This window comes from Acartia tonsa, chromosome 3, assembly GCF_053477335.1.
Source record: "Acartia tonsa isolate MP-2025a chromosome 3, ASM5347733v1, whole genome shotgun sequence".
Taxonomy (NCBI): Eukaryota; Metazoa; Arthropoda; class Copepoda; order Calanoida; family Acartiidae; genus Acartia; species Acartia tonsa.
The window spans coordinates 3,557,939-3,846,296 of NC_137262.1; the positions used below are offsets into that span (position 1 = coordinate 3,557,939).

Sequence of the window (288,358 nt, forward strand, 5' to 3'; positions counted from 1 at the left end):
TTCTGACACTCTACAAATGCCCTTTTGTCCTACCGTTTCAGAGCTTTGCTTTTATGGACATTGTCATCCTTGTTTTTTGAACAAATGGCCAAATCAAAAAAAAATTCTTAGGCTAGCCCAGAAGTTAGGATTTGTTAAAGTCTTACATATCCACTAATCTTAAGAGGTGAAATAATGGACAATAAATTGATTTACACCATAAATGATCAAAAAGAAAATAACAACTTCTTTAGATAAAAATTAATGGTTGAAAAGCGTGGACACTTCAGGTGTGTAACTAATATTACATCTCTGCAATGCTTAGAAACTCCAACTAAAATCTGTTAATTTTTTTCAATATCTCTACAAATGATTGGTTAATTTAATTTCATGTGAAATAATACGTATAATTACAGAAAACTAAATATGGTGGTCAGTTCAAAGTTTGGTTCTTTGCTTGGACAAACAAAATATATGAATAGAAACTTTATACAAAGGTATTTTAATAATCTTAAATTTAATGTTCTTATTTTGTATTATTTTTACTTTACTAACACAGTTGAATGAAGTCATAACCTTAATGGTTTATTTAGGCAACATATTCCGCTCATAACTGGCTCATCATATCCCAGCAACACACATCCAGAATCCTAGATTTAAAGAAATAGACACACAAACACTTCTAAAGTAGCTTCTTTACTAAAACTAGTTTTATATTAGCCCTGTAAAAGAGACTGATATTCAAACTACTCGAAAGTGATGGAGATAATATTATTAGGTACCAAAGTTCTGTGACTGCAAGTAGTGGACTATTTGAGAATGCTGCCACAGCTGTTGAAGTTGATGAATATGCCAGAGCTAAACCTTTCTCTCAAATTCCTACTCCTAAAGGTAAAAATGAAATTATGCAATACTAGTTGCTTCGCCTAAAGCCTCTATGGAAAGGGCGGGGGGAGGGGTAGGTGTAAGGAAAATAGCTTAAAACCACCCCAAGCACTTATTTATAAAGTTTACATGAAAAGCACAACCAATTCTGACCAGCAATTTTTAAAATCTTAAATATCTTGATTTTTTATTATAGGATACATATGAAAATATTATTTCAATCATAAATAAGTATGCAAAACAGGCATTATCGTGCATTTATTAATTGCAATGTTGCAAGTTTTATTCAAACAAATCTTCACAGGAAAAATATTTTGTGCATAAGTTTTTACCTCAGGTTGGGCTAAGTTATGTTGGCCATAGCATTAGGGCACTGCAGGTATAGGCCCTGAAGGGGCTAGACAAAAAGAAAAAAAACTAACCTTTCATTTATTTTAAAAACAAGGAGCTGGGGTTACTGCGCTCCCTATGCGCTTTTAGGGAAATCACCCGTCTTTGAGCATAATTAATCAAATTAAACATATATGTAAGTTTTTAAAAATATTTTAGGATGGCCCATATTGGGTAATATGTTGGAGTTTATGAAGCTGGAAAACAGAATCAATGCTGTCGCCATGTACAAGAGATATGTTAATGAGCTGGGTCCTATCTTTAAGATCAGGTAAAACACTTAAAAGTAGTACAGGACTTTTAGATGGATGCTCCCAGGAAGGGAGAGGACATTGGCTGTTTATTACACTAGTATTCGAACCTACAACAGGGGTATTTTTTGTTTTTCAATTTATTGGCTATTGTCTTATCCCTTTAGATACCTGAAATTTTTAATCTACAAATGTGCTTAAAAGGAATGCGAGAAAAAGAAACTTATTCAAAGACTAGGGTAATCAAATATAATTTTGAAAGAACAAACATAATTCCTAGGATATCTAAAGAAAATCAATATTTTCTTCAACTGCTTCTTAAGTTCTTCAGAAAAAGTATCAGTTCTTTAAAAAATAGCTAGTAATAAAACAAAAATCTTGTACAATAAAACAATATTGTGATGATAACAGTGGCTGATGATGGACAAACCTTATGAATACATAGATAAAGTGGTCGGAATGTTCCTACACCATGTTCCTATTGGTCCAAAGGGATTATTCATTTAGTCTTTTTATATATATTACTCCAGGTTACCTGGCCATGATATTGTGATGACAACAGTTGCTGATGATGGACGAACTCTACTGAATAATGATGGCAAATACCCACGAATTCCTTCATTTGAACTCTTTGAAAGAATAAGAAATGGTCCTCTGGGCCATCTGTATCCAACTGCAGGTCTTAAATTCTATGTTTTCTAAAAGTCTTATGATTCCTATAACAGTTAGGTACAATTTTTAAAGTGTAGCAACTCTTTAAACATTTTAGAAGGTCATTATGTCCATTTTAAATACAATCATTTTTACCCTTTTATTATTAGATATAATGTGTCCTATTCTTTTAATTTTTAGAATATCAATTATTGGATAATTAGAAATTAGGTTAAAAGTGAAACATCACTACAATTAAGTCAAGAAATATAAATATATTTTTATTGGATTATTTTCTCCATAGGTCTTTTATCTGGTGGTAAAGATTGGCATGAAGCCAGATCTCTTGTACAACAGGTTAACTTTATTTAAATTTTTGTGATTTTGCATAAACATATTCTGGACCATTTTTTTAGAGGGGAGGGGGTTGTATAGGTGAACCTAAAAGGTATCCAAATCCAGAAAAATTTGAATGGCTAATTATTCATTGTTTCATAACTTTTTATACATAACTGTGGGTATAGTACAAAATAACGGCCTGATTGACAGACAGGCAAATTAGTTATTTGGTAGTTACTTATTGTAGAAGCTGAGAAAGCAAGTTTAGCCTATAGAAATTCATTGTTCTTGTTAGCACTACTGTACATTAACAACCTCTCAACAAGGCCAACAACACCCTGAAAAATCCAATTGCACCCCTAGGATTGTATATTTGTTAGAATAAGTGATGATATTTTTAGGACATGATGAGACCTAAAAGTGCCCTTTTCTACATCAATGACATGGATGAACTAATGGAGGATTTTGTTGTAAAGCTTGAAGGTAATCTCTTTTGACGTTTTTGGCCTGGGGTAAAAAGTTTTAATAGGTTGGGGGAGGGTGGAGGCATTTCTTTTATTATAAATTACAACTTAGAAGATTTGTAACTTTGCAAAGATTAATTCAGGTATGCTTGATGAAAACAGAAAAGTGGATGATTTAAACAGACCTCTCCAAGAGTTTGCTTTGGATGCTATTGGTGTTATGTTCATTGGCAACAAGCTTGAAGTTCTTCAAGGTTCACTATTTGGATATTGAATGTTTTAATTGATTGATATTTATATTGATTAAAAAAAACATTGATAGTTTATATGTTTGTTTAGGATCAGAATATGGGAAAAAAATGATAACAAAAGTATCAAGACTCTTTGAACTTATGTTGGATGTTATTGCTATTCCACCCAAACTTGCTCCCTATGCTCCCAAGTTTAAAGAGTATGTACAACTTAGTGCTGATATGTATATAATGAGTAGGTAAGAAACTCTCCTATCTGAATTATTATAGAGAACAATTATAGGAAAGAAAAAAACAATAACTCACTACATTCCTAACTTTAAGGGAGAAGATTAATGAAGCAATTAAGAAGCATGAAAAGGATGGTTCCCTTGAAGGTACAAAAATTTGTTATACAAAATTAGTGTCTTATTTAGTTTTATTTCATAATATTAGTATTAATGATATTTTATTCAGGAACAATTTTGGCCAAAATGATTGAACGTTGTGGACCTGATTCTGAGCTTCCAGTTGTTATGGCTAATGATGCTCTACTGGCTGGGATAGATACAACTGGCAACACTGCAGGTTTCATAATGTACCATCTAGCAACAAATCCAGACAAACAAGAGAAGCTGTATGACGAAATTGTTAAGGTGATTAAAGTCTCTGTTGCTTTATGAGATACATAATATGTAAGAAATCTACTAAAAATTTGATTGTTAGACCTGTCACAAGCATTTGTCATAGTTCAACACTCCCTATTAAACAAACATTAGCGAAATGAATGAAATTCTAAACGAAAGATAAGAAAAATTTAAAAAAAAAGAAATGTGATTGAGAAATATCCCAAACATGTAGGATAGAATAAATTTTGTGGATATTTTAGGTTGTTGGCAAAGATGGCAAGATGACTGAAGATGCACTGGCTCAAATGAGATATTTGAAGGTAACATTTTCAAATTTATGTTCGCTTGATTATAAATATGGGATCTACTGCAGTTCTCGGTAAAATATTGCTGGTAACGAATATTGCCAAAAATCTATGAATTTTAAAGGCTGCTAGCTGCCAAACAGCTGAACGTATAGATCATACCCGCACACCATTTTAAGCGATATAAGAAGGCCTACAAATAATCTGGAATAGCTAAGATCCAATGATGCACAGGGAAAGCTTCACTGAAGAAAAAACGCGTAAAATTGGCCTTTTTCGCGCATTTCTCTGCACTGCGAGATAATTATGCATTATTGATTTATGGCTATTCCAGATTATTTGTAGCCCTTCTTATGCAGCTTAAAACAGTGTGCGGGCATGATCTGTACGTTCAGCCGTTTGACAGCTATCAGCCTTTAAAATTCATAGATTTTTTGCAATATTCGTTACCAGCAATATTTTATCATGAACTGCAGTAGATCCTAAATATGTAGTGTAGTCTTTTTAGTCTTATCTTTATCACATCAAGAAATATAAAGTTTTTTTATTTCTTATTATTTTGATTCACTTTTTTTAATTCAGTGATGAAAGGCCTTTTGATTTTAAAAAAGAAAAGTGTTAGACCTACATATAGTAAATGTTATCATATAATACACAATTTAGGAAGAAACAGTAGTAATCTACAGCTTATACCAACAATGAAATTAATTCGGAAAAAATCACGAAACCTATACGTGTTTTTCAGCTGTCGTTGGGGGGCAACACATCGTAAAATTGACGACCTCTCCATTTGCCCCCCAAATATTATTTTAGATTTTTTTCGCTTGTTGGTTATACCTATTCCTGAGTAATCTATGAATAAGAACTGTATAATTGCATTCATTTCATTTACTTGCTGACTTTACTCAATCACCTTGGAGTTTTTTCCTAATAACAATGTATTTAATTAAAGGCTTGTCAACAAGAAAGTCAGAGAATGACTCCAGTAGCCATTGGGACAGAAAGAGCCGCAGGACAGGATATTGTCTTAAGGTCAGTTTTATTGGCTGCAGTGATTTTCAATCATAAGAGCACATTGTGTTCTACATTAGCATTAGAAAATGATTATTGAAACAAATTTAATACACAGAAGTGACAAAAGTGGAAATCATGAAATGCTCACAATATGCAAATAAACAAGAAAGCTTTTAAAGGAAGCCTGCAAGAAATACCACATCTTTAACTGCTGAAAGACTGCCACAAGTAGACCCAATAACCCAAATTTTAAGCCTTCAGCTTCTATAACAAAAAAGTTCTAGGCATTTTAAAATGACATTTTATGTACAATGAAAATTTTAAAAGAATTACAGTGCTAATGTTAGAAATTTTGAAATTAAACTACATGGCCTAGAAACAAAATTATAATCTTATTTTTGTCATAAATTTAGGCAACCAGTAACTAATTATATTTTTACAATAAAAATATCCATTTTTATAGTCAAAATCATTAAAAAAAAATTAAGTTTAACTTGCGTTGTACTGAGTGTACTGTAGCCAATCAAAAGGCTGAATCAGCTAAGCAACCAATCACAGCTGAGCTTGTCTTAGTTTCCCCCTTTGTTTCCGTTTGATTTTCGTTTAAAAATGCAATTTAAATCGAATTTTTGTCATGGATTTTGACTATAAGATGTGGTGTTTTTATTGTAAAAAAAGTAATCAGTTACCAGCAATCTAAGTTTCTGACAAAGATAAAGTCATAATTTTGTGTCTAAGCGACGTAATTTAATATTGTTTTTTCTTTTATAAGCATTGGAAATCTTTCAAAAGTTTCATTGTACATAAAATGCTATTTTGAAATGCCTAGAACTTTTTTGTTATTGAAGCTGAAGGCTTTAATTTGGGGTATTGGGTCTACTTGTGGCAGTCCTTCAGCAGTTAAAGCGTGGTATTTCTTGCAGGCGTCCTTTTTAAGACCTGTCAATTCTTTTCTTGTATTTCAGTGGATATCAAGTACCCAAGGGAACTCTGATCTTCAGACTTGGAATGCTTATGTCAACGGATGAAAAGTATTTCAAGAATCCTGACCAATTTCTGCCTGAGAGGTGGATTAGAGGTAAATAGAGACAGATTTCATTCTTTCATTTGATTTCATTTTGCAGTCTTTATGGTTTATCTTTTGCTTTGAGCACATGTTTTTCTTTCCTAAACACAAACTCAGAGAAAAGACTATCTATAATACAAAATAAAACGATGTCTGTCTGTTTGTTTGTGTGTTTGTTTGTAGCGAAGGATCTCGCTAACCGCTGAACCGATCGGGTTCTCCTTTACAGGGTAGCTTCTCATAGGTCCCGGGAAGGTTTATAACTATTTTCTTGGGGGGTGGAACACCCAAAACCCCCCCAAAAATGAAAATACCCCCCCCCCCCCCCCAAATAATTTTTTTTTTCTTTTTAAAACTAAAATTAAAATAGTTGGGTCGACTACCTCCCCCCCCAAAAAAAATTCCCCCCCTTCCCCTAGGAATTTTTTTTAAAAATTTTTCTTTTAAATTATAAACCTTACCACTTTTAGAATAACTAGCGGCTTCACCCCTCTAGGGGCTTTGCCAAAAGAGGTTTTATCAAACTAATTTTTAGTGTTTTAGATTTTAAAGAAAATAAAAAAATATTTTTTTTTTTTGGGGGGGGGGTATTTTTCATTTTTTGGGGAGTTAGGGGTGTCCCCCCCAAAAAAAAATAGATATAAACCTTCTAGTGACCTATGAGAAGCTACCCTGTAAAGGAGAACCCGATCAGTTCAGCGGTTAGCGAGATCCTTCGTTACAAACAAACAGACAGACAGACAAACAAACATCGTTTTACTTTGTATTATAGATTATATTATTTCACAAAAAAAATATTTTTCAGGATGTCCTCAACATGATAAGCCTAACAATGCCTTTGCTAATATTCCATTCGGACATGGTCCAAGAGCCTGTGTTGGACAGAGATTCGCCAGGTATAGAAAGCATGGTTGCCAAAAATGCATTTCCCCTAATTCATATATCGTTGAAGGGGGGGGGGGCGGAAGATTGCAAATTTTGAAATCTAATCTTCTTATGTGAATTAATTAATATTTAATGTATTAACCTATCTATTCGTCCATCTACTTATCTGTCCATCTTATTATATAAAGTAATAAGCTTTTTTTTCTGTAGCGAAGGATCTCGCTAATCGCTGCAACCGATGTGGTCCTTCTTTACAGTAAATCTATTCATAGGTCTCGGGTGATGGTTTTAGGCTATTTTATTTTTACAACAAGTCCGGGTAGGTATGGTTTTAGGCTATTTTTCTGCCCTTCCATATTCCTTCGGTATAGAGCCCCTAGATGCTAAAGGCGCAGCCGCTAGTCTATAATATAAAGCAGTCAGGGTTTTTTTGCCTGTAACGATGGATTTTGCTATCCGCTAAGCCGATTGGGTTCACTTTTTTAGACAAGCTTTACATAGGTCTTGTGATGGCTTTAGACTATTTTTCTAGCCCCAAGATGCTAGAGGCGTAGCCACTAGTCTATTAATAATGCTATAACATTAACCCTTAACGGTCGGGGAGGGGGGGGGGGCGCCCCCCCCTCCGGTTTTATCTATCTCATTTTCTGTGTGTGAAAGGTAAGGAGCCCAAACTGCGTGACTTTTCAAGTATGGGTATGACATATAACTGAGAGTTGAAATTTTTTGAATATCTCTATCCTGGCGGGCACAGGATGCCAGCAAACCTGGCAGGGTCATCCAGGTAAAGAGCCAAAATATTTTTTGACTAAAACAAAGCATTTTATCATACCAAATACTAAAATATCCTCTAGTAGTACATCCTTATATTAAATACAGGTGTTCAAGTCACTTTCAGGTTCCAGGTATGATCCTGCAGGTCATGATCCTCCAGGTCTCCAGAAATCTTTAAAAGGCTCCTGTGGCCGCAATTTTTGACTTAGAGACTTCAAATTTTAAACTTAAGCTTTTTTTACATGTCTACATAAAGCATTAAAATTTCATAAAGATCCGCCGCCGTTTATCCGCCGACCGCCGACTGCGGAGGCTGGCAGCTGCCAAGTACAGCTGCGGCCGCTGAAATTTATATTTTGATATTTCTAATGTAAAATTTACATAAAGATAAACATTTTCTGGAAAAAAACTGGTCTTCTAGCTTCAAAAATAAGAAAATTACAGCCGTTTGAAATTTTTAAGTAAAATAAGACCTAAAAACAAAGGTTGTTAAATAAAAGGGTGAAGGAAGCGAAAATTGACTTAGACTTATAAAAGGTCGGAAATTCATTAGCAAACTGGGGACTTGCACAAACAAATTTAGCCCTCTAGCTCTAATAGGAACTGAGATAATAATGGGGGGCGTTCAACGCCCCCCCCCCCTTGACCGATTAAGGTGCGGCAAGGGGCCCGACTGTAAAGGGTTAAAAAATACTTTTAATTTTTTTTTCTAAATGTAATACTATCTATCCACCTATTCAATCATTTATAGAACTCAAGTAACCATACATCCCAAAATTAATTGAGGAGACTTTTATATATATTTCTTTGAATATCAATTTTACCAATCTATGTTTCTATCTAGGCTAGAACTGTATATGATTATGTTCAAGTTGATCCAGAAGTACAAAATTTCCTATGATGGGCCTGAACTTGGAGTCAGCTATAATGGTAATCCATATACTATTGTAACAGGATATCTGTCTGTGTCTGTACCTTAAGATCTCGCTAACCGCTAAACTGATAACTATTTTAAGAGAGCGTAACAAACAATATCTAAAGAGATATCGTCCACGAAAAAAATATCTACCCTCCCCCCCCCAAAAAAAAACCCACCAAATTTTTTAATTTTCTTTTTTAAACCAAAGTGGAAAAAGGATGACTTACCTTCCTCCCCCCCCCCCCCATCTCTTAAGCACCACTAGAGGCCTCTAGGGCGTAGACACTAGCAAAATATAAAGGAAAATTTGCTAACATTTATTGTTTTAGGACTCGGAAGTACAAATGGCCCTTTGGCACTGAAATTTGAAAAGAGAATCTGAAGCTATGTTAATGAAAGAAATTTTGCATAATATCATATATTATTCCTATGTAATCTCATATATTGTATGAAATTTAAGAAATAAATATTTATCTTAAAAAGATTTATAAATCAATTATCTAACATTTAAGGATCAGGCCTAGAGTAACACCGCTATGAGAAAAATCTTATGTCCTTGGCTGCTAATCAAGATGGACTACCTAATGATTTTTTTTATGTAGATAGTCAAGTGATTTTTTAATATTATTGTAATCTTGATTTATGGCCTCTTAAAATATGCTCTTTAAATCACTAGATCATCATGAATTATTTATTGCTTCGCTACTTATGAATGCTGTCATCCTTGTTTCATAAAGATTTACCGAATCTAACACAGCCAAAGTAATATTTTTAGTTCCTTTAACTTAGCAAACTTTATTAAAGGTCCTTTTTTCCTTAAATAGTTATAGTGAATGTAGAATTTTTATTTTTTAAAGGGATGACTTTTTATATGGAATATTTGTTAATGTGGTAGATTTTATTTTAAAACATTTTGAAAACAAATTTTGTAATAATATAATAATTTAACAATACAATGAGATGAAATTTATAAGTATCTTAATGCATTTCTTATTCTTAAAAACAACAGTGTCAAAAATATTATCAAAAAGAATATTTTTAGACTTTCCTTTCATTGTCTAATAAAATCCTTTCCCCCCCATAAACTTATCTTAATAAATTCGCGAAAGACGACTTTTGGCTAAAATGCGCAAAACGCGGCATTTAGTAAAAACAAAACATCCCTGAGCTGCTAACATAAACAAAGATAGAAAATGTCGAATTAAAAAGAGCAAAACGGCGATTTTATGGATCCATTGGCTGTGGACAACCGGAGGATTTTTCCGACCGCCGCAGCGGCTCAGCAAGCGAGCCGGCGGATTATTCTTCTTCAAACGCTGCCGTCGACAAATTACGCCTTTTTGCTGAAAGGCAAGAAAAGTCAAACAGCCTTTATCACCCAGAAAATGATAATAAGTCAGCCTTTAAAAGCGAATCTTCAAATGCATATAACAGTGACAGAAATCTAGCCGCTGTGGGGGGTCATAGCCATTTGGGGTACCCATATTTTGGCCAATACAATCCGTACCAGAATCAACAAATAAATCGGCCATCCGCGGAAAAGTTAGAGATTTTCCCCTCTGCAGACGGCGGAATCAACAGCCAAAGTGCCTCAACAACAACTGCAAATAAACGCTCTTCCGAGAAACTTGAAATATTTCCAAGTGAAAATAACCCAGATAAGTCAAAGGACAAATATTCCTCAAACTACGGCGGTGACATGTCTCGAAATTTTTCCACGTATTCTAACAACCAACAACAAGCATCTAGCTCTGCCGACCAGAAGGCGGAGAGATTTCCGCCGTGTGCCCAGACACCGGTTAAAAAGCCGGACGTCTTTTCACACGAACTTGACCAGCATCTAGAGGTCTTCCCGCAGACGCCTAAAAAGTCAAATAACGAGGACATTTTTATTGATGGTGAACATAGACGACCTAAAACTGAGGATTGTGACGATAGTCCGCCAAATTTGACGAGTAAAAAGGAAATATTTTCTTCGGATGAGAATGAAATGACTGAAAGTGATAAGTTTGAGTTCTTTTCTACGTATGGAAAGAAGTTGAAAGATAAAATGGAGAATTATACTGAAGATAGTCATACTTTAAAAGTAAGATTAATTTTAGTTACTTTACTTTTCTACTAGCGGCTACGCCCCCTAAAGGCCTCTAGGGGCGCTTGAGGAGGAGAGAGCCGAATTTGATAACCCAATTTCTTATTATTATTTTAGATTTTAAAAGAAAAAGTAAATTTTTTTTTTTTTGGAGGGGGGGGGGGCGGGTTGCCACCCCATTTTAAATCTTACTTAAAAAATAAAAAAAATCTTTTTTTTTTTTTTGGGGGGGGGGGGGTAATTTGGAGGGCGGTAGTACCCTCCGCCAAAATAGTTAAGAACCTTTCAGGGAACTTTAAGAAGCTACCCTTTTAAGGAGAACCCGATCGGTTCAGAGTTTAGCGATATCTTTCGGTACAGACAAACATCCTTTTGCTTTATTATAAGGATTTTTGGGCAGCACAAACTGTCCTATAAAATATTGTTGGCAGGAGCTTATTAAGATTATTTATCTCTACAAAATTCTATCATGCTCTTATTTTTTATATAATATTAAAATATTTATGATTTTCCTAGTTAAATGTAAGTTACTTGTCTGAAATATGTAGGTATTGTCTTTAATATTTTTAACTAACGTATGTCCTATAGTATATGACTGCATTTGACCAGCTCATTTTATCTTAAAGTATTCTAAATCGCATTTTCTTTTTGGTTAGGTAATAATTTTTAAACATTGCATTAGCATTAAAAAAATATCCTGTTTCATGCGAAAGGAAGGGGTATTAGAGGAGATATTTTAATTTGAATTGGTGTCCCTTAAATGTTCCAACTTACCAAGGCCTCACCTGGTGACATAATCTGAACCAATTTCCAAACATTAGGTATTTAACAATTTTTTTTATACATTTCAGCCTCAAGACATCGTGTTGGACTATCTGAAGAGTAGAGAAAAGTCAGATTACTGCCATAGATTTGATGCTGTTCTTTGGTCTGAAGAGGGCAGTTTAAAAATTCACAGGTTTGCCATTCTTAAAGATATGCATACCTATACCAACTCAACTCTTATTTTTGTTTTGTTTTTATTGCAAAAAAAATTCCAAGGGCCATCTCTCACGAGGAGGGTAAAGGTACCCTTTCCCAAATAGTTAAAATATTCCATGGATCTAAACCATATCGGTCAGGTGGTTAGCGAGATTCTTGGCTACATACCAGTCATACATACATACAAATTAGAAAGGCTTAACATTAGACATATCATATCCTAAAACCATCCTAGGTTCTGCTTCTAATAAGTTAATCTCAATCTCAATTACCTATTAATATAAGTGGGGGGGGGGGGGGGGGGGATAAGATATCGAGCTTATTTTTTAATGGAGCCTTTTATTACATAAATGAGTTGATTAATGATTAGCCACCCTATATTTCATTTTTGCACTATGCTTCTAGGTTTTTTTTGGTAAAACAAACCCCCCAAATACAAAATCTATAAGTTTTGAGCTTACAAGCCCCTAGAAGTAAAGTGCAAAAATGAAATATGGGGTGGCTAATCAAATCATTCATTATGTAATAAAAGGCTCTAGTAAAAAATCAGCTCGATATCTTAAAAAATAAGCACAGAACTTAAAATTTTAGTGTTTTGGGGGTCTTTGGCCCCACTAGCCCCTAGAAGGAAAGTCCCAAAATTCAATTTTCAAAGTTTTACAGGTAGATCCAATCATATAAGAGAGTTTAAAAAAAGAATTAGGTTGATAACTATAAAAACAAGCCCAAACGGCCAGGGCAAAATTTGATACTGAATTTTCATTTCCTATAAGTGTACAAACTCCCCCCCCCCTTATTTACCTTTTGATTTATTTTAGACTGATCCTGGCGGCTTCCAGTCCGTTGTTAGCCTCCTGCATGTGGGAGGACAGCGAGGACATAGAGAGTATATTTGTGGAGGGTGCTAGTATGCGGGCACTTAAGGAGGCGGGAAAATTTTTGTATGAGGGCGGTCAAAAGCCCAGCGAGGAATGTGTAGAGATTTTGAGTCAGCTGGGAATTACTGCTAGTGTAAGTTTTAATAATTGAAATATATCATATTTAATCATAAGTTTAGAGCGTAGTCTGTAAATTGGCCCTTAAAGTTTTAAATATTTAAGAAAAAAATGCTAGTTTCTAATATTAAACATGTATGACAACTTTCAGAGTAGCGAAGCCCAAAACTAGTTGATTGTAAGACATACGAAAAAAGTGCTTTGGATAGCAGATCTTAAGTTATCATGAATTAAAACCTTTTTTTTAAATCTTGCCATTTATGTTTTATATTTATATTTTAGTAGATTGCCTGACAGAAAGACCAACGGAATATACTGAATGCTTAAAATCTATGAATTTTAAAGGCTGCTAGCTGCCAAACGGCTGAACGTACAGATCATACCCGCACACCATTATAAGCGGTATAAGAAGGCCTACAAATAATTTGGAATAGCCAAGATCCAATGATACTTAGGGAAAGCTTCACTGAAGAGAAAACGCGTAAACTAGGCCTTTTTCGCGCATTTCTTTGCACTGTGAGATAATTATGCATTATTAATTTATGGCTATTCTAGATTGTTTGTAGGCCTTCTTATGCCGCTTAAAACAGTGTGCAGGTATGATCTGTACGTTCAGCCGTTTGGCAGCTAGCAGCCTTTAAAATTCATAGATTTTTGGCAATATTCGTTACCAGCAATATTTTACCATGATCTGCAGTAGATCCGAAAAATCAATAATTATGATGATATTATCAGGGACTAAATAAACAATGGAAAGGAAAGTCGCGATCCATAGAAGTGAAGCCAGATCTTTCAGCCATGGATGATGAGGTTTCTAGTCTTGACAGGGAAAAATATGTTAAAGGTATGATATTCTGTATGATTAAAGATTATCTTTTTCAGTTTTTACTAGTTTATGCGTCCATAGGCTCTAGGGTAGCGCGGTTAGGTCAGAAAAAATAGCATAAAACCACCATTAGAAGCTTCCCTTTAGAGTACAGCCCTTTCTGACCATCGATTTCCAGACCTTTTGCTGCAGACAAAACAAGCATATTTTATATTTCCGGACTTGCTAATTTACAGCTAGGGATGGCAATCCGTCTAATTTTTGGACTGGATTCGGATTCTTACAAGAATCCGTCCAAAAATAAACGGATTCTCCGCGGATTCCGGATTCTTATTTTTTTTACGGTCCCGGATTCCGTATTCTAATAAAATTTGAAAAGGCTTTTTAAAAAAATAAGGGATAAAATACTTACAGCTATATTTGAAAGAGGTTGGTGGGACGATTCTAAAGCCAGTTTCTCTTTGGAAGGTTGAGTTCTCCTCCCTCAAAATGGGAAAAATACATAGCTTTACTGCAAAGGAGATCCATATTTATTGAGATCTTAAGGTACAAACACAAAGAAAGGCATAATGCCTTTAAAAAATTGTTAATTCACTAATGTTTAGATGAACCCGATGAGTTAGGAGTTGATGACAATACCATGCTCGATGACGATGAGGGTGTTGAAGTGAATGAGGATCGAGGCACTGAACATGACCTACCTGAAGGAACTGACAAATCAACCCTGCTTGGGATACAAATGTATTTTACTCCGAGTGAGGCGGGGTATGAGTTTCTACAGTGTAGTCTCTGTTTTATGACTGTTAGGTAAGAACTTATTTTCTTATTTTATACCCATATTTGCGACAACTTTTGTTTTATAAATTCTTCCAATTTATAACAACTACAAAAACCCCGCCCCTCTCGTAATATAAATATTTGCCATAATCAGGGATGGAGGGGACATTAGACTGTAATTTACACTGGTACCCAAAGTTTTGTAACCACGTCAATCAATCTTAATCTTTGGCTCAAAAACTTAGGGTACTTTACGGATAATTAAATTTATCATCATCCCATCCACACTAGATAGGAGTCATTAACTCCATTTCCTGCCTCGATTACCAAAACTATCTAATGGTTAGTTTGTTACCCATAGGGTTTATCGCAGAAGCTTTAATTTTTTTTCTTACAGATATAAATAAAGTGTATGTGGTTGACTATAATAGAATCTTGGGATCTACTGCAGTTTACGGTAAAATATTTCTGGTAACGAATATTTTCAAAAATCTATGAATTTTAAAGGCTGCTAGCTGCCAAACGGCTGAACGTACAGATCATGCCCGCACTCTGTTTCAAGCGGCATAATAAGGCCTACAAATAATCTGGAATAGCCATAAATCAATAATGCATAATTATCTCACAGTGCAGAGAAATGTGCGGAAAAGACCTATTTTACGCGTGTTTTCTTCAGTGAAGCTTTCCCTGTGCATCATTGGATCTTGGCTATTCAAGATTATTTGTAGACCTTCTTATACCGCTTAAAAGGGTGTGCGGGTATGATCTGTACGTTCAGCCGTTTGGCAGCTAGCAGCCTTTATAATTCATAGATTTTTGGCAATATTGCAAACCAGCAATATTTTACCGTGAACTGCAGTAGATCCGAATCTTGTGTTTTTACCATTTTACCTGTTTTCCAGGAATACTGAGAGTTCTATGTTACAACACTTCAACAACCATCCTGACGAGCTTGACAAAATTAAAATTGAAGTTGAAGAGGCCTTGAAGAACGACGAGGACGGTGGTGGTGGTGGTGAGACTGTGAAGAAGACAAAGGCCAGCAAGATCTGGGATTTCTTTGATAGGTTGGATGGCAGACAGTCTATATGCACGACTTGTGGAAAAACTTTGAATACTGTGGAAGGATCAACGTCACAACTCGTCTACCATTTAAAGTAAGTTTTCCTTTCTTTGCTCCTAAAACAATAGTATATAAAAAATTCTCAGTGAGCGTCTGTATGCATGACACTCTTTTTTCATTTGCTTCCCCTCTTCGACATATCTTATTTTTTTTATCGGAATTTGATTTTTTTGGCTTAAAGCATTAGAAAATATATTCTTGTTCTCTGCAGTTATTGTATTTTTGTCTGTAAAAATTAGCAAGTTGAAAATTTATTAACATCTTGGCCTTTTTTCTAGATGTGCTCTTTAGGGGTTGTATTGCTATTTACTTCACTACAACCCCCCTTCCCCCTCCTACATTTCATTCAATATCCAAATCGTATTCTTGTTATGCAATATTATTAAATTTATCCGTTAGCTTTTTTATTATTCGGATTCGGATTCTTATAAGAATCCGTCCAAAAAAGGCGGATACCGGATTCTAGCAATATTTTAAAAGGCTTTTTAAAAAAATTAAAAATATAAGTGTTACATATGTCCTAAAAATGTATGTTCTTGGTGTTCTCTATAATTCACTTCCGAGAATCGAACCAGATTTTAAAAGATTTTATATAGAATGATGATAATCTTTGCCTTCAAAAAGGGGGAGTTGAAAGAAAAAACACAAGACGCTAAGTTAGCCTACCAATTAAGAATCCGAATCCGCTATTAAAAACGGATTCCAGATTCGGATTCCAAAATTAACCAAAAATTAGGCGAATTCAGGATCCCGGATTCGGATACGGATTGCCAACCCTATTCATTATATTACTTTCTGCGGCAGCTGTTCCACATTTATTAATTTAGATCAAAGCACAGTGAAGAATACCAAGAGTACAACAAGCACAAGGGTCCTGTTGGCCGTCCCAAGGGCAGTGTGGCCAAGAAAGATCCTAATCAAGAGTTAGGCACAACCAAAGTGAAGCTTACCAAAGAAGATAGGGCTGCTAGGAAGGCAGAGAAGATGGAGAGAAAAAGAAGAAAGCGACAAAAAATGAAGGAATGTTCTTACAAAATATTATCTTTACTGTTCCTAACGTAAATTAAGTATGCCATAATACCTTACTTCTACGATAGGCTAATAATATATATTTATATGTTTAGAAGACTTCTTTAGATAAATTTAACAACGTTTTTTGTTGAAAAGGGATAGTTTCACGAAGTGCAATTTAAAAAAAATAGCGAACTGTAAGTTTTTTCTATTTTAAATAGCGTAGTAGTGAATAATATAAAGTTATTGAGTAAAATTAAAAGATTTGACCAGGGATTTTCCTTAAAAAATGAGTTTTTCATTTTTATTTTCAACTTCTTTGCATGTTATATATGGCAAAAACTTTTTTGTCATAAATACAACTTTAGATAGCATTTACTAGTTAAAAGAACTTCAAACGTTTTATACAACAAAGTACACATTACAACAAAGAATGACCAATAAAATATTTAATATAGTACTTAGAGTAGTGATCTTTTATTAGGCAATGGATAGATATGATTGTGATAAAGAATTTTAACATTGACCTGAACGACCTTTTTTTATTTGACAATATCTAAAAAAAAGTTAGTGATTTGCAACATAAATTACATGAGAATGGTCTTTATATATATATTTATATGTTGTCTGGTTAGTTGGTATTTCCGCGTGAGATAATGTGTATATTGTAAGTAAACCGTACGGTTTTCTTTATTTTTTTAAAAAGGATCTATAGAAAACCTGTCCTATAATGAACCGGACGTTATTTTTTATGTTTTTTAAGTAACTTGTCCCAAGGGGAATCCCTGTTCAATTTTTTTATAACTCTTGTGAAATATGTGGAAAAAGATTCTTTGATATTGGTGTTTTGGCTATACATATTTGGAAAAAAATAGACCATTCTCATGTAATTTATGTGGCAAATCACTTTAACTTTTTTAGATATTGTCAAATAAAAAAAGTTTGGTCTGGTCAATGTTAAAAATTCTTTAACATATAATCATATCTATCCAATGCCTAATATATTCTACTAAGACATATAAAAGTTCACTACTCTAAGTACCTTAACTCTTTAAATACACTTCGTAGAACTATCCCTTTATTTAATTGAATTTTTTTATCGTATTCATTAGAAATAGTTTAATATCCGGTGGATTAGAACCGGTTCTCAACCATCGTTAAAACTATGTCTAGCATCGTATAATATCCAGTTTTCTACGAATATAAAATTGTACAATCATAAGTTTAAAACCAGTTTTATTTGCCAGTGCCTTCGGCATCTCGGTGCAAGAATACTTGATAAATCTTATAATTATACATTTTATATCCGCGGAAAGCTGCAAGAAATAACTATTATTGTATACCTAAATAGAAAAATGAAATACAAGCAAATAAAAAAACAAACCAAAAGAAAGCAAAATTATAGAGAACTGTTGATATATTGCTAATGCCTTAGAAACCTTTTTTGTTCACTGATGTAATGTTTGAACATTGGTCTTAGGTTCGAGCCGCGGCAAGGCTTGAATTTAGCGACGAGGAGATGGAAGGGGAGGGGCTAGAGGAGGGGGATGATGGAGAAGCTGGTGGTCACAAGGAGAGAAAATTACACAAGCGGCGCAGTCATATCTGGTTCTACTTTAAAAAGTAAGAAAAGTATTTTATATGTGAAAAACTTCGGTGCTTTACCTTAAATCCTTCAGTGCTTTAAATACATTGAAGACAAGGATGACAACATCCATGAAAGCGAAGCTCTGAAATGGAATGACAAACGAACATTAACACTTGTAGATTGTCAGAACTGAATTAGCAGAATATAAATGCATCAGTAAAAGCAATATTGTAAGTAATTTTTGTTGCAAAACTGCACAAATAGATGATACTGTTTAAGGACATGCTTACATTTTTGGGACTTGTTTATAGAGATGCTTCGCTTATAACATTGTACCTTGTTGTAATAGGAATCAGTTTTTAAAAAATCAGAAGAATCGGATAATTTTAACATACAAAAATTTTTTGTCAAAAAAGTTTAAAATTTAAACAATTTACAATTTTAACCTGTTTAAATTAACGAAAAGAGCTAAAAGGACGGACGGAAGGACCTACCCTAATTTATTATAGAAAAGCTTCGCTTTTAAAAAGGATATGATTATTTTTTTTCTTTTTGTCTAACCTCTAAGGGAGACAATAACCCTGGGGTACCTATGCCTTCGGTGCCCTAACTGTGGGTCAACACTGTACCCCTTTTAACCTTACCTAACTATTATTTTGTACCTATGAACTAAGTCAAAAAGTGAATATTTCTTACTCTAGGTAAAGTAGGTATTATTACTTAATAGTTAGAGTAAAACACTAGAGGGAGAAAGGGTTAGATAATAATATCTCCCATAGCAACTGCCCTTTCTATTGGGTCATTGAAAATCAACCAATGGTGTCGCTTATATTAACACAGCCAAGTAGCAGAAAATAATTTAGAGGCAGACGAAAGAGGCTTTTGAAAAAGGAAGGGAAGTAGTTGTCTGTATATACATCTATTCTATAGATCTGTTCCTTAATGTATTAAGAAAAATATTTATTAATTTTTTTTCATGTATAGCCATTAGATTTCAATAGGATACTTTTTTTTAGGCAAACGGAAGAGGATATCGAATGTAAAGTTTGTAGAAAAAATATTGTAATGTCCAAAAGTTCCCGAGGATCTACAACCTTGTTGATTCAACATCTTAGATGTAAACATGCACATGAATACAAAGTCTTCCAGGCTATGAAAGGTAAAACTTTATCCAATACTTTGTTGCATAAATCAAAATAGTATATTGCAGGGTTTCGGATCCGCATTGATTTTTTGCGGATCCGGATCCTCAAAATTTGGTCAGTGCGGATCCGGATCCTTGACAATAAAAATAAAATCACCAAACCTTTCAAAAAATATTTATTCTTTAATTCGAAGTCAAAAATACTTTTAATTTTCAAGTCTGACCCTAAACCTTAAAGATTGGCTCTCATCAAGAGAATGTCTGAGATTGTATACCTATAAATTTAGGTAGATTTTTCCATTTTTTCCGCATTTTTTTGAGTCCAAGTATCCGGATCCGCATTTTTTTGCGGATCCGGATCCTTGGACTCGAAAATATGCGGATCCTTGCGGATCCGGATCCGAAACCCTGGTATATTGAATTATTTTCAGGAATATTATTATTTATAGATATAGAACAAAAGCCGCTAGATTGATTTTACCAAGGGAGGAGAGGGTATTTGACTGTAAATGTAAATCATATAATTTGTTTTAGTTTCTTATTTAACATTATGCTTGAATTGTACAACCCTTTTTTTTCACCAAATATTTTAATTTACAGAAGGGATAATTTTGTTAAGGTGCAAATTATTGTCCATTTTCGTATCCTTTAAAATACCACAAAATTTTTTAAAATCTAAACTTAATAATATTTTTTAATACCTACCTAGTTATGAAATACATAATCTTATATAATTTTAGGAAAAGCAATGATTAACAAACAGGTTATTGAGGAGATTGATCAAGACATCAAGCTTAAGAGCCTACCAAAGGGTAAAAATAATTTTTATTTAGTAGAGCAGCTAATCTACAACTAGGTACCTATATGTTTGGGGACAGTTGATAACGGCATGAGATACGTTTTTAGTTTGTCCTGAGGCACTAGGTAACATCCCAACTATTGCAGACAACTAACCCTTTCCTTGTTATAGCTTTGTCTTGAAGTCCTAAGATAGCAAGGCATTTCTCGCGCATATCCTTTTATATAAAGTAGTTTATTTTGTCTGCACTTTAAGTTCTCAGTAACTACTGAACCATTTTTGTTCTCTTTTCAAAAGCGAAGCTTTTCTATAATTAGGGTCGGTCCGTCCGTCCGTCACGGATAGCTTTTTTTTAAGATATGCCTCGCATAGGTCCTGTGGTGGTTTAAGGCTATTTTGTTTCAGATTTAAGTCTTGAGATGGTTTTAAGCTATTTGTCCGCTACGAATACAAAGCATCCCTATGCTAGGTAGTAGGGGCATAGCGGCGCTAGTCTTATTAATATTGCTTATAAAAATCTAAGAAATTTTAATAATTTAAGGATCTACATTGACCCTGGCGGAGCTAAACGGGGATGGAATTAAGAAAGAGGTTCAGGAGAAGATAGCTAAATCCAAGGGCTCCATGGCCTGGCTGCATTTTGCCAATGTTCCCGGCGACCCTACCTCAGCTGTTTGTAATTCTTGTCAGGTAAGCTTAACAACTCTTTAATTGAGAAATAAGGTATAACCAACAAGCGAAATAAATCTAAAATTATTTATGGGGGGCAAATGGACGGAGGTCGTTAATTTTACGATGTGTTGCCACCCAACGACAGCTGAAAAACACATATAGGTGATTTTTTCCCGAATTAATTTCATTGTTGGTAGAAGCTGTCTTTAATCAAGTAATACGATATCTGTATGTTTGTGTGTGTCTGTACTAAAATATCTTGCAAAGAACTGCAATAATATTATTGTTTTACTTCACAGTGAACTTTCTTTAAAGTTTCTTGTATGTCTAGGGAAGGTTTGTAACAATTTTAATTGTGGGGGGTGGGTATCTCATTCTTCATCTTACCAAAAAAATCCCCTTTAACGGTAAAATTTTCCCTACCCAAGGAAAACTTAATCCCGAGAAAAATAACTTTTTACAGCTGACGTATTATAAGGATGTATTACGTAGGGTTGACAATCCGTCCAATTTTTGGACCGGATTCGGATTCTTACAAAAATCCGCATAAAAATTAAACGGATTAATCCGTGGATTCCAGATTATTATTTTTTGACGGATTTCGGATACGGATTCTAGTAATATTTTAAATGGTATATTGAAAAATAAATTTAGGGATTAAATTTTACCGGGTACTGGAAAGAATCTAAAACTGCATTTTTTCAAATTTTCACAGTAGCTTTTCTCCTATTTCTAGACCCTACAGCGGCCAAAATGACTTTGTTAAAATACATATTTGGACAAAAAAAAAACTCAAGATGCTAATTTTATCCTATCAATTAAGTATCCGAATTCGCTATTAAAATAACGGATTCCGGATTCGGATTCTGGATTCCAAAATGTCCAAAAATTGGACTGAGTCCGGATTGTCAACCCTAGTATTACGTAATGAATATTATGTGCCCTTTCATGCCTAAATTGAGAACACGATTCTAAACAACATAATAGGTAGTCAGCTTTTTTCTATTTTAGGTCCAAATTAGGGATTCTTCTTTAAAACTTTCTATATTTACCTTTAATAAATGCTAAATCTTGCTTAGCTCAAAATATTAAGTACATTAGTACCAGGCTTTAATGTACTGTACAGTGTGTCGAATTTAACATGTCATATGACCAGCTACCAAGACCATATTAGTTCTGCACCTGGTTTGCAAGGAATAATATAATCAAGGTAGAAATTGTAGCATGATATGAGCATAATACTTTCATTTTTAAATGCTGAAAATATTCAACAACCATTCGGCTTATTTTTTTCTTTTGTTAAATTTAACATTAAATTTCTGTTACAATGTTAGATTTTATTAAATGAAATAGCTATAGGATTAATTTAAATTATGTCCATTGGAAGAGCCAATAATTATGAAAATGATTATATTCTTGAGACACCTAGAGGCGAATTTTTAAACTACATATAGTAATAGGTATTTTCTCTATAATTAGGAAATATGTACTCTAAGAAATATGAGCCCCCCAAGGAAAACTTTAAAGCTCAACATTATATTATTTTGTAAGGGGAGGCTTTAGAGTTGATCTTCCTACGTCCTTTTAACTTAATGCTAATCTATAAATTAGCTTCATATATTATTGCACAATTGAGCCAGGATCAATGTGTGCAAAAATCTTTCTGATTCGCAAGTGTGTTTAACCTAGTCCTTAGGATAGCTATCATGAACATATCTTATCCGTGCCCGGCTATCTTGGATTAGAATGTCCTTGGTAGAAATTTCAGCATAACAGAAAAGAATAGGTTTAATGTATAATTGCATCTCCTTTAGAATTCAATTATATTGGAAAACAATAAATTCTTAAATTAAAGTTGCGTGTTTTCAATTTTTAATATTTTTGTAGTTTCTTAATCAAATGGTATTAATTTACCGCAACACTGATAAAATTTGTTATCCTATTGCATTTATCAAATATTAAATAGACACCTAGTGGTGGAATTTTAAACTACACAGAATACAAAATTAACAAAGAATTATCATTTATGACCTTATGTGTGTTTTTAGAGTAAGTATCTTAACACACTTAGTCTGTTCTATAAATGCTTACCCTACCTAACTATGTCTGTATCTACACAGTATACAATCAGTGGCGTGCACAGGGTTATGTCAGAGGGATGTGCGAAGTGCATCCGTAAATTTGGGCGCATTCCCTATGTGGGGAGAGGCGGTCATGCGTCTTGCGTCATATTGGCAGGGTGACGCAAATTTCAGATCTCAGTTTTCGCCGTTTGATTTACCATTTTTCTTTATAAGATTAAAGCGATGCTTGCTAGATTATCTAATTCGCTATAATATAAAAGAAAAATTTTTCTCAAATCGCCAAATCTGGGGTCTGAAATTTGCGTCACCCTTACAATCTGAAAGTGGGGAAGAGAATAAGGGATGGGGTAGAACCGGTTATCATGATGTTTTATTTTCTTGACTATAATTTAAACTCAATCTTCCTTGTAATTGCTAACATTTTCATTAGCTTCAAATATTTTGTACAATTGAACCAGGAACAATTTGTACTTCTCGAATGGGGATTACTACTTAACTTCTTTTATTTTAAGAGCTACAATGACCACATTAGCATAGTTGCCAGACTTTTTTTTGATCAATGTGTTCAAAAGAAGGTGTACATTGGGCCTTTGATGTGTTTATTTGTGGGGGAGAGAAAGGAAAAGGGGAAGAGAAAAGGGGAGAGGGGGTGTACATTACTTATAAAAGTCCATTTTCCTAAAGTTAAAAATGCGTACATTACGCACAAAATGCGTACATCTGGCACCGTTGAATTAAGCCTTTGCCTGGTTATTTAAAGGCTAATGTGACCAAAGTAGACATGTCAGCATAGTCAGGATATAAATGTTAATTAACCTTTTAAAGTTTTGTAAGTCAAGAATTATTTTTTTTTATTTTTACTGGATTTAAAATGTTATTTTTCCAAAAAAGCAGATTATAATTTCACAAATGAAACAAATCTGACATATTATCGAATACAAATTTTAAGTGATTAGTGAATTATGTTTCTCATATTTAAATGTAGACACCTAGTGATGAAATTATTAACTACATAATAGACAATTTTCTTAGGTTTATAACAAAAGAAATTATACCTTATTCTTTGGGAGCTAGTTAGGTGTAAAGGATTAAAATATATAAAATCTTTTATATTATTGAAGCCATCAATTGATTTCATTTGAAGAGAATAAATGTAATTTCGGGTTCATATGAAACTGCTTATTTCAGCTTTTTTCAGATAACTGATGATCCCCAAATTTGCTCATTGTTTATACCTTTTTCATGAGTTTGTTCAGGGAATTTGTATGTTGAATTTTGTTCAATTGTTATTTAGCCCGCAACTAAAATTCTTCTAATTTCCAAAAATTATACAACTTTTCTGTTTATTCGCCTATTTGATTTAAGTTGCTAATAAAACATTAGCCTCAAATATTAACGTACCCTTGAACCAGGACCAAGTAGCACTATAGTTATTTTCTTTCAAATATTATAATAACCTAGCTATCTTGATAATATTTACTCCATGCCTGGTTAATAGGAGTTATATTTCCATGATAGAAATGGTAGCACAATAGTAGTGTGATATTTTAAATTCCAATTAAATTCTTAGGATATAATATAAAGGTTTTAAAATTATAAATATTTAGCGTCTTTAACCTTTTAAGTTTATGATCGAATAGCTATGGTTTTTTATAGTTTTCGTCAATTTTATTGAATTTTAGAAATTAATTTCAAAAGATATAGAAATTTTGTTTTAAAAATAGAGACACATAGCGTCATAATTTTGTACTATATATATAACATGTAAAAATCTTGTATTATGTAGTTCAAAATTTATCCAACCCCGCCCCCCCCCCTTCCCTCCTTTGCAAAGTCATTAAACCAATGGGACCAATAATAAGCTTTAATAAACATTATTTCACGTTTAGTAGCAAAGCTACTCTATAAATCACTTCGCCTGTACGTCCATAACGTTTTAGAGGAAATGTGATTTTCTCGGCCTCTATTTAAGATAGATGATATGTTTTTTTTGAAGATCAGATTCCTTGTATTAATGATCCTCCAGTTTGCAATTTACTTAGTCTGTCGGCAGGGTTTCGGATCCGGATCCGCAAGGATCCGCATATTTTTGACTAAAAAAAATGCGGAAAAAATGGAAAAATCTACCTAAATTTATATAAAATCTCAGACATTCTCTTGATGAGAGCCAATCTTTAAGGTTTAGGTTCAGACTTGAAAATTAAAAGTATTTTGGACTTCGAATTAAAGAATAAAATTTTTTGAAAAATTTGGTGTTATTATTTTTATTGTCAAGGATCCGCATACAATCAATGCTGTCGGTCATGTTTCAAAGTTTTTTTTTATTTTATGTTTTTTCTTACTTTTCTGAAGCTTAATTACCTACTCTGTAAATTACTTTGTCCGTTTGTCTATCATTGTTTTTCCTGCTTCACTACTTATGGATGTCGTCATCATTTTTTAAAATTCAAGTACTGCTAACATTAACAGGAGTCAGCATCAAATATAATGTATATTAGAACCAGGAACTAATTATACAAGGGTTGTGTTATATAGAACTTAACATGTCTTAGGTACTAGCTACTATGATCATCTCAGTACCTGGAATCCTGAGCATATTCAACCAAAGTAGACATGACAGCACAATCTTATAGCTAAATACTCTATATATTAATGTTTGGTATCTAAAATTCAAATATCTATATTTTATATATTTAGTTTCTTGTATTTGGGTTGTTGTATAATATAGTAACATATTGATTAAAGATCTTAAATTCATATATTACATTAACAACAAAGCTTATTCATTTATGTAGCGTACTTTATATAGTCGAAGAGACATCTGACGGCAAAATATTGAACTACATACTAAACACTTGTGCTATATAGGTAAAAGTGGAAGGGGTAACAAGTGTTGATGTGCTGCTAGAACACCTACGAGTCACTCATATGGACATCTATGAAGTTGTTTACAATCCGCAGGCAAGGATTTATATAGAAGTTTTATAATTCTATTGGTAACATAGCTAGTTTAAAAAACGTATTAAATTTTTCTAAACTGCTGTTAAATGGACATACTGACTTTTTTGGTAATGATTATAAATTAGCTACGATTTTTTAATTTGTACCATATACCTATTGTTACAGGAATTATCATACCGAGTTTGAAATCAATAGTACAATTATATATAGGTAGTCTAAATTAATGATAAGAGATGACTAGTACGGACGGACCGTCTAACAATATTGTAGAAAAGCTTCACTTACTTGGTAAGATTTTTTGGTCGGAAGCTAAAGGTCTTGGTTTGCTCGAATGAGTATGGAAGTCTTTATACGCGTATTGGGGTGGTTTTAGGCTATTTCTTGATATTCTGCAACCTCTCCGAGAGGCTATGGGCGAAGCAACTAGTTAATTATAAAATATCTACTTATCTTTTTTTCGTAGGATACAAAATTAAGCCAGAAAGCAGTGGATATGGAGCTTACAATGTGCGAGTTCTGCTCGGAAACATTCCCGCGGGCTAAAATGATGCTCCACATTTATGCCGTGCACTTTGACGAGTGGGCAAACAACTACAAGGACCGGTTTGACCGCGTGCGGTCCTCGCTGGACCAACGTGCCATCCACGGGCCGTTCTACAAGTACTTAACGGCACACTATGTCTTTGATAGCGATCCGATAACGGCTGCGGATAACGGCGATAATGAGGATGAAATCGCTGGCGGGGAGTGTAAAATTTGTTATGTATTTGTGCAGAAGGACATTAATTCGCTGGAGACGCATCTGAAATTTTTCCATCCTGAGATTGATGTGTCTGAACGGATGCCGACGGCCTACTGGATCATGGCGTCGAATCAGGACAAGGAGGTGGGGTGTAACATTTGTGGAGATGTCTTTAGGAAAGAACATCTTTTTGTTGAACATATAAAGGTAATGCTTATTAATGAATTTAACAAGGTTGGGGTACCTAGGTAATGCCACATTTTAACAATCTAAATAAATCATTTTCTTATATATGTACATCGCACCCTCCATTAAATAAATGAATTAAATACCTATGTAATGAATAAAACTAAGAAGAGATAGTTCTACTCATTTTTCAAACATAGTGATCCATTTTATTTTATTCGTATTTAACAACAACTACATTTGTAGAGTCTTTACCATGTAATTTTCAAAATATGATGACTCAATTTTGTGTATCTTTTTTTCACATAATGGGCTTGACTGGGAAAAAGTAGGTATCAGTTTCATTTCCATCTACCCCCCCCCCTTGTGGGATTTTTAAAGTATCCATAGAAAGGGAGAAGTAGCTTGTGCTTGTATTGCATAAAATCATAAGTAAGCTTCAGTCGAAAGCGGTTATTAAGTCAAAGTGTTATTAAAATATGCGTTTAATTATACTAAGAGTTTTGTCAATATTAAGAACACTTAGACTTAATAATCGCTTTAGACTGAAGCTTACTCACGATTTTACGCAATACAAGCACAAGCTACTTCTCCCTTAGAAATGACTGTCAATTATATATCAGTGTAGTTGTCAAGTAGAACTTTGATAAGCAAAAATTATATTTTGTTTAGGATAAACATAAATGTGAACATCCAGACATAATGGATTGGAATGATGTACTTACAAGCCACAGCTCAAATGAAAACTTTAAGGTAACTTACCAACCTAACTTTTTAAAACAAGGATGATGATATTCAAGATTAGCTAACCTTGATCATAATTTAAAGAATTCAACAGATTTGTATACCTAAAGTTCTAAACTACGTCCTTCTAGCTATTTTTTGGTTCCATCCTACGTCATTTAATTGTAATAAACAGAACACCCCTACCCCTGTTTTTCATTTTTGAAAAACATTTTTCTATCTCCTATTTCAAATAGTCCTGTCACTTTGAGGCTCACCTAAGCCTTACTTAATCTAACCTAAAATAAGCATTTGACTGTAAATTACACAGGTACTCAAAGTTTTATGAATACGTTATCTTTTTCTTCGACTCAAAACTTTGAATACTTCTAATGAATGTTGACTGGTTAATTTCCAATTACCAGTATCCGAACCCTCATTTAAAAAATCTATTTACAGAAAGGGTAATTTTTTTCTATTCATTCATAAAATCTATGAATTTTAATAAAGGCTGCTAGCTTCAAAATGGCTTAACGTAAAAAACATACCCGCACACCATTTTAAGCGGCATAAGAAGGCCTACAAATAATCTGGAAGAGCCAAGATCCAATGATGGACAGGTTAAGCTTCACTGAAGAAAAAACGCGTAAAATAGGTCTTTTTTGCGCATTTCTCTGCAATGCGAGATAATTATGCATTATCGATTTATGGCTATTCCAGATTATTTGTAGGCCTTCTTATGCCGCTTAAAACAGTGTGCGGGCATGATCTGTACGTTCAGCCGTTTGGCAGCTAGAAACCTTTAAAATTAATAGATTTTTTGGAAATATTCGCTACCAGGAATATTTTACCGTGAACTGCAGTTGATCCAAAAGACTTACCTATCTAATTCAGGTTGCCGTATTATTGGAGAAATATGACAAGACTAACAACTACTGGGAGCATGGTAAACTACCATTACATGGAGAATATGCCCGTCTTGATGATCCCATCTTCAGAACTTGCATTGAGTGCAAAAAGGAATGTTCATAAAATAAGTAATTTTGTACATAAATTGTACTTTTCTTACCAATAATGTGTTAGGATGTTCCGACGCATGATCCTATTGGTCAAATTATGGGATTGGGTATCTAGACTTTTTATATTTATTATTCAAACTTACAGGCGAAAATTTGTCATCAATTTAGGTTGTTGCAATGGTACTCATTTATTTGTAGGAGGGGAAGGGATAGGAGTAAAGGGGAGGATGGTAGGTATCTCTATTTTGGCCAGCTGCTGCGAGTATCACTGAGTACATGAAAATCTGGCGCAACATCTAAGTAATAATATATCGAATTATCATTTATTTTATGAACATTGTTAAAATCAGGTGTTTGCCTCATCCAGCTCTATGCGTTACCACCAGCGTGTGGTTCACAGCGGCGAGAAACCATTCAAGTGTAACATGTGTGACAAAGTTTTCAACAGGAATGATACCCTGCAGACACACATAGCCAGCCACTCAGATCTGAAGCCGTTCATGTGCTCGGTGTGTGGCAAACAGTTTGGCCGCAGACACGTTAGGTAATTTTTTTAGCACAGTTAATCACATAAAACATTTTTTAGTACCGGTAATCTTATACCTACTTAAATGATTTTTTGGGGGGCTATGTTAACTTTTTATGATTTTTGCATATGAACATCGCAAGAATTTTGAGTTTTAATCAGGAAGGGATTGGAAATTGAAATTATACGGTACTTTTCTACCAATGATTTTATTTTATGGGGGAAATTTTGTTCATCAAAATTGAAGTTTTACATCGATCGCGGATTCCGGATTCTTATTTTTAGCGGATTCCGGATTCTAGCAATACTTTAAAAGGTTTTTTTTTAAATTGAAAAAATTAAAGTGCTACATATGTCTTAAAAATTAATGTTCTTGGTGATCTCTACCTACAATTCACTTCCGAGAATCGAACCAGATTTTAAAAGATATTATATATAATGATGATAATGACAATTATTAAAAAAACTCAAGACGCTAATTTAAGCTTACCAATTAAGAATCCGAATCCGCTATTAATAAACGGATTCCGGATTCTGATTCTAAAATTGGGCGGATTCCGGATTCGGATTCGGATTGCCAACTCTACTTAATAGCCCAGGTATACATCTTTGTTGTTTATTTAGGGATACCCATGAGAGGCGGCATAAGGGTGACCGTCGGTACCCGTGCCATCTGTGCGTCAAGAAATTCGCCAGCTCCCAGCAGCTCAAGAATCACATCAGAGTTCATACAGGAGAGAAACCGTTTAGCTGTGAACACTGTGGCAGGTAAAATAAATAAATAATAGCTTTTTTTTGCTCCAATGGCCACTTTAACAATCTCTATATAGATTGTCTGTGAGTAGGGAACACTCTAAGCCAATTTTAATTGGATTTTTAATTTTTAAATGAACGACAGTAACTTTTTTGTTTAAAATAGCACAATTTTCACTAAACCTATGACAAAGTAACTAAATTTCAAAAATAATTGAAATCTTAATTTTGTTGGTGTGTAACTATGCAGCAGTTTAAGTTAATTTTTTTGACAATTTGTCATATTTAGACCTTATTCAATTCAGGTCAATATTTTGAATTTCAGATATACCAACCAGGAGAATAAAAAATATTTTTTCTTTGAAAGATTTTATTTTAACCACATTTGTGTGCTTTAGGACCTTTGCTAGAAAGCATCAGTTGGTGACACATTTGCGAGTACACACCGGTGAAAAACCATATCCATGCGACAAATGCAGCCAAACTTTCAAGCATTACTCAACCCGCAAGAATCACAAATGTTTTGGCGCCGGAGGCACCGGCGGTGATAGGTAAGCGCGCACAATGCCACGTTTTATTTACGTTATTTTTGTTACAGGATGTTCGCTGTTAAGCACCAGCTGGTGACACACTTGCGAGTGCACACGGGGGAGAAGCCATATGACTGCACCAAGTGTAGCCAGAAGTTCAAGCATTTGTCCACGCGGCGCAATCACAAGTGCTTTGGAGGAGGGGGCAGTGGTGGAGGCGCCCCCCCGGACAGGTATGATTAATACCTGGTTATTAGTATACCTTTGCGGGGGGCCCCCAACTGAATAACCTTTACCAACAGTAAAATTATATTAGACAATCTAAAATCTGTAAAGATTCAAAAGGTCTATATTACTATTTTTTAGTTTGATGGAATTGGTTGATTCAGTTGGGGTCGCCAAGATGGTGTTTCAAAGCCCCCCTCCGCAAGAATGTTATATTATTTTTTAATGAATTCTCTTTATTTTGAATTGCTTTAAAAGAAACTATTCATTTTTAGCCTTTAAAATAAGTTTTCATGATTCAGTCAAGCCATAATTTTTCAAAAAAATAGAAGACAGAGCAAAAAAGTAACTGAAAAGATGTTTTTTTTTCTAATATTGCAATATCAGTGTTCCTGATATAGATAATTTGTGTGTAAGGGGGGGGGGGAGGGGGCTCAGAAATTAACCATCCCCGTGCAGAAAAGGCACTTAGTTTTGTCTTCCAATTTGGTATGAGTAACCCCTGGTAGATCTTTTTTCTCAAAGTTAAATAAAAGATGAAAAGTAGGTAGCTGTGACTTTTGTGCACGGATTTCTAGAAGGATGCATTCTGAGCCCCCTTCCCCCCTTTGGTTAACAGTTTCTTACAGGCTAATCATTAATGTTTATTATTTAGGAAACAAGAACCAGGAGGATCAAGTGAGCATGGCGGAGAAAATCCGGGCGTGTCCCCGCAACACAACGCTCTACGAGACCCACGAGACATTAGGGATCAGCTGTTCAGACTGCCACTCAACCAGGCCTACCCTATGGGATTGTAGTAGGCATATAAACAACTTATATACGAGCAGAAGCAAACGTTTTGGTCAGTCCATTAGTTTTATTTTTTTAAATTTTTGTTGTTGTCAATGACTTGAATATATATGCTTTAATTTTGAAAAGTGTTGAAGCCAAGCAAAGTTCTTCCTTATTTCCACAAAAGTTGACAATTGAAGAATGATTAGTACCTATAGTTTTTTTGTATTTATAATTTGATTGCCATATGTAAATATTTTAACAAGCCAGGACTCGAAACTTTAAGTCACAAAAACCAGTTTTATCCCTGAAATAGTCTACCTACCTAAGCTGCTGAAAACTTGTTTTGTATTATTTGTGAAGTAGGTATTGTTAATAGTTATTTAAATAATCTTGTAGTCATCTTCCTTTTAGTTCTCTTATCCTTGTAATAAAGTAACAAGATGTTTGTTTGTTGTCTGTAGCTTAAGATCTACAGTTTTTTTTTACAGTTTGGATTATTATAGGTCCAGGTAAGGTTTTTTTTACCATTTTTTGGGGAGAGCACCTCCACTCTCCCAAAATAAATGGCCACTGGTAAACCCCCCCCCCCCTTAAAAAATGTATCCTTTTCTTTTGTAGACTAAGGTGAAAAGTGGAGGTTTGCTCCCCCCCTCGAATTATTTCAAGTGTCCCTAGAAGCCTGCAGGGGCGTAGTCACTAGTGTACTATAACAGACTGCTTTAATTATGTATGATTCTATGCAAATGTGTAACAACTATTATTGTACAATACTATGCAATTATTAAATTTATTGACCTTACTATTTGAAAGCGATATTATTTTTTTTACATCAAGTGCTTCTTACAGGTGTTTTTTTTTAGATTGAAAACATAATATCAGAACCTAAAAAGAAATAAAAACTAAAGCCATATTGTTCATTATTATTTGACCATAAAATTCACCAACATTTTAAAAATGACTCACATCGACATTTTAAAATTTTTGCTTTAGTGTCTAAACTTGTAAACATTGTACATAGATTAAGTAGTTATTTTATTACCATTATGTTATGTTATAGTCCTTTTTGTTCATTATGTATCATAATTATGCTTATATTGATTTATGAATCTTTCAGATAAAATGAATATCCACAGTTTCACCTTAAATTGTCATCAAACTATTATATAAAAGCTGTCTGGCTAATTTATATTTTGATTTTTAGTCTTAAAAAAAAAATTTCAAAATGACTGCTAAACCATCTAAAAAAACAAACAAGGTAGGTGCCTATCTATCTTGTGATCAAAATAATTTGGTAGTTTTTTTTCTTGCTAAAATTGTCATTCGCGGATTTTTCGAAGGTAGTCAACTTAAGCGCCATTTTTCGCCATGAAGGAGGTCAGCTAGATTAAAATAGACGCCAGATTCGGAATCTCCGACCCCTAATTGAATGGGAAAATGGTCTTCAATTTTTCATATAGGCCCTACGGGGCTATAATATCCAAAACCAATTTTTTGTGACGTTGAGGGTGGTCCTTTATCTAAAACTTGCGGCTACTCCACTAGAGGTCTCTAGGAAAACTAGTGAACTGGTGGGGATAGGTTAGTTGACTTTCAACTTTAGTTTTAAAAAGAATAAGAACATTATAGTAGGGTAGGGGATTCAAAATAGTTAAAACCTTCCCTGGACCTATTTTATGCAACACTAAAAAGCAGTATTATGCGGATTGCGAGATATTAATCTAGACTCATAGACAGACAGACATCCAGTTACTTTTATAAAAGGATGATGTTTCAGTAGCTTAACTGCTCTATAACTAGGGCAGTTCAGTCTGTCTGACAGCATAACGAAGTATAACTTGCTTGCTATTATGCTAAACATAATCAATACTAAGCTAATTTTAATTTAACGATAAGATTTCCTAGAATAGGTGATTGCTTTAATTAAACCTTGCTATATTTAGGTTTATAGGTTTAAAATCTGAAATAATGTAACACTTTTTAAAAGCGAAGCTCTTCTACAGGGTCGGTCCGTCCGTACGTCCGTGAAAGGAAAGCTTTTTTCATTAATTTTTATGTGATTTAATTATCCGATTGATCTGATTTTTGGAATATTGAATCCTGGGACAACAAACTATACTGTTATAAGCGAAGCAGCTCTATAATCAAGTCCTAAAAATTTAAGTATGTCCATAAACATTATTCTGTATTTATTAATTCAGTTTTTCAACAAATTTACCGTCTTACATTTTTTTCGACTTTTATACATATATATTCTGATTAATCAGTTCTGACACTATACAAGTGTTAATGTCCGTTTGTCCTACCATTTCAGTGCTTCGCTTTTATGAATGTTGTCATCCTTTATTGGTGTGTGTTTCATAGATCGACACAATTAGGTTAATGATACCTAAACTATTTGTATTTGTAGAAATACGAGAAGGATAGAAGGGACAGAATTGCCCTGAAGCTGTCTAGATTAGCTGAAATACTTCCACAATATGATAAGGTACCTTTTTTCAATGTTTATTACATAATTCAACCCCTTCTTCCCCCCAGGGTAGGATGTGAAACTATTTTTTAAAAATAAATTGTGGGAAGTAATAGGATAGAAAAGAAAATATACACACCTCTGTATACTAGACAAACAAACATATAAATCACTTTAATGTTTGAATTACATTTGACTAAATTACACTGGAACCCAAAGTTTTCTAACCAGGAAGGTAATCTTATTTTAGGTCAAATTTCTTTTGGATAGGTACCTACTTTTATTTAATTTAATTTGGTTGGTTCCAAACTAATTCCTATACAGAAAGGGAAATTTTGTCTATCAACATGGGGAATGGATACTAATTTACCGTCAATGGCTTATCCCTTAAGAACCCTGCATATACCTACATTTTTGTTTATGGTAAATATGTTATTTAGGAAAATCCCTGGTCCCGTCTTGAGATTCTTGAGAACAGTACCTATTCAATATATACTTAACTTTATTTAGGAAAATCTATGGTTCCGTCTTGAGATTCTTGAGAACAGTATTCAGTATATACTTAACTTTATTTAGGAAAATCCTTGGTCCCGTCTTGAGATTCTTGAGAACAGTATTCAATATATACTTAACTTTATTTAGAAAAATCCATGGTCCCGTCTTGAGATTCTTGAGAACAGTATTCAATATATACTTAACTTTATTTAGGAAAATCCCTGGTTCCGTCTTGAGATTCTTGAGAACAGTATTCAGTATATACTTAACTTTATTTAGGAAAATCCTTGGTCCCGTCTTGAGATTCTTGAGAACAGTATTCAATATATACTTAACTTTATTTAGAAAAATCCATGGTCCCGTCTTGAGATTCTTGAGAACAGTATTCAATATATACTTAACTTTATCTAGGAAAATCCCTGGTCCCGTCTTGAGATTCTTTAGAACAGTATTCAATATATACTTAACTTTATCTAGGAAAATCCCTGGTCCCGTCTTGAGATTCTTGAGAACAGTATTCAATATATACTTAACTTTATTTAGGAAAATCTCTGGTCCCGTCTTGAGATTCTTGAGAACAGTATTCAATATATACTTAACTTTATTTAGGAAAATCCCTGGTCCCGTCTTGAGATTCTTGAGAACAGTATTCAATATATACTTAACTTTATTTAGGAAAATCCATGGTCTCGTCTTGAGATTCTTGAGAACAGTATTCAATATATACTTAACTTTATCTAGGAAAATCCCTGGTCCCGTCTTGAGATTCTTTAGAACAGTATTCAATATTTACTTAACTTTATTTAGGAAAATCCTTGGTCCCGTCTTGAGATTCTTGAGAACAGTATTCAATATATACTTAACTTTATTTAGGAAAATCCATGGTCCCGTCTTGAGATTCTTGAGAACAGTATTCAATATTTACTTAACTTTATCTAGGAAAATCCCTGGTCCCGTCTTGAGATTCTTGAGAACAGTATTCAATATATACTTAACTTTATTTAGGAAAATCTCTGGTCCCGTCTTGAGATTCTTGAGAACAGTATTCAATATATACTTAACTTTATTTAGGAAAATCCCTGGTCCCGTCTTGAGATTCTTGAGAACAGTATTCAATATATACTTAACTTTATTTAGGAAAATCCATGGTCTCGTCTTGAGATTCTTGAGAACAGTATTCAATATATACTTAACTTTATTTAGGAAAATCCATGGTCTCGTCTTGAGATTCTTGAGAACAGTATTCAATATATACTTAACTTTATTTAGGAAAATCTCTGGTCCCGTCTTGAGATTCTTGAGAACAGTATTCAATATATTCTTAACTTTATTTAGGAAAATCCATGGTCCCGCCTTGAGATTCTTTAGAACAGTATTCAATATATACTTAACTTTATTTAGGAAAATCCCTGGTCCCGTCTTGAGATTCTTGAGAACAGTATTCAATATATACTTAACTTTATTTAGGAAAATCCATGGTCCCGTCTTGAGATTCTTGAGAACAGTATTCAATATTTACTTAACTTTATTTAGGAAAATCCCTGGTCCCGTCTTGAGATTCTTGAGAACAGTATTCAATATATACTTAACTTTATTTAGGAAAATCCATGGTCCCGTCTTGAGATTCTTGAGAACAGTATTCAATATTTACTTAACTTTATTTAGGAAAATCCATGGTCCCGTCTTGAGATTCTTGAGAACAGTATTCAATATATACTTAACTGGCAACAAGATAACAAAAGGAATACAAATTATAAACAAGAATAACAAAAGATATTAATTAGCATAGAAAATCTTTAAAAAAATTTCTAGCCTTCTTGAATAGCTGCCGATTAATAGATTTTCCTCTCTAACGGATTCTTACAGACGGATAGTTTGTACAAAATGTTTATTGTTTACTTTCAATTCAATAGTGTGGTCTGATTGTTGAAATTTATTTCTACACTGTGTTCTTATTGATCCAATTTAGGGATTTTATATGTAGACTTTCATTATTTTATTAATTCCTATGAGTAATTTGATTGTATTTGTGTCACAGAAATGAAGAATTAATGAAAAGACTGTTGCTGGAAATCAAACATTTGAAAGAAATTATCTATGCAGTATCAGAGTTCAAATATCTTAAATATAACATCTTAAAATTAAGGTTTGTCTCTTTTTTTTTATTGTTTTGCAGGATTCCGTCGCATTCCCTCAAAGTGCCTTCCAGGTATTGCACAGGAAATTCTAACAATCCCCACCACTTATTTTAAGATATATTGAAATTATGCTATGGCTTTGTCCCAAGAGGTAATTTAAATAAAAATAGGAATACAACCTCTTATTTCGATCATATTTTTAAAAAAGGGAAAAAAATTGGAGATGCAACCACTAATTTCGAACATATTTTTTAAAAAAAATTGAGAGGATTTTTTTGTTTGTTTAGGGGGGGGTGTCCCACCTCCAAGAAAATAGTCTAAAACCACCACGGAACCAGTAGGTATATTCCCTCAAGAGTAGAATCCGATCGGTTCAGTGGTTACCAAGATCTTAAGGGACAACGGACGGAAGGACAGACAGACAGACATCGTTCTACTTTGTATTATAGATAAAGGAGGGATATTTATTTTATTTTGTTTTAGTATAGGTCAGATGAGGTTAATTTGAATATATACAAAGGAAGTATTTTGTTTATCATAATATGGGTTGTACGTCAATTCATCATCCATTGCCTTACCTCCTAAATCCAAAGTTGGCAAGAAAATTCCAAGGCAGTTAAAAACTTAAAACCACATGATGTTTTTTTTCCGGTTTTAACCACCAACAAAAATCCATACCTAGCAAAAGTCCACCCTGAAAAAATGATGTTTTCGCCTTCAAAAAGGTCCGAAACAACTATTTTTTCTTAAAAACGCCTGTACAGTTAGTTACACACAACATTAAAAACAACAGATAAGACTTCTCTCAATTTAAAAAAAAATTAAATTGTTGCTTTCTAAAAATAAGTATTTTTTGTTGTTAGTTCTAATGGTTTAATACTGTGTGTACAATGTTTTTTTTTGAAAATTCTTTTTTTTTCACGATTTAACCGGTTAAAACTGGACTTTTCATTTTTTGCGGACTTTCCTAGAAGAACCCGGATTTTTGCCAACCCTGCTAAAATCCCTGGCTTATACAATAAACTTTTTCTTATTTAGTTCTGTTGAGATAAAGCAAATCCTGCGGCAGTTATCCGACCATAACAGATTGCTGATAGACAAACCAGCCGCTAAAAAAGAAACGCCGCCGCCTGTTTGTAATGAGCTGCCGAATCCAGATCTGCCGGAAACTACATTGTCTCCGCCACTTCAAACAATAGGTAAAATCCTTTATTTTTTTTATTTTTTTTTATATATACCTAGAAACTTAGATGTCGGTTTCCCGAAAATTGCACAGACCTCGGGCGGCCCCAACCCCCCTTCTTATTTTGAAATGAAAATGTCACTACAAGTATAGGCAGCGTTGCGGAGCCGCCATATTTTGCTTTAGCCGGAGCCGTAATTTTTGCTTAAAAAACGGCTCCGGCTCCGGACTAGATAAATAAAGAGATTTTTTATAAATTATAATTTGTTGACTCTGTTTTGTCATGTGCAAATGCCCCTATTAAGTTTTTCAAGTCCATTTTTATCAAAAAATTAACTTTAAAAACTTCAAAAGTCAAAAATAGACGTGGGAAAAAAATATGTCGAGTTTTTTCTTGATTTTAGGTCGGAGCTGGAGCCGGATCCGTATTTCCAGATACGGCTCCGCGGAGCCTTAGCCGCATAAAAATTAAACGGCTCCGCCACGCTGATTATAGGTCCTGCAGGGTTAGGGTCCCCTTCACTTCACGGTTGAGGCATAGGAAAAAAATCCCTACTTCTTTGATGTGCAAAGGTTCTTTTACATGTTCAGTTCAATCGCTTTTGATATTATTTAACTTAATTTTAATTTCCTGTTTAGACACACAATCCAATCTAAATGTAATAACTACTTCATCAGCAAACAAATCCAAACCTGTTATCCAAACAACCAATTCATCAATAACACTACAAAAACCAGTTTTAGTCAGCAGTAGCAATCAATCAATCAATAGTGGCTTCAGCATTGAAAAAGCAGCTGTAACAACAAGCACGGGAAATTCCATCTTATTCAGCGGCCAAAAGACCCCAAGTGGTGGAACGATAATATTGAATGCAGATAAAAAGATGTCGTCACTGGAACTTGTTCCCATCAGCGCAGCCACTCCAACCTCCAGGCATGTTTTTACTCATTGATACAATAAAAGAATTTATTATTTTGTAATTGGATAGGGTAGAACAAATTAAGATTTGTATGGTAAAAGTTAGGGAGGGAGGGGACAATAGCAGGGAGTAAGGGAGGGGACAATGGGCAATTAATTCAATTTAAGAGTTTTCACTGAAAAGCAATGAAAACCAGATTTATCCAAAAATTTGACCAAAATAGTAAAGGGCTCATGGTAATATAATTGAGAACAAAATTATTTCTAAGAAAAAAATCATTTACTTGAAAATGAAATTACAAGTACATCACAATGGAGTAAACATTCTTTAATTAATCACTAGAAAAATCACCCTTAGAACTTCGTCAACCCTTTTCATATATTTTTAACTGCCACCTAAATTTCTTAGATCGTTTAATACATAAATACCACAGTAGAGTTTCTATACATGAAATAACATTTTCTTGGGAAAAATATTTGTTAAAACCAGTCATCTAAGGACAAATTTTTCTGTCTACTATATTCAAAACTAACTCAGCTAGTTAACGGGGCATTGATGTGTAGTAAGAGATATAAGTTTTCCGGAATTTTAATGTAGGGAGTAGATTTGAAATCTGCATCAAATTTTAAGGATTTTTTATAAAATTCGTTTTTTGTAAAATTCTTTATCTAAAAGCGAAAATACATTTTAAGTTAATTAATTTTGACCAATAGGATAGGTAGATTTTAAACTACCTGCGCTCTAATTGGTTGAATGATGTACGACATCCAATCAGAGCGCAGATTTTTTAAATCCACCAATCACAGATGCCAAAATTAATTAACTTAATTTGTATTTCCGCTTTTAGATAAAGAATTATACAAAAAACGAATTTTATAAAAAATCCTTAAAATTTGATGCAGATTTCAAATCTACTCCCTACATTACAATTCCGGAAAACTTATATCTCTTAATGTGTAGTACCCAAATTCAGTCAGAAACTGCTGAATTCTTGCACATTCCCTTTAAGCCAGAACCCAAAGCCTGAGACTCTTAAAAATTGAATATTCGATCCATTGTCCCCTCCCTTACTCCTTGGGATAATAGACTGTTATTTACACTAGTACCCAAAATTTTCCAATCTTGGTTTCTATTTTGTTGGTTTTTTTTTGTCTATTTTGGTTGGTTTGTTCATGAACTCAGTCCACACTTTTCAACCAATAATCTTAATCTATGGAAGCGATAATTTTGTTTCCCATTTATTTTATATAATATAGATTTGAAATCTGCATCAAATTTTAAGGATTTTTTATAAAATTCGTTTTTTGTAAAATTCTTTATCTAAAAGCGAAAATACATTTTAAGTTAATTAATTTTGACCAATAGGATAGGTAGATTTTAAACTACCTGCGCTCTAATTGGTTGAATGATGTACGACATCCAATCAGAGCGCAGATTTTTTAAATCCACCAATCACAGATGCCAAAATTAATTAACTTAATTTGTATTTCCGCTTTTAGATAAAGAATTATACAAAAAACGAATTTTATAAAAAATCCTTAAAATTTGATGCAGATTTCAAATCTACTCCCTACATTACAATTCCGGAAAACTTATATCTCTTAATGTGTAGTACCCAAATTCAGTCAGAAACTGCTGAATTCTTGCACATTCCCTTTAAGCCAGAACCCAAAGCCTGAGACTCTTAAAAATTGAATATTCGATCCATTGTCCCCTCCCTTACTCCTTGGGATAATAGACTGTTATTTACACTAGTACCCAAAATTTTCCAATCTTGGTTTCTATTTCGTTGGTTTTTTTTTGTCTATTTTGGTTGGTTTGTTCATGAACTCAGTCCACACTTTTCAACCAATAATCTTAATCTATGGAAGCGATATACATAAACAATATATAAAAAGTACCAGATACAAGACTTGTAAATGGTTGACAATTTTAAACCTCTTATTTTTTTAATTCAAGCTACAAATAGTTTTAAGCTTTTTATTGTGGAAAATTAAGACGTTGATTATTCCTCTTTTTACTAAATGAAAATGGTTCTTCAGATAGAAGTTAGAAACCAGAAGCACTTTCCACAAAATAGGATTCTGGTATTGTCTGAAAATCAGGGCAGGAGGTACTTCTTGAAGTACTGGGGGATATTGACGTCCCTCCCCTTACCAGTCACCCTTCCTTCCAGGGATATGAAAGGTTTGCGTAGGACTAACTATCCTACCTGTAAAAAAATCTGTTCAAGAAAACACCCACAGAACCTCAAACACTTATGGCTTTCACACAGCCAGAGGTGTACATGAAACAAGAACTGTTGGAACTGATGCTCAGTTTACTGAGAATATGAAAGATGATGGTCAAATCCGAAAGGAAGCTATCAACTTGATGACAGGACCAATAAGTTCTAAGCAAAGCTGTAAGATAGGAACCTGGAATGTTAGAACAATGTATGAGTCAACTAAAACAGCCCAAGTAGTTAAAGAAATGACAAGTTACAATATTGGAATACTTGGAATTGCGGAATGTAGATGGACAGGACAAGGACAAACTACAACCAAAGATGGCCACCTAATACTTTATTCTGGTCATGAAAGCCAACATATGTATGGTGTTGCTATAATTATTCAAAAACGACATGTCAATTCACTAATAGACTGGAAACCTATATCAGACAGAATAATTAAGGCTAGATTCCAATCAAGGCACTGCAAGTTGACCATTATCCAATGCTATGCCCCAACAAATGACAAAGATAGAGAAGTAAAACAAGAGTTTTATGATCAACTGCAATCAATCAGAAACTCAGTACCCAAACATGACATGTGCCTAGTTCTTGGAGATATGAATGCTAAAGTAGGAACTGACAGGACTGGAGTGGAGAATGCAATGGGACACTTTGGCATAGGTACAAGAAATGAAAATGGAGAACTTTTACTTGAATTCTGTTTAAATAATGATATGGTTGTAGGAGGTACATTATTCCAACACAAAAACATTCACAAATATACCTGGACAACACCTGATGGACAAACAAGAAACATGATTGACCACATTATGATCAATAGAAAATGGGTCAAATCAATGCAAGACTGTAGGAGCTATAGAGGAGCCGACATATTTAGTGACCATGAACTAGTTGTCAGTAAAATTAAATTAAAGCTGAAGCGTACTGGCCATGATAAAAAGAGTGAGATTGGTAGACAATATGATTCTTCAAGATTAAAGGACCCTGTGATAAAGAATGAATTTGTTTTAAAACTCAGAAATAGATTTCAAGTCTTAGAGGACCTAAATGACGAGACTGAGATCACATGGACTTCAATTAAAGAAAACTTTCAATCTACTGCTAAGGAAACCCTAGGACACAAGAAACCAGAGAAAAAGGACTGGATCTCTGAAGAAACAAGGATCAAAATAGAAGAGAGAAAGAAGCTCAAAAACAAAATCCATAATGCTCAACACTTGGCTGACATGAGCAATTTAAAAGCTGAATATACTGCTAAAGACAAAGAAGTCAAAAAGTGCACAAGGAAAGACAAGAGAGATTTCATTGACAATCTGGCTGAAAAGGCCCAGAGAGCAGCTGACTTTGGTAACATGAAAACAGTATACAACATAACCAAGCAATTAAGTGGCAAATATAGCAAAAAGAGTGGTGAAACTATCAAGGCTAAAGATGGTAAATTACTCACTACAGAAAAAGAAATTGCTGAAAGGTGGAAATCACATTTTGAAGAAGTGTTGAACAGACCTGAACCAGAAATTACTGCTGAACCAGAACCAGGACATGAAATAGACATAGATATAAGACCACCAACTATTCAAGAAGTTAAAGCTGCTATACATAGCCTAAAGAATGACAAAGCACCAGGACCTGACTTGATAACTGCCGAAATGCTTAAGGCAGACATAGATCTTTCTGCTAGGACTCTAACTGATCTTTTTGATAAAATTTGGAGGCAAGAAAAGATACCAACGGACTGGTCTAAAGGTATAATCATAAAACTACCTAAGAAGGGAGATTTGAACAATTGTGATAATTGGAGAGGAATTATGCTGCTTTCTATCCCAAGCAAGGTCCTATGTAAAGTTATTTTAAACAGAATTGATGAGAAAATTGACAATAAACTGAGAGAAGAACAAGCTGGATTCCGTGCTGGAAGGGGCTGTGTTGACCAAATTTTCACCCTTAGGACAGTTATTGAACAATGTGTTGAATTTAACAAGCCACTTCACGTGAATTTTGTTGATTTCTCTAAGGCCTTTGACTCCATACACAGACAAACACTCTGGAAAATACTAAGAAGTTATGGTATACCAGAAAAGATGATAATTATGATAACTAAATTTTATGACAACTTCCAAGCCTGTGTTTCAGTTGGAAACAATAAGACATCTGATTTCTTTAAAATAAGCACTGGAGTTAGACAGGGATGCATTTTATCACCTATTCTATTTATATTGGTCATTGACTGGGTGATGAAGAAAACCACAGAGGACAAAAAACGTGGTCTCCAGCTGGGCATACTAGGACACCTAGAAGATCTGGACTTTGCTGATGACCTGGCACTGATTTCAGAAACAATTAAACATCTACAAGCTAAGACAGATAGACTAGTCAAATATGCAGGACAAGTCGGGCTCTTTGTTAATGTCAAGAAGACTGAAATTATGAATATACCTACAAACCCTGATCAAACTATAACAATAAATGGTGAACAATTGAAACAAAGCAACAAATTCACCTATCTGGGGAGTGTTATCAGCAGTGAAAATGGCTCAAAAGCTGATATTAAAACCAGGATTGATAAGGCTAGGGTTGCTTTCAACAGTCTACACAACGTTTGGAATTCAAAGAAACTTGCTCTGAAAACAAAAATCAGACTTTACAACAGTAATGTGAAATCAGTTCTTCTCTATGGAGCGGAATGCTGGAGAACTGTGAAAACTGAAACAAATCAACTTAATGCATTTCACAATAGCTGCCTAAGAAGAATTTGCAAAATATTCTGGCCAAACAAAATATCAAACCTTGAGCTGTATGCTAAGACCAAGTGCAATAGTATTGAAGCAGAAGTGAAATATAAAAGACTAAGGTGGCTAGGACATGTGCTCAGAATGGAACAAAATAGGTTTCCAAAAAAGTGCTTAAAATGGAACCCCACCACTGGTAAACGTAATCGGGGACAACCAAAAATGACCTGGAGGCGGAGCACTGAAAAGGACCTCTTTAATTTGGAATTAACATGGGGAGAAGCTGAGAAACTTGCCAAAGACAGCAGGAATTCATGGAGGAACAAGGTGTCCGTATTCTCTGGCCTTCACAGTCATAAAGAGAGATGCGTCTGATGATGATGGAAGCGATAATTTTGTTTCCCATTTATTTTATATAATTATTTTTTTATCTTATCTGCTTACAAGTTAAAAAGAGTACAAATCAAATTTACCAGTTCATTGGCAAGTGGTCAGTCCTCAGTAGAAACTAGTCCAAGTATATCATTAGCTGTATCTACTAGATCTCCAATCAGCCCTTCTAATTCTTCTTCTTCTGCACCTAGTGTTTCTTATATTCTACCATCTCCAAAGAAAAATAATCAACAACTTTTCATCGCTCCAAAACAAGGTACATTTTGATTTTTATTAAGACAAAGATTTTTATTTATTTAGTAGCCCCTAAGGTTAGGGCTAACCCTCAGATTTTTATATTCAATATATTCATAAATCTTAATTTAATTACCAAATCTTCATTAAAAATGTTTCTTAAATTCTAGTATCAGTAGCTGTTGTGCGACCTTTGGGAGGTCAACCAACCTCCAGCCTAGTGTCAGCTCTACCTGTTATACTTAAATCTGGACAGGTAAACATAAAAGTTTTGTTTGACAATATATGATTAAATGTGTTTTATCTTAATACAATTTAAATGTTTAGGTAATTTGCTCCTTTGTCTAACTTTCCATATTTCTGCTCTGAACTGTGAAAGGTACTAGGAAGGGAAAATTAGGGATATATTACCTAAATCTTACTTGATTGGTTAAAACTTGCAGTGTAAAAACTTTTCAACCAATAATTTAGATTTTCAAATAGAAAAATAAATTATAATTTTTTGTGAGGATTCCACTACACCATGAACTTGTACTTACAGGTTCTTGTTGGTAGCAACGGGGTGTATTCCCTGGTACAGGTGGGTGGCTGTGTCACTACCAACATCAATCCTCTGGTGCAGCTGGGAACCACCAACATCAACCAGATGACCACCTCCACCTCGACTGTGACCTGCAACACCGGGCTCAAGGTCTCAGTTCCACCCTCCTCAGAGTATCAGCCAAAGGTAGGATAATCTTTTGAAAAGCAATGCTTTTCTATAATTAGAGTCGGTCCTTCAATACCACTTCAATAAATTGAGGCTCTTATATTACTGCATTCAAGTTATTAACTTTTTTTTTTGGGTGGCCCCTACTTTTAGGGGTTGGGCCCTACTTGTGAGGAGGGTGGCCTCTTTTTTTTACAGGGTGGCCCTTCATAAGGAGGACTAAAGTTGGGTTCCACTTGGGTTCCGAAAACCCAACTAATGCATAAATGGTTAGAACTGTCCTATCAATCTCAAACTTGATATTATGATTCTTGTAACTGTTAAGAACGTTTTGAAAGCGTCCATTTTTGATTTTTACGTTTTTGACAACTACTATGATTGAAAATGATAAAAATTATCCTACACATCTGATTTCTAGCATAATACCTAAACAAACTTGGACAACCATGTAAAAACAATATAAATACTTTTAAAGAAAGTTAGGATTCCATTTTGGCAGAAAAAGGAAACTAAGCTTTCAATAACATTGTTTCTGTATTAAAGAAAATAAAATTCTTTGTATATGAATGTGTTTTTAATTCTTATGTAAGAATACAAAGATTTTGATCCTTATTAAATTTCCGGAACATTCCCACAAAGTACCTACCCAAGTTAGCATTGATAGCATCCCTCCCCCCTTCCCGCTTATTTTGAAATAAAATTGAAAATAATGGGTATAAGTAGTTTTACAGAGGGCGGGGGGAGTTTTGACACATTTGCTTAAACCGTGTGTATTGGCTTTATCTTTGGACTGAGAGGATAGGGTTATTATCCTCTTAGAATTTTTTTTTTCAATTTTGAAAATTTAATTTTAGTACCCCCCCCCCCCCCCAACCCCCCAACAGCGAACTATGAACTCTGGTCGCAGCGCTCGACCCTCTAGCCTGCCTAGCCGCAGCGCTCGGCCTTCTTGCCTGCCTAGCCGCAGCGCTCGGCTCCCTAGCCTAAAACCTAACCTAAAATAGTTGTTCGTCGTTACTCAAATTCAAAATTGAAAAAAAAATTTCTAAGAGGATAACGCCAGGATAGGTTATTAGGGATAAAATCATTTTATATGCTAAATTTTCCAAAGTTTAAAGATTTTTTGGATGGGCGTCCATGTTCAGAAGCTGTGCAGGCCTCCAGGTGGTCTCTGTACAAGTAAAAATATAATTTAAAAAAAGTTTACCTGTCCAAAGACCACCTGGAGGCCTGCAACTCCTGAACCTGGAGGCCTATCAAAAAAACTTAAAACTTGCTTATTACTTTAGGTAATTCAGGTAAGCTTATTTTGTGTACTGGATAATCCCGCAGGATTTAACACTGCATAGATTAGGATAAGAAAAAAGATTAAACCTCCGGCCACCCCACCCCCTCTCTTTTTTTTCATTAACTTTAAAAATAATTGGGAGGGGTATGAGACTTCTACCGCGGCACTTTGTGTGATTGCGCCGAATATTTTCCATCCATTTCCCGCGTGTCAGGAAATATAAGGAAATTAACAGAGAAAGTTGGATATCAGATATATTGGACTTTTATAACCATTAATACTTCACATTAGTTCAGGGATCGCAAGGGATAGGACAGTGGAAAAAAATTTTAATGCAACTTCCAAAATTATTGGTTGAAAAGTTTGGAAACTACTAAATTGATACTAACCAATCAATATTCGATAAAAGTACCCAAAGTTTATAAGTCAAAGAATAAGACTTATAAAACTCTGGATACCAGTGTAATTTATAGTTCAGTATCCCCTCCCTTCCTGCATAATATTGATTCCTTCTTTTATATTTTGCATGTATTTTAATCACGAGATACTAGAAATTCTAGTGAAAATATACACTTTTTAAGATTTTCCTATTGTATTAAATGTACTGAAAAGTATTTTTTTTAAATTCTCATTATATTTGATGCACTTTTATGTACAAAATCAATTTTCCTCAATTGATGTTAATGATAAGGTAGATTTTAATGTTAACTAATGCAAAATTAGTTAGTTAACAATATTTTTTTTATGAACAATGACAGTGATAAAAGGATGTTTGTACAGCTAGTAAAGAATACATGAATTTTTGATCCATTCAATTGATACAATAAAATAGAGTAGCCTTTACACTAATGTTTCTTTTTTTGTGTTTAGAAACGTTCATATCGCAAAAGAAAATTAGTATCTACTACAACCACTTCCTCTAGCCAAGTTACCAATAGTACTTCAGATGCAGCTAAAACCAACAATACACCTGAAGCAAATATTAAGGTGGATACATCTAAAAATCCGGGAAACACTTCCGACGAAAATGCGGCAAATCAATCAACAGCTGATTCTACATTATCTACTCCTGCACACCAAACAGCTGTTTCTAGTAAGAGCACCACAGAAATATCAGCTGTTTGTAGTGAACCTGCCCAAGAACAGCCACCTGAACAGCTGCTGGAAGAAGAAACTGATGATATTAATGATGAAACAGCTGTCTCGAATAATGACCAAGTTATTGATAATGATAGCAAGCAAGATGATTCATCTCAAAGAAACATCAATGATGAACCTTTGGCCAAAGTTGCTAGATTTACCAATGTTGTAACAGATTCAGTAAGTATTGTAGTTTTTTATTATTGGCAAACTATTTCAATACTAGGTTATGCAAGGTCCTCCAAGCTTTTTTTTTATGGAGGGAGAAGGGGGGGGGGGTGTAAAAATAACATTTAGCACCTCCCCTCCCCCAAAAAAATTATTCGTGGGTAAAAATATCATAGATCTCCTTCCCCACCAATATAAACCCACATTTTAGAGTTGATCAAATATGAAAATCTTTCAAAATAAGGGCTTGGAAACATATAGCAGAGTTTTTTTTGCGGGGGGGGGGGGGCGGAGGGGGTAGAAGGTTGCAGCAGAGAATAACTGACCGATGGAACGAAAATCTTATATTTAGCAATTAGGTGTTTTTGGCTGCATTTCAAAAAACTAAATTTTCTTTTTCAGGACAAAGAAGCTATATCTGACATAGTAGAAAACCTAGCACGACTAGAGAATAATGAGGAGCTGAATATCATCCAGGAAACTATTACTGAGGACAGCCAGGCTGACCAACAAACACAGGTTAAGCAATCTTTAAGTGGGAATCCTTTTATTAGCGAAGCTAATCTATATTTTGAAATGTACGTTAGTCCATCAGCCAGATAATTTTTTTTATGGAAAACGTCTTGAGAAGAATCCCTAAACCAATAAACATAAAGGGAAAGAAAGGTTGCGGGTAAAATCCGTAAAAGTGTGTGTTTTAAGGTTTAAAAATAGTAGAAGAACGATAATATTCACTAAATATGTGTATTTCTTATTGAAAAGAACTATAGACAACAAATTTTTTTAAAAAGTTAACATAATTTTTTATCGTTTTTCTACTGTTTTAACTTGAAACACACAACCTTTACGGATTTTACCCGCAACCTACCTTTCCCTTATTTGATTTACTTGGTCTGTCAGTCTTTCTACAAAAATACAGATGTGAAAGATTTTAGTTGTTTTCTATTCTAGATGAAATTTTGTAAGACTAAAAAATATTTATTCTTTAGATTAGGTACTTTGTCTGCAATTTCATATATTTTTTTCCTTCACTATTTCTGATTGTTGTTTGCTTGTTTGAAACATTTTATATAATATTTGAATATTATGTTTTCAAATTCTAACATTAGTTTTCTTTACTAGGATGCTTTACCAGAAGTTCTGCCAACTTCCCAAGTTTTATTACCAGAACAACAAAATAATCCGCAAGTAATTATTGAAAACAATAGAAGGGAAGAAACAGCTGATCTTACATCAAGAGACGTGACTCATGAACAGAGAACTACAATTGATGACGAAAAGGAATGTTTATTTTAAGTACTTAATTTTAACTTTGATATTTATTTTAATCTTAGTCCGTAAACCGTTAATTTTGAGTTAACAATTTTTTTAAAAGTTTAAAATTGATTGACAAATTGACTCACTTAGCGTTGAATTTGAATATTGTATTTTCTCTTATAATAGCTCTTTGAATTTCAATCAATTTATGTGTTTAAAAATATCCGCCAAATCGCAAGAAAGTTGCAGTCTTTGTAAAATAACAGTCCATTATTTTTTGGGGGAAAAAAGCTTTGCTGCTAAAATAAGTGTGAAAATAAAGCATACGAAAACCCAGGTTGCTGAAATTGTAAAAGATAAAAGAGGAGAGAAGAAAAGATCCAAGAGCAGCTACAGCATCCCCGCATTATGTCAGATCTCTGTGAACATAGGTAAGGGGTGTCATTGCACCCGTAGCGGGACTTTTAAACCATACATGCAGTGCAGAATGCAGATATTCGTAGACAGTGAATTAAATATTATATATGTTATCATCTTTTAGTAATCTATAATTGATTTATACCCCTGTGGAGAAGATTATTACAACATAGTGTCAGACCTTTTTAGTAATTACCAAAGCACTTTCATACTTTCTATAACCGTCAAACAGTCCTTTGATTACATGACAATTGTCTAGAAGTACTAAGTAATCATAATACGTTGCAACTGTTTTTAGCCAAGGCGTTTTCATTACTCTTATGATAAAACTAGGGTTGGCAATCCGGAATCCGCCCAATTTTTGGTAAATTTTGGAATCCGAATCCGGAATCCGTTTTTTAATAGCGGATTCCGGATTCTTAAATGGTAGGCTAAAATTAGCGTCTTAAGTTTTTTCTTTCAACTGCCTTTTTTTGAAAGCAAAGATTATCATCATTACATACAGTATGACCCTCGAAAAAGTATTTTTAAGCATCTGCAGCCCTTATTTCTCAATGAATTATAAAAAAATGCATATGTCCTTGTTCTCCATAGTATTCCACATAAGTAGATATAAAAATATTTTTTTTACCTCCATTAACACCGGAGATTTTTAGAGCTAAAGTTTTGAAAAAGTGACTGAGGAAAAAGTAACTTTTAACATGAAACGACTTTTTAAGCAAAATTAAGGTAGAAATCCTTTTATTTTTGTTACTAGCTGAAACTTCATACAAAAATGAAATAAAAAATTTAGTTTTTGAGTTAAAAGCATTTTTTTACACATATTTTTTGAGTCTTTTTAGTTTAATGATATTTTGAAAAACTTACTTATTAGGCAAAATTGTTTAAGATTAAAAAATCAAATAAATCTTTATGAATATAGCAGGAAAATTGTTTTTGTTTCACAATCCTAACTTTAATAACTAAAAAGTTATAAAGAAAATAAAATTAAAACATAATAATTTTTTTGTCTAAAAAGCTTAATTAACCCCCTATTAAATTATTGAGATGTCAGAAAAGTAGGCGGAGCAACTGTCATAATTAATCCTTTTCTCAAATAAGGGTTAATAAATAACCTAAAATTTGCAAATAATCAATTCATTCAGTAGTATTTTTTGCCATTAAAAATTTATATTTTTTGGTGGAATAAAAAAGAAATAATTAGTTAACTTGTTTTTCTTTGTGTATCATTATTCAGTTGCCAGAAAAACATAATATAACCATCCAAAAAATAAGAGAAACAAAAAAAAATTCTTTTTCTCAGTCACTTTTTCAAAACTTTAGCTCTAAAAATCTCCGGTGTTAATGGAGGTAAAAAAAATATTTTTATATCTACTTATGTGGAATACTATGGAGAACAAGGACATAAGCATTTTTTATAATTCATTGAGAAATAAGGGCTGCAGATGCTTAAAAATACTTTTTCGAGGGTCATGCTGTATAAAATCTTTTAAAATCTGGTTTGATTATCGAAAGTGAATTATAGAGAACACCAGAACATTAATTTTTAGGATATATGATGCACTTAATTTTTAAAATTTATTTAAAAAATCCTTTTAAAACACTGCTAGAATCCGGAATCCGAATCCGGAAGCCGCCAAAAATAATAATCCGGAATCCGCCATTTTTTTGACGGATTCTTTTAAGAATCCGGAATCCGAATCCGGCCCAAAAATTTGACGGATTGCTATCACTAGATAAAACACACATATAACACAGCAGAAGACACAACTTTAACCATCTTTGGATAGATTCTAGAAAAAAGCAATTGGTTTATTTTTAAGGAGAGCGACCTGATGTGGCGAGTTCACCTGGTGTGTTCAGCCTCAATTCAGTGGGGACAATATCACCAACCCACACTCCTGTTCCTACCCCGGATTCAAAACCTCCAGCTGATAGTAAGGTATGCCTAATTCATAAAATGGTTTCAATCAACAGATCAATAGTATAGATTTATATACAGACAACTACCTCCCTTTTCAAAGAACTCTTTCGTCTGCTTCTAAATTATTTTCTGCTACTTAGCTGTGTTAATATAAGCTACACCATTGGTTGATTTTCAATTATCCAATAGAAAGGTTGCACAAGGTGGTTAAGATGGGGAGATACAGTTATTTAACCCTTTCTTCCTCTAGTGTTTTACTCTACTCTAATTTTCAATCCACCGTTTGGAGAGCTAAAAATTAATTGCATAGGGACAAATAATCAAGTTTGACCTTCTATCCTATCCTACTATATAAAGTAATAATCTTTTTTTTTGTCTGTACTGAAGGATCTCGCTAACCGCTGAAACGATCGGGTTCTCTTTAACAGGGTAGCTTCTCATAGGTCCCGGGAAGGTTTATAACTATTTTGGGGGAGGGTACCATTACCCTCCCATACCTAATAAATAATTCAAATTAAAATTGCAACCAAAGTTTGTAATATCTCAAATTATGCATATCATTTCTAAGTTACAATATGAAGGAAAAAATACATTACTGCGAAAAAAATTATGCTATTGGACGTTATGCTTTAAAGACAGTAGTGTTAGATACATAAAATGTTTTGGAAATATATGACTATTCTATCATGGCTCAATATTTTAGAATCCTGAAGAACATGTGATTGAAGAATTGAAAACATTTAGACCTGAAGAATTATTAAATCAGGTATAATTATACATTAAGTTAGGTTGGAAGTGCAGTGAATTATAATAGTACCCAAATGTTTTACAAGTTCGTTCTCGCATTCGTTGCATGAAAACTTTGGGTACTTTAATTAAATCTTGATAAGTTGATTCAAACAAATAGTGTTTCCAGATAAATTCACTGAGTGAAAAAGTCTTTGATACCTCCCAGCTATTTATTGAAATATATTTCGGTGGACATTGCACCCTCTTCAGTCTTGAGTTTAGTTGGATGTTAAAAGTAACTTTTGCAATCAATAATTTTAATCTACAGAACAGATAATTTTGCTCATCTTCATTGGGGATGTACGTCAGTTTATCGTCCATTGTCTTATCCCTCTAGATCCCTGAATGAACTATAATTATTTTTCTCGTATTCATTCGAATCCGGTGGATAGGAACCGGTTCTCATCCATACGAAAAAACTATGTCTAGCATCGTATTATATCCAGCTTTCTACGAATATAAAAATGTACAATAATTGTACATTCTATATCCGCGGAAAGCCGTTTATAATACGATGCGAGAAATAACTATTACAACCCGCAATCTCTACGGCACCTAGGGGCTAAAAAACTGGTTTTAATCTTGTAATTGTACATTCTTTAATTTTATCCGCGGAAAGCCGTTTGTAATACGATGCAAGAAATAACTATTCCAGTATGGCGGTTTTCAGCCATACTGAAAAAAGTTATGTATAGCATCGTATTACAGACAATTTTCCACGAATATTAAAATAAAAATTAAAAAAATATTACCTGTTATGTTAGCACGGGCTTTCGGCTACTCAGGGCTAACAAAAACTGGTTTTAATTTTATAATTTTTCATTTTCCTATCCGCAGAAAGCTGTCTTTATTACGTTGCCAAAAATAACTATTATTTGTAGGATGATGGAGTAACCATGCAGATAGAAATATCCCAAGCTCTGAATGACTTGGACAGAGACTTTAATCTTGATAGTATTCCTACCGAAGAACAAGCCATTAAAGACATCAAGGTAAACACTGACTTCATCTTTAGCATTGTTCATCAAGATATATAAGTTGGAAAGAATTTTAATTTTGGACGGAGATTTGAAATCTGCATCAAATTTTAAGGATTTTTTTTTTATAAAATTCTTTTTTTTGTATAATTCTTTATCTAAAAGCGGAAATACAATTTAAGTTAATTAATTTTGACATCTGTAATTGGTGGATTTAAAAAATCTGCGCTCTTGTTGGAGAAGCTTAAGTGTCGTACATCATTCAACCAATTAGAGCGCAGGTAGTTTTCAATCCACCTATCACGGATGTCAAAATTAATTAACTTAAATTGTATTTCCGCTTTTAGAAAAAGAATTCTACAAAAAACGAATTTTATAAAAAATCCTTATAATTTAATGCAGATTTAAAATCTCCCTCTAACATGAAAATTCTTTCCAACTTATATATCTTATTGTTCATGCTAACTTGTTGAAACCTGCGGCTTGGCTGCAAAAGAGATTAACTATTAATAACGTGAAAACAGTCTTATTGGTGAATTTTGATTAACGTCATGCTATTGAAATAGTAGCAACTAGCAGCTTCGCCCCTAGATGCCTCTAAAGGCACTTTAACTGTTTTTTGTCCAAGTCTATACGATACCTCTTTATCGCTTTCAAATTCTACGATACCTCTTTATGTTTCGATCAAGTCTCTCAAATATTTAAATTTTTTCGACTTTTTTATTTCTCTTGGGAGGATGGTGGTACCCTCCCCCAAAATAGTTATAAACCTTCCCGAGACCTATGAGAAGCTACCCTGTTAAGCGGTTAGCGAGATCCTTCGGTACAAACACACAGACACACAAACAGTCATCCTGTTACTTTAGTATAAGGATATAATCTTTTCAAATGTCTTTAATTATGACGCGATCTGAACTAAGTCATAATTTTCCTGACAACTGCTAATGAAATGTTTAATTAGAAATAAAATAAGTATTTCAGCTCCGATCAGGGGTGTATATTCTGCAACAAAAAAATTGTGGGATGGGGGATTATATAAAAAAAAGATTTCTGAAATAATTTTCTATTTTTCACCCTTCCTTGCTTGAAAAAAAACAATGAGGAAAAAAAATATAAAAATTTGCAGCAGGGGAAAAAAATTAATCTTGTGAAGAATATACACTCCTGGCTCTGAATTAAGAAAATGCACCTAGAATTTAACACGAACATAGGGTTCTATAAAGCTTGCTCTTCCTCACTATGTCTGTAACTTTGTATGTTTTATGTAATGCTTGTTAGGCTGTTTACTTTGTTTATTTTCAGATGGATGGAAGAAATAAGCAGGACGATTCTAACATATCTGGACCACTTTGTCAACCACAAGATAGTCAGGTAAACATAAGTTTCTTCAAGCACAGGTCACGTGTACTTTTCATATTGTTCAACTACTTTCCAGCTCATAAGAGCGAACTTTTCATTATTTTAGGTTAGGTTAGTTTATATTGAGAACAAGATATCCCCATATGGGTTAGGTATAGAGAAAAAAGCTTCCCTTCCTCCTATTTTCTATTTATTAAAATATAATGGTCCGGGGTTTAGGTGATCTTAGAGGTAAAGCACTTGAAAAACTAAATATATATATAATAAAGATTATAAAACTATCTTCATTTAGAATGTGTATGAGTTTACAGAGAAGCCGGCCACCCCTCCACCGCCTCTAAGTAAAATAAGAAAGGATTCTAAATCTCCCAGACAGCCCAAAGATGATTCTGCCCGACAAAAACAGATTTTAGAAAAGGTACTTTTAAAATACAAAACATAAAATTAATGGGATGATTGTTTTTTATTTCTTTGCTCAATGGTCTTTGAAGAGTTAACTTACAGATTTCCATAAAATAGCTTGATCTCTTCCTTCTAGACCAATGGCCTCTCGCTCTAATAATAATAAGAAAAAAAGGGGGGTAGGGAAATATTTTTCGTCTGTTTTTGTTCTAATTTACAGGGCGACCACTGCATACTATTAATATATACTATAAATACTATATAGGATGAATTTGGATACTATATCATACTATATGACCAAAATTTACTATATAATTTTACCTTTATTTGACCAAAATTTACTATATATACTTATTATTTTATTATTTTGTCAGCAGAGGTTAGGCATTTTTTTAAAAAAAGGATATCTTTATGGACACATAAACTTATTACGTGGATGAATTTAATTTAAATATAATAATAAATTAATATTTTAGGAATCAAAATCGAAACAACAAATAACTGTGCACCCTGAAAGAAAGATCCCTAGCACATCAAGTACTGGCAACCATACCAGCTACATGAGTCATCACCAGCACCATGTGTCCAGTAATCCTACACCTACCATCTCTACTACCAGTTCTTCAGGTACAATAAAATTATTAATGATGGTAAAAAGTTATATAAATCAATGAACAAAATCATATTTATGATAAGTTTGTCTCTTTTGTTCAAAAGAAATTTAAGCAATTAATAGAATTTACCTTTATTATCTAGCAACTAGCGTAAACGCCACTAGAAGCCTCTAGGGACACTTGAGACTAGGGGTAAGTCAAGGGGTAGGTCAACCCTACACTTTCAATTTTAATTTAAAAAAGAAAAAGTAATATTTAGCGGTGGGATATTTTATTCCCTGGGTGATTTCTCTTGGGAGGTTTGAGGTACCCGCTCTAAATAGCTATAAAACTTTACTGGACCTATAATAAGCTTCACTAAAAAGGAGAACAATATATCGGTCAAGCGGTTATCGGTTACAGGAAGAGATACACACACACAGAAAGACAAACGGACGGACTTTCTGTTAGTTCAGGATTAATTCTTAAGACAAATAAGACTTACCTACCTATATAGCAATTCTCCTTTATATTTTCTCAAAAAAACACTAAAAATATGTTTTGAGCAGGTAACAGCCAACACCAGGAAAGAAAGCAGCACCACCAGCCCCAACAGTTGCCAACAGCAGCTGCAGCACAGCCGCCAGCAGCTGTTATGGCGGCTCAGCAACAGCAAGTTCAACCAGAAGAGATGATTCAAGATAATACTGGCTCAAATTCCGGATATAATACTTCAGAGACTATGGATCAAAACTTATCTGCTTATGATACAAGGTATTGACTTTAAATCTATTGTAACTTTTGTTTAACTGTTTGTGACAGAGTAATACAAAAACAGATACAATTTGTACATTGAATATTATTATTTTCTATGTTATTCCGTAGTTTCAATTGTCAGCTTCTTTTTACTATATTTAATGTTTATGGTACCACCCTATTTTATTAAAGAGTTTTGTCTATTTCAAATTTGATTTGGTTTTAATATTTCAGGATTCAAAATCATCATGCCAATATGAAGCAACTAGTTTATCCATCTCATACACCTTCTGCATATCATCCAGGTATAGTTTGTTAGCCAACAGATACTCAATAATCACCTACACAACATCTGTAAAGCCCTAATTCAAAAGCGTCATTAAGGAGTCATGCTTTACAGTAAAATAATTTTAACGTCTGCCATATTCGGCGAGAATGAGACAATAAAGAGGAGTGTTTGTACTAGATGAAAATCTACCTTTTCATCATTCGAATTTATTTGCGTACCTTATCAAATACCTAAAAATTTGTTTCTAACTTAATGTTCTCATTTTATTATCTTTCTAAATAATATGAAGATATTTTAACATTCTGCCTTATTCAAAAAAGTTCCATATTTTGTATAGAATATTAATTATTAATATTGATGTATTCAATGAACATTTCATTTTCTTTTTACAGGTATTCAGCAAGCCAGTCAGAGGAACAGCTACATGAACTATCATTATCAATCTGCTGGAATCTCAAATCCATCCATTCTACCTCATTCTGCTAGGAAAGGATAATTTTATTAGTGGACAGTTATGTTATTGTTATGAATTAGTTATCTTATAAGAAGAGTCATTAAAACCAGACACTGTTCTATGGCCAGATGAAAAAAGTTTATTTTAGTGTTAGGCAAAAATGACTTTGCAATTGTATCAGTAAGTACGTCTAATAACACCCTTTGCTAATTTTAAAATCCAACTAAATCTAATTTTTGAGATAATTAGATTTGAAAATTTTAAGTTCAATTTTCATCCCCTAGGAATTACCAAACAATCATGACAAGAAAAGCAAAGATTATTAATTTAAAATTTTGAACAAGTTTGCTTTTATAAAGTTCTTCATAAAACCACTCCTGAAGGGAGTTAATCAATGGCCATTTTTATCAGTTGCTTTGCTAAGGTCACGGAAATTCAGCCTCAAATAAATCATGTAGAGGGTGGTTTTATGAAAGACTTCATAAAAGCAAAGTTGTAAAGAATTGAAAAGTATGAATATTTGTTTTTTTTTATCACGGATGAGTGTAAGCTCTTAGGGATGAAATTTGAACTAGAAATTTTCAAACTTAAATTTTTCAAAAATTAGATTTAGTTGGATTTTAAAATTAGCAAAGGGTGTTATTAGACCTACTTACTGAAACAATTGCAAAGTCATTTGATTTTTGCCTAACACTAAAATAAACTTTTTTCATCTGGCCATGGAACAGTGCAGAGAGGAGGTGACATTGGCCTGTTTGGTACACTAGTCCCTAAAGTTGATAGTAATGTTTACTTATTCGCATGCTTAACCTTAACAGCTATTATAAAAATTTGATTGGTTGGTTCATTAAGTTGAGTGTTAAAACGTTTCTTTCACTATTTGTTATCTACCTACAGAAGGGTTAATTTATGTGTTTCATAATTGGAATGTACATCAATTTATCTGACATTGTATTATCCCTTTAGATCCCTACATTAAAACTCATTACCATGTATATTGTACATAGAACTTCCTGACAATTGCAATGGTCGTGCAATTAAAGGGTTGGTTGTTTGTTAGGTGTTAGTTTCAATATGATATCTAATGTCTACCCTTCTAGAATTAGGAGAAAAAAACGACTTTACAATTGGTCGTTAAGCTATCAGAAAATAAGGTCATGTAATTCCATTAGTATGGAATAGGTTTGCTTTTAAAAGTATGAATTTAACGTATGAAAAAAAAATATCTACTTTTGTTAGTGGTGGCAGCAACTTACCAAACGAGCAGGTTCCAGGTATTGGAGGTGTCCAGGTGAACTTGGGAGCAGAGCAACAACATCATACTCCAGCAAACTATGCTAACTATGCAAATCTTGATACCAGGTAGAACTAAATTTTTAATAATAAGAAACACCAGAGAGGGAGAGGATATTGGGCTGTAAATTACACTGGTATCCAAACTTTTATAACTTATCTTATTCTTGGATACTTTATTTGAATTGTTATTGATTTGTTTCAAACTAGTAATGCCAAAATATTTCAACCAATTAAATTGAATTCTGATAGGTTGGTTCAAAAATAGTGTTTTCAAATCTTTTCAATCAATAATATTTATAAACAGAAGGGGTGTTTTTTAGTAGCAAAGCTACTTTATAATTCGAAATGTCCGTCCGTCTGAGACAAATTGGGGGAAACGTGATTTTCTCGGCTTCTTTAAAAGATAGACAGCTGAAATTTTTAGTGAAGATTCTTATAACATATGCCCATCTATTCTATAAATTGTTTTGTCCATCTGTCTGTTATTTGGGGTGCTAGATTGATTCCTAGATTTTCATGTTTTCGTGATTTTCTCAATTCCGTTTTAAGCTAATGAGCTGAAATTTTCAGGGATTGCTTAAATTTCCATTCTACATATTTTTATTAAGTTTCATTACGATTTTTCTATTAATTGGGGTGCTAGATCGATTCCTGGATTTTTAGATTTAACCATGGTTTTCTTTATTCCTATTCAGGATTTGCGGCTGAAATTTTCAGGGATTGAATATGCTCATATTCTACATATTTATATCAAGTTTCATTAAGATTTGTCTATTGATTGCGGTGCTAGATCGATTCCTAGATTTTGTAATTTTCGTGATTTTTAAGGTTGCGTGATTTTTTAGGTTTCCTGATTTCCCTATCTTATTAAGATTAATGTTTATTGCATGACACTGTTTTATAGTAATTTTTTCCCGATATCCATTCATAATTTTTGAGCTTTGCTACTTATGGATGTTGTCATCCTTGTTTTATCATAATTAAAGATGTTCATCAATTAATCTACGTTGTCTTATCCCTTAAGATAAACCTTATCATGGAAAAGATCCCTCAATAGTCAATATGGACAAAATGAAAATACATGAAATATATTAAATCTTGTATTGTCCTATTTTTACAACTACAAGGGCTAACTAATAACTGAGATAAAATCAACCTTATTCGACGTTCACTCAAAGCCCAAAAATAATAGACTTAAAAGTGTATTAAACTGTATATAAGACATTTGCGAATATATTGATACCATTAATTTGCCTCTTAGATAGAAAAAAGTATGTTTTTTTAATATTTTTATCTTGCTACAAATCAAATTTCAAATTTAAGTCACCAAAAATGCTAAACTAATTTTTGCTCTAGAAGAATCAATTTTTGGAGTTAGAAAGTGCTTAATACCTCATTTTAATCGCCTGGCATTGCTTTATAATATATAGGTAATGACTTGGTTTTTTGTGGAACAGCTGACTAATAAATCGAGGTTTTGTGATAAACCCACTTTTGTTGTTGCTCCATAAATGATATTTTTTTCCCCAATTTTTTTGGCTGTAAAGAAGCTTTATATATTCATATAACATCCACCTAAATTTGACTTTTGATATTTTATTTATAACATCACCAGAGGGAATTGAATTTTGGAAAAAAATATCAATTTATATTTTACACTGCTATGCATTGTTCTTGTTCTTGTTTCTAAAAAAAAATTATATTATAAAAAAGAGAATTATTTAACGCTTCTATAGGTATGTTTATCATTTTTCTAGGCTAAATATAACTATAATTAGACCATTTTAAAGTTAGACATCATAACATATTAACACAATTATTGAATCGGTCTGTATTATTAAGCTGGCAACTCTTAAAACAGCTGCATTTCATTATCCTATTATATAAAGTAGTATCTTTTTTGTCTTCAGCTTAAGATTTTGACAATTACAGTACCTATTGAGTTCTGTGTTTTATGGATGCTTCTTATAGGACCCGGGATAGTTTTGGAATTTTGAAAAAAATATCAATTTATATTTTACACTGCTATGCATTGTTCTCATTCTTGTTTCTAAAAAATATATTTTTTATAATTAAAAAGAGAATTATTTAATGCTTCTATAGGTATGTTAATCATTTTTCTAGTCTAAATATAACTATAATTTCAGCATTTTTTAAACATCATTATATTCAAGTTATTGTAATTTTTAAATAAAATATCAATATCAAGAACTATTGGAACAATTTTTACCATGCAAAACAAGGTGTTATAAAGTGTAGGATCCCTCACAATATCTATTTGTCTGTCTATAATGCATTACACATGTAATGCTAATAGAGAGGATGCTATAAGAGTGCTCTTATAATGTGAACTTCTCATAATTGAATGGGCTTCCTGAAACCAGAGACCATAAAGTTGGCCTAGTCACTACAAGGTGGAGTGCAGGAGTATCCAGGGGGAGGTGCTTTTAAAAGGGTAATTTTTTTAGAGATTGGGGTAATCACCCCCCTTAATATATTATGGGGGGTATAAACCCAGCCTTTTAAATTATTTTTAATAGGAGTAAAAAAATTCTTAAAACTTACAAATCTAGGAATCAAACTAGCACCCCAACCAATAATTGGTTCCATGCCAAATGTAGGAGTGGAAAAACATTGGAGGGACAAATGCATGAGTCCCAAACGTCAGAGTGGAACAAACTGAGCTGGGGCTGAGCGATACAGCCATAGTCATTATTTTGTAGACAGGGGTATAAAAAATTTCAAAATTGTAATATTATTAAAATAGTAGACACTCCTAGGTTTTATTTAAGCAATGTCCACTCCAATGTTTTCCACTCCGATGTTTGTCCACCTTGATGTTTGTCCACTCTGACGTTTGTCCCATTCTTACGTTTGTCCACTCCGATGTTTGGGACTCCTGCATTTGTCCACTCCGACATTTGGGACTCTTATGTAAGGTAGAACCCCAATAAGTAAATCTCAATAAAACTTCATAAAATTATGCAAAATATCAAAGTATTCAATCCCTGAATTTCAACCATCTATCTTGAATAGGAGTAGAGAAAATCATGAAAACTTGAAATGTAGGAATCGATATAGCCCACCCCAGTTTTTTGGCAAATCCTAATGAAACTTGATGAAAATATGGAGTATTGATAGTGTCATATATTTATGTTGTGATGTCATATATTTAAGTTTGCAGACATATGTTAGTTGTTACTCTTAATTACTCTTTAATTGCTCTCAGAAAGAATAAAGAGAAAATATATTTAAGTCAGTTGATATTGAGAGTCCTAACACAGAACATTATCTGGTTTGAGTTCGAGTCTTTATTAAGACCAATACAGCTATTCACAGACATCCTACTACTTTAGATAGTTTGTATAGGCAGATATTCTACCCCTTCAAAGTGCATAGTTAATTAATACATTGTATTAATTAAACAGACAGTCATCCTGTTGATTGGTGTCCTGATATACAGACAGACATCCTGCTACTTCAGAACTATCCAGCTTTGAATAATCAGTAGTTTTGACTTATTAACATATTTAATCATTTCTAAATATAGTATCAATATATAATCTTATTTACTCAAAAACTGCATTTAATCCAATATAATAAATACTTAAAAATCTGTTTGCATTTTGAATTGAACATTAAGTCTACTCTATCATTAACTTATGTAAGTCTGTCTATATCACATTTGGCGCAGTCTTATTGTGCTACGTGTTATTTAGAACTGCTGCTGAGTTAAGGGTGGGGGAAGTGGTGTTTAATTTGAAGTCAATCACTTTTTGAGATATTTTTTTATCTTGGATTTTTCACAGTTTTGTTTTAATTTTTATATTTCTAACTTGATTTATATTTCAGGTTTCTGTGGAATTTCATTCTTTAACTCTTTTGATCTAAATTTCACGGCGGATCTAGTTCCAGTGCTCGGATATGGCTGATGGTGAAAAAGGAGAGCGGGGTAAAAATGAAGGCAAGCGTGGACGGCCGCCTAAACGTCCTCGGGAGAATGACAGTCAGGATGATGATGGAACTCCCGAAAATTGGGAGGAGGAGGATGCTGCGGCTGAGGATGCTGGTGCAAGTGCCAATGCGAATGTGGAGTTGGCGTTGGGCGAGGTGGAGAATGACGTTGTGCCTGAAAGCATAAAAAAATATGTTAGGGCAATGTTGCAGGAGCATACGACTGTCAAAGGTCAGGTGGATAAGTTAACGGCGGCGAATAAACGGCTGGAGAATAAGGTGAAAGAGTTTAAGAACTCTGATGAGCATAAGAAGTTAGGTTATGATGTTGATTTGGCTACTATTAAGAAAAAGGTGGCGCAATTGCCAGTGGATGGAGATATTAGCGGTTTTTTGTATGAGACAAGTATGGGGGCTAGTGTATCTGCAGTCAAAGCGACGGGAGATGATTCGTTTAATACATCTTTCATTAATCGTTTGAGTGTGGAGGCTAAATTGGATTCTACAAATTTTGAGGCTAAAAGGGTGAAAAGTGCTCCGGGACATTTGAAGTTTTCGCAGATTGAGTTTTTGGGTCCTGTTGGGAATGGAAATTGGATGAATGTTCGTGAGAGTTGTCTGACCGAATATGAGAATCAATTGTTGGATATATTTCCATTAATTGAGGAAAGGGCTGAAGTGCTTAAGGCCTATAAAAAGGTGGCCGGCGGAAGTGTAAGCCAACAGAGTGTAGAGGAGCAGTTTAAGGAGTTTTGTCTTGTAAGAGGAGTCAAGTGGGATAGTGATTTTGTGCGGGATGCTCCATTTTGGGATGGAAACATTGATTTTGAGGATTATTTCTTATCCTTATGGAGGGTTGCTCGGTTCGCAAAGTTGGAGGATCCTATGCTTTTCAAGGACGTCCTGTACAATAGGATTTTCGAGTGCAAAGGGAAGAAGATGGGGAGGCTTATTACGCCGGAGGCTAATGCTTCTCTAAGTGCTTTAGGTTATTACCTGTTGATAAGAAGGTTGGTGATACCCTTTGCTGATACAGAGTCGGCTACCGAATTCTTTTACGCCCTGAAACAAAAGAGTGGTCAGAATGTGGATGTGTTTTTCAATGCTAAATTGCGTCTGTTTAGGCTTATGCATCCTGGTCAAATTTCTAGACAATCTTGGCGTGATTTCTACAATAATGTGGCTAAGAATTTGCTGTTTTCTGATTTAGCTAGAGATATGGCTAATTTCATTGAATCTATGCATTACCTGGAAGATTACAGTGCTTTCTTGACTTATTTGATTCGCAGAGGTCAGCATTATATAAGCTGGGCTCGTTCTGGACACGTTTCACCTGAAAATGTAACGTCCTGTTATTCTCAGGCTATGGAAGGGTTGAGGCTAGAGGATTCTAGGGAGGTAAAGGCTAGGCCTGTAATCAGTGAAGTGCATGTATCTGATATGGAGGGCAGGACTGAGATTGGCGATAATAATGCGTGGATTGAAGGGGATGATGATATTCCTTGGGATCAGGTTGAGAACGTGATTGGGGCTCTGAATTCGAAGGCTAAAACTATGATTTGTTGGTATTGTGGGAAAAAAGGTCATGTAGTGGCTAGTTGCTGGCAGAAGAGAGACGGCAAGCCGCCAGCTCCTGATTCTCGCATAGGAAAGACCAAAGCTAAGTTTTTCTCAGCCGGTAGTGAAAAGAAAGAGGGTCCTGGAGTGCCTAATAATAGGGTAATACCTGAGCAGTTTCTGAAGAAGACAGTCAATCAGGTGGGGCCTGTTGTGGATAGGTGGGGCAATCAGGTGGGGCCTGTTGTGGATTCTGAAAAGAGCAGAGATGAGAAACAGTATGAGGCTATGATTGCTGACATAGCCAGAAACAATTTTCAGCAATATCCTATGTAATGGATATGATTGATTCGATGTATAAATCTCATTTTAGGATGAAATTTATAGATCGTTCTTTTATTCATATTCATTATATAGGCTATAGTACTGTAAATAGTTAATTTTGCTGTTTTGTATTCACATTATTGCTCTCAACTTTATAAAGTATTACTGTCTTGTTTATTCTTCAGTCAAGGTGTGATCGTGTTAATGAAAACATTATATATATATATTTATATATATATATATCTACTATATATTATATTCTGATAGGTACCTATGCAAGGTTGAATACTTCAAGAGGTACTTACTTGTATAAGAAAAGGCTTGGAGTGTAGCTGTGTGATGCTGGTAGTCTGGGAGATGTACAGGATTTCATAAATTGAACAGTATGTTGGCGGCTGGTGACAGATGGGGGGCTGACTGCTGTGTAGTGGAATGATGTATATCTAAAATATATGGATATATTAATTAATTATAATGACTAGTGTTTTCAAGAGATTGTGAAGTTTTTGAAGATAACGAAAATGCCTATTTGTGCGGATTTAGAATTTCTTGTGCCTGGGGCTGATATTCCGGTGAAGGAGTTAGGAATTATTGATACAGGAAATAATTTTAATTCTTTGGTATCTAGAGAAATTCTTGATAAACATGGAATTGAGTTTTGTCCTGCTAAATTATCAGCGTATTCAGTAGATTTAAAGAAAGTTAATATTATTGGATATGTTGAGTTGAAATTTAGATTTGCTGGAACTCAAGCTGTGTTTACGGAGATATTTTATGTACCTGAGGTGACGAGTAGGTTGGTAAATCTTGGATCTGATTTCCTGAAAAAGAATAAAATTAATATTTGTTTGGATGAAGATAAGTTTGAATTTTGTGGGGAATCTGTTCCTATTAATTCCTGTTTACAGAAACAGGTGGTGGCGGAGATACAGAAAATTCCTATTTTGTCCGGACGAATGAATTCTGAAATTCCATCTAAACCTACCTTGCCAGGGATAAAGGAGGGGGGTGGGTTTGGAGAGTTATATTCAACGAAGTATAATGTGAAGTTGCTGGATAAAACTATTTTTTATCCTGGAGGATCTACCGCTGTGGTGCATGTGACTGGATTAAAGAATGATGGGCTTTGGTACGTGTCCCCTAATTCTTCTAAGATGACAAGTGGCAATGGGATTATGATTATTGAGGGGGTGTATCAGCCATGGAAAGATGGGTCCTGCGTGGTTAATGTGGTTAATGCGTCAATAAAACCTATTACCTTGCTGAGAAATGTGAAGATGGGGCATTGTTTCATCATGGATAATCAAGATGTCACCTGTAATAAAACAATTAATGAATTGGATAGGCCAGAAAAGTTGTCGGGGCAAAAAATGCATGAACGGGTACAGTTTATTATTCAAAAATTGAAGTTAGATGAAAACCAGATGATTAAGGAAAATCCAGAATTGAAACCCAGGATTATTAAAATTTGTTTGGAAAATTTTGATATCTTTTCAATGAATGATTCAGATATTGGTGATTGTAGATTAATGACATATAATATAGAATTGTTACCTGGAGCTAAACCTGTGAAGGCCAGAAATATTCCTTTGAATCCAGAGTACGATGCTAAATTGAAGGAACAGTTAACCAAATGGCTGGATGCTGGCATTATTGAGGAGGGTTTCTCGGATTGGTCTAGTCCTATTTTTGCTGTGAAAAAAAAGGCTGCACCTGGAGCAGAGGCTAAGTTGAGGTTTGTCATCGATTTCCGCAATCTGAACAACGTGACTAAGCGGGTGGCGTGGCCGCTGCCACTGATCTCGGATAATCTGACGAAGCTGGGTTCTGGCAAGGTGTTCAGTACTCTTGATTTGACAGCTGCCTACCATTCGATGACTATGGATGAAGACTCTAAACCGTTGACAGCTTTTAGTGCAGCAAACAGGATGTATTTGTTTAACAGGTTGCCATTTGGGTTGTGTAATGCACCCAGCCTGTTCTGTGCTCTGATGGATAAGGTGCTGTCTATCCTGCCAGGTATGTATGGATTCTGTATCAGTTACTTGGACGATCTGATCGTGTTTTCATCAAGTCCAGAGGAACATGTGGAGCATCTGCAGGCACTGTTTCAAGTTCTTAGGCAGGTCAACCTGAAATTGAATTTAGATAAGTGTGATTTATTGACTAGAGAATGCCATTATTTGGGGCATATTATTAGTGCCGATGGATTGAAAATGAATCCTGCATATTTGGAACGGATTAAGGATTGGGGCAAGCCTAGAACAGGGAAGGAGTTGCAGAAATTTTTGGGATTTACTAATTATTACAGAGGATATTTTGCTGATTATGCCAAAAAGTCGTGCATGTTGGATAGTCACAGGAATGACACTATAATAAAGTGGACAGAAGAATTGAACAGAGTAAGGACTGAATTTATGGAAATGTTCAAGACTGAGATGTGTAAAGGTTATCCTCAATGGGATAATCCTAATCTTTTTATCGTGGATGTAGATTATAGTTCTCAGTATTTTGCAGGGATTATTTCGCAAGAACAGGATGGTGTAGAGAGAGTGTTTGGTGTCTGTAGTAAAAAGTGTAATGCTGCAGAACAAAATTATCCTTCCTATAAAGGAGAATTAGGTGCATTAGTATATGCATTAAAGAATTTTTTACACTTTTGTAGGTTTCGTGAATTTTTGGTTCGGACAGACAGTATTTCACTAGTGCATTATAAACGTTGGGCTAAAGGATCAATAAACGGTGTCACTTATCGATGGATAACTTTTTTGCAAAGTTTTGACTTTACAGTTATCCATCGACAGGGGACTAAGCATGTGAATGTAGATTATTTGTCGAGAACTGAGTTAGATTGTAAGGACCATCGACTGAAGGATTGTCAGGAGTGTAGAGAGACAGATAATAAAATTTTGGATCCTTACCTGGATGATTCACCATTTCTGGATCAAATCTATTCTATTATGCAGGTACATTCTGCAGAGGATGAGGCGGATGTTGAATTTGTCTGGCAAAGTAGTCTTCAGCAGGACGAGATCCTAAATGAAATAAGGTTATGGATATTGGAAAGGAGACAGTTGTCGTCTTATGAGAGGGCGGAGTTATCGGGCAGAAAAGAACTATTGTACAATCTTATTGGCCATATGTATGTGCTAGAGGGGGTTGTAATTTTCAGACAGCCTTTGGCCAAAGGGGGTTTTGTCGAGAGGCCTGTAGTGCCTCTTTCTTTATACAATGATATATTTGATTCAGCTCATGGTGGATATGGTTCTGGACATAGAGGTGTGCAGGAGACAATACGTAAGATAAATGAGAGATTTTTTATGCCTGGCGTGAACAAGTTTGTGGAATCGAGAATACGAAGTTGTATTACATGTTTGAAAAAGGCTGGAAGTAATCCTAAACATGTTTCACCTATAACTCATTCTGTTCAAAGTAGTGAAGTTTTTGCTAATATGTCAGTGGATCTAGTTGGACCTTGGACTCCATGTTATCATCAAGGACAGACGGTTAAATTTGTCTTAATCATGGTTTGTTTATTTTCTAGATATGTTTTTACATGTCCGTTGGTTGATGCTAAAACTGAAACAACTGTAAAGGCTATATTGGAAAATTTTGTACCTACCTATGGTTTATTTAGGGCTTTGAGATCGGATAGAGGTACAAATTTTACAAGCAGTGTGTTTAAAGGTGTGATGAAAGGATTGGGGGTGGATACTGTCCTAATTCCCCCCAGGAATCCAAATTCGAATCCTGTAGAGAGGCAAAATCAAAGTTTGTATGCTGCTTTGAAAGTAGATGAAAATCATGGAACAAAGGACTGGGCTAAAAAATTACCTTTGGCTACATTGGTGATTAACTGCTCCAAGAGTACTAGAACTGGATATTCTCCATTTTTTCTAGTTTTCGGTCGGCAGCCACGTATTCCCCTCGATTTTTTATCACCAGTCCAGTCTGTTGAATCTCCATCCTCGCGGTCGTATTTGGAATTTCTGAAAAATATGGAGGATGTAATTAAGAGAATTTCTACAAAATCCAAGTTATATTTAGAGGTTCAAAATAAACACAGAGTACAGAGGGAAGCATTAAGAGTGACAGATGTTTGTTATGCTTTCTTTAATATTGTGAAGACTGACGTGTCCAAGAAATTACAGTCTTTCTATGGAGGGCCTTTTATTGTAGTTAAGAAATTTTCGGATGCATTGTATGAGTTGGCACCTTTTGGGAATAATCCCGTCAAGAAAAATCAGGTTGTGGCTCGGGATAAAATTCGAAAAATTCATGCTCGAACGGAAGTTTTAGGGGAGGAGGTTAATTTTAACGTTTTCCCTTTACCTGAAATTTGTCCGTCCGATGAGATATTTTTGGAGGTTGACAATATGCCTGTAGAGAGAGAAACTGTAGAGGAGAGAGAGAGTGAAGATGTTGTGTATTTGTCATCTGAAAATGATGGTTTTGAATTGGCAGAGGAAAGACAGAGTGACGAGATTCAGGAGAAGGAGAAGGAGAGTGAGGTTGAGGTTGATAATGACAGAGTTTCAGGGGATGGAAATGGGTGGAACGTTAATAGAGAAATTATACCTGTAGGGGAAGGAGTAGAGGTGGGAGTGACAGATGAATCTGTGATGCCTGCTCCTGTGGTTGAGGGTAATTTTGACGAGGTTGAGCTTCCATCGGAACAGTCGTTTTTGACTACGGCGCCGCCGCAATCTTCACCTGAAAGATTAGTTACAATTAAGAAAAGTGGATCACGGGTGGCGAAATATTTATGGGACACTGGGAGGAGGTTAAGATCTCAGGTAGGGGGTCCTGTGGTACATGTTCAGATAGGAACTCGAGGACGGAGAAAGTAGGGAAAGGAGAGCTGATAATAATTATTTTTGAAAAAAAAAAATATTATATAAATATTTAAAAAATATATTATAATAAGAGTTCATGAATTGTTATTTGATCATTTTAATAACAAATATGTGCTGACAAAGCTAGTAGGTGGAAAGTTGTCCTGCAATGAAAGGCTAAATCAGTTGATATTTGCGGGTGAATTGGTGAACAGTTATCAGCTAATAATGTCTGGTCATAATAATAAATTCAAATCAGGTAAATATTTTTTAATTTGGGGATTGTGTTTGATACCCTGTGGGGCTGATGTGATACCTGTGCAAGTAAAGAAGTGTGTTGGTGACGGTCCTGAGTTGAGGGCTTCAGAATGTACAGTATTTGGTCAGCATGAGTTTAATGGAACAATCAGCGGTCACCTGTTAAAAAAAGTGGGAGTGAGATTTTTGCCCGCGGTACAATGTCACGTCGACAGAACGGTTCACACCTGGTATTGCGGCAAATATAGCCACTTACATTTAGGGGCACCAGCTGTTGTTAGTAGTGATGAGTTAATTTCTAGTGAAGATTGTAAAAGGATGGAGGAACAGAGAGTATGCCTGTGGCTTTTTATGACCGGTCAATGACTTATTTCATAAATGGTACCATTCTATATGATGATATGATGACGTATGGGATTGACCCTCAGTGCAGAGGGGATGGTATTTATTTAAATAATACCTTTGTGCCTAATACTTTTCAAGAAGTTCAGATTACAAGTTATTTGAAAAATATACAAATTTCAATGTTACCTGATAACAGTTGTTTTCTTGAGGATCAGTTCATTGGTGCACATTGTCTGGAGTCTGATCTGCGGCTTGGGCTTGATCGAGTGATAGTTCACAATAAATCACAGGAAGATAGACGTCATTTTAGTTATTTTCGGACTGTTGAAATTGTAAATTTAACTTTGTTTACATTTTCTAATATGGCGGATGATGCTAATAATCAGGGTGGCCAAAGTTGGTTGGCGATTTCTCCACAGTTTTCGTTGGGATTGAAACTGGGGAAAAAAGTGGAGTTTTCTGACTTTCTGACTGATTTGCATTATTTTCATACCAACGTTTCTGATGTATTTTTGTGGATTACAACTGCTAAAAAGAATTTTTTTCCTTGGATGCGAAAAAAGGAGGAGGATGGTGCTTTATTATTACAGTTAACGTCTTCATATCATCAGGTGGAAAGGATTTTGCAGGCAGAACAGGGGTGTTGGGAGAATAATTTGTTTCATTCCAACATCAAACAAGTCGGAAATTTGTTGGTACAACATCTAGGGGAGATGGAACTTGTGTCTGTATGTAAAAAAAGATGGTTGAATGTGACTTTAGGAGCAAATTTGCCGTGTTATCTTGGTCATTTTTCTTTGTTCATGGATGATAGAATTGTTGCTGTAGAACCGTTCACAAGATTAGTTAAAAATGTTTCCTTGTTGATGGTTGTCGAGTGTAGGAAAAATCCAGTATTTGTGAGAGTTAAACCTGGATTATATTTAGGCAACAAGGGGGCAGGAATGCAGCTGGTTCAGACTAAACGGCTGGAGGATAGTTGGTTGAAGGTACCATTGAATTTTGAGCATCTGCTGGATAAGGGAGAAAAAGGACAGGTGTTGGAGTCTGTGGAAGAGGCTAAACTTTCGGAATTGGCTGCTAATTCAAATGCTTTTGTTGTAGAGGTGACAGAAGATTGGTTTGTACATTTGTATAATACCTCGATTGATTGGTTGACTAATAGTTGGCAGCATTTTATTATGGCTGTGATGGGTGCTGCGGGGGTGGTTGTTGGATTGCTGTGTGTTGGTTGTTTAGGCAGACTGTGTAACTGCGTTAAATTTTCGCGTTATCGGGAAAACAGTAATTAAAATTTGGCATCCCTGATAAATATAATTTGTGTAAAGTATTTCGTTTTGAATGTCGTCTTATATATGAAAAATGTTAAAATATTACAATATTAAAATTTTAATATTTAATTATTGATTATTATCAGGAAATGGAGATGGAAACGAAAGGCGGTATCAGCGGCCGTCTGGTCGGCGGGAGGAGCGTGAACCGTCTGTTGAGATGTTGGATGCTGGTAGAGCTAATCGGCGGCATGTTGTGTATAGAAGAGATGATAGGAGGCAGTATGATGTAGAATCGCCCAGGTATGAGCCTGGGTATGATGATGAAGACGATGTTGGCAACGTGAGTCTTGAGGTTGAGCTTGATTCCAGGGATCGTCTGCCTAGTGAACAGAGTGGTTCAGAGGTAGACAGTTGGATTGAGCCTCCAACAAACAAGCCTGGAAAGGTGGCAGATACTGGTTCTGGTGAGGGACGGCGCAGGTTTGGTAAGTTTGTGCCAAATCAGGCTGCTGGGTCGGTCAGGACTAAGGGAGCCAGCAAGGCTTATGATGATGCTGGGGAAGGTACTTCCAGAAGGGGAGCCAGCAAGGCTTATAATGATGCTGGGGAAGGTACTTCCAGAAGGGGCGTGGTCAAGCGGCCTGCTGGGGCAGATTCTCTTGGGCCTAAACAAAAGAGGGAGTTACCAGATTTACGTGCTGAGGTTGAGAGAAATAAGGCTGAACGCAAGAATGACAGACAGGGCTTAGCGCCGCTCAGTGATGAAGATATAGGTAGAATCAGTAATTCTGTTGCTGTGACTCTAAAGCCTATGATTGAGGAAAAAATTCGTGAAGCTGTAAGAGAATCAGTCAAAAGTTTGAACACTGCACAGAAACTTTGGCAGACGGACAGTCATAATCGGGTTAAAGATATGTTGGCCTCGCATAAGAGGGATCTAATGGACTGTATAAGGAAAGTCGATACGGAGATGCAGCAAATGGTGGCTACTACTGCACAGCAAAAGGCTTCTTATATGGTACAGAGTGTACAGACAGCAATGACTGATAATTGGGAAAGTAGTTCAACCAAGTTGGGACAGCAGGTGGGCCAACAGGTGGAAAGTGTTTTGGCAGGACAGGGAACTAAGGTTCAAGAGGCTATTTCTGAGATGGCCAAAAAAGAGGCTGAAGTGCAACGGCACCTGTCTAATATTTTTAGTGAGCTTAGCGAGATCCGGCGCAGAATAAACAATGACTTACCGGCGGCGGCATATTGGCAGTTGCAACAGGCTGGAACTTCTGGTGGTGCTGAGGCTAACAACGGGGTGATGTTGGTTTCGGGAGGTGTTCAGGTCACTGGTGGTGTTGATATGGAGGTGGCAATGCCGGCAGATGGACCAGCGGTTGCTGCAGAGGTGGCTGTTGCGAATGATACCGCCTCAGCGGTAAATGATGCTGTGATGGTTGCTGTAGGAGGGCCCGTAACTGCTGCAGCGGGTAATGCTGTCATGGCGGCAACAGTGGGTGTCTCGGCTGAGGTTGGTGGAGGGGCGCTGAACACTCCTCCTCCAGTGGGTGAAGGAGAGGAAGGACTTGAGGCCGGGGTTAATTTCGATGTAGGTTCACCCAGTGAAGACATTGATCCCAGTTTATTGGATCAGCCTGATGGATGGTGAAACCATGCTTAGCTGGATGGTTTCAGAAGGGGGTAAATGTCATATATTTATGTTGTGATGTCATATATTTAAGTTTGCAGACATATGTTAGTTGTTACTCTTAATTACTCTTTAATTGCTCTCAGAAAGAATAAAGAGAAAATATATTTAAGTCAGTTGATATTGAGAGTCCTAACACAGAACATTATCTGGTTTGGGTTCGAGTCTTTATTAAGACCAATACAGCTATTCACAGACATCCTACTACTTTAGATAGTTTGTATAGGCAGATATTCTACCCCTTCAAAGTGCATAGTTAATTAATACATTGTATTAATTAAACAGACAGTCATCCTGTTGATTGGTGTCCTGATATACAGACAGACATCCTGCTACTTCAGAACTATCCAGCTTTGAATAATCAGTAGTTTTGACTTATTAACATATTTAATCATTTCTAAATATAGTATCAATATATAATCTTATTTACTCAAAAACTGCATTTAATCCAATATAATAAATACTTAAAAATCTGTTTGCATTTTGAATTGAACATTAAGTCTACTCTATCATTAACTTATGTAAGTCTGTCTATATCACAATAGAGAGAGAGAATATTCAATCCATAAAATTTCAGCCTTCTATCTTTTATAGAAGCCGAGAAAATCTCGTTTTCCCCTTTCTGTCTCAGACAGACAGACATACCAATGGACAGACATACAGATGAATTATAGAGGTGCTTCACTACTAAATAACTAAATAGGATAATTGTTGTAAACAAATTGATTTCAGTATGTTTTAAATGAGCTTACATAATCAAGGACGTCCAAGCTTTTTGATTTGGGGGGGGAAGGGGGGGGGGAATTGAAATATCTAAATTTGGGCATCCCCATGTTTATTTTGTAGGGGAAATCTTTATATAATAGAGGCAAGGACGTCAAAGCTTTTTATATTTTTTTTTTTTGGGGGGGGGGGGGAGAGGGGAAGATTAAAAATTAAAAATTTAAAAATTATGGGGTTGCCCCAAATTAATTAATAACCCTTAACCCCCTCCTCCCCCCCCCCCCCCCGGGACATCCCTTTACATAAAGTAATGATTATAAAGTTGCTAAGTATCTTACTGCTACAAAAATCATCTTCCAACATTTAAGATTAATTCTAACACGCCTGAATTAACAATAAGAGCTAACCATGGCATGGATATACACATCCTAATTGTAAAAATGTTTTGCTTTTTAAAATTGTAAATCAATTATTCAGGAATCGTTTTACTTTGTTTGTTTACTAGCAGCTGCGCTCCAAGCATCTAGGAGCTCTGTAATTAAAGGAGTAAGGAAATTAGTAAAATAGCCTTATACTTTACCGAAATCTTAAGCTACAGACAAAAAAGCTTTGTATAATATGTATTAATTTGTAAAACTGCAAATGATAAAATATGACCTATTTTTTTCTCTTTAAAAATTCTCTTTAAACACCTCCCCCTTTTTATATAAAGATGCTAATTCCCCCCCAACCCCAAGAGGATATAAGCAGTAAAAAAACCCGCAGGGGGCACAATTTTCTAACACTTCTTTCTTATTTAGTCTTTTAAAATGATTCAAAATGCATTGACATATATATGTATATTTTTTTTTAACTCTTATTTTATACATCTTAATTGGAACTGATGATCTATTTTTATAGAGAAACATATGTATTCCATCAATAAAAAGTTAAAAAATTAAGTGTGTTTATACATATAATAATTACTATATATAATAGGACTAGCGGCTACGCCCCTAGAGGCCTCTAGGGGCACTTGAGGAGGAGAGAGTCGAATTTGATAATTCAATTTCTTATTTTAGATTTTAAAAGAAAAAGTTAAAAAATTTACGTTTGATGTTTATTTTTCGTTGAACTCTCTTTCTAAAATTGGTATATTTTTTAAAAATTTAATTTCTCTAGGGAGGGTGGTGGTACCCTCCCCCAAAATAGTTATAAACCTTCCCGGGACATATGAGAATCTACCCTGTTAAGGAGAACCCAATCGGTTCAGCGGTTAGCGAGATCCTTCGGTACACACAGACAGACACACAGACATCCTGTTACTTTAGTATAAGGATAATGAAATGCAGCTGTTTTAAGAGTTGCCAGCTTAATAATACAGACCAATTCAATAATTGTGTTAATATGTTATGATGTCTAACTTTAAAATGGTCTAATTATAGTTATATTTAGCCTAGAAAAATGATAAACATACCTATAGAAGCGTTAAATAATTCTCTTTTTTATAATATAATTTTTTTTTAGAAACAAGAACAAGAACAATGCATAGCAGTGTAAAATATAAATTGATATTTTTTTTCCAAAATTCAATTCCCTCTGGTGATGTTATAAATAAAATATCAAAAGTCAAATTTAGGTGGATGTTATATGAATATATAAAGCTTTTTTACAGCCAAAAAAATTGGGAAAAAAATATCATTTATGGAGCAACAACAAAAGTGGGTTTATCACAAAACCTTGATTTATTAGTCAGCTGTTCCATAAAAAACCAAGTCATAACCTGTATATTATAAAGCAATGCCAGGCGATTAAAATGAGGTATTAAGCACTTTCAAACTCCAAAAATTGATTCTTCTAGAGCAAAAATTAGTTTAGCATTTTTGGTGACTTAAATTTGAAATTTGATTTGTAGCAAGATAAAAATATTAAAAAAACATACTTTTTTTTATCTAAGAGGCAAATTAATGGTATCAATATATTCGCAAATGTCTTATATACAGTTTAATACACTTTAAAGTCCATTATTTTTGGGCTTTGAGTGAATGTCGAATAAGGTTGATTTTATCTCAACTATGTATTTTTCCTTATACTTTAAATTATAATAGCGGCTTCGCCCCTAGCCTCTAGGGGCTTTGCCCCAAAAGGTAATTAAAAAAAAAATTAAGTATTTGGTGCTGCACAACCACTAATTTCAAACTGATTTTTAAAAATGAGGGGATTTTTTGTTTTTATTGGGGGGTTGGGGGTGTCCCACCACTACCCATAACCCCCAAGAAAATAGCTTTAAGCCACCACAGGACCAGTAAGTATATTCCCTGAAGAGTAGAATCCAATCGGTTCAGTGATCTTAAGGGACATATGGACGGAAGGACAGACGGACAAACATCATTCTACTTTGTTTTATAGATAAACCTATTTTAATATTGAATTTGTTAAGTGATATGAAGTCCTATGCCTGTGGAAGCCAGGCTGTTTATCCTCCAGCAAATATCCAAGACTTCCATTCCAGGTAAACACAAATCTTTTATGAAAGAGAAAGGATGTCTGTCTGTATGTTTGTATATTTGTACAAATAGATCACATTACCCGCTTGACCGATTATATTTTCGTTGTAGACTTTAGGTTTTTATTTATGTTTAGTTAGATCAGGGCAACCCTCTTACAAGAAAATATGTTAATGCTTCCCGTTATAAGAAAAAAGATTTCATTACTTATTCATGTTAAATAAAATTGAATGGTGGTAGGAACCTCTCATCTCCCATACCTATCTTGGGACGAAACCATAGACGTCCAAGGGGGGGGGGGGTAATCGCCCCATTACATTTTTGGGGGTGCCAAATTTTTTTTCATTTCCCCCCCCCCCCCCCCCCATTTAAAATTTACCCCTACCCTTGGGGTGCCGTAGACACCCCCAACCATTTAGGGGGGGGGGGGGGGGGGTAGTTACCCCCCCCCCAAACAATTTTGGGGGGGGTACATACCCCCCACACAAAATAAAAAATCTCTAATAAAAAAAATTTGGCGCTCTTCGCGCGCATTTTTAATACTATATATTTAATAAAATTTAAATTACCCAAAATTTTACCCCAAGGGGTAAATTTTGGGGGGGGATAAACTAAATTTACCCCTGCCAACAGATTTCAGGGGGGGTAATTACCCCCCCCCCCCCCCAAGTAAATTTTACCCCCGGGGTGAAAATTTTGGGGGGGGTAAAAAAAATTTGCGGCGCGCTTCGCGCGCCATTTTACCCTCCCCCAAAAACAAATAATCCCCCCCTTACAAATTTTTACCCCCCCCAAAAAAAAAGCTTGGACGCCCCTGGACGAAACCCTTAGAAGCTAGGGGAAAAGTCACTCTTTGCTTTTCTCCACAGCAATGTATTATACCCTAGGATATATAAGTTGGAAGGAATTTTAATGTTAGAGGGAGATTTGAAATCTGCATCAAATTTTAAGGATTTTTTTTTTATAAAATTCGTTTTTTGTATAATTATTTATCTAAAAGCGGAAATACAATTTAAGCTCATAAATTTTGACCAATAGGATAGGTGGATTAGAAACTACCTGCGCTCTAATTGGTTGAATGATGTGCGACACTTAATCTTCTCCAATCAGAGCGCAGATAATTTTCAATCCACCAATCACAGATGTCAAAATTAATTAACTTAAATTGTATTTCCGCTTTTAGATAAAGAATTATACAAAAAACGAATTTTATAAAAAAAATCCTTAAAATTTGATGCAGATTTCAAATCTCCCTCTGACATTAAAATTCTATCCAACTTATATATCTTATTATACCCTCCTGGGTTAATTTACTGAATATGCCTGGAAAGTTTGACAAATGAATAATTGAACATGTCATCAGCAATGTTTTCAAACTTTTTAACAGGCATGTTAAAAAGTTTTTTTTCTCCTGATATTTGACATACATTAAATAATGCATCATACATTTAACGGCGTGTCTCAGCTTCCGTAAATCAACTGCAAAGTGTGTCTTAATTGCAATAAAGAGTTAATTTACGGTTGAGTATTCAAAATAAACGTGTACTTAGCGATCTTATGAAAATTTCCGACCCCTCATTTTTTATACAAGTTGAATATAATGAAGTGGGGTAATTTTATACGTTGTGGTTACCCATGTGTAGAAACTAACCTACGCGGCAAAATAACAATAAGTGTGGTGGGGGGGGGGGGGGGGGGAGGGAGCTCTACTAGGCAAACAATTCGAGTGAAACTGCCGATAAGAGTGAAGCAAAGGCTGACTATTTTACGTAATCGATGGCACACCATGTTTAACTTTCAAGGTAAAAAACTAAAAGTTTGTGTAAGATGTTGGTACATCCACTTTTATATTTGCATAACTTATCAAGGACTTTTTATTCTTTTGAAATTCAGGACAAAAAATAATTGATTTGGGTATTTAGGTATGATTGTTCTATTTGATGTTTTACAAAATATTTTTATGAAGATTTGATGGCCAAGTAGAAGATACTTTGAACCAATGCCTATACAATACATACATACCTAATAATTGTGGAACGAATTGTAGAAACGTTTGCGCGACTTACAGGACGTACAATTAGACTGAAGGACACTATTTTATATCAAATTTGGGTTATGGTCCCTTTCGTGACAACGCCTCTTAAGGAGAGTTCCGTCGTATTTTCACAGTAGCTCTTGATAGGTTAGGTTAAGTTAGGTCAGGTGATTGTCCCGCATGGGCTAGAAATAGGAGAAAGCTACTGTGAAATTACCACGAAACGCCTCTTAAGAGGCGTTGTCACGAAAGGGACTATACCCATTTGTGTAATTATCTATATATTAATCTTTAATTTTTTACAGGAGTTACTATAAGAGCTACAGTACTGGTCACCATCATTACAGTGGGAGAAGCTTTCACAGCCAACAAGAACAAATGAATGCATATGCGCAAGATAGAAAACATAGGCAGCATCATAATATTCATACACAGGTAACTTATATAAATATCCCAGCATTTAAAATCCTAATTCTGTGATATTTTTTTTGCCCCTAAGGGGTCTAAAGCCAGGGCGAAAAAAACTTAAATTAATTTTAAGATTTTTATACGATTTTTTTCTCAGTATGGCTGAGAACCGGTTTTAGTCCAGTGGATATTACCTAATCGGTTTCGAAGCCATACTGGAAAAATTATTTTTGGTTTGACACCAAGAAAAAGTTCTATTATATATCTACAAATTTATTAATCTTTAAGAATGCTAGTGGTATGCTGGACAAATCCTCCAGCAGTTTACAGCAGCAGGATGGTGATACAGCCGCAGCCACAGCAACCTTCTCTGTGACCCAGCTAGTCAACACACAAGGCCACACCCAACGGTCAGCCAGCTCTAGTTCAAGCGCCAGCAAAGCCACTAAAAAATCCGCCAATACTTCATCAGCAAAATCCACGAAAAAGGAGTCAGCTGCGGAGAAACGCGAAGCTGCGGCCGCCAGAGGCGAGGATAGGAAGGCGAAGAGCAGCAGCAGCGCAGCTTTATCTGGGGGAAGTAGTCGGCGGAGCAGAAGTGGGGGCGCTGCGAGTAGGAGCACTTATTCTACAGGTGCATTTTTATATCAGGGCTCGGCTGTCGAGCGTAATTCAACCTTAAAGATTCCTCAGGGAAATAATTGCCACTTCATGACTTTAAAATTAATCTGTATATATAATACAGTTGCTGAAATAGCAATCCGTCTGTCCGCTATAATTCTTTAAGCACCCTAAAGGGATTAAATTGCAAGTGCTTAATAATTTACATATGTATTGTTTGAAAAAACGAGTGTGTCAATAAGTAGGTTATGAGTAAATAACAGTAAGCTATTATACAGTCTTTTGGGGGGAAATTATGTAAATATTTAACTTCAAAGGTCTTTTGAACCAAAGATTATGTACCTATCCTGCTTTAATTTGCACTTCTGATAATTTTCCTGTTTTAGAATCACTGTTACAACAAGCAAATATGGAGAACTCTCATCATGGAAAATCAAATGAAGAAGAAAAACAACATAAACAATCTCCATACAAGAATTCATCCAGGTATTGTATTAGTAGTAATGTCCGTCCGTCTGTTCGCAAATTTTTCGGCTGCAATTCTAGATAGACCAATAAGCTTCCACTGTATAATTTACTTGGTCCGTCGGTCTGTCGGTTATACTACTAAAGTCCAATACATATTCTATACAGAAAGATTTTATGATTTTACTAGGTATCTATATATATATATATGTTTATAATTAACACTAAATAACTGCTCTATAACTTACTTTATCCGTTGGTCTATCCACAAATTTTTTGTGCTTCGTTTCTTATGGATGTTATCATTCTTGTTTTCATCAGAAAGTTTTACAAAATTTTTTGCAGACTTTTTAATCATAGAGAAGATATAGAACTTATTGGTTTCATTTTAAAAGAAAGATAATTAATTTATTTAGTTCTATGAAAGAGAAGTCTAACCGAGGCGGGATGACCTCAAATTGGTCGAATGAAGTAAACCAACATTTTGGAAGTCTTAGCTTCACGTCTCTGTCACCTTCCCCTGGCCTGTTCTCCGCAGATTTATCTTCCTTCGAGTTTGGTATTCTTAATCCACAGGTAACAATTTGTAAATAGACATTTAATAAATATAAATTAGATCCTTAATCGCTTAATTGGACCAAGAGTATCAGAATGTAGAATCAAAACGACAACATTATTGGTTTAAAAATGTACTGTGTGTGATACAACAGGGCCGTTATTATTTCATTTCATTTTATAATAAGTCAGCTTTGTCTGTTTACGGAATTTTTAAATTTACCACCATTGGCATATTTTTGCAGGATGGAAGTCTTGGAGGCCGCGACTACCTGGGAATGGCAGGGCCAGGTTCGAGCAGTTCTGCTGGAGCTTCACAGCATATCAACCATCAACATTCACATCATAAACTTCAACATTCCAAACATCAACAACAATTGGTATGTCCTTATCATTGTCTTCAGTAAAAACTAGGGTTGGCAATCCGAATCCGGAATCTAGGATCCGCCCAATTTTTGGCCAATTTTGGAATCCGAATCCGAAATCCGTTTTTTATAGCAGATTCGGATTTTTAATTGGTAGGCTAGAATTAGCGTCTTGAGTTTTTTCTTTCAACTCCCCTTTTTTGAAAGCAAAGATTATCATCATTATATATAATATCTTTTAAAATCTGGTTCGATTATCGGAAGTGAATTATAGAGACCACCAAGAAAATAAATTTTTAGGACATATGTAGCACTTAAATTTTTAATAAAAGCCTTTTAAAATATTGCTAGAATCCTGAATCCGCGGGAATCTGCCATTTTTTGGACGGATTCTTGTAAGAATTCCGAATCCGGTCCAATAATTTGACGGATTGCCATCCATAGTAAAAACTAACTTTATCCAGAGATCTTAAGGGATTAGCAATGGTCGATAAATTGATATACATTCCCAATGATAATAAACAAGATTATCTCTTCTGTAGATTTTAATTATTAGTTGACACTTTTTGCACTACTTGTTGCGAACTAACCAATCAAAATTCATTTAAAGATAATTTGAAAAGGTGTAAAACTTTGGGTACTAGTATGTAGAATTGGCCCAATATCATCTCCTTCCTTTTAAACAAAATTTTTTTTATGAACCTGAAAATTAACTTCACCAACTTCTTTTAACTTTCTATGAATGTTATAATTTAATGTATCTATCTTTTGCAGGCGTGTCAGCTATCAGCAGCAGCCAATCAACGGATGCCACCATCATCAGCGGCAGCCGGCAGCAATTCCTCCAGTTCTGTTTCTGATTGGACATCGTCAGGTTTATATTTCAAAAAAAAATTTCCGCCAAATTATTGGTGCTTTTCCTCAAAGTGATTAACGACCACAATAACCCCCCCCCCCTTTATTTTTAAAATAAGATGGTGGAAGTTTATTATTTACTATTTCATAATAGTAAATACATGTCTAAAGGGATAGTTGCGTCATATGACGTACATATCAGAAAACTGAATACAAGTATACCATCAAACATAAATAATTTTGTATTACAATAAATAGCAAACAATAGGTAAGACATCACTAAATTGGTCGTCATTCAGTTTTTGTGAAAATTAGCCAGCTATATAAATTGCATAGATCACAAGAATATGATTTTCAAGTTATGATAGTTTTTAAAGTACCAAATTCTTTCAAATATATGCCCTATAAATGTAGTTTAAACCGTTGAATAAGAAAAAGTATGCTTTTCACTAAATTACTAAATTCAATTTTAAATGCATTTCGCACAACTACCCCTTTAAAAGAGCATTCTTTGAAACATTCTTTTTTTTTCTTTAATACATTGAACCCATACTGTTTAGGTGGTATTATTGAGGGAAGTTTTCTGCCCCCGTTGCCAACCTTAACCCCACCAACAGAAGATCCAATGGCATACACATTCATGCCTCACTCTCATTCAGGTAAACTCTTAGGTTAGGTAATATTGAGTTCTGGGTTGCCCCATAAGGTTAGGGCCTTCAAATGGGGTTAGGTATCAGGAAAATCTATTTTAAAACTGGGTGGGGGAAGGGGGGTCAGAGATTGACAGGCACTTTCAAGGGAAAGCTCCTTCTGCGATACTAAACATTGTTTTTGCTATCTTAACATTGTTTTGTTATTTTTTCTAAAAATTTAGAAACAATATTTCAAGTTAGAGATATTACATAAGTAAAAGCAAACAAAGAAATACTCAGGAAAACAGGGATTAGACATCTCAAGATAAACTTATGTTTTCCCAAATTCTTGAATTTACACTTGTACCCAAAGTTTTATAAAACCGTTTCCCAATCGTTGGAGCAAAAAAAATTCAAGAACCTTGAATAAAAGTTAATTGGTTGGATTAAATGGGGTATTTTTGTTTACCATCCATGGGGATTGGGGAATATGTGCGTCGACATTTCTTATCCCTTAAGATCACTGCCAAGTCAATCAATAAATTGCGGGAAGAGGGTGGGCGGGGGTGGGGTGAATTTTAACAGCCATTGACCCCATCCTCTTTGAAAAAATACCCATCTCTGTTTGTTAGGGATGGCAATCCGTCAAATTTTTGGACCGGATTCGGATTCTTACAAGAATCCGTCCATAAAATACTACATATGATATGTCCTAAAAATTAATGTTCTTGATGTTCTCTGTAATTCACTTCCGAAAATCGAACCAGATTTTAAAATTTTTTACATATAATGATGAAAATCTTTGCCTTCAAAAAGGGGGAGTTGAAAGAAAAAAACCAAGACGTTAATTTTAGCCTACCAATTAAGAATCCGAATCCGCTATTAAAAACCGGATTCCGGATTCCAAAATTGACCAAAAATTGGGCGGATTCGTATACGGATTGCCAACCCTACTTGTGCATTCACCATAACCTTGAAGAAAAAAAGTTAAAGTTTCCTGTTTGAAAACCCAAGGCTAATGTTTTTCATGTAAACATTCTTTCATATTTTCATTTCTGAAAAACAATTAGCAAAACTTTTAAGAAAAAATGCACTTTTTTTCGTGTTTTCTCTTTGCTCTAGCATTTAGAAAAGGATGTGTGTTTTTGAAAGCTTGAAACAAACATTTGGGTATAGTCCCTTTCGTGGCAGCGCCCCTCAAATTCGTCGTATTTTGAAAATGACTTTTAATAGGTTAGGTCATGTGATTGCCCCGCAGGGTTAGAGCCCCCCGCAGGGGCTAGAAATAAGAGAAAAGCTACTGTGAAAATACGAAGAAACGCTTCTTAAAGGACGTTACTACGAAAAGGACTATAGCCAAACATTTGACATTTAGCTATAATTTAAAGTGCTACCCACAAAGTTTTATAAAAATTAAACTTTGATTCATATTCCTTGATTACATATTAAATATTCTTGGTTAGTTCAAACTTGCAAGTCTAAACTTTTCAACCATTCTGTTTATTCTACAGATTGGATAATTTATATCATCATTTTGGATGTACATCTCTTCATTGTTTTAAATTTCTTATCTATGAAGATCTCTAATTAGAAGTCTTAATTCAAATTTCTTACCTGATTAGTAGCAGTAGGAACCATTTTTTAACGTCTTTAGTTATGACGCGAGGTTAAGCCGAGATTCGAACATACTACCTCCCCCGACAAAGAGCAAGTGCGCTACGTGTTGAGCCACTGTTGCGGGTTGATACAAATTTAATTTTGGTTCCAATTTATTTAGGTTTCTATACATCTTCAGTGGCGTGTACAAGTTCTGCAGCTTTACAGAAAGGACAAAATGTTTACACCACCCAATCATCTCATACTTCTGTTCCTGGTAAGTTATATTACCAAAAGCGGCTTCGCCCCTAGCCTCTAGGGGCTTTGTCCAAACTTGCGAATGGGTCGCCAATTTTCACGAATAAATGGCGAATTCGCAAAACATATAAAAAAAATTGTGGGGAATTTTTTTGTTTTGGGGGAGTTGTTGGTGGACTTCCCCCCTTCCCCCCCCCCCCCTAAGAAAATTGTTTAAAACCACCACAGGACCAGTAGGTATATTCCCTGAGAAGTAGAATCCAATCGGTTCACTGGTTACTGAGATCTTAAGGGACGGGCGGACAGACATCATTCTACTTTGTATAATAGATAGATTTATTACCATAGATAGGCTCTCAGTCACAATAACCCGTCAAACCTTAAAAGGAAGTCAACTTACTATTTATAGATGATCAGGGAAAAGGGAATGTGATTCTGACAAACAATTCTAAAGGAAAGTTTCCCCACAACCCCTTCCCCTTTTCCTCCCCTTCTTACTCACCCCTCTTCAGTTATATGTAAAAACAAGATATACCCCCACCTTACTTCCAAAGGTTTTGTGATTTTTTGTAGAATTGATTTATAGGCCTGATAGATGATCTATACATCCCTAATGATGATCAACAAATATTACTCTTTCTTAAGATTAAAATTATTGGTTGAAAAGTTTGGACACTACAAGTATGAATCCATCCAATCAAAATTTAATAAAAGTACCCAAAGTTTTTGAGCCAACGCATGAGATAACGTGGTTTTAATACTTCCCTCCCCTTCTTAAACAACATTCTATTAATTATAAATTTTGAAAATAGCATTTTTGTTTTGTTTTAGGTTTTAGCAGTTCAATGTCGATGATGGGTAAAGTGCACCAGAACTTTGGCAGCGGCGGAAGCGGCTCCATAAGCTCGAGCAGCGCAGCTGCTGGCAGCCATATGGCGGCCTTGACCGCCTCCAGCCACAAGGCGGGCTCGTCCAACACCGGGTCGTTGGTGAATTTTAATCTGAGTACAATTTTCCCGGAGATTAATATCCCGCCGATGGTGGCTGCGGGTCCTAATTGTCAGGTCAGTCTTATTTAACCCTTAACAGTCGGGCCTCTTCCTCCCCCCCCCCCCGTCCGTTAAGGGTTAATTGTTAGTAATCGATATATTATTACCTGTAGGTTTCGCCAGATTTACATGTACTCTGATAAATGCTCACAGCTCACATCTACTCCCTTTACCTAATCCCCTCCCCTACAACTGGATAAACGAACTGACCAATAAATGAGGTCCATATGAGCAAGCTAAATTGACGACAAATTTCCCCCTTTCAAAATGACCACGTATATCCTAAATTCAATATTCATTGTGTTAGTAGGGATTTTCATGGATAAGATAATTGACGCTGAATTAACTTATGGAAATGAAAAAATATGCTGATAAAAAAATCAATAGTACCTAAAATTACAACTATTGCGTTTTATTTAAATATATAGAACGAAATTTATTTAGAATGAAGATTAATTTTAATTTGAAATTCAGTTAGATAATTATAAGATGATTGGTTTTTATTGAAAATTGAAAATAGAGTGTTATTTAAATTTTTATTAATCTTTTATTAATCCGCTCTTCTCATTAACTTGTATAAAATATATAAATGAAGCTAGGTACGCATTATTAGAAATCAAATAAAATAAGGACAGTAATGGTATTAAGTAGCGCAGAAATAAACATTTTACAGTACTGTACATGATGCACAAACAAAAAAATCGGTGCATTTTCTCAAAGTGGCCATCGAGCACTGGAACCCCCTACCAAATCCCTTATTTTTTTAATTAATTAAAGTTTAGATAGGTGGAATGTGGGGTGGGTTTCTGTGCATGACCCATGTGGAGGGCCCTAATCTAGTACCCATATAACCTAACATAAAGTAATAAACGAAGATTATAAGGCTGAGGGTTTTCCGTACTCGCCAAAATTTATTTTCTAATCAAAATATGTTTATGTTATGTTTATTTGTTTAGACAAAACCCTTGGTTGGTTTGCCGCCTTTACCCCCGCCCGAATTTCTACAAGGATCGAGGTAATGTTTTTCTTTTCAAGAATGCCATTGATTCCGTTTCATATCCGTTGGATTGAAACCAGTTTTAAGCCATACTATACATGAACTGAATGATTTATAGACATAATCTCGTATACGCCGCCACGCGAATATTAAATATTTACAAAATTTGATCCTTTACTTGGGACGAGAATTATTTTATATCACAAATCCTTTTTTTTGTTTAGAGCTTCAAGTAGTAGCCAGCTGGGAACACCTGACCTAATAACATCCCACCATTCTTTGCCCATTCTGGGTCATTCATCACAGGTCAGATTTTAACTGAGGTGGACATTAATAGACTTGAAGATCAAGGCTTACAAATTGGGCCATAAAATTAAAGTTTTTATGAAATGAATCTATTTTATTAACAAGACAGTTTTGATGCTTTCACTTAGATTATTTTTAAAAGCGAAGCTTTTCTATAATTAGGGTCGATTCGTCCGTCCGTACGTACGAAACGGATAGCTCTTTTCGGTAATTTAGGCAAGTTAGAATTGTCCATTCGATTTCAAACTTTGCATGATGATTCCTATAGAAGTTAGGTACGAGTTAGAAAGCGAAGCAACTCTATAATTGTTACAAAAAAAAGTCCGTACGTCCATTTTAAACATGTTGTTTTTTAACTTTTTTAACATCAAATTTTTATGTGATAACAATAACCTGTATTAAAACAGTTTTTCAGCAGATTACCTTAAAATTTTGTTTCGTTCGACTTTTATACATTCATATTCTGATTATTCAGAACTATACAAGTGTTAATGTTCGTTTGTCCCACCGTTTCAGAGCTTCGCTTTTATGGATGTTGTCATCCTTGTTTGGTATAACTTTTCTTCATACCTGTTTATAAATGGTTAGAAACTAAGGAGAGAAAGGGAGAGAGAAGACATTGGACTTAAAATTGCACTGGTACCCAAAGCTTTTAAACACGGCATCATATTTTTTGCTCCAAAACTTTTGATTACTTTTGATAATTTTAATTTATTGGTTCCAAACTATGGGTGTCCAACCTTTTCAACCAATAAATCATTGGGGATGTACTACAATTTATTGTCCATTGTCTTGTCCCCTAAGATCCCTATAAACTATTTTATTATGCAAGTAAAATTTTCTGAAAATAATTTCTGTTTCAGGTTGTGACAAGTTTCTCAGTAGCGCCCCCTGGTATATCAAGTAATATTGTTCATGGTTTATCCTTCCCTAACTTACATGAATAAATTGTTATAATTGTATTTTAATTAATTGTTAATTATAAATATGAAATATTTGTAAAAAAATCTTTATTAGTTATAAATATATTACAAAAATATATAAGAATATAAATTGAATACTTGTAAAATTATTGGAAATCTGCAAGTTTTGGAGCCGAAGCATCTAATCTCATTTCTAAATTTTCTGCAACTATTTCTGTTCCCATTAAAACAATCCTGTCAACTGATTTTTCATCCGGTGTTTCTACAGCATCAATATCATCTCTTTCTTCATTTACAATCTTGGTTTCAGCGAATGCTTCTTTGCTTGTGACTCCAAGGATCTTTTCAGCCTTGGATACTTTGGCAATTTCACTTCTTCCAGCTTCAATGTCAACTATTTCAATTGTTTCAGTACTCTCTGGGGATGTTGGTCTTGTTTCATGTGGAGAGGCAGATTGACTTCTTGCATTCTCTATGGAAGGAGACTTGTTCTCTACTCTGTCATCAATTGTGCTCTTTACATCATTGTTGGTGGGTGTCTCTGGTTTATTTGTACTGTTTTCATTTGGAAGAGGGGTATTATTGTTGGCCTCTGGACTATTCACAGCTGGGCTTGGCTCTATTATTGCAAGATCAATGAAATCATTCATGTTATTTAACATCAGCTGTTTATCTTGAATAGCAACCAAGAAAATCACATTTTCCCCATAGTGACTAAAATGGAATGACAGATAAAGTAAATTACAAAGTAGCTTTGCTGAAATGTTTTATAACTAAAATATATTTGTTTCAATTGATTCCTGGATTTGCTGGAGCTGATTTTGGTTTAGGTTTTGGTCCATCAGTATTATACATATCAGCTATTTCATCCTTAAATGCAATAGGTAAATAATAAATAGTTGGAAGTTTGTATTTGTCCATGTTACATAATTTTCATCAAATGCATGGCTAATTCTTAGCCTATTTTAAGAGATATTGTTATTGGCACTGAGGTAAAGTAATAAGTAGTTGCCCAGAGCTGAATCTTTAAATCGTTTTGATGGTGCGCCGAATTTCAGCCAATCACAGCGCGGCAAATCATATAATGCTAAGCTGTGATTGGCTGAAATTCGGCGCGCCCCGATTTAGCGCACCATCAAAATGATTTAAAGATTCAGCTCAAGTAAAGAAGATTAATTTAATAAAGCCTTTTGAAATAAAAAACTTAATCTCCATTTCTTGACTAAAATATCCCAATGAATGACAGTGAATTATCTAACATTATTTTTAGCCCTAAAAACACAGATGATCAGATGAAAAAATCATAGTGTCATAAATTTCTTATTATTTATACCTTGAATGTTGATTCTATAGATTTTCTCTTCAGCTTCATAGCAGCTGTAACTAATCCACTCTCAGGTGTCCAAATCTCTGATACCTGGTCGTAATTGAATATATTAAGTTTAACAGTTTTAAAGTTTCAAAGACAGTAAATACCAATTTAACCAAGATCAGGACTTAAATCAAATCCAATCAAAAGTAATTTTCTGGTTCATGCACAGGAATAATACTTAATCAAGCAAAACATGGACTTTTAGGTATAGGTTGTCTGGTGGGTGTTGATGTGAATAAAAGCTTTCATTATGACTGCACTGACTATTAAGAATGACTTTATAAAAACTCTTACCAAGAAAATTGCTTGAGGTATCTCAAATTTGGCAAGTTTTTGTGAGGCTCCATGCTGTTGTAGGGTCTGAAAAAAGGAAATTAAAAAAATAATTACATTAAATTTTCCACAGGCTAACATAAACTTTATTATGTTTTTAGATAAGTATTATTTATGTATATACAATAATTGAATCTATAAGGTTATATTATATTGCTTCGTATATATAGGAAAAAAGAGCAATTTTTTGTATTGACATTTGCTAATTATATATAAATTGTGTAGTACACTTAATAAGTACCATGTTCTTAACAATGAATACTTGGCCATATTAGTTTAGAATATTAATATTTGTTAGCTTGACTATATCAAAGTTTTTTCCAAAAATATTTATGGGTATTGGGTATATTGTTTCCAAGAAAAGATTATTGTTTATACTTGCATGCTATAAAAAGCACTCTAATCTCTACTATAAATACATTTGTCCAGACAAATATAAATCTTTAGATATATATACCTTATACAGGGTGGAAGGGAACACCTAATTGTAAATTAATTAGGCCCTCCAAAATATATAAACTTGTTTCACTAAACTTTGGGGGGCAATATTTAATTTATATAAGAGTGTCCAAACTTTTCCACCTATTATTAGAATCTACATAAGTTGTATTTATATTTATTATTATTGTTGGAGTAGATTAATTGAATTGTATAGTCTTATCCCTTCAGTTCCATAATTCATCATGAATCATCACTTTTTGGTAATAGTTTTCTTAGTAGGAACAATAGTCTTTATATTATACCATTGTCTGGCTTAGAAACATTACTTCCTCAGTGAACCTTTTTCTCACATTTTCCTTATTAATAATCTACACATGTTCTGTATAAACTATACAGGCCAAGATTGTGATATATTCTTTTGAATTCTTGTCTTCTAAAATTATAAATCCAGCCTTGGAAGAAATGAATTTCATATAACAATCTTTTCATAATTATGTTGAATTTCAGGCATTCAAACTAAAACCACTTGTAATTTTAAGTTAGAAAGTAAAAACCATTTGAATTTTTATGAAATCTACATTTCTGTAGAAGAACAATATGCATTTAAAACATGAATATATTATATAAGGAAAACACAGACCTTATAAAGCAGATTTATTTTACTGAAATTTGATACAGAATTTTCCTTATTGGATGCAATATTATCATATTATGCTTTAAAGTTAACACCATACAAATAAAAATTGTACTGCAAGATAAAAGTACATTTTGTATATCCGATTGATTTTAAGTTAAATATCTCCATCCCTTTCAATTAAGCTTGTAATTAAACTTCTAAAACCCCTTATTTACAGTTATAATTATTTAACCTCACTATAAATTATAAAACAAATCTTCACCTTCAATATACTATCCCTAACAGCACTGTCTGCACAAAGTTGTTCACGGTTCATCCCACTTCTGTTCATCTAAACAAAATATTCATCTTGAATTAAACATTAACTATTTTACTTAATTTTACCCAATAGATTTATTACCCTGAATGTTCAATCAGACACTATCTGTCCAGCTTGAAAAGGAATTTCTAGCACACAAAGATTTTTGTTCATTTATATACTTAACTGTAAATTTGGATAGAATGCATTGAGTACTGATAACCCCCTTTTCCACTATTTTAAAAAATGTGGGGCTTCCCAGTACCCAAAATAAGCTCCTATTCTGACATGAAATGGTACAAAAAAAACTTATTATACAACCCTTCCTATTTTTAATTCTAATAATTAAGGTGGAGCTGGTACAAGTGCTCAAAAAGAAACTGTGTGTGACAATGCAAAATAACATGTAATATTGGGATATTTATTAAGATTTCACTAACCTTTCTAGCTAAGCCTTCCAAAGCAGCTTGATCAGGAACTAACAGAGCAACAGTATTAATCCTGCTTGGATCAGCATAGATGCACACATTGTCAACTAACGGATGAATTTTCAGGATACTTTCAACCTGAAAAAAAAACATAAGTTTAGATTTTTCTTCAATACTAATGAAAATGATTAAATGACCTTAGGACAATGAAGAGGCTAAAAAAAAGAGAAATTTTTTTTGAGATGATACCCACATTTAATCTTCAAATCTTTAAAAATGTTGTTCTATACTACAGAAAAAGTATACATTCATTAAATTCTAAAACAAAATATTCTTCTATATGCAAACAAAACAAGGTCACGTGGATACATGTTACATAAATGAAGATGGTTGAAATAAACCTTTAATAAAAAGGTGGGAAAACAATGAAATTATGTTTGAAGCATGTCCTAGTAAATACAATTTGGCGACATGTAAAGTACCTTTTCTAAAATTATTTATCAAGTACTAATATCCCCTGTTCTTTTTCTAGAAATAAATTAAAAATAAAAAGTTAATGCTTTAAACACTGTCTAATCCCTGAGGGGCTATACCAGCAATGTAATAATATTTTGAGGTGACCAAGTAACCAACATAGTAACCTTACCTGTCCTAAAATAATATTCAAGCAAACTAAAAACCACCCCCCTTTCCCTCTTTATCAATTCATTTAATTAAAAAGAGGGAGGGTATTCTGTGCTCTTAAAGCACTGAGGGAAAGTTTGCTTTGCTTTGCTTTGCTTTGCTTTGCTTTGCTTTGCTTTGCTTCTAATCTTACCTTGCCCAGACTGACATACTTTCCACCTTGTAACATACCTTGCCCAGACTGACATACTCTCCACCTTGTAACTTACCTTGCCCAGACTGACATACTCTCCACCTTGTAACTTACCTTGCTCAGACTGACATACTCTTCACCTTGTAACTTACCTTGTCTAGACTGACATACTTTCCACCTTGTAACTTACCTTGCCCAGACTGACATACTCTCCACCTTTTAACTTATCTTGCTTAGACGGACATACTCTCCACCTTTTAACTTATCTTGCTAACACTAACATACTCTGCACCTTGTAACTTACCTTGCCCAGACTGACATACTCTGCACCTTGTAACTTACCTTGCCCAGACTGACATACTCTCCCCCTTGTAACTTACCTTGCCAAGACTGACATACTCTCCACCTTGTAACTTGACAAGATCCTTCTTTCTATCAATAATCTTGAGAGTTCCATTTGCTTGAATGTGTCCAATATCGCCAGTTCTAAATTAGATTATATGTATGTGTATTATCATTGTTGATCTAAACAATGTTTAGATCCCTGTATGAAAGTTGTATTCCCTGTAGAAATGAAAAACCTGACTGAGGTTGGCAAGCCCAACTCTAAGCCTGTAAGAATTTTTTATAAATTTGGAGTTGAAAGTAATAATTATTGTGATTTTTATCTTTCTGTTTGAACATTAAATCAATAAAATCCCTGTGTTTCTTAAACGTCCATGTAGAATATTTATTACAGATTCTATAAATTGGTAGACAAAATAGTAGTTATAGACACAGGACAAAAAGATATATGTTCTTAAAAACTGAATATGGTTTTAACTGATTGTGTGAAAAGGGGGATGTCAACATGAGATTATAGAAAGAACTGCCTTGCCTTTAATCTCTAAATGTTATACACTCCATTCTTTTAAGATTTAATTTTAATTCTTTAGTCAAACTACATATACATAAAAATCCACGTGTTAGTCTACATAAATGAATAATGAAATATGATTTGACAATCTTGTATTTAAATTGAATATTCCATCGTCATAATTAGGTCATCTTGACAAGCCAGTAGAGTAATTTAGTCATGTCTATTAGCACTTTACTAAGTATATTTGTGGCAAAATGTCCGTCTGCATGTCCTAAACACTTTTGGGAAATGTGATTTTACAGGCAGCTATTTAGAATAGACGTCTGAGATTTGTTTTTGTGAAGTTTCCATTAAGTATATGACCTTCTTGGTCTGTCATTTATGCTACAAAAGGTTTTGTGATTTATTATTTAGTGATGACAACAAATAGAGAAAAGGGGAAACGAGCCTTGGCCCATAAATAGACTTAACTCATTTTCATGCTTAGTTAGGACTTTAAGAGAAAGGTTGTGCAATCAAAGGGATAATTGCCTGTTGGTTGTTACTTAGCCTAACAATCTATATTTGGCGTATCGCATCCCAATACAAGCTAGGAGCTCTGGCTACTACAGTCGAAGGAGAATCCCGACCCAACGAGTAAATTTAATTAACTAGGATTTTGGTCAGTCTATGTTACAATGTCTATTATATGAACACATATTAATATTCAAAATGTTGTCTACTTTCATCCGATCTAACCAGAGACAGGGACATTGCACCCGAAGAAAAACTTTTTGCTAATTTTTCAGCAATTCAAATGAATTTCTAAAGTAGGGATAGGACAGTGAAATATAAATAAAACTAAAACAAATTGACTTAAAATTTTATAATTGGGAGGGGAAAATTAGTTTGATTGCAATTATCCTTTCGCTTCATTGTAACAATGAGTCATTGGGCCGAATCCTATAGCATTTCCTAGCTTTATGCTTAGCTTTACATAGATATAAAGGGTGAGCAAAAAAAATGCGTAGATTTTTAAAATTCGAATTGCACGGCTTGTGTTAATAGTAGAAAAACGTTACGCATACCATTAGAACCGATAAGAAGTCTATTTTTGGAAATATAAGAACGATTCCTCTGCTACGTATAGTTAGGGAGCTACGTGTTAAAATGTCCCAACTGACTTAAAACTTGACTTGCGAGTATATTAGTAAATATTAGACACTAATTCTTGCAAAACGACGTGCGTACATTTTTAAAATTCAAATTGCGCGGCTTGTGTTAATAGTAGAAAAATGTTACGCATGCCGTTAGAACCGCTATGAACTTTATTTTTTTGAAATATAAGAACGGTTCCTGTGCTACAAATAATCTAGGAGCCAGGTGGTAAAATGTCCAAAAATTTACTCGCAAGTCAAGTTTTAAGTCAGTTGGGACATTTTAACATGTAGCTCCCTAACTATACATAGCAGAGGAATCGTTCTTATATTTCCAAAAAATAGACTTCTTATCGGTTCTAATGGTATGCGTAACATTTTTCTACTATTAACACAAGCCGCGCAATTTGAATTTTAAAAATCTACGCATTTTTTTTTGCTTACCCTTTATTTACTTTGTAATACCCAGTTTGTTTATATTTCTTTTGAACCGTGGAAAATTATGAGGTATAATAACTTTCTGTCGCTGATGATCAAAGGAAAATTATTCAATCTATGTCTGTTTATATATCATAACATAATCTAGTTAATATTTCACATAGATTTCCTCATACGTCAGTTGAAATTAAATGGAATATTCCTAATTGTATCTAATATCAACTAAATTGCAAATCTTTTTTAAAAATTTAAATTCCATTTCTATCTATCCTGCCCCAACAGCATTACGGACTAACTTATGAACGGCCTGACAGAGAAAGTGAATTATAGAGTAGTCTCTCTACTAAAGTCCTCACCTGAACCATCTTTTGCCCTTATCATTGAAGAATTCTTCTTCTGTTTTATCAGGAAGATTGTAATATTCTTTGGCCACGTGATGTCCACCAATTATTACTTCTCCTCTAAACAGTATTGGATATATTATCACTTGGATGTTACACCAGATTTTCATGTACTCTGATAAAGTGATGCTCGCATCTTCCATTCAACTGTTTACCCCATACCTTCCCCTCCTACTGGTTGAACGAACAGACCAATTTCCATATTAGCAAGCTAAATTGACGCCAATATTTACGTATATCTATCTTTAATACAAAGTAGCTTCATGTCTGTCCGTCTATCTGTCCAATCCTTAAGACCTTGGTAACCACTGAACCGATTGGATTCTTCTCTTTAGGGAATATACCTACTGTGGTGGTTTTAGACTATTTTCTGAAGAAAAAAAAATCTTCCCTCATTTTTTTAGGCCTGTAATTATCTAAAAGTAGGGGCAAAGCCGTTAGTTATTCAAAAATAACTAGGTTGACAACATCCATAAAAGGGAAGTTTAACAAATCAGAAAGTCATACAAACAAAAATTAATAATTATTTAGTAACCACACATTTAGAATTCAAAATTGATGAAAAGTTTGAATAAAAATGAATCACAATATTAATTAGATACAGGATGTAAATATTTTGATTACTTTTAACTAGGGTTTGGCCGGATATCCGGCCATTTTCAATATCCGACCGGATATTGAAACGATCCGAATACCGAATATCCGGCCCGACTCTACTTTTAACCAAGGAGCAAAAATGGGGGGAGGAGACATTAGACTGTTAATTATTCTTGTTTTATTGTTCGATGGCCTAAATCCCTTTGGCACTTTTGTTTAATTTTGATTAGGGTTGTACATACTATCAGTTTCCCAACTTTTCCACAAATTATTAAAATATTTGAAAAGTGGATGATTTTAAAAAAATGGGATTTACTGCAGTTCATGGTAAAATATTGCTGGTAACGAATATTGCCAAAAATCTATAAATTTTAAAGGCTGCTAGCTGCCAAACGGCTAAACGTACAGATCATACCCGTACACCATTTTAAGCGGTATAAGAAGGCCTACAAATAATCTGGAATAGCCAAGATCCAATGATGCACAGGGAAAGCTTCACTGAAGAAAAAACGCGTAAAATAGGTCTTTTTCGCGCATTTCTCTGCAATGCGAGATAATTATGCATTATTGATTTATGGCTATTCCAGATTATTTGTAGGCCTTCTTATGCTGCTTAAAACAGTGTGCGGGCATGATCTGTACGTTCAGCCGTTTGGCAGCTAGCAGCCTTTAAAATTCATTGATTTTTGGCAATATTCTTTACCAGCAATATTTTACCGTGAACTGCAGTAGATTCAAAAATGTAATAACTTGGTCCGTGTTTATCATAAATTTTGTAATCACCTTTATCCCAATTGTCAACAAACTGTAGTGTCCAAACTTTTCCACCATTAACTTAAATTATGGTGTATAAAATGTATTTACCTTGGACCTTGTTGATCATTAATTTTGTATCCACCTTCTTCCCAGTTCACAATACGGATTTCTACATCCTGCAGTGGCGGTCCAACCAAACCTTTGAAATAATAGAATCATTTTACAAACAAATGCTATTTTATAACAGTTCTTGTCGTTTGTTTATCCTACAATGATGTATGTGCAGATATTTTAATTCTCTTCTTCTAGCTCCCGTAGACTTCCCCTTCGTTCTTTTTTCCTGTTATTTTTTCTTTTATTTCTACTTTATTTCTCTGTCTCTTTATAAGTTGCCTAAGTTTTGCTTATTAATTTCAGCGTTTTATGCGAAGATTTCTTTGATTTTTTTGTCCTTCCGTCTATGCGTTCTGGATAATGGTAAATTTAGAGATGTTAGATTTGTCCTAAAGATTTAAAGTCAAAATCTCCATTGAATACATTTTATCGTATGATATAAAAGTCCTATTTTTAAAATTGAACAATTAGACGCTTGTTATAGGCAAGGCATCTCTATAACCGTGCCTAAATGCTGATTTATAGATTCTAAACGTCGATCCAGTATTTTCTTTAAGTAACATAATAACTAGCGCTCTATTCATTGATAATTTGTAGGGGACTATCAAATGCTATTGTTAAGTCAAACAAACACAAATTATGAAACCTGTAGATAAATCAAATTTATCTGGAATAGTTGCTGTGGCAGCTGTTTCTGTCAATCCATAACCCTAAAAAAACAATCATAATAGTTATTTCTCGCATCGTATTATAAACAGCTTTCCGCGGATATAGAATGTACAATTATAGGATTAAAACCAGTTTTTTTAGCTCCGAGGTGCCGAAGGCAACGGCTAAAAAACTAGTTTTAATCTTATGATCGTACATTTTTATATTCGTAGAAAACTGGATATAATACGATACTAGACATAGTTTTTTCGTATGGATGAGAACCGGTTCTAATCCAATGGATTAGAATCGGTTTCAAATGAATACGAGATTAAATATTCTAGTATGGCTTCGACACCAAGTAATATCTGCTGGATTAGAACCAGTTCTCAGCCATACTAAAAAACAATCTATAGCATCGAATTACTGACAATTTTCCACGAATATTAAAATCACAAATAAATACAAGTTTTGTTAGCCCAGGTCTTCGAACTCTTGGGGCCAGCAAAACTGATTTTTATCTTATAATTTTTAATCTTATTTTCCGCACTGTCAATTATACGTTGCGATATATAACTATTATTGTCTTCATAAAGATTATATCCTATTCAATTTAAAAATAACCGTTTGAATAGTAGTTGTATAAATCAAGTATTTTTAAAAATTTGAAGACCCCTGAAAAGTTTGAGGCATTATTCTATAATATAAAGTAGCTATTGTACGGAGTTTAAAATCTTGGAAAATACTGGACTAAATAGGTTGTACTTTTTAGGGAAGCAGTAAAAATGTATTAAGGTTATTTTAGCCTATGTTTCTGACCTCCACGGCCCTCCTCTAGAGGCTAGAGGCGAAGCAACTAGTATATGAAAATAAGTAGTAAGCTGTGTATAATTAGTGATGTTACTATACAAAAACAAGCGGAAATAGTACCTTTCGTAACATTCGTCGTATTTTTAAAATGGCTTTTTATAGGTTAGGTTAGGTTATATTGGGTTAGGTGGTTGCCCCCACAGGGTTAGGTAATTGGCCCCGCAGGGTTAGACCCCCCCCCCAGAGGCTAGAAATAGGAGGAAAGCTACTGTGATGTTACGAAAGGGACTATACCCAAACAAACTTGTGCCATTATGTTATTGAGGGTGTTCTTCTATTTATTTTTCATTGTCTTATCCCTTAAGATTCCTGAGTATAAGTGAAGTTGCACAATAAACTGAAACTGTATAGAGCAAATATATTGAGTAAATTGCGTAACAAACAGGAATATGCATTCCCATATAAACACCTCCTTAATTTATTTGTAAATAAAAGTAAGAAGAGAAATTTTGAAAGAACGTGTTCTAACTTTTGTGATTTTTGAAAAAATAGCTTAGTCGGTGCTTTTAGTAAGTTTTAGATGTATGATGATCCATAGAATTTAGATATGCAATCACCTTTTTGTAGACTTCTTATTTTTGTAGTAATTTAGGATTTTTAAAAATTAAATTGATTTTAAGGTACTAAAACGCAACAAAAAAGAAGGAAAAAAATAAAAACTTGTATTTGACATCAAAAAAAGGAGTCTTTGTTAATATAGGAATGTTATTAATATCTTTTGCCCTGCGGAATAAAAAAATGGAGCGATAGCCATGGTAGTCATTGGAAATAATACATTTTAAAATTGTTTTTAGAACAGCACAAGTTAAATATTTTTAGTTATGTGTCTACTCTTTATTTATGCCATGTAGGTCATTCTGTACAATAGATTATTTTAGTTATGTTATGAGGAAGATTTTTTTAATTCATGAAAAAACAGATGCAGGCTTTATGATAATTAATCAAGACATTGCAATTTTATACTTTAAGACGTATAGTAGGTTTTTCTGTTATTCCTATTGTATTATATAAAGTAGTAAGGTTTTGATCTACAGCGTATGATATCAATAACTACCTAAATGAATGAGTTCTTCTTTTTAGAGAAGCTTCACATAGGTCCTGTGGTGGTTTAAGGCTCTTTTATTTTTAATAAGTTTTGGGATAGTTTTAGGCAATTTTCTGCCCCCATTTTTCTTATCCCTTTGAATACAGAGCCTCTAGATGCTATGGTCGCAGCCGCTAGAATTTATAAAAATAACAATGCTATCTGTACCTTCTAAATGTTTTTATTTTTAGGCTACTTACAGTCATAACTTAATAAATCCTTTAAAGAATACGTATTCCATGCTCATGGCTAGAACTTCCAATATTGCATTTATATTTTAATTTCAAGGATTTTTCAATTTACACAGATTCACTGCCCGTGTGCATGCAGTGTGTATATACACCTTCGAAAGTAACAGAAATACAGGTTAAAATGTTCTATCCTTGAATATAAAGTAGTAAGGTTTTTATTGGCAGGTCTAATGAGGCAGTGCTTTTAGTGTTTAAGTAAAAATAACAGAACGCTATCTGTTTATACCGATGGATCTAGATAATTACTTAACCGATATGGTTGCTGTTTAGCTTTTCGTTCCTGGGAAGGTTTATAACTATTTTGGAGGAGGGTATCACCAACCTCCCAAGAGAATTCGCAAAAAAAATTAAAAGTTTAGATATTTATTTTGCATAAAAGTAACAGGAAGTCTGTCTGACTGTGTGTTCCAACAGATCTCTCTAACCGCTAGATCAATTTGATTCTTCTTTACAGTGAAGCTCCTCAAAGGTCTTGGCAAGGTTTATAACTATTCTGGGTAAGGGTACCACCACCCACATAAGAAAAATCGCCCCAGGCAAAAGTATGTACAGTTTCTATACATTACATAAGATTACATTCAAACACACACTAGTGTTGTTCAAAGTTGTTTAAACTTCTTATTTTTCTTTTAAAGGATAATAGTTACTAGAAAAATATGTTTGTTTTTCTTTCAACGTTGTAAATTACTTATAGTGAATTATTTATTATTAGTTGCTTCGCCCCTGTCCCCTAAGGGAGGATAGTAGAGGTCAAGAAAATAGTCTAAAACTGTCCTAAAACATTAGGAAAGCTCCCCTGAAAAGTACAATAATTTCGGACCAGCATTTTCTAACTTTTTAGCTTCAGACAACAAAATCCTTAAGATTTTACATAATAGGATATTTCAGAAAAAGAAACAAACTTATTATCGTATAGTATAAAGTAGTAAGGTTTTTGGTCTGAAGCTTAATATCTCAGAAATTGCTGGTCTAAATTTGTTGTTCTCTTCAAGGAATATAGAATACACGTGGAAATTGAGACAGAGGAATTTTTTTGTCAATTTAGGTTGCTAACATGGAAATGAAATTATTGGCCATTTCGATCATTCAGGGGGGAGGGGATGGGGTAAAGGTGGTGGATGGGGTGCTCGTTATTTTAGCCAGATACAACTTTATTAGAGTACATAATAATCTGGTGTAAGATCAAAGTAATAATAATTAATCCATTATTTCATTCTTCATTTGATGAGAGAAAAGTTATAACATAATATGTCAATCTAAAAATCTATTTGAATTGAGGCCTTGTGGGTCACGAATTTAGGAATTCAGAGTCTTACAATTTAGATCTTAAACCTTAAAATAAAATATGATAGTTTGAAACTAAACAAGGATGACAATATCCATAAAAGCGAAGCTCTGAAACGGACATTAACACTTGTATAGTGTCAGAACTGAATAATCAGAATATAATTTATAAGAGGTAAAGCAAAATTGTAAGTATATTTGTTGAAAAAGTTCTTTATGCAGGATAATGATTTTTGGACATACTTACATTTTAGGACTTGATTATAGAGTTGCTTCGCTTATAATGTTGTACTTTATTGTCCCAGGAATCAGTATACCTAAAATCAGATCAATCAGATAGTTAGATCACATAAAAATTTGTTGTTATAAAAAAATCAACAGGTTTAAAATGGACGTACGGACATTCTAAATCGTACCTAACTACTACAGGAATCACCATGCAAAGATTAAAATCGATACTACAATTCTAACATGCCTAAATTAACGAAAAAAGCTATCCGTCTCGGACGGACGGACCGACCTTAATTATAGAAAAGCTTCACTTTTAATAAAGATTCAATACCAATTGAAAAGCATGTGTTCTTCAAATGAACTAATTTTCAATTATTGACAAATATATTTAAATCCCTAATGATGAGAAACAAAATTACCCCTTTCTGTAAGTTGAAAAAAATGTAACAGTATCACTGCTAGTATGAATCAACCAATGAAGATATAAAATCTTTTTGCCTTAATAATGACATTATGACAATATTTTCTTGTTGATATACATACTGTCCCCATGATGATAATAAAAATTAAACTTTTTTTAAGTAAAATTATTGGTTGAAAAGTTTAAACACTACTTGTTTGGAATCAACCAATCAAAATTCAGTAGAAGTTCCCAAAGTTATTAAGCCAATGCAAAAGATAACATAGTTAAAAACTTTGGGTACTAGTCTAAACTACAGTCCAATATCCCCACCCACCCTGGGTATGCCCGAAACTCCTGACATAGGTCTAGCCTTGAAGTTTTAAACTGGACACAACACACATCAACACAGCCCACCCATCCAGGTACACAATACACATGGTGTGCAATCATATTCGTAAATATCACGTCAGAAAGTTTTATATTATCCTTATAATAAAGTAACAGGATGTTTGTGTGTTTGTATGTTTGTACCAAAGGATCTCACTAACCGCTGAACCGATCGGGTTCTCCTTAACAGGGTAGCTTTACATAGGTCCCGGGAAGGTTTATAACTATTTTCTTGGGGGGTTGTGACACTCCCTACCCCCCCCCCCAAAAAAAAAATGTAAAATCCCCCCCCCCCCCAATATCTTTTTTTAAAAAATATTTTTAACTAAAATAAAAAATGAGAGGAGGGGGGGAGTAGGCACCCCCTTCAAAAAAAAAAAAAAATTCTCCCCCAAAAAATTGTTTTCTACTTTTTCTTTTAAAATCTAAAATAAGAAATTGAATTATTAAATTCGACTCTCTCCTCCTCAAGTGCCCCTAGAGGCCTCTAGGGGGCGTAGCCGCTAGTAATAATAAAAAAGGCAATGCAAACATCTCGGATACGCATATTCCTTTTTTTAGGGAAGCCTAATCAGTGCCACACCAAACATCTAGTGTTAGTCATGCAATTTAAATTTTATAAATAATATGAAAAATTGTAAAGTACACCTGGTACTAAGCAGTAGCTTGGTGTACTATTGTATGTACTGCTTCGTAAGACGGGGCGTAATCGGTCACTGAATAAATGTTTTTTATGTTTTAGGCTACTCATCTAGAAGCCTCTAGGAGCACTTAAGGTGGGGGAGGGGAAGTTTTAAAAAGAAAAAGTAGACAAAAAATTTTTTACTGGGGTTGTGGGGCAATTTTCCATTAGGAGAGTGGGGATACCCTCCCCCAAAATAGTTAAAAACCTTCGGTACAAAGAATCAGACATAAATCATTCTACTTTGTGTTATAGATATTAAATTTAGTTTAAGAAAAACTTATAAAATATAAAAATTAGATACTTTTTTGATAATGGTAATTAAAATTGGAGAATGTAGCTTTCGTGATGAGATATTTTATTATTTTAATGCTACCAATAAATTGATTCGGGGTTGGGAATGGGGGAGGGGGGGGGGGAATTTTCTAAGGCTAACCCAAGTGTGAGGCCTTTACCCTGTGGGGTCAATACCTGATGTTTCCAAATTATGTGGGCTATATACCTAGAACCCAATATAATCTAACCCAACCTGACCTAAAGTAATATACAAACAAACAAAAACTACCCATCCACGTTTTTCAAATTTGTTTTTGTAGAGGAGTAACCACTAAAATTAGTTTGCCCCACTAAAATTTTAGTTTGCCTCACTGATTTTAGTGGGGCAAAAGTTTTTTAAGAATTTACCTCAGTTTTTGTTAAATAAAAAACTCTTTTTGCCTATTTGATTGGACACATATGTAGAAACTTTGAAATAGAAAGTTTGTCAAAGGAAAATTAAAACACAAAGCAAATAAAACTTTCTTCTTCAAGGAGAGAAAGACAATGTAATATAATAAATATTTATCGTATGTTCATAATTTATTACTGTAAGATAGGTGTATTCCGAAATTTTTGCACTAGACAGTTGTATAGTATTTATTGCATTGTATTCGAAACAGCTTTCCATGGGGCATAAAATTAAAAGTTTTATTATTAATTCCGAATTCCCAGGCCAATAAAACATGTTTCTTTTTTAAATTCATTAAAATTTATATACATTACGGTAGGAAATTTTTTTTTCATTATTGCTTAGAACCGGGTTTAATCAAACACAAATAGACCGTTTCAGAGCCATACTGGAATACATATAAATTTCATTATTGTCTACCATACAATAAAGTTTATATTATCGAATTTCATACATAAAAATTCAATGAAACATGAAGAAAGAGGTAAAATTGTGCACTGAGTGATAAAATGAAAAGAACAATATGAAATAAATGAAAATATTTTAAAGAAAAATAGAAAACTTTAAATTTGCACATTTTGTAGAGTGCAAAAAGTATTTTAAGGTCAAGAAAGAAACATTTACTAAAAATATATTCCAAACTTTAAAAACTAAATCATCTTTAAAAGCAATACAATTTACGGGCTTTCGTGGCTACGACTCTTAAGGGGCAATTCGTCGTATATTCACAGTAACTTTTGAGAGGTTATTTTAGGTTAGGTAAAGTTAGGTTAAGTGATTGCCCCGCAGGGTTAGGCAATTGGTCCTGCAGGGGCTAGAAATAGGAGAAAAGCTACTGTCAATAATCCTGGGGCCTATTTTAAGCAAGTATAAAGAGGAGAATTAAATCGGTTTATCAGTTTTGGCAATTTATACATGAGGATTTACTTAACAGATGAATCAAAATTCAATTTATACTTGACTAAAGATCTATCTATAAAATAATAAAACGCTCTACCTGTAATAAAGTAATTCCCAGAACAGTTCTGCAGTACTCATGTGCATCTGGAGCCAGTGGAGCACCTCCAGACAACAGAACCTCCAGGTTACCTCCAACTATGGCGCGAAGGCTCTTGAATATCAATCTTAATATTATTGTTATGATATTCTGGGGAACTTTTATTATAAATATCTCAATTTAGATCTTTTTTTACTTTATAAAATCAGTATCTACACTGTAGGGGGGCTTTAAACAATGGAGAAAAAGTACAAAATCTTTTTACTGGTAAGGGGGGGGGGGGAATGGGTTCTGGGTGATAGTACCTGTACTCTCCTCCAGAATCAATAGAAACCTTGTTAGTGTGTGTTACCCATGGAGTAAGGGAGGGGACAATTTTAATTCAATTTTAGAGTTCTTACTCAATATCTTCAAAACCAGATATATCTAGAAAATTCCAAACATTTTGATATAGCAATCTTTATTAGATTTGTATAATAAGAAATTATTAAACACTGAAACAAAAGTATTTAACATTAGGTTATCCTGTCTTATTTTCCCGTGATTAGTCTGTAATTTATCATAAAAGGTATGACCTTAGTACTGGCAGTTTCTTACAAATATTACCATAATTGGGTGTTGTTTTTATATTTGACAAGGGGTTGATTTCTGGTTTATGCCACCCATTCTTAGAAGAAAACTATTTTGTTTAAAAACGAAAATAAACTTGTTTTGAATTTTTTTCAAATAGTCTGCTAGCATTTGTATTGGTTAGTTCAGTAAGAGTCGCCTGCTTTCGGAATAATTGTTTTAGCGGCATTCTATGCGCTGGTACCCAAAGAAATTTACCAAATAATAAAAGTTGTATATGATCTGGTACCCAAAGTCCAAGACTGTCAGAAATATGAATTAGAGATCCATTGTCCCCTCCCTTCCTCCCTTGTGTTACCTGTCCATAATAGGAGTTCCATAACCTCTTCTTGTCCATGCCAATCTAACAAAACAAACAAAATTTGAATTCTTTGTATATTTTTTTAAATTAGAAAAAATAATCTGCAGAAAAATAAGTAGAGAAGAATAATTTACATAATTCTATAATTCTTTGTTTTACATAAGAACTTTATTTAAAAAAGAACGTAGTAATAATAAAAGAATTACAAATTCTGAATTCCATTAATATTTGTTTTCTGTAACTTTTTGTTTATGTTTGTTATTGTAGTTGTTTTGTATTAAAGTTAATTTCTTGTATTTGTTCAGAATTATATACTTTAGTAAAGAATAAGGTATGGTACCTTATTTTGCAAGTAATCCTTATATTAAAGTTACATGATGTTTGTTTGTGTGTCTGTGCGTTTGTGTGTTTTTTAGTTTTTGAGTTTAATGTTTGTGTGTTTGTTTGTACCGAAGGATCTCGCTAACCGCTGAACCGATCGGGTTCTCCTTAACAGGGTAGCTTCCCTTAGCTCCCTGGAAGGTTTATAACTATTTTCTTAGGGGGTGGGACAACCTCAACCTCCCCTAAAAATGAAAAATACCCCCCCCAAAAAAAAAAAATTTATTTTTTTTATTTTTAAAACTAAAATTAAAAATGAGTGTGGGGGGGGGGCAATTCGATCAATTCGACTCCTCAAGTGCCCCTAGAGGCCTCTAGAAGCGTATCCTCTAGTATACTCATAAATCTGAAGAAAAGAATATTAGGTCAAATCCTATAAAATTCCTTAGACTAGCCTAGGAGTTAAGGTTTCCTTAGTCTTACATAGATGTAAAGAAATGTGTAATACTTAAGAAACACTATCTCATAGGTCTAAGAAAATTTATTTCGACATCTTGATGGATAATATAACATTAGTTTAGGTAGGTACATACTTTTGCCTGAGTATGGCATGTGTCCCAATTTAATTCACCCAGCACATAAAAATCTTACGAGATATAGCAGGATATTTTAGGGATAAGACAAAGGACGAGAAATGGATAGTCATTCCAAATAATGATAAACAAAAATACCCCTTCTGTAGATTTCAACAGTTGGTTGAAAACTAGGACACTGCTAGTTTAAAACTAACCTAAAAGTTTTTAAGGTAACGAAATTGCAACGAATTTCTAAAACTTTGGTATAAGTGTTATTTTCAATCTAATGTCCCCTCCCTCCTTGGCAGTTACAGCTCCTCAAATAGGGTAACTTGTACCTCATAAAATATGATGGATTCTACCAATGAAAGTTGGTGCATTTTTGTACTGTAAACTCTACTATAACTATTTAATTAATTCTTACATTGGATTTTTAAGTGCAACAATTCAAAGAAAATTTTTAGATAAGGCCACAACAACGGTACTAAAAATGATAATTGAAAAATTTTACTGCATTACATTTTAATTCTAATAATCTGAAGATTTGTACCTTTATATAAAATTATATTCTAAAGTATATTTTGTGTTGAAAAGAAATGTAAATAAACTATAAGGATATCTACTTTAAATTAATTACATATTTGTTATGATAAATAATACTAAAATGAGAAGATCCATAATTAGCGAGTCTTTAAAAAATATCAAAAACAAACAGAACAATCAAGGGAATATTTGCTATTGGTAGCATCATCATTCTAATAGATAATAAAGAAAATCTTCTCAAGAAATATCTTAATTTGACACTTCATTACAGTGTGTCCTTATGACGTACCAACGGGCAAAATTTATAGGTTATAGAGTAACTTTGCTGCGACAAAAACTATTGCACAAAGTTTATAATGGGGAGGGGGGAGTTTTGACACATTTGTGTAAACCTGGTACCTAGGCTTTATCTTTGGACTGACATGATAGGTTATTAAAGATAAAATCATTCTTATATGATGAATTTCACGAAGTTTTAAGATTTTTTGGATAGACCTCCAGGTTCTGGAGCTGCAGGCCTCCAGGTGGTCTCTGTTCAGGTAAAAATGAAAAAAAATTTAAGTTACAAATCAACTTATAAAATAAAATATGCATCTTTTTTCTTCAAATATGTGAATAATATTAAAAAAGATGCATATTTTGTTTTATAAGTTGACCTGTAATTAAAAAAAAAAAAATTCATTTTTACCTGTACAGAGACCACCTGGAGGCCTATCCAAAAAATCTTATATCTGGGGGAAATTCATCATATAAGAATGATTTTATCTTTAATAACCTATCCTCTTAGTCCAAAGATAAAGCCTAGGTACCAGGTTTACGCAAATGTGTCAAAACTCCCCCCCCCCCTTATTCTATTTACCATTGATTGCTCCTATTCAAAGATAAATTTGGAAAATTAAAGTTTTAGTTTACTACATTTTATAAATATAGTTTTTCAACAGTTTTCATGATAGAAAATATTTAACGTGATCGAAGTAAATAAGATAAAAAAATATCTTAATGATTTTGAACTTATCAATAAAAATATATGTTCTTTTTATCCATCATTTGCGATATTAATCAAGTTGTAAAGACATTATGATTGACTTACTGTACAGTAAAACTTTTTAAAAGCAAAGCTTTTATATAATTAGGGTCGGTCCGTCTGTACGTAACGGATAGATCTTTTCCCTTAATTAGGCAGGTTAGAATTGTCCTATCGATTTCAAACTTTGCATGATGATTCCTATAGGAGTTAGGTACGAGTTAGAAAGATGATTTGTTACCAGAAAGTCTGTACGTTCATTTTAAACACGTTGCTTTTTAACTTTTTAACAACAAAATTTTATGTGATAAAATTATCCGATTGGTCTGATGTTTGCAATACTGATTCCTAGGACAACAAAGTAAAATGTTATCATCGAAGCATCTTTATAATCAAGTCCTAAATATGTAAGTATGTCCATAAAAATTATCCTGTATCATAGTAGTTTTTCAACAAATATACTTAAAAATTTGTTTCGAAATTATAATTTAGAATTCTGATTATTCAGTTCTGACACTCTACAAGTGTGAATGATCGTCTGCCTTACCGTTTTAGAGCTTCGCTTTTATGGATGTTGTCATCCGTGTTTATAATATACATGTTACTAATACTGCATTTTAGTCAGACTAACTGTAAAAGTTAATTTGAAAGCCATTCCTAAGATCTTAATAAACATATTATACCTGTATCTGTAACAGTAATCCACAAGCTGGGAAATGAATAATCCTCTTTGTTTCACTCCAGCCTAGAAAAAATATTCTTAGTGTCGCAGTTACTCTATAAGTATCTTTACTGGTATAGTGAATTTATGATGCTTTATCTCAAGTATCTTTTAAGCACAGAATACCCCCCCTCTCATTTTTTAGCAATAAGTAAAAAAAAGGGAAGGTGACCTGACCTAAAGTTCTAGTCAAACAAACAGAAAACTACACTTCTCCCCCTCTTATTTTCAATTTATTTCAAATAAACGGGGGGAGGAAGTTGAGTGAATCTAGGGACTTTGAGGGTAACTTCCAAACTTACTCAGCTCCTGTATTAGTTAGGCAATTTGATTTTTTCTACAACCAAAATAGTTTAATGCATATTTTCATTAGATAATTTAGATGATCAATGTATTGCAGCAAACAAAACTGAGAAATAATAATGTCTGCTAAACTGCCTACAGACAATAGTGTCCTTATTAATATAAAAATACTGTCTAATGTTAGTTTTCTAGATTTTCCTAATTTAAATGAAAGAAAATACCTGTAATCCCTTGAAGATTCTGTCAAGCACCAAGGGTACGGCACACATAACTGTTGGTCTTAGTTCTGTCACATCTCCTTTGGATCCTTTAGAAACCATAGTACTTGTATCTAGCAGGGTGTTCGTGGTTCCATATCCTAGATAATTTATATAGAAGATGTTGGTCTTAGCTCTGTCACATCTCATCTTGATCCTTTAGATACCATAGTACTTGTATCTAGCAGGGTGTTTGTAGTTCCATATCCTAGATAATTTATATAGAAGATGTTGTGCTTAGTTCTGTCACATCTCATCTTGATCCTTTAGAAACCATAGTACTTGTATCTAGCAGGGTGTTTGTGGTTCCATATCCTAGAAGATTTACATAGAAGATGTTGTCCTTAGCTCTGTCACATCTCATATTGATCCTTTAGATACCATAGTACTTGTATCTAGCAGGGTGTTTGTGGTTCTATATCCTAGATAATTTATAAAGAAGATGTTGTCCCTAGCTCTGTCACATCTCCCTTAGATCCTATAGAAACCATAGTACTTGCATCTAGTAGGGTGTTTGTAGTTCCATATCCTAGATAATTTATATAGAAGATGTTGGCCTTAGCTCTGTCACATCTCCCTTAGATCCTTTATAAACCATAGTACTTGTATCTAGCAGGGTATTCGTGGTTCCATATCCTAGATAATTTATATAGAAGATGTTGGTCTTAGCTCTGTCACATCTCATCTTGATCCTTTAGATACCATAGTACTTGTATCTAGCAGGGTGTTTGTAGTTCCATATCCTAGATAATTTATATAGAAGATGTTGTGCTTAGTTCTGTCACATCTCATCTTGATCCTTTAGAAACCATAGTACTTGTATCTAGCAGGGTGTTTGTGGTTCCATATCCTAGATGATTTACATAGAAGATGTTGTCCTTAGCTCTGTCACATCTCATATTGATCCTTTAGATACCATAGTACTTGTATCTAGCAGGGTGTTTGTGGTTCTATATCCTAGATAATTTATAAAGAAGATGTTGTCCCTAGCTCTGTCACATCTCCCTTAGATCCTATAGAAACCATAGTACTTGCATCTAGTAGGGTGTTTGTAGTTCCATATCCTAGATAATTTATATAGAAGATGTTGGCCTTAGCTCTGTCACATCTCCCTTAGATCCTTTATAAACCATAGTACTTGTATCTAGCAGGGTGTTTGTGGTTCCATATCCTAGATAATTTATATAGAAGATGTTGGTCTTAGTTCTGTCACATCTCCTTTGGATCCTTTAGATACCATAGTACTTGTATCTAGCAGGGTATTCGTTGTTCCATATCCTAAATAGTTGATGTAAAAGATAATTTTAACTCGCGTCTTCAGTTTTAAAAGCAAAGCTTTTATACAACATTAATTTAGGCTTGATAAAATTAACCTATTGATTTAAAATCTGGCATGATAATTCCTGTATTAGTTAATCAGAATTTTAAAAGAGTATCAATTCTGTAGTAATTATAAAAATTCTAAATGCCCATCTTATCAATAAAATTTTTTGCCTTTTTAAAACATTATTACATTTACAAATAACTAACTGTAAATGCTGGTTTTATAAAAAATATATTGATAAATAGCCAAGATTCAAAACACAAAGCAACTACTCATTACAAATGTTCAATTTTTATGATTTTAACTGTTTTGAAATTTTTAGGTTTTACCTACATGACAACAGTTTTAAAACACACCAAATAGAAAAAAAACTTTTCTAGATCTTATTTGAAAAAAAACATATTTACTGTGTTTTAAGATAAATAGATTTAATCTAAAGTTTGTTTTCTGCAAAAAATCAGATTAAAATGTCTCAATCTTTGAAATTTTATTAATCAAATTTATATTCTAAAGTAATTTAAATACCGAGCCATTGCGAGGAATCTTTAACTAAACCTCTCTGTTTAGTTTAATCAATTTGTTGATATTTTTTCCTGTAAGCCTCTGAATCCAATTAGTTTTTGCTGTATAAAAACCGGTAAAAAATAAAAATAAAAAAATAAATCTCTTTTTTGGTTGCTCTGACTATCGACCATCGGGGCCAACAAATTCAAATAGTTTATCGTTTTACTATCCACGCAAAACTGCCTATGATACATTTAATAAATTTTATAACTATTCCAGTTTAACGCACAATTTTTGCCGTATTAAAACAAGTCATAAATACTAAAAAAAAACATGTCATTTGTTGTATAAAACTGTCACTAAAATTTGGACATCAAACATGAAACAATTGTGTGATTTTATATTTTCTAATCCGCTGACACTCCCTATAATACAGTGCAACAAATTAATATATCATTACCTATTGGAATGCCAAGGACAATCATAAGATTTTCCGCTAACAATTCTAGAATATGGGCCAGAGGTAAATATGCCATGTAGGCTGACGTCAAGCGGGGTACTCCCAGGGCCTCAGAGGTTGTGGGCAGCAGGCTATACAGCGCCTAAAAAAAGAACATATATGTATAGTATGATCATATATTACTGAAATAAAGAAAATGCTGAAAAATCCGTCAAATGTTGTTCAAAATTTTGATAATTGGATGAATCAATATGCCACCGCAATGGTGGATAGACCTGGAGACATGAGATTCACATTTTTTTAGCATTTTTCAAGCTGAAAGTACATTTTTCATTTTTTTTGTGCTACCAAAACATATGGAACGAGACGTTTTACAGGCTTGTGGAAATTGCAGAATATACTTTGGTACTCTTGTAGAACCACTAGATAACATAATAATAGCTGTATCATCTAGTTGATAGATTAGATAGAGATACCTGTAAGATATTATTATGAGTAAGTACAACACCCTTGGGTGCTTCTGTAGAACCACTAGTGTACATAATAATAGCTCTGTATCCTCTAGTTGATAGATTAGATAGAGATACCTGTAAGATATTATTATGAGTAAGTACAACACCCTTGGGTACTCCTGTAGAACCACTAGTGTACATAATAATAGCTGTATCCTCTAGTTGATAGATTAGATAGAGATACCTGTAAGATATTATTATGAGTAAGTACAACACCCTTGGGTACTCCTGTAGAGCCACTAGTGTACATAATAATAGCTCTGTATCCTCTAGTTGATAGATTAGATAGAGATACCTGTAAGATATTATTATGAGTAAGTACAACACCCTTGGGTACTCCTGTAGAGCCACTAGTGTACATAATAATAGCTCTGTATCCTCTAGTTGATAGATTAGATAGAGATACCTGTAAGATATTATTATGAGTAAGTACAATACCCTTGGGTACTCCTGTAGAACCACTAGTGTACATAATAATAGCTGTATCATCTAGTTGATAGATTAGATAGATATACCTGTAAGATATTATTATGAGTAAGTACAATACCCTTGGGTACTCCTGTAGAACCACTAGTGTACATAATAATATCTCTGTATCCTCTAGTTGATAGATTAGATAGATATACCTGTAAGATATTGTTATGAGTAAGTACAACACCCTTGGGTACTCCTGTAGAACCACTAGTGTACATAATAATATATCTGTATCATCTAGTTGATAGATTAGATAGAGATACCTGTAAGATATTATTCTGAGTAAGTACAACACCCTTGGGTACTCCTGTAGAGCCACTAGTGTACATAATAATAGCTCTGTATCCTATAGTTGATAGATTAGATAGATATACCTATAAGATATTATTATGAGTAAGTACAACACCCTTGGGTACTCCTGTAGAACCACTAGTGTACATAATAATATCTTTGTATCCTCTAGTTGATAGATTAGATAGATATATCTGTAAGATATTATTATGAGTAAGTACAACACCCTTGGGTACTCCTGTAGAGCCACTAGTGTACATAATAATAGCTGTATCCTCTAGTTGATAGATTAGATAGAGATACCTGTAAGATATTATTATGAGTTAGTACAACACCCTTGGGTACTCCTGTAGAACCACTAGTGTACATAATAATAGCTGTATCCTCTAGTTGATAGATTAGATAGAGATACCTGTAAGATATTATTATGAGTTAGTACAACACCCTTGGGTACTCCTGTAGAACCACTAGTGTACATAATAATAGCTGTATCCTCTAGTTGATAGATTAGATAGAGATACCTATAAGATATTATTATGAGTTAGTACAACACCCTTGGGTACTCCTGTAGAACCACTAGTGTACATAATAATAGCTGTATCCTCTAGTTGATAGATTAGATAGAGATACCTGTAAGATATTATTATGAGTTAGTACAACACCCTTGGGTACTCCTGTAGAACCACTAGTGTACATAATAATAGGTGTATCCTCTAGTTGATAGATAAGATAGAGATACCTGTAAGATATTATTATGAGTTAGTACAACACCCTTGGGTACTCCTGTAGAACCACTAGTGTACATAATGATAGCTCTGTATCCTCTAGTTGATATATTAGATAGAGATACCTGTAAGATATTATAATGAGTTAGTACAACACCCTTGGGTACTCCTGTAGAACCACTAGTGTACATAATGATAGCTGTATCCTCGGGCTGGGGGGGACATTCTTCAAATTTGGCAGCCCTGAAAAAGAATAGATGTTTTTTAATTATAGTTTTTTATTATCAGGTAGCATCTGGCATATCGTTTCAAAAAATTAGTGTGAGAAATATACACATATGTAGTTGATGAATCATGTTAGAATTGTCCTATAAATTTCAAACTTTGCATCAACATTTCTGTAAAAGTCAGGCTCAATTTAAAAGCATAGCAACTCTTTGGCTATTACCTAAAGTCCATAAGTCCTTTGAAAACATGCTGATTTATACGTAATTTTGTTTAGACTGCTAAAGAATGTTGAATATTATTTGCCAATGTTCGTTTGTACGGCTGATTTATTGATATTTTGAGCTTTGCTTTTTTAGATGTTGTCATCTTGGTCAATGGTCATCTATATTGTTTGCTAAAAGTTATATATCATTTTTATTTAATTTTTTTTTCTTTTTAAAAACTTACTCTCCTCCCATTAGAGCAACATCATCAATTGTGTAAAACATTACCTAAATAAATACATTTTATTAGAATATGTTAAACTAGCAGCTAGGCCACTAGAGGCCTCTAGGGGCACTTGAGTGAAGGGGGAAGGTGAAAGTCGACCCCTCAAACTTGATTTTAGTTTTAAAAGTAAAGTTGGGCGATTTCTCATGGGAGACTGAAGGTAACCTACCCAAAATTGTTATTTTTTGGACCTAAAAGATGATTCAATGTTAAGAAAAACCATATCGGTAGAGCAGTTAGCTAACAGACACACAGAAAGACAGACACACATCCTCTTACTTTCATATTAGGATGGCTATATATTTAAGCAATTACAAATAACTACGAATGAATATAAAGAAAGTATCTAATTTTACCAATTATAATAAAATTGTATAATTTTTCCTTAATATCATATCAATTTCTTACTGAAAATATTCTATTTTTGCGGATATTTTCCTTTATAATTTTGTCTGCTAGTTTACTGTAATTGATAGAGACAGTTCCTTTTAACTTTTTAAACTCATTTTAAAAGACAAGCATCAAATATATTAATACCTAATTTTTTTTCATTAGTATTTAACCTTTGTTTAGGTTAGGTTAGATATATTGGATGCAGGTTAGCCCCATTGGGGTTAGGCAGGAATTATATGTTAAATCTTAGTTCAAATAAATCTTTTGTCTTTTAGGTCTTTGGACCATCACATGCATCCTTGAAAGTAACATCTATTAGATCTTATGTTTTTAGGTATTTTGTACAATCACATACATTCTTAAAAGTAACCTAGACAAAAAATTTGCTTAGATTATATGAACAGAAAATGAACAACTTTCATATAAATTTGCATGCTACTGATTTACTTACATTTGGCACATGAGGTTTAGGTTGAGGATTATGGCTGGGGATTATGATAACTGTATTCACAAAGGGGGCACTTGGCAACACTTTAATCAACCTGGAATATCAGCCAGCTTCAAAATTAACTTTATGGTTGTAAATTAAAAATAATGGGGGGGGGGGGAGTACTTTTTTTTGTGTGTGTGTTTATTTATTTAGGTCAGGTTAGGTTATATTAAATAATGGGTAGCCCTACAGGGTTAAAATACTCCCCCCTCTACCCCCCGTCGCTCTTTTTTAAATTTGAAATTAAAATTTAAAAGTAAGGAAGGGTGAGAGAACAGATACTATCTTAACTTTAAGTGGCCCTTCCTTATCTCAAATAACTCTATAATGAACAATAGGATATATAATTGCAAGGAATTTTAATGTTACAGGGAGATTTGAAATCTACATCAAATTTTAAGGATTTTTTTTTATAAAGTTAGTTTTTTGTATATTTTTTTATCTAAAAGCAGAAATACAATTTCAGCTCATAAATTTTGACCAATAGGATAGGTGGATCGGAAACTACCTGCGCTCTAATTGGTTTAATGATGTGCGACACGTAAGCTTCTCCAAGGGCGCAGATAATTTTCAATCCACCAATCACAGATGTCAAAATTAATCAACTTAAATTGTATTTCCGCTTTTATATAAAGAATTATATAAAAATCGAATTTTTAAAAAAATTTTAAAATTTCATGCAGGTTTCAAATCTCCCTCTAACATTAAAATTCTTTCCAACTTATATATCTTTGAACAAGGAAAGACTACTCTATAATTTACCTTGTGTGTCCGTCCGCCAATCCGTATATAATAATATTGGGTAGATGTGATTTTCTTGAATGGTATTTGCTAAATATTTTTGTGAAGATTCCGTATACTAATGATCATCCAGGGTATAATTAACTTGGTCCGTCGGTCCGTATTTCTAAAGAAATTGTACATTAAGTTTCTTTGAATTATTGCATTAATGCATATCCAATATTTTAAAGCTGTTCCTAGGTATTAGTTCTTCAGATGCTACCACCACTTTCGAGTTGGTTTGGGTTATTCCATGTGATACACCTTCCTCACCTAGATAGGTAAAAAGTTATAACACTGATATTAAGCTGGATTCTATTTAATACACCTTCCTCTGCTGAATAGAAAGTGATAAAGCCGCTTAACAGCTATTTTGGGTTATTCAATGTGATACACCTTCCTCTCCTAGGTAAATAACAAAGAAATGAAACTACTTAACAGCTTTGGGTTAGTCCATGTGATACACCTTCCTCTGCTAAATAGATAAGAAAGTGATGAAGCCGTTTAACAGCTAGTTTGGATTATTCTATTTGATACACCTTCCTCTCCTAAATAGACAAGAAAGTGATGAAGCCGTTTAACAGCTAGTTTGGTTTATTCCATGTGATACACCTTCCTCTCCTAGATAGGTAAGAAAGTGATGAAGCCGTTTAACAGCTAGTTTGGGTTATTCCATGTGATACACCTTCCTCTCCTAAATAGACAAGATAGTGATAAAACCGCCTAACAGCTAGTTTGGGTTATTCCATGTGATACACATTCCTCTCCTAGATAGACAAGAAAGTGATATAACCGCCTAACAGCTAGTTTGGGTTATTCCATGTTATACACCTTCCTCTCCTAAATAGACAAGAAAGTGATAAAACCGCCTAACAGCTAGTTTGGATTATTCCATGTGATACACCTTCCTCTCCTAGATAGACAAGAAAGTGATAAAACCGCCTAACAGCTAGTTTGGGTTATTCCATGTGATACATCTTCCTCTCCTAGATAGACAAGAAAGTGATAAAACCGCCTAACAGCTAGTTTGGGTTATTCCATGTGATACACCTACCTTTCCTAAAGAAAACATTGAGTCCCTAGATGCTCGGAGTGCAGCACTATTTTATCTTTGTTTTAGCTAACCACTGAACCGGTTGGGTTCTCAAATTTTTGATAACCTCACATATGTCCCGAGATTGTTTAGACTTAAAAATTTCAGACTAAGGTTTTGCGATAGTTTTAGGCTATTTTCTATTTTGTCACCTTCACCCTTCCTGCCCTTAGACTTCAGAGCCCCAAAGCTAGTGGCGAAGTGGGAGAAATATAGTTGAATGATAAACAAATAGAGATATAAACAAAATAAACATTAATAAATTAAATTAAAAAGTTTGTTGGTTGCAAATCCTGAAGTGGGAGGCCCTTGCACAAGTCTCAACTTTCAATTAGATTAATTAAATACAGATCTATACATACCAATTTCTATATATAATGTTTTTAATAGCGAGGCTTTTCTATAATTAGCGTCGGTCCGTTCGTCCGTACGTCCGTCCGTAACGGATAGCTTTTTTGTTAATTTAGGCATGTTAGAATTGTCCTATCGATTTCAAATTTTGCATGGCGATTCCTTTAGTAGTAAGGTACAATTTAGAAATATTACCCCTCCCCCAAATAAAAAAAGCTTGGACGCCCCTGATGTCCATAAACATTATTCTGTTTAAAGCAGTTTTTCAACAAATTTACTTACACTTTTGCTTGGACTCTTATACATTTATATTATGATTATTCAGTTCTGACACTATACAAGTGTTAATGTCCGTTTGTCCTACCGTTTCAGTGCTTCGCTTTTATGGATGTTGTCATCCTTGTTGTTAGTGCATTTATTCTACAAATATAACCAATTATTGTGATTTTCAATGGGTTGGTTTTCTCAAGATTTCTAACCTAACACCCCGTTTGTATTGAACTAGAAGTGAAATATAAAAGACTAAGATGGCTAGTACTTGTGCTCAGAATGGATTTCAAAAATTCCAAAACCCCACCACTGCACTGGTAAACGTAAACAGGGACGACCAAAAATAATCTGGAGGCACAGCACTGAAAAACCCTAAGTAAATTAAAATGCCCTTCCCCTTCTATTCCCCATCCCTTTTCATCTTCTCCCTATTGTTTCACGCCATTATGTATCCCTTTCTTTCACTAAACCTTTAACATATACGCTACTAATGGACGTAACATTTCTTGTTAATCAAAAACAAGATTATAATTACCTAGATTTGTATAAATAGTGACAATTGAGATACTGTGTTGAAAGCAAGCTATGGAAGTGGTCATCCAGTCAGCACAGGTGTTTGCATACACAACAATCTAAACAGTAAATATATTTAAATGAAACAATTTATTTTTTAAAGGTGATGGAGAAAGTCACTCAAAAAATTAGCATGTGACGTCATATAAATGAAGGATTATCCATCTCTTTTTTAGACGTTTCTTTCCTTCTCCTCCTCTCCTCATCAATCATTTTTATGACGTCAGAATTTTTTGAGCGACTTTCTCCCCTCACTTTTCATAATAATTATCTTAGTATGAATAAACATTTTAATTCATTTAAACGATAAATTATAATGTGGCAATTGACAAGAATTTATTAATGGAAAAAATCTTGAACAGAAACCAAGAAACTCAAATTTCCAAAGGCTTACGGACTGATGGACGGACATACAGACAAATTGAATGATAGAGTAGCTTCACTACTAAAAAGGTTAAAATTTATATTTCTCATGTTTGTTTTCCAAATGTTACCTTTTCATATGGTTGGACTCCTATGGATCTGAAACCTCTGCCTATGTTTTGGGCCCTGATATGCACATCGTTATATGATTGCCAGTTATATCCTCCTAGAGTTAGCTTCTTAAATATCTAAATAAGATATATTATAAGCTCTAGTAAGTATATCTTTATATGACAGTTATATCATCCTAGAGTTAGCTTCTTAAATATCTAAATAAGATATATTATAAGCTCTTGTAAGTATATCTTTATATGACAGTTATATCCTACTAGAGTTAGCTTCTTAAATATCTAAATAAGATATATTATAAGCTCTAGTAAGTATATCTTTATATGACAGTTATATCCTACTAGAGTTAGCTTCTTAAATATCTAAATAAGATATATTATAAGCTCTAGTAAGTATATCTTTATATGACAGTTATATCCTACTAGAGTTAGCTTCTTAAATATCTAAATAAGATATATTATAAGCTCTAGTAAGTATATCTTTATATGACAGTTATATCATCCTAGAGTTAGCTTCTTAAATATCTAAATAAGATATATTATAAGCTCTAGTAAGTATATCTTTATATGACAGTTATATCCTACTAGAGTTAGCTTCTTAAATATCTAAATAAGATATATTATAAGCTCTAGTAAGTATATCTTTATATGACAGTTATATCCTACTAGAGTTAGCTTCTTAAATATCTAAATAAGATATATTATAAGCTCTAGTAAGTATATCTTTATATGACAGTTATATCATCCTAGAGTTAGCTTATTAAATATCTAAATAAGATATATTACAAGCTCTAGTAAGTATATCTTTATATGACAGTTATATCCTACTAGAGTTAGCTTCTTAAATATCTAAATAAGATATATTATAAGCTCTAGTAAGTATATCTTTATATGACAGTTATATCCTACTAGAGTTAGCTTCTTAAATATCTAAATAAGATATATTATAAGCTCTAGTAAGTATATCTTTATATGACAGTTATATCCTACTAGAGTTAGCTTCTTAAATATCTAAATAAGATATATTATAAGCTCTAGTAAGTATATCTTTATATGACAGTTATATCATCCTAGAGTTAGCTTCTTAAATATCTAAATAAGATATATTATAAGCTCTAGTAAGTATATCTTTATATGACAGTTATATCATCCTAGAGTTAGCTTCTTAAATATCTAAATAAGATATATTATAAGCTCTAGTAAGTATATCTTTATATGACAGTTATATCCTACTAGAGTTAGCTTCTTAAATATCTAAATAAGATATATTATAAGCTCTAGTAAGTATATCTTTATATGACAGTTATATCATCCTAGAGTTAGCTTCTTAAATATCTAAATAAGATATATTATAAGCTCTAGTAAGTATATCTTTATATGACAGTTATATCCTACTAGAGTTAGCTTCTTAAATATCTAAATAAGATATATTATAAGCTCTAGTAAGTATATCTTTATATGACAGTTATATCATCCTAGAGTTAGCTTCTTAAATATCTAAATAAGATATATTATAAGCTCTAGTAAGTATATCTTTATATGACAGTTATATCATCCTAGAGTTAGCTTCTTAAATATCTAAATAAGATATATTATAAGCTCTAGTAAGTATATCTTTATATGACAGTTATATCCTACTAGAGTTAGCTTCTTAAATATCTAAATAAGATATATTATAAGCTCTAGTAAGTATATCTTTATATGACAGTTATATCCTACTAGAGTTAGATTCTTAAATATCTAAATAAGATATATTACAAGCTCTAGTAAGTATATCTTTATATGACAGTTATATCCTACTAGAGTTAGCTTCTTAAATATCTAAATAAGATATATTATAAGCTCTAGTAAGTATATCTTTATATGACAGTTATATCCTACTAGAGCTTATTGAATATCTAAATAAGATATATTATAAGCTCTAGTAAGTATATCTTTATATGACAGTTATATCATCCTAGAGTTAGCTTATTAAATATCTAAATAAGATATATTATAAGCTCTAGTAAGTATATCTTTATATGACAGTTATATCATCCTAGAGTTAGCTTATTACATATCTAAATAAGATATATTATAAGCTCTAGTAAGTATATCTTTATATGACAGTTATATCATCCTAGAGTTAGCTTCTTAAATATCTAAATAAGATATATTATAAGCTCTAGTAAGTATATCTTTATATGACAGTTATATCATCCTAGAGTTAGCTTATTAAATATCTAAATAAGATATATTACAAGCTCTAGTAAGTATATCTTTATATGACAGTTATATCCTACTAGAGTTAGCTTCTTAAATATCTAAATAAGATATATTATAAGCTCTAGTAAGTATATCTTTATATGACAGTTATATCCTACTAGAGTTAGCTTCTTAAATATCTAAATAAGATATATTATAAGCTCTAGTAAGTATATCTTTATATGACAGTTATATCCTACTAGAGTTAGCTTCTTAAATATCTAAATAAGATATATTACAAGCTCTAGTAAGTATATCTTTATATGACAGTTATATCATCCTAGAGTTAGCTTATTAAATATCTAAATAAGATATATTATAAGCTCTAGTAAGTATATCTTTATATGACAGTTATATCCTACTAGAGTTAGCTTCTTAAATATCTAAATAAGATATATTATAAGCTCTAGTAAGTATATCTTTATATGACAGTTATATCCTACTAGAGCTTATTAAATATCTAAATAAGATATATTATAAGCTCTAGTAAGTATATCTTTATATGACAGTTATATCCTACTAGAGTTAGCTTCTTAAATATCTAAATAAGATATATTATAAGCTCTAGTAAGTATATCTTTATATGACAGTTATATCCTACTAGAGTTAGCTTCTTAAATATCTAAATAAGATATATTACAAGCTCTAGTAAGTATATCTTTATATGACAGTTATATCCTACTAGAGTTAGCTTCTTAAATATCTAAATAAGATATATTATAAGCTCTAGTAAGTATATCTTTATATGACAGTTATATCATCCTAGAGTTAGCTTATTAAATATCTAAATAAGATATATTATAAGCTCTTGTAAGTATATCTTTATATGACAGTTATATCCTACTAGAGTTAGCTTCTTAAATATCTAAATAAGATATATTATAAGCTCTAGTAAGTATATCTTTATATGACAGTTATATCATCCTAGAGTTAGCTTCTTAAATATCTAAATAAGATATATTATAAGCTCTAGTAAGTATATCTTTATATGACAGTTATATCATCCTAGAGTTAGCTTCTTAAATATCTAAATAAGATATATTATAAGCTCTTGTAAGTATATCTTTATATGACAGTTATATCCTACTAGAGTTAGCTTCTTAAATATCTAAATAAGATATATTACAAGCTCTAGTAAGTATATCTTTATATGACAGTTATATCATCCTAGAGTTAGCTTATTAAATATCTAAATAAGATATATTATAAGCTCTAGTAAGTATATCTTTATATGACAGTTATATCATCCTAGAGTTAGCTTCTTAAATATCTAAATAAGATATATTATAAGCTCTAGTAAGTATATCTTTATATGACAGTTATATCATCCTAGAGTTAGCTTCTTAAATATCTAAATAAGATATATTATAAGCTCTTGTAAGTATATCTTTATATGACAGTTATATCCTACTAGAGTTAGCTTCTTAAATATCTAAATAAGATATATTACAAGCTCTAGTAAGTATATCTTTATATGACAGTTATATCATCCTAGAGTTAGCTTCTTAAATATCTAAATAAGATATATTATAAGCTCTAGTAAGTATATCTTTATATGACAGTTATATCCTACTAGAGTTAGCTTCTTAAATATCTAAATAAGATATATTATAAGCTCTAGTAAAGGGTGTTTAAAAAAAAACCAATCGCTTCACTCTTTTCAATATAAACCCTACAGTTTTGGTCAAAAACTAACAAAAAATGACCCAAATCATGTCCAAGCAATGCCAATGAGAAAACATAATTGAATTTTGATTTCTACTCACCTCTCCTGAGCACTACAGCTCGAGGCCTAGCCATTGTTGAAAATTTTTCTCTACGTTTAGGGTGCATATTTTATAACAAATTAAGTCAGTTTTGTCTTTTTTAAGAAAAGAATAAACTGTCTAAAGTACTTGAAATCTTGTAGTTAAACTCCATAATGTTTAAAGTTTTTGATGGGGCATATAAAGACCTTTCTATAGACGCCTTAACCAGATTTCTGACTCAATCCTTGCCAATTTGGCATAAAAAAGACAAATCCATCAAACATTGAGACATGACTGTTCTGTGTTAAAAAAAAGAACAAACCGTCTTAAATACTTAAAATCTTGTAGATAGAACCCATAATGTTTAGAATTTTTGATGGGGCATATATAGACCTTTATATAGACACCTTAACCAGATTTCTAACACAATCTTAGCCATTTTTACATCAAAAAGAAAGATCTGTCAAACATCATAAACTAGAGAGACCCATCATGTCTAAATGTTTGATGGGTCTGTCTTTTTTATGCCAAATTGGCTAGGATTGAGTTAGAAACCTAGTTAAGGTGTCTATAGAAAGGTTTTTACATGCTCCATCAAAAATTCTAAACATTATAGGGTCTATCTACAAGATTTTAAGTACTTAAGACGATTTGTTGATTTTTAATCTCCATGTAAGGAAAAATTCTCCACAAGAGCTAGGACTCGAGCTGTAGTGCTCAGGATAGGTGAGTAGAAATCAAAATTCAATAGTGCTTTCTCATTGTCATTGCTTGGACATGATTTGTGTCATTTTTTTTTAGTTTATGACTAAAACTGTAGGGTTTATATTGAAAAGAGTGAAGCGATTGGTTTTTTTTTAAACACCCTTTAAGTATATCTTTATATGACAGTTATATCCTACTAGAGCTTATTAAATATCTAAATAAGATATATTATAAGCTCTAGTAAGTATATCTTTATATGACAGTTATATCCTACTAGAGTTAGCTTCTTAAATATCTAAATAAGATATATTATAAGCTCTAGTAAGTATATCTTTATATGACAGTTATATCCTACTAGAGTTAGCTTCTTAAATATCTAAATAAGATATATTATAAGCTCTAGTAAGTATATCTTTATATGACAGTTATATCATCCTAGAGTTAGCTTCTTAAATATCTAAATAAGATATATTATAAGCTCTTGTAAGTATATCTTTATATGACAGTTATATCCTACTAGAGTTAGCTTCTTAAATATCTAAATAAGATATATTATAAGCTCTAGTAAGTATATCTTTATATGACAGTTATATCATCCTAGAGTTAGCTTCTTAAATATCTAAATAAGATATATTATAAGCTCTTGTAAGTATATCTTTATATGACAGTTATATCCTACTAGAGTTAGCTTCTTAAATATCTAAATAAGATATATTATAAGCTCTAGTAAGTATATCTTTATATGACAGTTATATCATCCTAGAGTTAGCTTATTAAATATCTAAATAAGATATATTATAAGCTCTAGTAAGTATATCTTTATATGACAGTTATATCATCCTAGAGTTAGCTTCTTAAATATCTAAATAAGATATATTACAAGCTCTAGTAAGTATATCTTTATATGACAGTTATATCATCCTAGAGTTAGCTTCTTAAATATCTAAATAAGATATATTACAAGCTCTAGTAAGTATATCTTTATATGACAGTTATATCCTACTAGAGTTAGCTTCTTAAATATCTAAATAAGATATATTATAAGCTCTAGTAAGTATATCTTTATATGACAGTTATATCCTACTAGAGTTAGCTTCTTAAATATCTAAATAAGATATATTATAAGCTCTAGTAAGTATATCTTTATATGACAGTTATATCATCCTAGAGTTAGCTTCTTAAATATCTAAATAAGATATATTATAAGCTCTTGTAAGTATATCTTTATATGACAGTTATATCCTACTAGAGTTAGCTTCTTAAATATCTAAATAAGATATATTATAAGCTCTAGTAAGTATATCTTTATATGACAGTTATATCATCCTAGAGTTAGCTTCTTAAATATCTAAATAAGATATATTATAAGCTCTAGTAAGTATATCTTTATATGACAGTTATATCATCCTAGAGTTAGCTTATTAAATATCTAAATAAGATATATTATAAGCTCTAGTAAGTATATCTTTATATGACAGTTATATCCTACTAGAGTTAGCTTATTAAATATCTAAATAAGATATATTACAAGCTCTAGTAAGTATATCTTTATATGACAGTTATATCCTACTAGAGCTTATTAAATATCTAAATAAGATATATTATAAGCTCTAGTAAGTATATCTTTATATGACAGTTATATCCTACTAGAGTTAGCTTATTAAATATCTAAATAAGATATATTATAAGCTCTAGTAAGTATATCTTTATATGACAGTTATATCCTACTAGAGTTAGCTTCTTAAATATCTAAATAAGATATATTATAAGCTCTTGTAAGTATATCTTTATATGACAGTTATATCCTACTAGAGTTAGCTTCTTAAATATCTAAATAAGATATATTATAAGCTCTAGTAAGTATATCTTTATATGACAGTTATATCATCCTAGAGTTAGCTTATTAAATATCTAAATAAGATATATTATAAGCTCTTGTAAGTATATCTTTATATGACAGTTATATCCTACTAGAGTTAGCTTCTTAAATATCTAAATAAGATATATTATAAGCTCTAGTAAGTATATCTTTATATGACAGTTATATCATCCTAGAGTTAGCTTCTTAAATATCTAAATAAGATATATTACAAGCTCTAGTAAGTATATCTTTATATGACAGTTATATCCTACTAGAGCTTATTAAATATCTAAATAAGATATATTATAAGCTCTAGTAAGTATATCTTTATATGACAGTTATATCCTCCTAGAGTTAGCTTCTTAAATATCTAAATAAGATATATTATAAGCTCTAGTAAGTATATCTTTATATGACAGTTATATCCTACTAGAGTTAGCTTCTTAAATATCTTATTATAGTTTAAGACACTTTTTTTAATCAAAAAGTATTTAAGAGGTAAATATTATTATAAAATATAAAATTTTTGTATAACCTTTTCTTCTACTGCAAAATTTATTAAAAGATAATGTTATTATTTTCTTTTGAAAGTTAGAGGCAAAATTGTTTTTCTGTCTGCACAAGACTATTCTTACCTTTCCATTAGGTTGAACTTCATCATTTTCACCAAATATTTCTCTAGTACCCAAACATTTTCTAAAATTATTCAAGAATTATTTAAAAAGTTCATCAAAGAAACTAGGATTCTGACAAATAAGATGCTGTACGTATTGGTGCAAAAAATGGGGACAATTTTTAAATTGATTTGACGGGGCTGTTTATTTACGTCACAAGTGAGGGAAAAGAAAAGGGAAGGAGGAAAGAAACCCCCTAGAAAAGAGATGGGGGTATGACGTCACACGCCAAAACAATTTGAAATTTGTCCCCATTTTTTGCACCAATACGTACAGCATCGACAAATAATTCAAAATAAAAATATCCCCACAACACACTTTCTCATTTTCTCCCCTTCTCACACACGTACCTTTAGTTACAATACAAAACAAGTTTTACGCCAACATTACGGCACAAAAATATCAAAATTTTCAGCAATTTCAAATGGAATTAATTTGCCCCTGGTCAAATATAGATTTTCAATTTATAATCAAATGATTTGCTAAATTCAAACTACGATTAATAGCTAAAACAGACTTGGAATGATTTTAGAATATTCTAAAATTGAAGTAAAAGAATAGAGGGGCATGATCTATTTGTAATTTTTGATCATGGAAAGAAAAAGAAATAGCGGGTTTCGTCGTATTTTTACACTATAGCTTTTTATAGGTTATTTTAGGTTAGGTAAATGTTAATGATTGCCCCCGCATTGTTAGACAATTTGCCCCACATGGGCTAGAAATACGAAAGGCTACGGAACCCCACTACTTTGTTTTCTTTTCATGATCCATAATTTTTACTCAGGATAGGGACCTTCTCCCGATATTGTTTTGGGTCTTTGAAATCGGCAGATATTTTCGGAAATACAAAAGAACAAAAAAGCAATATGTAAGCAGACAAAAGGGTCTCTGCAATTTGGGGCAGGTGGTTATCTGGATTTTACATTTAATATTCTAACATGCCTAAATTAATGATAAGAGGTATTCATTATGGACAGCCATACCGTAATTGTAGAAAGGCTTCGCTAATGTAAATTACCTGTTACCATGAAGTTTGACACAATAATTGAAAAGACTCGCCATTGTAGTCACACTTTTGTCAGCCTGCATAGCCATCCAGATGAATTATCAACAATACTAAGTATCTATACTTTTACCTGTACATTTGTATATGTACTTTTGTCTGCATATCAAGAAAGATCTCTAGAATGGCTCTTTTAGAACTTTTTTTTATGGTGGATTGATTTAGTAATGGTCATGTGATGTTTTAGCTTATAGTAGTCAAGCTACTCTATAATTTATTTTGTCTGTACGTCCGTAACACAATGGAGGATATGCGATTTTCTCGGCTCTTAATAGACACCTGTAATCTTAGGTAGAGTGGGGCCGGATATTTAAACAATCCGGATACCGGATATTCGGCATTAGAAATCAGCCGGATTTAGGGCCATTTTCAGTTGTTATATTTTTCGTTCTTGCATCAAAAGAAATAAATTCAAATTTTTCCAGCACGATTTCGTTTTTCAATCCATGTTTTTTTTGGCTTCGCTACTTATGGATGTTGTCATCATTGTTTTCGTTAACATCCAATGTAATTATAAAATCAAAGTGTTGAAAAGAATATAAACAATACCAAATCCTTGCAATAAGATAACAGGATGTGTGTTTGTCTGTATGTGTGTCTGTACCGAAGGATCTCGCTAACCGCTAAACCGATCGGGTTCTCCGTAACAGGGTAGCTTCTCATAGGTCCCGGGAAGGTTTGTAACTATTTTGGGGGAGGGTACCATAATCCTCCCAAGAGAAATCACAAAAAAATGAATATTCGAAGTGACTTGAACGCAACATAAATAAATCGCACAATTTTTAAAAACTTTTCTTTTAAACTTGGCCGTTGGAATTCAACTCCCCTCTTCTCAAGTTCCCCTAGAGGCCTCTAGGGGCGTAGCCTCTAGTATTTTAAGAAAGTACAATGACCGTATTGTGCATTTAAAATGTTTGTTACAAACCCGTATCATCATCTAAACTTTTAAACCAAAACTTTTCACATGCGTCGCGTACTTTCAACTTTGTATAGATCTTATATCCTTCTTTTTGAAAGCGAAGCTTTTCCATTATTAGGGTCGGTCCGTCCTTCCTTACGTCCGTCCGTGATTGATACCGTTTTTTAGTAAATTTAGGCACGTTATAATTGTCTTATCGATTTCAAATTTTGCATGGTGATTCCTGTATTAGTTAGGTACAATTTAGAAAGCGTAGCAACTTTATAATCGTTACCAGAATGTCTGTACGTCCATTTTCAATATGTTGATTTTTACACTTTTTTAACAACAATTTTTTATATGATCTAATTATCCGATTGATCTGATTTTTGGCATATTGATTTCTGGGACAACAAAGTACAATATTATAAGCGAAGCAACTCTATAACCAAGTCCTAAAATGTAAGTATGTCATTAGACATTATCCTGCATCAAGCAATTTTTCAACAAATTTACTTACTATTTTGCTTTGACTCCTATTATCTATATATTTATATTCTGATTGTTCAGTTCTGACACTCTACAATTGCTAATGCCCCTTTGTCCAACCATTTCAGAGCTTCGCTTTTATTGATGTTGTCATCCTTGTTTGAGCTAAGTATATAGGATTATAGTAATACATAAATAGGTTAAAAACATTGGTATAAAATTTCTTAGCAAGGTTTTAATAGTTTAAACGAAATATCTCTTAAATGACTTATCAGATTGAGTTATGCCTTTGAGAGAAGACACATCCTATGATGGTTTTAAGCTATTTTCTTGTAACCTAGCATACTCCCTATAGGCTAGGGGCGCAATCGCTAATTTATTTTAAAGGCAGTGTTTTGCAATAAGAGCTTTGTTTTAGCCATTTTATAGGCTTCAGCGCCACTTTAATATAGCAGTCGTCAGTAGATTGACAAGTAATAAGACTATTAAGGTTAAGTTGATATTAACCCTCAAATTATGGTAAACAATATAATCCCTTCTGGAAATTATAATCATTAGAAGATTATAGACACTGAATTTGTTTGATTAAATAAATTTTAATTTAATAAAAGTTACTAAGGCAAACAAATGAAGGATAGTGTTCAGTAAACCTTGGGGACCAGCATAATTTAGAATCCAGTGTCTCCTCCTTCTCTTGGTTTAATAGTTATATATATTGACCATTCCCTGTATACCTGTTTAATGTAAAGGTACAAAGAAGTGTAACTATTCTGCTAATGATATGTAAATAAAGTTTTAGGTTCTTTCACTTATACCTATTAATGGACCTCTACTCCCACCTCCATCCAAAAAAAGATTTTCTAGTCTTGCAGTGACTCTAACCCTGTGAGATCACATTCTTTGAGACTCTTCTAGGCCTAACTCAACTTAACCTAACCCAAAAAAGAATCAAAAGTACATTTTCCCCCTAAAATTAAGTTTAGTGTCAATATTCAACATTGGGGAAACCGCCAAAAATGTTTGCAAAAGCCTTTATAACATACTATGGGATAAAGTGGATGAAGAAACTACTTGAAAATGGATAAAAGTATCATACTAAAAGATTAAAAGTTATATCTATTACGGAAGAAATCTTGGGTATAGTCCCTTTCGTGGAAACGCCTTTAAATTTTTTTCACATTAGCTTTTCTCCTATTTTTACCTTATGCGGGGCCAATTGCCTAACCCTGTGGGGAAATCACCTAACCCAATATAGCATAACCTAACCTAAAATAACCTATCAAAAGCTATTTTAAAAATACGACGAATCGCCCGTTAAAGGGCGTTGCCACGAAAGGGACTATTCCTGAAATCTTTTTTGAGATTCCTTATTTTTCCTTAATATTTTCAATATTTATTAGCAAACAAAATGGGATAGGACAATGGACAATGATTAAAAAAAATAACAAGGATGACAACATCCATAAAACTGAAGCTCTAAAACAGTAGGATAAACGAACATTAACTTAGAACTGTGAATGTCAGAACTGAATAAGCAGAATAAAACGTATGTAAATTTGTTGCAAAACTGTTGAATACAGGATACTTACATTTTAAGGACTTGATTATAGAGTTGCTTAGCTTATCAATTTGTACTTTGTTGTCCCAGGAATCAGTATACCAAAAATCAGATCAATCGGATAATTAGATCATATAAAAATTTGTTGTGTGATAAATAAGATAAGAAAGAAAAAAGGTGGTCTTTGTAATTGTTTCTGATTTTTTGGATAAACAATTTATCTCATTTTAATAAAATTATGTAGATTTAATAACGATTGACTTTCATCGCATATAAGTTACAATTATATAGGCTGCAACATAGAGACAGCGCAAAATGGAACCAAAAAAATGACATCATTCGATAAAATAACCAAGGAGAGGTGAATATTTTACCATTTGTCAATAACAATTTATACTGGCCTCTCATTGAACAACTTTATTGTATGACGTCATTTTTTTTGTGCCATTTTGCGCTTTCTCCCATTTCGTTTTAGCAACAAAATTTTTAGGTGATATGATTTCCCCAAGCAAAGCTCTGTACTTAAACTTACAATTATCAACAGCTGACTTATTTAATGGATTAAATAAAAACAAGGATGACAACATAAGTAGTGAAGCAAAAATTTGTGACATAGATGAACGGACAAAGTGAGTTATAGAGCAGATTATCTGTTATCATAACAAAGAAAATAAAAAGAGAGAATATGCAAAAGCTTAAGATCACAAAACCTTAAAAAGGGTTATTTTATTTCCAAGTTGTAAAAAGACTACCATAGATTTTTTCATACCTAATTATGGTGCATAATGAAGGGGGAATGTTGGCAAGAAGTTTCAGCCGTGTATTTTTTGTTGGAGCCAAAAAATATGTTGTAAAAGTAAAAGCAGCTAAAAACCTGCTTAAAAGCAGTCCGACCCCTATGGATGTATTATACTTATTTATGCTCCATATGGATGGGAATAGTGACAAGAATTTTCAGCCGGGTATCTTTTGTTGGAGCCAAAAAAATATGTTATAAAAAGTGAATGCGGCTAAAAAGCTGCTTAAAAGCAGTCAGACCGCTACGGATGTAATATACTTAATCATGAACCATATGAATGGGATTAGTTAAAAGAATTTTCAGCCTTCTATCTTTTAAAGGAGGCGAGAAAATCAGTTGTAAAAAATAAAAGCGGCTAAAAAGCTGCTTAAAAGCAGTTCAACCACTATTAATATTTATACTTATAATTAAATGCTTCATTTTGATGGAAATGTTGACAAAAAGTTTCAGCCTTCTATTTTTTGTAGGAGCTGAGAAAAACCTATGTCAGTTGCGCGACAAAAATAGTAAGAGTAGGGGGAATGCCTCTGCCCATAAGCAGGCACAACTCATTACCATGCACAGTTAGGACTTCTCAGACATAGGTCTTGCAATCAAAGAGTTGGTTGTCTGATGGATGTTACTTAACCTAATATCCTTGGGTGTTAGAGTATTGCATACCATTACTCTCGGATAATTCTTTAGATGAATCACTTATATCGAAGGAGAATCCTGCCCTTACGAGGTAATGGTAATTCTACTTCCCGAATTATATTACTCTTTCTTGTATTCATTCGAATCCGGAGGATAGGAACCGGTTCTCATCCATACGAAAAAACTATATCTAGCATCATATTATATCCAGCTTTCTACGAATATAAAAATGTACAACCATAAGATTAAAACCAGTTTTTAAAAACTAGTTTTAATTTTATAATTGTACATTCTATATCCGCGGAAAGCCGTTTATAATACGATGCGAGAAATAACTATTATGTGTTTTATTTTTATCTGATTCCTTCAGTTTATCTTTGACTCTGCATTTGATTGGCACGGCTCTGTAGGTCACTGAATCTGATACTCCATCCTCCAAAATCTTTTTGGCACGAACTTCGTCTAGAGAAATAATAGTTATTATCGCACCGTATAATACTATAATATACAGCTTTCCGCGGATATCAAAACAAAAAATTACAGGATTAAAACCAGTTTTGTTACTACAAGGGGGGCCGAAGTCCCGGACTAACAAAACTGGTTTTATGATTTTTATTTATTATTCATGGAAAATTGACTACAATACGATTCTATACAGGATTTTTAAAGTATTGCTGAGAACCGGTTCTAATCCAGCGGATATTAATCGGTTTCGAAGCCAATTAATCCAATTTTAAGCAATACAATGGATTTATTTCAAATAATAATAAAAAAATCGGTCTTAGACCTCTAACTGCGATAGCATCTGAGATAAGGTTGTCATTTAGTTTGAAATCTTACTTTTTCTTTGTTGATTGGTCCATGGTCTCTGTAGAAAGAAGTAGATGATGATTGTCAACAAATCATATAAACTCACTATTATCTAAAAAAAAAAGAATAATAGAAAATCGCGAAACCTTTGTATTAATATTTGTTTTGTATATTCACCAAAAAAAATCATTTGTCTATCTTCAATGACAGCAGAGAAAATCACATACAAATAGACAGACAAAAATGAAATTACAGAGTAGCTTCGCTACTAAAAAATATACAAATTATTGGCTTTTTTGTTAATTTCCATTTGTCTTTTGCGAATGAAAAAAGTTTCCAATCCAAGATAATTAAATATTATGTTTCAGAGAAAAAAAATATAGAATTTCATATTATGTCCTGTAATAATCAAATAATATAGAAATAAACAAGGATGACAACGTTATATAGTGGCGAAGCTCAAATAAAAAGAATATTTAACAACATCCATAAAAGCGAAGCACTGAAATGGTAGGACAAATAGACATTAACACTTGTATAGTGTCAGAACTGAATAATCAAAAAATAAATGTATAAGAGTCGAAGCAAAATTGTAAGTAAATTTGTTGATAAACTGCTTGATACAGGATAAAGTTTATGGACATAATTACATTCTAGGACTTGATTATAGAGTTACTTCGCTTATAATATTGTACTTTGTTGTCCCAGGAATCAATGTACCAAAAATCAGATCAATTGGATAATTAGATCACATAAAAATTTGTTGTTTAAGTAAAAAGTAAAATAAAAGAACATGTTTGAAATGGACGTACGGACATTCTGGTAATGATTATAGAGTTGCTATGCTTTCTGAATCGTACCTAGCTACTACATGAATAACCATGTAAAGTTTAGAATCGTTAGAATAATTCTAACATGCCTAAATTAACGAAAAAAGCTATCCGTCTCGGGCGGACGGACGGACCGACCCTAATTATAAAAAAGCTACGCTTTTAAAAAAGTAATTTGCGTAGTATATATAAATTAAATATTGATTTAAAATGGGCGGTTGAAGCTAAGCATTTAAAGAAAAAAAGTTGCATGTGGAAAAAAAACCTTACCTGAATCAACCCTATCCCCAAACTGACCAATAAACTCATTTTTCTGAAATAATTTTATCATTCATCTTTAGTGTTTTATCACATATAGCATATAATTTTGATTTTAATTCTTAAAAATGAAGGATTGAAAAATGACAATCATAGAAATTCGAAGATTTATATAAAACTTTTAGAAGATTTTTAAACAGAAACCACTAATTAGAGAGAGAGGTAACCTACAATAGAATATATTTTTTAGATCTAGAATATTAATGTTTAAAACATCAACCAGATTTACAGTAACATTTTTTTGTTTGTTAATTAAAGCTCTTTTAATAGCAAAGACTTTTAAGTTATGAGCATACTAAGAAATAAAAAAAATATTGGATTAATACCAAATCATACTATCATATGAACACCATTATGGAGTATTAAAGCATTAGAAAGCTAAAACAATACTGTCGATCATACACAACCAATTTTACAAAAATCATACATATATGTATGTTTAATATATTGTATGTGAATACTTAATAATGCATATATTTTAATAATCAACCTATTAACCCAATAACAAGTATGTTAATATACATAAGTAGCAAATCATCGAATGGAAAAATGGACAAAATAAAAGAGAGAGAGAGAGAGAGAGGGAAAGAGAGAGCGAGAGAGAGAGAAAGAGAAAGGGAGAGAGAAAGAGAAAGAGAGAAAGGGAGAGAATTTGCAAAACTCTGAAATTTACAAAACCTTACAAAAAATAAAGTTTATACCTTTTGTAGCATGACCAACAAACAGACAGACAAAACAATGGATAGACTAGATGTGTATATGACATAGGAACCGGATTTTTACAATAGCATTACGGACTGACAGACTGGTGGACAAACAATGTGAAGTATAGAGTAGCTTTGGTACAAATAAATCAGCTCAAACTAACATATCAAATGTTTTATACCAATGTTTTCCATATCAAAAAATAGATGTAGTTTGATTTAGAGACTTATGTCGAAAAAATGACGAATAACTATTTCATACAAGGCACCTACCCCACATACTGATATACAAAATTACCCCTTGTGTAGTGCACATTAAAATTATCTATGAAAAGGTTTAATTCTTCCTTTTTTTGTACAAACCAATCACGATTCAACCTTAACCCCAAAAGCGAATGAATTGCATAAAAAGCTTCTAATGTTTAAACCAAAAACAAACAAATGAACTTGCCGTCATTTCTTTATAAAAAGATGAGTCATAAGGATTTTTCTTAAGAGATAATGATTTTAGGATGAAGTTTTTGTGTACATTTACATACAATAATAATCATCTTTAAGTATTGTGCAATGATAGATAATTCAAAACAATGATGACATCATCCATAATAGCGAAGCTCTTAAATTAGAGAACATTAAAAATAACACTTGTACACTTGTACAGTGTCAGCACCTGATTAACAAAATATTGATTTATAAGTTTAATAAAAATTGTATGCTTAACTACAGGAAGATGTCAAAGGCATGCTTACATTTATATTTAGGACGTGATTTAGATATACTTGCCTTACAATATTGTACCTTGTTGTCTTTGGAATTATTATTACAAAAACTGGATGAAAGATTGACATGTTTTAAATGGACGTACAGACTTTCTGGTAAAAGTTATAGATTTTCTATCAGGGCTCGGCAGCAGCGCTCCAGCTGAGTTTAAGCCTCAGTATTAAAACTTTAAAAGAAGGTATCCTACCTTTTGTGATTTAAAAAAAATAGCTAGTCGGTGTTTTTAGTATTTTTAAAGTAATTTAAGTTTTTTAAAAAAAAACTAAGTTGGTTTTAAGGTACTAAAACGCAACAAAAAAAGAAAAATAATGCCATTATGAACAAAAATAGTAGGGACTTTAATTTGACACCTTACTTTTTGAATTCTGTTTAGTAATTATTGAAAAAACGATATTGTTGAACCCTGAAGAATAAAAACTTTGAACTTAAATATATCAGAACACTGGAATAATAGGTGTTTATATATACTTTTAGAATCAGAAAAATATTACAAATCCATTCTAAGCAAAATTGAAAACAAAGTTTACGAAATAGTAAATAAACTATAATAAAAGAAATTATATGAAAATATTATATTACAGACGCAACATTTCCCCCCCTCCCATTCCCTTTTACAATCTTAACCCTTAACGGTCGGGGGGGGGGCGTTGAACGCCCCCCCCTCCGGTTTTTTCTATCTCATTTTCTGTGTGTGAAAGATAAAGAGCCCAAACTGCTTGACTTTTTAAGTATGGGTATGAGACATAACTGAGAGTTGGAATTTTTTCAATATCTCCATCCTGGCGGGCACAGGATGCCAGCAAACCTGGCAGGGTCATCCAGGTAAAGAGCAAAAATATTTTTTTGACTAAAACAAAGCATTTTACCATACCAAAATACTAAAAAATCCTCTAGTAGTACATTCTTATATAAAATACAGGTGTTCAAGTCACTTTCAGGTTCCAGGTATGATCCTGCAGGTCCTGATCCTCCAGGTCTCCAGAAATCTTTAAATGGCTCCTGTGGCCGCAATTTTTGACTTAGAGACTTCAAATTTTAAACTTAAGCTTTTCTTACATGTCTACATAACGTATTAAAATTTCATGAAGATCCGCCGCCGTTTTCCCGCCAACCGCCGACTGCGGCGGCTGGCAGCTGCCAAGTACAGCTGCGGCCGCTGAAATTTATATTTTGATATTTCTAATGTAAAATTTACATAAAGATAAACATTTTCTGGGAAAAAATTTTTCTTCTAGCTTCAAAAATAAGAAAATTACAGCCGTTTGAAATTTTTAAGTAAAAAAAGACCTAAAAACAAAGGTTGTTAAATAAAAGGGTGAAGGAAGCGAAAATTGACTTAGACTTATAAAAGGTCGGAAATTCATTATCAAACAGGGGACTTGCACAAAAAAATTTAGCCCTCTAGCTCTAATAGGAACTGAGATAATTAGGGGGGGCGTTGAACGCCCCCCCCCCCGACCGATTAAGGTGCGGCAAGGGGCCCGACTGTAAAAGGTTAAATCCTTTTTTGAGAGTAAATATGGGAAGGGGGTAAAGCAAGTGTTTCCTGTATAATATAATATTTTTGGCCAATATAACTAAATTTTTTTTTACTTTTAAAAAATTTTGCTCAGAATTGGTTTGTATTATTTTTCTGATTCTACAGTTTAAAGTTTTTATTCTCCTGGGTTCAAAGAAATCGTTTCAATAATAACTCATCAGAATTTAAAAAGTAAGGTGTCAAATTTAAGATCTTACTATTTTTGTTCATATTTGCATTTTTTTGTTGCGTTTTATGACCTTAAAACCAACTTATTTAAAAAAAACAATAACTTCAATAATAAGAGGTCTACAAAAAAAAAGTGATTGCATATCTAAATTATATGGATCATTTTACATCATCTAGCTATTTGAGAAAAAAAAACACAAAAGTTAGGACACCTTCTTTAGCTGGATGTCTTGCTGGGAGGTGTCTTTAAATTGGAAGGAGTGATCTAGGTAGTAACAAACAATCCATATTTTAGGATTTTTCCTCAGACAAGCAGGTTGAAATTTAAGGCTTATGTGCGGCTGCCAAGCCATGGTTTCTACACTTTCTCAATCATACTTAAATGTAACAGGAATCACCATGCAAAGTTTTAAATTGACATGGCTAATAATAATATGCCTAAAACAACAATAAGAGCTATACGGTACGGACAGACGAACGTACGGACGGACCAATCCGTATCATTTCCAGAAAAGCATGATTATATCAAATACAAATTTGGTTTTAAAAAACAACAAGTTGAAATGGATAATTATTATAGAGTTTGTAAGTTTTCCGTTACGGACGGACAGACGGACATACCTAAAATGTAAAGCTTTATAAAAAATCCTTAAAATTTGATGCAGATTTCAAATCTCCCCCTAACATTAAAATTCCTTCAAAATATAGCAAAGCTTTACTGTTTATTACATGATTATAAAACGCACTAAAACGTTATCATTTCTAAGCGTGATCACTTACTGACCATCTGCTAATAGGATAATTCATAATTATTTGTATTTTATTTTAAACAAATAATAAAAATTATTTCTTATCTTTCTTGACTTTTAATATTTTTTTGAAGATTTTTTTGCTCAGTCAGATTACGTTATTAAAATCGCAGCTACTTTAAACTTGTTTCTCTATGTTTATCTAATAACGTCTACGCCCCTTGAGACCCCTAAGGGCACTTGAGAGAAAGGAGGAGGGCGAACCTCCACCTTATATTTTAGTTTAAAAAGATAGTGTATTTTTTTGGAGTGGGGGGGGGGGTGGGTAGGATTTTTTTCTTATGACGGTATAGATATAAATTTTAATAAAATTACAAACATATGGACATATAGATACACTAATAGATATTCTGTTACTTTTATATAAAGAATTTAACGCGCTTGCTTGTTAAAAACGAAGCTTTTCTATAATTAGGGTCGGTACGTCCGTCCGTACGTCTAAGAAGGTTAGCTTTTTTCGTTAATTTGGGCATGTTAGAAATGTCCTATCGATTTCAAACTTTGTATGGTGATTCCTGTAGTCGTTACGTACAAGTTAGAAAGCGTAGCAACTCTATAATCATTACCAAAATGTCCGTACGTCCATTTTAAACATGTTGTTTTTTAATCTTTTAACAACAAATTTTTATGTGATCTAATTATCCGATTGTTCTGATTTTTGGTATACTGATTCCTGTGACATCAAAGTATATTATTATAAGCAAAGCAACTCCATAATCAAGTCCTAAAAATGTAAGTATGTCCATAAACATTATCCTGTATCAATGTTTTGCAACAAATTTACTCACAATTTTGCTTTGACTCTTATTCATTTATATTCTGATTATTCAGTTCTGACACTATACAAGTGTTATCATCAAATAATCAAGATATGATAATAGACCTCAAACTTTTAACTCTTATATTATATGAGATAGACGGATTTGATTTGAGTTAAAATCAACTTATTTACGCTCTATTGAAACTATCTTGTTCTTGGTTTTCTATTAATTGAATGAACACTTTGACTGTATACAAAGTCTTTAGAGTACACTGATTCACTTTAAATTAAACTGTTGCTTCGCCCGTTGCATCTTAGGGAGGGTGGTTGAGGTCAATAGTTTTTTATTATAAACAGCTTTCCGCGGATATAGAATGTATGCCGAAGGCACGGTCTAAAAACTGGTTTTAATCTTATGGTTGTACATTTTTATATTCGTAGAAAGCTGGATATATTACGATGCTAGACATAGTTTTTTTTGTATGAATAAGAACCGGTCCCTATCCACCCGATTCGAATGAATACGAGAAATAGCTTTATACCTGACCAAAAGTTTTCCTGAATAGTACAACCAATTTTAGACCAGTAATTTCCAAGATCCCTAGCTTCAGATAAAAATCTTTATACCTTTAGCATATTGATTTTTTTTAATGTCAAAAGAAAAATTTATTGCTTTTTTTTCTTTTTTCACTTGGAAGTCAGATTTTGCTCCAGTCCCTAAGCAATTAAAGTCTAAATCCTCCACCCCCAAATCCCACCCGCCAACCATCTCCCGTCAAATAGCTTAAATACATCTCATATTCTAATACTTACTTTCATGAATGTTGGTGAACGAACGCCGTTTGGTAAATTTTAGCAGAAACACACGCAATTAGAATTAATTCTTTTGGATCAAGTCAAGCAGAGTGTGCCAATATTCTGTTTTGTTCACTTTTTCTGACCGTCAGTCTATCATTTTAAACTTTTTTTCTCTAAATAATTGGCATACTCTGCCTTACTTGATAAAATATCGGCATACTCTGCCTTACGTGATGAAATATTGGCATACTATATTTTACTTGGGGGAATATTGGCACACTCTGTTTTACTTATTGTGTTTGGCACACTCTGCTTGACTTGATCCATTCTTTTTATTACGATAATGCAGATAAGATAACTAATTAACGCAAATCATTAATTGTCTGAATAAATACGTCTAAAAATTTCCATTATATCATCGCATGATAATGAAATTCATAGAAGGTAGAAGTTAAATTCATTTTCGCTAAATTAGAACCGATTCTGAGCCATACTGAAAAATCATGTATCATATCGTATTTTAGCCAATTTTCAACGTCTTATAAAAATAAAAAAACAATATATAGCTTTACCTATATTACAATTTAGTGGTGTACAGAAGAAAGGTTTGAGAGGTATCCCCTCCCCCCCCCCTGGAAAACATTAGTAGAATGGATATAACTCCATGGCATTAACCCTTACAGATCGGGCCCCAATTCCCACCATAATAGATCGGGGGAGGGGGGGGGGGGGGGTCATATTGACCCCCCCTCTATCTCGGCTCCTGTTACAGTTAGAGACATAAAAAATTGTTTTTGGTGGTTCATGTGTCTTTTTAGAGAAAATTACTTTTCCTAGTCAAAGCGGTCAGACCGCTCCTTAGCCGCTTTTTAGCGGCCAGCCGCTAAATATTAAAACAGCTGTAGAGTAGCCAATTTTGCAGCTAGGATGACCAAATTTTAGGACGAACTTTTATTTTTCATAACAAAAAAAATACTTTTTCTGATCATCGCCGAAAAACGGCAAATAACGGAAACCGCCATTTTCGGCGGTTACGGCGGTAAAACGGCGGTTGGCGGCGCAAGTTAATATTTTTATCTGTTTATTGTTGCTCCAGGATTTACCAAAAAAAAATATAGGTCTCTAGCTGTAATAGAAGCCACGATATTCATGATATATGTCTGTAGTAAAAGCCGGACAAAAATCGGTCATAAAGTCAGTCAGGGAGCGGTCAAACGGTCATAACACCAGATAACTCAGAAGGTCATTGATATCTAAGTATTCGCCAAAAAAATTTTAGGTTTCTACCTTACACACAAAAGTCATGATGTAGAAATTAAGATTTATTTAGAATTTTTTCTAAATTTGGTGCCACCTAACCGACTTTAACCGGACGCCACGACCGACACAGACCAGATATCCTTATAAGATCAACTCTTGCCGACGTATAAATACTAAACTTAAAAAGTCATGAAGTCACAACTCTCTATCTTACCTACAAAAAAATGACATTGAAAAAACTAGAGGGGGGGGGTCAATATGACCCCCCCCCCGATCTGTAAGGGTTAAAATTACATCCCTCTTGTTGTCAGTATTACACCCCCACTCCGTAATCCCCTTAATTTTTTATTAAGGGAGCAGGCAAAACCCTCTGCACGCCACTGTTTTTATCATTAAAAAAAGAGGTTTTGAGTGGCGTTGCTACAAAAGACCTACCCCTACATAAGACCAACTCTACAAAAGACCAACCCTACAAAAGACCTACACCTACAAATGAGTCGATTAGACCTTTTTGCAATAGGATTTTTTGTGGGGGTAGGTCTTTTGTAGGTGTGGGTCTTTTGTAGAGTAGGTCTTTTGTAGAATAGGTCTTTTGTAAGTAGGTCTTTTCTAGCAGCGACTTTTGAGTATCTTTTTGAAAAAAATTGCAAATAAGAAATGTTAAAAAGAAAACTTTTGATTTAACCTTCTTATCTTGTATTAATAAAACTGCTTATTAAGTAATTAAAATGCACTAAAAACGTTTTATTTATTGATAAAGATTTTTACCACAGTACACAGATGACGAAAGTTGACGATTAAATGAGTTGATAATAGGAAACTAGTTGCTTTATCCCTCTTGTAGAGGGCAACAGAGGTTAAAAGATAACCTAAAACCACCCTTGGTCATTTATAAAGCTCCTCTGAAAAGTACAACAAATTTGGACCAGCAATTTCCGGACTTACCTTCAGCCAAAAATCTAAGGCAATCGACCGAGGGAGGTAGGGGACATTGAATGTAAATCACAGTAATGGATAAAATATACGTGGATATTTTGACAGGAGAAAAATTGTCGTCAATTTAGCTTGCTAACATGGCGTCATTTACTGGTCAGTTCGCTCATCCGCTGGATGGGAGGGGATGCAATAAAACGCACCCTTTTTGCCATGGGGAATATCTGTATTTGAGCCAGCTACAAGTTTCACTTTATTAGAGTATACAAATTAGAGGGGTCAAGGACTTCCAAGGGGGGGGGGATAAAGGGGTGATAACCCCCACCCAAACAATCTTGGGGATGCCGTAAACAATTATGGGGGAAGGGGGGTAAATATCCCCCCCCCAAAAAAAAAATCCCTAACAAGGGTCGACTGTTTTTAAAGAGACACCTTTCACATATAATTTAAACCATTGAATTATATGCAATTGGCCGTACCTGACATATTTTCATTATTCTAATGCCATTCAACTACATGCTTTTGTTGATAAAATTACTACACGAATGTTTGACAGGGTCCTAAGTTTTTTTTTCATAAGAATAATCTTGAATTGAGATTAAAAATGACCAAAACGTTCAACCACATTAATTTACTCAGTTCTCTTTCTAGTATTATTTCATATTTGCGTTCGTTTGCAATTATTTTCTTTTTGTGAGTAACTGGATGTCTTTTGTATGTCTGTTTGTGTAGGTATTCTAAAATTTAAGATGCTAGCTCGACATTCCTCTCTCTCTTTAAAGTGCCTGTAGGGGTAAAGCCGCTAGTCCCATAACAATTATTTACATTTTTTTGTCTGTTAAAATCGACTCATTTCTCCATTTTAGTGAAGTTTTTATAAAGGTTATGGAAAAGTGTTTAAATCTTTAGTGGCAGCAGTTCCAAGTCTTACATTTTAAATTGAAATTAAACAATATAGATACTTTGCTTGTATCATTATGTCTAATTAACCAAGGAATTAATATTCCGAAAAATCAAGAGATTAGATAATTGTATATATCTATAATACAAAGTAGCTTGATGTCTGTCCGTCCGTCTGTCTGTCCGTCCGTCTGAAGCTTAAGATCTCGGTAACCACTGAGCCGATTGGATTCTACTATTCAGGGTATATACCTATCGGTCCTGTGGTGGTTTTAAGCTATTTTCTTGGGGGGTGGGACACCCCCAACCCCCTAAAAAATGAAAATTTACCCCCCCCAAAAAAAAAAAAATTTTTCTTGAGAACACATTAGACTATTTTTTTTTACGAATTTTGCGAATTCGTCATTTAAACAAAGAAAATGTTTTCCTGCTGGGTAGGTGCGAAAATTGGCGATCCGTTCTGCTGGGTAAGTAATAGATGTAATTATACCTCTTGGGGCACAGCCCCTAGAGGCTAGGGGCGAAGCCGCTAGTACTATAATAAATTACAACGATAAAGCAAAAAACATTTTTGGGTTTAAAATAAATATTGACTTTTTGGTAATGATTTTAGAGTTGATTTTAAATCTTTAATATGATGATGCTTAAAATATAAAAGTAAAATAGTTATGATTAATTAATTTCCTTTTTCAAAAATTTTTACTCATCAAGAGAAATTTTTTTTTCGCTCGAATCAATGCACAAATGGTATCTGTCAATGAAAGGTTACAATTTTGCAAACTTTTATAATTGCGGATTTTATATTATATTTTTGCAATTGATAAATGGCAGTTTCCCTCAAAGTACCTAGTCGAGCACCGAAAATCCTATAACTATTGTTTTAAAATAAATTTAATAGTTATTTCTCGCATCGTATTATAAACAGCTTTCCGCGGATATATAATGTAAAATTATAAGATTAAAACCAGTTTTTTTTAGCCCCGAGATGCCGAAGGCACCGGCTGATATTTTTATATTCGTAGAAAGCTGGATATAATACGATGCTAGACATAGTTTTTTCGTATGGATGAGAACCAGTTCTTATCCACCGTATTCGAATGATTACGAGAAAATAAAATTAACATTGAAAATGAAAATGAAAGTACTCATGTGTGTTAGTCAATGTTCGTTTGTTTTTTGGGACAAATTTTTTTCCAAATAATCTCCACATTTCAAAACCAAATTGATTGCTAAAAATGAGTAGTAAGTACCATTATAAGAAAAGAAATTAATACTTTTTTAATGTGATAAAGTGGGCGTAGGAAAGACATTGATCTTTATTAATGTCATAGATTTTATCATGGATTAAGGACGGAGTACCCCACCTTGAAAAAAAACACTCTTCTTCATTTTGACCCCCCTAAATAAATTTTGACCAGCCTCCAATATTTTTATCATATCATTGAATTTTAATCTAGGTTTTGTTAGCTTTATTTCGGTCCCACAGGGTTAGGCCCCCCCCTCTCCCCCTCCGAAGAAGTTATAGCGCGGTATTTTAATCGCATAAAATCCTAAAATCTCTTCTCTCTCATTACTTTGCTTGCCTCCATGATGCTGTATAGTAGAAATAATTCCTATTTTCTTGACCCAAGGGGTCAAAAGGCACCTAATAAATATTCAATTAGTCTGTCTTTTTATATAAATTAATATTTTTGTTGGAAAAATTTTATGGTTTTTAAGATGCTATATGCATCTTAATTTATCCTAATATTTTTTTTCTTTTCAATTATCTCTTTCTCTTTTTATCATTAATTCCCTTTTTTCTTTTCTCTAAATCTTTTTCTTTCCCATTTTCTTTTTGTCAATCTTTTCATTTATCTTTTTTTTATGCTAAATGATATTTACAAATAAGGATGACAACATCCATAAAATCGAAGCTCTGAAATGGAAAGAAAAATGAACATTAATACTTGTAGAGTGTCAGGACTGAATAAACTTAATATTAATGCATAAGTCTGTACAAAATTGTAAGTAAATTTGTTGCAAAACGGATTAAATACATAATACTGTTTAAGGACATAATGACGTTTCTTTAAGACTTGATTATAGAGATGCTTAGCTTATATTGTTGTAATAGGAATCAGTATTCAAAAATTCAGATGAATAGTATAATTTTAACATACAAAAATACTTTCTGGTAACGGATATAGAGTTGCTACACTTTCTAAATCGTGCCTAACTACTACAGGAATCAGCATGCAAAGTTTGAAAACGATAGGACAATTCTAACATGCTTAAATTAACGAAAAAAGCTATCTGTTACGGACGTACGGAAGGACCGACCTTATTTATAAAAAAGCTTTGCTTTTAACAAAAGCAAAAGCAGTATTTTATTTCTTATGCCTTTTCCCTGGCTTGTAATGCCTTGTAATTATCCCAATAGAAAATTGGGAAGTACATTTTTAAACTGGTGGCAATAAAAAAGGATTATGGGTATTTCTATAAAAAGTTAAATATTTAAAATGCTTTATACTATTACTAGCGGGACTCTCAGATATGGCTCAGTGGTTTAACGTCCGCTTATCTGCTGAGGAGGTGTCAATACTAAAGATGTAAAAATTAGTACCTACTGCTACTCTTTCAGGCGTTAGAGATTTGGAGTAAGAGTAGGGGGAAGCCATAGCCCTAAATCAGGTATGCATTGGTGGTCCTTGGCATGGTACACTAGTGATTGAAAAACTTTGCTCAGTCATAGGTTGACTGAAAAGTCCATTTGGACTAGCATTGTGTAGTAGCTAGCTAGTGTGTTAGTGGCGTTTGTTAGTTCATCTACTGGGAGTCATCCTTGAATACTAGGTTGAATTAAAAGTCCCTAGGATTTGATGGGACTTCATTGTGTCGTTGTCAAAACAGCGCCATGTCCTGTGCCTTGGTTGCATTAAAAGTTGCAATAATATCGTGACAAAAATCACGAAACCTTAACTCACCATCCATAAGGTTGAAGTGTAAATTACCCACAAGCCCTAATCAAAGTGTCAATGGAAATGATGAGAAGGATGCAAACTCGAATCCGCGTCATACCAAAGAAGTTAGAAATGGTACCTACCTGCTCTGTTCGGCACAGGACATCAAAGAGTTTGAGTAGGGGGAATGCCTTGGCCCCAAACAGGCGCAACTCACTACCATGCACAGTTAGAATCTCCGACAAAGATCGTGCAATCAAAGGGTTGGTTGTCTGTAATGAACTGTACCACGGGTATGAGGTGAAGGACCAAGAGTCTGGCCTTGAGTTGACAAGTTGACTGTTCAGTCCAGGTGCAACTCACCCACACGACATTAGCATTAACATTATACTATTACTAGCGGAAACGCCCCTAGCCTCTTGGGGCTCTGTGTTCGAAAAGGCAAAATATAGCTAGAAAAAATAGCTTAAACAATATTTTAATCTGAAAATAGAATAGCTTAAACCATCACAGGAGCTTTGCAAAGCTTACCTTAAAAAGAGAACTCAATCGGTTCAGTAGTTAATGAGATCTTAAGATTCAAACAAAAAAAACCTTACTTCTTTATATAGTAGGATAAAAGGTAGTAAAAAAATAATGGAAAAATGAAAAAATACTGGTTTCATAAAGATAAACTGTAGGCTTCGCCCCATGCTTCTAGGGGCTCTGGATTCGAAGGGGTTAGGAACGTACAGAAAAGGTCTAAACTTCCCTAAAATGGAGAACTCTATCGGTTAAGTAGTGATTAGAAACTTAATCTCAAGAAAAAAAAACTTACTACTTTATACAATAGGATATAATTTTAACAGTTAGCTCTAAATCCAAAAGTTATTTTTTTACTGTTTTCATTGAACATAAAATTAGTGATGGTTAAGTGATTTTATGACTAAGAATTACCATATAAAATAATACCATAAAAAACCTTTTTTTAATGACCAAATCATAATCAGATTTAAAGTCCGTAATTTTAGACATTAAATTTTTTGAAAGCAAAGATTTTATATAATTAATGTCGGTCCTTACGTCCTTCCGAAAAGGTTTGCTCTTTGCGTTAATGTAAGCATGTTAGAATTGTTCTATTGATTTCTTACATGGTGATTCCTGTAGTAGTAAGGTACGATTTAGAAAGCGTAGCAACTCTATAATCGTTACAATATTTTTATATTATACAATCATTTCTATAATCAAGTCCTAAAAATGTAAGTCTTATTACTTACTACAGTAAATTATTTGCCCCTTCGTGGCAACGCACCTTAAGAGGCGATTCTTCATATATTCACCTTTTCTTCTATATCTAGCCCCTGCGGTGGGCTCTAACCCTGCGGGGCCAATTGACTGACCCTGTGAGACAATCACCTAACCCAATATAACCTAACATAACCTATAAAAAGCCATTTTAAAAATACGACGCATAGCCCCTTAAGGGCCTTTGCCACGAAAGGGACTATTCCAAATTATTTTTTTTCCACAAAAGCAAAGAAGAAGAAATAAGTCTGCTCAATGGCAGAGTAATGATTTAATTAGCGCCAAAACTTTGTTCTTTCAAGAAAAAAAAGTTAGGAAAAATATAATTAGACACGTCAAGTTTTTGTCATTAAGACCTGAGGTGGATTCTTAAAAAAAATTTGCCCCACTAATCGCTTAGTGGGGCAAAATGGTTTTCGTTTAAAATCCACCAAAATCACATTACTAATCTACAAAAATTAAACAAAATCAAAAAGGGGTTATTAACATAAGATTTTATTTAATTTTTTGTAGATTTTTTATGTGATTTTGGAGGATTTTTCACGAAAACAATTTTTCCCCACTAAGCGATTAGTGAGGCAAATTTTCTAAAGAATCCACCTCTGCAGTGGAGCAAATGTAATTGTTAAAAGCGAAGCTTTTTATATTTAGGGTCGGTCCGTAGGTCAGTCTGTGTACTCGATTTCATCAGTTTAACAGTCTTTAAATTTCCATTCAAAACTTTGTTAGCATAAAGAAAATTATTTTTTACACCGTCTAAATGTCTGTTTTACAAACCCCTAAGACTAACAACACCCCTCTACGCCAGTCTGACACAAAAATTACACCTGTCATAAAGTCTCAAATACACCTCCCTGAAGCTCAGACTCGTTTGATTTATGAGGGGGTGGGGAGGGGGGGTGTAAGAAAAAGTTAAAGTGGTCTCATATTTTTCGGGTGCGCTTCACACAACCAATGGCAAATCTCTGCACGCCACTGATCTGAACCTAATTATATGTGAGATGATTAAAACATATACATATTCTTAACCTTTCAGAGCTCGTAAATCTTCCTTCTTTGATAGCGGTTCCCAAGATCTTGTATTATAATACATCAAATTTCTAGGCTTGTTAAGGTTGAATATCTATTGTGATTATTATTGTTTGTAAACCATCCACATTGTATGTCTCATTCCATTATCCTACCTACGCAATATATGTATACATAATACATATAGGGAAAAGATTAATAATTTTTAAGAAATTATATTCATAGTTTGATTCTTGTGTATTATATAGTTATTACTAGCGGTTTCGCCCCTAGCCTCTAGGGGCTTTGCCCCTAAAGGTATAATTACATCTTACCTGGAGATCCCCTACTCCACCACTATTTTAAATAATTAAAAAAAAATGGCGGGGGGATTTCTCCTTTTTGGGGGGGTTGAAGGCGTCCCACCCCAAAGAAAATAGCCTAAAACCACCAGAGGACCAGCAGGTATATTCTCTGAAAAGTAGAATCCGATCGTTTCAGTGGTTACCGACATCTTAAGGGACAGACGGACAGACAGACGGACGGACAGACAGACGGACGGACAGTCAGACGGACGGACAGACATCATTCTACTTTGTATTATAGATAACCTTATCCATATATAAAAGTAACAGGATGTGTCTTTGGCTCTGTATCTGTGTCTTTGTAGAAAAGGATCTCGCTTAACGCTGAACCAAATTTCCTCCCCACTTTTTAAGAAAACAAAGTTTAGATTTAAACTTGCCCTGGATGTTAAGCTTCCTTTAAAATAAAAAGATATACATCATGCTAATAAAAGCGAAGCTCTGAAACGGTATGACAGACGAATATTAACTCTTGTAGAGTGTAAAAACTAAATATACAAAATATGAATATATAAGTTTTGACAAAATTATACGTAAATTTGTTGCAAAACTGATTAAATACATGTTAATGTTTAAGGACATACTGACATTTTTAGGACTTGATTATAAAGATGCTTCGCTCAAAATATTGCACCTTATTGTAATAGTAATCAGTAACCAAAAATCAGATCAATCGGATGATTTTATCACATAAAAAATAGTTGTTAAAAAAGTAAAAAAAAACATGTTTAAAATGGACGTACGGACATTCTTGTAATGATTATAGAGTTGCTACGCTTTCTAAATCGTACCTAACTACTACAGGAATCACCATGCAAAGTTTGAAATCGATGGGACAGTCATAACATGCCTAAATTAACGAAATATTTATCAGTCTCGGACGGACGGACGGACCGACCCTAATTATAGAAAAGCTTCGCTTTTAAAAAGGGGGGGAGGGGACACTGGACTGTAAACATTATTGGTACCCAAAGGTTTAGCATAAAAACTTTGGGATCTTTTAATAAATCTTGATTGGTAGATTCAATGCAAGTGTCTAATCTTTTCTATCAATATTATCAAACTACACAAGGGCTAATTTTGTTTTTCATCATTTGTGATGCACATCAACTCATCCATATTTTCTTATCCCTGAATTGAATGCATGAAAAGCAACGTGAATCTCACACTTACTGTCGGATTTAGTTCACTTCTGGTTCAGTAGATACCAGAGAATTTTCTTTCTTTCTATTTTTAAGAAGGTAAGCTACTCTATAATTAGGGCAGGTCCGTCCGTCTGTACGTCCGTCCGTCACACACGGATAGCTTTTTTTTGTTAATTTAGGCATGTTAGAATCGTCCTATCGATTTCAAACTTTGCATGGTGATTCCTTTAGTAGTAAGGCACGATTTAGAAAGCGTAGCAACTCTATAATCATTACCAAAATGTCTTTACGTCCATTTTAAACATGTTGATTTTTTTACTTTTTTAACAACAAATTTCTATGTGATCTTATCATCCGATTGATCTGATTTTTGATATGTTGATTCCTGAGACAACAATGTATAATGTTATAAGCGAAGCAACTTTACAATCAAGTCCTAAAAATGTAAGTATGTCCATAAACATTATCCTGTATCTAGCGTTTTTCAACAAATTTATTTATAATTTTGCTTCGACTATTATAAATTTATATTCTGATTATTCAGTTCTGACACTATACTTAAGTGTTAATGTCCGTTTGTCCTACCGTTTCAGTGCTTCGCTTTTATGGATGTTGTCATCCTTGTTAAGTAAGGAAGCTACTCTATAACTCTAAATGTTCTTCCGCCCGGTCCGTGTGTAAGTTTGTAAGAAAAAGGGGAAACGTGAATTTCATGGCTGCTATTCAGATTTCACGATTTAAAAAAGATTATGACACTCAATATGTGCTTTGTCCGTTTTTCGATCCATATTTCTTTGGTGCTTTGCTACTTATGGATGTTGTCATCCTTGTTTTAAATATACAAAAAATAGAAAAAGAGGAACAAAGCTTAAAAGAAAATCCTTTAAAATTAGTAAAATTAATTATATTCATAATAATTTATTGTAGCATATCAAATGACTTTGTATAAAATACTGAAAAACATTTAAATTATACTTTAATATAAAATAAATAGAAATGAAAATATAAAAATTCAACCTTTTTTGATTTCAAGCTAGATTTATTGGTTTTCAATTAAGTGTACAAAAAGTAAAAAATATATTCTTTTTGAATTCAAAGAAATGATAAAAAGATTTTGCAAGTTTAAAATATCAGATATTTTGCATTTTATCATGACATTTTCTAACACAAAAGGGTTGTTCTATAATTATTTGGATTCCGAACTCTAATTTTGATTTTAAGAGGACCTTAGAATTTGGTCAGGTCAGGCTAAGAAAGCAGACCAGTAGCTTTCAAAAAACGTATATTAAAAACCTGATATTATATTAGTATTAGGGTACCTTTAGTTACAGTGTTTAAAGGCAGGTATAATAATTAATCTACAACTAAACTTTTTAAAGAGTTGTCATCTTAGCGTTGTTTTTAACCTTGAATATGACCCAATACATGCTGTTGTTGTAGTAGCCATGATTCTCTGAAGTTAGGACTCAGATGCACACGGAGACTGGAAGGGAGAATCCTTTGGCCAATCTTAGATTGGTAAGCTTCGCGCACAGCTGATTGTATTTCAATGTTACATTGCAAGCTGACCCGCAATTATCGTGGAAGCTACTCAATAATTACATCACCCTGGCCTAGAGTTTTGGCAGGTGTTCCACATTAAGCCACCCTAATTAATGGCACTCTCATATACGAGGAGCATGGATGAGAGAAAGCATAGTTAGAGCTGCTTGATTTGTAGAATCCTAACTTCCTACAAATCTCCCCCCTTACAACCGTAGGGCATCTTAGGGAAGGTTGCGTGATCATAATCTGACAAATTGCGACAGCATTTGTCAACCAAGTGTAAAGTCTATGTGGGGACTTGAACTCGGTTTCTCCCAACCACAGCGTAGTGCGCTAACCACTACACTATGGGACACCCTTTTCTCGACAGGGTTTTAATAGTGTAGCTATCAAAAGCTCGATAAATGTTTTTTTTTTGTGACGATTCCCTGTATCAATGAGCATACAGTGGGTAATTTACATTGTCTGTTTGTTGCTACAATAGTGTAAATTTTAAAACATGTGAAACATATTTTAAATGATTAGGTATTTTTGTCTAATAAATTTCATCTTTATTTATGACCATTGAACACCTGCTCTTTAAATGGCTTTGTCTGTATTTACTTCTAAGTTTTTTTTGTGCTTCGATACTTTAGGATGTTGTCATCTTTGTTTTTAATAAGTTTTACATAATTTTTTTCTAACTTATTGCAAATCATGCAAGATGACTTTCAATCTTTTATCTTCCTAGGAAAGTACTTGATTTGAACGTCTAATATTCTGCACTAAAAGTGTGTAGCTGAATGTATTAATAAGTGTCCAGGAAGATGAAGAAAGTCTTTCAAAAAAATTCTGACGTCACAAAAATGAGGGACGAAAAGAGGAGGAGTAGGAAAGAAAGCCCCTAAAAAAGAGATGGACAATCCCTCATTTTTATGACGTCACATTGAGTGACTTTCTTCGTCTTTTGTGTCCAGTGATATCTCGAAAACTATTGTGCAAAATTCTCCCCAGTGTTTTAAGTATAATTTTTTTTAATTAAAAAGGTTTTTGCTTATTGGCGATTTTCCTCAAAGTGCTTAGTTGAGCACAAATAAATTAGGTTGGTCGTGTTTGTTCTTAAGGTCAGATTAAAATTATATTGGGTTCAGGGTAGTCCAACAAGTTAATCCTTATACTAAAGTAACAGGATGTTTGTGTATCTGTGTGTTTGTTTGTACTGAAGGACCTCGCTAACCGCTGAACCGATTGGGTTCTCCTTAACGAGGTAGCATCACATAGGTCCCGGGAAGGTTTATAACTATTTTCTTGGGGGGTGGGACACCTCAACCCCCCCAAAAATGAAAATACCCCCCCCCCCTCAAAAAAAAAAAATTATATTTTTTTAACAATCTAAAACACAAAAAATTAGTTTTTTAAAACCTCATGGGGCAAAGCCCCTAGAGGCTAGGGGCGAAGCCGTTAGTTTAAAGATAAAGTAGAGGTGTGTTTTTTTACTTGCTAGACACTTTAAGGGAAAGTACTGATGAGATGAGTGAAGGTACAACCCCTAAAAGGGGTAAATTTATTTCACGTATTCATTCGAATCCGGTGGATAGGAACTGGTTCTCATCCATACAAAAAAACTATGTCTAGCATCGTATTATATCCAGCTTTCTACGAATATAAAAATGTACAATCATAAGATTAAAACCAGTTTTTTTAGCCCGTGCCTTCGGCACCACGGGGATAAAAAACTGGTTTTAATCTTATAATTGTACATTCTATATCCGCGGAAAGCGGTTTATAATACGATGAAAGAAATAACTATTAATGAATTTGCAACCAATTTACATAGAATTTCTCTTGTGATTTTAGAGCTTCGCTTATATGGATGTTGGCATTCTTGTTTTACTTGTATTTTGGTCTAAAACATTAAAAACAAGGTCACAATTTTTAAGTTGTTTCATAAACAAGGATGGTAAGATCCATAAGTAGCGAAGGCAAAAAATCATTATTGGACTAAAAGAATATAGTTAGTTATAGTGCATATGTTCAGTGGTTATAACAAATTTTTGTAGATTTTTTAATAATCTTTTGGATGATTTTTCACAAAAATAATTTTGCCTCACCATCGAGTAGCGAGTCTATTTTTTTTTTAAAGAATACCCCTCAGCTTGAGTCGAAAGTAAACAATACTATCGTCTGCTAATAGTGTTCCTTTTAAGATTTGACGAAAAATCGGGTTAGAAGCGTAATCTAGATATAGTATGTCTATTCCTAAAATAACCTAAAAAGCTACTGCGTAAATACGACGAATCCCGATACTTTGTTTTCTTTCCATGATCAGAACTATGTATACTGTATAGTAAGATATATAAGTTTTCCGGAATTTTAAAGTTAGGGGGAGATTTGAAATCTGCATCAAATTTTGAGGATTTTTTTTATAAAATTAGTTTTTTTCTATAATTCTTTATCTAAAAGCGGAAATGCAATTTAAGTTAATTAATTTTCGCATCTGTGATTGGTGGATTTAAAAAATCTGCGCTTTGATTGGATGGCGTACATCATTCAACCAATTAGAGCGCAGGTAGTTTAAAACCCACCTATCCTATTGGTCAAAATTAATTAACTTAAAATGCATTTCCGCTTTTAGATAAAGAATTATACAAAAAAACGAATTTTATAAAAAATCCTTAAAATTTGATGCAGATTTCAAATCTCCCCCTAACATTAAAATTCCGGAAAACTTATATCTTACTGTATAGTTCTTTTGTATCAGACGGACGGAGCAGGTAAATTATAGACTGAATGATTATTGGCTAGGATAATCTTCACAAAAATAAGCGGTCATCTTACATAGCATCCGAGAAATTTAAGTTTTTTCTTTGCCGTTTCGAATTCACGGACAGAAGGAAAGACGGATGGACATTACAAACTATAGAGCAGGTTCTCTAATACTAAAAAAGCAAAGTTGTTCAAAGTTTTTAATGGCCTCTTGAGAAATATATCACTTCCTTCATGTTACAAAGTTTATACATTTTGTCTTGTCAAAGATTAAAAGAAGCATTTTTCTCGTATTCATTCGAATCCGGTGGATAGGAACCGGTTCTCATCCATACGAAAAAAACTATGTCTAGCATCGTATCATATCAAGCTTTCTGCGAATATAAAAATGTACTGTCATAAAATTAAAACTAGTTTTTTTGGTTAAATTTATCAGGGATCTGAAAGGATATGACAATTGTCGTTAAATTAATGTACACCCCCACTTATGATAAACTAAATTTCTTCTTCTGTAGATTCAAATTATTGGTGAAAAAAATCTGCCAATTTTTAATAAAAGTATCTTTATATAAATGTAACAGGAGGTTTTTGAGTTTTTCTGTTTATCTTTTTGTCCGACGGATATGGTTCTAATAGGTCCTAAAAGGTTTAAAACTATTATGGGGGAGGATACTACCACCCTCCCAATAGAAACTAAACAGAGTAATACGGGTGAAGTTATAATAAAATACAAATGAATATTATAAAATTAAAATTTCTTTTGATTGATTAAAACAATTTTAGATAATAACATTGCTTTTTCAAAAATCGTAGGCGGATCATTACTTCATTACTTTATAAGGATGTTCAGACGTTTTAACAATAAAAAATACATTATTTAAATTTAAGATAACAGAATGGTATTGAATATGTTATTAAGAATAATTCCGTAATAAAACTAGTAAATTAATAGCCAAAAAAGGATATTTTGTTTTTTCGAGCTACATTTTTTTAATGAAAAATATAAACACTTTTCGTAGGAGGAATACGGTAAAGAAAAATAAAAACAAGGATGATAATATTCCAAAAATATTCAGGGACAACACAAATGATTTTAAACCTTTATAAATAGCAGGATTCTACGTGTGTGTACCTTCTAAGAGAAATCGCCCGTGGAAAAAAATCCCCCCAAATATTTTAGAAACTTTTGTTTTTAAAAGTAAAATTGAAAGTGAAGGTTGACTTATTAATACTGCCCCCCCCCCCCCCCTCCCCCTGCCACAAACCAACTTTTCTCTCAGCCCTCAAAGACCTCTATTATGATCATTATTTTGTAACTAATATATTAATTTTTTAATAGAAGTTTTTCGTTGCTGTTAATTACAGCATGCTTATTTAAATATCAAGAAGATAAACAACTTATCGACCAGCTTTACTTCACCCACAAAAATTACGCATTTCTTTGTTGTTTTCGCGGCGACACGCTAATCAATTTCCGATTTCATTCAAAACTTATTCTGTACATATTGGGGTTTTTTTCCCTCTAATTTTACAAATATTTTTATTTAATTTTAAAGTATTTTTACAATTTTCAAAAACAGTATTGCAGAGTTTAATCGCTCTTGTACTTCTAAAACTTGCGTATATTCTCGGACTACTTGGTATCTGTTGCCGTTTTCGCGACTTTTTTTGTAAAGTATTAAAACTACTCAATTTAAGATATGCTAATGAAAGTTGCGTTATCACAACGGCGTTTAAATAATGTAGGAGTTAAAGAATATTGTTTATTAAAGTTATAGCTCGTTGTATGTGTGTGTTCATTAAATATCCTAGAAACTACCCTAAGATATAATTTATAATTTTCCGGGAAGCTTCGTTTTGGTGCTTTTACATATACGTATAAATAATAAATCGTAACCTAAGATTTTTATTCCGTGTTCCAAAGGCTTCTTTCCTTAGGGGTCCTCTCCCTACTTATTACTATCCCTCTGGGGTTTCTCTAAACCCTTACTTAACCAAACCTAACCCATGAAAAGCATAAATATTTTCTTTGTACATTATTTATTGAGATAAATTTGAATATAAAATGGGATCGAACCAAATCTTTTAAGGTTTTCCAACTGATTTCAGCTCTACATAGAATGAAATATTATAGGAGGAGTTGTCCATTTGAGATCTACCCATCATATTTGAGATCTACCCATCATATTTGAGATCTACCCATCATATTGCATTGGAAACAACGTGCTTCAGAGGCTAAATTTTCATACAAAACAGCAATTTTTATAAAGATATAGCTATACAGCTATACTTCCTCAAAAATTCAATAATTATTCTATTATTTTCTTAAAATTCTTCATAAATAAATAAACTTAGGTGGATTCTTAAAAAAACTTTTTTGGCTCAGTGCCTCACTAAAATCAGTGAGGCTCGCTAAAAAAAATTGTGAAAAATCCTCCAAAATCGCATAAAAAATCTACCAAAATTAGATAAAATGATAAAAGGGTTATGAACATAAGATTTTTTCTTGTAGATTTTTTATACGAATTTGGAGAATTTTTCACAAAATTTTTTAGCGAGCCTCACTGATTTTAGTGAGACAGTAAGCAAAAAGTTTTTTTTAAAGAATCCACCTCTATTTAAAATTTTTGGTTGAATTTTACAGCTTTTATGATAAGTTTCATATAAATTAAAGTTTGCTAAAAAGTAATTTTTGCTGTATTGAATGAAAAAACTACGAGGCTGATAGGCATAAAGAGAGAGAGAAAGGGGGATAGAGAAATAGAGACAAAGAGAGAGAGAGAGGGGGATAGAGAAAGAGAGAGAAGGAAAGTGAGAGAGAGAAACTTTGAACTGAGACTTTACTAAAAGGAGATATTTATAATACTCTGAGCAAAGAGTAAATAAAAAAGAGAATAGTCTTTAGAATAGAATAGGGAGAGAGAAAGAGAGAGAGAGAGAAAGAGAGAGAGAGAGAGAGAGAGAGAGAGAGAGAGAGAGAGAGAGAGAGAGAGAGAGAGAGAGAGAGAGAGAGAGAGAGAGAGAGAGAGAGAGAGTTAAAGCGAGAGAGAGAGAGATAGGGGGGGGGGGGGGGAAGCAAGAGAGCATGAGAAAGAGGGCTTTGACGGAGGGAGAGAAACAGAATCTACATCTGATTCTTGCGTCCGTCCAAATTTTCTGTCTTTAGTTAGCAACTTAGTCTTAGTGCAGTTAAATACCTCAAGCAACAAACACCAATTTGTCAATTTTTTATATAAAAAAAAAACTAAAATACCAAAGTGACATTTAAAAAAAAGACTTTTAGTTATTGTTAAAAAAAAAAGATCCTGTAATAGTTGTAAGTAAAAATAGTTAATTGTGTTAAATACTGTATTACTACACATTTTTTTGTAATACAACTTATTTTTCAAGCAAATTTAGTTGTAAATATGTGTGAATCGAAGTCATATAAAATATAGATAGAGTAAAGGTTTAAGTAAATGAGCAAAAATAATATTTTTTTTTATTTGATGTATATATTATATATAGAGTGATCAACACAGTTTAATTAAACATGTTATTTTTATTTAATAAGTCCAATACACAGTGTTTCATGTCAAGAACAATTTTCAGTTGGACAAATAAAAATACATGATGCTTTAATGAGCATAAATTCTATAGGAAGGATGAGGACTGTCAAATTAAATTGGTAAAAAAAAGTTTTATGACTACGTTAGTTTATTCGTCAGCTCATAAACTTTTAATATTTTGGATTGGTTTGACCCTAGTTTAGCAGTGTCAAAATTTTAAATTCGTATAAATCATTATCAAACCCTTTTCTCCTGACCACATCCTTATCTAAAAGTAACATGATGTGTGTCTGTATGTGTGTAATAAAGGATCTCGCTAACTACTCAACCGATATGATTGTCTTTTACAGACAAGATTCTCATAAGTCCTGGGAAGGTTTTTATCTTTTTAGGGGGAGGGTAATTTTCAAAAACCCCTCCCCCCCCTGCTTTAAGTGGCCCTAGAGGCCTCTAGGGGCGTAGCCGCTAGTATATTTATGAGGAAAGACTGATTTCCCATGGGATAAAGGATGCACTACACTACACACTATTATACTAGATCTGCTAGTATCATACATCAATACAATATAGCAAAAACATTTTTAATTTATTATTATCCTACAATATAAAGTATTTACCTTTTTTTGTCTGGTGCGAAGTTTTCGCCAACCACTGAACCTATTTCGTTCTCCTTTACAGTACAGCTTTTTATAGGTCCTTATATGGTTTTAGGCTATTTTGTTTTCATAAATAAGTCTGGGTATGGTTTTAGGCTATTTTCTGCCCTTCCATATCTCTTCGAATATAGAGCTCCTTTTTGCTATGGGCGCAACCGCTCTTCTTAGGAGACGACTACACTCTACATGTAAATCCAATATTTTATTCTTTAATTGTGTAAACGATTTGTTTGTTTTTATTTCATAAGTTTATTGATTCTTTTGAGATGGTTTTAGGCTATTTTATTTTTGATTTGGTTGTTATGCAAACATACCACTTTATATCTAGTCTCATGGGATAGGGAATGGCTGGGCCAAAAACATGTATTATCATTATCAGAAAAAGAATAGTAAAATATAGTAGAAAAGATAGTAAAATATAGTAGAAAAGATAGTAAAATATAGTAGAAAAAGTTGTTGAATATAGTAGAAAAGATAGTAAAATATAGTAGAAAAGATAGTAAAATATAGCAGGAAAGATAGTAAAATGACTAATCATAAGAATAATTCGATAATCTATATAAAAGTCTCTATACAATAGGAAAGAATACATGATTTTTCACAACGGCTCAGAATCATAAATTATTACAATCAAACCTATAAGTATTATACAAACTTTATGAGATGTATTAAATTTCTACGAAAAAAAAAATATGTTTTGTAATAATTATTCCCCATTCTCTGATAAGTATGGCTTTAGATAATGCAGTCATTAAGGGATTAAAAACAAACCATTTTTTACACAAATAAGTACCATTGCATTATTAGATTTAGATCTTTTTTCACTCATTTAAAAGTTTTGCAATATAATGTTAATTTGTTAATATTTTTTTTTACGGTTTTCTCCTATTCTAAATAGACAAAAACCTTTCCTTAAGCTACCCCAAGCTCCTTGGATAGTAATAATTGACTATCAGCCGTTTACTGGATCTTACTGGACACATAAACTGAAACATTTTTTTCAAAACGTATATGTGTTGATGTAAATAGTATCCTAATATAAGATAATCTTTTTCTTCAATGCAGTTTTTTTGGTTGATAGGATGATGGGTAAGTGTCATTGACTGGATAGATATGCAGTGGTGCATAGTCATCAGGAATATAAGGGATAAGACAATGGTTGATTGAAGGGTTGATGGAATGATGGGTAAGTGTCATTGACTGATGGATATGCAGTGGTGCATAGTCATCAGGAATATAAGGGATAAGACAATGGTTGATAGAAGGGTTGATAGGATGATGGGTAAGTGTCATTGACTGGATAGATATGCAGTGGTGCATAGTTATCAGGAATATAAGGGATAAGACAATGGTTGATTGAAGGGTTGATGGAATGATGGGTAAGTGTCATTGACTGATGGATATGCAGTGGTGCATAGTCATCAGGAATATAAGGGATAAGACAATGGTTGATAGAAGGGTTGATAGGATGATGGGTAAGTGTCATTGACTGGATAGATATGCAGTGGTGCATAGTTATCAGGAATATAAGGGATAAGACAATGGTTGATTGAAGGGTTGATAGAATGATGGGTAAGTGTCATTGACTAGATAGATATGCAGTGATGCAGAGTCATCAGGAATATAAGGGATAAGACAATGGTTGATTGAAGGGTTGATAGGATGATAGGTAAGTGTCATTGACTAGATAGATATGCAGTGGTGCATAGTCATCAGGAATATAAGGGATAAGACAATGGTTGATAGAAGGGTTGATAGGATGATGGGTAAGTGTCATTGACTGGATAGATATGCAGTGGTGCATAGTTATCAGGAATATAAGGGATAAGACAATGGTTGATTGAAGGGTTGATAGAATGATGGGTAAGTGTCATTGACTAGATAGATATGCAGTGATGCAGAGTCATCAGGAATATAAGGGATAAGACAATGGTTGATTGAAGGGTTGATAGGATGATAGGTAAGTGTCATTGACTAGATAGATATGCAGTGGTGCATAGTCATCAGGAATATAAGGGATAAGACAATGGTTGATAGAAGGGTTGATAGGATGATGGGTAAGTGTCATTGACTAGATAGATATGCAGTGGTGCATAGTCATCAGGAATATAAGGGATAAGACAATGGTTGATAGAAGGGTTGATAGGATGATGGGTAAGTGTCATTGAATGGATAGATATGCAGTGGTGCATAGTCATCAAGAATATAAGGGATAAGACAATGGTTGATTGAAGGGTTGATAGAATGATGGGTAAGTGTCATTGACTAGATAGATATGCAGTGGTGCATAGTCATCAGGAATATAAGGGATAAGACAATGGTTGATTGAAGGGTTGAGAGGATGATAGGTAAGTGTCATTGACTGGATAGATATGCAGTGGTGCATAGTCATCATGGATATAAGGGATAAGACTAGGAATAAAAAAATTACCCTTTTCTATAAGATATTTGTTGAAAGATTGGTCACTGTTAGTTTTAACCAACCAGAATTCGTTAAAAGTACCTAAAGTTTTAAGCCATAACAAAACGTGTTTTTAAAACTTTTGGATCAACTGCAGTTCACGGTAAAATATTGCTGGTAACATATATTGCAAAAAATCTATGATATTTAAAGGCCGCTAGCTGTCAAACGGCTAAACGTACAGATCATGCCGTTCATAATCTGGAATAGCCTAAATCAATAATGCATAATTATCTCGCAGTGCAGAGAAATGCTCGCAAAAGGCCTATTTTACGCGTTTTTTCTTCAGTGAAGCTTTCCCTGTGCATCATTGGATCTTGTCTATTCCAGATTATCTGTAGGCCTTCTTATGCCGCTTAAAATGGTTTGCGAGTATGATCTGTATGTTCAGCCGTTTGGCAGCTACCAGCCTTTAAAATTCATAGATTTTTGGCAATATTCGTTACCAGCAATATTTTACCGTGAACTGCAGTAGATCCAAACTTTGGGTACTAATATAGTATAGTCCAATGTGCCCTACCTCCCTTAATTCCTGGATGCATAGTGATATAGAAATAATGTACCGCAGATACGGAAATTAGACAATTATAGGATTAATAGGGGGCCAACAAGTATTTATTCCCAGGACACAAAAAAGATACACTTTTCAAAAATAGCAATTTAGTCTCCTTAATATATTGTTGTGACTTGCAAAAAAGTTGGAGGCAATACAGTTTTTTTTTATTAAGAAATATTATCCTAAACTGGAATTATAAATTGATGTACATCCCCAATGATGATACACAAAATTACACCTTCTGTAAATTACAATTAGTGGTTAAAACGTTTGGACAGTCAACTTAATAACCCAATCAACTAAAATTCAATAAAAGTCCTCAAAGTTAAAGAATGAGAAAATATTACAATAAAACTTTGGGGCCTATAGTAATAATCAGCCCAATGTTGTAGCTCTATCAATTACATGAGGTTATGTAGTTTTCAATTACGGATCGTATCGTAGTTTTAAAAAGTGTTCATCTCACTTTGGGCGTTCAAAAATTACATTTTTAATTTTTTGTTCCAAATAACCGGGTATTTAGGTCGAAAACGGGCTTTAATGCCGGGGGAAAGCACAAAAAAACGCCAAAAAAGGTTATTAATGCAGAACGGTTTCTTTACTCGCGCCGAACCGGGTTTTCCTGCAACTTTCCTGTGCACGCCACTAGAGCAAAACAAAAAAATTGGAATTCCGTTTTTACCATTATAAAGCTTCCCTGAGATTTTCAGCTCGATCGGTCCATAAAAGTGGCGCTCGGCACTAATGGGTTAATTTTATAACTGTACGTAGTTGTTGTCTAGCATCGCATTATATTCAGCTTTCTACGAATATAAAAATGTACAATCATAAGATTAAAACCAGTTTTTTTAGACGGTACCTTCGGCATTTGTACATTCTATATCCGCGGAAAGCCGTTTATAATACGATGCGAGAAATAACTATTATAATACAATCATTTAATAATAAGAAAACGTTTTTAAGTTAAGTAATATTTCTATAATTTTATTATGTATTATCCTTAAACATAAGTAACATGATGTCAATCTGTATCATAGAATCTCGCTAACCCCTGAACCAATATGGACCTTATTTAAGTCCAGGAAAGGCTAACGTAGTAATGAATACTATTGTAAATGTTTGTTTATTGCGCTTTTTATAGATAAAGATATAATTGTCCTTGTTTTTTAGAATAGTTGTCAGCGCACCAAAACTGAATTAGTAATTTCTCATTAAAGTGCAAATTGAGCAAAAAAAGCCCCCCTCTAAAATATATATTTAAATTAAGGGATGTGTTTAATCCTTACGGGAGCTTTTTCCTGTGTGGAAAACAAACACGTTTTTATTTATTTAAATAATAAGGGGGTGATTGGGGCGTTTTTAGTACTCATCAAGGCACTTTTTAGGGAAATAACACTGAATTTAAAAGCATATAAGCACTTTTTATATAGTACGTACAATTACATTTATTAGACTTTGTAATTCTTACTGGTTTTTTAGCAGCACAGATATTCGATGATTGGGAATTTTATGCTTCGATTTTGTACACTTTATATTATGTACATTTTTGTTTTTCTTAAAGTATTTATTTAAGATTCAAATATACTAAAATTAAAAAAAATACTTATTCAACTTTATAAAGCAAATGTTCTCTATTTGAAGATGATGAAAGTCCCTCAACAGATTATGACGTCATACGATAGAATAGCCAATGAGAGGCCAGTATACACTGTAATTGACCAATTGGTAAAATTTATGCTGGCCTCTCATTGGTTATTTTATCGTATGACGTCATAATCTGTCATACCTCTTACATTACCGGACTGTAGGGTATCTCTCCACCAAGTATTCATTAATTAGAAATTATTGGTTCGTCTGTATGGTTGTTTGATTACATAACTACTTGCTGCATTACTTGTTGACTATATTTTTTATACATCACATTCGCCCTATATCTTATAACTAGCGGCTTCGCCCCTAGCCTCTAGGGGCTTTGCCACAAGAGGTATAATTACATCTTCAATTACTTACCCAGCAGAACGGGTCGCAAATTTTCGCACCTACCCAGCAGGAAAATTTTTTCGCGATTAAATAACGAATTTGCAAAATTCGTAAAAAAAAAAAAAAAAAAAAAATGGGGGGGATTTTTTGTTTTTGGGGGGTTGGGGTTGTCCCACCCCAAAGAAAATAGCTTAAAACCACCACAGGACCAGTAGTTATATTCCCTGAAGAGTAAAATCCGATCAGTTCAGTGGTTACCGAGATCTTAAGCTTCAGACGGACGGACGGACAGACAGACATCAAGCTACTTTGTATTATAGATGATACGTTTTTTCCTTGAAAAAAAAAAATAATATTTATTGCAGCATGAAAAAATTATTATTATCTTATGTAATGATAATGTGCTTTTTAACCACAAAAATGATTTTAAAGCTTGTACTAGAGACGAATTAAGATTAATTTAATGTTTTAAGATACACTTTAAAATTCTTTTCATAGTGGCAACATAAATTATAAATTTTCAACAATGTCAAATATTTATTTACTTCCTCAATTTATAGAACATTTTAGCATGCTTAAATATATGTTTATACTTTTAATTTTATATTTGTAATTAACTTTATTTTATCAAATTCATTAAGTTTTTTTTTCATTAGGAAAGGGCTAATAGACATTTAAAGGGATAAGACAATGACATATGTAAATGGATAAATTGATGTACAATGTACATCCCAAATAATAATACACAATAACACCACTACTGTGGATTACAATTAGTGGTTGAAACCTTTGGACACTTAACTTGGTAACTCCATTAATCAAAATTCAAGAAAAGTCCAACGAATAAACGAAAACGTTATTATAAAACTTTTGGGACTTGAGTAATAAGAAGCCCAATGTTTAGCTATCTTTAGATTGCAAATTTTTAAGTTTTGAAAGGAAACAAAAAGTTGCAAAGCATTAAAATTTGAGATAATTTGTAGAGATCAACAAATATTTAGAGCATTTTTTACGCTAGTTGCTCGTGCAAAACAAATAAATTTTTACATATTTTTTGTCTAAAATGCGGGTATTTATTATTGTACTGTATGACAGTATACTGTTTTATTTTCAAATTTTTTACTACCCTTGGGCAAATTATTCTTTTGAAAATTTTAGTGCAAAGTTGTTAATGCTAATAAAAATTGGTTGTTTTGTATAAGCATAAAAAGCTACATTTTTTGCTTAAGTCGGTGATATGGGGCAAAACGCTTGGATAGAAAAATAGATAGCATACAATTGCAAAGTATTTTCTTTGCTCTAATAGCATTTAGGTTTTTTTAGCAGAGTTTAGGATAGAACTTTTTTGTTACTGTTTAATAATACACATTTTATTAATATGTATGCCTAAGATTACATGCCAAAATTTGGCAAAATACGATTTACTCCTTATTTACTTATTTTCGTCTGCTTCTTGTAGTTTTTTTTAGCAAAAAGCTTTGACTTTAAATTTGATATGAAAATGTAAAAGAATATTTACATCTTTTTAGAATTGTGTTAAAATTTAATTTGAATAATTGATATAATTTAATTAAATATGTATGTCTTTTGTACAGTCTGGAATTTGAAAGACTTAATAGATAACAAAAAGTAAGAGGCAAATAGTTTATCCAGTAGAATGCCCAAAATTTTATCAGAGGGGGGGGGGGGGTAAAACTTTGGGGGGTGAAGAAAAGGGAAAAACAGGCCTTCCAAATTAAAATCTTAAGGAAGGCGTGGATACCCATCTTCAAATGTTTATGTTAAGAATATCGAAAAAGAGGAATTTCGACGGTCCGATGCCTGCAAATTTTGCTGGATCATCCAGGTACAGGACAACATTTTTCATACCTTTAAAATAGTTAAAACACTAAAGTATCCTGTGATTGTAACAATCTTATCATCCATTGTCTTGTTCACTAAGATCCCTGGTACAAATATGAGATTAAAAGGCTCAAATACAGGAAAAATATTCTTGGAGTGCCCCATCCCCTTTCCCTGGATTTTTGTTTTTATCTGCATGCAAATATATTCCGACATAAGGCAGAAAGATTCTAGCTCTGCTTGGCTAGACAATACTAACAAGGATATAAATATTCAGAGCGTAGCAATATTGCATATACTGTGAATTTTTAGAACTGAAAATGCTTACTATATTCATTATCAGTTTTGTGAAAGAGAGAAGCTAAATATAGCCAAAACCCAGCCCAAGACTATGAGTTAGAAATGATTTATCATAAAACCATCACTAGAGCATTGCTAGGATTCACTTAAATGGAGAATTTAATGGAAATCATAAAGGACAGACGAAAAAAACCTTACTATTTCTACAAAAGAATAAATTTACCCACTATTTTTACCAGCCTATTGTAGCAGATTTTTTTATTTCTATGTACATGTATCTAGCTAAAATGATTGAATGTTTATAGAGTGGCTTTGCTACTTAAGATCTGTAAACTAATGCAGAGCGGGGACATGGCCTGAAATATAATCTTGTCAAAACTTAATTTCTAAAAATTTTACTGATAGTTTCAACTTATTTTCCCGCTGAAAATTCTTTTAACATATTTTTATAATTGCGTGAAAAAATTGCAGTTTTTTTTGGGAAATACAAATCTATTTTGATATGTATAACTCTAATTAAAAACAAGGATGACAACATCCATAAAAGCGAAGCTCTGAAACGGTAGGACAAACGGACATTAACACTTGTATAATGTCAGAACTGAATAATCAGAGTGTAAATGTATAAGAGTCAAAGAAAAATTGTAAGTAAATTTGTTGAAAAACTGCTTGATACAGGATAATATTTATGGACATACTTACATTTTTAGTACTTGATTATAGAGTTGTTTCGCTTATAATATTGTACTTTGTTGTCCCAGGAATCAGTATACCAAAAATCAGACCAATCGGATAATTAGATCACATAAAAATTTGTTGTTAAAAAAGTTGAAAATCAACATGTTTAAAATGGACGTACGGACATTCTAGTAACGATTATAGAGTTGCTACGCTTTCTAAATCGTACCAAACTACTAAAGGAATCACCCTGCCGTTTGAAACCGATAGGACAATTCTAACATGCCAAATTAACGAAAAAAGCTATCCGTTACGACCTGACGGACTGACCGACCCTAATTATAGAAAAGCTTCGCTTTTAACAAATTATAATTATCCTTTTAGAAAACTTAGAGAAACAGACGTGCATGGACAAATTGACGTACTAATTTATCAGGGAGAGAAATTAGCCTGTAAATTATACTGGTACCCAAAGTTTTCTAACATGCTCTAAGTTTTGTTGGCTTAAAACTTAATGTACTCTTATTGAATTTGATTAGTTAGTTCAAACTATAGCAGTGTTAAACATACGGTAAAGATTATTTTGTTTATCATCATTTGGGTTGTACAGAAATTTATCTTTCATTGTCTTATCCCTTAATATCTCTGTAATTTAGAGTAAATAAATTGTACAAAACTTTTTGAAATGACCCAAATAAAAATCCCAAACTAAATGTTATTCATGAAACAGATTCCTTGTTGATTATCAATATTTTGAGGCAAGGTTAAATAGTTTGATATTTTAATTTTGACACATCTCAGTCAACTTTTGACGGATTTTATCTTAGTCATCCCACACTAAAAGGGAATGATATTCTAAAAAAATTTGGCATTTTCACACAAAGTACTATTGTAAACACTGAACCCCTCCCCCAATTATTATAATATTGATTGAAAATAGTTTTTATTTTTAATTTGTTTGTTTATCACTTTACATAAGGTTAAGTTAGGTTATATTGAGTACAGGATACCATGCGGGGTTATTCATTGGAAAAATACAACCCTCCTTTGTTTTCAATTTATTTAAATGGGGGGTTTTAATTTTTTAAGCAGGTACTTCGTGTGAATGCACCTTTCATGATTTAAATCTAATGTTTTTTTTCAGGGATCGGAAGCCTCACGTAAGCCGCGCATAAGCCTCAGTTTTAAACCTGCTTGTGAGCAGAAAAAAAAATTTCAGAAAGAAGGATTGTCTGCTAAAGAGCCGTTTTATACATCCAGCTGAATTTTATAGTGATAAAATCACGATTTCACTGAGGCTTACACGCGGCTTACGTGAGGCTTCCGATCCCTGTTTTTTTTCTCTGTTCTTTTATTTTAATCATAAAGTGTAAATTAATCATTAATATAAGGTCAAAAAGTACAATTGAAGCAAATTAAACAGTTAAGATCGGACATACAGATAGACTCTTTTAACAAGAGTAGTCAAGCCTTTAAAAAGTTAAGTACAACATGAATGAAAAGTATTTTTTTCTCTGTTTTAATTGGTCAATACGTAATTTCAATAGAACTTTTCAAAAAATTAAGGTTAGATTTCAAATTGAATTCGTACTTCTTTTACTTTTACATTTATTACTAGCGGCTTCGCCCCTAGCCTCTAGGGGCTATGCCTCAAGAGGTAATTAAAAAAAATAATTAATATATTACCACCTATTTTAATTAACTGCCTAAAAAAAGAAAAATAGGGGGGCATTTTTTTTTGTTTTTGGGGGGGTCGTGGGTGTCCCATCCCCCAAGAAAGTAGACTAAAACCACCACAGGACCAGTAGGTATATTTCCTGAAGAGTAGAATCCAATTAGTTTAGTGGTTACCGAGATCTTAAGGGACGGAAAAACGGACAGACGGAAAGACATCATTCTACTTTGTATTATAAATTTGTACTATTAGTGAGTTAGCACCTAGCCTCTAGGAGCTTAACCCTACAAGGGGTTAAAAAACATGCTACAACTTTGTATTAAAGTACAAGTGTAATTATCAATTATATACTTTAAATTCTTTTCTCGGCTTAGACATCCAGTTGATTTTTAAAGGTACAATAAGTCGATTTTCCTACTGCTTTTTGATGGCTGGCAATGGCTATAATTAATGTTAGGTACTATAGAAATAGATGGCTATTTTCTTGTATTTAGACATTCTTATTTTTGTTGCTGTGCTGAATCAAACATATTTATCCTTGTTTGATTGATTGATTGACAATTGCTATATATATAAAGTGTTTAATGTTTGTATATATGATTTTTATTCATTTATTTTTATATTAAACATAAAGTGTTGTATTTTCATATAGGTTTCTAATTACAGGATATAACTAGAGTGATAAAACATTTAAAAACGTAAATCCTCATGTAAAAGTAACATGATGTCTGTCTATCCTTGTGTCTATGTGCTTATACCGAAGCTGGTCCGATATGGTTCTCATATACAATGTATATCCTCAATATCTCATAGGTCCTGGGAAGGTTTTTAACTATTTTAGAGAAATGTAATTTTCGGAGAAATGAAAATAAAATTTGAAGGATTTTTACAAATATTTTGGAAGATTTAAAAAAGTATATATTTGGCAATTCATTTAAATTACAGTACAGTAAAGACAAAATAGTTTTTGTAGAAGCTTTGATCTAAATTAAACGGTCAAGTAATTTAAGATGCTTGAATCAGTTATATTGTAATTACAATAAGTGTTTGTTTTCCTTAAATTAAATTAATTAAAGTTATTTTCGGTTTTTTTCCATCACAGCTTGAAATAGACAGCTGTGAAGAAAATCTATGTCTTGCATGGATGAGTTAATGTTAATTATATATATAACTTTGTACTATAGACAGTTTTTCGCGGATAGGAAAAGAAAAATCATAATTATTCGTGTATTTTTCAGACCAATTCAGCCACTTATTAAAACAGAATATCAAGTATATTTTTTCTGTTTATTCAAAACTGCTTGGTAAACAATATTATAACAAGGATGACAAAATCCATAAAAGCGAAGCTCTGAAACGGTAGAACTAACGGACATTAACACTTGTATAGTGTCGAAATGAATAATCAGAATATAAATGACTAAGAGCCAAAGCAAAATCGTAAGTAAATTTGTTGAAAATCTTCTTGGTACAGGATAATTTTTAGAACTTGATTTTAGAGTTTAGAATTTTTAAAAATCTTCGAATCTTAAAGGATGAGATAAAGAGTAAAAGAAAAGTATGCGATAAATTGATGACCATCCTAGATAACTATAAACAAAATTACCCTTTTGTAAATGAAAATCATTGCTGAAAAAATGTGTACTATCCATTCAAGATTTAAGCAAGTCCCCAAATGAGAGATTATCTTCAAAACTTTGGGGACTAGTTTAAATTACAATAACAGAGTAGCTGCAATTAATGTGTACACAAAAAAATAATCAGTACATAATAACAAGGATGACAACATCCATAAAAGCGAAGCTCTGAAATGGAAGGACAAACGTAGATTGTCAGATGTCAGAACTGAATTAGCAGAATATTAATGCATCAGTACAAACAATATTTGAAGAAAATTTGTTGCAAAACTGTATAAATAGATTATACTTTTTAAGGACATACTTACATTTTTAGGACTTGTTTATAGAGATGCTTTGCTTATAACATTGTACCTTGTTGTAATGGGAATCAGTTTTAAAAAAATCAGAAGAATCGGATGATTTTAACATACAAAAATTTGTTGTCAAAAAAGTTAAAAATCGTCATGTTTAAAATGGACGTACGGACATTCTGGTATTGTTTATAGAGTTGCTACGCTTTCTAAATTGTACCTAACTACTATAGGAATCATCATGAAAAGTTTGGAATTGATAGGACAATTCTAACCTGTTTAAAATAACGAAAAGAGCTAACTCTCTGTGACGGACGGACCGACCCTAATTAAAGAAAAGCTTCGCTTTTAATAATTACATTCATCTAATGTTCCAAAAATGTGCCGATTTGGCATTGTAACTTTTAATTAGTATTCTTGTTTATTTATCATATTTTGATGAGGGTTTTATATACTTTTATATTTATTATGTTATTTTTCAAACAAATAGAGTCATATGGTAGATATTGGTATCTTGTAGTAATGTCCTAATAACTGGTTGATAAGATGTAAGATCCTTATTTCGAGCCAGGGAGGGAGGGGACATTCGACTGAAAATAATACTGTTCCCCTTGTAAATTACACTTGTACCCAAAGTTATATGAATAATACTAATTAATTGTCTTATCCCTTACAATCCCTGCAATTACATTACACAATACACATATAAGATAATTAGAATTACAATAAGGAATTAGCTGGAAAATTTTTCTATTGTTTTGATGTTTTGTACTTTTCCTTACTTAATATACTTTTTTTTACCTGAAACGTCTGGTTCGAAAGATGGAGGTTTAATTCAAGGTCTGATTTTGTACAGTAAATATTTTATTAAAATCGTATTTTTTTGGTGAGTTTTATAAATATTTAAAAGGAATGGTTTATTTACTAAACAAAGATATTCTTAAATCCAACAAAGATAATCTTAAATCTACATTAAGATGATAGTCGTGCAATAAAAGAGTTTGTTTTTGGTAGGTCTAAATTCAATGGTAATGAACGATAAGCTAATTAATATTCAGTAAGTTATTTTCGTAATAGGAAAGCGTTTTGAAAGAGTATTTACACATTTATAAAAGCGTATCCCAATGCAATGAAAGTGTGTGTTTATATTTGTCTGTCTGAACAAATTAATGTCAAAATTGTTCGTAATAATCACTGACAGACAAACGGTCAAGCATTATTATAGAGTTGCTACATAAAAAAAGTACAGCTAAACAATTTTGCTAAATACTGAAGCAATAATACTGTCATAATGAATAGTTTATTTCAACTTTAAGCAATATCCCTCAAAGTGAAGTATCTACCCCACCCACCCATCACTCATAGTTTTAAAAAAACATACAAAAATAAGGAGGGGGGGTTGGGGGGTGAAAGGGCTTCTAATTCTAAGTGGTTTAGGTGAGTTTGTTATAAGATAGACCCGCAGGGTTTAGGCATAATACTTGTTATCATTGCTTTTCTGTCAAATTTGCTTTTCCTTATCAACACCATTATTATCAGTTAAAAAAATAAGCAAGGGGGGTAATATGGTTCAAAATATGATTAAAGGGAAAGTGCCCAAGTTTATTATTATATTTATTGTTGTCGCATTGTTCTTACATAATTAACCCTTGTAACTAGCTAATTACTTTTGGATAGAGATTTGTATTTTTAATAAAAAATATTTAGTCAATTAATACGCCTCTAGAAGCCTCAAGGGCCCTAAAGGTGGCTGGGGGCTAGGGGTGACTTAACCTCCAAATTTTCAATTTAATTTTTTTGGGTTAGGTCATTTTTTATTAGGATGGTTAAAACTAGTAAAAAAAATTTCTTGGACCTATAAGAAGCTTCACTGTAAATGAAAACAAATCCTTCACTACAGACAAAAAATAGCTTAGTACATTTATAATAAATGTAAATTTTATAGTAATTAGTCTCTGCAGCCGTCTCAGTAATGATAGCTGCTGCTGCTGCTAGAAAGTCAACCTTTCAGAGCTGGGTGACCAATAATAATAATATTCCGCATCCGGAAAACTGGGCAACTGCCGATCCCTTGAAAATAATGTTAATGAATAATGTCATTCTTAAAAATTGCATCATTAGTTGTCATTTTCTAAAGAAAACAATATTTCTTACGCATTTTTTTCTTGGGAAATAGCTTTTTTTCTCCAACGTTGATATTTAGTGATGTGAAAATTTTGGTGTAAATTCTTTACTGCCAAATAATTAAATAATAGTTAACTATCGCATCGTATCATAAACAGCTTTCCGCGGATATGTACAATTATAAAATTAAAACCAGTTTTTTTCATAGAAAACTGGACATAATACGATGCTATACATAACTTTTTAGTATAGCTGAGAACCGGTTTTGAAGCGATATTGAAACTAAAGTTACTAAATATTTAAAGTACAGCATTTATTTATTGATGACAACCATAGCATGCTATAAATAAAACTAGGTTGAAATTTTACGTAAAACAGAAGATTTTTAAGTAGTACAACATTTTAAAATGATGGCTAAAATAAAAAATGTAATCTGTGTTTTTTTTGTTAAAATACATATATGTTTGAAATGTTTATATTTATGTGAAGGCAGGTATTTAAAAAACACACACAAACATTTACAATCATAAACACATACATCTTTTTTTAAAGATTTTATGTTCTCTAGATTAGATTTTTTTCTATTCCTTCAAAGATTTTTGTATAATATTTTTAGCGGATTTTCCATCCGTCTGTCGGTCACTCTGTAATACTATAGGGAAAATCTGGTTTTCTTGGTTGCTATTTAATATAGAAAACTTAAATTTTCAGTGAATATTCCTATGATTTCAGAACATGTAATCTACACATTATTTTATGCTGTCAGTCTTCCATACTTTAAAAGACTTAAAATCTTTTTGTTTTATAAAGTTTCTGTAATTTTCTTCCATTTTTTCATTTCTCTCTAATCTTTTTCATGACAATTAAACATCTGACCTATAACTTAATTTGTCTGTTTGTCCATATTTTTAGGTACTTCGCTACTTATGCCTGTTGTCATCCTTGTTGATATTTTGTTTTTAATTTTTATCTATTAAATGCTTTACCAATGTCAAACTGCATTTTATTCAAATTTTATGGTTTAGAGATTTGCAAAATGAACTTTATTCTATAATGAACCTAGTAAAAGTGTCTGACTCTGATTATGACGTAAAAAAAAATTAGCTAATGAGAGGCCAGTATACACTGTAATTGACCAATATGGTAAATTTTATAGTGGCCTCTCATTGGCTAATTTATTGTTTACGTCATAATCAGAGTTAGACACTTTTACTAGGTTCCCTATAATATAAGATAGTGAAGTTTTTTTTGTCTGAAGCTTAAGATCTCAGCAACCACTGAACCGATTTAGATAAGCTTAAAATAACTCCTGTGAGGATTTTAGTCTATTCTATTATCAGTTTTAAGTCTGGAGGTTTTAGGCTATTTTTCTATCCCCTTACTGGCCCATTGAAACTAGATTACTTAGATACTAATTAATGCTATAAAAAAAAACAGTACTTAAAAGATGAAAATATAAAAAAAGTGAATAAATCAAGCTTATTAATAATGATTAGTAAGGTCAAGTACACTGAAAATGTACTTAAGTTTGAAATAATAACCACTAAAGTAAAATTCTACTGTAAGTTGAATTAATATTTTTAAAAAATCTATTTGTTTTATTTATTACAGTCAATAATTCTTTTAAATACATTATAAAACTCGAGAATTTCACAAAAGTACAAAACCAAATAATGCACAAAATTAAAACCTCAATTAACCTATGATCGAAAGGCATACTAAAGTCAAGCTTAGCAACAAAAAAAAGGTGGATTTTCTTTGACCACGTGATTTAGGTAGATAAATATACAGATTCATTTAAATTTCATTTTATGCTCGGATTGAAAATCATTTAGTAATTTCATGATTTAACATGAATAAAAATCACTTTCACTTAGAAACATAAAAAGTCAAAAAGAACGTTTAGAATTTTTTTTTAGGTAAAAAATCCTCTTAGTACATGAAAAATAAATCGGTTTCTTATATTTGATTTATTTGTGTAATGTAAATATTTGTTTTTTGGATTTATTATTTCAGAATTCTTACTTAGAAGTATCAAATATTAATAAAAATATATATCTGTAGAAATATTGGTAGTAATCTACTTTTTATTAAAAGCGAAGCTTTTCTATAATTAGGGTCGGTCCGTCCGTCCGTAACGGATAGCTTTTTTCGTTAATTTAGGCATGTTAGAATTGTCCTATCGATTTCAAATTTTGCATGGTGATTCCTTTAATAGTTAGGTACGATTTAGAAAGCATAGCAACTCTATTATCATCACCAAAATGTCCGTACGTTCATTTTAAATATGTTGATTTTTTTACTTTTTTAACAACAAATTTTTGGTTGATCTGATTTTTGGTATATTCCTGGGACAACAAAGTATAATGTTATAAGCAAAGCAACTCTATAATCAAGTCTTAAAAATGCAAGTATGTCTATAAACATTATCCTGTTCAACAGCAGTTTTTCAACAAATTTACTTACAATTTTGCTTTGACTTTTATACATTTATATTCTGATTATTCAGTTCTGACACTATACAAGTGTTAATGTCCGTTTGTCCTACAGTTTCAGTGCTTTGTTTTATGGATGTTGTCATCCTTGTTCTCTCATATCCTGAGGATTATTAAAAATGTGTTCATCAAAATCTTCAGCAAAAAAAAACTAATATTCAGTTTTTGTCAGTCCAAAAAGCTGAAGATACACTATTATTTCAGATTAAGAAGGGATATGACAACGGAATATATTTATCTTTCTCCAAATTATAAGAATCATAAATTCTTCCCCAGAATGTAATTCTTTGTGAAACTTGGAATAAAATTTCTTGTGCTCTCATATTATCCTCTTCACAACTTTCTCCAAAATAACTACATACTACCAAAGGCATAATATGCTTTACATATATGTATATACATTTTTTTATTGTCACCCTTGCTCTAAAATTGTAACACGACCCTTATAGAGTTGCTATTCTTGTAAGTAGCGGGACAAAGTATCTCAAAAAATCATAAGACGTCAAAAAAATGAGGGAGATGAGAGGAAAATTGTGAAAGAAAACCCCTAGAAATGATATGGATAATCCCTCATTTTTATGACGTCACATGGCTGATTTTTAAGACACTTTGTCCCGCTAGTGCTTGTAAAATAAAGAATATCATAGCTATATACAGAAAAAGAAGTTTATATTTTTTAACTTATTAAACCAAAAGGTACGATCGCACATTTAATTATTTATATACATATTTATTTTTGCTGTTTTATGGTCTCGCCGAAAGGACTTGGTCATGACTTGATTGATGCCGACACAGATCTAATGGATTTTATGCCACTATTTCTCAGATATTTAGATGAGATTTCTTCTGAGCAAAGCATCTCTTAAATTATATCTTTTACAAGAATGTTTTGCTTTGGAGGTCTAACAGCTTTTCTTGTATATAGGCTATTCGAATTCTATTACCTTATATTAAAGTTTAAAAATAGAAATATTTATAGTCCCTTTCGTGGCAACGCCCCTTAAGGGGCAATTCTTCGTATTTTCAGAGCAGTTTTTCTCCTATTTCTAGCCTCTGCGGGGGCTCTAACCCTGCGGGGCAATCACCTAACCCGATATAACCTAACATAACCTAAAATAACCTACTAAAAGCCATTTTAAAAATACGACGAATCGCCCCTTAAGGGGCGTTGCCACGAAAGGGACTATTATAGATGAGGGGAGGGTTAAAATCATTCTCTTGACTTGATGCGGTTTATCTTTGACATTGGTTAATACATACAGACACTTATACAAATTACCAACAGACAAACAGATAAACATCATAAATATTTTGATGAGAGCCTGAATCCGTTGTATTCCCATGTGTAGGAGGATCTATTATAAACTTTGATGACGTTATGACACAGTTCCTGTAGAATAGCAAAACTTTCCTTATATATACAGGGTGTCCCTCGTAAACTGTTTTCTTTTAAACGCTTATTACTCCCTTAATATTTGAGCTACAATACAGCAGATATACAATACATAGCCTATAATTACATAAACCTAGACAAAAATTTTAAAAGTAAAGTAAAGTTATTATTTTGATCATAAATGTTCTGTCATTGGTTGGTACAAGATAGAAATGTCCAAATTTTTCCATCAATAACTCGGCGGATTAGCACTACTGTCCTAAAACTAAAACAAAATGTAAATATGTATTCAATTACTAAGAGAACTATGCCACATATAAATGCTGTGTTAATTCCCTTTAAATAAAGAAAAGTAAAACATGCAACAATGTAGAAACTTCAAAGTTGGTAATGCCATGTTCTATTATTCTATTCAGGACATCCTTCATAACCTTGGGGAACATAGATATGACATCTTTAAAAAAAACTGGAGTTTGAAACTTTTTTATGCAAGCTATTCAGGCAATTTTCAGACAACGCCTCTTAAGGGGCATTCGTCGTATTTTCATAGTAGTTTTTTTTTATTTTATTATATTTAATTTTAGGTTAGGTTATGTTAAGTCGGGTTAGGTGATTGCCTTGCAGGGTTAGAGCCTCCCACAGGGGCTAGAAATAGGGGAAAAGTTACTGTGAAAATACGACGAAACGCCCCTTAAGAGGGGTTGCCACGAAAAGGACTATATCAGACTTTATTTATTTATTAAATAGAAACGGTTGTCAAGGAAGTAAATCAGATATCTACACAAAAACCTATCTTCTAGTTCTTTTAAAGGTTGCTTAATTGTAGATAAAGAGGCAGGTAGCTTTTTTGCAGTATTTAGTATGCTTTTAAAATCATTTCAGATGATCCATCTGATTTATTATCATTTACTCTAAATATTACTTTATTATTCTGTTTGTTTTCAAGGCATCAATTAATGTTTTTGTGCTTCGCTACTTATGGGTCTTGTTATCATTGTTATCACAATATTTTGAAATAGATAAATAATAAATAGCTGAACAGATAGAAAAATATAGCATAGATATCCTTATACTAAAGTAACAGGATGTTTGTTTGTCTGTGTGTTTGTACCGAAGGATCTCGCTAAACGCTGAACCGATCGGGAAGGTCCCGGGAAGGTTTATAACTATATTTGGGGAGGGTACCACCACCCTCCCGAGAGAAATCCCCCTTAGATAAATTACCCCCCCCCCAAAAAAAAATGAAGGGGCCACCTCCCCCCCCAAAAAAAAAAAATTTTTTTTACTTTTTCTTGTAAAATCTAAAACAATAAATTGGTTATAAAATTCGACTCTCCTCTCCTCAAGTGCTCCTAGAGGTCTCTAGGGGTGTAGCCGCAAGTTTTATATAAATTGGTATAAATGTAGTGTAATAAAAGAACTTGTATAGATAAAATTACTTCTGTAATAGAAACTCAATATATTGAACATCAGAGTATTGTAAATTTACGATGATAAGCTAATTTGGGGATCGATGTTGTACAATATATATTTTGTAAATAGTGGTATTTTCTCGAATGTATAATCATATTAAAAGGTTTAATTACTAAAATTTACTAAACATATTTTAATTCACTATCTTGAAGTAGTATTTCAGTGGTTTATTGCACTATACATTTATAACATTTTCGGTATACTGGGTGTCTGTCACTAAATTTACTTATATTGGGATAAGCTGTTATTTTTTAGAAGTACACCAACTTTAGAAGGATTAAATGCATAATTAAAGATGCATAATCCAGACAACTCCTGGCCCAACTCCTGGTGGAATTTTTTTCGTCTGCTAGCAAATTGCTTTCTGCTCTTTTGTAGCGACTTGGCTGTGTTTATATTTCCGACGATATTGGCTGATATTCAAAGACTCAATTAAAACTCAGAGACCCATACCGTGTGTAAAACTACATATAGCTCGTGCCCGGTCTATTCTATTACTTTAATCTAGAAGGAAATAAATGGCAGTTATAAGTTACATATTATACCTTTGCTAATTTGTGTTATTTATTTTTATAAAATTTACCTTTTTTATATTAAATTTACTTGATTTAAAAAGAATATATGTTTTTCCACAATTTTAAAATTGACAAAATATGCTTGAGAAAAAATATCAAACTGTGTTTTAAAGTCACCGCGCTGCATGTCGTAAGAAAACAAAAATACACAAAAATTTACCTAAAATATTTACATTTTTTAGGTTCTAAATATAGATATGTCTCAGTAATTACTTCTCCATAATTAGGTGAAGTAAAAAATGTACATTTACAAAAAAAATTTATTATTTGAAGTATTTTTTCCATGGTATTTGTACATGTACAATGAATAAGTCTTTGTTTTAAAGGGATAAGACAATGGACGATAAATTGATATCCATTCCCGATGATGATAAACAAAACTACCACTTTAGCAGACAGAAATTATTGGTTGAAAAGTTTGGACACTTTTATATTTGAACCAATCAATCAAAATTTTAAGAACTAAATTCTTGAGCCAACATATAAGATACCGAGGTTATAAAACTTTGGTTACCAGTGTAATATACAGGCTAATGTACCAGCCCTCCCTGGCATACAATACACCAGCCTAAATATGATATAGAAAACCGATCTAAAAATATTCTTTTATGTTTTAGAAAATTTGGAAAATGCGAAGAATGCGTCTTTCATGTTTTATGCCCAAGGATATTTTGGTATGAAATATTGATGCCTTCCCACAAAGTGCTACTGATACCCCTCATCCCATCCCCCGCTATTTTGAAATAAATTGAAATATGGCCAGGGCCTATATCTGCAGTGCTTTAAATCAAAATAACCTAACCTAACTTGACATCCTTATACTAAAGTAACCGGATGTCTCTTTGTCTATGTGTTTGTGTGTTTGTACCGAAGGATCTCACTAACCGCTGAACCGATCGGGTTCTCCTTAACAGTGTAGCTTCTCATAGGTCCCGGGAAGGTTTATAATTATTTTGGGGGAGGGTACCACCACCCTCCCAAGAGAAATCGCCCCTAGAAAAAAATACCTCTCCCAAAAAAGAGACTTGAACAAAACATAAACCATTATTTCTCTAATTAGATATTTTAAATAAAAAGAAAACATTCAAAGTGCCACTAGAGGCCTCTAGGGGCGTAGCCGCATGTAAAGTAATAAACAAACAAAAAAAACTACCCCTCCCTTTTAATTTTAATTTATTGGGGGTTGGAGGGAGGGGTTTTCAGTGCTCAGAAGAATACTTTGTGTGATAGCGCCTAGATATTTGAGGCAGTGTATAATATTGGAATTAGATAAATTCTATTCTCAAAATATGCATAGATTAGATTTACAAATATTTTACAATTTTATTTTTGCGTTTTAAGATTTCAAAATATGAAAGAATTTCTTTTTTTGGCAGTCTTGGATTTTTTTATTGTTATTAGTGGCGTGCAGGAAAATGGTGTAGGCAGAATAGTGGGGAAGGGTGTTAAAATTCCTTTACAGATAAATTTTAGGAGGAAATCTTTTTATTTTTCTTTACCCTCACCCAGTTCACATACCACTGGCTTTTCTCAATGCACGCCATTAGTGAAAATATTAGGTATACCTATAAATTCATAATTGTAAATAGAGTAAGTATTTTCTCGTATTCATTCAAATCCGGTGGATAAGAGCCGGTTCTTATCCATACGAAAAAAACTATGTCTAGCATCGTATTATATCCAGCTTTCTACGAATATAAAAATGTACAATTATAAAATTAAAGCCTTCGGCACCTCGAGGCTAAAAAAACTGGTTTTAATCTTTAATTGTACATTCTATATCCGCGGAAAGCTGTTTATAATACGATGCGTGAAATAACTATTCTTTCTCCTAGAACTAAATTAAAAGAAAAATATTCTAGTTCAAGATTTAATCTGAGTGCTTTGTCTCAGGGGGTAAGGGATAAGATAATGGCAGTTAAATTGATGTACATTCCCAATGATGAAACACAAAATTACCATTTCTGTAGATTACATTTAGTGGTTGAAATATTTGAACACTCAACTTAATAAACCAACCAATTAAAATTTAAAAGTCCCTAACGTTGTTAAGCCAACAAATAAAAAAACTTTATTGTAAAACTTTGGGGACTAGTGTAATAAACAGCTCAATGTCCCCTCCCTGTCTAATGTAAGAAAAGGATTAAAGTTACTTACAATCTGTTATTTAGGATAGCACTGAAAATGTAGTACAATATTTTTCACGGATTTGGGTAAAATATTCATTTTAGTAGTTGCGGATCTACTCTTTCTGTTACACAATATACCTATGATGATATTCTATTATCTATTCTTTTCTCTCTTTTTTATGACCAATAAACATCTTCTCTATAACTTTTTTTTTCCATTTGTCAATGTATTATTTTTTTGTACTTCGCTATATAGAAATAGATGTTTTCTTTGATAACTTATATTATAACAGGCATTACATGAATCAACTCAACTTAATTTTATATTTTTGTTCAACTTATTTTCAGCTTAAAGACATAAAGATTCAAATTATAAACTTTTGTATAGCCTAATTAAACTAATTTTGTAAGCATTAAGTTTGAGTAAAGAGTATATAGAAGCGATCGAAAGGGGGGTACGGTGTATCTAACTCCCTGGCAAAATTAGGTGGGGGGGGGGGCAAATTAAGCGGGATATTTACACCCAGCATGTCCTCAACTCACTGATACACCTTCATAAAATAACCAAGTTCAAAATTTCACACCTCTTAAAAAATTTATGGGGGGGGGGTATATTCACTCCCCATTACAATAAAATAACACCACTCTTGTATTGTAAAGCTCAACTCACCCCCCCTACCCAAAAAATAAACTACTCCAAGCAAAACCCTGTGCACACTACTTTTATGTACTATATCTGAAAAAATCTATGAAGCATGTACTGTATAAATCTTATTTATGTTGCTTGAAATCAAAACTGAAATCTAAATATTTGTATATTTACATAAATATGACGTATTTTTAGTACTAAGTTTCTACTTGCTATTTAGTGATCTTAAGGGATAAGACAATACATCTTCAATTATCATAAACAAAATTAACCCTTTCTGTAGATAAAAATCATCGGTATTTGTTAATACCAGTGTAATTTACAGATCAAAGTCCCCTCCCCTCCTTCCCTGGTTGCTATTAGATTATTTTTAGTTTATCTTAATGAGTCACGCCATACAGATTTGTTTACATGTCATTTATCAACAGCAAATATTTTTTAAGGATTTAAAGTAAAATCAATAATCATAATTTTTAAAGTTAATAACAAAAATAGAGTCCTGAAAAAAACCTTTTTCAAAATAGGTTTTAACCATCTACTAGCCAATAAATTCCCCCTATCCTTATACTAAAGTAACAGGATGTTTGTCTGTCTGTGTGTCTGTCTGTCTGTGTGTCTGTCTGTGTACCGAAGGATCTCGCTAACCGCTGAACCGATTGGGTTCTCCTTAACAGGGTAGATTCTCATATGTCCCGGGAAGGTTTATAACTATTTTGGGGGAGGGTTCCACCACCCTCCTATAGAGAAATTATTTTTTTTTTTAAATTTACCAATTTTAGAAAGAGAGTTCAAAGAAAAATAAACGTCAAACGTAATTTTTTTTTAACTTTTTCTTTTAAAATCTAAAATAAGAAATTGAATTATCAAACTCGACTCTCTCCTCCTCAAGTGCCCCTAGAGGCCTCTAGGGGCGTAGCCGCTAGTTATAATAAAAGCAGTATGAACAATATTAATCTTAAGATGACTCAGTTAATTTGGTGGATTATTTCAATACCAGAAAGATCTGATTTAGATAAGAAAATAGAACTAATATAGAATTTAGTAAAAAATTAAATTAAATGTTGTTTTATATGAACACCCCCCAAAAAAGTTATTTTAACTGTCAAATGTCATTTCAATAATTCAAATGTTTATATATTCAATTCAGATCAGCACTCTTTAAATGACTAATTATAAGATACATTTTTAAATAAATAGGAAGTTTATATTTGTATTTCTTGTTTAGTTGGTTTAATCTAGCAGTGTCCAAACTGTTCAGCCAATTATTTTAATCTACAGAAGTTTTAATTAATCAATTCCATTAGCTTTCCAATATATCCCTGCAAATTAAGAGTTAAGGATTAGAAAAATCTTGCTAGTATAGTCCTTTCCACGACATCCCTCCATAAGGAGCAATTCTTCGTATTTTTCACAGTAGCTTTTCTCTTATTTCTAGCCCCTGCGGGGGGTTCTAACCCTGCGGGGCCAATTACCTAACCCTGTGGGGCAATCACCTAACACAATATAACCTAACCTAACCTAAAATAACCTATAAAAAGCCAATTTAAAAATACGAAGAATCGCTCCTTATGGAGGGATGTCGTGAAAGGACTATACCCATCTTTTTTTCCCTAAAAAAATATGCACTTTTAATAGACAAGTCTAGTTGATATAATTAATCTCTATTTTAAATATAATGATTTCAAAACGCTGTTTTCGAGATACGAATTAGTAGGATTAAATGAGTTTTAAATTTAAAAGATAAGTTTAGCAACAAAAAAATTGATTTAAATTTCTAAAAATTAGGTATGAAAAAATCATGTATGTAAAAATCTTAGTCATCATAATTTTATGTAACTAAGTGAAAAATTAAAAATAAATAAGATAATTTTCATAAAATTTTGCAGTAGCTGCGCAAATTTTTAAATAAAAAATGCATTTTATTCATGTATAAACCATTTAATTTCTTTAAACTTTTGGCCATTGCTGTTGAATCAGGGGTATCAAGGGGGATAGGACAATGTACCAAAAAATTATTTTCACCCCCAACTTTGGAAAACATCTAAATGGAAGACTGGCTTGTATAACCCTATTGATATTTTAAATAAATCCCAAAAAATTTGGGCCAATTAATAAAGGAACGTGTTTATTATTAAACTTTAGGAACCAGTATGATTTACAGTCAAATGTCCCTACCCTGCCTGAAATAAATTAAAATTGTAATCAGATGACTCATTTCTTTATAGCTTAATTTTGTGCATTTCTTTACTTTGGATATTTTAAGGAATATGATTTGTTCTTTTGCTTTCTTTAAGCACTTTTAGTAGTAATTCTTTATACTTATGGGTTTAGCAGGTAGGGAGGGGACATTGGGCTGTTTATTAAACTAGCCCCCAAAGTTTTTATTGGTTGGTAGAACAACTTTGGGGACTTTTGTTGAATTTTGATTAGTTGGGTCATAGAGTTGAATGTTCAAACGTTTTAACCACTAATTTTTATCCAAGGAATTGGTAATTTTGTGTATCATCATTGGGGATGTTCATCAATTTATTCGCCCTTGTCTTATCCATTGAGATCAATGGGTTCTAGTCTTTAAAAAATATTAAAATAGGACAGGCAGACTAATAAAAATATTGAGAGGTTTTTTCTTCTCACCATTAATATTTGCTTTTTCATTGCTGTGCTCCTTGACCATAACGTCCTTGAAGGGTTCCACGACAAACGTAGGAGTGGAAAAACATCGGAGTGGACAAACGCAGGATTTTTGGGACAAACGTCGGAGTGGACAAACGCAGGAGTTCCAATTTTTTTTTTCAATTTTGAATTTTTCTTTTCTTTTTTATTTTTTTTTTCAATTTTGAATTTTTTTTTTCAATTTTGAAATTTTTTATACACCCCCCCCCCTCTCAACGGTCTCCTTATTTTTCTTAGTTAGGTTAGGTTAGGTTATAGGCCAGGGGGCCGAGCGCTGCGGCCATAACTATTATTTTGTAGGCAGGGGTATAAAAAAATTTCAAAATTGTCAATAAAATAGCGGACACTCCTGCGTTTTACTAAAGCAATGTCCACTCCGACGTTTGTCCACTCCGACGTTTTTCCCCCTCCTATGTTTGTCCACTCCGACGTTTAGGACTCCTGGGTTTGGGACTCCTGCGTTTGTCCACTCCGACGTTTGGGACTCCTACATTTGGGGTAGGACCCCTTGAAGTTTTCATTTGATTCTCTTTTACCATGGTCTAAAGTAATGGACAGTAAGTAATGGAATTGATTTAAATTTAATTATTTACAAACTTGTGTATTATATGCACGGGGAAAGATAGATAAAGGAATTCAAAATGCACTTACTCAAAAGGCCATCAAGGTATGCTCAAGTTTTTGTATTATTTGTAGAACTGTAGCTACTCTAGTATTTGTCTGTTTGTCAATCATTGTGCATATTTTTTTCTGGTTTTTTTCGTTGTTTGTTTGTTTATATTTTCAGGATCTTAAAATGTTTCTTTTTATGTGTTTCCGTTTGTGTGTGTGTGTGTGAAAATTATTAAAATCTTACACATGTGACAAATGCGTAAAACATTTTTTAAAGAAAGGGTATGCATAACTTTTTGTAAAATAGCCTAAAACCTCATCTAGTCCAACAAACTATACTACACAAAAGAGTTACATTAAACATTTTTCTTCTTTGTTGTCTCAATATCATTAATATAAAATTTATTTTGCAAAATCTTTCTTTAAAATTGTTTAAGCGAAATACTTTCCCTTGATTAGTAAGTTTCCTTTAATTGCAATGAGATTCTAGTTTGCATTTTCATTAATAAATACAGAGATGCGCAAATTGAATAGATAAATAGATAGAGAAATGGACTGAAATATGGATATATAGATAGATAAATGGAAATAGATAGATGGAAAGAGAGATGGATAAATAAATATATAATTAAATTGATTAATAGATGGATATATAGATAGACAGATTGATAGATAAATGGATAAATAGATGTATATATAGATAGATGGATACATAGATGGATAGATAAATGGGTGGATAAATAGATGGATAGATAAATAGGTGGATAAATATATAGATGGATAGGTAGATGGATAGATAAATAAATAGATAATTAAATTGATTAATAGATGGATGGATAGATTGATAAATGGATATGTAGATAGACAGATGAAATGATAGTTGGTTGGATAGATAGATAGATAAATTAATAAATAGATAGATGGATAGACAGATAGATTGATATATGTATGGATATATAGATAGATAGATCTGGATAGGTTGATGGATAGATAGATGGAAAGAGAGACGGATAAATAAATAAATAGATCATTAAATTAATTGATAGATGGATGGATTCATTAATAGATAGATGGGTACATAGATGGGTACATAGATGGATAGATAGATGGAAAGATAGATGGATATATAGATAGATAGTAAATAGATAAATATATTATAGATCTATGGATAGATAGATGGAGAGATGAATAGATGGATAGATAAATAGATTGATAGACAGGTAGACATGTATATAGTTAGATATGTTGATAGATGGAAAGATATTTAAATCACCTAATACTGATAGAAAAATTAATAGTAAGATAATTATTCCCACATTTTTACTTTGAAGTGCTTTCAAATAATTTCTAGTTATTAAGATTCAAATTAGGCATAAACGTGTTTTTTTTCATAAGCACTACAGATTATTAAAGTTTAGGGGGAGAAATGAATATAGTAATCAGTTTAGATTCGTGACAGCAAATGTCTAAAAAACAAATTTAATTGAAGTTTAGATCAAATAAATAAGGTATTTCTTTCTATATTTGAAAGTAAAGTTACTCTTTAATTTTATTTTATTTGGGTGGTTAGAAGTGCCTTTCCTTAAAATAATTAAAACCTTTCATGGATCAATAATAAGCTTCTCTGTAAAGAAGAACTACATATATTTAGAGGTTAGCGAGATTTTAATCTACAGACAGACATACAGAGAAGAAACATTCTATTACTTATATGTAAGGATTATTTACTAGAAACTAAGAACTTTTCCCCGAAAAATTGATGAGACATACACTTTTAAGAGTGTAATAAATATTTGTTTAAATTTATGAACCGAACTTTGTATTTATTTGTCCTTGTGTTACATAAGAAGAGACACGAGACAGCTGTATTAAAGAAATGCAGTGCCCTTTCATTTTATGTTCTTACAGTAAAGCTAAACATAATATGATTCTAATAGCTAAATACTTTTTTTTAATAATTACCAAATGGCAATGAGATTTAAGATATTTCAAAGTTAGCTGGTCTATCTTTTATAGAAAAGATTATATTTAATCTATGATTAGATGTTTTTACTAATGAGCTATATGTTTTGCTGTTATGCAGAAACGTTTACCCTTTAAGTCTGTTTACGCATAACTTGTTGAGCCCGTCAACATATGTCCAACATGTCCAATTAAAGGTACTGAAAATAGTATTAATAGGGTTATTCACAAGGTTGAAATAATTTATTTAGGTTATATAAATACTATTAAATATTACCGTTATTAACGGTGAAAACGGTTTCACGGCGTTAAGTTATTTGAGCAACTTAGTTTTTTAGTTTGTTTTGATATCTCTAATGAAATTTGCAGGAAGGAGCGGACCCTCTCCCCCTTACCCGCCCCCCGAACAAAACCGATTTTTAGACGCAACCAACCCCCCCCCCCCCCAAAAAAAAAAAAAAATATGTTTAAAATATTGAAGATATCTACATTTTTAAAGTTTTTGTAGGGAACATGAGTAGAATAACGATTTAAAAATGATTAAATAATGTGTTTAAAATATTACACGCATTTACAAGCATGAATTTTGATTTGACATATGATAGGCACGTGACTTATTTATAAATTAATTTCATATCAATTTGTACTTAAAGAATGTTAACACAAATCTATTTTATGCTCTATAAATTGACATTATAGATTTATTTAATTTATAAAAAAAACTATGGATCTACTGCAGTTCACGGTAAAATATTGCTGGTAACTAATATTTCCAAAAATCTATGAATTTTAAAGGCCAAACGGCTGAACGTACAGATCATGCCTGCACACTGTTTTAAGCGGCATAAGAAGGCCTACAAATAATCTGGAATAGCCATGAATCAATAATGCATAATTATCTCGCAGTGCAGAGAAATGCGCGAAAAAGACCTATTTTACGCGTTTTTTCTTCAGTGAAGCTTTCATTGGATCTTGGCTATTCCAGATTATTTGTAGGCCTTCTGATGCCGTTTAAAATAGTGTGCGGGTATGATCTGTACGTTCAGCCGATTGGCAGCTAGCAGCCTTTAAAATTCATAGATTTTTTGAAATATTCGTTACCAGCAATATTTTACCGTGAACTGCACTAGATCCAAAACTATTGGTGGTGAAGTTTTGACATGGCTAGCTTTTACCAACCAATCAAGTTTTTAGGCTGAAAATTGGGTTAAATTGTTTATAAAACTTTGGGTACTAATCACCTCCCTCCTACATGCAAAACTCTTACTTATATTTGGGATGCTGCCATCCTTGTTAAATTTTCCAAAACTATGGCACTTTTTTTCTAATTTTTGCAAATAATTGTTTTTTTTTTAACCCAAAGTTCTTTAATCATTTAAATAGAAAATGTCCGCCTCACTTAGATAAGATTTGGTCTAAATTCTATCCTATTCTATTTCACTTTTATTATTGAATAGAGTGGGTATAGACTGGTTAAGAAAAGTATGTAAAAACATAAAAAAAATACAATTTTGATTTAACATATTTTTCAAATACGAACAAATAATATCAATTAAGCTATTTGAAGAGCAAAAAGCATACATTATGTTTTTAGTAGCGAAGCTACTCTATTCATCTAAAGACACGTCTGTTTATCTGAAATGTTTCGGACGAAACGTTGAATTTCAAATTTTATTAATTTTATGTACTCAGATGTGTTTTCTTGGATAGAGGGCTGATTTTAACCCGATAATGAGAGACAACAGTTTTACATATGACAAAACAATAAGATAAGTCTTTTCTAGCCTAACTCTGTTTTTCCATTTGGCGCTTTAAAGTGATCGCGAATTAATTTTTTCAAAATGCATTTTTGTTTACTTTTTCTTAGTTTTAAAGTAATTTTCATAGAATAATGTCTTAAAAGTTTAACTAAGTTAGAAAAAAATCAGCTTAAAATGCTGAAATTATTTCCACATGAAAATAATGTTAAAATTTGAGCAAGAATTAAACTAACAGAAAATAAACCATTTCTTCGCTTGCAAATAAAAACAAAAAAATTGATACTTAGAAAATATTTTTGTAATACATTTCTATTAATATTTGTCTTCAAACTTTCTTTAAAATGTAATGAAAAAGTTTGGTTTATTTTATAAAATCATTAACCAAATATCGACTTGTTTATGCAGGTATAGTGACAAAACAGATTTACATATGACAAAACAATAAGATAAGTCTATTCTAGCCTAACTATGTTTTTCTTTTTGGCGCTTTAAACAAAGTACACTATTGAGAACTGATACCCCCTCCCATTGTTTGCAAGTTTTTTTCTTACAGGCTTGATCAGGTTTGGTTAGGTTATATTGAGTATATAGGAACTGGTTGAGTTTAAATTAAAGTCAAGACAACTAAACATTTTGATAACCGGTTCTACCCCATCCCTTATTCTCTTCCCCACTTTCAGATTGTAAGGGTGACGCAAATTTCAGACCCCACATTTGGCGATTTGAGAAAAATTTATCTTTATATTATAGCGAATTAGATAATCTAGCAAGCATCGCTTTTATCTTATGGAGAAAAATAGTAAATTAAACGGCGAAAACTGAGATCTGAAATTTGCGTCACCCTGCCAATATGACGCGAGACGCATGACCGCTGCGAGCGTGGCAATATTTTAAACCCAATCTATTTATATTTTGTAAAGGGAAGGGGGTAACAGTGCTCAACATGCACTTTGTGTGAAAGTCCCTTCTATTCCAGTGTAAAGAGAAGTTCTAACAGAGAACTGATAACAACAAATTCAATTTAGAAATGGCCTCCAGATAAATCCAGCTACCAATATATGTACATATCACAATAGAGTATATAGATTAGAGTGATCAAAACTTACATTGGCCCCCAGATAAATCCAGCTACCAAAATATGTACATATCACAATAGAGTATATAGATTAGAGTGATCAAAACTTACATTGGCCCCCAGATAAATCCAGCTACCAAAATATGTACATATCACAATAGAGTATATAGATTAGAGTGATCAAAACTTACATTGGCCCCCAGATAAATCCAGCTACCAAGATATGTACATATCACAATAGAGTATATAGATTAGAGTGAACAAAACTTACATTGGCCCCTAGATAAATCTAGCTACCAAATATGTACATATCACAATAGAGTATATAGATTAGAGTGATTAAAACTTACATTTGCCCCTACATAGATTCAGCTACCAAATATATCACAATAGAGTATATAGATTAGAGTGATCAAAACTTACATTGGCCCCTAGATAAATCCAGCTACTAAATATATCACAATAGAGTATATAGATTAGAGTGATCAAAACTTACATTGGCCCCTAGATAAATCAAGCTAAAGAATATGTACATTGTTCATATACTAATAGAGTAGGTAGAATAGAATGATCAAAACGAATGGTGTAAATCTACCCACCAAAAAGATTTCCTAGAATGTTTCAAAGTCCTGAAATATACTTTAATCATTATATAAGGTGTAAGGTTTTTGATATATCAAATATCTCAAATGATTTCATGTTGTTCTTTTCAATCGAGGTTTTTTATTGTGATTTTATACTATTTAAAAGAATTTTTTTCCATTTTAAAATGAAATCTTTTTATAAATTGAGTCTCTAAACATTTATTTCAAAAAAACACAATGCTTTTATGAACTTTCACTCAAAATTAGATTGATCAATTACTTTTAAATTTAATCTAAACGCTAGCATTTTGCGTTTTTATATGAAGCTAAATAAATAAGAATTTACTGCCTTCTACTTTGATAGCTTCCTAACAGGGCTCGGCAGACGTGCGTCAGCCTTGACTAAGCCTCAAATTGTAACCTGATTGGAAAGATTTAAATTTTTTTTCCGTCCAGTGGTTAGAGATCCTTCGGTATATACTTAAAAAGAAATTCTTGTAAGATGTTAATTTATCATCATTGGTAATTAAATTTATCCTTCATTATCTTATCTCTTAAATTACAGTACCCACGCATGGTATTTCTCACATATTGGGGCCGGGTACCCTCCCACCCAAAAGGAGATCAATATCGGTTCAGCGGTTCATCTAAAAACAGAAAAATGCACATTCTGTTTCTTATATACAAAGATAACCTCTGACAATGCTTACTTAAACATTATCTAGTTTACTGTTCTTTTTAAGGTTTGAAATTTAGTTAGATGCAGTTGCTGTGCTTTTCAAGGACAAAACTGATTCTAATACTTTTCAATAACCATGCTTAAATCTCTCAAGGTTTATTTCTATTTATAGAAGAAAAAAAACTTAATATTCTAAATGCAGCTGGTTAAAATTTTGTGTAGAGTTTTTGTTGGGAATTGTAGATTTAGTCAGGGAGGGAGGGGACATTGGACTGTAAAGTTTTGGTTAGTTAGTACCCAAAGTTTTGGTTGACTTCAAAACTTTTGGTACTTTTATTCAATTATGATTGGGTTGAGCAAACTAACGGTGATCAAACTTTTCTACCTATATAATTTAAGGGGTAGGTAATATTGTTTCTCGTATTCATTCGAATCCGGTGGATAGGAACCGGTTCTAATCCATACGAAAAAAAACTATGTCTAGCATCGTATTATATCCAGCTTTCAACGAATATAAAAATGTACAATCATAAGATTAAAACCAGTTTTTTTAGCCCGTGCCTTTTGCATCTCGGGGATAAAAAAACTGGTTTTAATCTTATAATTGTACATTTTATATCCGCGGAAAGCTGTTTATAATACGATGCGAGAAATAACTATCAAAGTATTCAAGGTATGTATATACATTTATCGTCCATTGTGTTATCCCTTAAAGTCCCTGAGATTTTGTAGTAAATATAGTTGTAGGTATGGTCGTGCATTTTTATTCTTGCATTAAATTTCACAGGGTCCTGAGTAGGGTTGGGCCGGATACTTTTTTAGCCGGATACCGGATATCCGGCTGATTTATAATGCCGGATATCCGGTTCTGGCCGGATTTCTGGTCAACGTTCGATATCCGGCAAATTATCGGATATTCGGCCGGATAACCGGATATCCTTGTCAAAAATCAGCCGGATATCCTGTAACCGGATAGTTTTAATATCCGGTATCCGGCCAGATATTTAAAATCCAACCCAACCCTAGTCCTGAGCAATATTCAAAAGTTCGTATCATTTGCTGCATTTCAGTAGTAGCTTAAGGGGAAATACCTTGACAGTTAAAAACACGAAAAACTGTACAGATATAAAGAAAAAGGTCATTCAGTCAAAGGGTTTCTTTACCTAATACTATAAAAAAATACCAATAGTTTTTGAGCCAACGAATGAGAAAATGTATTTATAAAGTCCAATATCCCCTACTGCTCAAGATTTACGTCACATCTATAATCATAATCACACATTCCATGAAGGTCCCAAGCTCCTACCAAATCTCTGTGCATGCCTTTAAGTAGGACCCTGTATTTTTGTACTTCTACTTATATATTCCCACCAGACTTTATATATTACAAAAGCTCTATACTTTTGAAAGCGTGCGAATTTTTTTTACGGGCTTACTACAATTTGAAAGAAAGTACTTTGAATTTTTAAAAGCAAATCTTTTCTATAATTAGGGTCAGCCCGTCCGTTCCTACGCCCGCCCGTCCGAGACGGATAGCTTTTTAGTTAATTTAGGCATGTTAGAATTGTCCTATCGATTTCAAACTTTGCATGGTGATTCCTGAAGTAGTTAGGTACGATAGTAGCAACTCTATAATCGTTACCAGAATGTCCGTACGTCCATTTAAACATGTTGATATTTTACTTTTTTAACAACAATTTCTATGTGATCTAATCATCCGATTGTTTTGTTTTTTGGTATACTGATTCCTGGGACAACAAAGTGCAATATTTTAAGCAAAGCATCTCTATAATTAAGTCCTAAAAATGTAAGTATGTTCATAAACATTATTCTGTATCAAGAAGTTCACTTAACAACTTTACTCACAATTTTGCATTGACTCTTATTCATATATATTCTGATTATTCAATTCTGACACTATACAAGTGTTAATGTCCGTTTGTCCTACCGTTTCAGAGCTTCTCGTTTATGGATGTTGTCATCCTTGTTAAGATAGCGTCTTTGGGCTCTATATTCTAAGGTGGAAGTATGGGTAAAGAATAGCTTAAAACAATCCAGTGACCTGAGGACTTGATTCTATTGTTGAAGGGAGGGAGGGGACATTGGACTGTAAATTATTCTGGTACCTAAAATTGTCTCAACAAGTTCACTCTTTCGATAGCTTTAAAACTATGGGTACTTTTGTCCATTTTCTTATCCCTAACTGTAAATTTTCTTTGCTGTAATGAAAACTACTGTCATAAACAGTCTAAAGGAAAAAAAAGTTTTGAAGCAAAGTTTTGCAACTGCAAATTGGTTCATCTGTTTAGACTATATTTAGTTACAAAGATAGATAAACAAAAGAATAGTTATTTAACACATCGTTTTATAGACAGCTTTCCGCGGATAATAAAGATTGAACAGAGTTTTGTTAGACCAGAGGGGCCGAAGATTCAGGCTAACAAAATTGGTATTCATATTATGATTTTTATTTTAATATTCGTGGAAAATTGTCTGTAATACTATGCTATATTTGATTTTCACTATGGCTTAGAACCGGTTCTAATCCAGCGGATACTAATCGGTTTCGACGCCATACTAGAAAATGTTTTCCTTCTTTCCCTCGTCGTGATTTGTCTAATTAAAACAAAAACTCTTTACTGAAGTTAATAGATAAACAAGAATGACATTGAAAGCTAGAATAACAAGAATGACAACATCCATAAAAGCGAAGCACTGTAAAGGTAGGAAAAAGGGACATTAACACTTATAAAGTGTCAGAACTGAATAATCAGAATATAAATGTATAAGAGTCAAAGCAAAATTGTAAGTAAATTTGCTGAAAAACAGCTTGATACAGAATAATGTTTATGGACATACTTACATTTTTAGGACTTGATTATGGAGTTACTTCGCTTATAACATTATACTTTGTTGTCCCAGGAATCAATATACCAAAAATCAGATCAATCGGATGATTAGATCACATAAATATTTGTTGTTAAAAAAGTTAAAAAATCAACATGTTTAAAATGGACGTACGGACATTTTGGTGATGATTATAGAGTTGCTACGCTTTCTAAATCGTACCAAACTACTACAGGAATGACCATGCAAAGTTTGAAATCGATAGGACAATTCTAACATGCCTAAATGAACTAAAAAAGCTATCCGTTACGGACGGACGGACCTACCCTAATTATAGAAAAGCTTCGCTTTTAAAAATATCGTGACAAGGATCTTAAAGGACATCAGATAAGACATTGATACTTACTTACATCCCCAATGATAATAAACAAAATCCTCCTCCAGTTGATTAAGATTAATTGTAGAAAAGTTTGCACACTGCTAGTAGTATGGAACCATCATAAGAAGTACCCAATGTTTTTGTGCCAACGAATAAGATAATGTGGTTTTATAACTTTGGGGACTAGTGTAACTTACAGTCCCCCTCTCAGCATTGTAGATAACAATATATTCTTTATAATTAGAGTATAAATATTTAAATTTTTAATTATTGGTCATTTTGCATAAACAATTTTGCAATTTACCGCTACTTTTTAAAAGCAAAGCTTTACTATAATTGGGGTCGGTCGGTCCGTCCGTTACAGCTCTTTTAAACAGGTTAGAATTGTCCTATCGATTTCAATGTATGCTGATTCCTGTAACAACAATTTTTTTTATGTTAAAATTACCTATTCATCTGATTCTTTGAATACTGACTCCTATTACAAAAAGGTACAATGTGATTAGCAAAGCATTTCTAGAATCAAGTCCAAAAACGTCAGTATGTTCTTAAAGAGTATCATGTATTTAATCACTGTTGCTTCAAATTTACTTACAACTTTGTACATATAAACTTATCCATTAATATTCAATTTGTTCAGTTCCAACACTCTACAAGTGTTACTGTTCGTTTGTCCTTCCAGTTCAGAGCTTCGCTTTTATGGATGTTGTCATCCTTGTTGTGCCACACAAAGTGTCAAACTTTCACCATTTTTCAAAGCTCTTTGATCCGCATACCTAATTTTGTTAGTTTTTCAATTTTTACCAGAGAAACTTTTTTGGTGATTTCCTACAAATTTGAAATGGACTATTGCTATTTTCTTCTACACTCTCTGCTTTAGAGATAGAATTAAAATATATTTTTTTTTGGAGGGGGGGGGGCCTTTTATTTTAGGAGCGATTTATCTTGGAAGGATAATAGTACCCTCCCCAAAAATAGTTAAAAATCTTTCCTAACCCTATGAGAAGCTACATTGTAAAGGAGAATAATTCAGCGGTTAACAAAATTCTTCGGTACACACAAAAAGACATCCTATTACTTTTATATAAGGAATCTATACGTTATTACGTGTTACACCCAAACTTAATAAGCACGTTTTCTCGTTCGTTGGCTTGAAATTTTATGTCCTATATTAAATCTTTATTTGGTTAGTATATAGGATATTGTAATTTTTCTCAACAATGTACAGTTTCATAAAAATTAATAAAGCTAAAAGGTTTTAAGATTTTTAATACTTCTTTCATGATTGATTAAATTTTAATCTTAATTTACGTCAATTTATTGATTTAATAAAATGTTATATTAAATTAAAATTAAGAAAATTTTAAAAGTTTTAATGTTTATAAAATGTTCATTCATACGTGTTATTTAAAGGATATTGTGGTGATTATAGACAATACCTACATAAAATTCACTTCACTTTATGGGCTACTTGCAGCTACGCTCCTGAAGGCCTCTAGAGGCACTTGTTGAAGAAGGATGGGGGAGTGGAAAATCATTTTTACCATTAATTTTGTCTATAATACAAAGTAGAATGATGTCTGTCCGTCCCTAAGATCTCGGTAACCACCGAACCGATCGTAGTCTACTCTTCAGGGAATATACCTACTGGTCCTGTGGTGGCTTGAGACTAGCTTCTTGGGGGTTAGGGCACCCCCAATCCCTCCAAAAACAAAAAAAATTACCCCAATTTTTTTTTTCTGAAGATTTCCTTGGTCCTTTTACGAATTTCGCCCAAAAAAATTGTTATCACCTCTTGGGGCAAAGCCCCTAGAGGCTAGGAGCGAAGCCGCTAGTGAAAGAAAAAGTAAATGAAAAACTTTGGATGAGAGGATATTTTTTTCTAGAGCCAATTTCAATTTTGAGGAGGTTAAAGATGTCCTTCCCCAAAATAGATATAATCCTACATTGTAGAGAAGAACCATATCGGTCCAGTGGTTAGCGAGATTCTTTGGTACACACAGTCATCCTGTTAATTTTATGTAAGGATTAATAATTATTATTTTTCAGATTTATTTTGATTAAAATAAAATGTGTGAGAATAGAATTATTGCTACAACCAAGCTAAAAAAGTGATATAAAGCATTTTTTATATAAAAAAAAACTTAATTAAAAAGTGAACAAGGTGATAATATTGCAAAGGTTCGAGGCCCGACCAAATCTTGCCCATATGTTGAAAAGAAATGAAACTGTACCGGCTGCTTTACATATGAGGAAAGTTTGAGAATTAGACATTTTAAAGAGTAAAATTAGAAAAAAAGAATAAATTTTGCATCTTATATAAAAGCGCCTTAACTTTTTCTATAAGTAAAAATGTCATTATTTTTATATGATTAGTAGTTTTTTTTGGTATAGTTAACAATGACTTTTATCTTTAACTTTTATTTTATCATGTACCAGCAGCTTCGTCCCAAATAAGTAACATTTTTGTAGCTACCCTGAAAAGTACAACCGTTATTCCTAGATCTTAATCTTCAGAGGGTTAACCCTACTATTTTATATTAGAGAATAGTTATTTCACCGTATGATAAACAGCTTTCCGCGGATAAAGAATGTACAATTATAAGATTAAAACCAGTTTTTTTAGCCCCGAGGTGTTGAAGGCACGGGCTAAAAAAACTGGTTTTAATATTATAATTGTACATTTTATATTGGTAGAAAGCTGGATATAATACGATGCTAGACATAGTTTTTTCGTATGGATGAGAACCGGTTCCTATCCACCGGATTCGAATGAATACGAGAAAGACATATATTTAAGATTTAGCGCAGCTAAAAAAGTTTAATAAACTGGCGACATTTTTTCTCAATTACTGGCGGATTTAAAACATTTTAAGATAGTTTCGCTTGAAATTTAGTCTGACACATTTCATACGTAATATGTTATGCTTGTTATTGCTTCTCTTCTAATGTAATAAATTATCCTTGTCAATTCTCCGATTTTTAAAACTGCTGCCCATAGGGACCACGTCATCGAATATGTTGACGAGCAGCAGCGAACCTATATGAGTGTTGTCCCGGCCGCAGCCGCCCAGCTATCCGAGGAGAAAGCGGCTGTCGGCGATACCTTGAAGGAAACGGCGGCAGCGGCGGCGGTTAACGATGTATTGAACGGCGAAGAGATTATTTTGGACCGTGAGTTGACAAGTGTGGATATTGTTTTCATTGTTTATTTGTCACTGGTCTTTATTTTAGGTAAATATATTTAGTTTTTTTTTTTAAATCAGATTTTCTTGTGGTTACGCCTCTAGGGGCACTTATGTGACAAAGGGCTTCAATTTAAGTCTAAAAACAAAAAGTTAAAAAATGTCGGGAGAATATTTTTCTTTTGGGGGTTAGTTGGAGGACCCTCCCCCAATTTAGTCTTCATCCGTCCATGCATCTGTAAGAAGTTTCACTGTAAAGGATAACCATAACGGCGAAACGGTTAGCGAGATCTTTAGATACAGACACACATCCTTTTACTTGTATATAAGAATATTTCAAATTTTAGCCTTTTCACTTTCTTTCTTTTTATTTAGCTATTTTAATCTTTTTATTTCGTTTTATAATTATTTTTTTCTTTTCCATCTTTCTTTCATTTCTAATCATACATGGCTGGCCAATGACATAAAAAGTTACATTTAGTGAGATAAAATAAATGTCACCAATAATATATAGAGAAAATGGATATCTTGACTAAACAAATTTAGTTTATTCCCTGACTAGCGGCTACGCCCCTAGAGGCCTCTAATGGCACTATAAATGTTTTTTTTCTTCTCAAAAATAATACGTAACATGTCTATGTTGCGTTGAAGTCTCTACGTAAAAAACAAATTTAGATTTTTTGTAATTTCTCTTGGGAGGGTGGTTTTACCCTCCCCCAAAATAGTTATAAACCTTCCCGGGACCCGTTAAGAAGGACCTGATTGGTTCAGCGGTTAGCGAGATCCTTCGGTACAGACAAATAGACACACAGCCATCGTGTTACTTTATGATAAGGATATAGGAGGAGCGCAATTTAATTTTATCTTGCATCCTCACTCAGGGAAAGAGGGAGGGGGCATTTGAATATAAACTACACGGGTATCCAAAGTTTTATGATAATCAATGATTGAAAAACTTTGGGTACTTTCATTCAGTTTTGAATGGTTTGTTCCAAACTAGAAGTGTCCACACTATTCAACCAATTTGTTTCTCATCATAAGAGATGCTGATCAATTTATCGTCTATTGTTTTATCCCTACAATAAAACAATTAAAATATTGAAATATTTGTTACTTTAACTTTCATTTGCCTAGAGCACTTGTGTGTATATTCTTGTGTTTATCTAAATAATTTAACGTCATCAATTTTTATGTAAGATATAATTGTGAGGTAATTTTCACGTTTTTTACCAGGATTAGATAAGGGATAAGACAATGGACGATAAATTAATGTACATTACCAATGAGGATGACAAAATAATCCTTTCTAAAGATTATGATTAATGATTGAAAAGATAGGACAAGTTTAAAACAACTAATCTATAGTATCCAAAATTTAAGACCATCAACTATCAAAATTGGATACCAGTATTGTTTACAGTCTAATGCCCTCTTCCTCCATGCGTTTTTTTCACCTCAGGTCTAATTAGATGTGCTGAATTTTGATTTCTAAATGTTTACGCAGTTTTCGCGGTGTTTCCTCATCCTATCTCAATATTTACTACAAGCTAAAAAAGCTTCAAACTTTAAAAATTTTGAACGTATAAACGATTTATATATTCAAAACTTTAATTTTCAAAAAAGAAATTTGGAAGTTTTAAGCTTTTTTAGCTAGTAGTAAATATTGAGATAGGATGAGGAAACACCGCAGAAACTTAAAATTAAATTAAAATTCAGCACATCTCTAATTAAGATAAACATATACAAATCAATAATATACAGGGCGTTTCTTTTTTTTCAATCCTAGTATACAAAGTTGTGTGTGTATGTATGTGATTCCCATTAAAATCTCGTAAATGGCTGGATTGAATAACATATTATTAATTTAATTGAAGTTTTGTAAGGATCCAAGGAATATTTAAGGCTATTGTAGCCCCCCCCCCCTAAGAAAATAAAATCTAAACTAAAAAAGAGGGGAAGGGGAAACCGATACCCCCTCCCATCCAACTTTATGCTTTTTGGGTAAAGCTTTTGGGTTTTTTACCCTAAATTGTATCCTGTGTCTAAAAATCGTTTTATAAGCAGACGAGAGGCCCTGTAGTTTACTTAGAAATATGTAAACATTCCACCAATCTGTAATTCAACAAAAATATCATAGATTCCTCTTTTTTATGGTGGTGTACTTTAAACAGCCCCCCCCCCCTTTATTTTTTTTGAAATTTAAAAAAAAAATTATGAAGACTAAATCAAGTTTTAAATTGAATAGTCAGGTATCAGGGGGACATTTGGCTGTTTATTACACTAGTTCCCAATGTTTTCTATTAATGTTTTCTTATTTATTGGCTTAACAAAATTGGAACTTTTAAATTTTGGTTGGTTGGATCAATAACTTAAGTATCCAAACGTTTCAACCACTAATTTTAATATACAGAAGGGATAATTTTGTGTATCATCATTGGGTATATACAACAAATTATCAGCCATTGTATTATCCTATTAGATCACTGAGTTAATATAGTTATACTTAGAAGAAATGGGATACTGATTTTAAATCTGTAGCCAATCACTGAACTTTGTACTTTGACAGATATAAAGTAGAAATGTTTATTTTTAAAACATTTCAAGTTTATTAACTTTTTACTGCGCCGAAAAAAACATATTTAAATACATGGTATTTTAAATTTTTTTTTGAAATAAATAAATTTGTTTACTAGAGGCCAGGGGCGAAGCCGCTAGTTTGAATATAAAGTATTAGAGTTGGCTATCCTAAGATGTTTTCTGTTTGTGTTGTGAAATAATTTGGCACGTATACAACATTAATAGCGAAGCTACTATATAATCTATGGATCTTACCTTGGACCATAATGATAAGACAATGGACAATAAGTTGATATTAAACCCCGATAATAATCTTAATTCTTGATATTAAACAAGATTTTGAATCATCTTTGTGTATTACAGTTAGCTTTTCTTTTTCATTTATTAGCTGATTGTTGTTGCATTATGAAAATAATCGTTCTGTCCTTGTCAAAAAGTAATTTATATTGTAACTTTTTGCATTTAGGTTGTGTACTGATACAAATTTTTGGCATACTTGTAAGGAAAAAGGATGGTAGGGTTGATGGAATGGATATATTGACAGGGGAAAATTTGTCGTCAATTTAGGTTGCTAATATGGACCTCTTTATTGGTCAGTTCGTTCATCAAGTAGGAGGGGAGGGTATTGTTTTTATCATTATTTTAGCCAGCTGCGAGCATCAGAGTACATGAAAATCTGGTACAACATCCAAGTAGTAAATATCGATTGTTGGTGGGAATAAAAAGGCTATTTACACATAAGGACATTTCATATGATAAGAAATGATTTATTATTGGTAATATCACCTTCAAACAAGGTCAAGTATATCTATATGTAGCCCAGCAAACAAGGATGACAACATCCATAACTTAACCCAAGCACTTGGATGGACAAACGGACAAAGTAAGCTAAAGATAATGAGTTGTTTTAAAATAGAGAAAAATGTAGAAAGAATATGCAAAAAATAACATTAAAAAAAATGTTCATAAAATGTTTTTTTTTGTGTCTTTTAAAGCATGAATGATAGATAGGCGGATAATCAATGTATAGAATAGCTGCACAAAGCTCATGGGAATCTTCATTGAAAATTTCAGATGTATATATTAACTCTTATCCTCCATAGCAAAAAGGGATGACTGACTGACAGACGGACAGATAGACAGACAGACAAAATGAATTATATAGCATTAAATGTATTTTCTAAATCTTTTTTTGTTCAGCTTGCTTGAGTAACACAGCAATACTGTTGGTATTCTTCAGAAAGTCATCTCTAAGAACAACATCTAACAGGTTAGGAATCTTATTTAATCCCGCGGCCATAGCGTAACACATAGCGCAATCGCTTATTGTCGGGATCGGAAGGTGATTTATATTTATTTGTTACACTGTTTAATATTTAAATCTAAATTTTGCTTTGCTTTTTTATATAACTAGCGGCTTCGCCCCTAGCCTCTAGGGGCTTTGCCCCAAGAGGTGAAAAAAATTAAGGCGAAATTCGTTAAAGGACCAAGGAAATCTTCAGCAAAAAAAAAAAAAAAAAAAAAAATATGGGGGGGGATTTTTTTGCTTTTGGGGGGTTGAGGGTGTCCCACCCCCCAAGAAAATAGCTTAAAACCACCACAGGACCAATAGGTATATACCCTGAAGAGTAGAATCCGATCGGTTCAGTGGTTACCGAGATCTTAAGGGACAGACAGACAGACGGACAGACAGACGGACAGACAGACGGACAGACAGACATCGTTCTTCTTTGTATTATAGATAATGTACCATCTGGATAATTCACTGTTAAAAATATGAAACTTAATGACACTTTGACTTTTTCAACACATTTGACACAATGTCTTATTAAAAGCGAAGCTTTTCTATAATTAGGGTCGGTCCGTCCGTACGTCCGTCCGTAACGGATAGCTTTTTTCGTTTATTTGGGCAGGTTAGAATTAACCTATCAATGTCAAACTTTGCATGCTGATTCCTGCAGTAGTTAGGTACAATTTAGAAAGCGTAGCAACTCTATAATCGTTAACAGAAAGTCGGTGCGTCCATTTAAAACATGTTGATTTTTTACTTTTTTTACAACAAATATCAATATGACATAATTATCCGATTGATTTGATTTTTTGAATACTGATTTATAGGACAACAAAGTTCAATTTTTTAAGCGAAGCATCTCTATAATCAAGTTCTAAAAATGTATATATATCCTTAAAAGTTATCCCTCGTTTAAGCAGTTTTGCAACAAATTTACTTACAATTTTGTTTTTACTTTTATTTTATATTCTGATTAGTCAGTTTTGACACTCTACAAGTTTAAATGTTCGTTTGTTCTACCGCTTCAAAGTTTCGCTTTTATGGATGTTGTCATCCTTGTTACTTAGCAACTTATTAAATTCTTTTGAAGCAAAGATTTTCTATATTTAGAGTTTGTCTTTTCGTCTGTAACTAAAAAGACTGACCGTAAATGTAGGCAAGTAAGAATTGTTCTTTCAATTTCAAACCTTAATTGAGGATTAATGTAACAATAAGACATAATCTAGTTTTATCAACATAAGGATATATTGACAGGGGAAAATTTGTCGTCATTACTATTATGGACCTCATTTATTGGTCAGTTCATTCATCCAATAGGCGGGGAGGCAATTTGGTAAGGGGGGTATACATATATTTATTTATGATCTTTCAAATTCATGTTCTTTTGTTTCATTTTGTGTGATTTGCTTAGCTGCGCCTTATAGAAGTTGCCATCCTAGTTTATTTATATTTCATGTACAGTACATGTATATGACTTGATAAATAAATCTACCTATAAATCTCTTAATGAAATGTTAAAATAAATTCTAAAAATGTAGTCTAAACAGTTTTCATTTTGCTGCAATTTTTGGTCATTAATTTTATTTCACTATGTAGATTAATTTTAAAAAAATCTGATAAAGATACTTTTTTACAAATCTTTTACTAACGATTCAGACAGTTATAAATATTGAATTAGCGGCTGCGCCCCAAGTATCAAGTAGCTTTGTATTCAAAGGGGGGTGAGACAAGGCAGAAACATAGCATAAAACCTTCCCGAGACCTTTTATAAAATGGAGAACTCAATCGGTTTATCAGTTTAATCTTAACTAACAAATAAAAGACATTAAAACTTTTTATAATGAAAGAAAGTTATATTTTTGTGTGCATTTGGGTGAGTCAGAATAAAGTATTTAAACAAATGGGAGTTTATGTGTTTAAGCGGGAAAAATTATTTATTTAAAAAGGGATCATGGAAAGAAAACGAAGTTGCGGGTTTCGTATTTTAACAGTACTAGCTTCTTTCCTATTGCCCCTGCGGGGAGCTCAAATCCTTCGGAGCCTATTATCTAACCCTGCGGGGTAATAATCAACATTTATCTAACCTAATTTGACCTAAATTAGCCTATGATAAGCTACTGAAAACGAAAAAGCAGGATGACAACATCCATAAGAGCGAAACACAATAAAAATTATGGATGGGAAAATGGGCAAAGTGGATTTTATATCATATGTTCCAGTTGTTATAAATACAATTATGAAATTGTTACAAAAAGGTTATTCAGTATACTATAACACTATCATTTTCTTTATTAAATTATGTAATTGGAAAACTAAATAGCAAAATATATGGTAATATTGTGGAACAACTGGCCTAATGAGATGATTTATCTGCTAGATTGAGTGGAGTAACCGAAATCAGCCTAATTCACAAATTAGAAAGAATTTTTCTCGTATTCATTCGAATCCGGTGGATAGGAACCGGTTCTCATTCATACGAAAAAACTATGTCTAGCATCGTATTATATCCAGCTTTCTACTAATATAAAAATGTACGATCATAAGATTAAAAACAGTTTTTTTAGCCGGTGCCTTCGGTACCTCGGGGCTGATAAAACTAGTTTTAATCTTATAATTGTACAATACATTCTATATCCGCGGAAAGCCCTTAATAATACGATGCCAGAAATAACTAGTATTATAAATTATTCATACTATCCTATCGTTCTATTACTTAAAGTAGTAAGGTTTTCTGTTTTCTGCACCTAAAGATTTTTATAACTGCTAAACATTTTTAAATTATCTTTTTTTTTTGATGTTTCAAATAGGTCCCTGGATGTTTTTATAATATTTTATTTTTAGTAGCGAAGCTACTCTATAATTCACTTTGACTGTCCGTCAGTCCGTAACGCTATGGAGGAAATGGGATTTACTCAGCTCCTATAAAAGATAGAATGCTGAAATTTTTTGACAACATTCCCATCATTAAGGAGCACATTTAACTCTGAAACATCAACAGCGGCTGTACGGCTTTTTAGCAAGTTTTATGCTATTTTTTTTATTTTCCACATTTTTCCCCATACCTTTGGTGTTTATGATGCGATTTTCAAAATTTTTTCAGTTAAAGATATCAAAATTAAATTTCCCGTCGTTTGAAGAGAACAACAATGACGGTCAGACTGCCTTTTTGCAGGTTTTTGGCTATTTTTATACTTTTAAAATTTCCCCCATATCTTTGGTGTTTATGGTCCGATTTCAAAATATTTTCCAGTTAAAGATATCAAAATTAAATTTCCCGTCGTTTGAAGAAAACAACAATGACGGGTCAGTCCCATCCACGAACTTTTGTGCTTCGCTACTTATGGATGTTGCCATCCTTGTAAGAATATAAGTGACAGGATAGTTTGAGGCTATTTTCTTTCCATCCCTACCCTTTTGCAAATAGTGTCTCTAGGGGCGTAGCTGCTAGTTATATAGAATAGTATTTTTTTTCTTCGTCCGTCAAGAATTAGCTACGGAACCGGATTTTTTAGGGCTTTTCTGTTTTCAGATTTAAATCTTGTTATGGTTTTAGGCTATTTTACTGTGCTAATTCACTAGATGCTAGATACTCGTGTTACCTTCTTTCTTTCTACCCCAGAATTTTGATAACACAAACCTATTAAATTAAATTTAAAAAAGATTAGGTTATTCATATTTTGTGACACGTGCTTGTTGTGGGTAAGAATAGTTGAGAAGCGCCGCAAAATCCACAAACAAAAGATTTATCTCTGCATCTATGAAAACATTTACTTTGCAGTCAGTAAAAACAGTTTTTAAACAAATCTTTATCACTATAGAATCCTTATACTAAAGTAAAAGGATGTTTGTCTGTGTGGCTGTACCGAAGGATCTCGCTAACTGCTGAACCGATCGGGTTCTCCTTAACAGGTTAGCTTCTTATAGGTCCCGGGAAGGTTTATAACTATTTTAGGGGAGGGTATTACCACCCTCCCAAGAGAAATCACAATAAAATCGAAAAAAATTGAAATATTTCCGCCGCATAGTGTCGCTAGCGTAGTCGCGCTGCGTAGAGACACGAATTTAACAGCTGATAACATAGACAAATTATTTCTCAAATTAGATATTTAAAATAAAAAAAAACATTTATACGCACTAGAGGCCTCTAGGGGCGTAGCCGCTAGTTAGTAATAAAGAGTTGGGGAGAATGCCTTGGCCTATACAAAAGTTAAACTCTTGCGAAGCTAGGAGTTACTTGTAAAGGTCGTGCATTGAAAGGGTTGGTTGTCTGTTGGATTTTAAATGAACGACATCCTAAGGATCCAACACTATAACTTGATTTGAAGATGACCAAGCAGAACCCAGTAAAAGTGTCTGACTGATTATGACATAAGAAAATAATTAGCCATTGAGAGGCCACTATAAATTTTACCACTGGTCAATTTCAGTGTATGCTGGCCTCTCATTGGCTAATTTTTTTTCTTACGTCATAATCAGTCAGACACTTTTACTGGGTTCGACCAAGCACTTACTAAGAAATAGGTAATAATAAAATCAATATTACTGAGTAGTAAAATTTCCGGTGTTTTTATTGGTTCAAATCTACACCTCAATCAAAACTACAAGAGACTCAAAATTGTGAATCACTTGGCTCAAACACAGGCGCTACCATACTATACAGAATAAAAGATTCAGTTATGGAGAACCTTAATATGAGTTATATCAAAAAAATAAAATAGATACATTTTCTAAAAGACCGGGATTCGACCTTGATTTCTTATAGTAGAAAATCAAGAGATTTTTTACTCTTTTATATTTCTCTCTCTCTATCTTTCTCTCTCTCTATCTTTCTCTCTCTCTCTCTCTCTCTCTCTCTCTCTCTCTCTCTCTCTCTCTCTCTCTCTCTCTCTCTCTCTCTCTCTCTCTCTCTCTCTCTCTCTCTCTCTCTCTCTCTCTCTCTCTCTCGCTCTCTCTCTCTCTCTCTCTCTCTGAGTTTTGCAAAGATTACATTCTATTTATGTTAAGATTTCAGTATATTTACCTAAATATGTAAGTTGTATACATAATATAAATACACTACAGATAATATAGATTTCTTATCAGAGATTATGCACAATTATCAATTTATTTATCAATTTTATATTCAAATTAGCGGCGGCGCACTTATCCTCTCGGGCTTCTACATATTTTTGAAGTGGGCGAAAGGACTTTTCTCGTATTCATTCAAATCCGGTGGATAGGAACCGGTTCTCATCTATACGAAAAAAACTATGTCTATCACCGTATTATATCCAGCTTTCTACGAATATAAAAATGTACAATCATAAGATTAAAACCAATTTTTTTAGCCAGTGCCTTCTTGTACATTCTATATCCGCGGAAAGCCGTTTATAATACGATGAAAGAAATAACTATTAAATCAAAAACACAAAATCCCTTAACGTTAGCCTCAAAAAATCATTCACTTTTTTTAAAAACGTAATTGGTTGGTACATACTTGCAATCTCAACCTTTTTCACACATGATATTAATCTAAAGAAGGGCTAATTTTGTTAATCATAATTTTGGATGTCTATTAATTTATTTTACATTATCTTGTCCTTTTATAGTCTTGCATAGTGCCTAATTTTGGGTGTTTATTAATTCATCATCCATTTCTTATCCCTTTATATTCTTGCATAGTGTCTAATACTACAATATGACCTTAATGTTAAAAGGATATGGAGACCATTTGATTATGGTTTCTTGGATACAGGCCAAAAAATAAAACTTATACAAATATGATTCTCCGGGCTCGGCAGCTGTTCTTTTTAAGTACAGCTCAGATATTGATGTCGTATGGGTGAGTTGCACCTGGACTATACAGTCAACTTGTCAACTCAAGACCAGACTCTTGATCCTTCACCTCATACCCGTGGTACAGTACATTACAGACAACCAACCCTTTGATTGCACGATCTTTGTCTGGAGATCCTAACTGTGCATGGTAATGAGTTGCGCCTGTTTGCGGCCAAGGCATTCCCCCAATCTACTTTTTGATTTCATGTGCTGAACAAAGCATGTAGGTACCATTATTAACGTCTTTGGTATGACGCGGATTAAACGTATTTTAAACTTTGGGTGACTGAATAAAAGACAGTCCTTCTCTGCAAAAATTACAACATGGATATGTTTTTAACACTCAATAAAATAAAAAAATTCTTGAAAGAAAAATATAATTCCAGGGCTATAAGGATAGGACAATAAATTATAAATTAATCTTTTCCTAAATAATGATGTTCATAAATCTGCATTTAATAATTGGGCACTGCTTTTAATTTTTTAATTTCCAATTTCCCCCACTTCCCCCTCCCTTACTAGTTGAATCTGGAGTTGACATTTGCATGTTGATCAATATTTTTAAGCAAATTCGCGCGCAGAGACATTTAATGTTTTCAAAGGACATGTAATTTAAAAATTAAATCTTTTGTAACAGAGTAGAATAATCCTTGTATAAAAGTAACAAGTTGTATGTCTATCTATGTGTTTTATAAAAGATCGATATGGTTCCTCAAAAGTGAATCTTCTTACGGATCTAAGGTAGGATTACTACTATTTTGTTAGAGGGAATCCCTACCCTTCTAGGAGAAAACACCCCTAGAAAAAATCATCCTTTAAAAAAATTTAAGTGGAGAGTCGGCATCCTGTTCCCTTCTTTACAGTGCCCCTAGTGGCGTAGCCGCTAGTATTAAAGAATAACATAAAATAAAATACCAACCATTAAATTAGCTTTAGTTGTTTCTGGACCGAACAGCCAACTTGTCAACTCATGGCTACACTCTAGGTCCATTAATTCATACCTGTAGTTCACAAAACTTTGCCTACAACCAACCCTTTAATTGCTCGTTCTTTGTCTAGGTACCCTAACTTTGTTTTTTTTTGTTCCCCCTACTTTCCCTTTTTTGTGTTTTGTGTATAAATAATTTTATTTTTATGAAAACCAAACCTCATCCTTGGCAAAGACATTTAAAATGGCATTTACATCTTTTATTTTTTTCCAGAATTGAACAAAATATGTAATAATAAATTAAGCATTTATGATTCTAAGTATATAAAACATGTGTTCAATAAATTATAAAAGTATAAATATAGAAAGTGTAGAACACTCTCTTAATTGGACCTATTAAAACTTGTTGTATGAACAATCGGACTACATTTTTGGTTAGAAATTGTACACTTTTTTGTACGAAAGGGCAGTTTTTTTTTCATTTCAGCCTTAGAGACTATGAATATTTGAATTTCTTAAAAAAAAACTTGGGTTTAGTCCCTTTAGTGCCAACGTACCTTAAGGGGCGATTCTTCGTATTTTTCACAGTAGCTTTTCTCCAATTTCTAGCCCCTGCGAGGGGGTTCTAACCCTGCGGGGCCAATTGCCTAACCCTGTAGGGCAATCACCTAACCAAATATAATCTAACCTAACCTAAAATAACCTATAAAAAGCCATTTTAAAAATACGGCGCATCGCCCCTTAAGGGGCGTTGCCACAAAAGGGACTGTTCCCAAAAACTTTACTATCATAAATCTTAACATCCTAAAATTTTAACACTAGACTCTTCGTCTAATTCCTTTTTTAGTTAGGTGAATAATGATGTCTTATTGAGTATCTAGGGAATTAAATCTATTTATCAAAATAACAAAAAGTACATGAGATTATGATAATGAAAAATTACAAAACAATCTAATGTGGTATTCACCATCCAAGTTTATGTATCTCCATCCCTGTCCACATTCCTATACTTCTCTGGCTGAGTCAGACCTCCACTTGTAACCGCCACTATACTCCATCCTGCTGTGTTGAGGGCCAGTTGATTTTATGCAGGCCTTGTGAGAACATCTCTCCATCAGCTTGCACTTGGTAGACTGTATACCTATATGCTAGGTTGTCGACAGTCTTAGTCCTATATTCCTGTGCACGTGGTTTTCTGTCCTTTACAGAAAACGAGACGTCCAAGCCTTTAATTGATATCATATTAAATATATCCTATAATAATAATCCCATTAATCTGCCTATTCTAACCAGTTTAATTGCTTAATAAATATTGTATTTTTTAGAAATACCTTTGTTATATTATTGATATTTAATTGTATCGAAGCTACTCTATACTCGTATTCCGGTCTGTCCGTACATCCCCTCATACGTCATTTTGGCGCAGTCTTGTCTACCACTCAATTTTTGAGGGGGGAAGGTATAGATAATTATTAACGTACAGACAAAATTAAATTGTAAAGTAGCTTCGATTGCAAAGTGAAATTAATATTTTCCTGATAACTAAGTTTATTCACGGAAACAGTTTATAGTAACAATTAGTTACAGAATATTTCTAATAATTATTTCGTGGCAAACTGCCAAATAAAGATAAAAAGGAACCCGCCTTTTATTTTCACACTAGTATTTAATTTCACACATTTCCATATTTTCTCCCTAAAACAGGAAGAAAGGGATATTTCCAAGTTCTTAAAAAAGTTCGTGGTAGACAAAGCAGTGTTAACGAACACTACACTCCAGCACCATGACCGATAATGCCAAGAAAGGGGATAATGATAAAACCAAAAATCCGCCGCCTCCGCCGCCTCCGGCCGTCCCTGGTACCTCGCAGCAGCAGTCTGACCCGCTTTCCCCTGAAAAAATCAAAGAACTCATAACGGAAGCGTTAAATGTTAAGTTAAACGAATACTCGTCACATTATAGAGATATAATAAAACAAGAATCCGAGATTATGAAGCTCGAAATAGAAACAAAATGGGCAGGGTTTAAGGACACGGAATCACATCGCAGATTATTAGCCGACACCGACATCTTAGATCTAAAACGTAGAGTATCAAAACTCCCAGCGGACGGAAATCTTGGCCCATTGTTTGCGGAAAAAACGTTAAACGAAAGTCTTAACACGACTCATTTTAACACCATAGGTGATGATTCAATTAATGCCACTTTTTATGACCGGCTATCGGTCCAGCAAAAGATAAACGTGATCGAATGGGTTGCCAAGGATAGAATTACAGCCCCAGGTTGTATGGCCTATTCAATTGTAGGCTTTATAGGTCCGGCGGATAATGACAATTGGATGAATGTAAGAGAAACTTCTCTAACGGAATATGAAAAAACCTTATTAGAAAGGTTTCCCTTTATCCCTGATAGGATTAAGTCGTTAGAGCCCCTCCGTAGACCTACACGGTCTGCACCCAATGTAGCAACAAGACCCTCTACAAGAAACACACCAAACACAGGCACATCCGCGACGGCAACAACTAGCGCCGCCGACGATGATTTTATTAAAGAATGCTTTATTAAAGGACAAAAATGGGATTCCGATTTTGCGAGGGATGCCCCTAGGTGGGACGGCAGGGCCGACTTTGATAATTTCTTTTCTAATCTGTGGAGGGTTGCAAAGACATACAGAATCTGTGACCCAATCCTTTTTAAGGATATTTTATACCAGCGAATTTATAAATCGAGAGGGGAACGATTAGGAGACCTAATTACGCCTGAAAGAAATCAGGCCTTATCTGCCTTAAGTTATTACCTGATGATTAGGAGGCTGGTCACTCCTTTTTCGGATCCAGAAGTAGCCTCGCAGTACTTCTACAACCTAAAACAGGAGACTAATCAACCCCTTGACACCTATTTTGAAAACAAACTTAGGGTGTTCAAACTCATGAATCCTGGCCTCATACCTAAAAAGAAGTGGAAAGAATTCTATCTTAACGTTAGCAAAAATCTGCTGTATACCAACCTTGCCATGGACATGGCCAATTACGTTGAGAGTATGCAATTTTTGGACGATTACAACGCTTACTTAAATAAACTTATTAAAGTGTTCACGAAGCTGGAATTAAGTTGATATATGTCACTGATTAATGTTTTTTAAGATTACTTTTTTGAGAATTAAGTCTTAAATACTTCCCATTTAAAAATTAATCAAACTTTAAAAAAACGAATTTATTCCCTTGAAAACATCGTTGTATTTTGTGTTTTATTATACATATCTAAAAACCTATCAAAATCGACAAATAACAATCTTTTAGTTGAAGTTTACTTGCAAATTTATAGTAAAATAAAAGCTTTTGTTACATACCGTATTAAACTAACCAAAAAATGTTGAAATTGTTATCTACGGATAGATTTAAAATTTTCTTCCGATGGTCACAGAAATAAAGCCATATATGGTAATGAATATCACTGATAATGGTACCTGGATTTTCATTTTTTCCTTTATTTAAAAATTTATATGAATATCTAATTCTACATATCTACATGGCTTTAGATATGTGACGTTAAAAATCAGTTAATTGCTTTGTATATGTATGATAAAATGTAATATAACCATTGAACAGGATACATACAGGCAATTGATAATATTATAATTGAAACTATAAAATTAAGCTATTCTCGGGACCATCAATAATGTATCATCTTAATTAACGCCTATCTCAAAAAATGCTTATCTCAGAAAATGCTTTTCTAAAAACATTTTAAAAAGCAAAGCATTGTTTTATATTTAGCAATCAATATATTAATAAGAATATATTTTAATATCATTAATATGACTTAATTATATTCATTTTGTATAAAGACACATTCATTTATTAAAAATTGTTAAGATAAAGTCCAAGCTTTTTAGCTCTAACTAGTGGCTACGCCCCTAGAGGCCTCTAATGGTACTTTAAATGTTTTTTTTTATATTTAAAATATGTCTATGTTGCGTTTGACATTTATGTTTCATTGAATGCTCTTTGTTAAATCAAGAAACATAATTTTTTTGTTTTCTTGTGATTTCTCTTAGGAAGGTGGTGGTACCCTCCCCCAAAATAGTTACAAATCTTTCCGGGACCTATGAGAATCTACCATGTTAAGAAGAACCTGATTGCAGCGAGATCCTTTGGCACAAATATACAGACACACAAACATCCTGCTACTAATAAAGTAACAGGATGTTTGTCTGTGTGTTTGTACTCTCTTTTGGAATCATACTGCAGAGCTAAAAATACGAATAGGCCCCCACATAATTGGGGGATTTTAAAGTTTTATTATCAATTGAGAAAGTTTTTACAGATATTAAGGTTATAGGGCGTTATAGGAGCCTTTAATGGGAGGAGTAAAAATATTAAATGCTGGCATTGTAATATCCCTGGCCATGTAGTGCAGAATTGCAACAAAAAGAAAGCTGGGGAGCCCCCACATCCTGAGTCCCGCTTTGGTAAAACACGGAGTAAATTCACACCACCTAGAAAAGCTCCAGGTAATAGTAATAAAATACCTGAGCAGTATGCACGTAAAACTATCAACCAAATGGATCAGGAAGCCAGCGAGGAATCTGAAATAGATAAATATGTACAAGCGATTGTTAAAAATCACGTCCATTAGATGTAAAAAATAAGTGGATATATGCGATATTAATTGTCCCTATCCCAGAAAATAAAAATTTGCTGAATGAATTTCATATTTTGATATGAAAGATAAACAAAATATCCCATGTCAAGCTAAACTTGCAAATTCCTTAATATCAAATATCCCTTGCCAAGCAATGCTTTGGCGCGAAAAAATAAAACAAATTGTTATTATTAAGTCTGACTAAGCAACACAAAATAAACTCCTTCCCCTCCTTTCCCTATCCAAATGTAGCTGATACAGGAAATTGGGGGAAATAGGGAGGTAACCTGAGGAGCATTTCACATGCACTTAATATTTCTATTTTTTTAAAATTTAATAGTCTTTATAAAGAAGCCAACAAGTGAATACCTATTTTCTATTTAGTAGTATTTATTTTTAATATCGCATGATCTATCTAAAATGTAAATATCGTATATTTAGAGTGTATATATATAAGAATCTAAAACATTCTAGTTCAATTTATAACCGCTAGGGGACCTTAAGCGAATTATCTGTATATAAACAATGATTTCTGAGTTAAATCCTCAGTATCAATTTTATCTGAGAGTTGCACACTTATAGTCTCTGATTTTTGTAGCTGAAATATTTCAGCAATTATGTATAATAACTTATTCATATGGATAAATATTATTGCATTTTGTACAGTGACAATAATAGAACTATATTTAATTTATTATGTATCCGAAAGATGTCGCCTAGAATGCTATCGCGGTCCATATAAGTAAATAATAAGAAGGGGGGGGGGTCTACTGGAAAATCTGTATAAATACGAGCGAATTTCCAAATCTAATTCAGTTGTTCAGGAAGATTTTTAATTATCTTTTCCTCTCTGATTTTTTGAGCTGCAATCAAGCAGCAGTTAAAAATTAAAAACTTTAATCACTTAAAACGTGATTAATAAAATCTTAAAACATTTTGATTAAATTATTTTCCGCTAGGATTACTAGCAGAATAAAATAAATTTAGTTCTATTAGCTTCCGCTAGGATTACCAGCGGAATAAAAAGTCTATATAAAAGTGAATGCATATTATTAATCAAGGCCAGTTACTATCAAAGCAGTTACTACAAACCACTTCTTATTTTTGAAGCTGACTTCAGCATTAATTATACTTTAGTAAATATATAAACTTGTTCTACCCCATAGGTGGAAAAATTAAGTATAAATACTAACAATATCGGAATAATAAATCAGTCATCATTGACCCTCTTTATTATATTAGTCATATCTAATATTTTTTGAGCTGTAATTCAGCGCTAACTTTATATTATTTGATATTGTGAATCAAATACTAACTAGTAAAACTATATTTTGTATAAATACAGATATAAGTCAAAAAATAAGTCAGTCTGTTTTTAATGTCTTGTTAGTTGCAAGCTGAACACTTATTTTTAAGCTACTTTGTAGCCTTTCAATCTTTCGAAACTTTTTAGTTCAATTTTATTCCGATAGGTTTTTATCATATATCCAAGTATATAAATAAGTACCCGTATTAAAGTTTAGTAGTCTCTTTAGAACTATCAACATTCTCATGCTTATTAAGAAATTTCTGGAGCTGAAAAGCGCTTAATAAAAACTTAATGAAACCCAGAAAGTTATATAAAATTATTTTAACAATTAACCATATTGTTAAAACATTTCATTATTTAAAAAGATTCGACAGACAACTATACCTGGAACACAGGAAATCTCTGTGTGAGGATTACCATCGTCTAACCGCTGAGGTGGGGATCTTGGAAAATATGCATCTTAGGCTTCGACTAAAAATATAATTTATTTTATAATGCCTATCTGTGCAAAACTAAAAGTTCTTAATCCCGTGGGGGGGGAATTCCTGCAACACGCTTTAGTGGATACAGGAAACAACTTTAGGTCCCTTATTTCTAAAGAAATCTTAGATGATAATAAAATCACATTCACCCCTGCCAATCTTAGCGCTCTGTCTGTAGATTTAAAACCAGTAAATATCATAGGACACGTAAGTTTAAAATTCAGCTTTGATGGGTCAGATAAAATATTCGAAGAAACGTTTTACATCCCTGAAACGACGTCTAAAATTATAAATCTAGGATATGAATTTCTCAAAGTTAATCGAATTAATTTGTTACTAGATAAGTTGTCCTTCGAGCTCCCCACTGGCGAGCAAATCCCAATAGAAAATTCGACAATTAACATAGTTGAAGAAAGTAAAAACATACCCTTGATTCCTACAAATAATGTTCATACGGAACAAAACTCCCTTATCCCAGGAATAAATTGGAGTAACCAGGGGGGGACTGGGACATTAAAACAAAATAAAACATGCGTAAAATTAGCAAAGAAAACAACATTCTTGCCGGGGGGGAATACAACGGTGATAACAATACCTATCCATCAAAAAAATAGGAAGCTGTATATATCCCCAAATAATTCTAAAATGACAAGCCATAACGGCTTGATGCTTATGGAGGGTATTTATAATGTAAATGAGAAGGGAGAATGTTGGGTAAATTTTGTCAATTTAGCAGGAAAAAATATTACCTTATTGAATAACGTTAAAGTTGGATATTGCTTTGAATTTGAATCAGATTCCCCAAATTCCTGCAATAAAAATATTAATCAAATAAATGAATTGTCAGGAACTACACTTCTTAAAAGAATTAAATTCATTAAAGAAAAATTAGACTTAGAAAATAGTGATCTTATCAAAAATAACCCAGGGATGAAGGAAAAGGTAGTAAAATTATGCCTTGATCATTTCGATATATTTTCGGTTGACGATGCCGATATCGGTAACTGCGATCTCTTACAGTATAAAATAGACTTGATCCCCGGGGCTTAACCTATTAAGGCTAGAAACATTCAATTAAACCCATTATACGAAGCCAAATTAAAAGAACAAATTGAAAACTGGCTAAGGGGGGGCGTCATTGAGGAGGGCTACAGCGAGTGGTCCTCCCCAATCTTTGCGGTAAAGAAAAAACCAACGGCTGGGGGGGAAGGCAAACTTAGGTTCGTTATCGATTTTCGTGCGCTTAATAGTGTAACACGAAAAATTAATTGGCCCCTTCCCTTGATTTCTAGTAATTTAGAAAAATTAGGCACTGGCAATGTATTTACCACCCTCGACTTGACTAGCGCATTCCATGCGCTAGCCATTTCGGAGGAAAGTAAACACTTGACAGCGTTCACAGCCCTTAACAGGCAGTATCTTTTCAAGAAACTGCCGTTCGGACTGTGTAACGCGCCAAGTGTTTTCTGCCATTTGATGGACAGAGTCCTAACCCTTATCCCCGGCTTATACGAATTTATAATTTCTTACCTTGATGATCTTATTATATTCTCAAAGAATGTTGAGGAACATCTGAAGCATCTCAGAAAACTCTTCGGAGTCCTAAAAATAGCAAAACTTAAGTTAAATCTAGCCAAATGTAAATTTTTCACATCCGAATGTACATATTTAGGTCATATAGTCAGTTCCCAAGGACTTAAAATGAACCCCGAATATTTAGAACAAATTAAAAATTGGAGCAGGCCCAGGACAGGCAAGGAACTCCAGCGTTTCCTGGGCTTCTCCAATTATTATAGGGCCTATTTCCCATCCTATGCAAAAAATTCTTGTACCCTAGATGAACACAGAAACGATAAAGTTATCGAATGGACCGATTCCCTATCAAAAGATTGGGAAAATTTCATAAATATGTTCTCAAATTCTATAAGTAAAGGCTATCCCCAGTGGGATAATCCTAACCCCTTTATAGTAGATGTAGATTTTTCTACAAGTTATTTCGCTGGAATTCTCAGCCAAAACCAGGGGGGGGAAGAAAGAATTATTGGAATATGTTCCAAAAAATGTAACGGGGCAGAGAAAAATTATCCAAGTTATAAAGGCGAATTAGCATGTCTAGTATTTGTTCTTAAAACCTTTCTTCATTATTTAAGATTTAGAAACTTTATTGTACGTACAGATTCGATTTCCTTAGTTCATTACAAAAAATGGCAAAAAGGAACAATAAATGGTGTAACTCTGAGATGGATTTTCTTTATCCAAAGTTTTGACTTTACAGTAATTCATAGGAAGGGTAGGGACCATTGCAATGCCGACAATCTATCTAGAGGGCAATTTTTATGCAAAGAACATAAGGAAACCGATTGTGAAAAATGTACTAGCTCATTTACCTTGGATCCTTACGAACAGGATTGCCCCTACCAAGACCAGATTTTTGAGTTACATGCGGCTTCGGAAGTCGGTGTGCACAATGTTTGGCAATCTGAAACACAAAAAGATCAAGTATTATCTGACATTCGTAGGTGGATATTCGAAAAAAAGAAGTTGTCGAGTTTTGAAAAAGCTGAACTAACCGGCCGGAAAGAGGTCCTTTTTAAATTAATAGAACATTTATACGTTATGGAAGGACTTCTAATATTTAGACAACCTCTTAGCAATGGAACATTCATTGAAAGACCCGTCGTACCCATTGGATTATATAATAAAGTTTTTGAATTAGCACATAATAATATTATAGGTCACAAGGGGGTTAACGAAACAATACGCAAGATAAATGAAAGATTCTTCCTTATAGGAATTAATAAGTTTGTTGAATCACGCATCAAAAATTGTATCACCTGCCTAAGAAAAATAGGACAGGTACCTAAACATAAACAACCTATCACCCATTCAGCCATTAGTCACGAGATTTTTGGCCAGGTATCAGTAGACCTTATCGGTCCTTTAACCCCTAACTATTTCCAAGGACAACATGTCCGCTACATATTTATCCTAGTTGACCTATTCTCTAGGTACATAATCGCCCACCCCATCAAGGACGCCACCGTGGAAAGCACGGTGAAGGTCATCCTCGAACAGGTGGTACCCACCTACGGCTTATTTCGGTCATTGAGGAGTGACAGGGGAACAAATTTTACTGGGGAAGTTTTCAAAAAAGTTATGGATGAACTAGGTATCGAAACTAAACTTATTCCCCCAAGAAACCCTAATAGTAACCCATGTGAAAGGCATAATCAAAGCATTTATGCAGGTCTAAGATCTGATGACCGATTCGAAAGTAAAGACTGGGCAAGAAAATTAGCTTTGACCACTTTTGTAATTAACTCTAGTACGTCTAGAAGAACGGGGTATACGCCATATTACCTTATGTTCGGCAGACAACCAACTCTCAATCTCGATTTCTTTTCTCCAATCCTGCAGAAAAGGCAAGACATTGATTGCAGGTCTTACTTAAACTACCTAAAAAATTTGGAAGAAATTATTGCACAGGTTTCCAAAAAATCTAAAATCTATTTAGAGTTTCAAAATAAATCTAGAAAGGCTTCATCTCCCCTTTTCGTTAACGACGTATGCTTTGCTTTTTTTAACCTAGTCAAGATAGGGGTCAGTAAAAAATTGCAATCTTTCTATGGGGGTCCTTTTATTGTAACAAAAAAATTCTCAGAGGCCCTTTTTGAACTCAGTCCCTTTGGATCAAATCCAATAAAAACTAACCAAGTTGTTAGTAGAGATAAAATACGAAAAATAGATTCTAAAGTAGAATTATTGGGGGAAACACTTTCCTTTAACGTCTTTCCAATTGAGGAAATTGTCCCGTCTGAGGAAATAACCTTGACCATAGATAATACCGGGCAAACCGAAATAAACGATAATAAAGGTATGGAAAATGACGATTTTACCTACCTAGATAACGATGGTGACGATTTTATAGAAGAAAACCCTGAAACTAGTCAGGACTTACCCCAGGGGGAGGTGGATTGTGATGGGGGAGGGGATATAATGGAAAAAAACTCACCATTTGAGCCACAGCCCAAAGACCAAGAACCCCCTGGCGCAGATCGGTCATCCGGTCCTAACATCCACGTCGAAAATAGTTTCTTGGAAGAAACCGTCCCGTCCGAGGCTTCTTTCTTCGCACAAAGACCCAAACAATCCAGCCCTGAAAAGGTTATTAATGTTAACAAACAAAGCATAGTACCCAAGTATATATTAGAAGAAGAAAGAAAAACTAGGTCACAAGGGGGGGATAACCGCATACATGTCCAAATCGGACTGCATAACCCAATTAAAAGGAAGAAATAAAATGTATATAAAATGTATAATTATATAAAACCAAGGTGGCAAATGTATATAGCTTAATCTACGTATGTATAATAACGAAAATAAACAAAAAATATATGTTAAAACTAACTAATTAACATATTTCAGAGAAAAACAAGAAGCATAAAAATAAAATGCAGCATCATTTGGCAAAGGCACCAGGAGCTCGAGGTAAATTTATTTTGGGATTCTTGGGGCTTTTTATTATTTCGGCAAAATCAAATGCGTCCGAAATAATACAAATAGATGCGACTCAATGTGTAGCAAACGAAAATCCGCGTTTGAAAATCTCTGAATGTGCTGCGTTTCTTAATATTACCAATATTGAACAAAAACAATTTCACCTACTTCAAAAGGTTGAAAGAAAAATTATACCTGGAATTCGTTGCCACCTCCGAACCAGTACTCATTACTGGTATTGTGGCAGATATAGCCACATCCACCTCGCTGCTCCAGCACTCGTGGAGATACCGAGCCTCGTAACTTATGAAGACTGTTACACCATGTCCAAAACTAAAATATTTAACTTTGAAGGAAAATCAGTCTCAGTGTATGAACACCAGATGTCATACACGCGTTTCCTGGTAAACGGGACGCTTACTTACCCCAACGACCTCCTTAACGGCATCGACCCCGCCTGCGAGGGAAACGGCGTAACCATTAACGGCATTTTTATCCCTGGGACATTTGAGGAAAAACAAATAGGGGTCCAGGCTGAGCCTGTTGAATTATTACAAACAAAAGCGGGCTGTTACCTGGGCAGTCACTGGGTGGGAAACAATTGTTTAGATCACAATCTTAGAATAGGCTACGATAGAATTATCTCAGATGATAAATCTGATAACGCACAAAAATTCACTTCTCCTTGGCGAACGGTAGACATCTTTAATATTTCATTGTTTACATTTGAAGGAGAACAGGGTGCCCAAAAATATCTAGTGATCGATCCCCAAATTACGCTAGCGCTAGAACTTAAAGATAAAAAACATTTTGAAAATCTAATTCCCGAATTATCTTATTACAAAACTAATATTGATAACTTAATGGTATGGTTCACAAACTCTGTAAAACCATATTTCCCACTTTTAAACGCTAAGGAAAAGGATGACATGTTACCACTAGAGATTTTCTATTCCTACCAACAATATAGTAAATTAATTGTCCCCGAAACTCGCTGTTTACAGAACCATTTTCTGTCTAAAAGTAGTATTCAGACTCATCGTAAAAAACTAGTTAGGGCGCTCGGTGAACTGGATTTAGTAATACAGTGCGATAGTCTTAAAATCAATGTTTCTTTGGGAGAAAATTTACCCTGTTTTGTGGATCATTTCTCGGTTTCAATCAATAATAAGACTATGGGAATATCACCATTTTCACGCAGATTGGTTAACACCACCCATTTAACTCCGACTAAATGCTCCGAAAATCCAATTTTCTTACATTTGTACCAAGGAAAATTCCTTGGGAATCAAGGGCAGGGTATGCAAATATTAAATGTAAACCAATATCTTATGGATAAACCGATTAGCCTATTTCTTTATCATTCTTGGCAAAGCCTAGAAAAAACTAATTTCTCAGAAAGTGCCGAGGAATTATACCTCAGCCAACTTGCTGCAGACTCCAATAATTTTGAAGTAAAAATAACTGACTCCTGGTTTATTCAAACGTATCATAAGGTGGTTGATTTTCTATCTAGTACTTGGTATCATATAGTGCTTGTAGTAGCAGCCATCCTTACAGGAATAGGGTCGTTATTATGCGTCGCTTTTATCATTTATATATTAGCCTGCACCAAAATTCACGCGTACAAAGAAGGAGGTACGAGTGAAACACACGAATTGCGGGATTTTACAAATAATGGGGAAAACTAATCTCCAAAAAACGGACGACCTGTAAACAGACATATATACCTATAAGATTGTCGTCCCTAAAGGTCGTCTTTGTAAAAATATTTCCTTATTCGGTATAAGGAATTAATGACCCCTAATTTTAAGATTATTATTTTTATTTTAGGATATCCCAGGCGGAATTTTTCAAGGGGTTTCCACCACTCCCATGGGGCCGGTCACTCTTCATACCGTCGAGAATATGAAGAGGCACCCTTCTACAATGAAGAAGACTATTATTACGACAGCAATCATGGCTATCCCCAGGGCGGCCCTGAGGAAGCCTACTATGAACCTGACGAGAACAGGTATCAGCCGCGAGTAAAACCGCCACGCAACCCTGAAAACCTCAGTGAACTTCAATGCGTCTCAAGATCGATCCACGTCTACCGCACCGCGAGAAAAGATGTTCCAAAGGAACTCCTTGAATTGCAAGAAAAATTGCAGCAGGCTAAAAATTTAGAGGCCAACGAATATCCCGATAAAGTCAGGCCTAGGGCCAGGCCTCTAATGGAACAAAATAGGGGAGGGGAACCGCAAAAAAATCGGGTGGAATCGCCACCAAAACGTAGTGCCTCACCTGAACTGGAGGTAGTCGCCGTAAAATCAGCCCCAAAAGCGGTAGAAAAACGTCCGCCAACACCAACAGGCAGCGGCGGCCCAGCAGCCAAGAAGGCTAAGGTGGAAACTCAACCGCCTCCATTACCCCCTAAAAAGAAAGAGACATTAGCAGAAAGCAAAATTGAGCCTAAGGCTTTTTGGGTGACTGCTGAGGAATGGAAAAAAGTCCTATCCTCCACTGTAAAAGAAGCAATGGAGGAAGCTCTTCTCCCCTTCCAGAGAAGCCTGGAATCTAAAATTGCTAGCAATGCTTCATTCGTTGAGAAAGCATATATACAACATGGCAAGCGCCTTATTGAAATTTCCGCAGAATTACTGCGGAACCGCAAAACTTTGCGCGAAAAAATTCGCACTGTTTCTGAGGACTCGACCGTTGAGTTAAAATCACGAATGACCACGGTTATTGAGGCCACTAGTCGATTGTTGGACCAAAACTCTGACAGGGTAATTAAATATATTAATACTCGTTGTAATATTATGAATGTACCTGGGCAGAATGTGGCGACCATAGAGGCATCCCTTCCCGCTGAGGACGTATCCCGGCCAGATGATGATGGAGTTGAGCTGGTTTCTCACTATGGCGGTTCTGAGTGCTCTGATGAGTACAGGCCCACCGATAGAGAAGGCAATCCCGAGGTCCTGGATCCTGCAGAGGAAAACAGTGACACAGAGCTCGATGCTCAAATCAGTGAGCTCTTTCCATCTGGAATTGATCTGCCTGTTAATCCGCAGGCTGGCGCTGCCTCTGAAGATCCAGTGGCCACGGCTCCCTGTGAGGGCGTGTTGGCCCTCCAGAATGCTGTTGCTCCAGAGCTTCCAGCAGCTCCAGAAGATCCTACTTCCTCAGAACCCAATCCTGTTGATATCGTAAAGAGGGCTATGGCCGCAATCGAAGAACCTGCGAGTACAACAGCAACCCGCAGAAGCAGGCGTGCAGGTCAACTGTGAGGGAATATTTCATATTCCCTCAGAAGGGGGCGAGTGTGGTATTCACCATCCAAGTTTATGTATCTCCATCCCTGTCCACATTCCTATACTTCTCTGGCTGAGTCAGACCTCCACTTGTAATCGCCACTATACTCCATCCTGCTGTGTTGAGGGCCAGTTGATTTTATGCAGGCCTTGTGAGAACATCTCTCCATCAGCTTGCACTTGGTAGACTGTATACCTATATGCTAGGTTGTCGACAGTCTTAGTCCTATATTCCTGTGCACGTGGTTTTCTGTCCTTTACAGAAAACGAGACGTCCAAGCCTTTAATTGATATCATATTAAATATATCCTATAATAATAATCCCATTAATCTGCCTATTCTAACCAGTTTAATTGCTTAATAAATATTGTATTTTTTAGAAATACCTTTGTTATATTATTGATATTTAATTGTATCGAAGCTACTCTATACTCGTATTCCGGTCTGTCCGTACATCCCCTCATACGTCACTAAGTACGTGATATGACAAGTACAGATTAATTGTTAATAATTCGTTTTATAATAAACAAGACCGAAAACGGTCATAACACGGAAAGATTAAATATAAAACAATTATATTATACATATGCCCAGTAATTAATTGTACACCTTCTACAAATGAACATTCATAATGGTTACAAATAAAGAAAAGACAGTTTAAAAACAAAGAGGGTAAACAAATATAGACCCATTAAAATATGAAGAAAATCAAGTAAATAACTACAGATATACAGGGTGCGTCACTTAAATCGGGACATTTTGTAATTTTTAAAGAAATGAACATAAAATCGTCAATTTTAAAGATTTTATTGAATTTTAAAAACTGTGAAGCAAAATAGGTATATGACTAGTAGATTATTCAATAAAATCGCCGCCAGCCTCAATCACCGTCTCTACCCGCCTCCTCAACCGCCGGCAGGTCCAGGTTAAAATGTACCTGTCCAAGCTGGCGTAGTTCTCCTTGATAGTGGCAATGAGGGAGGTCTTTGTGGTATGGGCACGTCTATTGGTGCATGCTTTAAAGTAGCCCTAGGCCCAAAGTCCAGTGAATTAAGATCGGGCTACTGGGAGGCCACATTTCCTTAGGATCATGAGTAACCGCCAAATTGACAAAATCCATGTTTTTGCTCTCTTTTGGGTATGATTTAGCTACAGTGGACTTTAAGTACTCAAAATGCGTGTCTCGATGAGCTTATGACACACAAAAAATTTTGGGTCAAATTTCCAACTCCTTTCCTTTCGGGCCCTACTGTTTGTGATTTCTTAAGGCTCAAAATCTTGAAAAATCGACCTCATTTCGGCTAGGATTGAGCTAAAATGGATTTAAACACGGCAAAATGTGTGTCTCAATGAGCCTAAGACACCCACAAAATTTGGGGTCACGATTCCAACTCCTTCCCTGTCAGACCCTAAGTTTTATGATTTTGCGCACTTAACCACCGGCGCATTTGGAATCTGCCTTGTTGAACATATACGCGTCCAGCTCGGTGTACACGTCCATCTTCGTCCAAAGATTTTTTTGTGCTAAAAGGTCATTACCTAAGCTTTCTATAGTGGGGTCAAACGTCCTGATTGGTCAAGTAGTTTTTGCGCTATGGCCGTTTAAAAAATGTCCCGATTTATGTGACGCACCCTGTATATATTCAACCGTAACATAGTGAGGGAGATTAAGCTTTATAGAATACAGGTTGTATGTTAAAATTGCGCATTGTGCATTATGAATCGGTACATTCTTAGAGGTTTGTGCTTGTTCTTTCTTCACCTAAAGCTCAGTTGCTTGCATTTGGGGGGTTGTCAATTTTCTCCAATGGACCTATCTCTGATGTACAGTAGGACAGACAAATGATATTAAATGTTATTTATCTGAAGAGCTCAAAATCAGATCAAATATTAAAGGAAGAATCGCACATAAACATGTGAATATTAATACCCAACCTCTTTTTTTTTCAATCATGGTATAGACCTTTAAAGATTCAAATGAAAAATTTTTCCAGCCTGGGTTTGAAACCAATTAATCCGGTTCTCAGCCATACTGAAAAATCATGTATAGCATCGTATTACATAAAATTTTCCACAATTCATAAAATAAAGATAATTGAATTAAACCATGTTTTAGCCCGGACCTTCGTTTTAATATCTGCGGAAAGCTGTCTATAATACGATGCTATAAATAACTAATACAATAAACAAAATTTGGGGAAAAAAGTACAGTAAAATGTAACAAAGAAAATTTGTCATCTAACATTTATCGGACTTTGAGATATATATATATATCCAGCTTTTTTGAAAGGAGGGGGGGGGGGAGTTTCACTAAGTTATAAAAGGATTTTTGATAAATAATATCTGATATTACACAAAATATCTCTTTTTGTTCTTAGCTGCTGTTATTTGATGTTTACTTATAATTTTTCCTTGTTCTCTGTCTGGACTATACAAGTATTGAATCTAATATTATTAGTATAGCATAGCTACTCTATATCTAGGATATGTCTGTATGTCCTTGTTCTCTGTCTGGACTATACGAGTATTGAATCTAATATTATTAGTATAGCATAGCTACTCTATAACTAGGATATGTCTGTATGTCCTTGTTCTCTGTTTAGACTATACGAGTATTGAATCTAATATTATTAGTATAGCATAGCTACTCTATAACTAGGATATGTCTGTATGTCCTTGTTCTCTGTTTAGACTATACGAGTATTGAATCTAATATTATTAGTATAGCATAGCTACTCTATATCTAGGATATGTCTGTATGTCCTTGTTCTCTGTCTGGACTATACGAGTATTGAATCTAATATTATTAGTATAGCATAGCTACTCTATAACTATGATATGTCTGTATGTCCTTGTTCTCTGTTTAGACTATACGAGTATTGAATCTAATATTATTAGTATAGCATAGCTACTCTATAACTAGGATATGTCTGTATGTCCTTGTTCTCTGTCTGGACTATACGAGTATTGAATCTAATATTATTAGTATAGCATAGCTACTCTATAACTAGGATATGTCTGTATGTCCTTGTTCTCTGTTTAGACTATACGAGTATTGAATCTAATATTATTAGTATAGCATAGCTACTCTATATCTAGGATATGTCTGTATGTCCTTGTTTTCTGTCTGGACTATACGAGTATTGAATCTAATATTATTAGTATAGCATAGCTACTCTATAACTAGGATATGTCTGTATGTCCTTGTTCTCTGTTTAGACTATACGAGTATTGAATCTAATATTATTAGTATAGCATAGCTACTCTATATCTAGGATATGTCTGTATGTCCTTGTTCTCTGTCAGGACTATACGAGTATTGAATCTAATATTATTTGCAGAGCTACTCTATAATTAGGATTTCCAATGCAATAAATTCTTATCAATCTTATGCTACAAAGATAAACTTCAAGTTGACTTAATTCTTCATTCATTCATGTACATACCCAATGTTGTTAAACAAATTTACTCACTCTGAAAAATAAAATCCCTGTTTGAAAAGTTTGGAGAATGCAATTATTAGCCAGCTAAACAAACTTTAATAAAAGTACCCAAAGTTTTTAAACAAACGAATGGGAGAGCATGTTAATAAAACTTTGGGTACCAGTGTAATTTAGAAACCAATGTCCCCATCCCCCCCTAAAAATACAAAACTTTCTGCGTAGCTGCGCTGCTTTCAACAAATATCTTCTTGCTTATAGAACAAATATATATTATTTGTTAGATATTAATAATATGTTTCATATTGCGTCTTATTTTATTATTACACCGTCGCTTACGAAAGTCTGTTTATTACACTAGTCTTAAATTTTTTATAACAACGTTTTCTTATTCCTTAATAAATTAGGAGACTTTGATTAAATTTTGATTGTATGATTCATTTAGTTGAGAGTCCAAACGTCTCAACCACTGATTTTAATGTTCAGATGGGTTAATTTTGTGTATCAACATTGGGGATGTACATCAATTTATCAGCCATTGTATTTTACCTTTAGATCCCTAGAATTTCATATGTGTTTAGAAATTTAATCAAAACCATAAAATTGATAATATAAAGGCTGCCCTTGGTCTGAAAGTCTGATCTTTTTTTAAGACAAAGCATTTAAAAATATTTTGCAATTTTTGAAGATTTATTATCCTATCCTATTGAATATTGTAAGGTATGTTGTCCAGGATGGTTTTAGACTATTTCAATATTAATTATAGACATAGGAATGGCGTTAAGCTACTTTTCTACTGTCTCCTTTATACAAGTGTGTTTATGTTTAGAAAGATCTCGTAAATAGTAAGATAAAACATAAAGTATGTATCTTTGAAAATATTAAGGGAAAATGGATACGAAATTGAACAAAATATATGGGAAAAGTTTGCCACAATTTTAGCAATAAAGAAACAAGAACAAATATGTCCATATTGAATAGTAACTTATTCATTTGATTTGTAAACAATACCTTTTTCAATTATTAATGTCAATACATAAGATTTTTACAGAAAGTTAGGGGACTTTGAAACTTTGGGGACTCTTATTAAATCTAGATTGGATGGTATTATCCTCTTAGAATTTTTGTTTTCTTTGAATTTTTTTTATATCTACAGAAGGGATATTCCCCTAACATCCATTGTCTTATCCCTTAAGGTCGACCTTTAGACTCAAGAGTGTATTTTCACGTATGGCTTAGAAAAAGTTAAAATCCGGTGGATTAGAACCGGTTCTCATCCATGCGATAAAACTATGTCTAACATCGTATTATATCCAGTTTTCTACGAATATAAAAATGTACAATCATAAGATTAAAACCCGTTTTTTTAGCCCGTGTCTTCGACATCTCGGGGCTAAAAAACGGCTTTTAATCTTATAAGTGTACATTTTATATCCGCGGAATGCTGTATATAATACGATGCGATATATAACTTTTTTAATACTTGTCTGCCAAAGTTCCGGAGTTGATGAGTAGCTACACCTCTAATGTGAAGACAATACTTATCTAAACAAAAAAGTGAAACATTTATTCGGGGAGGAAGTAAATTACACTGGTACTTAAAGTTTTTATTTGTATTGTTTAAGAATTTTGGGTACTTTTATAAAATCATTATTGGGTATGAACAAATTTATTGCCCAATCTTTTCCATCAATAATTCTAATCTATAGAAAGGGTAATTATGTTTATAATGATTTGGGGTATATTGTCTTATCCCTGCTGATTTTTTTAAAAGCGAAGTTTTTCTATAATTAGGGTCGGTACGTCCGTAAGTCCGTCCGTAACGGATAGTTTTCTTTTGTTAATTTAGGCATGTAAGAGTTGTCCTATCGATTCCAAACTTTGCATGGTGATTCCTGTAGTAGTTAGGTACCATTTAGAAAGCGTAGCAACTCTATATTTATTACCAAAATGTCCGTACGTCAATTTTAAATATGTTGATTTTTTACTTTTTAAACAACAAGTTTTTATGTGATATAATTATCCGATTGATCTGATTTTTGGTAAATTGATTCCTGGGACAAAAAAATACAATATTATAAGCGAAGCAACTCTACAATCAAGTCCTAAGCATATCCATAAACATTATTCTGTATCCAGCAGTTTTTCAACAAATTTACTTACAATTTTGCTTCGACTATTATACATTTGTATTCTGATTATTCAGTTCGGACACTATACAAGTGTTAATGTCCGTTTGTCCTACCGTTTCTGTGCTTTGCTTTTATGGATGTTGTCATCCTTGTCTTCTGTATTTTCTCTCACAAATTATTAACACTTTGGGCTCTTATTTGGGCATCCAACGGAAACAAGGAAAGGGGATCTGGAGAAATATATTTTTGTATCTAACTTTTCCGCCAATATAATTAAAAGAATAACTTTTTTATATATCTGGTGTGTCCTTTCTTTTATACTAGCGGCTACGCCCCTAGAGGCCTCTAGGTGCACTAGAGGAGGGGAGAGTCGAATTTGTTAATCCAATTTATTATTTTAGATTTTAAAGAGAAAGTAAATTTGGGGGGTATTTTTTTCTAGGGGCGATTTCTCTTGGGAGGATGGTGGTACGCTCCCCCAAAATAATTATAAACTTTCCCAGGACCTATGAGAAGCTACCCTGTTAAGGAGAACCAGATCGGTTCAGAGGTTAGCGAGATCCTTCAGTACAAACACACAGACACAAACAGACATCCTGTTTCTTTAGTATAAGGATAATTCTCCGAACTAATAAGCTCAGATTGCAATATAAAAATCGACCTTGGATATTTATATAACAATTAGGTATGAGTTTTGAAACATAGGATCTATCAATTTGACTTTATATTTGATTTCCTATGACAACTAAAGTTACTATTTTTTCGGCTAATACGCATTCAAATTTAGTTTAGACTTTGTGGTCACTTTATAATAGTTATTCCATTTATATTTACTGATGTCGTGGGTATTTTTGTCCATGCTTAAGGCAATGAAAGCAAGCAATCGATCACAAGGACCCTAAAACAATTTTGATCAGTGAAAAAAGTTTTACCCCTGTTTCAATATTTGTATACGAAATATTATTAATTAAATATTAATTATAATGATTAATTAGTATAATTAGAAATTGTGGGGTTGACTAAAAGTTCTAAAGATTGATTTGCAATATTATGGCACTTTAAAATGTTAGAAGTTATATAATACTAGCTGCTATGCCCCTAGAGGCCTCTAAGGGCACTTCAGGAGAGCTACCCTGTAAAGGAGATCCATATCGATTTAGCGGTTAGCGAGATCCTTTGGTACAAACAGACAGACATTCTGTTACTTTATAATAAGGATTGACAAATAAAATAATACTATATGTAGTTTCTTATTCAAATTAAAATTTCAATTTATCATCAAAAACATTTTTATATTCGTAGAAAACTAGATATAATACGATGCTAGACATCGTTTTTTCGTATGGATGAGAACCGGTTCCAATCCACCGGATTAGCATCGGTTCCGAATAAGTACGAGAAAAAAATGTTTTCAATTCATTGTCCTTTCACACTATGATTATATATGAAAATGGATTATTGTAATCTTTAATATAAATAACCAATTTACATAATATTAATATGTAAAATTGCACAGTACGTAGATATTATATAATAGTTTGTGCATATTCCATCCCTGTTTTGTTTGCAGTAGAGGATAGTATGTTCAAATTTATATCCCTTTAAAGACGCACTTTATTGTTTTAGGGAAATTCAAGGTATTCATATAAGATTTAAGTTCTAATAATGAAGCACTCATGTTATAGGATAAAATATTAATAGCTAGTGGCTTTACTCCTAGCATCTTGGTGCTCTGTACTCAAAGAGGTTGTTATGGGCAGAAAAAATGCTTTAAGCCATACCAACTTGATACCAAAGCTACAATAGCCTTAAATCGTCCTAAGACCTTTGCGAAAAACTTAATATAATAGGATACAAATTGGAGTACGTGAAGAAAATCGCTCCAAAAAAAATTCTGACGTCATAATAATGAGGGATGAGGAGAGAAATCCCTTAAAAAGAGATGAATAATCCCTCATTTTTATGACGTCACATGCTGATTTTTTGAGCGACTTTCTTCACGTACAAAATTTGATACTGACTTTTTAAAAAAAAATCTGCTATGTAATCTATAAATCACATCTACCCCTAGAAAAATAAATTAATAAGCTTTTCTAATATTCTTGAATTAAATGGCAAAAAAATAGATATAAATTTAATCCATTTCTGTTATCTGGAACTCTTATTAGTAATTAATCCCTTATAAGAAGGAAATAATACTGAGCTGGATCTTTAAATCATATTAAAGCCAGATAGGGGTGAGCCAACTTTCCACCAATGAGAGCACAGCATTTTATGAAATGCCGCGCTGTAATTTGCTGAAATTCGGCGCACCCCGATCTGGCTCACCACTAAAATGATTTAAGAATCAAGCTCTGAGAATTTTTAAATATAGAATGTTTAGATCCTCTTACACTTATTTGGACCAATAGGAACACAGTACAAAAACAATCTGACCATATTGTTGGTTTAAAATGTACACATTTTAGTACAAAAATGTAGCTATCTTTCATTCTTTAAATGTGTCAGCTTTAAATATTTCTTCATTAATATCATGTTTTAATCTAAGTTCTTTGTATGCTAGAAATTCCTTTTAAAGTTGGACGGAGTAATGTGTCTGAAAGGCTATCTAGAATAATAAATCTATTGTATACTTATTTATCCTGATTAGTAGAATGATTACGCAACAAAACTATTATGATAATGTCTACGATTACATACTTTTTTATAGAAGCAGAAATATAATCTATGATTATGGTTTGGACCCTCTAAAACTGTAATCTACCTTTCCACTTTCCCCTCTCTTGGTGAAGATATCTTCAACGCCGATACGATTTTTGAAATGTAAGATTCCACTTTCCCCTCTCTTGGTGAAGATATCTTCAACGCCGATACGATTTTTGAAATTTAAGATTCCACTTTTGCCTCTCTTGGTGAAGATATCTTCACTAAGAGAGGGGAAAGTGGAAGGGTAGATTACAGTTTTAGAGGGTCCAAACCATAATCATAGATTATATTTCTGCTTCTATAAAAATGGATTCAACTCCCTAACTGTATAACAAAACTATTATGATAATGTCTACGATTACATACTTATGTATAATGTTATTATACTATTATTTATTATTCTTATTATTCCCTCTATAATTGTTTTAGCGGTCAGCTGAATTTGAGTTTCCGATTGTGTACATAGTTTCCTCATCCTATCGCAATATTTACTATAAGCTAAAAAAAACTTAAAACTTCAAAAAAAAAATTATGAAAAATAAAATTCTGGATGTATAATGTATAAATTGTTTACACATTATATCGCTTTTCCCTTTGACCGGAGTAGATAAAATAGGTTTTGCAATATTTGGGTTATCTGCTGTACAACTTCGGAAATTAGGGAAGAAATAGGCAATCAATTTTTAGTAACACTTTCTTATTTGTTGGCTTAATCGTTTTGATACTTTAATTAAATTTTGATTATTAATTTGAAATATCATTGTCAATTCTTTGAACAATATTTTATTCTATTTACAGAAGGCGTAATTTTGTTATAACTATTAGGGATGGATTTTAAAAACTTAAACAATAAACGGTGAAATTTATTACAATATTACTTGTTTATGTTCTATCCTATTTTATAAAGTAGTATGGTTTTTTGTCTGTCCGTTAAGATCCTGCCAACCACTGAACCGATTAAGTTTTCCATTTTAGGGAAGCTTCACAATGGGTCTGGGATGGTTTTAGGCTATTTTTATCATTATTTATATTCTTTTTATTTAGATTTGTGATTCAACTGCTGTTGGTAAATCTGTTATGCTGTTTCCTTCTGCTTCCTCTGGTCCTGGTAGAGACAATCTTTACCAGCGTGCCTGGACAGTGTACCATCAGGTATAGATAGATAGACAGATAGACAGACAGATAGACAGACAGACAGACTGCTTCCTTTGGTCCTGGTGGAGATATTCTTTACCAGCGTGCCTGGACAGTGTACCATCAGGTATAAATAGATAGATAGATAGACAGACAGACTGCTTCCTTTGGTCCTGGTAGAGACAATCTTTACCAGCGTTCCTGGACAGTGTACCATCAGGTATAGATAGATAGATAGATAGACAGACAGATAGACAGACATACAGACAGACTGCTTCCTCTGGTCCTGGTAGAGACATTCTTTACCAGCGTGCCTGGACAGTGTACCATCAGGTATAGATAGATAGATAGATAGATAGATAGATAGATAGATAGATAGATAGATAGATAGATAGATAGATAGATAGATAGATAGATAGATAGATAGATAGATAGATAGATAGATAGATAGATAGATAGATAGATAGATAGATAGATAGATAGATAGATAGATAGATAGATAGATAGATAGATAGATAGATAGATAGATAGATAGATAGATAGATAGATAGATAGATAGATAGATAGATAGATAGATAGATAGATAGATAGATAGATAGATAGATAGATAGATAGATAGATAGATAGATAGATAGATAGATAGATAGATAGATAGATAGATAGATAGATAGATAGATAGATAGATAGATAGATAGATAGATAGATAGATAGATAGATAGATAGATAGATAGATATATAGATAGATAGATAGATAGATAGATAGATAGATAGATAGATAGATAGATAGATGGATAGATAGATAGATAGATAGATAGATAGATAGATAGATAGATAGATAGATAGATAGATAGATAGATAGGTAGATAGATAGATAGATAGATAGATAGACATATAAATATATTATTATCTATTTTAGTGAGAGTTTATCATGTTGGTTATCTTCACTCTCCATTCTATCCACCTTGCTCATAGGTAATATTCACATTATTATTGGTGTTCAAGTGCACTTTCCAAGGCACATTACATCGATTACGCGCATTCTCCGTTAGAAAACAAAAGAATTGGCGCGTCGGAGGCAAAACAATGCGCATCATGCCGCGCTGATCGATTGAGATAGATCCACAGATACATCTTCTAAACTCTAATTATTGGTTGAAAAGTTTAGACACTAACATATAGTTTTTCATTTTACTATCAGTGGGAAGCTGTCAACTATAATATAAAATGATGTAACTAAGTCTATATTAATATTTTATGGAATATTTAGGGTAAGACAAAGTAGGTCATGAAATATAATTACTTATTACTATGTATGTATGTATACTATAATCTGCTAATTTGTTAATTATAAGAGATGTGTGTTTTTTCTTTCTACTTATTTTCTGCAGAGGTTTGAAAAGCGGTCGTTTAATGTTTTGAGGTACATCTTATATCCAGAACTTGTTTATAACTATTTTTTCCTTTGGAGGTCTCCATAAAATTAAGATTGAAATTGAAGGGTTGATCCCCCCCCTTCCCTCTACCTTACTTGCTCTGAGGTGGCCCTAGAGCCGCTGATAATACCATGAAACTGTACCCCAAATTATATTAGAATAACCTTCGTCCAAGTACCTAAGGACTAAGTATTGAAGTGTGGTAGAAAAATAGTCTAAATCAATCCCGAAAATTAGACTTTAAATATAACCCTGAACCATATACGTCCAAGGGGGGGGGGGGTAATGGGGTGATAACCCCCACCTCCAAATGAATTTGGGGGTTCCGTAAGCACCCCCAAAATTTTTATTTTCAAAATTTTACCCCCCCCCCCCCCAAATAAAAAAGCTTGGACGCCCTTGCCCTGAACCATCCCGGGCCCTACGTGAAGCTTCCCTTAAATGGAGAAAAATAATTATTTCTTAACCAAAATACATACATCCTACTACTTTAAAAACAACCAGTAATTTTCTCCAAATAGTTATCTCACAATTCTATGATATAATTCTTTTCCCTAAGGCTTATGAAACAGAGGTAACAAAAGAAATAAAAGCTTTTTACTTCTTAACTATGATGAAATATGGTGTGCCTAGCCTTCTGCACAGATTATTAAATCGTCGGAAGAAATCGCATATTATTTTTAAAAAAAAATGCTATTATTAATTTTTATTGCTATGCTACTTCCTTTAATTATCCTTATAATAAAGTAACAGGATGTTTGTGTGTTTGTATGTTTTTAACGAAGGATCTTGCTAACCGCCTAACCGATCGGGTTCTCCTTAACAGAGTAGATTCTCATATGTCCCGGGAAGGTTTATAACTATTTTGGGGGAGGGTACCACCACCCTCCCTAGAGAATTTTTTTTTTTAATTTCTCGATTTTAGAAAGAGAGTTCAACGAAAAATAAACGTCAAACGCAAAATAGTCATATATAAAATATAAAAAAACACATTGAAAGTGCCACTAGAGGCCTCTAGGGGCGTATCTGCTAGTATTTGTATAATTCACTTTGACTGTCCGTCATTCCATTGCTCGTAACATTCAGGGGCTAATATTCAGTCAATTAATTCCATTTGAAATTGCCGAAAATCAAATATTTTGTTGGAGTAAAGCTGGAGTAAAATTTGGTTTTTTTTTGGTGTAACTGAAAGGGAAGTTGGTAAGAACGGGAGAAAAAAGGGAAGTGGGTTGAGGAGAAATTTTCACTTAGAATTGTTTGTCAGAATCACATTTCCTTTTCCCTGGTAAAGTTATTGGAAGAAAATGTTTATATCGGCTTCTATTCAAGATACTTACATATTTAACAATAAGCAACAAGTATCATTTAGTCCGTCGGAAAAAAAATATTTATTTCTCTCTTTGTTTTTCTTATCTTATGACACCTGAACATTTCCCCCACTTTGTTAGATTTTGGTTGTGTTTCACCATCTATGGATGATGTAATCCTTGTTTTAAAATTTGAGTAAAACACTAGAGGGAGAAAGGGATAAATAACCGTATCTCCCCATCGCAACCGCCTTTTGCACCCTTTTTATTGGGTCATTAAAAATCAACCAATGGTGTCGCTTAAAAAAAACACATTCCCATATAAACAACCCCTTAAATAGTGGATGTAAATATTCATTTATTTCCCGGAGGTAACCATTTATTTCCCCGAGGTAGTCATTTTATTGGAAGATTTTTGAATTTTTATTAATTATTAAAAGAAACTTGATATCAGGGATAAAAATGATCATAGCCGGGAAATAAATGAAAATTAAAAACCAAAATTAAACCACATTTTAGCATAAAAAAAATGAGTTTTTTGTTTAAATGAGAATGATATTCCTGTCCAGTTTTTTGTTTAGGAATGAATATTTCTTACCCGAGGGAATAAATGATGGACCGATAGGTCATCATTTATTCACGAGACAAAAAACTGGACAGGAATATCATTCTCATTTAAACAAAAAACTCATTTTTTTATGCTAAAATGTGGTTTAATTTTCGTGAATAAATGATGACCTATCGGTCCATCATTTATTCCCTCGGGTAAGAAATATTCATTCCTAAACAAAAAACTGGACAGGAATACCCCATTCAAGTAACAGAAAATAATTTAGAAGCAGACGAAAGAGGTCTTTGAAAAAGGAATCAAGATAGTTATCTGTATATACATCTATACTATAGATCTGTTATTTTGAATATAAACATTTATTGATTTGTTAGTGGGTGGAAGTTAATGCACATATGAAAATATATTTTATATATCTGTCTCAACCTCTTTTCGAGGAAGCTTTGTGTTTATCAAGTGCGAAATTAATTCCTTATCATTAATCTAAAACTAAGCGCAAATGTCGTCTTTTTATGGCTTTCCTTTCATAATGTGGCGCGGCATGGATTGTTTGTTTATTTTGATGCGCACGTTCTTACTTTTGAATGAGATATGAGAGTGTGAAGATTTCGGAGAACAAAATTGGGCCTATCATTGGTCTCATAGTGTGTGAACGACCCTAGTATATCAGGGATTTGAAACCATAAGAGCTTCAGGTAGAATTTGTTAATTTGATTAAGAAGAATGGTGTATAGGACGATTATATGTAGTTTTAAAAAGGCTTTAGCCAGCTAAGCATGAAACTTAATTATGATTAATATATGTTTTAGTAATTTTTAGGTGCATTATTGTTGCATTTAACAATGATTTATTAAACCAAATAATTTTCCTTTAAAGCCAAAGTTTCCAAAGATTTTTTACCGTAGAGAAAAATGATTTTTAAAAAGCAAATAAGATTACGTGGTTATAAATAACTGGAATTATGAACTAATTGATATTGTAATTTCAGGTCTTTGAAATAATTTCATCAATAAATCTATATTCAAACCTGCTGTTGAAACTTGATGGTTCCTGGTATTGGGGGTTTGTATGTTCGCCAACTGATCTCGTGAACTTCCCGCTAATTCGGAAGTCAAGCTCAACCAAAGTGTCATGGTTGAGACAATATCTTTTATAGAAAAGTTGGAAAGAATTATTAAGAGTTTCTTTAAAATGGTGCAGCTATTTTAAAAATAAGAAAGCTACTAACATTATCGCTATCCAAAGTTTTATATCTAGACATTTTCTTACTTTTGTTGGCCTAAAAAGATTGGGTACTTTTATTAAATCCTGATAAAAGGGTAAGTTGGTTTATTGATATTGTGGATGTCCAGTTCATTGATTTATTGCCATTACCCTATCCCTAAAGATCCCAGTCAAATTTAAAGTAATATAGATAATCATATCCTAATATATTTTGGGGGAGAGTATATGCGCCCTCGCATGAAATATCGCCCCAGGGGAAAAATGCCCCCACCCCCATAAAAAAAATAAAACATAATCTTTATTTTTCCTTTTTAAAATTAAAATTGAGAATGGATGGTGAACTTCCCCTACCCATTAACATTTCCTTTATTGTCCCTAGAGGCCTCTGGGGACGTGGGCGCTAGTGCTTATGAAAGATGAATAGTTTTAATGCATACATACACATGAAATTTATTTGTATTAACCTGGGCGTGGCTAATGTACAAACATAATTAAAACTTTTACATAAAATGAGGGAGGGAGGGGACATTGGACTGTAAATAACAAATGGTACCCAAAGTTTTATAAACATGATAGTTTATTGGTTGGCTTCGTGACTTTGAGTACTTTTTTAAAATTTGTAATTAGTGTCCATATCTTTCAGCCAATAACTTTTTATCTACAAAAGGGATAATTATATTAGTCGTAATTGGGAATGTACATCAAATTATCCTCCATTATCCTCTTATCCCTTAAGATTCCTGCATAAAATGCAGTTAAGTGAGAAACAATAGAGAGGATAAAAAAAGGGGGAATGGTTAGTTGATAGTGTACAAAATAATGCCACGTTCGTAGCGGTAATGCGTCTTGCGTCATATTGGAAAGGTGACGCAAATTTCAGATCTCAGTTTTCGCTATTTGTTTTACTATTTTTCTCCATAAGAAAAATCAGCGAAAAACGAAATCTGAAATTTGCGTCACCATTCAAATATGACGCATGACCGCTACGACCACGAGACGTGGCAGTAAATTGTCCACTATCCCCTGCATGGTATATAATGAACAAGAGGTTTTGGTGGTGGTTACCCCCCTCTTAACTTCCGCCCTTCCCCCTTCTGAAATTCAGTTACATAAGCACAATTTTATATACACACATGCACCTACACACACTATGAAATTACACAGAAAATCACACACACACATACTGGATCACACAGAATATACACACACACACACTGGATTACACAGAAAATCGCACACACACAACACACACTGGATTACACAGAAAATCACACACACATACTGGATTACACAGAAAATACACACACACACACACAATGCTGTCAGAGTGCATTACATATCCTAGCAGTCAAGTTCAAGACAACTGCCTCGCCCATTTGCATTCAACAACTTCCCTTTTTTCTAACCAAAACTGCACTATCCCTCCTCACCTTCTTCCGCCACCCAAAATTGCACCATCCCTATCCTGGCTATCTATCTATCTATCTGGTATTGTGTATCCTCTTATATTTTCCTTGTAACTAAGTTTCCAATGGTTCCTTCCAGGCAAAGATATCTTTTCACAGGAAACAGAAAAAAAGATTTGATTTAAAATCAAAGTTGAAACATTTCCAAAATGATAAAATGAGCATAATTCCTAATTCTCAACCTTTTTATCATTGAATTATCTTCTTTTGACCTATCCCTGAATTAGTATTTGACATAACAAAACTAAGAAAAGGTGTTTCGTTCTGAAAAATTGTTTAATAATTTTTTTTCTGATGTATGTTATTTATTCAAATCTCTTCGTAATACTTATCATGACTCCCTATAGGGAAGGGTTGGGGAGAAGGGTGGGTTAGTTAATGTACATTTTAGAATGTAGCAATTTTACACCACCACTTTTCCTTAGACCAGGTGACATGACAGCTCATGGATTATTATTATACAACGCCAAAAAAAAGAAGAAAAATTTTTTCCTGAAAATATTTTGACCTTAAGTACTGTTGATATAGTTATTTTAATTTTAACAATTAAGAAGTCTAATAACTAAATATTAAAAAATATATTATTATACAGAGAGTAAGGGAGGGGACAATGGATCTAATATTCAATCTTTAGGAGTCTCAGACTTTGGGGACTGGCTTAAAGGGAATGTGCAAGAATTTAGCAGTTTCTGACTGAGTTTGGGGACTTGCGCAAGAAATGCCGTTACTCGCTATGTTAGTTTTGAATATATATAGTTTTGCAGACAGAGAGTAGTTCAAATACAAATACACGGCCCCCCTCCCATACTATATTTCACTCCCTTCATCCCCACCTCCTTTTTAAAAGTAGATGAGAAAGGGAAATGGAGAATGGAGGTGGGGGAAATAAACAGGATAAAAAGGGGCAGGAAGGCGTGCGGGTCATATACTTACCCATCCAGCTACACGCCTGCCTGCCCCTTTTTTCCGTGTTCACATCACTTGTCCCCAAATCTCTTTTCTCTTTCCCTGTCATCTGAAGAGATCCAGGGAGATATTTCTAGTAATTAATTACAGAATGGTTATGTCAGTCTGTAATACTGGTAATCTTATTTTCAAATGATTGCTTTTTTTCTTGGAACTTTTTTCTTAGTTTATGATTTTCTAGATTTAATCAACAATCACTTTACAATTTCCACCATTTTTTTGGGATTATTCTGGTTATCATGGCCTTTCTTCAAAAACTCTTAAATTGAATTAATTGCCCATTGTCCCCTCCCTTACTCCCTGATTATTATACCTTCGTCTGTCATTCAGGTTTTACAAAACAAAAATAAAGCAATAACTCTAAGTAAAATTAGGTCTGCTTTTCTATAAAGCTCTTGCGGGCTTTAGGCTATTGTAGAACCCCCCCCCCCCTTCATTCTCCTTAAAAACAAAAAAATTGAAAATTAAGCAAGATTAAAAATATACATTTATACATATATAATATACATATATGATTATATCAAATTAAAAATTGATGTATCAAAATTTACATTTTAATGGTTTTCAATTAATTAAATACAAAATTCATTATTTTAAATAAAAAGTAGTAGAATATTAATTTAATCAAACTAATAGGTTATGATGTAAGTTAGTTTATGATGTGAGTTCTGAATATTTGTAAAATAATCACAAAATCAAATATGTCAATATGTAGCGCAGCAATAAATATTAATATTTTTAAGTAAGAACAGTAAAGTATTATGCAGTAAAGATGATATTTTTTTTGTAAAATTATTAATTCAATTGAATATAATGTTTATACTATCCTTATAATAAAGTAACAGGATGTCTGTCTGTTTGACTGTGTGTTTGTATGTTTGTACCGAAGGATCTCGCTAACCACTGTTCCGATCGGGTTCTTATTAACAGGGTAGCTTCTCATAGGTCCAGGGAAGGTTTATAACTATTTTGTTTTACCATTTATAGAGTAGCTTCTCTTATAAAAAAAATTGTTTATTAGTTTCATAACGAAACAATATAGGGATATTATTTTACATATTTCTTCCATAATATTAAAAAATACCAAACATTATTTTCTTATATAATTTGAAATTTCTCATTCTTTTGTACAATTACATAGTACATCAAAACATAATATGTAACTAATACAAATTATTTAAGAATTTTTTTTCTAAAAGCGTATTTGCTTTTTAATTGAAGTGTGATATTATGATTATCATTACAAAAGATTGCCTAAAACCCTCTAATTATCCCTAAAAAGCAAAGCCAAGCCGTTTTAGAGATCCTTTACCACACACAACAACTATCTTTGTACTTTAATCAAGTAAGAGAGGATCTGAAAGGGTTATGTGAGTTTACCGGGGAGGGAGGGGACATTGGACTGTAAATTATGCTGGTCCCCATAGTTTTATGCACAAGTTATCACATTCGTTGGTTTTAAATCATTATGAGAAGTAGTAATTTTATCTATTATGTTGGGAAATCATCCAATGTCTTATCCCTTAGGATCCCTGTTCTTTTTTACATAATACTTGTATAAAAGCCCACGCCTGAGAGCACCCTGCACCTATCTCTTGCAATACCCTCCACACCCATGCGTGCATGCACATTGCCTCGTACAATTTTCCTTTATGTGCAGCACACCCATTCACACCCAAGCACACCCCTCTATCTCTTTGTGCATAACACACCCAAAAGCACACCCTCCAACACACCCAAGCATTACTCTTTTTCCTTCTTCTTTACAGCTCTTTATCATATTTTCTAGTTTACCCCTTATATTTCAAACTCACAAACACACACACACACACACACACACACACATACATCTCCACATCTCGAGTTACCACGGGAAGTTTTGCTTCCTATTATAGAATGCCTTTTTCCTCAACTACACCCCTTAGCTAGCACCCCTCTCTATTTTACACCGTTTACCATTTTGTACTTTACCCCCCCTAAACCACCCTCTTACATCTTGATATACCCTCCTATCTTACTAAACTCCGTCTTAGAATAGATTTAGTGTACAAACAACACTTTAAATTTTGCGTTGTAGAATCCTAGAGCTACCCCTTTTTTTTGGGAGGAAAAAGTACAAAAGTTAACTTTGGGCAAAGTACAAATTTGATATTTATGAATACAGATGCTTTTTATTCGATTTGGGCCTTACTATCTATCTACTATCGGCTATGCCCATAAAGGCCTCTAGGAGTAATTTAGGCAGGGGGGAGTTAATTTTAGTTTAAAATATTTTTTGAGGAGGAGCGTAATTTTTTTTAGGTACAATTTCTCCAAGGGGTGATGGTACCCTCTCTCAAAATAGTTATACACCTTTCTAGGCCCAATGAGAAGCTTTATTGCACAGGAGAATCATATCGGTTCAACAGTTATCGAGATCCTTTGGAACATACAGACAAAACATACATTCAGTTACTTTTATATTAGGATATTTAAAAGTCTATCTTTTTATCTATCTAACTATCTACTATCTATCTAGGTGGTGATCAGTACCTAGCAGTCAAGTTTCCCTTGAGATATCTAGCTAACTAACTATACACTATCTAACTAGGTGGTGATCAGTACCTAGCAGTCAAGTTTCCACTCAGATATCTAGCTAACTAACTGTATACTATCTATCTAGGTGGTGATCAGTACCTAGCAGTCAAGTTTCCACTCAGATATCTAGCTAACTAACTATATACTATCTATCTAGGTGGTGATCAGTACCTAGCAGTCAAGTTTCCCTTGAGATATCTAGCTAACTAACTATATACTATCTATCTAGGTGGTGATCAGTACCTAGCAGTCAAGTTTCCCTGTAGATATCTAGCTAACTAACTATATACTATCTATCTAGGTGGTGATCAGTACCTAGCAGTCAAGTTTCCCTTGAGATATCGACATCACGTGACAAGGTAAGATATACAGACTTTGTGCGTTGTAGAGTTGATTTGCTGTCATGGAGGGAGATGACATTTGCCTGTAACTTACACTCTACCATTGGTTTGCTTAAAACTTTTGGTACTTAGTAGTTATTTCTCGCATCGTATTATAAATGGCTTTCCGCAGATATAGAATGTACAATCATGATATTAAAACTAGTTTTTTTAGCCCCGAGGTGCCGAAGGCACCGGCTAAAAAAACTGGTTTTAATCTTATGATTGTACATTTTTATATTCGTAGAAAGCTGGATATAATACGATGCTAGACATAGTTTTTTCGTATGGATGAGAACCAGTTCCTATCCACCGGATTCGAATGAATACGAAAAAGGATCTTTATTGGTTTATTCAAGCTACCCAATATCTTCTTTATACAGAGAGGGTAGTTCTGTTTATTATCATTGGATATCAATATCAATTCATCGACTATTGTCTTATTCTTTAAGATCACTTAAATTTCTTTCAACATAATTAAAAACATAAATCATAACGTTTTTTATGATTATTAGAAGAGTAATATTATAAAACAAGTTAATAAAACTGTAAAAGTTCATAATTTTTTCTTTTTAAAAATGAATTTTATGTTTAGATTTATATAACTATAAAATACACATACATTAATAGAATTGAATACACAGATGAACAAAACACACAAACATAAAAAAGGATAATTTTGTCATAAGTATCACAGCAAAAACAACATAATAAATAATGTTTTAAGCCAAAAAAAACAGTGCCCTTCGATTAAAATATAGCAAATGTATTTTATGTTTAAAGTCAAATGAGTCGAACTTTTAATTTTATAACATAATCGTTAGAATGTTTTGTTGTTTATTTAGAAATTGTTGAACCGACATACATACCAATTTATTTAAAGTAGCTGCGCTTCTAAAACTCATAAACTTACCAGATAAACATCAAATGCGTTTTCAATGTCATAATAAAGTGCAGTGTTGTGGAAATGCGATCAAATGTTTTCCTAAAGTCAAGCTGTAGTTTATTATTGATATTATATCCTTTCCGATTTTTTTTTAGGGAGGGAGGGGACATTGGACTGTAATTTATAAGGGTGACTAAAGTTTTATAAACAAGTTCTGGCCTTCGTTGGCTTTAAAGCTGTAATTTCATATAATGATAATTAGTTGGTACAAACTTGTTTTAATTTCAGATGGAGAGACTTGGGGTTAAACTTAAAGAGAGGGGTAGGTTTCTGGTAGAATCTGTAAAGGTGTGTGTTTTAAGGCTTAAAAATAGTAGTAGAACAATAATATTCACTAAATATGTGTATTTCTTATTTGAAAGAACTATAGACAAAAAAAAAGTTTCAAAAGGTTAACATAAATTTTTATCGTTCTACTACTGTTTTTTTACTTATAGCACATAACCTTCACGGATTTTACCAGAAACCCACCCCTCTCTTTATTGTCCTTTGTCTTATCCCCTAAGATCCCCGGAAGTTTTATTATAAATGTACTGTATTTTTATAAATATATAAAAATCTACCAATTATAAAACTTCAATATTTCGCTTCGGACCTTTCTGACTTGGTAGATTTTTTTATTAATAAATACATAAATATATATTTTTTTATGAGATAAGTAGATTTTTCTAGTTAAGCAGACAATATAATTTTTAATATTTCTTTCTCATATGATATATTAAAGATTTATGGAAGTTGTCATCCTTGTTTTTATAAACAATTTAATATTTAAGAAATTAAATGCAGAAAAAGTTCCCCTGGTATTTAAATATTTGGTTTGGATGCAATATCTTTTATGTCATTGCATTTCAAAATATTAACACAAAACAACAACACACCATTGTTAGCTGCTTTAGAGAAATGTTGAATTTTGTGGTTGAGGCTTGCTGACGAAAAAAATGTAATAAAGTAGCATACAGAAGAAATTCTATTATATTAAGAAGTAAGGTTTCTTTTCTCTAAATTGTAAGATATCAATTATTACTAGACTAATTAAGTTCTATTTTTAGGTAAGCTTCATATAGGGGAGGGTAAAGTGGGGATTTACCACCCTCCAAACGAATTTTTGCGGGTGCTGTAGGCACCCCCAACATTTATTTCATTTTACCCCCCCTCCCCCCCCCCCAAAAAAAAAAAAGCTTGGACGCCCCTGCATGTAAGTATTAAGACAATGAATTACAGAATACTAGCGGCTTTGCCCCAAGAGGTTATTAAAAAAGAAATAAAAAATTGGAGCTGCCCCAGTATCAATTTCAAGATTTTCAGGAAAAAAAATTGGATCTGCCTCAGTATCAAATGCAAAATTTAAAAAAAAAAAGAAAAAATGGGGGGGGAGAGATTTTTTTGTTTTTGGGGGGGTTAAGGGTGTCCAAACCCCCCCAAGAAAATAGCTTAGAACCACCACAGGACCAATAGGTATATACCCTGAAGAGTAGAATCCGATCGGTTCAGCTGTTACCGAGATATTAAGGGACAGACGGACGGACGGACGGACAGACAGACAGACAGACGGCTAGACATCAAGCTACTTTGTATTATAAATGACAAAAATACAAAAAATGATGTACTTTACTCTAAGTCTAAAAGTTTTACTCCATCATAAAAACGTACATCTGTCTTTTGCAAGGAATATTTTTAGCAATTAAAGTTTAAACTATTTTGCACTGCACTGTATATTACGTAATAAGATAGTGGCTGAATATTATGAATAAAAGTATATATTATGGCGGGGGACTGGTTGCAAGTAATGCATAATTATCTCATATTGCAAATAAAAATAACTATTTAAATTACTTACCAGTTTTCCTAGAAAATACATGAAAATTGAATCATGGTAAAAGTAAAAATGGGTTTCGCCCCTAGCCTCTGGGGGCTTTGGTCTGATTAGTAATCAAACAACATTCTTAAAGTTTTCAGTGTAAAAGCTCTTTTAATCTCCTTATTGATGGGAGGAAAAGTAGAAGGTTTTCTTTAAATAAATATGAATATATGAAAAAAAGAAGTTTTTCCTGCAAAATATTCAGATTGTACATTTTTTTTATAACTTTGGCACAATTGAAATGCAATATGTGCATATGCCGATAAAATATGCGATTTATTCCAATACTTAAAAGGATACACTTAAACTTAAATATATCTGAACTTTCAAATAATTAAATTCTTAATTAAAATTGCAACTAAAACAATGTCTCTTCTTCTTATATTTTTCTGTGTACCCATAAACATATATGATTATAATGATTATGTTTTTTTTCTTTAGTAAATTTTAATATCACCACTTTGAACAAGATAAATTAAAAGCTTAAGCGTAAAGTGTTCACCTAACAGTACAGCCATTTTAGAGCATTAAGAAACACATTCAATAATATAAAAAATGGAATTATTCGTGGTTCGTTTTTAGAAATGGTCATACTAAAAAAATGTCCTTTAAACCGCACTTTTTTTTTACATATGTAAAGCAAATAAATACTTAGAAATTTTTTCGTTTTTCCTTATCCATTTAAAATATGCAGCTACCCAAGTATGTATCTGTGTGCGTATTTGTGTGTGTGTATGTGTGTGCATGTTTACTTAAATTTAAAATTGTAACTTTTCTCAAAACTCAACCACGTAAAGACATAAAAATGAGGGAGATGAGAGGAGAAGTGTGTAAGAAAACCCCTAAAAAAGAGATGGATAATCCCTTATTTTTTATTACGTCACATGGCTGATTTTTGAGACACTTTGTAATACGTTCAGGTGGGTTCTTCTGCAATACTACAAATTTTTTGCTAAAATCCTTAAAATAAAGTAACAGGATGTGTGTTTGTCTATCTGTCTGTTTGTTTGTACCGAAGGATCTCGCTAACCGCTGAATCTATCGGGTTCTCCTTAACAGGGTAGCTTATCATAGGTCCCGGGAAGGTTTATAACTATTTTTGTGGAAGGTACCACCACCCTCCCAAGAGGCCTCTAGGGGCGTAGCCGCTAGTACTAAATATAGCATAACTTGTTTTATTTTATCTTACTACATTTATAGAACAATGTCATAATTGGCATTAGAATGCTTTTTTTTGTGGGGGGGGGTGTCCTCTACATCATCTTACTGGCGGACAGACAGACCGACTGCAGAAATCGTTATATTCTAGAAATTGGTATAATTATAATAGTATAAGTAAGAAAATTCTCTATTATTCTTTACCACTTTTAGGATAAAAAGAGACAATCTAAAAAGTTTTGACAGCTATATTCACTTTTCATTAGTATAGTAATAACAAATAACCTGTACTTAATAACTTATATATCATCTACATACATTATTCAATACAAATATATAATTAATTTACTAAACAAGGGCGATAACTACCTTTTTTATAAATAATATTCAAACCCTTATAATAATTTATGTACATAAAAGTATCTGTTTGTTTATAACTTACGATCTCGATAACCGTTGAACCGATATGGTTTACTTTTATAGTGAAGCTTTTTATAGGCCCAGAAAGGTTTATAACTATTCAAAGAGGAGGTTCCTCAACCCTTTAAAGAGAAATCGGCAATTGAAAAAAATTACTTAAACGCGACCAAGAATAAACTTTAATTGAAGATTGGGTCTCGTAATCAATTACATACCAGAAATCTTAGAAACTCTAATATGTTGGATGTTAAAAAACCGAAGTTTAAATCTATTGAAAGATTTCCTAAGTATCATTTCCAAGAATTATGGAATAACCATTGTAATAATGATTTATTAACCCACAATCAATCAAGAAATTTTTTTTTTAAATCTAAAAGAATCTTTGTTATCAAGCTTAACTTTAGTGTGTAACAACCCATTATGTCAAGAATGTAGATAGAATTATATTTCTTTTCAATATTGTTTGAAATCTGATAAATCAATCAAAATCTATTTGTTGAATTTTTTTTTAAATTTCTATTATTGCAATAATGGTGTGAGACTTGTATGCCCTAATCAATCCTTCCTATTATCATTTTTTCCTCTCCAATATGATTTTATTTATTGCTTATTTTTTTCTTTCTTTTTTTTTGTCTTATTTATATGGCCTGTATGAAAACAATGTGTGAATACACATTACTGCATACTTCCTAGTTTTTAGGAAACTGCTATTTGGGAAGAAATTTTTTTTATAAATTAACCATATCAATAAAATTTGACTGTATATATAAATGTATATAATATTCATTTATTATTTTGTTGTTGTTTTTTCTATGTATGTACACCCAAGAATAATAAATCTAATCTAACCTTATACCCCCTTTTCCCTCAGGTAGCTCTGAAGGAAACAAACAGACAACCAAGCCTTTAATTGTGCTTCACATCTTTAGATCAATATAGATCATTATAATATTAAATGTGTTAAATTAAATTATTCAAAAGTTAAATTAATAAACAAAAAAAATTCATAACTTCAACTACTTTTTTAAAAGACAAACATACAAAACAGATTATTGAGTGGCTACACTCCTAACACTTCATTTGCATACTTCTAAGTTCCAAGTAAAGTAATTAGGAATTACGTAACTTATATTTACATAAACAGGGAGTTTTATTCTGAAAAATAACTGGGCTAGCCTTACGAATTTTATAGATTTTTGCCCATTGTTATTAACAAAAGGTGGTTGAACTCATCTAATTTACATTATTTCCAACATAATATACTACTTAATTGTATAACCATTCTGATTTATTATTACAGCCCTAAATTAATAAAATAAGAAGGTAAAATCAAATTTGACAGGTTTGTTTTTTTATTCATCTATAATATGTCTGTCTGTCCGTCTGTTTGTCTGCTAGAGCAAAGCCACTAGAGGCTAGGGGCGAAGCCTATAATATCTTTAAAGTAATACTTTTTTATTTCTCTTTAGTTCGTTTGTTAATAACTCAACTCAAAACCAAAGCATTTGTTGTTATTTAGAATGCAAATCCAAATTGTATATAAGTTACATATTTAGCATATTGAATTTCGCTCATGAGGTACAACAAGCAAGCATTCGAAATTCTCAGACAAAAAGATAAATTATTTCTTATCACAATTTGAATTACGAACTAGCAATTGAACACTTATGACTTGGTGGTTGGACTTTATTATTTTAACCTATATCTTTAAATAAAATATCCCCTCCCCCAAAAAACTTTACTTCCTCTTCTTTAAAAAAAAAATGTATTGAGAGTCAACTTTCCCTCTTTTCTCTGGTGCCCCTAGAGGCCTCTGGGTCCGTAGCTACTACTTTTAACATGTAGAAAAAATAAACTCTTTGTAGAACACGTTTTACGTGTTAGAAACTAAACACTGTATAAAACTGTGATAGTATGTGTTTTGCAGAAAAAAAATCCGCTAAGTATCTTAAGATAATGCAGAAAATTGCAAATTTACTCAAAGGGACAATCTTAATTTTTTATTGCAAAAGAGGCAAAAGTCAAAAAAAAATATAAAATATGAATATGTAACTTTAATAATAGATGAGGGAAGGGCGGGGGAATGAGTCAACCAGCCCATTTCCATTCTAATTTTAAAAGAAAAGACGAAAAAATTTTCGAAATGAAAATTTTTTAGGACGATTTTTCTTGGGAAAATTGAGTTACTCTCCCTCTAGTTTATTCAGCAGTTAGCGAGATCTTAAGGTGATATAAGCTGAATCAATTATTTTTATTTTATCTATTTTTTTCATTTAGTCGGAAAAATAGAATATACTTTAAGGTTTCTAAAGATAATGCACAAAGAAAAATTGCAAACTTAAACTATTTTTTTGCGATAGGCTAAAATAACATTGCACGTTCTTCTTAAATATCATTCTTTTTTAGTTACTTGGAAAGCTCATAGATTTGTATAATGTATATTTTAAAAAAGAAATAGAAAAAAAGGAGTTCTTATGTTTTAAAACTTTGGTGGAGTTTATCAGAGCATGTTTCTATAAACAGTAATCAAACTTTACCAACGATAATTTTATACCAAAGTAAAATTTAATAAATTGTTTGGCCATTGTCTTATCCCTTAAGATTCCTATATTAATCCCATGGCTCGGCAGCTATGCGTCAGTCACCGGTAAGCCTCATAGAAATCAACCAGTTACAAATTTATAAATCAGCCTTTGGACTAAAGCTGACCCAAATATGACAATCCCTTTTTTCAAAAACATTTTTAAAGCATCCAAATTGGTTTAAATTTTAGACGTCGGACCGACTAACACGCGGCTGCCGAGCCCTGATTAAATTAATCCCATTAAAATTGTGGTATCAGATGACAAATTATGTCTAGCCTTGTAAACTTACTTCGCAGAATATAAGCAAAAAAGAATTTTTTAATATAAATAATTAAAAATCAAATGAGTAAAAACACTACGCCACATTTTATCCTATAATATAAAAGTAGTAAAGCTTTTTATCTGTAATTTCTGTACTTTCTAAATATATTTATCTAAATTTATTTTTTGGAAGCTTTATACAGAAGTCTTCTGAAGGTTTTAGGTTAATTTTCTGTTTCGATCAACCGCCTTTAAAATACAAAAGCTATTTTGAATAATAATTTAGATGTTTATTTATTGTATCTTGTATTATTGTATCTTGTACTAGTAGCTTTGCCCCTAGCCTCTAGGGGCTTTGCCCAAAACTGAAATTGAAAAAAAATATATATATTTAGGTACCTACCCCCCCAAAAAAAATTTGGTACCTACCTTGTTTTTTTGGGGGTTGGGGGTGTCCCACACCCCAAGAAAATAGCCTAAAACCACCACAGGACCAATAGGTATATTCCCTGAAGAGTAGAATTCAATTGGTTCAGCGGTTACCGAGATTTAAAGCTTCAGACGGACGGACGGACAGACATCATTCTACTTTGTATTATAGACTAGCGGATGCGCCACTAGCATCTAGGGGCTCTATATTCGAAGGGCAGAAAAATAGCCTAAAACTATACCCAGACTCATTTTTAAAAAAAATAAATAGCCTAAAACCATCTGAGAGCCTATAAGAGGCTTCAGTGTAAAGAAGAACCATATCGGTTCAGCGGTTAGCGAGATCCTTCGCTACAGACAAAAAAAGCTTATTACTTTATATTATAGGATAATAACTAGGGAATAAAAGATACAGGTATATGTATAGCATAAAGTCCTTTTCGTTTTACAAATAGGGAGAGAACTCTGAACTGTAAATACACAGGTAACCCAAAGTTATATAACAACGATATCTTATTCGTTGGCTCTAAAACTTTGGGTACTTTTAAAGAATTTGATTGGTTGGTTTCAAACTTTTCAACCAATAATTTTAATCAATATAGGGGAAAATTTTGTTTATCATCATTGAGGGTGTATATAAACTTTGTCCATTGTCTTATCCCTTGAGATCCCTGAGTAAAAATGATGGGGTATAGTCCCTTTCGTGACATTGCACCTTAAGGGGCGATTCTTCGTATTTTTCACAGTAGGTTTTCTCCTATTTCTAGCCCCTGCGGGGGGCTCAAACCCTGCGGGGCCAATTACCTAACCCTGTGAGGCAATCACCTAACCCAATATAATTTAACCTGACCTAAAATAACCTATAAAAAGCCCTTTTTAAAATACGACAAATCGCCCCTTAAGGTGCGATGTCACGAAAGGGACTATTCCTAAATGATGATTCTCAGTGTGGCAAAAAGTTATTGGACTAATAAATACTTCAGCTTTATTATAATAGTGTATGTGGGTGTGTGTGTGTTTGTGGGGTGTGTGTGTGTGTGTGTTCGTGTGTGTTTGTGGGGTGTGTGTGTGTGTGTTTGTGGGGTGTGTGTGTGGGTTTGTGTGTGTAAGTGTGTGTGTGTGTGTGAGTGTGTTTGTGTGATTCTAAGCGTGAATGTGAAAAAGCAGGGATCTTAAGGGATAAGACAATGGACGATAAATTTATATATGTACATCCTCAATGATGATAATCAAAGTTATTCCTTCTGTAGATTGTTGAAAAGTTTAGACACCACTAGTTGGACCAAAGAAATCGAGTTTTCATAATTATAATTTTTAGTCCAATGACAATTACATTTGAAGATGGGTAAAAAAAAGTTTATGAATTTTCCCTTTGAAGGATATTTGAAACATTTTCAGAAATATAATGAAATTTCTTATGTGAATATACTAAAATATCTAAAAAGCTGTTCTAATCATGCATATTGACTGTCCTTGTTTTCTTTTTTAAAATTTCTTGTGTGTACTATGATCCGAATATAAAATGTGCAACCACAAAGTACACTAAAGTCGTAAAAACTGTTACTAACCAACGAAAGAAAGATAAAATAGCTTGAAAAAGATTTCGTGGATTTTTTTTCTTGAGTTAACAGAAAATAAATGGAAAATACGTGGATATATTGACAGGGGTAAATTTAGCTTGCTAATATGGACCTCAGTTAATCTCAGTTAATGGGCCAGTTTGTTTATCTAGTACGAGGTTAGGGAATGGGGTAAAGGGGGTGGATCTCGGGTATCGTTATTTTAGCCAGCTGCGAGTATCACTTTATCACATTAGATATAAATTTGGTGCAACCTCAAAGAAAATAAACGGCTAATTTTGTTGTTATTAATTTGAAAATGACAATCTCACAGTTCGTATATATATATCGTATTATATCCAGTTTTCTACGAATATAAAAATGTACAATCATAAGATTAAAACCAGTTTTTTAGCCCGTGCCTTCGGCACCTCGGGGCTAAAAAAACTGGTTTTAATCTCATATTTGTACATTCAATATCCGCGGAAAGCCGTTTATAATACGATGCGAGAAATAACTGTTATCATATCCTTTGAGTCCCTAAAAAGTTTACTTTGTTTATTATCATTTTGCTTTTTGGTTACTTGTATTTACTTCAAAACGTTAAGGTACGTGTTATTATCAAAGCTACTAACAAACATAAAAATTAACTCATACAAATAAACTATTTAGGTTTTAAATTGACATAAAATCATATAGAGTATTTTAAAATCAAAGTTCACTTGTTGTACTTTTCCATGAAAATTTTTTTAAAATAGTTTTCTTTTCAAGTCCATTTTCTAAATTAGACGAGAAACTTTAATTTAATTTAAACAAAGAAGTGTATGAAGTACATTTAATTACAAATGTACAAGACAAATGGGATCTACTGCAGTTCACGTTAAAATATTGCTGGTAAGGAATATTTCCAAAAATCTATGAATTTTAAAGGCTGCTAGCTGCCAAACGGCTTAACGTACAGATCATGCCTGCACACTGTTTTTAGCGGCATAAGAAGGCCTAAAAATAAGCTGGAATAGCCATAAATCAATAAAGCATAATTATCTCGCAGTGCAGAGAAATGCGCGAAAAAGACCTATTCTATGCGTTCTTTCTTCAGTGAAGCTTTCCCTGTGCATCATTGGTTCTTGGTTATTTCAGATTATTTGTAGGCCTTCTTATGCCGCTTAAAATGGTGTGCGGGTATGATCTGTACGTCCAGCTGTTTGGCAGCTAGCGGCCTTCAAAATTCATAGATTTTTGGAAATATTCCTTACCAGCAATATTTTACCGTGAACTGCAGTAGATCCGCCAAATGAGATGAATTAACCAAGAAAAAGTTAATTCAACATAATAAGTAAGAAATGCAATCAATCCGAATTCTAATCAAACCAAAAACAGGGTTGATCAACGGTAAGGATCCAAAGGGATAAGATTATAGACGATAAATTTATGTACGTTCCCATTGATATTAAACTAAATTATCCCTTCTGTAGGCCAAGATTATTCATTTGACATTATTAGTATTGAATTAACCAAATAAAATTCAATAAAAGTACTCAAAGTTTTTCAGCAAATGAATAGTTTATAAATCTTTGGGTACCAGTGTAATTTACAGTCCAATATCCCCTCCCACCCTAATCAAGGGTTATTGGAACTTGTAATGGCCAGAAATAACCAGAAAAAAAATGCATTGATGTTCGCATTAATCTATTCCTTATTTGTGACCCTATTAAAAGATACAAAATAGTTATTTATCGCACCGTACTATAGACAGCTTTCCGTGGATAAGAAACCGGAATATTGTTATATTAATTCCAGTTTTATTGGCCCTGGGGGGGCCGAAGGCTAGGCCCATCAAAACTGGTATTAAATTTGTGATTTTTATTTTACTTTTCTTGGAAAATTATTAATAATGCGATGCGATACTACATTATTCAGTATTAGGGTGGGTCGATTTTGGACATTTACTTTCTGAGGCCAAAGCGGGGATCTGCACTCAATTTATTTAGATATAATACACCTCAGGATGATTTAAAATTTATCCTAAGTCTTAAAACCGCTGACGACCAGACATTCAATTGTAAAGCTAATTGTAAATGGGAGTCAAAAATTTATTGAATCAGAACTATGGCTTCATGATGCTACCTGGAAAGGCCTTGAGGAGCTGAGTCAGGAACTTTTGTCCGTTTCAAAAAATCTCGTTCCTAGCCTGAGAAAATCTAAAAAACCTCTACAAATTGGACAATTCTCAATAAAATTTATAAAAAATTGTGGTTTTTTAGTGATTTCTATGGCTAGGAACGAGATATTTTGAAACGGACAAAAGTTCCTGATTCAGCTCCTCAAGGCCTTTCCAGGGAGCACCATGAAGGCATAGTTCTGATTCAAAAAAAAATTTGAATGTCGTCTTTGCATACTAATAAGTAACGAATTATATTTTAAGTGGTCGTGTTCTAAAACTCAATTTTTTGAAATTCTTTTTCGGTCAGAAATGTTTTTAAGGGTAATTTTATCTGTTGCATATCCCCGCTTTGTCTAATTCCTATATGAACCCGCCCTATTCAGTATGCCTCATAACCGGTTCTAATCCAGCGGATCTTGATCGGTTTTGAAGCCATACTAAAAACTGAATTATATATAAATTTGAAATATAAATAAATCAATGTATCAGATCTTACACATTTAATGAAAAGATATGTTCAATAGTTTTGATGATTGGTTATATTACCAAAAGAAACTAGGATGTGTGTGTGTGTGTGTGTGTAACTTTCATTATTTTATAGGTTTCCATGGGTAAGCAGGTTTTAAACTATTTCATAGAGTGAGATCAATCCCCTGTAATAAGTTCATATCATTGTATCGTCGCAAGATTCTATTTTTTTTTTATTTTGTTAAAAGGGAAAAAATCGAAAAGAAAGTGTAAAAATATTTTGGTGGGGGGGGGGGGTACAATTTTTTCGAAGGGGAGGTGACTTCCTCCCCTAATGGAAAAGTTATAACCACCACAGGACTAAGAGGTATATTTCCTAAAAGGCACAACAGATAAACCGAGACAAACAGACATCATTCTACTTTGTATTATAGATAAACTGTTATTTGCTAAATGTCGAAACCAACATGCAGAAACATGTGGTAGAAATGAAGTGGAATCACCAGAAAAATGAAGAAAAAATGCAAAAGTCACATTTGTACTTTGTGCAGGGAGGGAGTGGACATTGGACTGTAAATTATACCCGAACCCAAAGATTCTTAATCACGTGCACTCATTAGTTGTTTTAAAACTTTGGGTACTGTTTTCAAATCTTGATTGGCACACACAAACTAGCCGTCTCCAGACTTTGACACCAATAATCTTAACATACAGAACGGGGTAAATTTGTTGACTATCATTAAGGTTGAACATAAATTTATCATTGATTGTCTTATCCCCAAGAACCCTGACTGTGTGTGCAAGCATTAAAGACTTAAGCAGTGTTGCGGAGCTGGAGCCGGGAGCCGTGGAGCCGCCATATTTTGCTGGAGCCGGAGCCGTAACTAAGTTTTGTCATGCGCAAATGACCCTATTAAGTTTTTCAAGTCCATTTTTATCAAAAATTGAACTTTTAAAACCTTTAAAAGTCAAAAATAGACGTAAGAAAAAAATATGTCTAGTTTTTTCTTGATTTTAGGTCGGAGCCGGAGCCGCCATTATCACATACGGCTCCGCAGAGCCGGAGCCAGAGTCGCACCAAAATCAAACGGCTCCGCAACGCTGGACTTAAGGATTAAGAATAAATGCAAAGAGAAGGAAATGAAATGTAACCAACATAATGTTGGAGTTTATACGGTGCCACCAAATAGATTTGACTCATAAACCCGCAAAATCTTATTTAGTAAATCTAATTCGTATTACAAAGTAACAGGATGTTTGCCTGTGTGTCTGTACTGAAGGATCTCGCTAACCGCTAAACTGATATGGTTCTTCTTTACAGGGTAGCTTCTTATAGGTCCTGGTGAGGTTTACAACTATTTTGGGTGAGAGTACCACCAACCTCCAAAGAAAAATCGCATATAGAAAAGAATTAACCACAAAAAAATATTTTAAACTAAAATTAAAACTCATATTTTTGTTATTTGTCAAATTTTGAGGTTTTGCTAGAGCAACTCTAATAAGCATTAAGCATTGCTATGCATTTTTGCGGTCATGATTGGAACAATTTGCCTCTAGGCTAAGCAGAAATTACAATAATCAGGGCAAAAATGGTTTTTATCCAGGCATTAAGCTGCACATTTGACCTTTTTTTTATACAAGGAAAATCAAGATACAACTTATTTGAAAAAAAGGACAGTTTGACATTATTATAACATTTGATGCATATTTTCTTATATTCAAAAAGAAAACTCAAAACTAGCTTATTGGAAGTTAAAGCATTTCTATTTCCTAAAAAGGTTTATCCATTAATTATAAAAATTAGTAGAGGATCTTCGAAAATGGTTAAAAATGTTATTTTAAGGAAGCTTCTTTTAGAACATGAAATATTTTTTTCTTTCACCATTAGAAAACAATAAATTAATTTACAATTTAGGTTCATTTACCTAAATCCTTATATAAAAGTAAAAGGATCTGTGTGTTTGTGTCTGTCTGTACTAAAGGATCTTACTAAACCGTTAACCGATATGGTTCTCCTTTGCAATGTAGCTTCTAAGAGAACCTTGGAAGGTTAATTTTTTTTTGGGGGGGGGTATCACAAAGGCCCTCATAAATTTGTTTTTCTAATTAATTCCCCCCTTAAGCTCTAAGGGCCTCTAGGGGCAAGGCATTAGTAGATAGACAAAACAAACAATTTCTTTTTTTTTGCTAGCTCAGGCCATTGTTCATATTTTTTATTCGGATATAGTCCCTTTCGTGGCAATGCCTTTTAAGGGGAGTTTTGTTATATTTTCATATTAGTTTTTATAGGATAGCCTAGGTAAGGTTATGCTTAGTTTATTTAGGTGATTGCCCCGCAGGGTTAGGCAATTGGCCCGCAGTGGCTAGAAATAGGGGAAAAACTACTGTGAAAATATGACGAAACGCCCCGTAAGAGGCATTGCCACGAAAGGGACTATACTCTTTTATTATAAGAAAAAAGGGGGAAAAAGTGTTTTCCTCGTAAAAAAAACTGCCTTGCTTAATTGGGAAAAGTTTATAGGAAAACAAGATGCATAGGCCTGATTAGTCTGAAAAGCAATGCACAATTTCCCTGGGATCTCAAGGGATAAGACAGTGCATGATAACCGGCTCATAAAACTTTGAATATCAGTGTACTTTGTAGTCCAATATTCCCTCCTTTCTAGAAACTTTTTATCTAAACATTGCATTAAGATAAAAAAGGTCAAAAGGTCTGAAATTTTAGAAAAATATCCAAAAACTTTTTTAACAGTGAAGAGTTGAATAATTTCAATATTTTTATGAAAAAGTTGTTTATAAATATACACTATTATTTGATGATATTATCAAAAATACATTATAATTTTGCAGAATCAAGCAAAATATTACATCACGGTAACAATTATATTTTAAATATCTAAATAATTTTATTTATAGAAAAACTTATACAATAGTAAAAGTAAAAGAATAGAGGTGCATGAGCTATATAAAACTCTGCCCATATGACGGTGACCCTGGCCCGATTTTTTAAAGGTCTTTGAAATCAGCTAATAGAGTCGGACATATAAACACAGTTGAGTCCCTTCAAAGGAATAGAAAGCAATTTGCTATTAGACCAAAAAGGTCTCCACCAATTGAGACAGGTAGTTGTCTAGATTATATGTATAAGTTTATCTTACCCCAATTGGTTGTTTGAGGCATCTGCAGTAAATTCTAGGGTGCAGAAACTCTATAAGTATGTTTATGGTCAATTGGTGTAAGAACAACTTATTTCAATTTTTCACATAGTTAAGATAATTGCAATATTGTAGAAACATATTTATTACAGAATAATGAAGGTCACAAGTACAGGAAGATGCAAACTTGGCAGATTTTAGTAGTTTTATGTCATCAGCAAATGTATGCAAACTATTATGTGATTTTAAATAGGTAATAAGTACAAGAAGTACACAATCATGTATCACAAAGTACAGAATCGCAACCACCTTGAGCAACCTTTCTATTGGGTCATTGAAAATCAACCAATGGTGTCACTTACATTAACACAGCCAAGTAGCAGAAAATAGTTTAGAAGCAGATGAAAGAGGTCTTTGGAAAATGAAGGCAGGTAGTTGTCTGTATATATGTACATATATACTATAGATCTGTTCTACCTATCCTACAATGTACAATTGATTTCGTTGAATGTAACATTATATTCCTTGAAAATCGGTCCAGTGCAGTGATATCTTAGATACGTGATGACTGTTATCACTAGTCAGAGATTGTACGCAAGTTTGCGAAGTACAAAGTCAAATAGTCACTGACATACTGCTTCTAAAATTTTAATTAATATTTGGTTTTAAAGTTCCATTTGTTTTATACATTTTTGAAACAAAATCTTTCAAAATCCATGTGTACACAATATGTACCGTACAAAAACGGTCCTTAAATTAGCCTACCATCATATACTTTTGTATGTAGAGGATAAAAAGCCTAAAGCACCCCATAAAAAAATGTAATATGGCATGTGAAAAGCATTAGTATGCCACCACCAGAAGTATTGTGTATCCATGAATATAAAGTTAATGATCATTTGATACAATATTTAGACCACATCTACTACAAAATGGAGAATAGTTCTTTATCTCATCGTTTTATAGACAGCTTTCCGAGATTATTAAAATGAAATATGAAAGATTAAAACCAGTTTTATTAGCCATTTGTGGAAAATTGTATGTAATACGATGCTAAACAATTACATGATTCTTTTATATGGCTGAGAACCGGTTCTAAACCATAGGACATTAATCAGTTTCAGCCATACTGAAAAAAAATAATCTTGCAACAAAATTATATTTTAAGCAAAGCACCTATAATACCATATCTAGCGGTTGCACCCCCAGCGCTATAAAGTACATTTCTAAATGGTATATTTTTGGTCTCTTAATGAATAAATAAAATAGTATTTTTGTAGTTGGTCTTAATAGTCTAGGCATTACTCTCTAACAAATGATGGTGTCTATACATTTAGGTTTAAAATACAATTACCAAAGATCTATAGGAATAAGACAATAAACGATAAATTGCTGTACATCTGGAATGATGATTTTTAAAGTTAGGACACTTATATTTTGAACCCACAGGTTCTAATAAAGGTAACCAAAGTTTTTAAGTCATCGATTGTTATTACTTCAATGAAAATGAGTCTTTTTTCTTATTGATTAAACACACACACACATCCCGTTACTTCAAACAATAATTCTTGTATATTAAAAGTTTAGTTAAACAAACATTAAATGATATATATATATACCTCGTACGGGCGGGATTACAGTCCAGGACCTTTTCGACTTGGTGTACTGTCTAGGTCCTGGTCAAGCAATCCAGGAGAACTAAGGATGACTGTTACGCACCCCTAGTAATCTCAAAACGTGTAAGTAAGCAATCAACATTTTTTTTGGCTTACTTAAATGTGCCATTGTGCCATTTTTGTGGTAAATTACTGATAAGCCATAAAAATACTAATTGCTTACTTATATCAGCATTCAACAACAATTTGGTCTTACTTGTGAGTTAAAAGAGGGTGGAGTAAATAAATACTCAGTCATTTACAGTAAAAGTGGCTTATATAAGTTGAACTAAAGAAAAAGAAGGAGGAGTAATAATTAATCCCTTCCTTCCTGTAAGCAGTTTATGAAAAAAAGAGAAGATTTGGCTGATATAAGCCAAATAAGCAACAAATGTGATTGATTGCTTGTAAGTAATTTATCAAAAAATTGCATGATTTGGTATATAAGCCAAATTAGCATTTATTGTGATTGATTGCTTGTAAGTAATTTATCAAAAAATTGGATGATTTAGTATATAAGCCAAATAAGCAATAAATGTGATTGATTGCTTATAATTAATATATCAAAAAATTGCATGATTTGGTATATAAGCCAAATAAGCATTTATTGTGATTGATTGCTTATAAGTAATCTATCAAAAAATTGCATGATTTGGTATATAAGCCAAATAAGCACTAATTGTGATTGATTGCTTGTAAGTAATTTATCAAAAAATTGCATTATTTGGTATATAAGCCAAATAAGCATTTATTGTGATTGATTGCTTATAAGTAATTTATCAAAAAATTGCATGATTTGGTATATAAGCCAAATAAGCAATAATTTTCATTGATTGCTTATAAGTAATTTTTCAAAAAATTGCATGATTTGGTATATAAGCCAAATAAGCAATCATTTTCATTGATTGTTTGTAAGTAATTTATCAAAAAATTGCATGATTTGGTATATAAGCCAAATAACCATTTATTGTGATTGATTGCTTATAAGTAACTAGCGGCTTCGCCCCTAGCCTCTAGGGGCTTTGCCCCAAAAGGTGATAAAAAAAAATTAAAATTAATTAAAAATTAAAAATTCGTAAAAGGACCAAGGATATCTCCTGCAAAAAAAAAATAAAGGACCAAGGAAATCTTCTGCAATAAAAAAAAAAAAAAAGAGGGGGGGATTTTTTTGTTTTTTGGGGGGTTGGGGGTGTCCCATCCCCCAAGAAAATATCTTAAAACCATTACAGGACCAGTAGGTATAATCCCTGAAAAGTAGAGCCCAATCAGTTCAGCGGTTAGTGAGATCTTAAGCTTCAGACGGACAGACAGATGGACAGACGGACAGACATCGTTCTACTTTGTATTATAGATATGTGTTATGGAGTAATTTTCATTAAAAAAAATCTTATGGTGTTCGTATTACAGGGTCATTCAAGAGAAATGATTTTTAAAAAAAATTTTGTATTACAGGGTCATTCAAGAGAAGTGATTTAAAAAAAAACTTAATTATGCATAGAAAATAAAATTATTATTGAAAACCATTGAGACATTTACATTTCAAATATCTAAACAGGATTATTTCATCAAATTATGCGCTAAAAACCATTTTTTCCAAAGGCCTTATTTTTGAGGATTTATTGATTTAAAGGTTGTTAAAAAAATAAGCACAATTTTAAAATTCAAATTATGCGGCTTGTTTTAATAGTAGAAAAATGTTTTGCATATTGTTAGAATTGTCATAAGCTTAAGTTTTTTAATATATAAAAACCATTCCTGTGCTACGTATAGTATAGGTGCTACGAGGTAAAATGTTCCAATTACTGAAAACTTCAACCATTTTTCTCACATTTTTCAACTTATCTCATAAACTACAAATAGCACAAAAACGGTCCTTATATTTTAAAAAACTAGAGCTTATGAAGATTCTGATGGTATGAGTAATATTTTTCTACTATTAATACAAGTGGTACAATTTGAATTTTAAAAATGTGAATATTTTGGCACAACCTTGAAATCCACAAATCTTTGAAAAAAAGGTCTTTGGAATAATTGGACTTAAATATTTTCTATGCATAATTAAGTTTTTTTTTTAAAATCATTTCTCTTGAATGACGTTGTATATGCATTCAGCAGATAAATTCTATTGCAGTATTATTTGAGTTTTCCATTTTGGAGATGTTTCCCTTAGGCTACTGAAATTGCAAATTTACCTCTAGGTATAGTTTTAGGCTGTTTTTTTCTGGCAAATGCCCTTTCCCCCACCCCCTTTAAAAAAACCTGAGTATAAGCTTGTATTAAATCAGTTAATAGTTAAATAGAAAATTCCCTTTTGTGGCAACCTCTTAATGGGCATTTTGTTGTATTTTCACAGTAACTTTTCCTCTATTTCTGTCCCTTGTGGGGCCAATTGCCTAACCCTGTAGGGCAATAACCTAACATAACCTATAAAATATACTATAACTTGCCATGAAAGGGACCCCGAAAATTCTTCTATGCTGGATGTTTCAGACATTAATGTAATTAACTAATTTACAATTGAATAGTCATTGGTATGACAGCAATTGGATCTTGGAAAAAGTAGCCTCAGATAAAGTAGCCTGCGGACAAAGTAGCCTCGGACAAAGCAGCCTCGGACAAAGTAGCCTCCTAAGGAAAGTAAGAGTTATAAGTGTAGGTGGCTTGGTGTTGCTTTGGTTTGTGTTTGGTGTAAAGCATTAATTCACCAATCAGTCAACCAAACTAACCCTTTGATTGCACAACCTTTGTAATGAGTTGTCCCTGTTTTGGGCCCAGGCATTCCCCCTACTCTAACTATTATTGTTGCGCACCTGACTTAGTAGCAGTAGGAACCATTATAACGTCTTTAGTTATTACACGGGGTTTAGGCAGAGATATAATATAGCTTTCACCTCCCTGACGGCGAGCGAGTGCACTACATGTACCCAAAGTTTTTAAGCTAACCATTGAGCGAGGATGGTAATGAAACTTTGGGTACCTGTGTAAATACAGTCAAATGTACATTTCCACCTTGGGTATAAATGTAATTTACAGATCAATGTTCCATGGGCATGATTGGTCTACAAATTGGAAATAGAATGTTACGGTTTTTATTTAATCTAAATTTTTGCATATTTTTTTTTGGCTAATATACCAAATAATGTTATTTTTTGATAAATTACTTATAAGCAACCAATGAAAATATTTGCTTATTTGGCTTATATACCAAATCATGCAATTTTTTGATCAATTACTTATAAACAATCAATCACAATATTTGCTTATTTGGCTTATATACCAAATCATGCTATTTTTTTTTATAAATTACTTATAAGCAATCAATGAAAATTTTTGCTTATTTGGCTTATATACCAAATCATGCTATTTTTTGATAAATTACTTATAAGTAATCAATGAAAATTATTGCTTATTTGGCTTATAATCCAAATCATGCTATTTTTTGATAAATTACTTATAAGTAATCAATCGCAATTATTGCTTATTTGGCTTATATACCAAATCATGCAATTTTTTGATAAATTACTTATAAGCAATCAATCACAATAAATGCTTATTTGGCTTATATACCAAATCATGCAATTTTTTGATAAATTACTTATAAGCAATTAATGAAAATTTTTGCTTATTTGGCTTATATACCAAATCATGCTTTTTTTTGATCAATTACTTATAAGCAATCAATCACAATATTTGCTTATTTGGCTTATATACCAAATCATGCTATTTTTTTTATAAATTACTTATAAGCAATCAATGAAAATTTTTGCTTATTTGGCTTATATACCAAATCATGCTATTTTTTGATAAATTACTTATAAGTAATCAATGAAAATTATTGCTTATTTGGCTTATATTCCAAATCATGCTATTTTTTGATAAATTACTTATAAGTAATCAATCACAATTATTGCTTATTTGGCTTATATACCAAATCATGCAATTTTTTGATAAATTACTTATAAGCAATCAATCACAATAAATGCTTATTTGGCTTATATACCAAATCATGCACTTTTTTGATAAATTACTTATAAGCAATCAATGAAAATTTTTGCTTATTTGGCTTATATACCGAATCATGCTATTTTTTGATCAATTACTTATAAGCAATCAATCACAATTATTGCTTATTTGGCTTATAAACCAAATCATGCAATTTTTTTATAAATTACTTATAAGTAATCAATGAAAATTATTGCTTATTTGGCTTATATACCAGATCATGCTATTTTTTCACAAATTACTTACAATCAATCAATGACATTTAATGCTTATTTGGCTTACCCTAGAGGCCACTAGATAAATTTGAAGTCGGAAAAAAGGGTAAATTGACCTTCCCCTAATTAGTTTTAAGAGAAAAAAGTAAGAAAAATTAGGGAGGGGGAATACGATTTTTCTAGGAATTATTTATATTTTGAGGAGTGTGGTACCCTTATAAAATAGTAATAAACCTACCTAGGACCAATGAGAATATACAATTAAAGATTCATACAGGAAAACAATATCTGTTCAGCTTTTGGCAAAGTTTTTCACAGCAGACAGACATAGAGACATACAGGGACACAGGCAGACATCCTGTTACTTTTATATAAGGATTAGGAAAAAACATTAAAAATTAATTGTTTTCATTTAAATTAAAGAAATTATCTTATTATTCTTCAAAACGAAAAAAAATAGATTTCAACTTTAAATTTCATATACCTAGCTTAATTAATTAGATTCAAAGGTCTGTAGATTTAATTAACATTGGAATATTGGAGAAGGACGATGGAATATTAATTATCCTTGCCAAACCATTTCATTTTTATGTAAAAATGTATAATAATCAATCAGCCATTGTCCTATCCCTCCAAGAATAAGTTTAACGTTAGCCTATATTATATGTTACTACACTAGTACACATACTTAAAACTTATGTTGTTGTCTTGTTATAAAAAGCGTTCACTTAAGCAAGGATAACAAATAAAATTATGAAACAAATCAGGGATCTAAAGAGATAAGACAATAGTCGATAAATTGATGCACATCCCTAAATATGACACACGAAATTACCCCTTCTGTAGATTAAAATTAAGGGTTGAAACGTTTGTAAACTCAACTTAATAAACCAATCAAAATACAGTAAAACTCCCCAAAGCCAACGAATAAGAAAAAAATACTAACCAAGAAAGAATAAAAAGCAAAGCTACTCTATGATTCACTTTTCTGCCTCTCATCATTCAGTCTGTAATTTATTTGATTTTCCAGTATGGCTTCAAAATCAATTAATATCTGCCGGATTAGAACTGTTTTCCAACCATACTGCAAAATCATGTATCGTATCAAAATATAGACATTTTCTATGAAGAGTAAAATTAAAATCCTAATATTCATACCAGTTTTCATTGGACCAAGCCTTCGGCCCTTCAGGACTAACAAAACCGGAACTAATCTTATAATTTATCGTTAAATCCGCAAAAAGCTAATTATAGAATGCTGCGATAATAACTAATCTTGGCTGCTAGGGTGTGAAATAAAATATTTTTCAATAATTGGTCCTAAAAATGATTTTTTATTTTGCTCAGGGATCTAAAGGGATAAGATAGTGTACAATATTAAATAAGTAAAAAAAAAAAAAATTATATTCTTCATTGCAAAAATTTTGAAAATCAGACCATAAACACCAAAGATATTAGGAACTTTATAAAAAAATATAAATAGCCAAAAACCTGCAAAAGGCAGTCTGATCATTAGGGATATTTTTTTTAAACAACTGGAAATCTTATTTTGATATTCTTAACTACAAAAATTTTGAAAATCGGACCATAAACCCCAAAGATATGGAGAAATATACAAAAATATAGAATAGCCAAAAACTTGCTAAAAGGCAGTCCAACCCCCATAGATATTTCATTAGACAACAGGAAATTTAATTTAGATATCCATATCTAAAAAAAATTTGAACATTGGACCATAAACAAGAAAGTTATGGTAAAAATGTGAAAAATACAAAAATAGCCTAAAACCTGCTAAAAAGCAGTCCGGCCGCCATGGTTGTGTTAAAGTTAATTACGCTCCTTAATGATGGGAATGTTGTCAAAAAGTTTTAGCCTTCTATCTGTGATAGGAGCCGAGAAAATCACGTTACCCCCACTTTGTCTCTAACAGACGGACGGACATTTCGAATTATAGAGTTGCTTTGCTACTAAGAAAATCACGTTTTCCCCACTTTGTCTCTAACAGACGGACGGACGGAGGGACGGACAGACGAACAGACTGGCGGACATTACGAATTATAGAGTAGCTTTGCTACTAAGAAAATCATGTTTCCCCCACTTTGTCTCTAACAGACGGACGGATAGACGGACGGACAGACAGACGGACGGACTGACGGACATTACGAATTATAGAGTAGCTTTGCTACTAAGAAAATCATGTTTCCCCCACTTTGTCTCTAACAGACGGACGGATAGACGGACGGACAGACAGACGGACGGACTGACGGACATTACGAATTATAGAGTAACTTTGCTACTAAGAAAATCATGTTTCCCCCACTTTGTCTCTAACAGACGGACGGACGGACAGACAGACGGACGGACGGACTAACGGACATTACGAATTATAAAGTAGCTTTGCTACTAAGAATTCACGTTTCACCCACTTTTTCTCTAACAGACGGATGGACTGACGGACATTACGAATTATAGAGTAGCTTTGCTATTAAGAAAATCATGTTTCCCCCACTTTGTCTCTGACAGACGGACGGACGGACTGGCGGACATTACGAATTATAGAGTAGCTTTGCTACTAAGAAATCACGTTTCACCCACTTTTTCTCCAACAGACGGACGGACGGACTGACGGACATTACGAATTATAGAGTAGCTTTGCTACTAAGAAAATAAAGTTTTCCACCACTTTGTCTCTAACAAACGGACGGACGGACTGACGGACATTACGAATTATAGAGTAGCTTTGGTACTAAGAAAATAAAGTTTTCCCCCACTTTGTCTCTAACAGACAGACGGACTGGCAGACATTACGAATTATAGAGTAGCTTTGCTTCTAAGAAAATCACGTTTCCCCCACTTTGTCTCTAACAGACGGACGGACGGACAGACGGAAGGACTGGCGGACATTAAAAATTATAGAGTAACTTTGCTACTAAGAAAATCACGTTTCTCCCACTCTGTCTCTAACAGACGGACGGACGGACAGACAGACGGACGGACTGACGGACATTACGAATTATAGAGTAGCTTTGGTACTAAAAACTGTTACTTTTGATTTTAATTTTTTTGATTTTAATTTTTAATGTAAAGAGTTTTGCCATATGTTTTAAATGGATATAAAGACTTTCTGATAACGATAATAGAAATGCTTTGCTTCCCAAGTTTTATTTTTGTTACAGGAATCTTTACCCAAAGTTTGAAATCTATAACATGATAACATTTATAAATTAACAGAAGTTATAGAGAAACTATGCAAGGGATTGGACCATGGAAAATTTATTTTGGGTATGGTCCCTTTCATGACAACGCCTCTTAAGGGGCGATTCGTCATATTTTCACAGTAGCTTTTGAGAGGTTAAGTAAGATAAGATGATTGCCCCGCCGGGTTAGGTAATTGGCCCCGCAGGGTTAGAGCCCCCGCAGGGTCTAGAAATAGGATAAAAAGCTACTGTTAAAATACGACTAAACGCCCCTTAAGAGGCGTTGCTACAAATGAGACTATACCCAAAAATTTTCTCTGATATTTTACTGTCTATTTCTTGTATGTCTCATTTTTCTATGAGAGAAAATCACGTTTCCCCCATAGCGTTACGGACGGACTGGTGGACAGACAAAGGAACTCTAGAGTAGCTTCACTACTAAAAAGTCATTTTGTGCTATAAAAATTATTAGGTTTTGATTTGAAAATGTTATACATTTGGGCGGGAAAATGAAAAACTATTAACTATCTTTTTATTCTTATACAAAAGTAACAGGATGTCTGTATGTAAAAAACAATCTTGCAGGTGAACTGAAGTTTGCTTTACAGGGAAGCTTTTTTATCGCAAATGTTTTATCCGTTTTGAAAAAGGTTAACTCCACTCTCCCAAGTAAAGTAACATTAGAATGCGGGAATAAGTGTTTCTCGTATTCATTCGAATCCGGTGGATAGGAACCGGTTCTCATCCATATGAAAAAAACTATGTCTAGCATCGTATTATATCCAGCTTTCTACGAATATAAAAATGTACAATCATAAGATTAAAACCAGTTTTTTTAGCCGTTGCCTTCGGCACCTCGGGGCTAAAAAAACTAGTTTTAATATCATAATTGTACATTCTATATCCGCGGAAAGCCGTTTATAATACGATGCGAGAAATAACTATTAATTGTGAGTGTGTGTGTGCTTGTGTGTGTTTGTGTGGGTGTGTATGTGGTGTAAGCGCGAAGGTCAGCACTAGGCTGACCCGAAGACGAGTCAGTACATTCATGGAAAGCGAGAGAGAAACATGTTATTGTTATGTATATGTGATTGTGCAATGTACTTTTTATTTATAGTAAAAGTGTTTTGATAAATCAAGAAACATTCTCAAGTGAATTCTATTTCCTTTTAACTATACATTATCAACAATTTCAACTATTCAATAATACTTTAAAGAATATTTGAATTGTAGAAAATCGTAAAGTTAAATTAAAACTACGCATCAAATTAAACCAAGTCAAGCTATCTTGAAAGGAAACTATGCATGGATAATGGGAGTTCTATTAATTGAAAGGTTAGACTCTGTTTTATTAAGTATCAATGATCATATATTACTGAAATAAAGTAAATGTTTTAAATCCGGCAAAATACCCAAATTTAGTTTTAATCTGGCCATTACAACATAACATTTTTTGCTTCAAACTTGCCGCCGAAAACGGGGGAACCTTTTCGACCCCTTAATGTGGTCCTGGGAGTCATTCTACGGACTTGACCAAGAAATACTTTTTTCTAGAACTCCTAAAGCCCAACAAAAGTGGTTATCATTATCAACCACGTAGGACGCACCATTACATCGGTAGCGGTATGTACATATAAGGATTGATTTATAGTTTTCAGCAAAGGACAAGATGTTGTATGAAAATCAAAAGATTAATATATGTATTTTTTGGACCTTATTTGTGCATTACTTTATTTTAGTAATATATGATATACAGTACATATAGTCCATCAGTGCGTCTGTTATTTTAAAAACTATTTTGACACAAACCTTTTTACATTTTTATTAGCTAAGCATTTTGTTATTTACATTTACTATATATAAGAAACAAATATAAGAAATGTTTGGATAACGAACTTGCATAATACTATAAATAGGTTAATGTTTGGTACTTAAAACGTTTGATGTACATGTACGAGCAAAAAAGAAGGGAGGTGTCATTGGACTATAAATTACACTGGTACCCAAAGTTTTATGTTGGTTATTTCTCGCACCGTATTATAAACGGCTTTCCACAGATTATAAGATTTAAACTATTTGTTTTAGCCCCGAGCCGGCTAAAAAACTGGTTTTAAACTTATGATTGTACATTCTATATCCGTAGAAAGCTGGATATAATTCAGTGCTAGACATAGTTTTTTCATATGGATGAGTATATGTGGTGGTACTTTCCCCAAAAATAGTTATTAACCTTCCCGGGACCTATGAGAAGCTACCCTGTAAAAAAGAACCCAATCGGTTCAGTGGTTAGCGAGATCCTTCATTACAAATAGACAGACAGGCAGACATTGTTCTACTTTGTATTATATATTACTAGCGGCTCTGCCCCTAGAGGCCTCTAGGGGCATTTGAGGAGGGGGGAGTTGAATCTCAAAACATATTTTTTAATTTAGATTCTTTTTAAAAAGTAAAAAAAAATTTATTAGAGTGTGGGGGGGGGGGGTCCTGTCACCCGACCCCATTTTTTAATTTAGTTTTTTAAAATAATTTTCTTTTTTTTAGGGCGGGTAATTTTTTTTCTAGGGGCGATTTATTTTAGGAGGGTTGTGTTATAAACTTTCCCGAGACCTATGAGAAGCTACCCTGTAAAGGAGAACCCGATCGGTTCAGCGGTTAGTGAGAACCTTCGGTACAGACACACAGACAAACACACATCCTGTTACTTTATTGTAAGGATATGATTATATAAAAAAATAATTATTTATCGCATCATAATATTCAGCTTTCTACAGATATTAAATCTAAAAAATTTTAAGATTAAAACCAGTTTTGTAAGCTCTGATTGGTCGTAGGCCCTGGCTAACAAAACTTATTTTAATTTTAGGATAATTTTATTTTATTACTCGTGGAGAACAGTTTGTAATACTTTGCTATACATTATTTTTCAGTATGGATTAGAACCGGTTCTAATCCAGGGGATTATAATCGAAACGCGGGAATAACAATTTTATAATTGTACATTTTTATATCCGCAGAAAACTGTTTATTATACCATGCGATAAATAACTATTCCATTAAGTAGGGATCTAAAGGGATAAGACAATGGCCAATAAATTAATAGACATTCCCAATTTTCATACACAAAAATACCCCTTCTATAGAATACGATCAGTGGGTGAAACGTTTGGACACTCAACTTAATTAACCAACCAATCAAAATACCCCTGTCTTTTACCATTAGTGGTTGAAACGATTGGACACTATACTAATAAATTTATTAATCAAAATTTAAAATCAAGTCCCCAAAGTTGTTGAGCCAACGAATAAGAAAACGTTATTATAAAACCTTGGGGACTAGTTAATAAACAGGTCATTGTCCCTACTCTCTCTGTTTAGTATGGCTGTGAATTTAATTAATTTCCGCGATATAAAAAATAAAAACCATTTCTGAGAAACTCTTAAAATTATGTATAATGTCGTTTTATAGATAACTTTCCACCAATAATAAATTTTTTTACCAGAACCAACAATTCTTGAATTAATCGTGTAATAAAAGTTTTTTTATCCCTGGAAAGTGCCTTTAAAACGATGTGATAGATAATACTTCACCAGGGAGGTAGGGGTCATTGGGCTGTTAATTACACAGATAACCAAAGTTTTATAACCACATTACCTTATTTGTTGCTTAGAAACAATAACGTTGTGTATGTATCTTATTAATGTATATTGTCTTAATGTAAAAAGCCTCGCCAAATTAACGTTCAGACTTTCTGATAACGATTACAGGGTGCTACTGTCCTTCTCATGTTATTATAGACATAATTTATTTAATTTTTCGTCCACTGTTCCCTCCCTGTAGACAACTTTCACTCTACCCAGGGAGGTAGGGAACACTGAACTGCAAAGTACCTTCTTAGCTGGCCAAAAACCTCTGGGTACTTTAATTTAAGTTTATCGCCACCAGGGATCTAAAGGGATAAGACAATAGCCGATAGATTCATTTACATTCCTAAAAATACCCCATCTGTAAGTCCCCAAAGTTGTTAAGCAATCAAAAATTAAAACGTTATTATAAAACTTCGGGAATTAGAGAATGAGGGGACTGTTTATTACACTAGTCCCCAAAGTTTTAAGATAACGTTTTCTTATTCGCTGGCTTAATAACTTTGGGGACTTTTATTAGATTTTGAATGGTTAGGTTATTAAGTATAGCTGTGTTTAAACCAACCAACCAAAATTCAGTAAAAGTCCCCAAAGTTGTTAAACCAACAAATAAGAAAACGTTATTATAAAACTTTGGGAACTAGCAAAGAGATAGGTACAATGTTTATTTCACTAGTCTCCAAAGTTTTACGATAAAGTTTTCTTATTCGCTGGCTCAACAACTTTGGGGACTTTTATTAGATTTTAAAAGTCCCCAAAGTTGTTAAGTTAACGAATAAGAAAACGATATTATAAGATTTTGGTAATGTGGACAATGGGCTGTTTATTACACTAGTCCCCAAACTTTTACTATAACGTTTTCTTATTCACTGGCTTAATAACTTTGGGGACTTTTATTGAATCTTAAATGGTTATTAAGTGTAGTAGTGGTTAAACCAAAAAATCAAAATTCAGTAAAAGTCCCCAAAGTTGTTAAACCAACAAATAAGTAAAAGTTATTATAAAACTTTGGGAACTAGCAAAGAGAGAGGTACAATGTTTATTACACTAGTCTCCAATGAATAAAAAAATGTTATTATAAGACTTCGGAAATAAGGGTGGACAATGGGCTGTTTATTACACTAGTCCCCAAAGTTTTACATTTTCTTATTGTTAGCTTAATAAATTTGGGGACTTTTATTGGATTTTTAATTGTTAGGTTATTACGTATAGTAGTGGTCAAACCAACCAATCAAAATTCAGCCAACAAATAAGAAAACGTTATCATAAGACTTTGGGAACTAGCAAAGAGAGAGGAACAATGGGCTGTTTATTACACTAGTCCCCAAAGTTTTACTATAACGTTTTCTTATTCGCTGGCTTAACAACTTTGGGGACTTTTATTAAATTTTGAATGGTTAGGTTATTAAGAATGGAAGTGTTTAAACCAACCAATTAAAATTCAGTAAAAGTCCCCAAAGTTGTTAAACCAACAAATAAGAAAACGTTATTATAAAACTTTGGGAACTAGCAAAGAGAGAGGTACAATGTTTATTACACTAGTCCCCAAAGTTTTACAATAACGTTTTCTTATTCGCTGGCTTAACAACTTTGGGGACTTTTATTAAGTTTAAAAGTCCCCAAAGTTGTTAAGTTAACGAATAAGACAACAATATTTTAAGACTTTGGTAATGTAGAATCCATGAAAGCAATGCTAAAAAAATACTGGTGTTTTTCTCAGAGTATATTGTTGATCTCTGAAACAATAATTTATGTAATAGTTATTTATCAAAACATATTATTTTTCAGATTTCCGCGTATAGAGAAATGTTATTGGAACTAAATGTATAACATTAAACATATAACATTAAATAATCGTTTTTTTTCTCGTGGTCAACTGTTTATGAATTCAGGGATCTAAAGGGATAAGACAATGAATGATAAATTAATATATATCTTCAAGGATGTTAAACTACCCCTCATAAATTGTAATTTTATTGAATGAAACGTTTGCACATTGCAAGTAAATTAATTAACCAATCCAAATTTAATAAAATTATAAATTTTAACACTATCCAATCACGATCATAAGAGAACAGGCGATGGATAATAATAATTTTTTTTATACATCCAAAAACAATTATTAAAATATTGGTTCAAATTACCCAAAGTTTTTGAGCCATCAAACACAACATTGTGGAGCAGTGTAATTTATAGCCAAAGGTCCCCTCCCCTGATAATTTCTTTCTGTGTTACAATTTAGGAGGGAAGGCACATTGGACTGGAAATTATACTTGTCCCAAAAACTAATCTGTTGTTTGTTGGCTTGTATGGTTTTTTGGGGTTGGAAAACTAATAAGTTTGGTGGTAAACATAATTACCCATTCTGTAGATTACAATTAGGGTTGGAAACGTTTGAACACTAAAGATAATAATGATAGATTATTGAATTTTGATTAGTTAAGTTTTCAAACTTGTTTGTAAAAAGGGAATTTTCATCAAAATATCGTCCATTGTCTTAGTCTTTAAGATTCCTAGTTAAAACGAAAATTTAGTTTAAAGTTAAAACAAGAAATATAAATCCATAACTGCAATGCTCTAAAACAAAATATTGGCGCTTTCACTCGAAGTACCTTGATGAGCACTGAAACCTTCAATTTTGGGTCAGGTTAGGATAGGTTGTATAAGGAGAAGGGGGGTGGCATTTTTTTTGAAACGTTTTTAATTTGAGGCACATCTTTGAGCAAATAAAATGAAGTTTTCAACTCATTATTCTAAAATTATTTTTATTCTTACAATTATACATTTTAAAATCTACGGAAAGCTGTTTAGTGTATATAATATGATGCTATAAATAACTATTTTAGTGTGGCTACGAATCTAAGTTTTCCCTCTTGATTTGATAGGTTTTGAGTCAAAATGAAAAAAAAATATTATGTTGTAGAAAAACAGAAATTTACTTGCGCGATAACTGTTTACAATATGCACAATTACAATTATAAAACGGGACCACTTTTGTAGATTAGAATAATTGGTGTAAAAGTTTGAACACTGCCTTTTTGTAGACACACCATACCCAGGGATGTAGGGATCATTGAGCAGTAAATTACATTTTTACCCAAGGAGGGAGGGTACATTGGACTATATTTTCAAAGGTACCCAAAGTTTTATTACCATCCTCGCCTATATTTAGCATAAAAACTTTGGGTACTTTTATTTAATTTTGATTGGTTGGTTCCAGACAAGTATTGCCCAATCAATAATTTTAATCTACAATAGGGGTTATTTTATTTTCAGTATGGCTTTGAAACCTATTTATATCCGCAGGATTAGAACCGGTTCAAAGCCATACTAGACAATTTTATATGAATATTAAAATGAAAAAAAAACATAACATCAATACCAGATTTGTAAGCCCAGGACTTCGGCCCCTCAGGGTTAACAAAACCGTAATTAATCTTTTAAATTTACTATCCGCGGAATGCTGTCTATGATACGATGCAATAAACAACTATTATCATCATTGGGGATGTATTTCAATTAAACATTCATTGTCTTATCCCAATTAAAATTGTAACTTTCACTCAGGATACCTTGTTGAGCACTAAATCCTAAAACCTTTGAAATTTAAAGGATAACTGTAACTGTAACATGCCTAACTTAACGAAAAGGTATTGACAGACATACAGACGTAAACAGATGGACAGACAGACAGACGGAGAGACAGATAGACAAATGGGCAGATTGACGGAAAGACAGACAGACAAACTGACGGACAGACAGGCGGACATATACTTTTAAGAATATTTTGAGTGTTAATTAAAATTATGCATTAAATTAAATTAAAATAGGCACGTCAGAATTTTTCTATCAATTTCAAAATTTGTATGGTGATTCTTTTGGTAGATAGGTAGACTTCAGAAATCGTAGGAACTCTATAATTGTTACCTGAATGTCCGTACGTCCATTCTAAACAGCTAATTTTTGTGTTATATAATTTTTTGATTGATCTGAGTTTTGAAATACTGATTCCTAGGACAACAAAGTATAATTTTGTAAGCGTAGTATCTATAAAAATGAAAGTATGTCCTTATACATTATTCTGCATCTAAGCAGTTTTTCAACAAATTCGCTTCGCTTTTATGGATGTTGTCATCCTTGTTTACCTATTTTGACCCCACCCTTTTAAATTTTTTTATGAGCAAATCATTTTGTTATTTAAATTTCCTTGTTTTAAATTAGTAAATGGGTTAATGTTTGGATTTATTTCTTAAAACGTTTTTAAGATGCATTTGTTTGAGCAAACAAGGAGGGAGATTTGTGACATTAATAGTTTGAGTATGAGGAATGTCTTGGTTTAAAACAGGTGCAACTCATTACCATGCCTCTAGGACCTCTAGACAAAATTCGTGCAATTAAAGATTTGGCTATCTATTTGGTGTTACCTTACTTAATACCCTTGGGCGATTGAGCGCGTTACATTGCAATTTAGACACAGAGTAGGTTCAAGGTGGGGTGGAGAGGACTTTTACCCAAAGCGTCACCGAGCCCCTAGAGGTAATACTGGTATAAGGACAAGTATGTTCATAAGAAGAACAGCATTATTTTACTATACTGAATTTAACATGGACAAGTATAAATATAAGTAGAGCAGCAATATTATACAATAGTGATGTTTAAGTAATGTTGAAGTATATTCATAAATAGCGCGGCAAAATTATATTATGCTGTCCCTAGTAATCTCTCCTCGTGGAGTAAGCATGAAAAAAAGTAAATTGCTTACTTAATTGTGCCATTTTTGTGGTAAATTACTGATTTTAACAAGTGCATTTATATCCACAAGTTTGTCAGCAACATTATGATAATCTAAATTTAACCCTTACAGATCAGGCCCCAATTCCCACCTTAATAGATTGGGGGGGGGGGGGGGGGGGGTTCATATTGACCCTCCCCCTCTATCTTGGCTCCTGTTACAGTTAGAGACATAAAATTTTTTTCTGGTGGTTCATGTATATTTTTAGAGAAAATTATTTTCTAGTCATAGCGGTCAGACTGCTCCTTAGCCGCTTTTTAGCGGCCAGCCGCTAAATATTAAAACAGCTGTAGAGCGGCCAATTTTGCAGCTAGGATGACCAAATTTTAGGACGAACTTTTAATTTTTGATAACAAAAAAAAACTTGTTCTGATCATCGCTGAAAAACGGCAAATAACGGAAACCGCCATTTTTGGCAGTTACGGCGGAAAAACGGCGGTTGGCGACGCCAATTAATATTTTTATCTGTTTATTTTTGCTCAAGGATTTACCAAAAAAATTTATAGGTCTCTAGCTGTTATATAAGCCATGATATTCATTATATATGTCTGTAGTAAAAGCCGGACAAAAAATGGTCATAAAGTCAGTCAGGGAGCAGTCATAACACCACTTTTCTCAGAAGGTCATTGATATCTAAGTATTCACCAAAAAAATTTTAGGTTTTCCTTGTACACAAAAGTCATAATGTAGAAATTAAGATTTATTTAAATTTTTTTCTAAATTTGGTGCCACCTAACCCAGGGGCATCCAAGCTTTTTTTTTTGGGGGGGGTAAAATTTTTTTAAGGGGGGGGGTAATTCGGTTTTGGGGGGGTAAAATGGCGCGCAAAGCACGCCATGAATTTTTTTTCCCCCCCCCCAAAATTTTTACCCCGGGGGTAAAATTTGCTTGGGGGGGGGGTAATTACCCCCCCTGAAATCTGTTGGCAGAGGTAAAATTTGTTTACCCCCCCAAAATTTACCCCCCTTAAAATTTACCCCCCCCAAAATTTACCCCCCCTAAAATTTACCCCCGGGGTAAAATTTTTGGGGGGGGGTAATTTAAATTTTATTAAAAATGCGCGCGAAGCATGCAAAAATTTTTTTGTTAGAGATTTTTTATTTTGGGGGGGGTATTTACCCCCCCAAAATTATTTGGGGGGGGGTAAATACCCCCTCCTAAATGGTTGGGGGTGCCTATGGCACCCCCAGGGTAGGGGTAAATTCTAAATGGGGGGGTAAAATGAACAAAAATTTGGGGGTGCCTACAACACCCCCAAATTCGTTTGAGGGGGGTAATCGCCCCATTACCCCCCCCCTCTTGGACGTCTATGACCTAACAGACTTTGACTGGACGCCACGACCGACACAGACCAGATATCCTTATAAGATCGACTCTTGCCTACGTATAATTACAAAACTTAAATAGTCATGAAGTCACAACTCTCTATCTTACCTACAAAAAAAATGACATTGAAATAACTAGAGGGGGGGGGGGTCAATATGACTCCCCCCCCCCAATCTGTAAGAAACGCAACATTATTCCTTCTAATGTTAACAAGGACAGTTATATACATATGTAAAACAACAACATTATACTATACTAATTTACCAAGGATAAGCATATCCATAAGTAGGGCAGCAACATTAAACCATTTAACAAAGTATCCTCATTCCTCTCCCCCTCTGTTTTTTAAAAACTTTCTGAATATAATTGGTTCTTACACAAATGATTTTTTTTTATTACTCCCTTATCATTTCTTAGCATCGGGGTACCCAAAAATATAGGTACCCTAAAGTTTTTCTGTGTGTGTGTTTTTGTTATGCAGCAAATGCTACAATAATATTTACAATTCAGTACCAAATTTTGCCGTAGATTGTTGGGCTTGTTTTTATAGCTTGTAAGCTCATTTATTTGATTGGATCCACCTGTAAAACTGTAAAAATTGAATTTTGGGACTTTTCTTCTAGGGGCTAGTGGAACAAAAGATCCCCCAAAACACTAAAAATGTAAGTTCTGAGCTTATTTTTAAAGATATCAATCTGATTTTTTAAAGAAAACTCTTTTAACATAACTTAACTAATTAACCATTACAGATTTCATTTCGGGACTTCCTTTCTAGAGGCTAGTGGAGCAAAAGACCCCCTCTAAAACTATAAATATGAGTTCTGAGCTTATTTTTAGTAGCAAAGCTATTCTATAATTAGTAGTGAAGCTACTCTATTATATGAAATGTCTATCTGTCTGTCCGTCCATCTGTCCATCTGTCAGAGACAGAAAGGGTGAAACATGATTTTTTCAACTCCTATAAAAGATACAGAGCTGAAATTTTTAGGGATAATTATGGTAATAATCTTCATATTTTCACCAAGTATCATTAAGTTTTGCCAATTGTTTGGGGTGCTAGATCGATTCTTACATTTTTAAGTTGTAAATCTGTTTTATTCTTAAAACTTATAACCTTGGAACTAAAACTTGTGGGTATAAATAATCCCAATAATAGAAAAATGCTTTTAACTTTAAAAACTTAATTTTTTCATCACAATGTGTATAATAAAGGATGAATTCCGACATTTATTTGGCCCCCTTTTCAACATATCTCTTTAGATCTCTGGTAAATTATGCTTTTGAAAATCAAAACTCATTTTGATGAAATTTTATTTTGTTGATATCTTTTTTGTTAATAAAGTTAGGATCATGAAAATATCATTAACTTTACAAGACTCAAAAAAATGCTTTCAACTTAAAACTTATTTTAACTTTTCACTTAAAACTTTTTCTTAAGTTACTTTTTCAAAATTTAGGCTCTTTCTAAAATTTTTTTCTTGTGTGGAAATATTAAGAGATCAAGAACATATGCTACTTTTTTTGATACACTAAGTAATATGGTCTGTAAACCCTAAAAAATACTTTTTGTGTGTCATGCTGTATTACATAGAAGCTCCACAATGATGTCTTAGTTCCTAAATGCCAAATTTCATTGGGGGTGGGGGTTATCATACCTGTACATCCCTCCCTCCTTAGACATCAGTGCACTTCATTGCTTGTTTTTATATATAATAGCTTTAAATTTTTTTTATGAATAAAAGCCTAATCCCAAATGACAAATGTTATATTAGATATTTTACTATTATTTATTTATTCTAAATGTTAATAATAATTCATGAATATTTATTGTAAATATTAAAGAAACATATGTTAGAAAGAGTAGTTTTGTGTATTTCATATCAATATTAAATATATCTTATTTTTAGTAATTTTTTCTCAGGAGTTTACTTCATTGGAGAACAGAGTTGATAAATCAATCAAAATATCATTAGAGTACATTAGAATCACTTCAAAGACAGATTGTCTCAGTCTGTGGTTAGAGTGGTTTTGCTGGAACTTTATAACACAACTTAAAATCAGAAACAGAAGATTGATTTATGCAGAAAACTAGTGAATTTGATTTAAACATCTAATTTTTATAAATTTAAAACAAACTTTCATCAGTCATTTTTTAAACATGAAAAAAATATAAAATTTTTGAATGTATTGTAATACTGTATAATATCATGTAGTTTAATATAATTTGACTTATAAAGTTTTTTGTTACATTAATTATAGGTTCAATTTTGCCAATTTCCATCATGAAAGTAGGAAATAAATCACAAAAAATGGCTTGTTTAAGTAAGGATTTTGTAGCAAAAATGGAAGATTTAAGTAAGAAATTAATCTCAAAAATGGCTTGTTTAAGTAAGAATTTTGTAACAAAAATGGAATATATAAGTGGGAGATTAATTACAAAAATGGCTTGTTGGAGTAAGAATTTTGTAGCCAAAATGGAAGATATAAGTAGGAATTTAATCACAAAAATGGCTTGTTTAGGTAAGGATTTTGTAACAAAAATGGAAGATATAAGTAGGAAGTTAATCACAAAAATGGCTTATTTAAGTAAGGATTTTGCAACTAAAATGGATGATTTAACTAAGTAATCAACCCCAAAAATGGCGTATTTAAGTAAGGGTTTTGCAACAAAAATGGATGATTTAAGTAAGCAATCAACCCCAAAAATGGCTTAATTAAGTAAGGATTTTGCAACAAAAATGGATGATTTAAGTAAGCAATCAACCCCATAAATGGCTTAATTAAGTAAGAATTTTGCAACAAAAATGGATGATTTAAGTAAGTACTCAACCCCAAAAATGGCTTGTTTAAGTAAGGGTTTTGTAGCAAAAATGGATGATTTAAGTAAGCAATCAACCCCAAAAATGGCTTATTTAAGTAAGGATTTTGCAACAAAAATGGATGATTTAAGTAAGTAATCAACTCCAAAAATGGCTTATTTAAGTAAGGGTTTTGCAACAAAAATGGATGATTTAAGTAAGTACTCAATCCCAAAAATGGCTTAATTAAGTAAGGATTTTGCAACAAAAATGGATGATTTAAGTAAGCAATCAACCCCAAAAATGGCTTATTTAAGTAAGGATTTTGCAACAAAAATGGATGATTTAAGTAAGTAATCAACCCCAAAAATGGCTTATTTAAGTAAGGGTTTTGCAACAAAAATGGATGATTTAAGTAAGTAATCAACCCCAAAAATGGCTTATTTAAGTAAGGATTTTGTAGCAAAAATGGATGATTTAAGTAAGAAATCAACCCCAAAAATGGCTTATTTAAGTAAGGATTTTGCAACAAAAATGGATGATTTAAGTAAGTAATCAACCCCAAAAATGGCTTATTTAAGTAAGGGTTTTGCAGCAAAAATGGAGGATTTAAGTAAGCAATCAACCCCAAAAATGGCTTGTTTAAGTAAGGATTTTGTAGCAAAAATGGAAGATATAAGTAGGACATTAATCACAAAAATTGCTTGTTTAAGTAAGGATTTTGTAGCAAAAATGGAAGATATAAGTAGGACATTAGTCACAAAAATGGCTTGTTTAAGTAAGCAATCAACTACAAATATAGCCTAAATGGCTGAGAAGGGATTAAATTTTGAGGAAAAATAATCCGGATTAAAATCTTAATCTGTAAGACATTTACCTCAAAAGCGTCCGATTTTGCTGATTCTTATCAGCCACCCTTATTTTTGGGGTTTTTTTAGGGGTTTATAGGGCAATAATAGTTCTTCAAGTAAGCAATTAACCTACGAAAATGGCTCGTTAGTCCGACATGTCCGATTTAAGTAAGCCACTTTTGTTGTAAAGTGCGGACTTTCCCGATGTGAGCACGTCCTACTTAAATCTGACAAAAATGCTTATATAAGCACAAAAAAAGGTAAATTGCTGAGACAGAGATTACTAGGGATGTGTTTTGCAGAAGAAAAAAATCCGCTAAGTATCTTAAGATAATGCAGAAAATTGCAAATTTATTCAAAAGGACAATCTTAATTTTTTATTGAAAAAGAGGCAAAAGTAAAAAAAATGTAAAATATGAATATGTTACTTTAATAATACATGAGGGAAGGGCGGGGGAATGAGTCAACCAGCCCATTTTAATTCTAATTTTAAAAGAAAAGACGAAAAAATTTTCGAAGAGAAAATTTTTTAGGACGATTTTTCTTGGGAAAATTGAGTTACTCTCCCTCTAGTTAATTCAGCAGTTAGCGAGATCTTAAGGTGATATAAGCTGAATCAATTATTTTTATTTTATCTATTTTTTTTCATTTAGTCGGAAAAATAGAATATACTTTAAGGTTTCTAAAGATAATGCACAAAGAAAAATTGCAAACTTAAACTATTTTTTTGCGATAGGCTAAAATAACATTGCACGTTCTTTTTAAATATCATTCTTTTTTAGTTACTTGGAAAGATCATAGATTTTGTATAATGTATATTTAAACAAGGATGAAAACATCCATAAAAGCGAAGCTCTGAAACGATATGACAGACAAACATTAACTTTTGTTGAGTGTCAGAACTGAATATACAAAATATGAAAATATAAGGTTTGACAAAATTATACGTAAATTTGTTGCAAAACTTCTTAAATACAGAATTATGTTTAAGAACATACTGACATTTTTAATACTTGATTATAGAGATGCTTCACTCATAATATTGTACCTTATTGTAATAGGAATCAGTAATCAAAAAATCAGATCAATCGGATTATTTTATCACATAGAAAATTGTTATTAAAAAAAGTACAAAAATCAACATGTTTAAAATGGACGTACGGACATTCTGGTAACGATTATAGAGTTGCTACGCAGGAATCACCATGCAAAGTTTGAAATCGATAGGACAATTTTAACATGCCTAAATCAATGAATAAAAGCTAACTATCTCGGACGGACGTACGGACGGACGGACCGACCCTAATTATAGAAAAGTTTCGCTTTTAAAAAGTAGAAAAATGGACGTACGGACATTCTGGTAATGATTATAGAGTTGCTACGCTTTCAAATCATACCTAACTACTACAGGAATCATCATGCAAAGTTTAAAATCAATAGTACAATTCTAATATGCCTAAATTAACGAATTAAAGCTAACTATCTCGGACGGACGGACCGACCCTAATTAGAGAAAAGCTTCGCTTTTAAAAAAGGAATAGAAAAAAGGAGTTTTCTAAATACATTCTCATTCGTTGGCTTTAAAACTTTGGTGGATTTTATTAGATCTTGTTTCTATAAACAGTAATCAAACTTATCCAACGACAATTTTATACCACAGTAAAATTAAACAAATTGTTTGGCCATTGTCTTATCCCTTAAGATTTCTGTATTAATCCCATGGCTTGGCAGCTATGCGTCAGTCACCGGTAAGCCTCATGGAAATCAACCTGTTACAAATTTAAAATCAGCTGGTGGTCTAAAGCTGCCCCAAATATGACAATCCCTTTTTTCAAAAACAGGTATTATCCTCTTAGGAAATATTTTTTCAATTTTGCAAATTTGAGTAATTTCTATACTTTCTAAATATATTTGTTTTAATTTATCTTTTGAAAGCTTTATACAGAAGTCTTAGGTTTTTAAGCTAATTTTCTGTCCTTCGATCAACACCCTTTAAAATACAAAAGCTATTTTGAATTATAATTTAAATATTTATTTATTGTATCTTGTACTAGTAGCTTTGCCCCTAGCCTCTAGGGGCTTCGCCCAAAAAGGAAATTGAAAAAAAAATATATATTTAGGTACCTACCCCCAAAAAAATTTGGTACCTACCTTGTTTTTTGGGGGGTTGGGGGTGTCCCTCCCACACCCCAAGAAAGTAGCTTAAAACCACCACGGGACCAGTATGTATATTCCCTGAAGAGTAGAATTCAATTGGTTCAGCGGTTACCGAGATTTAAAGCTTCAAACGGAGGACGGACAGACATCATTCTACTTTGTATTATAGATAACTAGGGAATAAAATATACAGGTAATTATACTAAAGTAACAGGATGTTTGTGTGTCTTCGTGTCTGTGTGTTTGTGTGTTTGTTTGTTTGTACCGAAGGATCTCGCTAACCGCTGAACCGATCGGGTTCTCCTTAACAGGGTAGCTTCTCATAGGTCCCGGGAGGGTTTTTAACTATTAACTAACCCCCCAAAAAAGAACCCGGTATTAGTGTCGGACTGATTATGACGTAACAAAAAAATTAGCCAATGAGAGGACATTATTGACCAATGGTAAAATTCTTGGCTTCTCATTGGCTAATTTTTTTTGTTACGTCATAATCAGTCCGACACTAATACCGGGTTCCCCAAAAAATGAAAAATTCCCCCCCCCCCCCCAAAAAAATAAAATTTTGTTTACTTTATCTATTAAAATCTAGAATAAGAATTTGGGTTATCAAATTCGATCTTCCCCTCCTCTAGAGGCCTCTAGGGGCGTAGCATAAAGTCCTTTTCGTTCTAGAAATAGGTAGAGAACATTGAACTGTAAATAACACTGGTAACCCAAAGTTTTATAACAACGATATCTTATTCGTTGGCTCTAAAACTTTGGGTACATTTAAAGAATTTAATTGGTTGGTTTCAAACTTTTCAACCAATAATTTCAATCTACAAAGGAGAAAATTTTGTTTATTATCATTGAGAATGAACATAAATTTTGTCCATAGTCTTATCCCTTCAGATCCCTGAGTAATTGTAAAAATAATTGGGGTATAGTCCCTTTCGTGACATCGCACCTTAAGGGGCGATTCTTCGTATTTTTCACAGTAGTTTTTCTCCTATTTCTAGCCCCTGCGGGGGGCTTAAACCCTGCGGGGCCAATTACCTAACCCTGTGGGGCAATCACCTAACACAATATAACCTAACCTAACCTTAAATAACCTATAAAAAGCCATTTTAAAAATACGACAAATCGCCCCTTAAGGTGCGATGTCACGAAAGGGACTATTCCCAAATGATGATTCTCAGTGTGGCAAAAAGTTATTGGACTATTAAATACTTGAGCTTTATTAATATAATGGTGTTTGTGGGGGTGTGTGTGCGTGTGTGTGTGTGTTTGTGGGGTGTGTGTGTGTGTGTTCGTGTGTGTTCGTGTGTGTTTGTGGGGTGTGTGTGTGTGTAAGTGTTTGTGTGTGTGTGTGTGATTCTAAGCGTGGATGTGTAAAAAGCAGGGATCTTAAGGGATAAGACAATGGACGATAAATTGATGTACATTGTACATCCCCAATGATCATAATCAAAATTATTACTTCTGTATATTGTTGGTTGAAAAGTTTAGATACCACTAGTTGGACCAAAGAAATCAAGATTTTATAAAAGTACCCAACGTTTTTAAGCCAACATATGAGAAAGCATGTTACCAAATTTTGGGTACTAGTATAATTTACAGTCCAATGTCCCCTCTCAACTATGTAAAAAAAAGACAAATAAATCTGAAGATGGGTAAAATAAATGATTTTTCCCTTTGAAGGATATTTGAAACATTTTCAGAAATATAATAAAATTTCTTATGTGAATATACTAAAATATCTAAAAAGCTGTTCTAATCATGCATATTGACTGTCCTTGTTTTCTTTTTTTAAATTTCTTGTGTGTACTATGATCCGAATATAAAATGTGCAACCACAAAGTACACCAAAGTCGTAAAAACTGTTACTAACCAACTAAAGAAATATAAAATAGCATCAAATAGATTTCGAGGATTTTTTTCTTCAGCTAATAGAAAACAAATGAAAAATACGTGGATATATTGACAGGGGAAAATTTAGCTTGCTAATATGGACCTCAGTTAATGGGACAGTTTGTTCATATAGTACGAGGTTAGGGGATGGGGTAAAGGGGATGGATCTCAGTTATCGTTATTTTTGCCAGCTGCGAGTATCACTTTATCACATTAGATAAAAATCTGGTGCAACATCAAAGAAAATGAACGACTAATTTTATTGTTATTAATTTAAAAATGACAATCTCACAGTTGGTTTGTTAACAGTACAATATAGTGGTGAATTTTGAGTATACTAGTCGCTTGATAATCTTGTTTTCTCGTATTCATTCGAATCCGGTGGATAGGAACCGGTTCTCATCCATACGAAAAAACTATGTCTAGCATCGTATTATTCCAGCTTTATACGAATATAAAAATGTGCAATAATAAGATTAAAACCAGTTTTTTAGCCCGTGCCTTCGGCACCTCGGGGCTAAAAAAAACTGGTTTTAATCTCATATTTGTACATTCAATATCCGCGGAAAGCCGTTTATAATACGATGCGAGAAATAACTATTCTCATATCCTTTGAGTCCCTAAAAAGTTTACTTTGATTACTATCATTTTGCTTTTTAGTTACCTGTATTTACTTCAAAACGTTAAGTTACGTGTTATTATCAAAGCTACTACAGTTAGGGAGTTGAATCCATTTTTATAAAAGCAGAAATATAATCTATGATTATGGTTTGGACCCTCTAAAACTGTAATCTACCTTTCCACTCTCCCCTCTCTTGGTGAAGATATCTTCAACGCCGATACGATTTTTGAAATTTAAGATTCCACTTTTGCCTCTCTTGGTGAAGATATCTTCAACGCCGATACGATTTTTGAAATGTAAGATTCCACTTTCCCCTCTCTTGGTGAAGATATCTTCACCAAGAGAGGGGAAAGTAGAAGGGTAGATTACAGTTTTAGAGGGTCCAAACCATAATCATAGATTATATTTCTGCTTCTATAAAAATGGATTCAACTCCCTAACTGTACTAACAAACATAAAATTTAACTCATATAAATAAATTATTTAAGTTTTAGATTGACATAAAATCATTTAGAGTATTTTAAAATCAAAGTTCACATCTAGTACTTTTCCATGAAAAATTTTTAAAGTCCATTTTCTAAATTAGACGAGAAACTTTAATTTAATTTAAACAAAGAAGTGTATGAAGTACATTTAATTACAAATGTACAAGACAAATGGGATCTGCTGCAGTTCACGTTAAAATATTGCTGGTAAGGAATATTTCCAAAAATCTATGCATTTTAAAGGCTGCTAGCTGCCAAACGGCTTAACGTACAGATCATGCCTGCACACTGTTTTTAGCGGCATAAGAAGGCCTACAAATAAGCTGGAATAGCCATAAATCAATAAAGCATAATTATCTCGAAGTGCAGAGAAATACGCGAAAAAGACCTATTCTATGCGTTCTTTCTTCAGTGAAGCTTTCCCTGTGCATCATTGGTTCCTGGTTATTTCAGATTATTTGTAGGCCTATTTATGCCGCTTAAAATGGTGTGCGGGTATGATCTGTACGTCCAGCTGTTTGGCAGCTAGCGGCCGGTTTAAAATTCATAGATTTTTGGAAATATTCCTTACCAGCAATATTTTACCGTGAACTGCAGTAGATCCGCCAAATGAGATAAATTAACCAAGAAAAAGTTAATTCAACATAATAAGTAAGAAATGCAATCAATCCGAATTCTAATCAAACCAAAAACAAGGTTGATCAAAGGCAAGGATCCAAAGGGATAAGACTATAGACGATAAATTTATGTACGTACCCATTGATAATAAACTAAATTATCCTATCTGTAGATTATTCATTTGACATTATTAGTATGGAATTAACCAAATAAAATTCAATAAAAGTACCCAAAGTTTTTCAGCAAATGAATAGTTTATAAATCTTTGGGTACCAGTGTAATTTACAGTCCAATATCCCCTCCCACCCTGATCAAGGGTTATTGGAACTTGTAATGGCCAGAAATAACCAGAAAAAAAATTGCATTGATGTTCGCATTAATCTATTTCTTATTTGTGACCCTATCAAAAGATACAAAATAGTTATTTATCGCACCGTACTATAGACAGCTTTCCGTGGATAAGAAATTGGAATATTGTTATACTAATTCCAGTTTTGTTGGCCCTGAGGGGCCGAAGGCTAGGTCCATCAAAACTGGTATTATATTTGTGATTTTTATTTTACTATTCGTGGAAAATTGTTAATAATACGATACTAATTTCTTCAGTATGGTTCAGAACCGGTTCTAATCCAGCGGATATTGATCGGTTTTGAAGCCATACTGGAAACTATATTATATATAAATTTAAAAGATAAATAAATCAATGTATCAGATCTTACACACGTACTATTTGTAAATTCGTAATAAAACGATATGTTCAATAGTTTTTATGATTGGTTATATTAGCAAAAGTTCATATCATTCTATCGTCGCCAGATTCTAATTTTTTTTTTGTAAAAAGAGAAAAAGGTGTTAAAATATTTTGGTGGTGGGGGGGGGGGGGGGGACAATTTTTTGTACTTCCTCCCTTAATGAAAAAGTTATAACCACCACAGGACTAAGAGGTATATTTCCTAAAAGGCATAACAGATAAACCGAGACAAACAGACATCATTCTACTTTGTATTATAGATAAACTGTTATTTGCTAAATGTCGAAACCAACATGTAGAAACATGTGGTAGAAATTAAGTGGAATCACCAGAAAAATTAAGAAAAATGCAAAAGTCACATTTGTACTTTGTGCAGGGACTTTGGACTGTAAATTATGCCGGTCCCCAAAGTTTCATAATCACGTGCACTCATTAGTTATTTTAAAACTTTGGGTACTGTTTTCAAATCTTGATTGGCACACACACAAACTAGCCGTCTCCAGACTTTGACACCAATAATCTTAACATACAGAGCGGGGGGTAAATTTGTTGACTATCATTAGGGTTAAACATCCATTTATCATTGATTGTCTTATCCCCAAGATCCCTGTGTGTGTGTGTGCAAGCATTAAAGATTTAAGCAGTGTTACGGAGCCGGAGCCGGGAGCCGTGGAGCCGCCATATTTTGCTGGAGCCGGAGCCGTAATTTTCGTTAAAAAACGGCTCCGGCTCCGGACTAGATAAATAAAGAGATTTTTTTATAAATTATAATTTGGTAATTCTGTTTTGTCATGTGCAAATGCCCCTATTAAGTTTTTCAAGTCCATTTTTATCAAAAATTGAACTTTTAAAACCTTCAAAAGTTTAAAATAGACGAGGGAAAAAAATATGTCGAGTTTTTTCTTGATTGTAGGTCGGAGCCGGAGCCGCCATTATCACAGACGGCTCCGCGGAGCCGGAGCCAGAGTCGCACCAAAATCAAACGGCTCCGCAACGCTGGACTTAAGGATTAAGAATAAATGCAAAGAGAAGGAAATGAAATGTAACCAACATAATGTTGGAGTTTATACAGTACCACCAAATAAATTTGACTCATAAACCCGAAAAATCTTATTTAGTAAATCTAATTCTTATTACAAAGTAACAGGATGTTTGTCTGTGTGTCTGTTTGTCTGTACCGAAGAATCTCGTTAACCGCTAAACTGATATGGTTCTTCTTTACAGGGTAGCTTCTTATAGGACCTAGTGAGGTTTATAACTATTTTGGGTGAGAGTACCACCACCCTCCCAAGATAAATCGCATATAGAAAAGAATTAACCACAAAAAAAAATATTTTAAACTAAAATTAAAACTCATATTTTTGTTATTTGTCAAATTTTGAGGTTTTGCTACAGCAACTCTAATAAGCATTAAGCATTGCTATGCATTTTTGCGGTCATGATTGGAACAATTTGCCTCTAGGCTAAGCAGAAATTACAATAATCAGGGCAAAAATGGTTTTTATCCAGGCATTAAGCTGCACATTTGACCTTTTTTATACAAGGAAAATCAAGATACAACTTATTTGAAAAAAAGGACAGTTTGACATTATAATAACATTTGATGCATATTTTCTTATATTCATAAAGAAAACTCAAAACTAGCTTATTGGAAGTTAAAGCATTTCTATTTCCTAAAAAGGTTTATCCATTAATTATAAAAAATAGTAGAGGATCTTCGAAAATTGTTAAAAATGTGATTTTAAGGAAGCTTCTTTTAGAACATGAAATATTTTTTGCTGTCTTTTTTTTCACCATCAAAACACAATAAATCAATTTACAATTTAGGTTCATTTACCTAAATCCTTATTTAAAAGTAAAAGGATCTGTGTGTTTGTGTCTGTCTGTACTAAAGGATCTTACTAAACCGTTAACCGATATGGTTCTCTTTTGCAATGTAGCTTCTAAGAGAACCTTGGAAGGTTAATTTTTTTTTGGGGGGGGGGTATCGCAAAGGCCCTCATAAATTTTTTTCTTCTAATTAATTCCCCCCTTAAGCTCTAAGGGCCTCTAGGGGCAAGGCGTTAGTAGATAGACAAAACAAACAATTTCTTTTTTTTTGCCAGCTCAGGCCATTGTTCATATTTTTTATTCGGATATAGTCCCTTTCGTGGCAACGCCTTTTAAGGGGAGTTTTGTCGTATTTTCATATTAGTTTTTATAGGATAGTTAGGTAAGGTTATGCTTAGTTTATTTAGGTGATTGCCCCACAGGGTTAGGCAATTGGCCCGCAGTGGCTAGAAATAGGGGAAAAACTACTGTGAAAATATGACGAAACGCCCCGTAAGAGGCATTGCCACGAAAGGGACTATACTCTTTTATTCTAAGAAAGAAGGGGGAAAAAGTGTTTTCCTCATAAAAAAACTGCCTTGCTTAATTGGGACACGTTTATAGGAAAACAAGATGCATAGGCCAGATTAGACTGAAAAGCAATGCACAATTTCCCTGGGATCTTAAGAGATAAGACAATGCATGATAAATGTATGTACATCCCCAATAGTTCTAAACAAAATTACCCTTTCTACTGATTAAATTTTTTATGAAAAGTTTGGACACTACTAGTTTGTAAGAAACCAATAAAAATTAAAAAAAAAAGTTTTAAGTCCTTCCCTAGAAACTTTTTTCAAAAACATTTTATTTTTTAGTTAAAAAATGTTAAAAGCTATGAAATTTTAGAAAAATATCCAAAAACTTTTTTAACAGTAAAGAGTTGAATAATTTCAATATTTTTATGAAAAAGTTGTTTATAAATATACACAATTATGCAGTCTATAAACTATTATTTGATGATATTATCAAAAATGCATTATAATTTTGCAGAATCAAGCAAAATATTACATCACAGTAACAATTATATTTTTAAATATCTAAATACTTTTATTTAAAGAAAAACTTAAACCCCCATTAAAGTAAAAGAATAGAGGTGCATGAGCTATATAAAACTCTGCCCATATGACGGTGACCATGGCCCGATTTTTTAAAGGTCTTTGAAATCAGCTAATAGAGTCGGGCATATAAACACAGTTGAGTCCCTTCAAAGGAATAGAAAGCAATTTGCTATTAGACCAAAAAGGTCTCCACCAATTGAGACATGTAGTTGTCTAGGTTATATGTATGCGTTTATCTTACCCCAATTGGTTGTTTGAGGCATCTGCAGTAAATTTTTAGGGTGCAGAAACTCTAAAAGTATGTTTATGGTCTATTGGTGTAAGTGCAACTTATTTAAATATTTCTGAAATTTACAAAGTTAAAATAATTGCAATATTGTGGAAACATATTTATTACAGAATAATGAAGGTCACAAGTACAGGAAGGTGCAAACTTGGCAGATTTTAGTAGTTTTCTGTCATCAGCAAATATATGCAAACTATTATGTGATTTTAAATGGGTACTAAGTACAAGAAGTACACAATCATGAAACACAAAGTACAGAGTTCAAGTACCACAGCTACTCTTCAATTAGTTTAATAGTTAAAAGCACAAACAAACAAAAAATTACCTATCGTTGTTTCTGAACTGTCAAGGATTAAGACAATTAATAATGTATATCCCAAATTATGGTAAATAAAATAACCCCATTATGCAAATTAAAATACTTGATTGAGAACCTTAGAGACTGCAAATTTAAACAGATATTAAAAACTACCCAAGTCCTACGAATGAATGAGCGTGTTCGTAAAACTTTCGTTACCTCGATAACCTACCCTACAATGTATTAATTGCATTCGTTGAATGTACCATTATATTTGCTGAATATCGTTCCAGTGCAGTGGTGTCAGAATTAGATTAAAACACTAGATGGAGAAGGGGTTAAATAACTGTATCTCCCCCATCGCAACCACCTTGAACAACCTTTATATTGGGTCATTGAAAATCAACCAATGGTGTCACTTACATTAACACAGCCAAGTAGTAGAATAGTTATTTCCCGCATCGTATTATAAACGGCTTTCAGCGGATATTGAATGAACAATTATAAGATTAAAACCAGTTTTTTGCCCCGAGGTGCCGAAGGCATGGGCTAAAAAACTGGTTTTAATCTTATGATTGTACATTTTTTATATTCGTAGAAAGCTGGATATAATACGATGCTAGATATAGTTTTTTTGTATGGATGAGAACCGGTTCCTATCCACCGAATTCGAATGAATACGAGAAAATAGTGTAAAAGCAGATGAAAGAGGTCTTTAAAAAAAAGGAAGGGAGGTAGTTGTCTGTATATACATCTATACTATTGATCTGTGTTACCTATCCTACAATGTACAATTGAATTCGTTGAATGTAACATTATATTCCTTGAAAATCAGTCCAGTGCAGTGGTGTCAGATATACGTGATGACAGACCCCCACTAGGCCGAGGTTGTACACAAGGTTGCGAAGTACAAGGGGAAATAGTCACTGACATACTGCTTCTAAAATTTTAATTAATATTTGGTTTTTAGAGGGTCATTTGTTTGATACATTTTAGTTAACAAATCTTTAAAACTAGAGGAAAATCCATTTGTACACAGTATATACCGTACAAAAACGGTCCTTAAATTAGCCTACCATCATATACTTTTGTATGTAGAGGATAAAAAGCCTAAAGTATCCCATAAAAAATGTAATATGGCATGTGAAAAGCATTAGTATGCCACCACCAGAAGTATTGTGTATCCATGAATATAAAGTTAATGATCATTTGGTACAATATTTAGACCACATCTACTACAAAATGGGGAATAGTTATTTCTCGCATCGTATAATAAACAGATTTCCCCGGATATAAAATGTACAATTATAAGATTAAAGCCATTCGTGGAAAATTGTCTGTAATACGATGCTAAACAATTACAGAATGGCTGAGAACCGGTTCTAAACCAGAGGACATTAATCAGTTTCGGCCATACTGAAAAAATTAATCTTTTGCAACTAAATTATATTTTAAACAAAGCACCTATATTTCCATATCTAGCGCTATAAAGTACATTTCTAAATGGTATATTTTTGGTCTATTAATAAATAAATAAAATTGTATATTTGTAGTTGGTCTTAATAGTCTAGTCATTACTCTCTAACAAATGATGGTGTCTATACATTTAGGTTTAAAATACTATAGGAACAAAACAATGGACGATAAATTGATGTACACCCCCAATGATGATTTTAAAGTTAGGCCACTCATAGTTTGAACTTTGAACCCACAGTTAAGGTTTGATCAAAGTACCCAACGTTTTTAAGTCATCGATTGTTATTACTTTAATGAGAATGAGTCTTTTAAGTTATTAGATTCCTGTAATTGTTAACAAGCAGTTAATGAGATTTTATTGATTAAACACACACACACACACACATCCCGCTACTTCAGACATTAATTCTTGTATGTTAAACGTTTATTTAAACAAACATTGAATGATGGAAAAATCGGGTATAGTCCTTTTCGTGGCAACGCCCCTTAAGGGGCGTTTCTTCTTATTTTCACAGTATCTTTTCTACTTTTTCTAACCCTTGCCGGGGGCTCTAATCCTTTGGGGCAATTACCTAACCTAACCTAAAATGACTTATTAAAAGCCATTTTGAAAATACAAAGAATCGCCCCTTAAGGGGCATTGCCACGAAAGGGACTAAACCCGAAAAATCAAAAAAAAATTAATATGCAAATTTTAGCTTGAATACAAGAACACAAAAATGATATAGGCTTTTACACTTTTCTACTTATCATCAAACAGAGACAAATACAGGCATATATATCTCACCCTTGAGTAGGAAATTAATCAGCAGTTTCCTTCAAAGTGCCTAGTTGGGCACAGCAACCCCTACCTCCCGTATTTTGAAATAAATGGAAAATGATTGTTGGTTAGTTTTTCAGTTGTTTGTTTATTTCTTTTTGTCAGGTTAAGTTAGGGCACCGCAGAAATAGGTCCCGCAGGGTTTAGACACAAGGGGAAAAACAAATTCCCCCCTTGTTTTAAATTATTAAAATTAGGGACAAAATAGCCTCGGACTAGTAGCTCTAGGTCAAAGTAGCCTCAGGACATTTACTTAAGAAAAGTAGCCTCCTAAGTAAAATACATAGGTTGGTTTAGTATTTCGTGGATTTTACAAAAATTGGTTGGTAGATTTTTACAATTCTTAATATTGTTTTTACAATTTTAAACATTGTTTTTACAATTTTTGATATTGTTTTTACAATGTTTAGGTTAGGTTAGGTTATAGGCTAGGGGGCCGAGCGCCCACGGCTAGGCAGGCCAGGGGGCCGAGCGCTGCGGTCATGATCTTTATTAACATTTTCCTTAGGAGGCTACTTTGTCATAGAGGCTGCTTTGTCCGGAGACTACTTTGTCCGAGGCTACTTTGTTTAAGATCCAAAATTAGGGGGTTGCAGTGCTTTATAAGCACTTTGATGTAAATCAAGAAATAAATATATTCCCATGTTTTTCTACCAGAAAATTAACCTTTCATTCGCCGTGTTTTCTTTGCAATAAAAGAGGAAAATAGACACACATTAAGGAAGCTGATGTCTACAGGAAGAGAGGGAGGGGCCATTGGATTGTTTTTTACTATAGTCTCCAAAGTTTTTTATAACGTTTTCTTATTCGTTGGTTGTTTTTTGATTGGTTGGTTAATTAATTTGAGTGTATCTCAAGGATTTTAAGGATTTAGGAGATTATTTGAAGAAAAAAATTAAAAGAACTCAATTTAATCTTCAATAAATAAAATAAAAATCCTTGAAAAATTGGTTATTAATGATTTTTATCCATAAGTAAAAGGGTCTTTTAATTGCTTATTCCTGAAAGTTATAAAAAAGAAATTAGACTCCGCGATGAATATATTATTTGTTCATAATTTACCAGAATTTCCGTACGTCCA

At 33.1% G+C, this 288,358-nt stretch overlaps 6 protein-coding genes and 1 long non-coding RNA gene across 12 annotated transcripts in view; 4 read left to right on the plus strand and 3 right to left on the minus strand.

The window, feature by feature from the left end:
• Positions 1–399: 399 nt before the first annotated feature.
• On the plus strand, positions 400–9,263 carry LOC145313068 (putative cytochrome P450 49a1). The gene is made up of 16 exons (XM_080152332.1): positions 400–476; positions 758–870; positions 1,414–1,525; positions 2,036–2,184; positions 2,461–2,513; positions 2,897–2,978; positions 3,103–3,213; positions 3,299–3,449; positions 3,535–3,587; positions 3,667–3,845; positions 4,079–4,138; positions 5,076–5,155; positions 6,103–6,215; positions 7,009–7,099; positions 8,707–8,792; positions 9,111–9,263. The coding sequence occupies exons 1-16, from the start codon at positions 406–408 to the stop codon at positions 9,161–9,163; spliced, it is 1,557 nt and encodes a 518-aa protein (XP_080008458.1). The 5' UTR covers positions 400–405; the 3' UTR covers positions 9,164–9,263.
• Positions 9,264–9,895: 632 nt separating this feature from the next.
• Positions 9,896–32,432, plus strand: LOC145313079 (uncharacterized). 5 transcript variants are annotated; one of them, XR_013877235.1, is made up of 20 exons: positions 9,896–10,867; positions 11,722–11,828; positions 12,670–12,862; positions 13,582–13,690; positions 14,278–14,479; positions 15,352–15,606; positions 16,400–16,590; positions 18,062–18,206; positions 19,188–19,330; positions 20,056–20,127; positions 20,656–20,804; positions 25,739–25,831; positions 26,295–26,780; positions 27,432–27,512; positions 28,377–28,500; positions 28,850–29,045; positions 29,652–29,795; positions 30,379–30,543; positions 31,191–31,675; positions 32,026–32,432. XR_013877235.1 is itself a non-coding variant. In XM_080152345.1 (19 exons), exons 1-19 carry the CDS (start codon positions 10,481–10,483, stop codon positions 31,333–31,335), a joined length of 3,375 nt encoding a protein of 1,124 aa, XP_080008471.1. In that variant the 5' UTR covers positions 9,896–10,480; the 3' UTR covers positions 31,336–31,713. The 5 variants fall into 5 exon arrangements, 2 of the variants coding, with proteins under 2 accessions (XP_080008471.1, XP_080008470.1); XR_013877234.1 differs by having other exon boundaries at positions 31,191–31,671; positions 31,988–32,432; XR_013877236.1 differs by having other exon boundaries at positions 31,191–31,671.
• Positions 32,431–86,574, plus strand: LOC145313078 (uncharacterized). Its single transcript, XM_080152343.1, has 36 exons — positions 32,431–32,567; positions 33,720–33,797; positions 35,940–36,014; positions 36,311–36,420; positions 37,451–37,611; positions 38,235–38,529; positions 43,954–44,126; positions 44,275–44,360; positions 44,646–44,831; positions 46,972–47,421; positions 47,812–47,928; positions 48,532–48,688; positions 49,002–49,097; positions 50,907–51,025; positions 51,711–51,773; positions 52,678–52,788; positions 54,076–54,144; positions 54,425–54,550; positions 55,011–55,161; positions 55,697–55,901; positions 56,118–56,188; positions 56,565–56,655; positions 57,863–57,988; positions 75,308–75,379; positions 77,715–77,844; positions 78,106–78,451; positions 78,825–78,924; positions 79,320–79,479; positions 79,704–79,838; positions 80,598–80,697; positions 81,239–81,337; positions 83,088–83,183; positions 83,996–84,228; positions 85,170–85,228; positions 85,435–85,516; positions 86,380–86,574. Exons 1-36 carry the CDS (start codon positions 32,535–32,537, stop codon positions 86,461–86,463), a joined length of 4,845 nt encoding a protein of 1,614 aa, XP_080008469.1. The 5' UTR covers positions 32,431–32,534; the 3' UTR covers positions 86,464–86,574.
• On the minus strand, positions 61,064–63,213 carry LOC145313070 (uncharacterized). 2 transcript variants are annotated; one of them, XR_013877231.1, is made up of 3 exons: positions 63,125–63,213; positions 62,873–62,938; positions 61,064–62,051 (listed from the first exon to the last, which is right to left on the minus strand). It is a non-coding gene; the product is annotated as an uncharacterized LOC145313070 (long non-coding RNA). The 2 variants fall into 2 exon arrangements; XR_013877230.1 differs by lacking the exon at positions 63,125–63,213 and having other exon boundaries at positions 62,873–63,010.
• On the minus strand, positions 62,546–67,912 carry LOC145313069 (uncharacterized). The gene is made up of 8 exons (XM_080152333.1): positions 67,592–67,912; positions 66,679–66,792; positions 65,312–65,889; positions 65,016–65,072; positions 64,538–64,578; positions 64,063–64,200; positions 63,603–63,686; positions 62,546–63,209 (listed from the first exon to the last, which is right to left on the minus strand). Exons 3-7 carry the CDS (start codon positions 65,499–65,501, stop codon positions 63,627–63,629), a joined length of 486 nt encoding a protein of 161 aa, XP_080008459.1. The 5' UTR covers positions 65,502–65,889; positions 66,679–66,792; positions 67,592–67,912; the 3' UTR covers positions 62,546–63,209; positions 63,603–63,626.
• On the minus strand, positions 86,509–131,435 carry LOC145313080 (fatty acid CoA ligase Acsl3-like). Its single transcript, XM_080152346.1, has 26 exons — positions 131,336–131,435; positions 130,266–130,347; positions 129,789–129,887; positions 125,004–125,067; positions 123,947–124,007; positions 116,757–116,873; positions 116,225–116,321; positions 114,172–114,248; positions 113,157–113,246; positions 112,271–112,314; positions 111,721–111,838; positions 109,594–109,735; positions 107,270–107,406; positions 106,708–106,769; positions 103,559–103,603; positions 102,631–102,757; positions 95,713–95,776; positions 95,061–95,151; positions 93,555–93,659; positions 91,146–91,251; positions 89,961–90,086; positions 89,485–89,553; positions 88,106–88,171; positions 87,773–87,856; positions 87,240–87,309; positions 86,509–87,058 (listed from the first exon to the last, which is right to left on the minus strand). The coding sequence occupies exons 1-26, from the start codon at positions 131,372–131,374 to the stop codon at positions 86,586–86,588; spliced, it is 2,655 nt and encodes an 884-aa protein (XP_080008472.1). The 5' UTR covers positions 131,375–131,435; the 3' UTR covers positions 86,509–86,585.
• A 60,739-nt stretch (positions 131,436–192,174) lies between these two features.
• Positions 192,175–288,358, plus strand: part of LOC145312959 (uncharacterized) — a 134,285-nt gene continuing 38,101 nt past the window's right edge. Inside the window, exons 1-6 of the mRNA XM_080152171.1 lie at positions 192,175–192,215; positions 193,106–193,338; positions 197,067–197,136; positions 227,456–227,563; positions 228,462–228,517; positions 237,388–237,445. Of these exons, the coding sequence (XP_080008297.1) occupies positions 192,175–192,215; positions 193,106–193,338; positions 197,067–197,136; positions 227,456–227,563; positions 228,462–228,517; positions 237,388–237,445 (566 nt within the window). The remainder of the gene's footprint in view (positions 192,216–193,105; positions 193,339–197,066; positions 197,137–227,455; positions 227,564–228,461; positions 228,518–237,387; positions 237,446–288,358) is intronic.

Bases quoted from the DNA above. Each gene is read 5' to 3' on its own strand.
- LOC145313068 (XM_080152332.1), top strand. From the start codon at position 406: ATGGTGGTCAGTTCAAAGTTTGGTTCTTTGCTTGGACAAACAAAATAT. The intron at 2,979-3,102 runs GTAATCTCTTTT...AGATTAATTCAG, and splicing joins TTTTGTTGTAAAGCTTGAAG to GTATGCTTGATGAAAACAGA. The intron at 8,793-9,110 runs GTAATCCATATA...TTATTGTTTTAG, and splicing joins ACTTGGAGTCAGCTATAATG to GACTCGGAAGTACAAATGGC.
- LOC145313079 (XM_080152344.1), top strand. From the start codon at position 10,481: ATGTCTCGAAATTTTTCCACGTATTCTAACAACCAACAACAAGCATCT. The intron at 19,331-20,055 runs GTAAAACTTTAT...ATATAATTTTAG, and splicing joins AGTCTTCCAGGCTATGAAAG to GAAAAGCAATGATTAACAAA. The intron at 29,796-30,378 runs GTAAAATAAATA...TTTTTGTTACAG, and splicing joins AGCTGTGAACACTGTGGCAG to GATGTTCGCTGTTAAGCACC.
- LOC145313078 (XM_080152343.1), top strand. From the start codon at position 32,535: ATGACTGCTAAACCATCTAAAAAAACAAACAAG. The intron at 36,015-36,310 runs AGGAATACAAAT...TATTTGTGTCAC, and splicing joins ACTGGCAACAAGATAACAAA to AGAAATGAAGAATTAATGAA. The intron at 83,184-83,995 runs GTAAGTTATATT...GTTTTGTTTTAG, and splicing joins ATCTCATACTTCTGTTCCTG to GTTTTAGCAGTTCAATGTCG.
- LOC145313069 (XM_080152333.1), bottom strand. From the start codon at position 65,501: ATGACAAACCTCAACTTAGCCTCTGCTCCAGGTGCAGCCTTTTTTTTC. The intron at 64,201-64,537 runs GTACATAAAATA...CATATATTTTAG, and splicing joins CAACCTACTCGTCACCTCAG to ATATACATCATTCCACTACA. The intron at 63,687-64,062 runs GTAAGTACCTCT...TGCTCTTTTCAG, and splicing joins CCAAGCCTTTTCTTATACAA to AATCCACAACAGGCCCCACC.
- LOC145313080 (XM_080152346.1), bottom strand. From the start codon at position 131,374: ATGAGTTTATTGGTCAGTTTGGGGATAGGGTTGATTCAG. The intron at 87,857-88,105 runs GTAAGAGTTTTT...AATTACGACCAG, and splicing joins TACCTCAAGCAATTTTCTTG to GTATCAGAGATTTGGACACC. The intron at 87,059-87,239 runs GAATCAATTGAA...TTGCAATAATAG, and splicing joins ATCAGCTCCAGCAAATCCAG to AGCCAAGCCCAGCTGTGAAT.